Source organism: Periplaneta americana, chromosome 12 (genome assembly GCF_040183065.1).
Source record: "Periplaneta americana isolate PAMFEO1 chromosome 12, P.americana_PAMFEO1_priV1, whole genome shotgun sequence".
NCBI classification, from domain to species: domain Eukaryota; kingdom Metazoa; phylum Arthropoda; class Insecta; order Blattodea; family Blattidae; genus Periplaneta; species Periplaneta americana.
In genome coordinates, this window is record NC_091128.1 from 94675209 (window position 1) to 94963566 (window position 288358).

Sequence of the window (288358 nt, forward strand, 5' to 3'; positions counted from 1 at the left end):
CTGTAGACCGTCCCCGACAACTGTGAAAAGGACGGCACTTATATCCCTTACATCCTGTGCATACACCATAACAATATTATTCAAATTCTCGGTAAACAGATAATAATATAATAAACGTGAAATTCTGTAGTCTAGAAACGTTAGGTAGAAATAACAACTGCCTTAATTAATACCTCATTTAAAATAATAGTTCAAAAGTGTAGTGAAAACGGTGGTAAAATTCAACTTGAATGTGATTTTTAAACAGATTTATTCCATTCAAAAATTTAATTTAATCAAAAGATTAACACTGATTCACTTTCTATCCTTCAAATGTCATAAGAAGGAGGCAGTATAATGTAAACAAAAGACAGTATATTCTGTACCCGTAAATAAAAGAGCTACAGAAAAATAAGCGCCATTTTTATATAATTACAGGTTGTGAGCGGTAAAGGTAACCGCAATTTTGATAGACTATCAAGACTACAGATCATGTGTCTCAACGTAAGTCCTAAAGGAAGTCTTAATAGCTTACAGTTTATTTAAATCTTAGTTATTTGTTGTTCATTTACGAATACAGTAAACCTATTTCCACTAAAGTTACCACTTTGAAACAAAAGCCATAATCTATAATTCTATAATGATTAACAACTGATGACTTAATTGTCGGATAATTTTTTGTGGCATTCAAAAATAAATGTTCAATTAATATGAATAAGCAACAATTTCAATCTGAGAAATTCCAAAATTTGATTATCTGTTCGAAACACATAAGTTTTCTTTTTATACTTTAAGCTTTGGAACTTTAGAAAAGTTTATTGGATATTTTTGTTCAGGAAAATGACTCATCACCTGTAAATTTGTCCGCACTTACGCCGTTTACACTTTGCATACTATAAAGGAAATAATCTAACAGAGAATTTTATGTATTAGTATGTAAATAATAGATAAACTGAAGCAAAACTGGACAAAAAAACTGCTGAAAAATATTTTAAGTTGAACTACTTCTGTTATAAATATTATAGTACAGCCAACCACAAACATTTTAAGGAACTATAGAAGTTTGAAAAGCAAATTTTGAAGTTATTTTAACAAAATTATTAACTACTCATATTTGTTAGTTTTTAATTATAACTTAAATTTTCTACATTCATTCTTGTTGACGATTGTTTCAGAAATTATTAATTTAAAATATTTTCTGTAAAATTGTTTTTTTTATTTATTTATTTATTCACTTTTTATCTCTCTTATTTTTTGGTTCTTCCAACCGAAACTATTGAATGTACATTCTCCCATGTCGTGCTGACCCACACTTTACGTAATCTACCATGTGTCCAGTGCCAAGTTGAACCTAATCCAAAATATAGGTTTATAATAATCGTCAAAAGGAGCATAAAACTCAGACAAGAGTATAATAACTGTGAAATTATAATCATATAGAAATTTAATCCTAAAAGAATATCTACATAGATTTAATCAACTTTTACTTAGTTTAGAATTTAAAATGTTAAATGTATTGTTAAATAATTCTGAGTTATAATTTCTGGATAAAATGAAATAGTAATTCTTATACATAGTTTTAGTGATGACTTTCTGTATTATTAACATTTTAACAATGTAACGTGGAAAAATTACGAAATTAATTAATTAGTTTTGAAGGATATTAGTTTGAAGTTAACTTAAAACCTTTAAAAGACATTTAATTACCAATACAATACAATTCCCTTCGGAAATTAACACGTGAACAAAACTATAATGTCCAAAACAATGGCGTATTATCCATACAAATGATTCGCTCACGTGACTTTTATAATAAGCAGTATTTACACACAATTCATTACAATACAAAATAAATTTTTTTTTTTTTTTACCTTAAGTTTTGTAGAGTTCCTCTTTCCCCCGATGTTTCAGCCGACGAGAGATGTCTTCTATAAATGTTGAATTCGTAGCACAACGTCAAATAGGCTTGAAATTCTGATTTCCTTTCGTAATGTCGTGGAAAACAAGTTTTAGGCTTTGTTCTTTCTTACGCGTACGTTTGTCACAAAACTAAACTGTACATAAAATCTATAAAACTATTGATGTTATACACAAAAACTTCAACTTCATTAACATCTAAACTGCTTCATATTGATCTACTTAATTTACCTATGTGCAATCGAGTATAAGTCAGTTACTAAACTTAAGTCTGTAAAATCACATGTTTTCTTGTTGCTAGGGTTACAAAAAGGGCGGCGGTGAAGGTGCAGATGGCCGAGCACCACGCGGCCAACATTCTACCACGGTCTCGTCTTCTTCACTGCTTGACACCGGTGGTTGCACACGCCTAGCTTCACCATAACATTACCCCCCCTCCCTCCAGCATGGAGATGCCCGACCCCTCCCTCAGACACTCGTGTAGTCATATATATCGAGACCTACTACTGGTACTGCCCCGGTATACGTAGTAGAGACCCTGACTCGTGCCACGCATGCGTACAAAGCAAGGCGTAGTTTTTTTACCTACACTTCGATTATTTCCGTAACACTTCGGGATCACTGGCACACGACAAACTGCTTGACGTCTGTCGCCGACGCCGTCAAACCACTGTCGTCTCCCTGGAAACATACGAATAAAAAAAGTAAATGAAAGACGAAACAGAAAAAGAAAACTTGCATGTCTACATACATTGTTCATTATTTACGAAATTTAAGCGTTTGAGTACTTCTACATCAGTCTGTTATTACAATATTTGTCATTCTACGTATTTTCACGAAAACAAAACACATGGCACGTGCGACACTCTGTCATGGATAAAGTAGCTAGACTTCTCACTTCGCTACAGAGAAGGAAGGGTACCAAATGTTTCATTCACAGAGAATTACGTTTGATAAAACTCTAGTATATTGCTACATATACTACTCATCCCGTGCGCTTCGTTGCACTTGTTACAAAATGGAATCATTGACTTAAATCTATTATATTTTCAAATAGAGCTTTTTTATTGCTTAGTGAAAAATTAGCTTGTTGTAAGTTGTAGTCCGTCCGTTCCTGAAATATTTTCGAAATTGTATTTAAAACTATGAGTGTAACTGTTATTACCATGCAGTACTTTCTGGAGTTGTTCAATAAATTCCAGTTTTAAGCTTGTTACTACATTAGACTATCCCGCGCTGTGACCTCGTCGTCTAAGGCAGTGGTTCCCAAAGTAGGGGACGCGAACCCGCAGCGGGGTCGTGTAAAGACCTGACAAGCAAACATTCTGATGGGGGCAGATAAAAAGTTTTTTTTTTTCTTCCATCATGTTAATAATGTCAAAAGAAGTGCTTATACAAATTTTGGCCACTCGACCGCAATTACGGGGGTCGTAAAAATAACTTCACCAGTGGCCGTTAATAGAAAGAAAATACAATTTATTTCTAAAAATTTATTGAAAGAAACGCAGCAATTGTTGACCTATTTTTCAACATATTCCCCACCGAAACTGAGACATCTGTCATATCATGCGATCGACAGAGAGGTGCAGACGGCTGTCAAAAGCTAGTACCGAACCGAGACGGTTGACTTCTACAACACAAGGCTACAAAAATTGATCCCATAGTATGACAACTGTCTCAATTCAGTGGGGGATATGTTGACAAATAGTGCAACAATTTTTTAATCTGTTTCAATAAATCTTTCAATGCAATTGTGTTTTTTTCTGTAAACGGCTCTAGGGAAAATCACGTTCTGGACGTCCTCGTGATTGCGGTCGAGTGGCCAAAATTTGTATAAGCATTCTTTTGACATTATTAACATTGTGGAAAAAAAAATTAACTTTTTTATCTGTCCCCATCAGAATGTTAGCTTGTTAATGAGGTCGCGAGATGATTTTTTTTCTCTTGTACGGAGGAGGGACCCGAACGCTTGCACTGCAGCCTGAGGCTTATTGTGATTACTACTCCTATTCTGTGAATGATTAGGTAGCCGAACAGCCGTGCTCTTATACAAGTACAGCACGCTGCACCGTGAACTGGATCGGGACTATGGTATGGATGATGGTGATAAGTGAATTAATGATGGCGAAATGAGTCCGAGGTCCAATGCCGAAAGTTACCCAGCAATTCTGCTTCAGTTGGTTGAGGGAGAACCCTGGAGAGAACCCCAACCAGGTAACTTGTCCCAACCAGAATTCGAACCCTTGCCCGCACGTTTCACTGTCGGACGCGCTGACCGTCACTCCACAGCGATGAACCGCGAAATTATTTACAAAGTAAAACAAAAAAATCCTTATTAACATACACTTACTGCAGCGGTGACCAAAGGGGGTGTCGTGATTACATCATGTAATCACAGACATTGAAACGGGTACGAGGAGTTTCCTGCATATTGCTGTGTATTTCATTCACATACTCAAGGCAAGAGTGTCGGTATCATGTCGCTCTACAAAACTCTGTCTCTACACGCAGTAAGAGGTGGTTTCGTAAAGAATGAGAAGGAGAACTTTTTGTTGTTCTGTCGGACAAAATGTAACTTATTATGTTTACTTTGCTCAACGGTTCAATTACGAGTATATAGAAACATTAATTGCCACGCTGAATAATGTATTATTATTATTATTATTATTATTATTATTATTATTATTATTACTGACCACTAAGTATATGTTTCTATAATTCTTCTGTACGTGCATGAAAATTGATATTTTTAGATCTTCTCCCTAGGATAACATTATTAGATTTTATCTCATTTTTAATCTTCTTAAACTTTACATGAGGGTAACTATATATGTTATTCATTTAATAATGATATTGTAGAAAAACTGATTCAATATTATGTTCCAACGAACTGTTAAACGCCAGGAATTGACGTGTCTTAAATCATAGCCAGGCATACATAAATGCAAGGAAGTCAGCTACCTAATGGGGTTTGAAATACCTCGTGCTCCAAAGCCTTTTAATAGAACAGAATTTTTTAAAAGATTAATGATTAAAATAGCTTTAATAACTTGTCCATAAGAAGTTCATAATTTTGAAAAACTATGAATTTCTCGACCAAGTATCGAGAGAAGAATTTAGAAAATTCCTGATTATATTCAAGAGGAAGGTTAAAAAAAGAAGCAAGAAAAATCGTATGTTATTCACTGGCTCTTGATGACAGCAGTGGCATTACTGATACAGCAAAGCTTCAGATTTATATCCGCGGGATTGATCAAGATGTTAATACAGGAACCACTACTGTTTGTAGTTTTCATGCCAAGTACCTTTCCTCCATCTCTTTACTTCATAGCCTGTCTGTCGCATGTAATCACTGCAGTTCGAGTTTTGGTCACCGCTCATGTACAGGTACAATAAGCCTTTTAGTCACACTAAAACCGTACGAAGTCCAGAAAATGTGGAGAGAGTGAGAACGGCATTCCAGCGGAGTCCTCGCCAGTCTGCTCTTCAGCACTGTCAGATAAAAGTGTTTGACGCATGTTACATTATGATTTATACTTTAATCCATTTAAGTTACAAATTGTGCCAAAATTAAATCCCCATGATTGTCATACACGGATGCAGTGTTACAAAATTCTAGTTTTTGGTACCATAAATTGACCTGGACGGTCGCCTGATCTGTCAGCAGCTGACTTTTCCTGTGAAGTTACCTCAAGAGGAAAGTGTATCAAGGGCGATCTCACACGGCAGACTTTTACATAACCTCTCTTTAACCGAAATTCAAGAAACCCCACATACTACAGAGTCAGTGAACAGTGTCAAGCGCCATGCACAGATTTGTGTCTGGTTTGGTGGAACTCACCTGAGTGAAGTTATATTCAAGAAATTGACGTAAAAAAATGGTAAACTTTAAGGTATATTTTCTATTTGGTTTTCTCTATTATTTTCCAAAATTAAAGTATTGTTTTCCGAATCATAGGTAAATCGTCTTTTTTTCCGGACCCTGAATTTTATAGTATTCAGTTCATATTTGTAATCGTTTTGAAAAATTAGTACACCTTCTATTATTTAGAAATGTGGAATTTTGGAATGTTAAGACTTTTGAACAGATTATTTTATGTTGAAAGTCACTTTTTTCGTATGATGGTTGTAAATATTTAACCATAATATCCCTTTGGATGACATAGTATTTATATTTATTGAACAATAAGTAATAAATAAATACGGTTCAATTCTTTATGTTCCAAATTACTTGACAGAAAATAAGATATAAATTACCTAAATTAACTTCTCAGTAATGTCATTTTTATGTAGTCAATAAAGAAATTGTAACATTCCTTTACTATGTTATTTCTATGAAATAGCCAATTTTCATGGACTTTAATTCTCTCCAAAAGTGGACACTTAGTGGAAAATATCATACCGGTAACGTTTATGAGAAAACGTGAGAAACAATAATCTTTCCTAATTGAAATTAAATAAAATTCTACAAAATTTTAAATCCCATATGATTCGAGAATGATATTTCAACAGTGTTTAGTCAAAGCATCCGTTACTTAAATAGCATACATCCAATTCCGACAGGGTCAATCTTATTTCCGCTTCATATTTACATTTCTGCCAGTCCGTTGTTCGTCGTCCGTCCGTAGAAATTTACTAGGACATCTATTTCTGACGAAAATATGCACTCGAAGATATCTTATATCTCGTTTATTGTGACAGTGTGCTAAAACACATCCTCTCGTCACATATGAAGGGTTCAGAACCATAGTGGGCCAAGCGCCATTTACTAAATCCGTAGAAACCAAGGGTTAAAATGAAGTTATCACCATAATTCAATGGAAACATATAGCAAGTAATATAGCCTAAAGTATACACATTCAAACTAAATTATATATCAATCTTCATTAAACTATGTTATTCGCTTAACTTTAATCCTAGCTTTCTCCGTTTTTAATAAATGGCGCTTGGCCCACTATGGCTCTGAATCCTTCATATACTCTTGGCTTGTCTTACAAGATCGGAACTGGGACAGATGTATGCATTAAGGCTTACAACAGCCCATTATGCTCCGTATACACAATGTGTCATAATTGAAGGGTTGAGAGCCGTAGTGGGCCAAGCGCCATTTCTTAAAAACGGAGGAAGAAAGAGTTAAAATGAAGTAATACCATATGCTGTACAGGCTATCTACATTTCTTCTGTGGTGTTTGGGTAAAGGGAGATAAGTTATAAAAATGAGTCTGGAGATGAATGAAAATTAAACTTCGGATCCTAATTGCAGATAATTTTCTACACAAATAAAACACATCAACTGCTAGTGTTCTTTTGATTTTTGCACGCTCATTTGTATAATTAAACTTGTGTGTTAATCTGGAGAACAAAATTCCAATTGCACAAAAAATGACACCCTCCTTTACTCGAACACCACAGATTTGGCTCATGTGAGATATGAGTATATTTCCAGGCCCGGAAGATAACTTGGGTGGAATTCGTGAATCCAATAATGACAGAAGGGATATCCTGCCTCAATCCTGCAAGACAAGGTCCCATCCCCAGAAGAGATTGTAGAACCCCAAAGTCCGGAGTCTCAAGCCATAAACCTTATATCAGCATCGAAGATCCATAATAACCCAAGACTTCACCCCAGAATATGTTTAACTATTGCAGATTATAAATGAAATAAGAGAGAGATGGAGAGTGTTCGTGGAATAACACACAGAAACGGGAGTACCCCAAAGAAACTCTCTGCATAGTCTGCTGTATCAGTCATAAATTCCATCGCAACAAAGCCGGGAGTCGAACCCGCAACTCCAGGATGAACCAACTAGCGCACTAGTGCTTGAGTCACTCACGCGGCATCACCTGGACTCACGACACAAATTTGCACTTCACTATGAATTTGCGAATTGCACAAGTGACTCAGTGGCTTTATTAGCTGTACAATTTCCTCGAAGGGCATAGTTTTCAAAACAGAGTAATTCATTAATAGTGCTAGCATTAAAAGGTATTGTACTGTAATTGTGTGTAATTGTAAAATTATTATTAGGCCTATTAATTTTTCCGAATTATTTTGTAATTTTGTAATAAAATAGATATTAACATACTTTCAAGCATGATGTAATAAAATAGATATTGACGTAATTTAAAGTATAATATTAGTCAAGACTATTTTTTTTTTTTATTTTTTAGTTGGTTACTTAACGACACTGTATGAACTACTAGGTTATTTAGCGTCGATGATATTGGTGATAGCGAGATGGTATTTGGCGAGATGAAGCCGAGGATTCGCCATAGACTACCTGGCATTCACCTTACTGTCGGGGAAAATTTCGGAAAAACCCAACCCGGTAATCAGCCCAAGCGGAGATCGAACCCGTGCCCGAGAGCAACTTCAGACCGGCAAGTAAGCGTCTTAATCGACTGAGCCACGCTGGTGGCTTCAAGATTAAATCTAAGTACATATTTCCTATTCTCTTTTTTTTTTTTTTTTTTTTTCGAACAATGAAGATTTTTGAAGCTTTGTTCCTCTTTTTATCTATGTGAATCTGATCACCCTAGGCCTATAAAGACATTTTAAGCATAAAAATAGTTCCATCATTCTCACTGAAGCAGGAGAACTTATTTTATTTTTCAGTGCAAGAATATTATGCAAAGAATGTATGAAATTAGAGTATTGTTTTACTTTACTATTTCTAATATAAACTTTGCTGTAACATATGAATGAAGATCACATACATTTTTCAGTACAGTACCAGTATTATATCATTTGCGTTTTGTTTAATTCAAATATGCAATTAATATTGATTAAATTTTGGAAAACATGACTACTCATATCCACTTAATATTAACCTCAAAATCTGACCTTGCTGCCCATCATTCCACTTATGACTTTTGAAGGGGTCCGAGAAAATACTGATTTATGGAAAAGGAGCACGCAGCGCTTTAAACGGATATGAAGTGGTAGCATATTATGTATGTCAGTATGACTGAAATAAACTAATCCTAGTGAAATGGTGATAAGCTACTTTGTGTCTCTACCCGGAGTGTTTATTTGCTACCTCGTGAAATAACTCTCTATAAAGTGTCTGGTCGTGTCAGTTCAATTACTGTCGTAGTTAATGAGACCTTTAGTTATATTTACCAGTTGTTTAAATATGGCATCCGCATGACGCACTAACCAATCAATGGCAGGGTGTATGTAAGTCCGACTTAAATGTCAAGTTATGAGTACTGAATAAAAGACGTCAACTTCCAAACCTTCTTACAGTGGCCTGGAGAGAATAGTGAAAGATGACACTCTTTGCGACACGTGATAAAATCTGAAAGTCTCGGCTTTTAGCTTGAATACGTCAGGATACGCAGACGGTTTTGATTTTCCGTCACTTGCAGAAAGCATTTCTCACATAGGAAATGAAGAAAAGTTCTGAAGTGACAGCACAATATTGTCACCGTGACGAACAAAATGAACCGCGACGCTGCGAAACTCGAGTTCAAAACCCAGAGCTTACATAACACCTTCATTTGCTGGTTTTGAACTCATAAATTCTGCCTTATTATAATGGCTGATATAGTTATGGATTCGTGTGAAAAGGTAAATGCACATCGTTAGCCGAACTGACACTACTTTGTTTTTCATTGAAGCAAATCACTAGTGAAAAATAGAAACTATTAACTACAGTATTATCTGACGTAAAAATCACAATAAAAGGCAAAAGTAAATTTATTTGTTCATTATTATAACTTATAGAAGAGTACAGGCTAGGTATCATAAAAGCATCTTCTTCACATAAATATAAATGAAAAATGTGACTTATAATTATTTAAATGTGCGACAAATATAAAGTAAGAATAGATTATGTAATTAATTAATAACAGAATTAAAATAGAATGAAAATATAAAATAGAGTTGGGGCTTATGATGAATCAGTATTAACAAATAATCAGAAATTTAATGAATAGATAATAAATTGTAGTAGGGGAGACTTGGCTAATTCCGCAATATTAAGAAGTAAATCTAACATATTTTTATCAAAATGTTCAGTGAAAAATATTATCAAGGTATGCAGACATGAACGAAACCTTTCATTACCAAATGAGATAAAGAGACCTATTAAAATGCAAATATATTTAGTTGTACATACATTACAGTTGAAAAAGAACAACTCGGGTAATTCCGCAACAGTGCGGATAAATCCAGAATAGGACTTGGCTAATTCTGCAGTCATAAATAATTATGAAATACATTATGAAAGTAACATAAGAGGAACAATTTATATGTAACAATGCTCATTTTCTTCACAGCTGTGTAGCAAAACACGAAAAACAGCCAACTTTTGATGTTTCACTGTATTGCTGACGGAAGTGTCGACCAATAACTTTGATTTGCTTCTATAGTACAGCATAGGACATGCCTCCTGTTGACAGCCTCTCAAAACTTACATTCACGCTATTGTAAAGCCGCAGTAAAATCATATATACACTATTGCGGAATTACCCTTACTGCGTAATTACCCGTACTGCGGAATTAGCCGAGTTTCCCTATATCTTAATTTCTAGCAGGATCAAAATAAGGAAAAAATTGTGTGTTATTCGAGAGAAAAATGAAGCTTGCCTGTGTAATGACATGAAAAACCTAGGTAACTTTTTTTTTTTTTCATAAAATTGATTTTTAATAAATTTACTAAACCGGAAAATAGATCAGTTTCATCACTTACATACATACATAGTGTTCTGCCAAATGGAAGGTCTTACAGAAACACCTTTACACGCAGGTACCGCAAGAAATTTTTAATTTCTCCAGAACTGCCAACATCAATCTACAACCAATCACTGTTATAAGTGACTTCGAAAACGCAATAATAAATTATGTGAGAATTGTGTTCCCCCAGGTAGGCTAAACATCAGATTATACATTTTCACCTTGAGCAATCAGTATATTGTACTGTGCAAAATTATGACCTTCAAAGATTTTACACCGACCCTGAAGACAGAAGAGTGGAAACTAGTGTTCATTCATTATTAAGTATGGCTTTTGTACCAACAGCAGATGTACCTCGAGCCTTTGATGCCTTATACAGCAATATTCCGGACACATTGATTGATATAGCAGATTATTTCGATGTTAATTATGCACATGGAAGAGCAACAAGAAGAAGAAGTAGAGCAGCTGAACCTAGATATCCTCCAGCAATATGGAATCAATTTGAAGCCGCATTAAACAACGAACCCCGTACTACCAATCTTGTGGAAGGTTGGCATAACCGTTTCCAATTGATGGTAGGCAAACGGCATCCTGTTATCTATTCCCTAATACTTGTTATACAGAAAGAACAACATGATATGGCGCAATCGATGAGAGAATTGGATACTGGGCGGCAATTGAAAAGAAAACACAAAGCAGAATATCTCAGACTTAATAGAAGGCTCCAAAATATCGTACAAAGATATGAGCAATACAAAGAAGAGAACAGGATCATAGATCATCTAAGAACATGTGGTTATAAGTTTAATTTGTAAATTGCCTCAAGTAATATTAACTGTGACTTTGTTACTTATTGCACTTAAATTTTAGAGTGAATTCTGTTATATAAAATTTAACAACTTAAATTATATAAATTTTATAAAAAATATACTATAGTCGTATGCCAAATTTCTCTTACACGAAATGAATCGTATATCATTTCACCAATAAGTGAAAGTGAAATAAATATATTTATATATAGTGTGTCAAATGTCCCGTATGGCATCTGCTGTATGTCAATTGACGCTCTACGATGTCATATTGTATAATAGACTGAAAAATGACCAAATAAACATTTCTTAGAACTCTAATGGGTAAGTAGCATCGAAACTTTACGAATTTAACATAGTTTTACGAATTTATTATTATTATTATTATTATTATTATTATTATTATTATTATTGTAACATAGTATTCTCCAAATATGTGTAGGAGAGACTGTTGTACCTTTAGCATAGTTTACCTCTAAACATTTTTTGTTTTTTAATTTTTGCTGCTGCCTACAGGACTCAAAACTGAAGTAGATTGTAGAGAAAGCCCCTAAATAGGTCGTAGTTTCAGTTTGATTTACTGCAAAGTGTGAGTTCTGTGGACTAAATAAGTTTTTTTAGTACCAAAGTAAATATTTCGTTAATTGATATATGTTTTCTAACACAAAACCAGATTGTATTTATTAATATCTTTTACGTACGGTGTGTTCCGTATCATCTGGTGAGAAATAAAATATTTTAATTTCCATGATTTATTCGAATCTCTAGTTTTGGGAGCCATATTTGTTTAAAAGTGCACCCTCTTGTACCTTTGAACACAAAACATGTTGTACCATGGAACATATTCCAAGGTACATGATACTATAGGTTTTTATTTTTATTTTATTTTAAGATCATGTCACGAAGTAAGTCTGGAGTTAAGAGGCCCCCGATTGATACGGATGTCTCGAAGAGAGCTGTTGAAGCTGTTATAGCTTCTCCAGGAAATAAAATCTCAATCAGAGAAGTTTGCTCTGGTTTATGATGACAAATACATTTTAAATATGATTGTCAGTTTTTACAGTTTTATTCCCATCTCTATATTTCATGTGTTCCAACTTAAAATAGAGTATGTTCCAAGGTGCATGAACCTGTTGTACCCCTGTACACATTACATATCCCTTCATTTTATTTTTTCCATCCTTAACAGATCTGTAAATCAGGAAAATACACACAGGAAGTTGTAAAGGAATCTTCAATACTTATTTCAAGAATTTTTTCATTAAAAAAATTCATTTTCCACAATGAAATCAAAATGTGAAAAGTGTGTAAAAGTACAACAGTCTCTCTCCTATATATATACCAACCTGGGAATAAAAACATACTAAATTTTCACAAAAATTAAACGACTTAGGAAACTCTAAAAAGTACTAGATCTAGTACGAAGGTACTTGTATTTGCTGTATCAGTGATCCTGAGAACGTGTATTATCGCGAATATCTCGAATTTAATTTTTTGCAGCATCACAACATTTTATCTTATACTTCACGTAATGAGAAAGTAACAATCACTCAATACGTACGTGCATTGCCTTTAACCCATGCATCGCAAAGATGTCATCTAACATGTCCAATTGCATTAATTGCCCTTCAAAGCTAAATAACCATTACTTTGAATCGCATACCCCTACTCACTTCACCAGCGACTACCAACTCATCGCATAAATGAGTGTGCTGTGAGTGCACGGAGGCGAGCAGGAAAACTAGTTTCATGTGCAGAGAGAAGAAAAGACTTGCTCTGGCGTACTGTCTATTTTGAAAATATCAGCTGCACGAAAAATGTTAACTTTTGCAAGAAAGTAGTGTTTTATTATGTATGCAAATGACATCTTGTAACGTTTCATTAAATTACAGTGTATTATTTTTCCAAAACCTCTGATTTACACTTTTTAACATCGAATAATGTTTATATATGAATGATTTGTTTCCAAAACATGTTACTCCGCTTAAAAACCGATTTTTACCCAATAACCTAATAAACATATTAAGAGGGTCAGAAGCAAAGGGGTATAAGTGACATTTCTAAGAACATAAGTTAAGTGCATTCAGGGCAAGCTAAAACATCTGAAATTTTAGTGGCAATGAGATATATCTGTTAACCACATCACACACTAAAATTGAAATAAAAAATTCACGGAATTTACGAAAACTTAAGTACTTTCAACTACATGTTCTCAAAAATAACTTAAGTGCACTTATACTCCTTTGCTTCTGACCTTGTCATTTCTTACATTCTGAATCCAATGGTAAAGTTATTTTTTGCCAGTTGATGCTATTTGTCACTGAAAAATCATATTAAAAGTATGATTTATTTTCCAAAACCTTCTATTCCCTTGTTTTTCAAGGAAAACCTATGATCTACGTAAATATTAATTTTTTGGTCCTATAGAATACGTCTGTTACGGTAACAATTAATATTAGAGGAGAAAAATTCGCTCCAGCGCCGGGGATCGAATCCGAGTCCTTGATTCTATGTACCAAGCGCTCTAACGACTGAGCTACGCCGAAATTCAATCCACAGCCCCCGATCGAATCCCTCTCCTCCAGTGTTTTCCCTTTGTGGCCTGACTCCAAGTTCGACATGTATGTATTCTCCTCTAATATTAATTGTTACCGTAACAGACGTATTCTGTAGGACCAAAAAATTAATTTTTACGTATATTCTTCGAGCAACAGTGCATATTACTGTTGTATCCCAGCCACCAAGTCCCTCAACTGAGTGCGCTCCTTGTATAATGACAGTTGACTTAATATAAAACATGCTAACATACATGTCGAACTTGGAGTCAGGTCACAAAGGGAAAACACTAGAGGGGAGGAATTTGATCCGGTAGTGTGGAGTAAACTTCGGCGTAGCTCAATGGTTAGAGTGCTTGGTACGTAAAACCAAGGACCCAAGTTTGATCCCCAGCGCCGCGCCTGAGCGAATTTTTCTTCTCTAATATTAAAACCTATTATATTAGGCTTATATTTAATTTAGAAGTTGTTGATGAACTATGAAATATTCTAATACATTTAATATATACAATTGTATAAAATATATGTAAGATAAGAATAAACACGTATTTTTAGAATTGGTTCGTATATTTCAAAGCCAGATATTTCTCATTTCTGTCAAAATAACAGAAATTGAAATAGCAGGTCTTGGATACAAATCATTCATATGAGTCTTAATTAGACAAATTGTAGGACCTAGGTCACGCTGGCATGTAATATCGTTAAACCCCAATAACTCAGTGTCTGTAAATTTTAGACAACACAAACCTACATGTAATTTAAAGAGTAAATAAAGAGCTTTCTATGGCCACGGCTTGCTTCAAGCTTTAGCATACCTGTCTATCAACCAGGCGGTAAGACTCGATTCCCAGGCCAGAACTTACTCTATTTGCATTGCAGAAACTTTGCAGACGGTTTTTTAACGGAGTACTCTTTTTTCCCTCTATCTTTCCACTAACACTCTTCATATTTTCCTCTATCATCTGCTATAATTAGAAATTGGTTGGAGTAAAATCTTGGGGGTTAGTACGAGTTTTAGATTCTGATATGGAAAAAGCTTTTGGCACCGAACCCTGGGGCTAATCAGGTACTCGATTCAGAATAGGACCTGTACGAACGAATTCATAGCATGCTGCGTTGCGTGTAAGATTGGCGTATAAGAAGTGTAATTAAACACGTTATATTTCTTTAATGAGGGAAAAGCTAGATGAGTGACTATTATCAGATTATTTATCGAATCAAACTTAGCAATTGTGAGAATTTTTATTGAAATCGCACTTCATAGGTAGAGAATATTCCCTAGTTAGCTAGTGATCTACAGTCCCGTCGCTCTTATTTCCGGCAGCCTATCACGTTGCAGGTCGGCTACATTTAAACGTGTGCGTCTTGTGATTCGCTAATGAAGATAAAGAAGGATCGATAAATACTTAATATAATCGCCCGCCATTTTGGCTCTTTCGTTGGAGTTCGCAGAAAGCACACGAGGACGTTATTTGCCGCTCAATTATTATTTACTGAATTACAGTGCGTTTGATTTATTATCATAGGAGCTACGACATGATAATGTTTAACGGTGTGGCAAATAGATCCCTCGTCCGGTAGCTCGGCAACGAAAGAACAAAAATGGCGAACGATGCTACCTATCTAGACTTTATAGAGCTTTCACTTTCTAAGACGTAAGCAAAGAGGAGGAGTCACGCCGGGAATAACAGCGTCGCGACTATAGTCAATTTCTTTTTCTCGACCAGTTCCAGCAGTATTCTTTCTTCATCCACTCTTTCTAGAGAGAGAGAGAGAGAGAGGAGAGAATATTTTAAAGGGCGGTTCCGAGTGAAGCCTTCGAAAAGAAGGCATGATTAATTAACAATGCTGGTGAACGGATTCAGTTTTCTGGCTTCGCATAGCATGCAAACATTGACCGGCTAACAATGCGCGTGGTCTTTGTTTCTATAGATACAGAACAACCTGTTTGTTTTTAAGCCTATCAGAAGAGAAGAGAGCCACCTTCCTGTTAAAGAGGGCTTAGGCAGGAAACCAAACGAGCAGAGACCACAAGTTGTTTCCAAATTCGACCGCTGAAACTCGGGGTGAAAGAAGAATTCAGAAAATCCATACACCGCAAGCCAGAACTGTGCAGAGGATCTGATATTTTCCAAACATTTCGCTTCGTTAAGCTGCAACTATGGAGTATTCTCTGAGGCTAGTGAGAGGAAATCCTGCACATTAACTTACTGGAGCGTGCCCCGACAGGCTTCTTTCTGCTGTGTGGTCTAATTACGCGCGGGAATATAAGAGAAACTAGAGTGAAGCCTGACCGGTCGATTCCAAAATATTTGCGTAGGCATAGGTTTCAGTGTTTCTCATATCGAAAAGATTATTTCTGGAATGTCCTTTTTCTGTAGCTCTGTTAATCTACGTAATGATATGTGCATAAAATGAAGTACCGGTAACTTTCATTTCAATAGAAAAATGATATGATTTGAATGTCTTATGTCAAAAATTCAGAAAATTGTGAATACTCGAAATTATGTCTATCGATTTTCTTTTCAACCGATAAGAAATAGTTTAAAATAAAATTTCACACACCTTCATACTGTGAATTTTATTAGTAACAACAATGTAATTTATTCGTCACAACAATAATTCCTTTCTACAATTCACCTTAAACGCTCTCGTCAACAATTGGATTTTCACTCAACACAGTATTCGTTATAGCACTCCACCGACGACAATGACAATTTACTTGGACTATTACGAACAACAATGAACTGTTAATCTTAACTAATATTTACAAAGTACTATTTACAAATCAGAACTGTTAGTTCTCAGTTCTTCTAGCTCAGTCACTCGAGTATCTCACAGTATCTCGAACCACAGATCTTCAGAGACAGTTCACTGTACTCGAACTCAGGTCCCTCCAACTGCGATCCACTGCACTCGAACTCAGGCCTTCGGATGCTGATACAGTTGCGGACGCACACTCGAGTCGAACTGCGGTACACAAGGCTTGCTTGCTCTGGCTTACTCACTGACTGAATAACTGAAAACTGCTGTCGTTCCTTCGCGTCCTTAATTTATAACCACAGCGACGTAGCCTCGAAAGTTCCACGCGTCTCTAGAGATGGCACTCCAGAAAAAGCCAGAGCCCTCTCCTCTCTACCAGCACCAGATGCGCGCGCACTCTCTCTCCACTCTCTCGCCGTGTTGGCCCTTTCCCCTCTCCGCCGCGCGCCATCCCAAAGTGCTCCGCGCAATCTTCTCTCTTGCGGGACGCTGGTCGTGAGTTCGAATCTCACGTCGCTGTCACAATACTTTATTATCGGCTTCTTAACGTGTCTGTTTAGTTTTCCATGGAATAAGTGACACCGAGATGGTGTTTTGCCAAGATGACTTCGAGAACATGGAATTATCTGACTTTCGCCTCATAGGTGAGGAAATATCGGGATAAGTCCAACCAAATAATCAATACAAGCCGGATTCGAACCTACGCCCGAGTGCTAAATCGGAACACGATTGCCGCTAGTTAACCAGCAGACTGTTAGATAGGCCTATTTATATTCCAAAAATGTTTGGTGTTATTAAATTTATAAAGTATTACTATATATTATATTATATTATATTATATTATATTATATTATATTATATTATATTATATTATATTACATCAGATCAGATCATATCAGATCACTTTTATGCAGCCAAGGAATTTTTTGGAATTTTAATTGACACGGTATCATCTAATGAAGAGCTTTCCAAACTGAATGTCGCCTGAAGGTTTATGGGATGTCGCGAACTGTCTGGTATATTTCATTATTTTGAGCTATTAACTCATGATAACTGAAATGAAGTAAGAAAATCGCTGGTCACCTCTTGCTTACCTATCTGCCTTGTAAATACGTGTCCTTGACAGAGGAATAGATGTGCCTACAGTTGTGGTATACAAGTATGAGTCTAGTGTGCAACATAAGGATGAGAATATCTTAACTGCAACAGACAAAATATCTGCCTTACCAGACAAGTTAGCAATTTGGTCTCGGAAAGTGAAAGAAGGCAGCTATGAAATGTTCCCAAATACATCTCACTGTGATTTGAAGAACGAAGTAAAAGATTCAATTTACAACTATCTGACATTACTCACTGATAAACTCGAAAGTTACTTCCCAGATCTGAACACAAAAGCTTGTGACTGGATAACAAATCTATGTTTGTCATCTGAAGTTAGTGGACTTTCCTTAGCAGAAGAAGAAGAATTGGCAGACATTAAAAATGATAGGAATTCGAAGTTAAAACACCAAAGAGATGATTTGAACAGATTCTGGATTTCACTTGAAGAAGATTTTCCGCATATTGCTAAATGGGCTCTTGTGGTATACAACCACACAGTATTGTGAAGCAAGATTTTCTGTGATGATAAATATCAAAACAGTGAAACGTGATAGTTTAAAAATGCTGGATGAAGAAATTCGTGTGAATTTATCCGACATTCGCCTAAACATAAAATACATTTGTAAGATTCGCCAAGCACATGTGAGCCACAAAAAAAATTAAAACCAAGTCTGAAAATAAGTGTGATTGTTTTTCTCATCTGAGAACTCTATGTGAATGTTTCTTTCATCTCATATAATATTTTAACAATACTGGAAATGTGTATGTTTATCTTATTCATTTTATGAAGGGTGTACCTATAAGTGGTCTAATAATGTGTGGAATATTTTCATTTGGGACATAAGGTAACGCACAAAATTTTTATAGTTTGCTAGGATGTCGCCATATAAAAAAGTTTGGAAAGCACTGATCTAATGTGATGGCTAGTGGTTTCGAGCTAATGTATTTATTTATTTACATTTATTTTTCATTACTCACGTATTTATTTATCTATTTTTATTAATCTATTTATTTATTTATTCATTTATTTATTTATATGTTTATTTATTTATTTATTTACAAAGTTATTTTACTGGTTTATTCAGAATAAACGTAAGTGGAAATTAATTCTAGTACATTGAAATACTTAAATTCGTCTAAATTTTTGGAATTATTTGAAAGTTACATTTACATTGTTAGGATTGTCATCTATGGCTTAAATTCTAGTGTTTCTTGTCACAAATCCATCGGGGCCTAGTTCGTGTCTTAGTCAGGGTGGAGATTTATTCTCTTTCCTTAGAAAATGGATGTGTGTCTCTTGCCTCCCTTTTGTGATGTGTTGTTTTAAGAGACGGTCTTGCGACACTAGAATCCCTGCACTTCTGAATGTCTAATGGATTTTGCTGAAGGGGATTCGAAACTCTCTATTCCAGTAACGTTAAATTTACTTCACTTCGTGACCCATTTCCTATACTATATTGTCTACTATATTGTAAAAGAACCTGAAATCTTTGTCAGTAGTTCTAACAGTATTTTTCTAAATACTCGTATTTAAAAGGAGCTTTTTACAATTTTATTGAAATTACATTAGATATTACTTTTTATTTAAAGGCTTTAAATTAAGAAGTAATTATTCCGTATACATAAATTATTTCAAGTTACTGGGTTGAAGGAGAAACACCAGTGTTAAAATTGATAATAAAAATAAAATAATTATATGTTGTAATTTTTGTTTTACTGGGATAGGGCGGTCCGAACTTCCTTGGGAATCTAAACAAATATCCGTGCGTTTATCAACTTAACCCTAAGGAAAGTGTACATTGGACCATTTCCATTGCTGGCGATGAAAAAGAAAACAATATTTCTTTATTGAATCTGCCATTCTCTTCAGGTAGTCAACAAAATGGAGTGTCGCTGTAAAGAACTAAGGTTGTTTCACAGACCAACGGAAGTTTGGAGGAAGTCATTCTTATAATTCACTATTGATTTATCTCGCATTAGATCAATAAAGTCATAACATATCACAACAGCATTATTCAGTAGTAGTAGTAGTAGTAGTAGTAGTAGTAGTAGTAGTAGTAGTAGTACTAGTACTAGTACTAGTACTAGTAGTAGTAGTAGTAGTAGTAGTAGTAGCAGTAGTAGCAGTAGTAGCAGTAGCAGTAGCAGCAGCAGCAGCAGTAGCAGTAGTAGCAGTAGTAGTAGCAGCAGCAGCAGTAGCAGTAGCAGCAGTAGCAGCAGTAGCAGCAGGAGCAGCAGCAGGAGCAGCAGTAGCAGTAGTAGCAGCAGGAGCAGCAGTAGCAGTAGCAGGAGCAGCAGTAGCAATAGCAGTAGCAGTAGCAGTAGTAGTAGTAGTAGTACCTAAGTTCAATTTGTAAAGAGTACAGTATCAAGAATTTCAAGAATTAAAAGAGTAAAATAATGGCATTTTGTGGTGAAACAATGATTCGATCAAATAGGCCTACAATTCTATAAGATTATTGCCTTTTGGAATACGTAGACCTACGTCTCTCATTGCAGATACTTAGGATGTAAAAAATATTTAATAAATAAACAAGTTATAAACAGAAAATTATCTGAATTTCGATCAAGCTGTAGAATCATATATAATACCTCAGGGTGCTAATCATAGACATTTCGCTAGCCTGCGCTATGATTGTGCTAACTAGCCTCGGCTATCGACTGGTTACTTGTACAGGATTCATATAATATCATATCATATCATACAGTAGGCTATATCATATCATATCATATCATATCATATCATATCATATCATATCATATCATATCATATCATATCATATCATATCATATCATATATCATATCATATCATATCATATCATATCATATCATATCATATCATATCATATCATATCATATCATATCGTATCGTATCATATATTATCATATCATATATCATATAACATCATATCATGTCATATCACATCCCTAACACTGGTTTATGAATACAAAAAACGTTAGTTCGCTTATCATCCACCGAAAGCCCGCGCTAATAACGTCTATGAATATGGCCCTTAAAAACAAAGCATAAAAACGTTAATAAAGTTTTAGAAAAATGGCAAAGCCAATATTTTAAGCAAATTTATCACAACAAATTCAAAGCAGATTACAACGGGCAGAAATTAAATTTTTACAGACAACTAGCAATAGGCCTATATAAATATCATAGGAGCGGAGAAAATTCTCTCCGGCACCGGGATTCGAACTGATTGAAAAGATCCAAAAATCATTATTCAACTGTTTCCAAAACATATATCCTTTAACAAGAAAAAATTTCATAACTTTATCACCAGAATTCTGGAGAGAACAACTTTTTAAAAGCAACATTATATATATATATATATATATATATATATATATATATATATATTTCTACTTCATTCCATATAAATATGGCTGATAATAAAAGGGTATATATATATATATATATATATATATATATATATATATATATATATATATTTCTACTTCATTCCATATAAATATGGCTGATAATAAAAGGGCTAGTTCAGAATAGTATGTGAATAAGGAAAATATCTTGAAAAGGCCAAATTATTGAAGAAAATGTATAATATTAATAATTACATGCGATATTCTTTGGTTCAACAGGATAAACATACTGTATGTGACCGCATATGTTAATATTTTTTCTTCTAATTTTTTTTTTTTTTCAGAAATATAATTCAGAAATTAAGTAAAGAAATCAAGATCCTTTCTTTCTGGAGGCAGATGTCTTTGGATACAACATTTTCAGCAAGTAACCGCAGGAGACAGTATTACACAGTTGTCTGCGTAATCTACAGTCCTCTGCAAGTGATGGTGATATGAGAATTAAGTACAACGTAATTACAGTAGTTGCAACTTTCCACTACATGTCACATTGTATCTATGTTATTTACGACATTCGTAATTCAGTGTAAGTTGAAAAATAAATATATCTTGAATGATAAGACAGAAATGGAGATTTGACACACAAATCTTTACATTTACATTATACCTTATATTCGTCGTTAATTCGTTCCACAAAATTGCTACAATTATCGAAATGACGGTAAGACATTCTTTTAAAGCCGTGTTATAGTGACTATTCCACTCAGGGTTGCTAGATTGTTTTCACGGAAATTCGCAATTATTCCTTTAAAAGTCGCCATTTAGAGGAAAAAAGTCGCCCAATATTTAATTTAACACCATATCCTATCTTAGTGAGAGACAAAAATCCTGTTATAATACCTACAACAGATACATTGCGAAGATGTATAATACATCTATCGATTCGTTAATAATAATTCAGGAAATTGGTAGTTCTTTCATATCTAACACTTGCTCCTTTAGGATATTAGTGGCTATGACCGTCTTAATTATTGCAAAGCACTTCTTTCTATGAAGTTGGGGATGTACATTCCTACACTTGCACAATTGAAATAAATAAATTAGCTTAAATGATCAAGAGGTTTTTATCGCGATATCACTGGCCATAAAACCGCCAACCGAATTTTAAATTTTGTTAATGATTTAGCAACTGGCAATACATCTTTAAGAAGATAGACGCTGATTTTTTTTTTTTTTGATGAATCTACATGTTGTTTTCAAGTCCACTTTTTGTGCCCCTGGTTCCATTCGGCAGTTCTTACTTGAGCACAAAAATCATTAGGCTCATCCGTTGGCTTTTCTTAAACACAGATCTTCTTTGTATGACTCCTGTTTCGTTGTCTATCTCTTTTAACTAACTTGAGAGACTGGTAATCTCAAATTCTAACAATCAGTTTAATTAAAAATAGAAGCTAAAAGGAAAACCCGGGCAAAGCCGGGTGCTTTCAGCTAGTATTAAATATAACACACTGCAGCGTTAAAGAAAATAAGTAGTATATTTTACCGCTTTACTCGTAATTCAAGTGTGGAACATTTCACGCAATCACTGGGATTTTCTTAAATCTCCTGCTACTTTTCTTTATTCGCATTGCATTATATTTATTTTCCTCATTGTCCGTTATTTTATTTCTGTACTCTTTCTCTTATTTGTTTCTTTCTCTGTCTTCCTACACTCACTGTTTTTCCTTCCTTAGATTTCATTCTTTATTCCTGTTTCTTCTTACCTTCCTTCGTTCCTTCCTTTTTTCTTTAAATTTTCGCTTCTTTATTTCCTTCTTATTTCCATTTGCGAGGCACTCATTTGTGGACACCCTACTCTAAAACCACTTTGTCATCCCGCTACCCCCGACTCTTACTCTTGGCGTGTCCGCTTCACAAAGTCTAATTAGTGGTGCCAGTAATAATCCCTGTGGCATTCACAGAACTCTTCCTTCATCAGACGAGTAGGAAAAAAAAAAAGAAATGGCAAGGCAAAACGTAAATATTTCATTATAATTCCCTTTACCATGAACTTGAGATTAATTTAGGTAGGTAGCTTTGAAATGGTTTTCAAATATTAATGAGATAATTACCTTGGCAACCACGGAAAATCCAAATATAGATTTAGGAATTTTTTTAAAACAATAAAATGGAGGGGTACTTTTCGTTTTCATTTCTTCTGACGAGTAGGAATTTTATCAGCAGTGACTTCCTTCATTTTCATTTCCCCTCTCTATCTACTTTCTCTCTTCTTTATTTATTTATTTATTTATTTATTTATTTATTTATTTTTCTTTTCTTATTTTCTTTTTATTCTCATTTTAATTTATTTTCTTCATATTTCTTCCATTACATATTAATTTAAATGCCTGTTTCTACTTTTCCTTTCTCCTTCTCGGCTTTCTCTTTATTGTTTATTTTAATTGAATTCTTACTCTTCCTTTGTCCTTTCGATTCATTTTCATTAATTAGTTTCTTTTATTTTTTTAGTTTTTCTCACATATACATTACTTATTTTTTGCTCTCGTTTGCTTATTTCTTAATGCGTCTTTTATTTTCAATAATTTCTCGTGTTATTTCTTTTTCACTCCGTTCTTTCATCCTGTTTTATCTTTTACACTTATTTTCTTTATTTTCTCACTCTTCTTAGTTGCTGTTGTCGTTCTTTTCATTTTTCTTTGTTCCTATTCACATACATTTCTCTATTTTATTCTTATTAATTCCTGTTTTTATGGAGAAAAAGCTCGAAGACTTACAACTCAGCCTGATTCTTGTTGTGCTTACCTCCTTTTGATAGGGATGATTGTTTTTAAGTCCTTAGGACCACATTCTTCTAAGTACTGTGATTCACTATTTGGTGTCATCTGCCGATTCAGTTAATTAATTAATTAATTAATTAATCCGTGGCGCTACAGCCCGTGAAGGGCCTAGACCGACCAGCCGGCTGCTGGCCTCACGCCCACATGCCGAAGCAGAGATGGACGATCATCCAACCAGAATGGAGGTATCATATGGATAGCACGATGATCCCCCCAGCCGTTATGGCTGGCATTCGCAACCGGATTTCGCTACCTATCGTAGCTCCCCAAGTGCATCACGATGCTGGGTGGGCACCGGTACCATACACTGGCCGAAATTTCATGAGAAAATTTCTTCCCTCGTGAGGAATCGAACCAGCGCGCATTCCGTAACGCGAGTCCTACGCAGGATGCCTTAGACCACGACACCACGGCGCGGGACCTGTCGATTCAGTTACACATCACAAAGTTCCGACGAATTTCACTACGAGAACCACTTCATCCCTTTAAGACTTTGCTGCTTCTTTAGATCGATGCTATCTGTATGCAAGTGATGATACCACACCCTGCTGCATTCTATATGAACAGAAGTCTGTGTTCATGTAGGTATCGTGATTCGCTGTTTGGTGTCATCTATTGATTCAACTAAACATCATCCAGTTCCGACGTAGTCCGGTTATGAGAGCTCTTTCCTCCTCCCGGTATTTCTGCAACTTCCTAGATCTATACCATCTATATGCAGTCACGGTATTACATCCTGCTGCATCTTGGTCGACCTGAAACTACTGCATGAAGATAGATGAAGTTTAAATTTATGAAGGCGAAATGAGCCCGAGACGAGGCTCCAACGTCGAAAATTGTCCACAAATTCTGCTTCAATTGGATGAGAAAGAAAACCTGGGAAGAAAAACCAATCAGGTAACTTGTCCCAACCAGGATTTAAACCCGGGCACGCTCATTATGCAAAAGTGATGTAAAAAAAACTGCTTGAAGAGCACAAAAATATGGGAGTCGGGAGAATGTTAATATTTAGGGCCAAATACGGGAGACTTGGCAATTGATTGAATGAATGAATGAATGAATGAATGAATGAATGAATGAATGAATGAATGAATGAATGAATGAATGAATGAATGAATGAATGAGGTAAATGGTAGGAGAAACATTAAAAGGTACTAAGCAAAAACGCGTTCTTGCACTGGAAACCGAGGCTGAGAAAAACTAAATATGTGAGCTCCAAGCCTGTTGGTCACTTGTCTCAACTCCGACTTTCGCTATTCCACTGAATGAATTCTAGAAAATTTTGAAGTGGAAAGCCTAAAATGGACGTAACCAAATAGCTACCATATAATGTCTCACATCTGCTGGTCTAAAGCATAGCATAAATTTTGGCCCTCGATTGTACAATGCTTTAACTAAATTACACCCAGAACTTCTAACATGTAACCCACTAACATATAACAAGAAAATTAGAAACGTGTTAATATCTTCAATTGGATTAAATAAATTTATAGCCTATGTGTATGAATTAATCAACCTATATTATATTTGTATTCTATAATTTTGAAATATATATTAGTCCTACTTTTCACGTGCGATATTATTCTTCTCTAGTGTTAATATTATATTATATAATTCCATTGCCGCTGTAATTATATTTTAGTTCCTATTTTATTTTACTTATTTTTATTATTATTATTCTTATTTTTCATTTTAATATTATATCTGAACTGCGACCGAGCACGAGCGCTGCTCATTCGGTCTCAAATTTTGTTAATACTACTGTATCTTCTTTTTATATTGCTTGTATTATTTTATTTCTATTTCTCTTGTTTGTTTTTGTAATTATATTTCTTTATTCTGTATATTTAAATTTAAATAAACTAAATAAATAAATAAAGGTGAGAGGGAGTGGAGATAATCATGACAGGAATATCGGGAGAAGAAACACCAGAAGAAGCAAGTCTGAACATTTTAAAGGCATGCGTCCATGTGGAAGTCGAGTAAACTCGCTCATGTACCAAGGATAATATGCGAATGCCAAAGCCTAGATTACCATTTCGAAGACGTCTGTTCGAAAAAGTGCCAAAATGTTGTGGGGAGGAGGATGTAAGTCCGTGGCTCATTTCTTTTGGGACTCATCCCGACAAATGCTTGGCTCCTTAGGAAAACCACGGGAAAACCATAGGCAGGATCAGAGGTTTGGCAATCCTAACTCGTGAAAATGTAACTAAGACAAGCAAAGATAAAGGGTTTATTAGCGCAGATATTACGAATTAAAAAAAAGTGTTTTTGTCAGAAGGGTTTTAATAAATTCCCTTCATAACATTTCTCATTTCCATATCTGAAGGCTCAGGCGTTAATGAAGTCTGCAGGGACTCCTTTGGCTTCTTGATCAGAACATTGCCAGTAGGGATGTCATGCAGTATAATTCTGCGGTAAGATACGGTACAGAAGTTTCGCGTTGGACTATGTGCCGTTGATAAGAATACTCGTGAACAACGGAGTCAGGGAAATGGAAGTACTTCCAACAGAAATCCCCACTTTGTCTCGATGGGGTTTTGAGCTCGTGTCTCCACCGTGGAAGGCTCACACTCTAACCATCTTAACGTAGTACTCGCACATCATCTTTAGAGGTTCTGCCAGACTCTCTTGAGTGCAGGACTTTAATTAAGTTCCATACAGCTCTTGGCATGTTTTCCTACGTCTCTTGATTACATGAGGTAAAGGTCCTTCAAGTTGGCGAGTCTGAATGTATAAATATGAAGTGGGGAAGGAGAGCACACATTGTCAACAAGTCACCTCAGACACATGAGATGTCTCTTCTGTTCAAAGCTGGGGACGTTCCATGACTGCATAGCGACAGAACGCAAAGTGCGATTGTTACATTCTGCTGAAGTGATTACAATCCTTATCACTGAAATTGAGATGTGCAGGAAATAGGCATTACATTCCATGCAGGTCGTGTGACATTTTTAGTCGACGTTAAAGTGATAGGACCGGAATACGAAAAATATGATACGGCATTTATAGAATCTCTATAATATCGTGAAAAGTTTGTGCTGTTCGTCATTGTTATTAGTATTAGTATTTATTTATTTAACCTGGTAGGGATAAGGCCGCCAGGCCTTCTCTGCCCCTCTACCAGGAGATTCCAACTATAATATGAAGAATAAAATTACAATTAGTATTAAATTTACAATTACAATTACAAATAAAATTACAATTAGTATTAAATTTACAATTACAATTACAATAAAAATCAAAGTACGAAAAGATTACCTGACTAATTGAAGATAGATCATTTGTCATAGAAAAACAAAGAATATTTTATGTTTACTGAATTACAAATTAAACCTAGAATAACAAAATTGTATAGTGATGAAATTATTGGATATTGAAATATTTTGTGATAGATTAAGGAAACTATTTACAAGAAATCAATTACTGACCAAGTTCCTAGTAAGTTTCATTTGAATTCAATTTTATTTCGACAGTCCCTGATGCTAGCAGGTAGCGAATTCCAGAGTCTTGGCAGGGCTATTGTGAAAGAGGATGAGTATAAGGAGGTCCGATGGGATGGTATTGTTAGTATTGTTTCATGACGAGAGCGTGTGTTCAGATTATGGTGGGAAGAAAGGTAAGTGAAGCGAGACGACAGATACGAAGGAATAGAAGAGTTCAAGATTTCGAAGAGAAACAGAAGTGAATGTAAATTTCTTTTCTTATCTAGTTTAAGCCAATCTATTGCTTCCAGGGATGGGGTAATATGATCATATTTACGAACATTGCTTACAAAACGTACACAAAAATTATGAGCACGTTGAAGTTTCGTTTTGTTGTCGCTGGAGAGGTCAGTCAGTAAAATGTCAGCATAGTCAAAATAGGGAAATACAAGTGTCTGCACAAGGGACTTTTTTTAAGCAAGAGGGGAGATGAAAATTTATCCTTTATAGCACATGGATAATAGAATATACTTTTTTGCAGTATTTTGAGTATGGTTGGAATTGTAAGGATGTTTGGATTTTAAATAAAAATATTTACGCCGTTTTCAAGACGTCGAATAACATTTACTTTGTGAGAAATACTCAGACGTGAACGTATTTGTGACATGATGCCTTATCGTATGCGTGGGCTTGAATTCTCGTCACAATAGACCACGTTGTACTATATTGCTGCTTTCTTTAGACTCAAACGCATACTCCTAAATCGACGGAACAGTGTGCTGTGTTTTAGTTTCAGTAAAGATTTTAGTATTTTGTCTTAAAGTTTTAGTAGGTTATTTAACGGCACTGTATCAACTACTAGGTTATTTAGCGCCAATGGAATTGGTGAAGGAAAATTGGTAACTGGCGACATGAGGCCGAATATTCGCCATAGATTACCTGAAATTCGCCTTACGGTTGGAGAAAACCTCGGAGAAAACTCAACCAGGTAATCAACCCAAGCGAGAATCGAACCCGTGTCCGAGCGTAGCTCCGGATCAGTAGACAAGTGCCTCTACGGACTGAACTATGCCGGTAGCTTCTTAAAATTGTATCACACAAAAATAGTTGTCTTATTAGATATTTTTAAACCGTTGGAAATTTGTGCGTCATTATTTCAACAGCCAAGTCCTTCTAGACTTCTTCAAATTCTTAAATAAAATACATATTCAGTGTTGGAGTATGATAATATGAAGATAATGGGGCTATAGTAGAATCAAAGAGAAACCGAAGTACTCGGAGAAGCCACCGTGACTCAGCTTTAGTCAGGGATTCGTCTTTAAATTATTCATACTTGAACAGACAAGGCACAGACTGCCTTTCTTCCGATCTGCCGACGGCTGTGATCGATATGACTGCACAGTGTCAACCTTCTTTTCAATGCAAGTTATTACGTTCCCTATGGAATTATTAAAATGCTCTTAGGGTGTATTAAATCTCGCTCCGAATCTGAATTGCAATTTAGATTTTTATTTTAATGCTGAAATGAATTCTCTTAAAAAAAGGCTCCTTTGAAAGCCGATGAGTAATTAAAAATGTTCATCACTAAGGCAGATGCTCAAGCAATCTCATATTTATTTGTTTCTTCTTGTTTTGTTTCTGTTTTTTCTTTTCCATATTTCTTTCTTTTCTTTTAGTCTTCTGATTTTTTCTTCTACTACTTCTCTTCCTGCTTGCTCTTAAGTTCTTCGCTTTCTGATTTTATTCTTATTTTCTAATTTATCACTATTTTACATCTCCTTCCGCTTCTTATCAATTATTATTTCATTTATTTAATCTGTTTATAATTATTATCTACTGCTTTTTCTTTCGTTATTATCCATGCACTATTTCTTCTTTCATGCATTTTATAATAAATTCATTCCGTCTACATTTCTTCCATTTCCTGTTCTTTCGCTAATTATTCTTACACTTTTATTCTTCCACTTACTGTTCTACTTTCGTCTATATTTCTTCCATCATTCTCTTAATTTACATTTTTCCACATTTCTGGCTCTTAATCATAATAGAAACGGATATACGAACAGCAAAGCTCTAAAAACAATAGATCAATAATTAAAATGAGGTAATAAAAATAAACGTTGCTTTTATTTGTGTAATAAACTTTTCGTTTGATTCTTGCCATTCTCATCTCGGAATGCAAATGTTATTTACTATATGTCGGCGGTAACTATGGTAACTGTTGAGCACTTTCATAAACTCCATGTTTATTGGTAATAACTGACAGTCTTCAAGATATATTAAAAACACTGCAATTTTATAGATAAGTGTATTCGTTTAGAAAATAATATTTCAAATATCCAGTTATAAAAACAACAATAATTCACGCAGAATATAGCATGAAATAATCTATTGTGCGTTATTAATTCCATTGATGTTTCAATAAACCACTAATCTGGTCAATAAAACACGAAGCACTGGAATGAAAAAGGAAAAACGATTTTACATGACCCCTCTACCCTGTCTTATAGGACTAACGTCCGTAAACACACTATACCGAGAACTATGAACTATGTAATAGGCCTATGTGTGGAAACAGCTAGCAATGCTTATGTCTTCAGACCACAGTGAGAAATGTGTTACTACACAGTGGAGCCATCTCTGTATAGATAATTAAAACACGAATTTCATTTCGCCATACGGAAGTCACTTTGATCAAAGACCTTGTACATAATACTAAACAAGGTGTTTGGGTTTGTTATGCGCTGATAGAAATAAAGTTACATAAATCTGAATATCTGACTTTCTATTAATTATTCAATTTCATTCACGTAATGTAAATTTTATAGGCTACAATCAGATTAGGTTACCTTGGGAACGGTAAGTAACTTACATGTGGTGGAGTAACTATATGTTTTGAAAAAATCGCTAGCCTACCAATGTCAGCTGTCTTATTTCGAGCGTTTTCCATAGCTCGACAAACGCATTAGCTACATATTTCTCGCTGTAATGTGTTACGGGCCTAAATATTCCTTTAATATCACGATATTTCGACATGTTTATTGCATCTTCGTAGGTTTACGAGTCCCTGGATTATTATTCAATAAATTAGACTATAATAAAATAATAACTTCGTTCGACTTTAAGGATATTTACTCACTATCAACCTTTGCTGATATAATTTACAACCTTAATCAAACAAGCGTCATTGAATGATGATTTATGAGATTGTAACTCAAAATTATAGGAAGTATAAGAACTGAGAGTGTTTCATACATTTTTTATACTTATCGGGGTTTTTCGCACTCTTATTGAAATGGTAATATCGTCCTTTGACGTCTAATAACCTGAACGAAGTCCGGAGAATATGAAATGCAACATTATGGACGTAACTTAGCTCAGTTGGTTTTCTCAGGGTTAATTGAAGAGCTGGATTCATAAACGTAACAAGTCCATTTTTTTTCCCCGAGTTTTTATTTTGTGGATCTAATTATTTAGAAGATGTATAAAATTGTGCTAGGCTCTATTGTTATAGATTTTAAAAACTGCAATTGTCTACAACAGCATTAGATCAATTGGAGCAGAATTCCATGACGTAGTTTATCATAGAAAATCATGGCAAATTCAATAATAATTATTGGACGAATATACATTAGTACTAAGATTTACCTAGCAAATCTGTCTTAAAAATCAAATTAATGTATCATAGTAAATCAATTATATTTTGAGCTCTACAAAAAGATGAAACATTGAACCTGAAAAAAAATGGTATTTTGACTTAGCATGTTTTGGAACACAGCTCTTTAAATTACTTCTATCTCAATAGTTCATTAACTTATCCGATATTAATCATTAGTAAGACTTATCTTCTACTCTTTTTCTTGTAAGTTTTCATAATTTATCTATTATTAATATACGGTTTCTTTGCCACTAAATATTTCCTATGAATTTTAATTAATTTCTAAGTTAATTAATTCATTACTGGCACGTGTTTTCTCTTAAACATAATATTATTTGTAGTATCCTATTTTCTTAATTAATATAATTTAAGAAATATAGCCTCCGTTATTTAAGACTTTCTTCAAAATTTCCACAATTGAAGACCTCCCCAGAATAAGGGTACAACTAATAATTGGCATTTCATGTCACATATTTCTTTAATTTGATGTCACATCCTTTTTCCGGGGAGGCTTTCAATTATATTCAATGATACAACCCTCCCATAGTGGAGAGTGACCTTGACAAGATTGCTCTAGGTGAACCTCTCCCTCTCTGGCAATGTTGCAATATATTCGCATCCTTCAGTGGCTTAAAATCAGTGGTTTTAAATTAAATTTACACGAAAACAGTCCACGCTATGGAAATACGCCAGAGGAATAAATGATTCTTCATTACATTTTTATCGATATGGACAAAAATTACGATTCTACTCGCAATAATTACCTTATGAGAGGTTGTTAAACATTTGGAAAATAACATTTTTTTTTTAGAAAACTATGAATTTTAACTTTCCACTAATATGGTATTACAGTTTTTTTGTTACATACAACATTAGCTATTAGCTCTGAAAATCTGCAGGATTATTTCACTTTCACCCTGTGTAATTCTATACAAATGTTTCTACAGCTTACAGCAGTAAATGTTTTCAAAATATTCAACATTTTTTTCCTCCATTACTGTATCTTGTACAATAATAAAAATTGGTATATGTAAAATACTGTTCTGCTGCTATATAAAAAAAATATTTTTACGTTTTAAAAAAAATTTATATATTTTTTTAAAAATTCAAAATGTTGGCAGTTCACTGTGCAGTGATGAAGCGTTTCCCTCATAACTTACAAACTTGTTAACTTTTTCATGTTCTCTGTCTTTTATTTTATTGCTGAAACTCATGTTTACAATATCATGCTCTTTCAATAATATTCCTTAATAAATATTTTTTTATTTCGTGTTAGAAGAAAATACTGATATGTGACCATTTTTTTAAATGAATTTATTTTTTATCAGATAATCTATCAAAGGGAGAGAAGTGGTCTTACTTCATATTGTAGAATGACATGCATAAATACACAAAAAATTGCATCGCAGAATGTTGGATAGTTTTTGAGTTATGTGGGAAACGCTTCATCACTACACAGTGAACTGAATTTTGAAAAAAAAAAAAAAAAAATGTAAATAATTTTTTTCATCATCATCATCTTCTTCTTCAAGGTTTAGATCTTTCGGCCTGTTCCACCTCCATTAAAATTGATCTCGCCAACGTTTTACTGGTCTTCCTAATGATCTCATTCAATATTTTTTTTTAATTAAAAATTTTTTTTCATATAGCAGAAGGACAGTGTTTTACACATACTAATTTTCATTATTGTACAAGATACAGTAATGGAGGAAAAAATGTTGAATATTTCCAAGATTTTACTGCTGTAAGCTGTACCTAACCCCTTAAGTCATCGTTGTCTTGGTGAACGAGCGAAGTATTGTTTAAATGTAAAAGTTGCCTGAGTGATTAATCGCGTTGGATTGTTGTATAGTCGCTTCAGTGGACAAACGATCTCCAAGACTATAGTCCACTTCAGTCACGTTTCTATAATCTATCAATTATAAAGCCAACATTTCGCCAAACTACGGGTCGGCCACCGGTTTAATCTGAGGATAGCGACCTCACTTCATTATTCGAGTCTTGCTTGAGCTTGAGTTCAAATTCTAATTAGACTGATTACGTAACTGTGTTAATGCCCAGGTTTTCCTAACTATAAGTCGAATGTCAGGTAATATCCATTGCTAATCCTGAGACTGTTCTTCCCAAAATACTAGGTCTAGCTCGCTATCATCAAATCCGTCAAAGCTAGATACTGCAGGGTTGGTACATCATCATTAAATATGCTATTAAATAATATAGACTCAAATTAAATACCCAGACAGAAGTGTAGGACAGACGTTATTATGATTTATAAAAAAGAAAATTACAGTTTTGTTTATCAACCTTTTTATACTACTCGAAGACATCACAATGCTGCAAGTCCTTATCTAAAACTGGGTCGCGGAAATCGCATTAACTTCAATCGGGAGTTCTATTTCTCTACTTCTTTTCTTCTTCGAATTGTTTTCAGTTCAAGTGGATGATGAGATATGAACTCCTACTCAGTGTCCTATCTCTTCTATCGAAAGAAAGATGAGCACAATTTCTCCAGATTATGAAAATGAAATTCTTATCGATGTCATGTATATTAGAAGAACAACCGTCAACTTCAAAACCAATATGAATTATACCGCAGTAGTCTTCTGTCTCAATATTGCAAGTGATTCCTTCATCTCTCTATTGGATAGTCAGATCTCTCATATCACTGCAACAGTCTTTTAATTTTTTATTATATCCGTAAAGCATGTGATATTCAGCTGGTTTCCCGTTGTTTCCCTGATATAATTTCTTATCAAAATATATTCTACGTAAAATTTAATTTTTTTGGACTTACAGAATATATCTGTTATAGTAACAATGGTTATTAGAGGAGAATCGAACCTGGCGCCGGGAATCGAACCTGGGTCTTTGGTTCTACGCACTAAGTGCTCTAACCATGAGCTACGCCGAAGTTCAATCACAGCACCGAATCCAATCCTCCTCCTCTAGTGTTTTTCCTTTTCTGGCCTAACTTCAGGTTCGACATATGTTACCGTAACAGATATATTCTGTAGGACCAAAAAAATTAATCTTTACTTAGATTCTTCGTCCAATAATGCGTAATACTGTGGAATCCCGGCCACCAAGTCACTCAATTGAGTGCGCTCCTTGTATAATGACAGTTGACTTAATGTATGTCAAAATATATGTCGAACCTGGAGTTAGGCCACAAAGAGAAAAACACTAGAGGAGGAGGATTCGGTGCTGTGGATTGAACTTCGGCGTAGCTCAGTGGTTAGAGCACTTGCTACGTAGAACCAAAGACCTGGGTTTGATCACAGGCGCCGAAGCGAATTTTTCTCCTCTAATAACCAATATATATTCTTTCAAGAATCTATTGAATTATATATTTTGAATTACGCTTTCCAAATCCATTTAATAAAGCAATCCCAAACTGACGGTTTTATATAACTTTAAAATTCTAAGAACAATACATGTCAAATAAAGCAGATCTATTCGGTCAGTATTAAGAAATTAAAAACTTGTTTTAACTATATTAAGCTTATAGTATTTTTTTAAATAGAGTTGTAAATTTCATCATCATAATCACTATTACTATCGCCCCAACAGCATAATCTGATGGTTTTTGGATGAAGGCAGAAAAGTAATAAAAATGAGTTTTGAGATAAATGAAACTTAAACTTTTGACCCTTATTGAAAATAATTTTTTATTCAAACAAAAAAAAAATGAAATGCTAATTATTTTGTTTCTTGCACACTCACTTGTACAATTTAACTTGTGTATTCACCTGCGGAACAAAATTCCATTTGCACAAAAATGTCTTAACCCCAATTACCTGAGCACCATCGAAACCAAAGCCAGATCTGATGGTCCGTTTCGGCGAAAAAAAATAATGTCTGTGATGTGTCCTAGAGAATATTTTCTTAATCCTCATTATGGAATAAAGAAATTATTTATAATAGTTAATAACTGCTGTGAAATGTATCCAATTACGTTTTTTGTTATGTATGCCATACTAATTTGGTCGAGAATAAATTTATTTCTAGTTTTTTGTAGATTTTTGCCATATCATCTTTTACCTTTAGTTTAAATACATAAATTCGCTTGGGTGAAACAATCTGCAGGATGAAACTCTTAAGTACGAGTAGTTTCGAAAAATGATATATACAGAAACTTACAGAGAAAGAACTGTATTCCCGTAAAAGGAAAACTTCTATTACGAGATTTTTACGTAAATAATGGTTCATATTTATAAATCTACCTATTATGCGTGTGTGAAGCAAGGTCTTTGGGTATGAACCTATAGCGAGTTAGAAATTAAATAGAGAATGGAGCGAAGCGAACCGCTTGGAAAACCTCTTACATTGTGCTCTGTTTTCATGGTTCCACGAGTGGCTTTACGATAAACTTTTCATGCTGAAATGTTACAGTTTTCCTCATTTGTATTTCTATCATACAAGTTCCACGTTGAAATAGATATCTGCAAGTTATTTACAGTTTTTGAATGATCACTGGATTATCCGCGTATAGTGGCATTACTCCATTCCAGCATTTCACATTCTTTCCTATTTTCTGGCTTTTATCTTTGTCTCCGCATTTGACCCATGTATCTTAATGTCCTCTCTTATCTGGTATCTTCTTTTGTCCCGAACTTTTCTCCCGTTCACCATTCCTTCCAGTGAATCCTTCAGCAATTTCTTCTCAGTCAATGAATCAACCATTTCCTTTTTTTCCTTCCTGATTCAGTTTCAGCATCATTCTTTCTTCACCCACTCTTTCCAACACAGCTTCATTTTTTATACAATAGCATAGTCAACTATAATTTATTTCCCAGGTTAATCCCTGGAGATTTTTTTTTTTCATTTACACTTCGCAATACGCAATAAGTACCTAATAGTGAACTAACTGATGAAAGCCCTACCAATGCATTATGTTTGGAATAACGGTTACGTATTTTAATATAATATACTATAGTATGTTGGTGACCTTAATAATACTACTAATAATAATAGTAGACAGAATTGGTAAAAATTTTGAATGACTGCAAAATGTAAGGATGTTTGATGTTACTCTTTCAGTTATACATTATCTCGAATTATCTAAGAGTTCAAAATGAGTATCGTGTTTTAATTCCTTGAATATATCTATAGATATAATTATTTTATGACTCAATATCATACAGGAATCCGAAGACTTCACTAATAATATTAGTCATAACATGCGGAATAAAATAAATTTCATCAGTCAAACAGAATGATATCAACCCCTATCAAAATCTTTACGACTCCTTTGTTATTTCTTTATTAAATGTCACTCACTGCGTCTTATTGGATATTATCTAGTCTAATAAAAAGAGACTCCGTGCTGTTTTGAAGAATGAAGACATATTTCATAAGCTATAACTTGCATGTTACAGGTAAGGGAAGTTGGAAGTTTTAAAAATTCTTATATTACAGAGTTCCCTCAAAGATACATATGCCTATGCACATTGCGAGAAAAAAAATATTGAAAATACATAAATCCGTTAACAAATATTACAAAGTGAGTAAACATTAAAGTAAAAGACTTAAGAAATTTAAAAAAAAAATTTTTTGATTTCGATATAAAAATTTATTTCTTCCTCTTCCGTGAATCAAGCAATAGCTAATACATATTTCTCCACATATAGTCGCGTCGCTGTTATTTCCAGCGTGACTCCTCCTCTTTGCTTACGCCTTAGGGAGTGAAAGCTCTATAAAGTCTAGATAGGTAGCATCGTTCGCCATTTTTGTCTTTTCTTTGCCGAGCTACCAGACGAGGAATCTATTTGCCGCACCGTTAAACATTATCATGTCATAGCTCCTATGGTAATAAATCAAACGCACTGTAATTGAGCAGCAAATAACGTCCTCGTGTGCTTTCTGCGAACGCCAACGAAAGAAGAAAAATGGCGGGCGATTACATTATTTAACGAGCCTTAGGAAGTGCATAACGTCATCAGCAGCGAATGACAAGACGTAGCCGACATGCAACATGATTGGCTGCCGGAAATAAGAGCGACATGAACTTATAGTAACAAATTCTGCCGACTTTACTACTGTTATAAGCTGAGAGTTAACAATGTTCTAATTAAAAAAATAATGCATTTTAATCACGCCTATTTGTGATCTTCTGGATAGGAAAGTCAGGAACCGACATCAAGCTCCACAAACCCTGCAAGATCTTGGAGATGCTCTAAAGGAGGAATGGGAGAATATCCCCCAAGAGGAAATACAGAATCTCATAGGGAGCATGCCACGAAGGTGCCAAGCTGTCATCCAATGTCGTAGAGGCCATACATGATACTAGACCTTTATAACGAGTGTTTAAGTTTGATAAGTAAGGACAAGATTCAATTTGTTATATAGTGCAATGTTTTAAAAAGTTGTTTGTTGACATTATTCATTTCTTCTTATTAACATGGAGATAAATGTGACCATAAATGATATAATTTATTAATTTCATATCTGCACCTTTATCCAACGAAAAAATATTTAAATAATTCATAGTGTTCCTCTAATTGTTTTGAGCAGTGTATTTATAGACAGTGACAGAATTAAGGTTGTAAACAAAAAAATATTTATTTCAAAATGTGTGTGGTATGATTAAAGGACATTGCCAAAGAAATTATGCAATAAAACTCTTTTCAACCGTTACAAAGTTTTAGCTGTACCTGTCTTATCACATGTCTTCCAGTATGAGACTTCGAATAAAGATTTAAAAAGATGAGTGGCGGTGGCAGGAATTAAGTTGATTTGCGTGGCTGGATACATATTTTGGATAAACAAAGGAATGAGGATATACCACAGAGAATTGCAGCTATTTTCTCTTCACAGTAAAATAAAAGAGTGCGGAAAAAATGGGTCGAACATGAATGAACGAAGAAAGACTGTCGTAGAATATCTTAAACTGTAGACTAAAAGTAGGCTATAGGACCGTCAATTAAGAGATGGAGCTTACAACTACTATAAGGAGACAAAACAAATCGTTAATGATCTCAAATAAACCATGACGGATGATGATACTTGATTTTGTCTTTATCTGTTACGTTAATGAACGTTTATTGTTCTTTAGCAATTCAATACGAAAATGAATGAAAGGAATCAAAGAGCTAAGTTGTTCTGAGTATAAGATTACTGTGCGATGATGTTGACAGTGATGAATATAATGATAGTGTGATAATCACAAAAATGTCTAATTTAAGCCTTAATTACAATGGAAATTATGGAATATAACGTATATAGTATATAGGCCTATTTGATGACCAAAAAACTAATGACGAAAAATAGATGACAAACTGTAACGGTGACGAAATTTCCGGTTACAAAATGCCCTAGACTCGAGACAAGTTACTTTGTTAGTTCTTTCCTGGGTTTTCCATCAGCCCATTGAGAGCAAATGCTGAGTAACTTTAGGCGCTGGACTCTTGACTCATATCACTGGAATTAATTCATCACCTTTATCACTTAGAAGCTAGATAATGTAGCAGTTCACAAAATAATCTGAAAATAAACTAGCAAAAAAATAAAAGTACTAATATTCATAACAATCCGTTGATTTTAAGCAAATAAATATTAGAAATAAAATAAATAGAATTTAAAAAGTATTAAAAATTATATTCTGAAATATTTTCTTGCAGTTAGATTTACATACATGATTTTATTTTTTCTGTAATTTTATTTTCACGTAAATCAAAATTATAAACATAAACAAACTTAAACAAATAAAACTATAAGAAAAGATACAAGAATTATATTTCGAAACAAATACAGAGCTCTAAAAATATTTTTTTTTATGTATAAATAGCAATACAATACTATACAATGAAGATAGCATTCTAGGGTTAAGTATAATTAAAGTGTAACGGTACCTTCACAAACATCAATAAAATTTTAAAATTACGAAAGCCTACTATATAGATTAATTCTAACGTCAGGCTTCGAACTCAGATCCCACCTACGCAAGAAAATCAAGCATGAAACTGTATCGCTGCCGAGTATTTCTCAATTATGTATGTAGGGCATTGGTTTATTGATTTAGTGTCATTACAGTTTTATAGAACACAAATTGTCCACATATACAAGAAAGACAAAAATATATACCCATTAAGAATTGGTGGGATGAACTGGAAAACGACGTAGACGTGGGAAATCTAGGTCACTTGAAGTAATGAGTTGCGTATGTACTATATGGCTGTGGTGTAATTAACAGGAAGGCTATAACCAACAATCAACGCCCGCATCTTGCATGTTGGCCGTGATTAAGATCATTATAGCAGTGCTATAATCTTTTCACTCTTAGATACGTTACATTGATTAAAATAAATGTTTCATAAGTAGATGCAGCAACTAGAAGATTCTGTATGAAGATAAAACAATTCTCTTAATAAATTGCACTTAATTATTCAATATCAACCATTTTGCTTACCGGTAATTATCAGTCACGTATAATTAGCATATGAGCATCAGAAATATATTGCTGTTATATTAAAGGAGTCCATTGCATAGGCGGAGTTACGGGAGGTGAACTCTTTTTTTTTTTATTAACGTTAGAAAATATTTTATTAACAGTTAGAAAATATTGAATTCAAAAGATATTTTTTGCTTTTATTTATGATTAAGTTTCTGTGCTTAAATTTATGAATTAATGTCTTCAGATCATGTGTCTGGACTATAATATTTATCTTACTTTTTTGAATGTGTAAGAATTTCTATAACTCATTTGAGGAATGGGAGCACTGTAATGTTCCATTTGTAACAGCCTGTACTCATGTGTTAGAAGTTTGCAGGTATTCAGGCCGCCATTTGGAGAAATATGAATAACATTGCACAACAATGCAGAAAAAAAGAAAAGTGGTCACGGTATAATGTGTAAACTTAAGGACGAGATTAAATAAAGTAATTAGAGTTTACATTTCACATGATATCTTCAGGAAAACTTAATATAAAAAGTTTCTATTAGCACTGTTAAGTAGTTTTATTGATGTATATATGTTTCTGTACGATAAAGAAAAGAGAGAGATTGTTTTAAACCATGCCCTATTATAATTTGTAGTAGATCTACAGTACAAGCTCTATAAAATTCGGTCCGAAACATCGTTGATATGGATGTAACACTGTGAGAAACATGCCCCCCGAAAATACCTTTATTATATGATCATATTGCGATATACTGTACTGTACCACGGTCAAGCTATAACAGAGGGAGGAGGTATATGATGTCCCCATAACTCCGTTATATGGGTATTCTATGGTTTTATTTTGCCCCCCCCCCCAAGGAAACTGTTCTCTCTCCGCCTATGGTCCATTGGTTGAGTGGCATTACTACAAATCTATTGTTAGATTTCGTCTTGTTCAGTGTTACCAGATCTAGCATCTTGGTGCTGTATCTAGCATAATGTATGTCTAGTATTTAGCACCTCGGTGTTAGCATACTCTAGCATAACTGTAATTTTTCCTCGGATATATATTTTTTTTTTTTTGCGTTCTTAAATAGAAAATCGATGAGGATGATATGAATATTTTTGTGTACTGTACAGCTGTAATAATGTTCAATGGACATGTATTTGCCTCTATGAAGAATATACAAGAATCATAGGCCTATTAAAGAAAATTCTTAAGACCAGCGATTAATGCAATAAAAATCAAAGCCTATGCCGACAATAATTTCGGGTCACCACACCCTGCTTCCCCTATGTTAAAAGTTATACAATTCCTTATTTCCGGGCACGTTCGATTTCCAGTATTATGTTTATAAGTAGACCATGGAACTTCATGTACTAAAATACTTGAAAATATGCATGAAATTATGCAGTAAAAACAGATGAAATATGCGCTAAAATTGAAATATATGCTATAAAAATACACTTTAGAGGTTTATTTGGTTTATGAAAATAATTCAAAGCACGTACATATATACATAATTATATGCACACACATTCACACATACATACATTCAGTTTTGATTCTATGAAATCAGAGCGCACTAGTAGCATTGTCCTTACAGCAATTGATGATCTCAATAATGCGTGACCTTATTGTCGCAGTTCTCTAAATACATCCATTTTTGGTTCAACGAAATCAGATATAGGCAACGCGTACTTTCCAGTTTCGTCCTGACTCCTGAAACATTACATTATTGGAGCGACAAGACTAAATGAATAAGACGGTCAAAATGTAAAATTACTATAGGAGTGAGCGGACTAAAATACCATTGTGGAGAAATCAAAGGCTTGCCAGCGTTAATGAGGAAAGCACGTCGATAAAACAGTGCTAGTGTTAATGTGGAAAACGGACCAACTTATATACAATAGAGGTAAATATCAATTGTCGCAGAAATGTCATATCCTAAACAGCGATAAGTTAACTAATTATTTATCGGTTTTATTTCTCAAATCATTTTTATATTTCTTGGGAAAAAACAAGAAAAAATATTAATATATGCATTTATATATGCAAAATATATATATATATATATATATATATATATATATATATATACCGGGAAAGGCACTTAAAACAGGCCACTGAATAGCAGACAAAAGTTGTTTGGCGTGAAAGGGGACATATTGTGGTATAGATATTTGTTAGACAGGTACAGATGTAGGGAAGATACGGAAACCAACTTCATTATTTTAAATGGATTGATATGATTTAATATTTACCATTTAATAGTGCGTTTGAAGACGCACACAAAAACTGTGTTTTGATGGCCATAGAACATAGTTGAAGGTTATTTAAGAACAACATGTTTGTTAAAGAAAAGGTCAATCATTTCTGTAACTTACTTACATCATATATTCAGATTTACATGTGTTCAAAGTGGTGACCTTGAGCATTGATACATGAAGCACAGTGATTCTGAGCGGAAAACATTGCACGTTGAATTTCATCACAGTTTATCGCCGAGCATGCTCGTGTTATACGGTCTTTCATGTCTTCGGTATTTCGTCAATAATTCTTGGTACACTGCTTGTTTTAATTTTCCCCACAAATAAAAGTCCATTGGTGTCAAGTCCGGTGAACGTTCAGGCCATTTTCTGTCTTCATGCACACATACACATAAAGGAAACACTACAACGAGTTGAATGTTTGTTCACATTCGATGTGTACGGTTCAAACTGTATAATCGGGCAACCCAATAGTTAATCGGTTCATTGAAGTAAACTAATTTTTCTTAATTTTTTACCTTCAACTGTCATCAATGACCATCAAAACACAGTTGTTGTATTCGTCTTCAAACGCACTATTAAAGGGTAAATAATAAATCATATCAATCGATTTAGAGTAATGAAGTTGGCTTCCATATCTTCTCTACACCTGCACCTATCAAACAAATATCTACACCACAATAAGTCCCCCTTCACGCCAAATAATTTTTGGCTGAAGATTTGTCTTCTATCACTACAAATGGCCGTGCTATTCAAGTGTATTGCTTTAAATGCTACATCCTGTATAATTATATAGTAATTTAAAAGGAAAACCCCTCGAAATTTGCATTTATGCAAAATAAAGTTTGCTTCGTTCGAACGTACAAACCATGATCAACAAAGATTTATTTTTGTGTTTTTAATATGCCAAATCGATAAAAACATGCAATTGCATGAAGTTACGCGGTCTACTTATAACAATAAGTAGTCATACTTATCATAATAAGGTGTTACACTTATAAAAATATAACTGCAGCCAGACGCACTAATAGTTACTCCACAGGTGTGGACATTTCAAGTGTATGAATATGCAGTATATAAACAGAGCTTTATCAGGATGTCTATGTCTTTTTTATTATTTATTGGAATGTGTTCATTTATTATTTTCTGAATGGCCGCAAGAAAAATAAGAATAAGAAGTGTAAGTATCTTTTAAGTTGGTCATTTTACGACGCTGTATCAACATTTCAGGTTATTTAGCGTCTGAATGAGATGAAGGTGATAATGCCGGTGAAATGAATCCGGAGCCCAGCACCGAAAGCCCGGAAAAAACGTCATCCAGGTAACTTGCCCCAACCGGGATTCGAACCCGGGCCACCTGATTTCGCGGCCAGACTCGCTAACCGTTACTCCACAGGTGTGGAAATTACAAGTGTGTGAATATGCAATATATAAACAGAAGTTTATCAGGATGTCTATGTCTTTTTTTATTATTTATTGAAATGTGTTCATTTATTATTTTCTGAATGGCAGCAAGAAAAATTGCGAGAGATACTACGCTTAGGCTACATTCAAAAGATGTGCATTGCTGACCAATGCATATCTTTCTATTAAAACCAGTAGATTGCATTGTTACACTTATTACGCACTAATACAATGCTGACAACTTTACAATACGTTAAACTTTTGAGCGAAACTGAAAAGTGGGCGGAGATAGGAAACTTTTAAAATCTTCAGACAGACATATTAGTTAAAAAATATTAGTACTAAAACTATAACTAGTGGAATTCTAGCATAATTTTGGAGAATATGTAGCATAATTTAGAACCTAAGTTGGCACAATCGCTCTTTCCGAGTTTGGCAACATTGGTCTTCCTTCCTTTAATCACCACCATCACAATACTGCAGGTTGCGTGTTATAATACGGATACTGTTCTTCTTTAAAACCGTCACACAAAATATTCAACGAACTATGGTTGTTTACACAGCGACATATTTTATGAATTCTGATTTACTACGTACTTAAAGCTAGCAATCCCCTTCATCCGGTTTCACCTTTTTATAAACCGGTCAGTAAACAACATAACATATTCTCCAGCACACAGCAGGGTCATCATACATGTGAACCGAAGGATTAAGTTAAAAACGTGACGAAACATTATTCCCAACATTTTAAATTTAGAGCGCCTGTCAATGCGGCAACTTCTCCTTCACTCGCGTCAGTCAGGTTTCCATAAGGAAGGCGTTTGTAAAATGTAGAACTACAGGAAAATTCAGTTCTATTATGCAAAAGGAATGGAGGATATAATGAAGAACTGTTTTCAGAACATAAAATGGGCGATAGCAGGAAGAATAGTAAAGTGTATAAGATTTGGTGATGGTATGGTATTGTTAGCAGAGGACATCATGATAATAAGGGATACCGTGAGTTTACTTCTAAAACCCCTGAGTCCAATTTTTACCGAATGTCGAAATTTGTGTATAGTTTCAAAATTTGTTTGCTAATATTGCATCATGAATATTCAAAAGTATTTTATAAATGCGTAACAGTTGTTAGCCGGCATATAAAGTGAATAATAAGTTATTTTGCTCTCTTGTACACTATCTTCAAATGCAGTTACGAAGTTTAAAAGTAAGCCAACGTTATGCTACAGGAACTAAAGTGCAGGTGTGAGCAGTATGAAGATAAATGTAAGACGAATACCATGGTTATCCAAAGAAAAGTAAAGACGTTAAATATGCGAATTAGAAATAAGGCAGTATAGAACAAGTGGACAGCTTCAAATACTTGGGGTGTACTATAAGCATTAACATGAGCTGCTGCCAGGAAGACAAAAGGAGGATAACAATGCAAACAAAACGTTTAATAGAAAAAGAAGCATCTCTGCACGGACATCTGGAAAAAGAACAAAGGAGGAGAATAGTGAAATGCTTTGTGTGGAGTGTGTTATTTTATAGGACAGAAACATCGATATTACGACTAAGTAAAGAGAAACGACTATAAGCATTTTAAATGTGATTATGGAAAAGAACGGAACATGTGTAACAGATAAACAGAACTAGATATAAAGTTGTACTAGAAAGAAAGTGGATGAAGAAAAATTGATACTGAAACTGATCAGGAAGAGAAAAAGAACTTGGCTCATTCACTGGTTAAGAAGAAACCGCCTATTAAATTATGTACCGGAAGGAATGGTAAACGGCAAAAAAGTTCGGGGAAGAAGAACTCAGATGATAGATAACATTGAGATATATATGGATCGTATGGGAGACAAAAACAAGACAAAGAATAGAGAAAATTGGATAATTCTGGGTTTGCAATGAATGAGCTGGCCTTTGGCAGGAAACTATGATTGAATTAATACAGAATGTCTAGCTTAAGACTTCCATTTTTGTTTGTTGTTGTTTAGTAAACTGTTCGAAGACAGGTCTGAACTTCACAAATGATACCAATAAGGCACCACTTATGAGCAACTAAGCCAGGAGATAAAATGGGGCAGGGTGGCCAGTTTCTTTCCCCTTCCATTCCATATATCGCCGACTAGCTACGCTTTACACTAATCAGAGTTTAGATGAATTACAGCTCAAATAGCAGTCGAAACATATGGGAGAATTTTAATGGTTTCGCAGGCTGAATTAGGGATGGGTTTGACGCCCATTGATCCGAATTTTAATCTTAATCTAACTTTTTAAGTTGTACATGTGGAGTCAATCTATTATGTTCATTACATTATTTCTTCTAGTCACTTTTACGGGTCATTTACTCTTCTCATAATTCAGACAATATCATATGTAAATTATCTCCAATACTTACTTATCTATGGCTTTTAAGAAACCCGGAGGTCCATTGCCGCCCTCGCATAAGCCCGCCATCGGTCCCTATCCTGTGCAAGATTAATCCAGTCTCTACCATTATATCCAACCTCCCTCAAATCCATTTTAATATTATTTTCCCATCTACGTCTCGGTCTTCCCAAAGATATTTTTCCCTCAGGCCTCCCAACTAACACTCTATATGCATTTCTGGATTCGATCATAGATGCTATAAGCCCTGCCCATCTCAAAAGTCTGGATTTAATGTTCCTAATTATGTCAGGTGAAGAATAAAATGCATGCAGTTCTGCGTTATGTAATTTTCTCCATTCTCCTGTAACTTCACCCCTCTTAGCTCCAAATATTTTCCTAAGCACCATATTCTCATATTCTCAAACACCCTTATGCTCTGTTCCTCTCTCAAAGTGAGAGTCTAAATCTCACAACCATACAGAAGAACCGGTAATATAACTGTTTTATAAATTCTAACTTAAACCTTTTTTGAGAGCAGACTGGATGATAAAAGCTTCTCAACCGAATAATAACAGGCATTTTCAATATTTATTCTGCGTTTAATTTCCTCCCTAGTGTCATTTATATTTGTTACTGTTGTTTCAAGGTACTTTGAATTTTTCCACCTCTTCAAAGAATAAATCTCCAATTTTTATAATTTCGTACAATATTCTGACCACGAAACATAATAATATATTTTGTCTTTTCGGGATTTACTTCAAAACCTATCTCTTTACTTGTTTCAAGTATAATTTCTGTTTTTTTTTCTAATTATCTCTAATACCTATAATTAATTTGTTTGGTTTTATTCGAAATAAGCAACGGACATAATAAAAAGGTACATACTTTCAAAATATGGACAGTGCAGAGTTCTAACATAATTTAGTAGTTTATTTCAAGACACACGCATGTTTGTGACTCTGAACTAACTTTTCTTTAGGTGCTTCTATTCTTCGGTTAGTGAAGTGAATTTTCACACTTCAGCTATCGGTTATGATTTTGTTTAGATATTAGCTGAAGTTCTATATATATATATATATATATAGATATATATATATATATATATATATATATATATAGTTTGCTCCCCAAAGTTTTCCTAGAGGGTGCAAAATTAAGAGACGAATCGCCGTCAAAAGCATTAGATAGACGCATTCTCAGTTCTCAACTCCACCAGCCGACTTTGCTAAGATTCGTTGAATATCCAGACGACATACAGGCAACCCCAAATGCTCCTACACTAACTCCCTCGTAATGAGGAAATGGTAAAAAAAAACACACAAACGACATCATCTGTCGTAATTCTCACTATGGATTTTTCAAATGAAAATCCCGGTCTGCCTGCGTGGCAGGCTGACAATATCTAGACCACAGAGTCACCTCAGAGTCTAATGAACTACGTATTTAGGGTACACTTTTAACGTAATAATGCTTTCTGGCGCCTACATAAAATTTTCAGTATTTACTATTGTTTATACATGCGTTTAACCCGACGTTTGCTCTGGTTGTTTTATCACTAATGGTTTCATATTCGGAAAACACGTGAACTGAAGAGTATATGAGATTTACAAAATGATACACACACGTTAATGTAATTCCATTGTTTTAAAAGCATAGTGACTGGACACGGACGACAGGATGTGACGTCACGAAAACAGGGTGCGGCTACCTCATCTAATAACAGAGAACTGTTTCATTAGGAAGATGTTCATTTTTAATGCTTTGTTCCAATTTCTGGCGTACACGCTAAAAAAAACACTATCCCAGTTGTACTATCTGGTTTAAATTATACACTGCGTGGTGTTGCTCGTAAAAGTTCTCCATAATTTGATGGATATAGTATCTATTAAGATTCATTTCAAAGGGAGAGTCAAAAACAAAGTTCCAAATTTGAGTACTCCTTGCTATGACATCTACTTCACTGACAACATTTTGTTTGTTTCAGTATTAGCACAGTCTAATATATGCAGTCACGAAGCTCAATACGTAGGGAATGTGCATCCATAGATAGTTGCTAACCACTAGGATCGCTACTATTGCCTTATCACAGACAATGCGAAATAGTACAGGCACAGTCTATTGTTCCTAGTACCCTCAACAACTCAAAATTCGTGACTGTATATACTAGACTGTGGTATTGGTAAGACCTTTATATGGGTATGTGTGTGTTTACTGTACTTTGTATTCTTGAGGCGAATGCTTATTTTAGTCATTTATTGTGCCGATCGCAGTTCCATGAGGCACTGCTCTTTCATCGCATTGCAAAAGCACCAGCTATTAACCCAATTGAACAGTTTGTTTCAGAAACAGTATTTCTCCACATTTTGACGGTATACAGTATGAGTTATTAATACAATCGTGATTACCTAATGAAGGGCTATAGCTTTGTGAAGAAATAACACTTCTACTACATGTCTCTGGCTTTCAGACTCGATCCAATATTTCCGTTTCTTGCAGGAACAGCACTTCTCCTGGAGAAGTGCATGTTTCTTCTGCAACTACGTTATTAAGTAGATACGCGGAGACGTGTTGTTTCTGTTCTACACGCGCTCAGCCAAAGATCCCGTGTTCGATACTCGGCCCCGGAAAAATTTTTCCCTTGAAATTATAACAAGTTACTTTGATGATAGAGTAATTTCTAAAAATGTAAGGCTACTCAGATCACCTGACCTAACGTCACCGAATTGTTTCTTGTGGGGTTATCTTAAACACAGGGTTTATAAGAATCAACCGCGGACAGTTGACGATTTGAAGAACAATATAATTATTCAATGGAATTAACGAGGAAATGTTGCAGCGAACTGCGAGAAACATGAAGCGACGAGTAGGTCTACGGATGTGTGTACAGCAAGGAGAAGGACATTTTCAACAGGTACCATGGAGATACGAATTTTTTTCCAGAGATTCTTTACTTTTAGAAAGAAGTAGCTTCTGTCAACCATAAGTAGGAAGATTTAAAAAATCAACCGTTTTATATTAATCATTCCGTATCAGAATTTTGGAGGACACGTGAGAAAAACTGTCATCAATGGCAGGGGCGGTACTCAATTTAAAAAATGCAGCTTTTTTTTACATATTTCAAGTTCGACGTACCAGAGTTTGAACCATTTCTTTGATGTGAAACACCGATGTTGAGCCACTAAATCAGGGATGTCAAACATGCGTTCCCTAGAGCGCAAACATTAGCATCACTACTTTCTTCACCTCCTGTCTGTGACTCTTTTCTTTCTGTTCAGTCAATCGTTATCTGTTGAACGTTAACATTCAGTGGCGAGCAGAGAATATTGGAAAATGGCACTGTCTACAGAACCAAGACAGAGTATCAGTGAGGAAAGTGAATATGAATATTTTGTTATTGAAGGAGGTAATAAAGCTAATGTTTCGTTCAGTTTCGTTATATATGGTATTATAATATAAGACATCATTACAATGCTGCCCATGGTAAACATTATGAGAAAAACAAACTTACCAGGTACGTAATTATATACAATTGTTGTGTTGCGTATTTGTTTTTATTTAGGATTTTTTAATTTCATAAGTGAGAAAATGATTAAACGATTCGTTGCCAACAGTTTCATAAAACATTAGGAAAAAGTGATCCAGATTTATACACAGTTATTGTCAACAGAAATGTATCATAACATGAAAAATATTGCAGTTCATATAATACTGAACAACAAATTTTTACTTTTTGTCTTGCTCCAAAATAAAAATAGGTGAATATTACTAACATGTGTGTCCTAAATCTCAATTTAAAATCCAAATTGTCCCATTACATACCATTTTCCGGGGAAAATGAATTGAATTCTTTGTTAAAAAGAAACTTTTTGTTTCTTTTTTTTATTATTATTTTTCACTGCTACTGGTAAAATTACAACACACTACGGATTCAAAATTCATCATGATTGTTGAAAAATGTGTACTGGATACAAAAATGATGCTACATGGCTTAAAGCACAATAATAAAAATATTTTATGCGTATAATGAGAAAAATCTCGGAATTTGAACTTACATTTAAAAGAATTTTCTGGATGACTTCCCTTTATAACTAGACCCGGGATTGTATTTTACAAGAACCAACAATAGTCCGCAAGTATCCTGGGTGATGATCTTGCTTTATATCGCCTTTCTAGTTCAGATATTTCTCGATGAAATCTTTTACCATCCTCATCGCTTACCGCTCCAAGGCTAGGAGGAAAAAAATCGAAATAAAAATGTAAAAAGTATATTTTGAGAGACATATTACACCCCATTTTCTCATATGGACTTGACATGGTTTCCACAACAAGTTCTATATAGTTGTCTGCCACAAAATTTCCAAGGAAATTTGAGCAAACATCTTTGAAAGCGCTCCATGCCATTGTTTCTGTAACGGACAGTTTTCCCTCAAGAATCAGCCATAACTTTGTGAATTTGTGGACCGATGAAAATTACCTCTTTTAATTTGCCTTCATCTCAAAATGTAAACTTTTCTTTTAAATACTAAAACCACACCCTTGTTTGTTCATTGCGTAGACCTCATTTTGAACTGTTCTGAAATTTACCGAATATAAGGGACCAATATCTGTTTATTAGAACTACAAAAGAACATGCCAACAACCATAAGAAACCGGAAATAATATAATATAATGTAACATGCCTTAGCTCTTGTTTTGCTTTACAGCCCCCAACCCGCGCCAGATGTTTCCTGGGACAGCGCTTTTCGAAAAATAAAATCATAGTATATCTTAAAAACCTTACGTGATACGAAGAAAAGAGATGCATTTTCGGATTCAGCGCACACCAAACCATAAGGAACACATTGTTTTAAGTCGGAACAAAATTCTTGTTGTTCAGTGTAATTGCAATGTCTGTGTCTACATATTGTTGTGAACAGTATCATCTTTAAGGAATCAGTCTAGCCTAAATCAGTTGCACGTTCGAGGTTAAATGATTATCATCTTGTCTTTGTTCTGCGTCTATGTACTAACATAACCAGCCGAATATTGATACATTAGTGCAAAACAAGAGATCTCTGCGATCAGTAAATCACTAAATAGATTAATGTTCAATAGTTTCTGTGTGGACTTATTAATCTATTCTAATTTATGTTTAGAGTGGTTATGGTACGATGAATCGCATTTACAACATGAGTTTATGTACTAGCCGCCAATGAAGCAAGTTTTTGATTGAGAGGGATGCATGGTCGTCAATCGTGTCTAAAAGTTTTGGAGTGAGGTTGATGTCATACGTTATCCTTCAACTGAGTTTGGCATGCCTACACTAAGTCAACTATATTTCTTTACTAGCCGTACCCGTGCGCTCCGCTGCACCCGTTACAAATAAATATAAAGTAATTACATAATTAAAATAGGACATTTTATCCAGGGAACATTCGTGTTTGATAGAATAATAAATCGTTTAATATGTTACTTAATTTAAATTGTATTTAGTCCACACCTGTGGAGTAACGGTCAGCGCGTCTGGCTGCGAAACCAGGTGGCCCGGGTTCGAATCCCGGTCGGGGCAAGTTACCTGGTTGAAGTTCTTTCCGGGGTTTTCCCTCAATCCAATACGAGCAAATGCTGGGTAACTTTCGGTGCTGGACCCCGGACTCATTTCACCGGCATTATCACCTTGATATCATTCAGACGCTAAATAACCTAGATGTTGATACAGCGTCGTAAAATAACCCAAAAAAAATAAATAAATAAATTGTATTTAAAAAATTAAAATGCGATCATTTTGATCCAGAGACCACTCTTTTGGTTCAAATGACAATTCCTTTCACATGTTTTTTTTATTGTTATTAAATGTAACCATAGTTTAATGAAGATTGACATCTTTTAGTTTTAATGTGTATACTTTATATTACTTGATATATGTTTCCATTGAATTATGGACTAATAACTTAATTTTAACCCTTGTTTTCTATGTCTTCAGTAAATGGCGCTTGACCCACTATGGTTCTGAACCCTTCAAATAGGCCTAACTTAAATAGTGATACGTGATATGTAATAAAATTATATTTCTTTCTTTCGAAAATGTAAGAATTCACGATCTCCTACGTACCATTGCCATGGAATGAATAAATGTGTTTTTTCTTTCTACTCAAAAATTTTATATTTTGCACATAGGAGTTACTGCAGGAATAACAACCTATAATCTGAGGCGGCGGTGAAAATGTATTGTATTGTTATTTTAAGTCTTGTATATCCTTAAATATCAGTCCTATCAAAATTTTGCATAGAATAAAAATGTACAGAATAGCCTATCAAGTTTTCTGTGCATAAGAAGCTATTTTAATCTTACCAGTCCTCGATTCACTCAGAAGTTACTGTAATAACATTATAGCATTATGTACATCTAGAGAAACTATACTTTCCAATGGTGAAATAATAATTAATTATACAAATCGGTTAATTTAGCTTCCGATATTACTTCATACAAACACAGAAATATTCTCTGTACGCTATGCTTCATAGCTTTCTATTGTTGTTGTCCAAGGCCCCTTATAGACTAAGTCATTTGTTTTTTATTTCAATACACCGCCTTAGATGGCAGTTATTTTAATTTTAAAACTCGTTTATCTCATTAAATATCAGTCCTATCAAAATTTTTCAAAGAATAAAACTTATCGGAAATCATTTTTAAAGAAACGTTTGTTATGCAACATTTTTCACAAAAATTAATAATAAGCGAGATATTTCGATTTATTTAATTCAGGCCTCCTTATAACCACCCTTTTAAATAACGTATTTTGAATGCCATATAGCCTAAAATCTAAGTTACAACGAACTTAATTTATATTCCAATTTTCATCGCAATCCGTTCAGCCATTATCGCGTGAAAAGGTAAAAAACATCCAGACAGACATACAAACAAAAATTTCAAAAAAGCGATTTTCGGTTTCAGGATGATTAATTATACATGTTAACACTAATTATTTTTGGAAAATCGAAAATTACCAGAAAAAGTTTGGCTACAGATTTCTTATTAGTACAGATAATAATTTGATGCACAGTAGGTTGTGTCTCCATTTGTCTCACCCCTGATGGCTCGGTTATAATACTGGCTCTGGGGAGTAGAGGTAGAGTTACTTGGCTCTGGGATATGAGAAGCCTTGATCGATCACTTAATAGCGTCTCATCTTACAAAACGGATTTATTAAACTTGTGGAAAGGACTTGCATTTATTGCAGAGGAGAGGGAATTAGCTGTGTAGTGCACTGCAGAAGTGGATCGTAGAATTTATTGAATAGGATTTTAACTACTTCATAGTGACTGCTGCAATAAGATAGAAAATGTATACGTCATCACAAAATCATGACAATGAGAAGAGTGAAAGATGGAAGAGGAAACTTTTGAAAAGGTAAGCACATTGGGATATCTGTACTCATAGAATATCTGTAATATAGTATGAAGCTTCAAACTTTCAAGCACTTTCTTTCTGGCGTAATTCGTCTCAGAGAAAGAATCGTCATCTAATTCTGATCAAGGTACACTGGCGCTCATTGTAATTGCCTGTAAATTTTTATATTCCCGTAATATTTATTTTTTTCGTTTCATGGTGACTTTTCTAGATAAACAAAAGGACTTATTATAAACTCTATTGTTGTTTTCAAGATGGCAACGAGATTGAACATGTGTGTCTAGGCTTTGTATGATTCATTTAATGATACACGAAAGTCTAAGAGTACAAGAAGATTCTTTTGGGAAGACATAAAATGAAATCGCCCTAAAATTATTTCGGGAGTGATAAAAAAGAACTTTATTTCCAATATGACGTTAAAAGACGGGAGTTTATGAATAAGTCAGACTGTCACTTTGCAATAAATGAACAAACAAAATGCTGTTTACTTCAAGGCATCTAGAAAATGTGTTGCGGTTTGCAAACTTTGAAAGTTTAACGTCAATTCAGCATCGTTTTAACCATCAGTATGATGTTAGGAGAGTTCCGAATTACAAGCCGATAAGATTATAGTCGACTTCATTATGTCAAGATGCTCATAGAGTTAAGCATTAGGGACTGATGAAGTAGTCTGTGTCCCTGATTTGGTACACAAACAGGGCGTTGGATTCCTTCAATAAGTTTTAGGTGACGTAGCCTATATGAGCTTGAATCCTGTATTTAACATACATAGTTTATGTTGGATCTAGTTGTTGCTATGTGCATTAACAATTCTACAGGATGTCCACATGAGATCTTTACAACTTCAGATGTAAATAAAAAATTATTGAGACATAATATTTGGATGCGGTTTTTTGCATGTTATCGGAACCTGTCAAAATTTTTATGCGAACTTTGTCGGATTGCTAAAATGCGTTTTTTTTTTTTTTTTTTGTTGCAGGTGTGACTTTTAGTGAAATCTTAAATTTAACATTGAAGGAGATGTGAATACCTCAGGATATGGCACAATGTGCATCCTGGTTTATCGAGACACGATCAGTAAACCCTAGTAAGTCCATTCACAGTGCCTCCAAGGAATTGAACTTGCGGCGTTCAACTGTCCACAAAGTCCTTCACAAGAATCTAAGGCTGTACGCGTACAAAGTTCGGCTAGTACAAGCTCTTCAGCCAGATAATCGTCCACTCCGCACAGCATTTGCTGTCGACATGCTGGCTAGAATTGACGCCGAGGAAGGAATTTCTTCGGGACAAATGCACCTTGCACACGTTCAATTCCTCCACACTTGTATTTCGCAGCCCACTGCTCTTTTACCGCAGCACACTCTATAAATTTTCGGTGCCACTCCCCGATTGTTTGCTGTGATGGCACTTCTCTTTCATATTGGGTCCGGACGTGATGTATCTGATCGTGTCTCGATAAACCAGGATACACATTGTACCACTTCCTGAGATGTCCACATCTCTTTCACTGTCAGATTTCAGATTTAACCAAAATTCACACCTGCAACCAAAAAACGCATTTCAATATTCCATCAAAATTCCCATAAAAACTTTGACAGTTTTTTATTTAACATGCTGAAAACCACATTCAGATATCATATCTAAATAATTTGTTATTTACACCCGAAGTTGTAAAGATTTCATGTGGACACCCTGTATTTTAATTTAAATATTCTTATGACCCTTTAACATTACACATAAATGACTGAAAAGCTCTGTCCACAATGGTATAGGCCTAGATTATGCTGAAAAGTAGTTCATTAGCTGTAACTCCGGATAGTCTACATGCCGATAGATTACAAATGTCAGAGGACTTTCCGATAGATGGCAGCAAAAATGGAAATCCAGTATATCAAAATGTGGGTCTATCATTCCAAGCAGACAGTCGCGATGACTTGAATGAATGAATGAATGAATGAATGAATGAATGAATGAATGAATGAATGATAATAATAATAATAATAATAATAATAATAATAATGTTTTATTTTCGCTGGCAGAGTTAAGGCCATAAGGCCTTCTCTTCCACTCAACCAGCCTTAATCAATACAATACATAAATTTAAATTACAAATATTTTCACTACACTTAAAAGGTTCTCCAGCAATAATCTTCACTACACATTTATTTAAATTTAGATAAATCTATAAGGTAAAGTAGTAACTTAATTTATGAGCTAATGAATGAATGAATGAATGAATGAATGAATGAATGAAGTACACGAGTTAGCGTCCTTGCAAAGACTCTTGGGACTCATATTAACGTTCATGTGAGCTCCTAGCCTAAAGGACACTTGTCTCACACCGATCACAGTGTCCCACTTAAGGGAATTAGGCCTAAGTAAATGTTACAGCTGGTAAAACCGAAATAACCGTAAACTAGAAAGAACTTTATATGAGTAGCCAATTAATCCAGTCGCGATTGGCTAACCGCAACAGCATGAATAGCTACTACAGCAGAATCTCACAAGTCGTCGAATCAAGGCAGAAAAACAGCAAGTAGGTCGTACCAGATGCCAGCTGGAGATTAAGGAAGCTAATGTCAGTGAGCGCCAGAATTTGAAAATCCGAAATGTAGACTGATGAGAGAGTTAGATACTTTAAATAGGGAATGGAATGAGACGGTGGGCATGGAAAACCACGATCACAAAGTTAATCTAACACTTTTGTTTCCATGGTGCCACTAGTGACATCAGAGTAAATCTTTCATGTCCAAATGTTACAATTATCTCTTTTGTAGGTCGAATATACTGTAGACGTTTCACGTAACAAATCTGAATGTCAGCACTTGTGTATACACCAACAAATCTATCCAGTGACAGACGTTGACATACCACATGAAAACATTTCCATAAATGGTATAAAATGGATTATATTCCAACGTAATGGAAACAACAGACAATATGAAAGCTGGGAATAGCATATAGCCAAACTCTATTTCACGAAACACAGATCCCACAGATCCCCAGGCACAGACTTTATTCGCGTATTTTTCACAGGCAAATGCGGAATAGATAAACAACACGGAGCTTTCAGTCGGCTCAGAAGGTGGTCATTACTTCGATGGTTAGTATAGAGGATTCCACGTTAAAAAATAGCATTGAACATATGGGGGCTGTTCCATCAACTACTTATAAGTATTTTTCTTCAGAACTGGGAATTAATTAGTTTCCTTTAATTCATAGAACATAATTTCATTGAGAACTAGTGCGATTTCACGTACTAAAATTGTGTTACACATCTAAAATTACCATATATTTAATTTATGAATAACGAGATAACAGCTAAATTGGTAGAATAGTCTTTCGCTTTCTTACCAAACACTCCCTCTGATAAATTTAACAGATAAGTAGGGGTGGTACAGTTGAGGCTAAGATTTCACACTGTTAAAACACGTACAACATTGCCTGCGCTTATTATATAAAGTACACAAAATTTAGCTGTCAGCAAAACAATTATTCTTCTTTTGACTTGTCCACACCTGTGGAGTAACGGTCAGCGCATCTGGCCGCTAAACCAGGTGACCCGGGTTCGATTCCCGGTCGGGGCAGGTTACCTGGTTGAGGATTTTTCCGGAGTTTTCCCTCAACCCAATATGAGCAATTGCTGGGTAACTTTCGGTGCTGGACCCCGGACTCATTTCACCGGCATTATCACCTTCATCTCATTCAGACGCTAAATAACCTAAGATGTTGATAAAGCGACGTAAAATAACCTACAGTACATAAATAAAATAAATAAATCTTTTGACTTCCGGCAGCAGCTCATGTTATTGCTTACAGTACATCCCAAGTATTTGCAACTATTCACTTGCTCTACTGCCTCATTTAGAATACGCAAGTTTACCTTCTTTATTTTTCCTCCGATAACCATGAACTTCGTCTTATTTTCATTTATCTTCATCCCATAGTGCTCACAGCTGTCATTTAGCTCCCGTAGCATATCCCTTACTATCATCTCATCTTCTGCTAACAACGCCATATCATCAGCAAATCTTATGCATTTTATTCTTCTTTCTCCTACTATCACTCCTCCCATGTTCTGAAAACAGTTCTTCACTAAATCCTCCAAATAGATGTTGAAAAGGGTAGGTGATAAAGGGCATCCTTGTTATATTCCTCTCTCTATTTGCCTTCCTTCTATTCTGACTTTGGCTCTTTATTTCATATAAAGGTTACTGAACAACCTCCTCTCTTTCCAATCCATGCCAATGTTTTTAGAATCCCCATTAGTTTATTCCAATTCACTCTGTCAAAAGCCTTTTCTAGGTTCACTTTTTCCCTTCCTGAAGCCAAACTGCTCTTCTTCCAACTATTAGCTTATTATAACGTCGTTAAAATAATCTTTCAAAATAAGCAATATTAGGCCTATACAATTGTGAATCATTTGGTTATGAATTATTATTTACTTACTTATGACTTTTAAGGAACTCGGAGGTTCATTGCCGCCCTCACATAAGCCCGCCATCGGTGCAAGAGGATAAATTAGTATTACTAATTTTAAAAAATCTAGACTGTGGCGGCATAACTCAATAATAAGTTACAATTATTAATAAACTAAAATAACACTTGAAACAATATATAAAAGAAAATGCGTGTGTCTTGTCAGTGAAATTAAATAACTAAAATAATTCTATATTATTTTACGGTAATGGATTAATCCTATACTACAACAAATTATGTGTAAGTTCCAATAAGTGTAACTTAAACATCAAAATTCACTTAAAAAGCAAATAAAATGCAATAAACCCAATATGCAAACCCGTCATTTTCTCTTACTACGAAATCATGGTCTACTTCTGACTTCTGACATTCATGTGCCACTTTATTCCAGAGTTTCTAGGAATTCACAGAGACTCTTGCAACATTCAGTTGAACTTCAAGGATCTACATTAATGGAATATGAAGTTTAGATGCTGCAGTAAGATGAGCATTGTGAGGGAGATGTAATTAATTAAAGCGACCAGAATGTGTTTTCTTCAGGGGTGTAAAGAAGTTATTTTCAGGCCATATTGTTAATAAATGGTATGATTATCATTTTATATCACTATCACTAATTGTATCATCATATAACATCACTGTAAACTTGCGAATTCTAAATGAGACAGTAGAGCAAGTGAACAGCTTCAAATATTTAAAGTGTACTATAATCACTAACATGAGCTGCTGCCAGGAAGTCAAAAGTAGGATAGCAATGGCAAAGGAAGCTTTTAATAGAAAAAGAAGCATCTTCTGTGAACCACTAAAAAAATTATTAAGAAAGAGACTAGTGAAGTACTTTGCGTGGAGTAAGACATTGTATGGGGCAGAAACATGGACATTAGCACGAAGTAAAGAGAAGCGACTAGAAGCATTTGAAATGTGGATATGGAGAAGAATGGAACATGTGAAGTGGACAGACAGAATAAGAAACGAAGTTGTGTTGGAGAGAGTGGCCGAAGAAAGAATGATGCTAAAACTGATCAGGAAGAGAAAAAGGAATTGGTTGTGTCACTGGCTGAGAAGAAACTGCATATTGAAGGATGCACTGGATGGAATGGTGAACGGGACAAGAGTTCGGGGCAGAAGAAGATATCAGATGATAGACGACATTAAGATATATGGGTCGTATGTGGAGAGAAAGAGAAAGGCAGGAAAAGGAAAGATTGGAGAAAGCTGGGTTGCAGCTGGGTTTGGCCATAACACTATGAATGAATGAATGAATTAATTAATTAATTAATTAATTAATTAATTAATTAATAACATCACTATCAAATAAGCACCAATATCACTACCGTTCCCGTGTCTATGTTCTATCCCCGACTCAGTTAAATACAGTAATTTGTTCTCCCGCGAGTAACAGGGCTGTATTCTCTGTTTACATTTCGTTTGTAATTAGCATATGCCCTCGTCTACTAACCCAATCTCCAAAATTACTTTTTCACACTTCCAAGAACAATACACGGATTTAAGGCAAGCCTGTAAATGGAAGAAGTTATTTGAACATTTTCTAGGATAAATTGTTAAAGAACACATCACTCTTTGTGTAGGTACAGAACCGCCTTCCCTTATTATTATATTCTACTGAATACAGGAATTCCTGTTTGTCTAAAGGTGAAAATATAGTTTATCGAAACATATTGTATGTATGTATTTATTTACACTGCAAGTGGGCAAGCACCCGGTGGCAGTGGTATATACAATATTAACAATACACAGTTAAAATGATAAGCAATACACAATAAAATTTACAATACATAATAAAATTTACAACACATATACAATTTTATACACAATACAATTTAACACAATAATAATAAAACATAAAATAAAACACCTAATTTTACAACACAACCTACATAATTATGTATAGGTCCTACATAATTTTCAATAGTCTTTCACTTTACTCTCATCTCATTCCCTGTAGTGGCACTATGACGCATTTCACTGACACTTTAGCACACATTTCACTGACACTCTGTAACACATTTCATTGACGCTATAAATTATCACTGATCGGAACTGTTCACTGCACTGTAAAACTATAACTTCACTGACTCACCTCGCTTCACTGATACAACAGTTCAAATAAGTCAAATAATTGCATTCTTATGCATACTTATAAACAGAACTACATTTAAACTAAACATTTCTAGTCTAAGGCCCTCTTACACGCTATTTTTAAATAATTTACAATTCAAACCAAGGAAGTAAACTCGTCAGCCTAGATAAATACATGCCACCTTAAAAAATTAAATGTTGAAAGTCACCTTAATTTTAATTTTCACTTTATACACAACTCTTTAAATTATTCTTGAATCTCCTTAAGGAAGGACAGCCCTCAAAGACCGCTGCAGGTAGGTCATTCCAATCATTTATAGTTCTATTTAAAAATGAGAATTTACCTACATCCGTTTTCTGTTTCCTACATTTGATTTTAAAATCATGATCGTTCCTACCATAGTACGTTGGCTTTTCTAACCGAGCCGTTATGTCTACCCATGCTTTCTGACCTAGATGTGCTCTATACAATGATGTTATTCTAGTTTTCCTACGTCTGTTTTCCAAAGTTTCCCATTTAAGTTCTTTTATCGTATCGTTCCCATCTTCTCTTTTACCTTTAACAAATTTAGCTGCCCTATACTGGATTCTTTCTAAGGAATTTATCTGATATATTCTATAGGGATCCCAACATGTAGTTCCGTATTCCATTAACGGTCGCACTAATGTTAGATATGCTATTTCCCTCGATTTGGGGCTAGCCTTTCTCAAGATTCTCATAATAGAGTGAAGTGCCCTCCATGCTTTGCCTGTAACATTATCAACATGCTCTCCCCAAGAAAGTTTGGAGTTTAAATACACTCCTAGGTATTTGCAACATTGTTCTTGCGGAATTACAACACCACTGAATTCGTAATTAAGACTAGTTTCCTCTCGGGTTTTACAAAATGTTATAGATTTACTTTTAGAACCATTTATTTTCATCCTGTGCTTTAACGCCCAGTTGTAAATGTTATTCAAGTCTGTTTGAATAGCATCTACATCTGAATTATTTCTAATCTTTCTATAGATAATGCAGTCGTCTGCAAATAGCCTCACATTTGATGTAATATCCTGGCATAGGTCATTTACGTATATTATAAAGAGTAATGGACCCAGAACGCTGCCCTGTGGCACCCCTGAACTTATATTTCCAATTTCCGATATTTCATGACCTACTCTAACTCTCTGGGTTCTACCTTTTAAGAATTCTTGGATCCATAGCACCACTCTTTTATCTATTCCTAGCCTACTTAACTTATCTATTAATATGTCATGTGGCACCAAATCAAATGCTTTCGAAAAGTCAATCACAACTGCATCGATTCTTCCGCCTCTATCTACCTCTTCAGCTAGATCCTGGTAGTAAATACTCCAGATGATCTGTTTGTTGAAGTTAAATTACAATAATTACACCTTGTTATGGATGAACACGTTAAACTACAAAGTATCCACCTCAATAACGCAGGCGGCCCGGGTTCGAGTCCCGGCCAGGTCTGGGATTTTTCATTGAAAAATTCATACTGACACTTGTAGCGAACAAGGTCGCAGTTTGGGCTTTTTCTCGAGGTTCTTCCATTTTTCCCCATATTAGGTATCTACATCATTCCGCCACCATTTCTTCATCATTCCATAGCATTCTCCGATCGTCGGCTGGCGACGCACGGAGGCTGATTTATGGACGAAGGGGGTTGCCTACTCGAAACCTGTGCACTCAGCGAACCTCAGTGTAGTCAGCCGATGTGGGTTTGGGAATGCGCCTAGCTTGAGGATTAGCGCAATAGATCGTAACATGTCGCAGTACTGGGCCATAGTGTCTTCTTCCATAAATTCCATTCCACTCCAATTACATATATCTCCATAATTCTGTTGGTATCAGCCTGACCTTCCTCCCTTCAGTTTAGTCTCTGAAGTGCCTGAGTGGTGAGACTTTGGAGGAAACTTTTATTTTGGGGTCAACCTAACTTTTCCATGGTCGATATATCTCTTATTCCTTTCTCATTATACGAAGTAGTAGTAGTAGTAGTAGTAGTAGTAGTAGTAGTAGTAGTAGTAGTAGTAGTAGTAGTAGTAAGAAGAAGAATAATCTCTAACGCGACAGCCCATGAAGGACTAAGGCCGATCAACCGGTAGCTGGACTCACGTTCACAAGTTTCAGCACAGGTAAACGAATCATTCAACGATAAAAAGGTAACGTGCGGTTAGCACGAAGATCCCCCAGCCGTTACGCTGGTTTCACCGAATTCATCACGGCAGCGTGGCTTACGGCCTAAAAACCAAACTTTGAAATACACTACCTACCAAAAAGTAATTGGGCACTGTTTTTGCCCCTTCAGAAACTTGTGGTATCACCTATTGTTGCTATAACAGCAGCCACTCTGTCAGGCATGCTGTCCACTAGTTTGTGTAGGATATCCACTGGGATGCGTCGCCATTCCTCTTGCAAACATTGCACTCAGTTGGACAACGGAAATTGGCCGCATTTTCCGAGGCTTCAATCGCCGGTCCAGTTCGTTCCAAAGGTGCTCAATGGGATTGAGATCAGGACTCTGTGCAGGCCAGTCCAACCGGTGAACATTATTGTCTACATTCCACTGCATAGTAGCCGCCGAAACATGGGGCCAACTTCCATTGTCCAACTGAGTGCCATGTTGCAAGGGGAATGGCGACGCATTCCAGTGGATATCCTACACAAACTAGTGGAGAGCATTCCTGACAGGGTGGCTGCTGTTATTGCAACAAGAGGTGGTACCATGAGGTTCTAAAGGGGCAAAAACAGTGCACAATATTACTTTTTGGTAGATATTGTATAAGTAGCCTATATCACGTAAGTACTAATGGGAAAAGGGGAACAGATATCAACGCTTGGAATACAGCTATAACATCTGTTATTTTTCGTGCATGTGTGAGTATATATTTTTGCGTGAAATATGCATCCCCCATCCCTGGTCTTCGCTGTCACGCGTAATTGCGTTGCGGAAATGAAATTTTAAAATTCAGTATGCAGAATAATTTCCTCAGCGGAGATAATTAAGGGAAACAATTACAGTACGTGAAAACCTATGCTAGACGGAAGCTAGCTTTCATAGCTTAGAGAATATTCGCCGTAATAAAATTCTGGTGTAGGAGTGGAAACTTCACAGCAAATAAAAAACAAATTACATTACACGCCGTGCTGTTCTCAGTTTCGTTGTAGAAGAAAGCTGAAAATCTGTGTATACAATGGTGAGTTGGCTTGCTTTCTCCAGCTCCCTATTGCTGTTATTACTGCAGCTGTTACACTACAATTTATAGGTTCAACACTATTGTTACAATTTTGCATTACTGTTTTTCTACAACTATTAAGGGGTTACATACACGTTCTACCATTAAAAATGTATTTGTTTTATTAAAATTTTATTTCTTCATATCCTTAAGCCCTACTTTAGTTAAGTTTTATAGGATGAAAGATGAATGGAACAGAGGAAAATTCTCTCCGGCACCGGGATTTGAACCCGGGTTTTCAGCTCTACGTGCTGATGCTCTATCCACTAAGCCATCCCGATGTTGGATCGAATCTTTTCAGTTTAAGTTCAACCTCTTGGGTTCCCTCTAGTGACCTACCTTCATACACTGCGTCATAGATGTATGACAATGGCACTGAGAAGATTCGATCCGAGATCGGGATGGGAATCTGGTGTGGCTTAGTGGATAGAACATCAGCATGTAGAGCTGAAAACCAGGGTTCAAATTCCGGTGCCGAAGAGAATTTTTCTCTGTTCCACTCATCTTTCTTCATATGATGACGCAAAATATCTGCACGGAAATATCATATGTACTTCGGTACATAATAATAATAATAATAATAATAATAATAATAATAATAATAATAATAATATTATTATTATTATTATTATTATTATTATTATTATAAGTTTTATATGCTTAAAGTCAGATATATTGCTCTTCCATCTAAAATAAAACATGTTTGCCTACATAAAAAAATTTGGAATTCAAGACCTCCACGGAAAAAGTATGCAACATCAAATCAATTAAACACGTGACTTCTGTCAAAAAAGTAGTTCTGAAGCATTGATTTATTATATATTAAATGACTGCATGCAACAGTTGAATAAACTTGTATCCTTGATTAGTCAAATGATTGTGCTAATAAATATAGTCCTAAAGAATTATGCCCCTAAAGTTCGTTTCTTTTCTCCTGAAATGTGTATTATAGATTTACGGTTTTACTAATAACTCTTATACAGACGTTTAACTATGTTATACTTGCATAATGAATAGCTCGTTTATAAGTTGTGTGTAAATTCCTTACTAATAATCACTACATACGTCGTGTATAACAGTATAACTGTTACATAGCTACGTCATAGTTTCGTCATTATTTCATTACGAAAAGTAATAGAATATCTTAGGTTCTCTATTGCATCCGATAGTGCGCGCTAGTTTGCCGCGCTAAGTATCGATAGTACAACTGGGCCTGATCGATTACCACGCTATATTTTGGTCAAAGTGTACAGCTACAGCAATATAATTCTAATTATGCTGTGCTCCTTGGTCTGTTCCTCTGTGGTTACAGGGCAATTATCATCATAAAATTACAATCGATACGAACAGTTCTTAGAGAGGCGGCCATTTTTTTCTCTATATACAACGCATAAGCAAGAGGTGTCGCGTGTTTAACTACTGCAAAGCAATTCCCATGTATAGTTACAGACTGTTTATACATCCATAGCTTATCCATGGTTTATTAGTAACGTTTTGTGTCAAAACTCTGCATAAGTCGCGTATAAAAAGCAATTCACGGTTTATTAGTAAGACTGTTATTGGTTACACCCTTATTCGAGGGAGGTCCACAATTGTGAATTTTCAAAAGTCTCGTTTTTCGATTTGTACCAAACTGTTCTTTGATAAATTAATTTAATATTTTCAATAATCCTTACTTTCTTTTTTTACTTTTGCCTTAAAGGTAAAATTAATGTTAACAAGCACTAACTCAATTAGGGAGAGTAGGCCTATTTGCATTTCAAGAGGAACAAACAATTTTCACTTCATTATATTAAAATTTTTACAATATTTTCATTGATTTTTTTTCCCTGTTGAACATAGAATAAAGATTGAGCTACAGTTTGTTGAAAAAGCGCCATGCATAATTTCATGTAATTATCTAAAAAAATATATGGCAGATATGTTTTAAAAAATTAAAAAATATACAGTTTTAAGAAAATGCGCGATAAACGTACAGACTGGTATTGTGTTTTCATTGCAGGAAATTGTAATGCGTAACTTGGTCTATTTTATAGACATCTTAAAATTTCTTTCACAGATATAATGCTGAGCGTTCACATTAAATTAGTACAAGAAGAATGATAAAACATATATTTGAGTCTCGTTGGTGTTTTTTGAGAAATGAGCATGGATGACATTGTGGTTTCATTGCAGAACATTTTAATGCATAACTGATTCTACTTATATCGTAGATATCATAAAATTTCTTTCACAGATAAAAAGCTAAAAGTTCATATTAAATTACTATAAGACAAATGAAAAATCATTATTTTACCCTCGAAGGTGTATGTAACCTTATATTTATAACTACTATTACCACCGCTTTATTAGTATTACTACTCGTTACTACTGCTGTTGTCCACGCCTGTGGAGTAACGGCTAGCGCGTCGGGCCGCGAAACCAGGTGGCCCGGGTTCGATTCCCAGTCGGGGAAGGTTACCTGGTTGAGGTTTTTTCCGGGGTTTTCCCTCAACCAATATGAACAAATGCTGGGTAACTTTCGGTGCTGGACTCCGGACTCATTTCACCGGCATTATCACCTTCATCTCATTCAGACGCTAAATAACCTAAGATGTTGATAAAGGGTCGTAAAATAACCTACTAAAATAAAAATAAAAAACTACTGCTGTTGGTACTACTACAAAACCTTCGGTCCTATTACTGTTGTTACAACTGCTGTTATTTGTTATAAATACTTATTCTGTTCCTCCTTCTACTGTAGTTACTAATATTACTGCCGTGATTCTACTATTGTTACTACTACTAGTTATTATTGCTATGACTACTACTATAACTATTGCTACTATTGTTACTAAAAGCATGAAAAGCGTATAACTGAAATGACATTTTATAACATCTGACATGATATTAATAGAAAACTGTAAGGGAGAACAAAATAAATCAACTTAAGTTTAGAACTTCACAGTTAAGCCATATCTGCGTCTGTAATACATAGCTTACTCTACCTTGACGTTCTGGCTAATATCTACTCCTATTATCAGCCAGTACATCTCACTTGATGTTATGTGTCAAAGGAAGAACAATTATTTTTTGTATACATATGAAGTCTGATTAGTGTAATATGTAGCTAATCAGCGATGTATGCAATGAAGGGGGAAAGGAACTGGCCTAGTTGCTCCTTGAGTAATACCTTATTGGTGTCACGAGGTTCAGACCTACCTACGGACAGTTTACTACATATTCAAATTTATAAAACATATTCTTCAAGAATGTAAGATCATCTCTCTGCCATATTAAATAAATTAACGAATTAAAATTATTTGTATAAACATTAGGTGCTTAGAGCCAAAGCAAGCTGATACTACATTTCAAACTCTAATCAGAAGATTTCACGATATTGATTTATATTGTTCTTTCAGTGTGATCTTCATTTAATAGCATGAGATTATTTTACAAAAAAAGTTACTTATTTTGGACTGCTTGCTCCTAAGGCATAACCCATGCTCGCAAATGTGACAATTTTTCCATAATTGTTTAGTTGCATCATGGAGTGATACAAAATGTTTCACTGTTTCTAAAGTAGTAACAGCATCATTAAATGACACAAAATTCGTGTAGGAAAGCATGGGAAGCTTCGAATTTCTACTAATTTCAAAGTAAGTCACATCTTAACAATGAACACGTAGTTTATTTTTGCGTTCTTACATTTTCACGACAAACAAAATTTCAAGCAAAATTGATTTAGAACGTATTGTAACTTTTATTCAAAACAATAATGTAACTTTAGTGTCTCAAAAATAATCACTTTCTATAATTTACTTTAAACACTCCCGTCAACAATGGGATTTCCACTCCACACAGCATCACAGTAATCGTTATTGCACTCCACAGACGACAATGACAATTCACTTGGATTATTGAAAACAACAATGTACTGCTAATCTCAACTAATGTTCACAAAGCACTATTTACAAAACAAAACTGTCAGTTCTCAGTTCGTTACCTTGGCTAGTTCTTCTATCTCATTCACTCAAGCTCACAGTATATCGAACCCAGGACTTGCGAGACTCAGTCCACTGAACTTCGAACTCAGGTCCCCCAAATGCGGTCCACTGCACTCGAACCAAGGGCTCCGGATACACCGCACTGGCCAGGACGCTCCCAACAGTTGCGGACACACTCAAGTCGAACTCCGGTCTCGAAGCTGGCTTCACTGCTACACAGGACTGACTGGCTTGCTGACCAAAAACTAGCAACGACTGCTCAGATCACTTGCGTCTCCTATCTATCACTAGACCATAGTTTCGAGAAAGTACGATGCTCGAAATTTCTCCAGATGCCGAGAAGATGGCGCGCCTATCTAGACTTCTCTGGATTTCTCCCCTCAGTCACCAGCTCCTTTACTTCCCCCTCTCCCTTCGTCACGTCCGCGCCGCCTCCTCGTGCCCCCCTCTCTTCTGCCGGTCGCGCACGAAGTTACCCGAAGCGCCGGAATATTCGGCCTGCCGTCACAGTATAATTTTTTTTTATTCTGAGCTTAAATTTCCATCATATAAGTGAAAAAACGTATAACCGAAATAACTGAACGCATAAAGTACAGGAATTTTGTCGGGACTTAAAAAAAAGTATGTGTGAAAAATATAAAAGAACTGCTGCTACCGCTGCTGTGTCACTGCTGCAACCACTGCTACTACTAATATTACAGCTACTACTACAACCACTACCACCACTATCACTACTACCGCTGCTACTGATACTGCTACTGCTAGTACTACCGGCGGCCGGGTAGCTCAGTTGGTAGAGCAGGTGGCTACATACTGGAAGGTCCGGGGTTCGATCCCAGGTGGTGACAGGATTTTTTCTCGTTGCCAACTTTCAGAACGGCCCCGAGGTTCACTCAGCCTCCTATAAAATTGAGTACCGGATCTTTCCCGGGGTTAAAAGGCGGTCAGAGTGTGGTGCTCATTCTAGTGCCGAGGTCATGGAAAGCATAGGGCTCTACAAGTGCATGAGGGTTAAGTTGGCGTGATTTCTACTGTCCTTGTCTGCGGTCCTTGTCTATCGACTGTCAACAGATGTAAGGGGGGGAAAGGTTTTCTTTTGTAGAATTCTTGGAATTCCCTTCCCTCCTTCTCCCTTGGCCCTTCTAGAACACACTTTTGCAAACCGAATTAGTGGGTCTCTCAGTGGCGTCTTGGTGTTGTTCGAGTTCATTTATTCAGTAGTAGTTTGTGAATAGTGAATAGTGAAGTAAGTGCGTGTCTCGTTGTGTCAATTTAATATAATATAATATAATATAATATAATATAATATAATATAATATAATATACAGTAATTCACAATTTAAACAAAATGTTTTCGGAATTGCATGGTTTCCCTGTTACCTTAAACATTGTAATGAGTGTTGTGCTCTTGTTTTTAATAATCATGGTAGGCAATATGGGAAAACGCGGGAAAGCCTTGAAGTCGGACAGTATGAACATGGTTATTAATGTACACAAATTCTTTACTGAAGAATATGATGCACTGAAATGCGGAAAGCAAACAATATCTGTGTCGAGTGCTATCGAAAGAACTGCTGCAGCGACAGGTATATCGTCTCGTAGTGTTAGCAGGATTTTAAAAAAACAAAGGGAGGCACTAGAAAGTGGAAGTGTTCTGCGAACTCCAGGAAAGAAACGCCCAAACAGGACCCCTCAGAAAACTGCAATTGACTCATTTTCTGCCGCCGCTATAAGACGAGTAATTTATTCTTTGTATCGGACTGATTTTTTGCCTAGTTTGAAGGATATAAATGACGCATTAATTAAGGAAAGCTTATTCACTGGAAGCATATGGAGTTTGAGAGAAATTCTTAAAAAAATGAAATTTAGGTATGTTAAAAATATTCAAGGCAGAAAATTTTTAATGGAAAGGTCAGATGTTATTTTAAAGAGATTTAAATTCTTAAGAAAAATGAAAGAATTACGCGCCACTGGACGCGCCGTTGTTTATCTAGACGAAACTTGGGTTAATGTGAACCATACGAAAAGCAAAGTTTGGAAAAGCGATGATCACGAAATTGACTTCCCACTTCAAACCCCAATAGGAAAAGGTCAACGGTTTATTATTTTACACGCCGGATGTTCGACAGGTTTCATTCCAAACGCGCTTCTAACTTTCAAATCTAAATCAACTAAGGACTACCACAAGGAGATGGACAGCACTGTATTTAAGAACTGGTTCATTAATCAATTATTACCAAACATTCCTCTCAATAGCATCATTGTAATGGACAATGCCCCCTATCATTCAACAGAACTCAATAAGGCACCAATTTCATCAACACCGAAATCTGAAATGCAGTCTTGGCTTCGTAACAATAACATTGAATTTGATTTACGATCCACGAAACCTGTATTATATAAACTTGTAAAAACTAAAAAAGATAATTTCAAAACATACGAAATCGACCAAATTGCGACAATGCACTCCCATACTGTAGTGAGACAGCCACCATACCATTGTGATTTAAACGCGATCGAATTAATATGGGGGCAGGTTAAAAATGACGTTGCGAAGCGTAATATTTCGTTCAAAAGTAAAGATGTGAAATTGTTGTTTGAGAGCGCTCTTGCAAAAGTGACGGAAGATAATTGGAGAAAGGCCTGTGAACACGTGGAAAAAGTCGAACAATTTTATTGGGAGAAGGACGGACTAGTAGACGAAATTAGCGGTCGATTCGTAATAAATTTGGACGACACGGACACGGACGAGGAACTTTCTGGCGGAGAGGAGTCAGAATTTGAAGAGGAAGAGAGTGCCGCCGCTGCTAACTCCTGGTCGCTGGAAGGAGTGTCGACCATACCGCCGTCACCATAAATGAGGGTAGAGAGAGATGGTGAGTATTCTTTCTCTTTCTAAAAGGGACTAGACAAGTAAATCCTCATGGACTGTACCTCCATCCCCCCCAAGTGCCTTCATGGCATGTTACGGGGATACCTTTACCTTTATCACTAATACTACTACTACTACCGGTACTACTACTACTACCACCGCTACTACTAATACTATTACTACCATTACTAGTCCACACCTGTCGAGTAACGGTTAGCGTATCTGGCCTCGAAACCAGGTGGCCCGGGTTCAATTCCCGGTCGGGGCAAGTTACCTGATTGAGGTTTCTTCCGGGACTTTCCCTCAACCCAATATGAGCAAATGCTGGGCCCCGACTCATTTCACCGGCATTATCACCTTCATCTCATTCAAACACTAAATAAACTAAGATGTTGATAAAGTGTCGTAAAATAACCTACTTAAAAACTACCAATACTACCTACTACCACTACTACTACTACTACTACCACTACCACTACTTCGCTACTACTACTACTACACTACTACTACTACTACACTACTACTACCGCTACTACTACTACTACTAGCGATAGTAGTATACTACCGCTGCTACTACTCCGCTACTACTACTACTACTACTACTACTACTACTACTATTACCGCTACCGCTACCACTACTACTATATATGACTAAGTTTTTAGACTTTCACGGCGACCGTGCTCAGAATTTTATTTTTGGTTATTCCTTCGTGTCCTGGAACTACTTACAGGTTCGACCATCAGGCCAGATAGATAAGACCAGAGGAAGTCGCCTATTTTGTTGAGCTCGTTACACCAGGCTAATCCGGACGACTGTCCTGATGATGGAACCTGTATGTAGTTCGGACGGGTTGGAAATGTCAAGTTCCAGGACACGGTGGAATACCCAAAAATTGTAATTCTGAAGTACTACTACTGTTCATACCTGTACTATGTATATTTATTACTACCATACAGGGGACTGAACCCGGCCCGTATAGATGGAAGACCAGCGCACTAGCACTTAGCTACTGACGTGGAATTAAAGATAGTTATGAAGAGGATTGCAACTGAATATTGGTCTTATCCAAAGGATAAAGTATTCTTGTAGCTAGCCTGCTGTAAATCCAGAGTTTTGACACTCCTGTGCTGTAAAGTGAGAGATTGAAGCCGTCGTCCGTTCTATTTCGTTATGAAGAGCCATAAAACCTGCGCACCGCATGACCCTCGGATAATTTCAAACGTAAGGCAGTTATGACATACATCACATAACAGATTTCGCATACGGTGTGGATTTATTCATAGCTATTACGCATGCATAGACCTTCACAATCCAGCGAGTAGAGTTAAAATGCCGTGCTACTTCGTCTGTAAATTTCTCTGCGTTATTCAAATGAACTGATTTTGAGACGGAGAACTGCACAGAACATAAACTTTGTTTTCTGTAAATGCAAATGCTGTTAAATATATTTTTGTTACTATTTCATATCAACAAAAATTAGGCCTATTAGATAAGTGGCATATATATTTTTTAATACTGTATGCTCCGTTACATCGTAACACTACATACAATTCTTGAACTACTTTAAACTCTTTGAATTACAATTAGGATTAGGATTACGAATGAACTATTTCGATTACAATTATCATTACAATTTCTCTAGTTATAATAAAAACCAATAATATCAGTTTGCCTTAAAGTTTGTCAAAGTCGATTCTGGTTACAAATGTGAGAAATTCTTTTAAGTAGACATTGACGAGATCGCAGTTAGTTGTAGGCCACTGACCTCCTTTTAGTTTAATGCTTAGTGTTAATGCATCCTTTTCACTGTTGAGTAATGAACACTCATATATCAAATGATCCACTGTTTGTTCTTGTTGAGCGCACTTGCACCTTGCACTTTCAGCAATTTTGAATCTGTAATAGTAATCCCTAGTCTTACCGTGACTGGATAGGATGGCTGTTGTGGTGTGCAATGAAAGCCCTAATGATTTTAAAATTCGTTTCTGGAGACGGAAAAATATTAGATAGAATCAAGTACGATGTGACAATGACGTTAGCATGGCATCATATTATACAGGGTGATTTTATGACGTTGTTACAATTGATGGCATGATAGGGAAATTCCTCTGCGTTACTATTTCATATCAACAAAAATTACGCCTATTTCATATCAACTTTCACATATGAACTCATGTTCCGGAAATGTTTCATTTCTTAATTACAGAAAGTGATGTGTGCAACCAGTCTAAGTAACCTTTGAAGGCCATGGCAAAATAAGCCATTTTACTTTCTTCAAGCAAAGAACAAAGCGAGTTCAGTCCTGGAAGATCATTCATAGACAATATCTTTACACTAAAATAACTTGTGGAGAAAGAAGAGAATATAATCTAGAGACCCAGTCCACACCTGTGGAGTAACAGTTAGCGCGTCTGGCCGCGAATCTCGGACGGGCAAGTTACCTGCATGAGGTTTTTTTCGGGGTTTTCCCTTAACCCAATATGAGCAAATGCGGTGTAACTATCGGTGCTGGATTCAAAGATTATGATAAAGCGCTTGAAGGAGTTAATCGCCATATATTAGACCTAGATTGTAATTTGGTTTGTTGCAAATTGTTTGACACCACTGCGAACGTCCTATCGCTTCGCATTCTTGAATAACACCGCCCAAACTACCGCGCCACCCGCCAATTCGTGCTTCAAGTTCCTCCTCCCGCGTATTGCTAGATGACGTCATTCACTCAACTCAAGGTCACGTGGGGTACAATGATCCTTCATCTGTTGGTCGCCGTTTACTTCATTCGAATATGTCGTGTAGTTTAGAAATTATATGCACGATAAAACTGGCCTGAAAATGTGTCGGTCGACTTTCTGGAATGGCACCCCTGATACTGAACGGAACTTATAGACATATTCACGTCAAAATAATTTGTTTTTGCTTTTGTTTTCTAAAATAACTATTTCAAAATGCTGTCAAAAAATCTTGCATGTAACACGTGCCAAAAGAGCGTTTTGTGTACTCAAAGTCTTGTCTACCTAGGCAAAACATTTCGCATCGTGTTACATAAATAACTATGTGACTTTACTAGAACAAAATAAAATAATTGATTTATAGATATACTGCAGAAGTGTGATGTGTATATATAGAGATTACTAACAATTTATAATGAAAATGTTACTAGAATTGTGAAATAAATCAACAAGACCTCTTTCTGCATTAGAACATATTTTCTAGAATACGAGAGATGCATTTTTATGTTTAAATCATGGATCTAAACTAAATGGCAAACTCAACACAATGTTGAAAGTTCAAATGTCACTTGTTTTTTATGTATTGTTGGCAGTAAAGATGACTGAAATATGATGTTGCAGTATTGTGTTCAAACTCATCTCGTAAAGGGACGTCGGACTTTGTACGATCCCCTATGGAGATAGGAAAACCCCACCATACATAAAATAGTATGGATTAACAATACAAAAGACGTGTCACGGCGGCGGCCAACACAGTCTGCAATAAGAACGCCTCCGACACATCAATATGGACACACGTGTCGACAGTTTTATCAAGCTGCACAGTACACAGAGAGAAATAGCTGTGCATGATCGCGACCGCTACACTAGAATATTTATCTTTTATTTGCTCTGTAGATGGAATATTTCACCATAATTTCTTTCTTTCCTTCTTTCTTTCTGCCTTTTTTCTTTCTTTCTGTCTTTCTATCTCTTTTTCCTTTTTTTCTTTCTTCCTGTCTGTCTTTCTTTCTCTTTCTCTTTTTTTCCCTTTGTCTTCCTCTTTCTTTCTTTGCATGTCTTTCTTTCTTTCTTTCTCTTTTTTCTTTTTTATTTCTTTCTGTCTGTCTTTCTTTGTCTTTTTTTTCTTTCTTTCTGTCTTCCTCTTTCTTTCTTTCCGTCTGTCTTTCTTTCTCTTTTTTCCTTTTTTCTTTCTTTCTGGCTTCCTCTTTCTTTCTTTCCGTCTGTCTTTCTTTCTCTTTTTTCCTTTTTTCTTTCTTTCTGTCTGTCTTTCTTTCTCTTTTTCTTTTTTTCTTTCTGTCTTCCTCTTTCTTTCTTTACATCTGCCTTTCTTTCTCTTTTTTATTTTTTCTTTCTTTCTTTCTTTCTTTCTGTCTTTCTTTGTCTTTTTTCTTTCTTTCTTTCTGTCTTCCTCTTTCTTTCTTTCCGTCTGTCTTTCCTTCTCTTTTTTCTTTCTTTCTGCATGTCTTTCTTTCTTTTTTCTTTCTTTCTGTCTTCCTCTTTCTTTCCGTCTGTCTTTCTTTCTCTTTTTTCTTTTTTTCTTTCTTTCTGTCTTCCTCTTTCTTTCTTTCTGAATGTCTTTCTTTCTCTTTTTCTTTCTTTCTGTCTGTCTTTCTCTTTTTCTTTTTTTCTTTCTTTCTGCCTTTCTTCCTTTCTGTCTGTTTTTCTTTCTCTTTTTTCTTTCTTTCTGTCTGTCTTTCTTTCTTTCTCTCTTTTCTTTCTGCCTCTCTTTCTTTCTTTCTGTCTGTTTTTATTTCTTTCATCCTTTCTCCGTTTTATTTCCCACGTAGTATCGACTTACAGATCACTGCGATATAGAGGAGGAAGAGATTGTCTCTGAAACAACACTAGACATTGCGGGCCTCCCTGGATGTGGGATTCACACAACGTAGGGCCATCAGCGGAGGTTAGTTAGTAATTTTTGTATGGACCTTTCGTATGATGGACCTTTTCGTATGATGGGCTTTATAATACGGTGGACCACATAGATGTTGGGCTTTTTCACTCCATGGACAAATTGTATGTAGGGCTTGAAATGTTGGACTATTTAGTTTGTGGACATTTATTTGTGGACCTTTTGTACTTGTGAACATTTTGTTATAGACCTTATAATCTGGAAGCATTTGAAAGGCTACTTTCTGAAAGGCGGCACATCCGGTACTTTATTTTTTATGTTTAGCGTTGTTTATAATAATCTCTATTTCTAAATACAATATAAATGCATTTTAATAAGCCTTTTTTGTCTTATTTTGTAAATCATCTCGCGACACCCTCAAGTCTTTACACGACCTCCCAGGGGGTTGCGACCCAGACTTTTGGAACCACTGATCTAGATCAAAATGGTTCCACAAATAAATCTCAGCTTGATTGCTATTTGCAATTACATATAATTATAGAAAATAAAATTGCAACGCTCAAAATAACAAAATGTTACCATTTTAAATGAAACAGGAGTATGAACTCAATACCCGCAAAATGAGAATCATATTACTGGTAACCAAACCTATCGCTTTTAATATAATCAAGGTAGTTTCATTGTATACATTTGGATTGTATTTCATGGCGAAGCAATCTCATCCATGAAATTTAAATAAAGCATCGAATTGCGTCATAGATACGCATTCGTTAACCTCAAACATCTTGTTAGAGAATGTAATTGTGCTGTCTCATGATACTCGGGAGCTGTTCTCGGGATTTATCGATCGTAGTGCCAAAATTACGAACAACCATGTGGTGGTCCAGTTCTGACATACCGGTACTGACTTCAGAGAAATAATCATAGTTGTTTTACTTCCTCCTTTCTAGAGATTATTATTAGGGACCGTATTATGTCCCAGGACGTACGGAGATAAGGTTAATTGTTCATAGACTGTATTCGCGTGACGTCATTACTTGGCACGTGGCACAGGTACCTACTATCAGTTAACACTTACATCTTGTTTGTCCTCGAGTTGACGTTTATCCATGATTCAAAACTTGAGTTTTGAAAATGCATTCTAATGATAAAGATTGATACTATGATGACTTTTCCTACACCTTAAATAATTTTTTCACTTATTTTTACTGTTACTGATAGAGTTAAGGTCATAAGGCCTTCTCTTCCACTCAATCAGTATAAAATACATAACAAATATAAATAACAACAACATTTAAAACAGTGGAATAATAATAATAATAATAATAATAATAATAATAATAATACTAAGTGCAAAATGTAGATGTATTGTTTAGTTGCATGTAATTCTAAGAGTTAAATAGTTACAGTTTAGTGTTAAATAAGACAATTTTGGATCGAAAGAATTACGAGGCGCGTCCATAAAGTAACTTTCCCACTCGTCCCACAGCTAGCAAAGTCATGTTGCGCGAAGCGACTGCGTGTACGTGATAGAGTAATGTCCTGGCATGGCGCATGCGCTAGCGGATCTTCCCGAGTGCTCTCAGTAGCTTCGTTGCATTGGTTGAAGATGGACGTTCCTATTCCAGCTCCCGCCGAGTGTGAAGTGCGATCAGTGATAAAGTTTTTGAATGCACAGGGCATAGCGCCGATTGAAATTGATCGTCAGCTGTGCCAGGTCTATGGGCAAGCAAATGGTGCGTTGCTGCTGTAGACAATTTTCAGCAGGAAGCCAAAATGTGCATGACGAGGAGTGCAATGGGAGATCAACCATCATCACAGACGACCTTGTGGAGCAACGCACCATCAGCTCTCTCATTACGTTAAGCATTGATGGCGACTTCTTTTTTGAGCACACTGCTTGGGTTGCTAAGGAATGGCTGCTATGGAGTATACAGTACAACTTATGTACTACATACACCTCCCCAGCCTTAGCAAAAAGCAGGTTATAAGTACAGAGTTTTGGAGACAATGCTTCGCTGAAAAGTGGAACACAATAGGGCCAAAAGTGAAACGAAACCTTGTGCAATCAATGCCAAGAAGATTTCAAGCAGTCATTGCTTCCAAATGACAGTCCACAGAATACTTATATGCAGTTAAAGGCTTATACATTTATTATTTATTGTAGTGGACGATTACTTTTGTGACATTGCTTTTTCCAAGGAAATGTTATTTGTTTTATTTACTTTTCATAAGCCAGTGTTGAAGAGATATTTATTATGTTGTCATGTCTTAATCTGCTAATCAATGCATACTTTAATTTCAAAATGCTCTGTTTTTCTAATTTTCATACTTTTCACTTTCCTTTTCATTGCAAGTAGTGACCGGACGAATACTTTTGAGACCAACTGTATGTGCCTCACGGGGATAACACACTGTTAGATCACTGACGTTTTAGCCAGTGGAAATCGGTAGTCTCCGTACAGGTTACAGCCAGTGAAGAGCATCGGCACACTATGCTTAAGCCTTGGTTTTTCTGAACAGATGCATGTGTCGGTTCAGAAAAATCAAGGCTTTAAGCAAGAAGCCAAGCGCTGTTGCAACACGTTATTTAAAGAACAGGCTAGTTACTTCTTTACTTACGAGTAGAAACTAAGTTTCGTGTTGGGATTAGCTAATCATTAAAGCATAAACCAATTTTATCACGTGGCGTCCTTGGGAGTCTGTGTCTTGAAATATTGATAGTGTTGATGGAAATAAACGTTGTGTGTCACTAATTGGACATGGTAAACCCATTACATGCACAGTCAACTAAAATCATTAAAAATGTAGGTCTATATAAATATTTTAAGGAGGGAGGAGGACAATGCAATGGATATCTCGAAAATGCTTAACCAGGTACCCAATCAGAATTGGTACCCAAAACCCATAGCTGCGACAGGATCAACGTGATTCAGTAATTCTGTACCATGTGAACTCGTAAGTACTTATTCCTTTGCTGTGAACAGCGGCAAACATTTTGTCTACAGTAGGGAATATTTCATACACTTTCTTTCGAATTGGGTCACGATTAAATCACTCGATTTTATGTAGGTCTGGTCTTTTGTTCTGGGCACACTTTTTTGACATGGAATATTTTCTATTTTCTTATATTTATCGCAACTATTTTCTTCAACTTTGAGCACATTACTCCTGCCGCAGTTATGAATTTCGCAAGTGAGTCATGACATTTTCCTCCTTACTTCTTAAAATATTTATACACATTTTGAAAGATTTTATCCGACTGTATACGTATGGCGTACTGCGTCTATTTGGTAACACACCACGTTCATTTTCAAAATCACTATCAATATTTCGAGACAGACTTCCAAGGACGTCACATGATAACTAGTTTACACTTCGACTAATCCTAGCACAAACTTAGTTTAAACTCGTATACCAAGAAAAGAGTACTGAATAGCCTCTTCTTCTTCAAATGAAGTGTTGCAACACGTTTGCTTTCTTGTAACTGTCGCTCAGCGATACGCTTCGCTGGCTGCAACCTGTACAGATACTACCCCTCCCCAATGCCTCAAACATCAGTGAAAGAACAGTATGTCGTAGATTCTCTTTTATCGACCGGTGATTGGTATAGCTTCTTCAGTTACTAAGTGGTCTCTGAATATATTTTGTAACTTACTTCATTATTTTCTTTAATTTGTTAGGACCGTATTTGAATCGCTATTTGTTAAAAGGGCGGAATTAACATGTTTATCGAAATTCTCTTTTTTGTTGAAATGCGTTCTCTTACCTTAGACCAGCCGTGGCGAAAATGTGACTCGCGAGCACATTGTGGATCGGAATGATAGCTATGCATTTCTCTTGCTTCCTACCTCCCCCAACCCCCACCCTCTCACTCACTGGAGTCAAACTCCGTTCAATTTGTATTTGTCTCTGACCCTGAGAGTGGCGTATCGTCGCAATATCTCTCTCGAAACCATGTACCTGCACAAAAACGAAAGTTTCAAACAGGATGGGAGAACGCATTTTTTGCTGCCAATATTATGAGAATATTAAATGTATGATTTGTTCACAAGTATAACATAAAATGGCATCATACTACATGTTACTCATGAAACATTAAAAGTTTAAGTATTATTATTATTATTATTATTATTATTATTATTATTATCATCATCATCATCATCATCTCTGTACGTCAATCCTTTCTCAGCACATGTACGAATAATGCGGTTAGATCACAGATTTACAATCTGATGTTAAATGAAAGCTAGATGTAAGGACTTGACAAATGTTGAACTTTTCAAATCTTTGCCAAAAAATAAATATCCGAAGCTTCGTTCTTTCGCTTGCTCTGTTGAAGCCATGTTCGCTACAACTTACGTTTGTGAAAAATTATTTTCAACAATGAAAATAGTAAAAACCAAATTTAGCTCAGACAAATACCTTCGTGATCAACTACGACTAGCAGTAAGTGACATAATTCCTGATTTTGGAACTCTGTTGCAGAGACATTCTGAAGACAGTTAATTTTAGGTTGTGATAATGTGTCCTATGCTTTCTTATTCATTTCTTTCTTTATTACACGTACTAAACATTAGTTTGTAACCTTACACTGTATAAAATTATATTATATTATATTATATTATATTATATTATATTATATTATATTATATTATATTATATTATATTATATTATATCATATTATATTATATTATATTATATTATATTATATTATATTATATTATATTATATTATATTATATTATATTATATTATATATGATATGATATGATATGATATGATTGATATATGATATGATATGATATGATCTGATATGATATATTATATTATATTATATTATATTATATTATATTATATTATATTATATTATATTATATTATATTATATTATATTATATTTATATATAATGAAAATCCGTTAATAAGTCAGACAGTTGCTTCACTTCCCCTTCGGGTGTCCGCCTCTCTCTATAGGTGCTATGCACGTTGCAGGTTACACAGTGGCTCGGCTTACGATCATATTTTTGCCACGGCTGCCTTAGACGCATCGATTTATGTTAAAAGGACGTTAGAAATCCCAGTACAAATGGTTAAACACACGTATACAATTTTATGATTTATGTTAAGAGGGCGCATGTCCTGGACTTTGGACTTTTAATAAAAATTAGTCTCCTTAATATCTTCTGCTCTCACATCTAGTTTGAAGATCTCGTAGCATACGTACTGTGCACACTGCCTCACCGGTTTATATTGTGAATTCAAGTCCCTTTTCTTCTACTCCGAATAATAAGTGTCCTTTTTCTTTGACTTATTTCGTACTGATTAATTTTGTAAGAAAATAAGCGTTATTTTCGAATTATCTTAACAATTACTTGTGTTTTCATTCAGTGAGCATTCAGAGGTTATGAAAATAAAAGGCTATGAATCCTTCATTTACTAACCTGTAATAATATTAAATTATACGATGTGTTTTCTGTAGACGTTCAGCAAGTTCTATGTAGTTCGATCAGTTTTGTAAGGAAAATGTGTTATTTTAGAAATTATCTTAATAATTATTTGTGATTTCATTCAGCGACATGTACTGTATATTTTACAAACATTTGCTTAAAAAACATGATATTAAATTAAAATTAAAAATTTGAAAATCCATTATTTGTTAAAAGGGCGGAAGTCCCAAGGTAAATTAAGGCTCTTTTAGGTCCCTTAAATTAATAAAACACTTTGAAAAGACTTTAAATAAAAAGTCTGATGCCGAAACCAATTATTGAGATTAAAGAGAAAGTTTAAATCTGTATAGTATAGTTGGTCAAGTTTTTTTGTCTCTCCTGTAAAATTTGTATTTTAGGACTTTGGCCCTTTTAACAAATAGCGATTCATTTATAATATAGTTCCCTTATCACTGTTGCTACTAAGGTTTGATACATTCTTCCTACCTACTAATTGTTCAAATTCTGATGATTCGATCTGTTGTCTGCTATTTCTGGGTTTTGATGGCATTTCTACATGCATTATTATTATTATTATTATTATTATTATTATTATTATTATTATTAAATTTAAATTGCACAAAGACTGCAATGACAGCTATGAGGTGTTTGGAAGCATATTACATCGCGGTTTTCCGATTAATTTACAATGCAACAGCAAGATAGTACGGAGTTACCCTACATCAAATGCTTGTTATCTCTTAACTAGATCAGATGATGTTCTCTTACAACTCAGATGATAAAATAATGAACAGCATTGCAATCGCTACGAGCACAAGTTCGTGATGTGTTAAATTATTACCTTAGAACCTTTTGTGGTCTGAACTAGAGTAAACTTCCTCTGTCTTGGTGAATTATTCATTGTTAGACGCTCACCAAACCTCAAATTAATATCTCGTCTCATGGAAGCCATTTCGTCTATTATTATTTCATTTAATTGTAATCTTATAATAATTCCATTTCTTCTTTATTTATCATCTTAACCATCAGCTGGTGCTGAATACAAGCTGCAAACAAAAATTCGAACCTCTCGCAAAATGGAAATGTTTCCCAATTTAATTATATATCCTGTATTCCTTGAGGTGGCGGTGCAGAGTCGAGTTCAACCATATTACAGAACTTTCAATCGTGTTTCTATTAAAAAGAAATATGTCAGGTCTGGAATAAAATTTAGATGTGGACGTTGGCTAATGCGTAACACGTTAACAGTTGACAAGCGATAAATTTTTCATGCATTGAAAATATTTCTTCGTAACAAATGATTGAAGATATGAGAATCTATTGAAAGCATTTCATCATAAGAGGTGACTATAAAAATGTATTATTATTGTTATTATTATTATTATTATTATTATTATTATTATTATTATTATTATTATTATTATATCCGATTAAATTAACCCTGTTTTATAATATGTGCATTAGAATTATAGTGGTTTCACATTTAACAAAGATACAAACTAAATGTAAGCCTAAAATAAGAAGTAAATTCGTGTAACAAGAGCTTATAACTAATATATTACATAGTTCAAATAAACTGATTGTAAACACACAGAATACATGTGAACTCGAAGTAGTACATGCAGTAACTTAAAATAAAAATATTTTAAATGAATTGCACTTTTAAAAATTAAATGCAACAACAGAATGTAAATTTAAATTTAAATGGAGACATAATAAAATGAAAATTGTTGAATAAATTACAGTTCTAAAAATTTAATGTAAGGAAACAGGAGGATGACGTCAATTATTTACTTTACTGATGTACCTTCAGGTTCGTATGCAAAATGAAAGATGTCGCGTGAAGTGAGCTCTATTCATTCGAAGTTTAATGGGTGCTGGTTTTGTATTGTTTACTGCTTTCTAATAGGTTAATTCAACACAGCATGCCTATTCTCCTTTTGAAGAGTAAACCTTTCGTCAGGAGTTCAGTTGTGATCTATAATTCGTTTCTGGAATCTGTAGAGTATAGGAACCGAAACAAGTACTTTGAGCAAGTGGTTAGTAGAGGGGGCTAGTCCAATGACCGCTCTGTGGGAAAGCATTGATTGAAGACAAGAGTCTCAAATGCCACCCCTACCTGTCACCTTCTGTGACGTGCATCTTACCCCTTAGCGGCCGTGAGCCGATGCAGAACGTAATACACTCTCGCACAGATAAGCTCCGCCCATTCCTTTGTCATAGGCTCCACCCAAATGCGTCGATTTACTCCACAGTGAAGTGTAGTGAAGGTACTATGAAGATGTATTAAAATGTAGCCAATAAAATCTGCAGCTTTGTCTGTGCTTGTAAAAGACTTCGAAGATGACTATTTTTCAGTCAAGTACGAAAATATATTATGGTGTAAAGAATGTAAGTTAGATATAATAGTTAAAACCGTCGTGATTTAGAAAACCATAGTGACTCTAAAAGATACATCGAACATCTGAAATTGTTTAGTGATTTGATTTCGGATCAGTCCAATTTTTATTATACGAGTAACTTGTAGCTATTTGATGCTGATATGTGCCAATGTTATGCTCCATAGACTTGAGAATCCACATTTCAAATACTTCATTGAACAGTATAGACCTACGTCTAGAAAATTGGCGACTCCAGCAACCATGCATACAAAATACTTACTCTCGTGTTATGAAATAACTTTAAATTTTATACGATCATCTGTTAGTAACAATAAAAGGGTTAAATTAAAACTGAAGAGTGTTCTTGATAAATATATTGCACATTCGAATCTCTGTGAAGTGCAATATGAACTAAATATTGAACAGGCACAAGATTATAAAAATGAAAACTATTTAAAATTCGCACCAATAACATCGTGATGTCGAAAGACCATTTTCTTGTTTGAGTGGCAATCGAAACAGGTTTATATTTGAAAATTTACGATTGTACACAGTTGTACATTACAACTTAAAGTACACAATTCATTTTCATTTAAATTCTATCACCATTTTCTACAAAGAAGAGAATGAGGTAAGTCGTTTTCGTAAAAATTTGTGTTATACTATATTTGTTTTAGCCACCTGACTATACCGAGCAAAGTTTAAATTCAAACATAGCAGTGCTCTGTATAAGTTCCTGCACTACCCTAAGTTGATGTAAACTACACGACTTGTGTAATACGTGAAGTAGTTGACTTCATAGGTTCGGTGTCTAAACTTCCATTCCTAGTTATTGCACATTGGTACAATACACCAAGTATAAGAAATCTTCGTGTGTAACGTTTCTGCATGAATAGATATCATAATAAATTTCTATAACGGATGACGAACAAGCAGGTGATGGGAACAAAAGAAATACCTAGGTGTTTAAAAGATAGATTCACCGCGTCACACCAATGACGTTACGTTTTTGTGTCTCGAGTTTTTTTTTTTTTATTCATTTTTGTCGAGAAATGTTAATACGATGAAAGTAATGGAACGGAGAAAAATTCTCTCCGGCGTCGGGATTTGAACCCGGGTTTTCAGCTCTACGTAATGATGCTTTATCCACTAAGCCACACCGGATACCCACCCCGGCGCCGGACAGAATCGTTTCAGTTTAATTTCCAACTCTTGGGTTTCCTCTAGTGGCCGCCCTCTGCACTACGTCCATAGATGTCTATGAACGTAGGACTGAAGTCCACACATGTGATGAGGTGCACTCGTTATGAGTGACTAGTTGGCCGGGATCCGACGGAATAAGCGCCGTCTTAAATCACGGTGTGGCTTAGTGGATAAAGCATCAGCACGTAGAGCTGAAAACCCGGGTTCAAATCCCGGCGCCGGAGAGAATTTTTCTCCGTTCCATTACTCTTTCATCGTATGACGCAGAATATCTGCATGGAAATATCATATGTACTTCGGTACATTAAAATAATATATATGAGAAATGTTAAGTTCCTTAAGTTTTCGAATACACAGATATGAGATTATATAGTATTATAAATATTTCTCACTAAACTAACCAACAATTAACTAAAAACAAGATTCATGTATGTTCCTCATCGGTACCTTTTTTTTTTGTATAATATGGTATATCTAAGTTACATTTGAACATCTCTTGGAAACATATCTTCGCAGGAGGTGGTAGTAGAAAACAGATGATCTGTAACCAGACTTTACACAAGCTGTCATATTTTTGTCACGTTTTCTCTTCAGAAAACTACGTGCATAAAACCTATAATCATTTCCTCCCTCAAAGTCTGGAGTGTCCCACGTGCAACATTTTGTCGGTAGGTAGAAAAGTTCATTCCAGAAACTTTTAATCGACTTCAGTTCCTTCTTCCAAAGTACGTATTCAAGTCATACTTCAATAGTTATCTTCAACTTTATTATGGGATCAGGTGAAATTAACTTCTCATTCTTCTAGTCAAAGTTTTTATAGATTTAAAGTTAAGTCCTTAAATTTCAAGCACGACTAATTTCTTTCAATTTATTTTATACGTTACTAGTATCTAAATTGCTTTTTACTTGGTCACTATGACTTTAAACTTAGCAGTCAAAATTTTAAATTCATTATTAACATTTTAAAATCACTCACTCTCTCTCTCTCTCTCTCTCTCTCTCTCTCTCTCTGACAACCAACATATTACCTAAAATAACATTCACACATTCATTCATTTGTCACTTCTTTACAACCAAAACATTGCTATGAATAGGCCTACAATTTAAAATTATTTTTATATACTTTAGTTTAGATACAAGTAGTCCGTAAAATATTTTATTTAACGCGACAGTAAATCGATTTTATTCCTTCGCGGAAATTATTACTCTCGCTATGCTTCGGGTGCTAAACATTCCACTAGTGAATAAAATCATACTTTACTCTCTTGTACCATAAATTACTGTTACTCTAAATTATTAAATTGGTCCTTAAGTACAAAAATTAGGAAATCAATATATTAAGGTTTCTTTGATGTGTGTTACAAAAATTGGCACTATTTACAAGTTTGTAACAATTTTATTGTACTATTATTATTATTATTATTATTATTATTATTATTATTATTATTATTATTATTACATCAACTTCTTGTCTATGCGGATGACGTGAATATGTTAAGAGAATATCCACAAACGATAAGGGAAAACACGGAAATTTTGCGTGAAGCAAGTAAAGAGATAGGTTTGAAAGTAAATCCTGAAAAGACAAAGTATATGATTATGTCACGTGACCAGAATATTGTACGAAATGAAAATATAAAGATTGGAAATTTATCCTTCGAAGAGGTGAAAAATTCAAATATCTTGGAGCAACAGTAACAAATAAAAATGACACTCGGAAGGAAATTAAACGCAGAATAAATGTGGGAAATGCCTGTTATTATTCGGTTGAGAAGCTTTTATCATCTAGTCTGCTTTCAAAAAATCTGAAAATTAGAATTTATAAAACAGTGAGATTACCGTTTGTTCTGTATAGTTGTGAAACTTGGACTTGAGAGAAGAACAGAGATTAATGGTGTTTCAGAATAAGGTTCTTAGGAAAATATTTGGGGCTAAGAGGGATGAATTTACAGAAGAATGGAGGAAGTTACACAACGCAGAACTGCATGCATTGTATTCTTCAGCTGACATAATTAGGAACATTAAATCCAGACGTTTGAGATGGGCAGGACATGTAGCACATATGAGGGAATCCAGAAACGCATTTATAGTGTTAGTTGGGAGGTCGAAGGGAAAAAGACCTTTGGGGAGGCCGAGACGTAGATGGAAGGATAATATTAAAATGGATTTGAGGGGGGTGGGATATTATGATAGAGACTGGATTAATCTTGAACAGGATAGGGACCGATGGTGGACTTATATGAGGGTCCCTTAAAAGCCATAAGTAAGTATTATTGTTATTATTATTATTATTATTATTATTATTATTATTATTATTATTATCATTATTATTATTAGCCTTGTATATGAGAAACCATAGGAAAATTCAATGTTTCTTTTTTTTATAAAATTATATTGGCAAAGTTGGTTGATGATTCAAATCTCCGCGTTTGTTACGCATTAAGTCTCTCCTCGTTTGTTAAGAACTAAATACGAAAACATATTATTGAAAAATGGGAAAAAAAATTAGCGAGAGAGTGAAAAAGGGAAGTACTACCAGAAATCTATAGTTTGTAACAATTCAAGACAGATTACCTTCTAAATAGACCTACCTAAAATCTGCTTTTATTCTAACACAATTTTTGACGGGACATGAAAAATTTGGAGAATATTATTCAAAGATTTCACATTTTAAATAATGAAAATTATAAATGTGGAGGAGAGAATCAGTCTGCCGGACATCTTTTGTTCGACTGCCCCTTGTTCTTGTATGAAAGATGTATGTTGACTTCTTACTTACATAAATTCAGCCATTCAGCGTCACTTAACTGTATGGTATATAGATCTAAGTATAGCTGTAAACATTTTCATCTTTTGTAAATAGTGTAGTTGCTATTGTAATGCGCTAACTCAATAATGTCTATGGTGTTAACAGTAAGCTCGTATGTAAAAAAATAACGAAATGAGATTTCACTTTATCCCTATAAAAAAATATTTCCGAATCTTCTGCAAACATATTTCATCTCAAGGCATGGATACAAACCTCACAAGAAGATATTTAAATAATCTCTTATGTAATATATTTGTTCGTTATCAAGATATTAGGATGGTTTTTTTCGCTCTCCTGTAATATTGAATATTAATTTTAATTATGCCTGGTTGCTGTTTAACACCATCATTCATTCATTCATTCATTATTCATGTTCTGTCCAAGAGAAGGTCTTTCGCTGTAAACCCAGCTTTCTCCAATCTTTCATTTTTTTCTGTCTTCCTCTTTGTCTCCTCTTATGATCCATATATCTTAATGTCGTCTATCATCTGATATCTTCTTCTGCCCTGAACTCTTTTCCCGTTCAGCACTCCTTCCAGTGTATTCTTCAGTATTCAGTTCCTTCTCAGCCAGTGATCCAACCAATTTATTTTCCCCTTCGTAATCAGTTTCACGTTATATCTTAAATTATTAATCCTACAACCCTAATAATATACTTAACGTAAGACAGATTTATTATATTGTATTAATAAAATTCATACATAAAAATCGAAATAATTTTGAATTGTATTCTCATAGTTATGAAACAAAAGGTATGAATTATTTAAGATTGTTTGAACCAAAATGCAACACTGTTACAGTATTTAATCATAGTAGTAATTTAGGCCCAAGAATATATAACAAATTTATATTTAAATATCCTAATCTTGTCAATTCGAATAGTTCTAGTATTAAATTTAAGAAGTTATGTATGGATTTTATAAAAATTGAAAAATTGTAAATTTAAATTTATATACTATAATTGAAAATTGTATTGTATAATTATTAATTATAATTGTATTGTATAATTATTAATTTCAATTCAGGAATCCGTCCCTGAGCACGAGTTCTACTCTTTCAGGGGCGAGCTAAAGTTTCTCTGTATATTTTATATTTTATGCTACAATTGTTAGCAAAATAATAAATAAATAAATAAATAAATAATAAACCTATGAGTGAAATAATGTTCTGTATATTTCGTATATTCAATAATAAAGGTACGGTCACACGTCGCTACTTTTCCTGCGCAACTTTTGTACTGCAGCTGCAAAAGTTGCTTATCGTGTTCACACGTAAGCCAAAAGTAGCGCGCTGCACGCAATTTTTCTTGCTGCGCAACCCAAGTGCTGCAAAACTTGCAATTGGAGGTTGCGAGTCTGTTCACACACAAGGCGCTACTTTTGCAGCCGCAGTCTTGCTACAGGTTTCCAGCTCTGTGTTGACTTCTCAATATACATTTTGTGGTTATGTTCGCATTATTATGAAACTCATGTGATAGCTTACTTATCTATTATTTTCCTTTCTGTCCTAACTAGTATTCAGAAATTGGTATTATTTTTACTATAAAGTATTAAAAACGCCTATATACTTAATGATAACCAACAGCATATTCACGTAATCAATGTTGGCAACCCTCCTGTTTGAAACTACGCTACGGAAAATTAAAAAAATGAATTATATCGTCAGCAAATATACTCAGACTGTGTTGTACATTTAGTAACTGTTACAAATCATTTACTTTAATCACATCTAACATTAAAATATATCCAAACAATAAAAGTATCATTGGCAGCAGGTTCGGCAGCCGCTACTTTTCGGGTTGCACCATTGTTCACACGTCGCAGTACGAGAGTTATGCAGTTTTTTGTATTGCAGTGGTGCAAAAGTAGCGAAGTGTGCCGTACCTTATTAAATGTAACGCTTTGTCATGTAGGTCTACCGTCCTTTAATTAAATAGCCTACCATGAATATATTTAAGATACGATTCGTGATGCATTAGAAGAAATTGTTTTCCAGGAACGCTGCGTACTGTTATTTAGCTATTAATATTCTGTGAACTCCATATTCTAACATTCCACTGAAATCAATTACAATATCTTACGCGATGAGAATAAAGAGAATGTGGTGATAAATATAACAAATGCAGTGAATTTTGTCTTGTAATTACTTTCCATTTTTTGGTGAACACAAAGTATGCATTACCCACACGCGATTTTACTTCCAACGAACGATTCAGTACAACGTGATCAACCTTTGCACCACCGTCGAGATGTGGGTTGCTATGAATATAACGGCTTTAATCTAGCTAATGCAGCCTCTTGGAACATCACGTTTCCTCACGCACGTTCTGCCCAGCTTTGCATGTGTGCTGTTGGGAGAAAATGATCGTTTTCAATCATGCACTTCTCCAACAATTTCCTATTATAATATGAGATTAACTGATTACTTCCTTCTCTAATATAGGATCTATAGGCCGACATCAATAGGCCTATGGGTTATAATTTTTAAGTGCTCAGAAAATAACGATAAATTAAAAAGTAATGAGAAAGAAAGAAATATGGGACGAAATAAAGAAAGAAACAAAGAAAATGGAACGAAAGAAACAAGAAAACAAAAAGAATACAAGACAAAAACTTCGAATAAATTAAGAACAAACAAAAATAAATCCGTTGTGCGACAACCCATGGAGTTCAACACCCACCAACCGACTGCTGGCGTCAACACCACATAATTCAGGAGAGGTGAACGATGATCCAATCAATAGGAAGGTTATATATAATTAGAATAATGATTACCCTAGCCGTTATAGATGACTTACAAAACCGGATGTCACTACTCGTTGTAGCTTCCCTACTTCATCACGATGGTGGTTGGGGATCGGTCCCATACACTGGCTGAAATTTTATCAGAAAATGTCTTCCTTCATGAGGACTAGAATCAGCACTCATGCAGTAAATGAGGATAGAAAGAAAAGAAAAAAAGGCAGGCAGGAAAGAAAAAGAAGAAGAAAATTAAGTACTAGAAAGGAACATAGAAGAAACTGAACATGGGGTCCGCGGGATCCCTGAAGCTCATTCTGGGGGTCCGCGAATATTCTGGATTGGGAAATTTTTTCTTCCTTCAGAAGGATTTTTATTTTTTTATGTGTAAATACCTAGGTAATATCAGAAGCGCATTTGTTGTTGTTGGTTCAACTTATAAGCACTTTTTGTCTTGGATTTGAACAGGAAAAATGAGAAATTCAAAATAAGTGACAAGCTGTGTGTTTTTTCTTGTTTGTGCAATGTAGCATATTTGCCGGACATTTTCTCTTATGTTAATGGACTTAATTTGGGCCTAAAGATGAATGGGTTCTAAATGAGAGCAAAATTGAAGCTTCGATTTTAAAAAAATGTTGGCGAACCGAGTGGGGAAAAAGTCCTATACTTCGTTACCGATTATAATTCAGGAGTTTAAATTTACCGGTACCTCTGAACAAAATCTTCTTGACGAAGTAACATAAAATTGCATGCCACTTGAAAGGACTGTGAGCTGCATTCAGAAATTATTTTCGGATTCCTAATTCTAAGATCCAAAATCCCTTTGTCAGCATGGAGACTCACAATCTCACCGAAAAGGAGGAAGATCGGCTTGTTGAGCTATAGCAGGGCTGGGCACATTACGGATTCTGAGAAATGAGCGCTGTTTACTTTAAAAAGCATTTCTCCCGAGCGGTGTGACGTATGCATACTGTACGTCACTCTCTGTCATTGCAGTGGTTGACCCTGCAGTAGGATGGCGAACTTTGAAGATGCACCCGCAAGAGAAGCTTTATATCAGACGAAAACCTAAATTCTATTTTGAACATGGCTAATTCATTTGTTCCAAACATTAAACGACTTCTGCAAATGAAACGATCTCATAAGTCTCGGAAAGTAACCACATAGTTATTTTGGTTATTGAGTTTGAAAAAGTTTTGTTTCAAAAGCAAATATTTATTGATTTCAGATTGATAGAAGTTCGATTTTGTTACAATAGTTTATTCATACAAAAAAGGTGTAAGAGAATTTTTATTATTAATTTTGTTATTGTGTTTATTTTATTTATTTAACTAGCTAGTGAGTACAAATTAAATTTATGAAACAAAAGTGTTTCTAGCCACTACCGTAACAGCCAGGCTCATGTATGGTGTGGTCTTAGCCAATAATATAACGTTACATTTACAAGGACAGTAAATTTCTAATTTAAATCCTTTATTACATATGTTTATATTATTAATACCATTATGTAATTGTTAAAGCATTGTGCATATAGTCTAATGATATGTGTGTGGATGTGTATATGTGTTTAGAGCGAAGTTTATTTCATTAAATTAATAAGAGTGTTATAAAGTCTGTACTGTACAATGGATTGATATAATATCCTTATAAACTATTATGTATTGACAGACTGAATGAATAGAACAACCGTGGCTCTTGTTATATTAATGCAGGGAAGGTAGCTGTAATGTGAGTCCGCCACTGCCTGAGCGTTCTGCTCCGACTTGGAATTTAAGTGCCTTGAGGAGCGAGAGCAGCTCTGGCCAGTTACACGGAGCCGCTCTCATGCCCGGCGCTGAGCTATAGTGTGACACTCATTTGAAAAACGTTTACAGCGGATGTCAGATTTTTTACTGTTGGCTGAAAGTTTATGCAGAACATGAAGAACTCTCAAAACGAGTCTTGAAACATTTAATGTTGTTTCCCACAACTTGCGTACATGTAATCTGCTCTTTTCAGATAAGAACTATAAAATAAATTATTAATATTTAAGTCTTCTTCATATAGCATATAATCACTATAATATATAAAATAAGTAAAGAATAAATAAAAAAATTCGAATCCCATGAATATTTAAAACTGTTGAATTGAATTGAATTGAATTGAATTGAAGAGGAGAATTTGAGGACAAATTAAAAAGGTACGCAAAACGCATCCTTGCAAGGGTTCGGGGCTGAAAGAAACTAAATATGTGAGCTCCAAGCCTGTTGCCCACTAGTCTCACTCCGGGTTACACTGCTCCACTGAAGGAGTTCTAGAACATTTTGAAGGGGGAAAACCGAAAATGGACGTAATCTCTTAGCTACCACATACGCGAGGGGACGAAAATGTGATCAAGGTGATCACGGGACGAGAAACCGAATAAATGCGGCGACAGACTGGAGATTAATGAAAACTAACATTGAACCCAAATATAAAGGCAATTTAAGCACAAAAAGACAGTTGCATCATTCTCTCTGGAGTAGGGAATCTTATAAAAATATACTTGATTTCTTCTTCACTAGAAGAATGTTGTACAAATAATGTATTGAAATTAGAGTATTGTTATGCTTTACTATTTTTAATATCAACTCTGCTGTAACATATTGTGAATTTTATTTCACTCAACAATAGGATTTTATTCTTCCAACAATAATTCCTTTCTACAATTCGCCTTAAACGCTCTCGTCAACAATTGGATTTTCACTCAACACAGTATTCGTTATAGCACTCCACCGACGACAATGACAATTTACTTGGACTAGTACGAACAACAATGAACTGTTAATCTTAACTTATATTTACAAAGCACTATTTACAAATCAGAACTATCAGTTCACAGTTCTTCTAGCTCAGTCACTCGAGTTCACAGTATCTCGAACCACAGACCTTCAGAGACAGTCCACTGTATTCGAACGTACTCGAACTCAGGTCCCTCCAACTGCGGTCCACTGCACTCGAACTCAGGTCCCTCCAACTGCGGTCCACTGCACTCGAACTCAGGCCTTCGGATGCTGATACAGTTGCGGACGCACACTCGAGTCGAACTCCGGTACACGAGACTGGCTTGCTTGCTCTGGCTTACTCACTGACTGAATAACTGAAAACTCTCGAGTTCGCTGGCGTTTCTTCTTTTATAGCGAAATCATAGTTGCGAGAAATTTCTACAGGTGTGCAGAGAATTATCTGGATATCTCCACTTCGACGCACTTCTCGAAGAGTCGGGAGGGTCCGACCCCCCTTTTCCGTACGCAGCAGTTGCGCGCGCGCACTCTCCCTCGTCGGGTAGGCCCTTTCCCCTCTCGCCGCGCGCCGTCCCTCAGTGCTCCGTGAAGCCCGCGCGATCTGCTTTCTTGTGGGACGCTGGTCGTGAGTTCGAATCTCACGTCGCTGTCACAATATTAATAAAGACCATCTACGTGTTTCAGAAATGTATTACATTATTTACATTTTGTTTAATTCAGATATAGGCCTACAGTTAATATTGATTCAGTTTTGGAAAATATAACAGAAATATTGAAGGGGTAAGAATGAGATATTCCAAAGCCACACTTTTATCAAAAACGATTTTGTGAGAGCTCATTACTTACACATATGGGAAAGTTACTAGTAAAATATTACAAAATTTACTCAATAATTCATTTCTTACACATATGGGAAAGCTACTAGTAAAATATTATAAAATTTACTCAACAAATAACAGAAATACACGCTGAAAAATTTGTGATATCGTACCTGAGAGTATATTGGACTCCTACACTTTCAATACACTCTCCTGTAAACTTTTGTTTTTGTGGCTTAGGACTATATCATTCTCACCCCTTAACCCCAAAATCTAATCTACCCATCATTCCACTGACGACTTTGGAGAGATCCACGAAAATGTTGATCTATGAAAGGGGGTCCACAGTGCTAATTTGTAAAATATTCTAAAATTTTAAATCCATGCACCTAAAGATTAGTTTAAACTTATACACCTCACATTACAGTGGCATCTCTGTATTTTAAGCTCTCCAATCAGCACTCACTAGTCAAGATCTCTTAATATTTTTGGCCTGTGAGAAAGAGAGGGAGAGAGTGTTTTCATTTGGGCAGTCACAGCTATGGCCAGCTGACGAAATATGGCTCGCTACCTGTTCCAAATTAATATTTCAAGATTTTACGGATTTCAGTTATCTGTGGTAGGTAAATATTAGACTATTCATTCATAGTGTTCTGTCCAAGGACAGGTCTTTCACTGCAAACCCAGCATTCTCCAGTCTTTCCTATTTTCTGCCTTCTTCTTTGTCTCCTCATATGATCCATATATTTTAATGTCGTCTATGATCTGAGATCTTCTTCTGGTCCGAACCCTTCTTCCATTCATCATTCCTTCCAGTGTATCCTTCAGTAGGCAGTTTCTTCTCAACCAGTGACCCAGCCAATTAGACTATTAATACAGCGTATTATAATTAGCGTATTCCCAGACTACCAAGAAAGGATATATAATTGATCCTACAATAAGGATTGAAACGGGGAGTAGCCAGCCGGAGGATGTGAATCAAGAAAAGATCAACATTCATCTGCCAACAGTTGATTACTTCAAAGTAAAATATCAGCTTGAAAACATTGAGGTGATTGGTCTTCTTATTAGAGCTCGTGGAGTGATTCCCAAGATCTTTGAAAGCTTCAGGGAGACTTTTGAACTACAACAGACACTTACTACCGACATCATAACTTCAGTTTTGAAACGTTCTTGCCAAATTTTGAGTCATCATATTCACTCTGTTAATTTTTTTTTCACTTTATAATAATTCATATAATGTTTATTTTAATTTTCTGTCAACAAAATCTATGTAAAACATTTAGTACTGTAAAATTCATGTAGGAGAGTATACTGAGTCTTCTGGGCTACCTCCAATGCGAGGCAGTTAACAAAATTTAAATTCGTGTTTAATTCCTCATTACAAAATCATATGCTGTCATTATATAAATGTGTTTCAAGAGATTTGCAACCAAATATTAGGATTTTATGGCATATAGGCCTATAGTCTATATGCATATTCCAGACGTTAATGTGTATTTCCGCTTTTAGTGCATCTAAATGCATATTTGTTTAATTTTATCAATCGATCCTCAAAATAATGTTTAAAAAAATGGAAAAGCATAATACGCAAATTACGAGAAACTGAAACAATAGAGCCACGTTTAAATTCCACATAACTTATTGCAATGTGACGACACGCACACGGTGGCATCACAATAGCCCAATCAACAAAGCACACATTGTTAAACTCATTGTTCTGTACAAATATAAGGTTGACAGTAATTGAAACAATTCTCCATCATTATCATCATTTATCCATCACTAATTTGTAATATAGATCCACCGACGTGGTATACTCCGAATAGTCTCTAACAAAATAAGTGTACACCATTTTAAAATTAACTTTAGAAAGAAAAGTTCGGATAAAATTTCTGCACATATGAAGGACAAAACTAAAATCCTTTCAGTCATTTATTATCATAATACACTGCTCTCTTAAATTGACTGACCGTATTGAGAATTAAACCAATGGCTTTCCCAAAACACACTGTATGAAATGTTTCTTATAAAATAATTTTTATTTCGGAAAGGAAATAAAAACAAGCAAAATTGTATTAAACCTTTTCTTTTAAATACCTATCTCAAAGAATAATCCCTTAAAATTAATGACATTACGTAAGCTTCACTCTGTATGTATATACAGTATGATGCTTTTAGCTTCAGTTTACAGGTATGCACACAGATGCGTAGCGCGAATGCGATTTGCTCAGTCATTTGTCTCATCCCACTTGAGTAAATTTGTCAGAGCGGTGTGCGTGATAGGTCAGCAGATCTCTATGCAATCCAATTATATGTCCACTCGCTTCGTTATGAAGGCTTGTCACATAAAAATGGTACTATTGCAAATAAATGGGTAATATTTTATGTATACGCTATGTATTGGGCTGGAAGGAACACGTGTAATGTTTTCATTTTTAATCGGTTTTTAACAACGCTGTATTAAGTTATTTAGTGTTGGTGGATAGCGACATAGGACTAAGTTCGAGGATTCACTATGGCTTATCTGACATTCGCCTTTCAACTGAAAAACCCCGCAAATACACACGCAGGTAAAATTATTCTAAGCGGGGTTGGAACTTATGCCCAAATGCAGCCTCGGATAAGGAGACCAGATTCTTTCCACTTAGCTACACCGGTGCCCACTCGCTTTCTTTGCGTGAGAACTAACAACAGTGATAACTAAGGTAAACTTAAAAAATTCGTGATCTAGCCAACATCAATTTCAAATGTTTAACGTTTCTCGAGTAGGTTAATTATATTCCATCAACGTTCGTAATATCTAACATTTCTGAAATGTATGGTCAGATTTCAATACGGTCTGAAGACAACATAAGAACAGAAATTTGATGGATAACGAAAGAAGAACGTTTGCGTATGAATTCAAATGTAGTCAAAATATATCGGAAATATCTGAAAGCTAGTGGGCACCACTTTCAGCAACTACTGTAACACAGGTTATAAAAACAAAATAATGATTAAAAATCCGTACTGCTGCCAGAAAATAAAATGGAGGATAGCAATGGCAAAGGAAGCTTAATAGAAAAAACTAGTGAAGTGTTTTGTGTGGAGTGTGGTATTGTATGAGACAGTAACATAGACATTACGATGAAGTAAAGAGAAGTGATTAGAAGCATTTGAAATGTGGATATGGAGAAGAATGGAACGCGTAAAATGGACAGACAGAATAATAAATGAAGCTCTATTGGAAAGAGTGGGTGAAGAAAAAATGATGCTGAAACTAATCAGGAAGAGAAAAATGAATTGGTTGTGTCACTGACTGAGAAGAAACTGCCTACTGAAGAATACACTGGAAGGAATGGTGAACGGGATAAGAGTTCGAGCCAGAAGAAGATCTGAGATGATAGATGACATTAAGATATATGGATCATATGCGGAGACTGAAAGGAAGGCAGAAAATAGAAAATATTGAACAATGCTGGGTTAGCATTGAAAGATCTACCCTTGAGCAGAAAACTATGAATGAATGAATAAATTACTACCATATTTCCAAAATAAGCAAATACAATCCTACAGTCTTGAGACTTCTCCCTCCTCCAACATCAAAAGAAATTATAATGAAAGAACTTACTACTCTGGGAATAAATTGAACCCAAATCCGAAACATAATTAACCCAGGTATGCCGAAATATTTCACTGATTGGAAAATTTTATGTCCGGGGGGGGGGGGGAAGAATGATATGACATAACTCCGCAATGAATTCACCAAATATCATGAAACAAGTTCTGGGTGTATTATCGTAGTGTATATTATTATCAACAGTAATCTCACTAGACGTTTTGATTTATCTAGAGAATATCAAAACTCGAGTAGGATTTAATTGACTATTACACGATTAGAAGAAAGTATATAAAGATTAGAAGTAACGAAGTACTCTAATACAATAAAATATTAATTGACTTACGAAAATACAACTGTCTTCAAATGTATTATTTTACCATCTCAACATTACAAATATTAAGCTAGATGCATGCTAGATGGCAGTGGTGAGCAATGCCTTCTCGTCGAGAAGTTCTCGATCTATTATACACGATGGCAATGTTACTAGTCAAGAAGGCTTTGTTGATTGTTTCATTTTTATTAAAATGCAACATTCCACTTCAATTATCCGAATCCCAGTAATCAACGTCACTTGACAGATGATTTTCAATAAATCTTAATATTAAACAATCTCTGATACGTGACTATCCATAATATCATATAGCAGAAGCTATAACATAACCTAACTAATATACACAAGTGTCGGAAAAGTTTTAATTAACGACGATGACATAAAAAATAAACATGAATAATTTTAAAAGGAATAATTATTGAATGTACAATTTTCAAATTGGAATGTGGTTGGTGGTTCAATTGATGTTATATTGGACGTGTGGGTAATAGAAGTGGAACTCGTTGATTTAGGCCTACATGGTGTATTCAACTTATTCAAGATTTCCGAATGGTGCTCTTCATTTATTTGTAAATCGGATTTCAGAAGATGCATAGGGATGATCAGTGATTTTTATTAATTCTTGTTCTTGAATGCCAATGCGAATCATATTTGAAACTGCTATGCATCGACTGGAGTGGTTTGTAATTATATATATATATATATTTTACTTCCAGACCAGCGCAGTTTCAAATGTTTGCAAACAAAGAAACAAATGCTAGAGACGCGATAAAATTAAACAAATGCTAGGGATGCGATAAAATTAAACAAATGCTAGGGACGCGATAAAATTGTGCGATAAGCAGCCATGATTGGTTGAAATACGTCCTTTCGTACCGTTTTATTGGTCAAAAGCAGTATTACGTAATAAGAGTGTAATAGTCATAATAAATCAACAAAATGCAAAGTAAATGAGAATAGTAATGGATTTGCAAAATTAACGAAACTAGTTTCACATTGCGGTGCATCTATCTGCTCCGTCAACATCCAGACATGCCGTAACACCGTTTATTTTGCCTGGGCCCTCCCCGTCCAAACCCATAGGCAGTAATGCACCGCAACAAATCTCATGGGCCTCTAGGGAAAACTAGTCGCCGGTTGTGGGACAAGATGTTATCCTGGTGTACAGACTACTTTAGCACGGACCAATTTTAAAGTGGGTAATTCATATACACACACACACACACTTATGACTAGGCATCAAGTACTACCTGCGACAAAAAGCATGAAACACAGATACAGAATTCATGTATACAAGGATGATGAAGAAATAGAGAACTTCTAAAGTCTAAGTAAATTTTGCAATGAAACGAAACTGCCCTTTTAAAAGGAAGGTAGGGAAATCTAAAGTTACAACCATCAATGATACCAATATGCAAATAATTAAGCCTTTAGCTCTATGCGTTCTCTTTACAGAAAAAAAAACCTAAGAAAATATAAGTTCTTCGAAAGAATAATTTACAGGTTTGTTTAATATAAAAACAACAGAATTTTATGAGAGTTTTAGTATTGTAACGCAAAAAAATATTCAAATATCAATGATCCAGAGTATTAATTAATACCTTTTTCCTTCTACTGTGTGTGATAATGCAGATCATGAATGTTTCTTTTTTTTTAAGTCGTAGATTTGAAGCAGAAAACGCAGGATACCAGAAATAACAAAGAAACTAAAACTTAAAAAAAAAAAATGATGTTACAAGTACATAAAGAAATGCTGGGCAAGGTGACGGCAGGCAAAGCTTATACTAAAGCAAGAAGAAAGTAAATCGTTTACATAGAGCTTGTAAGAACTGTTTGAAATAAAAGTCAATAGGAAAGCTCATAGACCGAGTTATACCGGCAAATTAATCGGAAAACGATTATTTAAAACGACGACTTGGAAATTGTGCATTCATGTCTGAAATTTCAACTTTTAACTAATTCAAGACAATCAAGATAAGAAGTCTAATCGAGTTATAGGAAGACTCCAGAGTTTTCATTCCTGTATGTTTTCGCGCATGACAAACCTTGAATTCATTATTTTCTCGTTTTGCGAAATATAGATAAAGCTGTATGGCACTGAAAACAAAGCCTTTTGGATTTAGATGCATAGTCTGTAGAATATCTGTAACGTAATAAAAATATATTAATTTTTTACCTGATATTAATTATATTATTCTTACTATAACTTGAAATGTCGATATTGGAAGTTAATTAAGGTGTAATTAAGTCCTTTTCTCTATTTCTGAATGGATGATTTTCACATGTCTATATTGTTTCCAAAACAAAATTAACATACATTAACTAACATGTTTTCGTCTTCAACATAAGGCTCACAGTAACAACTTTGAAAATATAATGAATCAAGAGGCATAATATTTGGCACTGGAAATACTAACTAAAGAAAAATAATAACACTTCTTACTCAACAAAAAATAGCAGACATAAACAATGATAATCTTTTCGTTTTAACAGTTGAAATGAGAATTCCAGGTAAACGAAGTTAGAACGACTAGTTCACTGAAGCTCTACTGGTTGTTCATTTTAAAGTGTGTCATGACGTCACTGTTGTGAGTCAGCGATTTGAAGCGAGTTTCAGCTTTTATGTGTACGGTATAACTTGAACGTCGTGGCGGCCTGTACGGTCAGTGTGCTACCATAACCTCTTTCGAACTGTGTTTTGCTCGGGCAAGTCGGGCGTACGGCAACATTCCACAACACAAATCAAATGCTCCGTGTCCATGTTGACAGTCGAAGTTAAAGAAAACAAATACTGTACATAAGTAATCGTCTTAACCCTCTCCCCATATCCCACCTCACCTCACCTCAGTACGTGTTTCTAAACAGTTCACAGTCCTGCCACTACAGGTGTTACCGTACGTATCGGTAAGTACTCTTCAGAATGAATGCCGTACTTGCTAGGTAACTTCTCTGGCACATAGGTAATACGCCTCTGCGAAAGTGTAGGAATATTGAATTGTCTAGGCTCATCGGCTAGCCACATGATGTCATACAGCGAGCCATGACACACTTTGAACTAAACACGCAGTATAAAGAAAGAAAATAACACTATATTACCGAGCGGGTAGCCTGCCTTTGCAGGCGTTAATGTCGCATTCATTATAGCTCGATACGTTTCTTTAGTCAACTGTCCGAAGACAGGTTTGAACCTCATAAGTGACACTAATAAGGCATCACTCATGAGGCAACTAAATCAGGAGAAAATGGATTAGGTTTCCTTTCTCCCTCCATTGCATAAATCGCTGACTAGTAACATACTACGCAATTCAGAGTTCAGATGTATACAAACAATTGTTTAGGTAAAAGGGCTTAACCCTAATTTTTAATGTGACTTTTTTGCTGTAATTAACGTTATTAATTAAAATTGAATTACAAAACGTGAAGATACGTCTTTTGACAATTATGTTTACATTCTTTCATATAAAGTAATAATAATAATGTGCTAAAATTTAATTATAGATGCTTCTGAAAAATTTTTCTCTTCTGAGATAAGTCATTTTACCTTAACACCGTCTATATATTGATAGTTATTGGAGAAACAGTTTGCCAGCAATAAAAAGTCTAACCAAATCATTTCTGAGTTACTGAAAATACTATAAGTGTCATGGTCAATTTATAACTTCACATTATTTTCACTTTCCTGTCATCTGCCTGTATGTCTGTGTACATTTTTTTTTTCGAAAATATTGGATAGATTTTATCCACAGTTAATATCTATGAGTCAGTATCCCTAGGAATAGCGCACATGAAATATATCGTTAATGGACCTTAATTTGAAATTAAAACATAACACTTAATTTCAAATCAACGTACAGCTCATGCATTTTGTCAAGACACTCGCGATGTGCAGTACGGGAACAACGTTTTGTAGAGGGGGTAGGAGTAGAAGGGAAGGTCGGGGTGTGTCTACCGCGTTCAAGGCAAAGAGTAACCTATTCCCCTATAATTCGTAAGTAGACTCATCCGATCTCGTGCGCAGCTCTGTAGGAAGAGTGGAGAGTGTCTTGATAAAATGCATGAGCAGTACATGTCTTGGTGATGTTTTGTGTTACAGTAAACAGAATAAAATGGCAAATGAAACGACGCATTTCATAAAATTAAAAATAACATTCTAAGAAAAATTAATTATTACATAAAGCTTAAAATGGTTTTCTACGAAAAATTAATTATTACATAATAAATTGTTGTTTCTATCGTTGCTATTTCAGCCTAAGTTGTTATACCTTCACATGCCAAAGTCCTCTTTCCTTAAATGATTAGGAGTAGTTACGATAATTTTCATCCGTCAAAATATTTGTACTTATTTCCGGATTATTCTGCAGGCCTATATTGCATAAATGAGTTTGATAAACAGTACTGTGAAAATAAAAAGATACATATTTTATGTATTTTATCATACTTTGTGTTTATTCACAATAATAACCTTACGAAATAATACTGCACTTATTAACTGTAAATCATGTTATTAAAGTTTTCCTCTCAATACATTTTCTATCCCTGGGTCATATGAGACATTATGACGACATGTGATATTACTATCTCATAACAAAGTTGAATCAATGTTAAAATGAGAATGGATTTACTGTCCGCCATAAAACCAGCTTTACGCAGCGGGTTGGTGTTGCCTTCATAACTTGCCGGGATGAATTCACACAAGATAGCCTTTGCACAAAATGATGAAACACTGACAATCTATTTCACTTTAAAGTGCCTTGTAACACTGCTAGGATTACGTGTATATGACTCGTTTCCATGGTGACACAATTACAACGAAATGAATTTGAGAGTGTGATCATAGTTTTATTTATGTTATGAGTTATGACAAAGTATCGCAACCCCCCCCCAGTGGTCTAGGGGTAAAGTGCTCTTCTCTAGGCGCAAGGGTTGCTAGTTCAAACCCGGCTGGGGTCGATGAATTTTTCAGGACGCAAAAATCCATATGTTCGTATCGGAGTTTTCCTAAATTAGAGCCTGTGGACAAAAATATCTCCGCACACAACCGAATAATAGCAGGCCTAGCTCATATTAATCCTGCGTTTAATTCTGTTGCTCCAAGGATTAGAATTTTTATTAGTATTAAAACTCAGTAAAATTAATATTGTCAGAACATAATTTAGAATTTTTTCACCTTTCGTAAGGATGAATTTCCAATTTTTATATTTCCATTTCGTACTGTGTTCTGGTCACGAGACATAACCATATACTTTGTTTTTTTCGGGATTTAATTCCAAACCTATCTCATTACTTACTTCAAGTAAAATTCCCGTGTTTTTCCCTGCATGTTTGTGAATTTTCTCTTAACATATTCACATCACTCGCATAAACAAGCAGCTGATGTAACCCGTACAATTCCAAACCCTCTCTGTTTTCCTGGACTTTCCTAATGGCATAATCTAGATCAAAGTTGAGAAGTAAAGGTGATAGAGCATCTCTTGCTTTAGTCCGCAGTCAATTAGAAAAGGGTCAGACAGAAACTGTCTACACGGGCTCTGCTGTACGTTTCACTGAGACACATTTTTGATCAATCGAACTAATGTCTTGGAAATACCAAATTCAATAAGAATATTAGGGCCTATATAAAATTTCTCTCTTAACCAAGTCATATGGTGGTCGCAACAAAGAATCAGTCCCATTCCGAGGTTTATGTTGGGATTTCGTAACAAGTTATTTTTTACGGTGATGGGTTGTTAGCCCTTCGCCCAACCCCCAAGCTCTTATTGGCCGTCCGAGACTGCTTATTAAATATATTCGCAGCTACCCTCCATATCTGGAGGCCTTCTCCTCTATCCTCATGTGCCATGCAGTGATGATAGGGACCCACAATACATGGCTAGTAACCTATGTATTTGTTTTATTTTATTTTAACAATATTTTGAAGCTATTTTATATTGATTTTTTATGTATATTGTTTAGAATCCTTTGCATCAACATTTATTTTGTGATAACGCCGAGTTTATATTGCCTACTCATAGTTTCCTTTAGTTTACACTGTTTTACTAATATGTAAGTTTATCTTCTTCTGGTTATTTAAAAAATAATGCACCTTGTATTTTCATAATAGTTCTCACTGTCTATTGGGCCTATCTTATATCTGTTATTTTATATTCTGTGTGCTAAATAAATCTTATGGCTAAAACATCCAGAGATGCTAACATGTTTTTCAAACAACGTAAGAGCGAAATTTTGAATCAAAAACTCTTCAATAATTCTTCTAATTACTAAAAACATTAAAATAGATGTCAACTCCTTGATTTCATTAACATCTCCTTTGTATATTAAAATTGTTCGTGTGTATCTCAATGATTTAGGAACATAGTTAAAGTAAAGAGTAGTATTCACCAACAAAAATAGAAATATCTCAGTTATTAAGTGTCTTAATATAAGAACAGTTATTTTATCCGGATCTGGAGATGAGTCTGCTTTAATGTTGTATAAAGCTTTATGAATATATTCTACGCTCACTATTATGTCTTCTTGAACTTGTTTTTATTTATGTATTTCAATATTTTAAGAAAATATAAAAATAAATGTATATTATGATATACATCTTTTAGTTACATTTTAGATTTTGATGCTCAATTTTCCTACATTATCCTACAATGTCCTATATTTTGGTGTAATGTCTTACATTTTGAGCCATTATGTCCTACATTTCATTAAAATAATCTAGTAACTCTAATTACTAAATGAAGCAGTCTGTTAGCATCCAATCTGATGTCGGATTCGTACCAGTTTCTCTGGTATTCTGAAATGTCATTATTAATACATATAATATTTACAGGGTGGAAGTGAAATAGTCGTGCAGATTTCCAGACCGCATAGCTCATGTTGTATGTAACAAAAAAACTATATAATATTGGTGGAAAATTAATAGTTTTTCAGAATTTTTTTTTTCAAATGTTTAACAATATCTTATTCGGTAACTATTGCGAGTAGGATCGTGATTTTTGTTCATATCGGTAGGAAATCTAATAAAGAATCATTTATCCCTCTAGCGTATTTCTATAGCGTGCACGGTTTTCGTGTAAATTTAATTTAAAAAACTCATAAATTCAAACCATTGCACCAAGCGAACGCGTGGCAAAGTCTTGGCAGCTTGGAGACTCAGAGTTCGTTGACCTCTTACATCTGTATACGAGTAAAGTGGTTTAGCGGCGATGTTGCCGGACTGCTGAAACTTCAAATTTAATTTTCTAATTAACCGTGCATTTAATCACAAAACGTAATATAGGTTTTCTATTCATTTACGTGTACCCTATCGTCTCTTTCAATCTGCAAGGTTATTTCACTTCCACCCTGTATATATAATTAAAAACTCAAACAAGCAAATATATATATATATATATATATATATATATTTGTTTGAATTTTTAATAATATTAATTTGTCCCTCGCTATGGTCTAAGCTATCCTATATAGGCATGCGCGCTGGTTTCAGTTCTTATGACGGAAGAAAGTTCCTCATTAAATTTCGGTTAGTGTATGGGATCGGTGCCTACCAGCATCGTGATGCATTTGAGGAGCTACGGTAGGTAGCGAAATCCGGTTACGAAAGACGGCTGGAGGGATCATCATGCCAACCACACGATACCTCAATTCAGGTTGGGTGATCTTCCACCTCTACTTCGGCATGTGGACGCGAGGCCATCAGCCGGCTGGTCGATCTGTACCCTTAAATGATTGTTGCGCCATGAATTAATATAATATTGGTTTAGTTTTAATGCAGGGAGTGGAAGGCAAATACATTCGTCTATTGAGCAATATTTATAGACAAAACTTTGCTAAGGTAAGAACAGAAATAGAAGGTCAATCATTTCGTCTAGAACGCGGAGTACGACAAGGTAACCCAATCTCTCCCAAACTCTTTACAAGCGTTTTGGAAAATGTATTCAGAAAAATGAATTGGAACAAGCAACAGGGAATAAACATAAACGGAAGACACCTAACAGACCTAAGATTCGCGGACGACGTAGTCCTGTTCGCAAAAACACCAGAAGAACTACAGTCAATGCTCCAACAACTCTGTACACAAAGCAAAACCGCAGGTCTATCAATGAACATGACAAAAACACAGCTGATGACAAACAGACAAGAAATCCCCATCTCAATTGACGGAACAACGCTACCATATGCAACGGAATACACATACCTAGGCCAACTAATTTCCTTTAAAGACAAGACTGGAAAAGAAATAAGAAGAAGAATATCCTTAGCTTGGAAATCCTTCTGGTCCCTCCAGTTCATACTCCTGGACAAGACAATCAACAGAAGACTCAAATTCGAAGTACTACAAACCTTCGTCTACCCAACACTACTTTATGGATGCCAAACATGGTCGACAACAAACAGACAGATGAATGCGCTAGAAATATGTCAAAGGAAAATGGAACGAAAGATATTGGGAATAACTATGAGAGACAGAATTTCCAATGAGTTGCTGTCCCAAATGGCATCAACAACAAACGTCACACAAAGAGCAAACAAATTGAAGTGGAAGTGGGGAGGCCACATCGCGCGGATGAAAGACGAAGGATGGACATACAGAGCCACCATGTGGGACCCGCGCACAGGAGACCGGCACAGAGGCAGACCAAGGAAGAGGTGGGCAGACTTCTACACAACACAAGCAGGTCAGCAATGGTCCAGAATAGCAAGAAGCAGGGGAACATGGAGAACAATTGGAAGTCGACTACAAATGAAGACAGTGCCAGCCACAAACAACATCCCAAGTTGACTCACTGATAGTGCATTCAATATAATCAAAGTGTTAGTGAAATCAAATTAATAAGTGACAGCGAAATCAACTCCAACCAGACAAAGAAACACTAGACACAACCTAACGCGGAGTAGCTCACAGCGTTAGTGAAACAGAGCTGCTCTCTAGCAGGAGGCCTTTGCCCTTCAAGGTACACATTAGGTTATTATTATTATTATTATTATTATTATTATTATTATTATTATTATTATTAGTTTTAATGCCAATATTTTCCATTAGATCAACATTTTTCTAAACTGGACTGTTACACATTTTCAAAGTAAATTATTTATTTTTCTTATATCCAAATTAAAATATTAGACCAATAGGTTTGAATTCTGATTGATGAATTTTTTTAAAAGAGACAAATGTCTTCTAATTTTCTCTCCTTCAAATTTAAAATCAAAGTCATTGAGGCTTTAGAAGAAGCAATGCAGGTAGTCTTAACCCTAGTTCTGAACCTGAACAATAATGTAGGTACTGAACAGCTGCTTTGTCTTCACAATCAAACAGGCTCTGCACGGGATCGAATCTCAAACCCATCAGCTGAAAAACCATTGATATCTTAAGCGCGGCTGAGAACTTAAGATTTCTGCATAAATATACATACTATAAAGTTAGTCTAGGAGATAATAGGCCTAATCAAATCCTGCAACAAGGATTTAAAATAAAAAATAACATCAAGAAGTGCAACCTATAGTTTCAGCCCTTAATATCGAGGACAGCAATAACGTGTACACATCAAGATGTATACAATTATATGACGTCGTAAAATATGGAAAGCTATTATGGCGCACAACGTTTCTAGTACGCCATAAACTACGGATGCATGCTGGGATGTCATAAGCTGTAACATATCAAAACTGAAACCTGACGTCAACAAAACAATAGAATTATGCTTCAAGATGAACGAATTTTATTGTTCTGTTTTGATATATGCAACTGTGCCATTAGGAAACATCCTTTATGGTTCAGCGGTTACCGTGCTTATTATCCCGAAGGAGAGGGCGAACTTAGAGCTACGTCAGAGAGAACTTTTACGCTGACCCCCAACTATGTGCATCCCCAGTTCATATCAGGTGACAAAGCTACGTATTTAAGGAGATTCAATAAAGAACAGAAGAAGAGTCTGACGAACTAAAGTTTGTTTGCTGGATGAACGTCCAGATATTTCGTAAAGACAATGTTCAAGATTATCATTTTGTATGTTACTCTTTATTGTACTCTTTCTCTTTGTCGAATTGTTATAGGCAATTTTATGCCAGAAAATGTGTTAGATTTTTCTATTGTCCGAAGCGCTTATGTGAACAAACTTTTCACTTGATAAAACATCCTGTTTGTATTTGACTTATAGGGTAAACATTGGTAATTTCGTGGCAGTGGTTATTTCATGATACTTTTTCTTGGCTCTTTCGTGAACTAACCAATGGCCTTACGAGATTCAAATTTCCGCCAAGGGATTGCATATGTTGTCCGGTTTCCAGAAACATACAGCTACGCTTTGTGTGACTATCGTAGCTGCTTCAGTGAGCTTTTATGTTTGGAGAGAGCAAGTTAGCGTCGACTTCTCAGGAATACAAATTTTGTGGATGTTTGTAATTACATTACAGGCTTATTACTAAAGGTAGGGAAATGATATTTGGTACAATGATTTATTATACCTTAATGAAAGTTTAGAAAATATTTTTGGAATTTTAGATACAGCTGTAGTCGCCATATAGGCTGAGTTTTACTGATAGAAATCTTAGCTGTTTGAGGCGAAATTTTGTTGAGCATTAAGCGTTACATTTTATACTATTTTAAAAATTGTATTACAATACAAATTTTAGAAATCTGAAGATAAGATTTGATAACAAAAAAGAAAAGGGGGACGCAATGGGTTCAGTATAGATTCTGTTTGATCTGTTATCATGCTAAGTGCCAATCATGAGTGCTAGATGACTTACTTGCAAGAATTATGACAGAAGATGAAACATGGCTCCACCATTTTGGACCGTAGACAGAGGCAGACAATGGAGTGCAAATTCACCAAAGGAATAAACATTCAAAAGTACACCTTCGGCAGGAAACGTTATGGCTACTGTGTTTTTCGATTCAGAAGGACTCTTGCTTGTGGACATCATGCCACATGGAACCACCATTAATTCTGACGCGTATGTGGCAACTCTCCAGAAACGTCAAGCTCGACTGAGTCGTGTTCGACGACATCGGGAGAAGCAGGATGTTCTGCTATTGCACGACAATACACAGCCATATGTCAGTCACAGGACCACAGACCAGATCAGAAAATTCGGACAGACAACACTGAAACATCCCCCTTACAGTCCTGAACTGGCGATTACCATCTCTTTCGTAAACTGAAGGATCCCTTCGCGGAACGAGGTTAGAAGATGACTCCCTTGTGCACGCTGCTAAATAGTGGCTCAGACGTGTTGGTTCAGACTTTTACCGTGCTGATCTACAGGCCCTAGTTCCTACGTTACGTAAGACAGTTGAAAGGGATGGGGATTATGTGGAAAAGTGACATTTTGTTCCTAAAGGATGTCTCTACATTCTGTGAAAATAGTAAAGCTGTAGGATAAAAATATAATTTTTAAACAAATGTTATGCATTACTTTTGGAGTTACCCTAGTAAAATAAGCTATAGTGAAGTCCGTAATAAAAGTGTTCACCCTTTCAGGGCAAAGAAGATCCCGTTTCAATTTCAATTTTTACTTTGATTTCATTCTTATTATGTGTTGATATGTATTTCTATGTTTCGTTGCTATGAAAATTAGCCAGAATTACTAGCTATGTTTGAAGTCTTGTAACAATAAATGAGAATTTCATTTGACGTTAATGAATTTTTCCACAATTCTTCTGCTTCTCACGAAATTAACAATGTAATATCACGAAATTACCAAGGTTCTCACGAAATAACCAACCTTTCATCTTAAGTTGTAAAAGTGTTTTTCGGCACTTATTCAAGAACGTGTCCAATCTTTTCTGTCTCCAGATTTGTACAGCAAGTTATCGTCTTTTAGGTGAAAAAATCGGAATAAGGATATAGGCCCTATTTATACATTTGCATTTTAAATTAATTTTCATGAAATTATCACGAAATTACCAATGTTTACCCTATAATCATTTTGCCTTTAACTAAATATTTAAGTATATATTAATTCCTGCACTGTTTTATCTATGCAAGTACTTTACATTATACTGATATTGAAATATTTTATCAGGAAACCCACTCGTTCCTAGACCAGCCCCCTCCTCATACTGCTAGCCGGCGATCAGGAAATGCTATCAAATGATAATGGAATGGAGATCGGAAAGAATGATGCCAATGCCTAACGTTGGGAAACGTAATAAGACAGAGAAAAACTCCAATTCCGACTTCGTCCACCAAAAGTGTACTATGGATTTTTCAATAAAGATTCCAAATCTGAACGGGACTCGAACCCAGACTGTCCTACTTTATTACGTATGTTATTCGCAATATGTATACAGTAGATACCTATTATTGGAGAAAAATTCGTTCCGGCACCGGGAATCGAACCCAGGACCTCTCAACTCTGCGCGCTTAGCGCTCTTTCCATCTGAGCTATACCGGGACACGATCCATTTCTCGTAGTTTGTAAACGGCGATCTCATAAATGTGTTTAAAGTGTACAAAATTGTGCATGTGTTTGTTACAAGGATAATAAATAATGTAGGCTATTATAATATAATGAAACAAACTGTAAGCCCTTAATTTATTCTTTCATATACATATGGGGTTGTATGGACTATCTCTTAAGACTTACAGGATATGAGTAAGTATTGTTCAAAATTGTTACGCCAAAACCTGTCGTCTGCTTTCATACATCACAGTAAACTCTCGCAAATAAACTTATCCAACTTTTAAAACATTCTACTAATTGTAAGAATGATTTATTTTGCTTCTCTAGAGTTCTCTCACTGCAGCATCTTCTTCGCAGTCCACACCTGTGGAGTAACGGTCAGCGCGTCTGGCCGTGAAACCAGGTGACCCGGGTTCGAATCCCGGTCGGGGCAAGTTACATGATTGAGGTTTTTTCCGGGGTTTCCCCTCAACCCAATACGGAGCAAATGCTGGGTAACTTTCGGTGCTGGACCCCAGTCTCATTTCCCCGGCATTATCACCTTCATTTCATTCAGACGCTAACTAACCTAGATGTTGATACAGCGTCGTAAAATAACCCAATAAAATAAATAAATAAATCTTCTCCGCAGATTCCAATAAAATTGTTGCTTATTACATCGCACCTCATCTATCCATACCTACGTGATCTACCTTTCTCATTTGGCCATCTACTTCCCACAAGGGCCAGAAAGATAATTTTACGAATGTGTACCGTACAATGTTGTTTGAACGTTAGCACAGATTTATATTAAATAAATATTTCAAGTTAGAGAGGTTATAAAATCACTGTTTCATGGCCATCTAAACTCTGAACCATTAAGAAATAAATATCCACAGAATGACAGACTGTTTTTTCATAATCACGATTTCATGGCCGTCTAAACCAGTCGTAATTAACAAAACAGTTAGGAAAAGTTGAATGCTACATCCGGTTGCGTTAATTTCGAGAACATTGTAAATAATTTGTATAATATCCGACTCTTACGCATTAGAAGTGAAAAATTGAAATGTTTATAAAGGCTGCGGAATTCGCACTATCAGATTTGATGCCACAAAGTCTAAGGAAATTTATAAATAAATGTATGGTACGTTCATGAAGTGGTGTTTAAAAAAATGTGACTTTCCCTATATTTCAATTTTAGCATGTGAACACGTGCCAATGGTATTAATTTTTGAAATAGTGGGAATAAATGCATACTATCATTTAAGGTATATGAATTTAATATATGTATAAATTATTGCGATATCATACATTATTAGGAAAGAGAATGATTAATGTCATACAGCGAATCGTAAGTTACGTGTATGATACTGTGGCAGACGTATTAAAGAAAGAGAAATGCTTCGTACTCTGCCTCCTTGGTTATTATTCACAACCGTGAAGGAGGAGGAGGAGGAGGAGACCCTCACAATACACCCAATCATTTCACTAATTATTATAAAAGAAACCCCCCCCTCTTCACCAACCTCCAATAGCTTGTTAGATATTTCTACGTATATAGCTAAAGGAACGAAGATCACTAGAGGGTCCCAGAGAATAAATGATTATTGGAATAGTCTAAATATAGGAATTAAAGAATGAAGATAGATTTCAAAAATGGAAGGATAATCTCGTTAGATAAAACGCCAATGTATATCAACATTTGAAATAAGAGGGATAGTGTAATTTATTTTAAAATGTGTGTAATAGGTATACTCGTATAGGACGATTACTGCTATCTAACGTTCTGACAGGGAATCTAGAAAACGGAAGGAATACGCAATCAGTGAAGAGGTATTTGGAGACATTAATTGGTATGCTTGACTAAACTTTTGTTCTACATGCCTAGAAATGGTATCGATTGCAAGGAACCTAGACTGAGAAAAGATGTGTTCGAAGATAGTTCGTGAGCTTACGATTACAAAGTATGTAGAATCTAAGTTAGTGTCTCATATCGAGAATACACGATAACTGAGAATGTATTTGTAGGCAATTGCTGTACTCGAACTAAACGTGTGTTCTACAAGCCTAGAAATGTTATCAATTGCAAACTATGTAGAATTTAATGTTTGGTTCCGTTAAGAAACTAAATTCTAATACATCCTCTCTCATTATACTATACCGTACTCCTAATACCAGGAGAAAAATTCTATAGGAACTCCCAAGCACACAATTTCCGGAATTACAGAGACATCTATCAGAGAAATAGCAAAATGGAAACAGTAATGTAAGATGAACCAGGAATGAAAAACTTGAACCCTCAAAATATTACTCTTTTCTTAGTTGTTTCTATTTATTTTGCCAATTCTATGTTTATACACATACATTATGCACATAATAATACACGCCTTCTTGTCAGAAGTAACATTTTTAACTTAATGTGCTTTGATTGTAAGCGGAACCGTATTTACAAATTTATATAAATATGTAATACATGAGTTCTTAGAGATGTAAATGACATTATGTTATTGTATCACATGCAGACTCTATTAAAGCTGCAGTTTACCATTTGATTTATTCGTTAACATTATATCTAAGGACTGATTTAACTGCGGTAAGATTTAGACGACTTTCCCTATATTTCAATTTTAGCATGTGGATGTGAACACGCGCCATTAGTATTATTTTTAAAATAGTGGGAATAACTGCATAAGATCATTTATATTAATTTAATATACTGTACGTATAAAGTATTGCGTTATCATACATTATTAGGAAAAATAATTATTAATGTCATACAGCTAATCTATGTTACGTGTATAATATTATAATAGACGGTATTGAAGTAAGAGGACTGATTCGTTCTCTTTTCGGACGGGGGAAGTACTCTGCCTCCTGGTAACTATTCATAACCATTAAAAAGGAGGCGTTCACAATAAACCTACTCATTTCACTAATTATTGATCAAAACCCCCTTTCAGCAGCCGCCAATAGCTTGTTAGGTATTTCTACATATATTGGTAAAGGAACGAAGATCACTAGAGGGTCCCAGAGAATAAATAATTATAGGAATAGTCTAAACATAGGAATTAAGAATGAAGATAGATTTCAAAAATTGAAGGATAATCCTGTTAGATAAAACGCCAAAGTATATCAGCATTTGAAATAAGAGGAATTGAGAAATTTATTTTAAAATGTGTGTAGTAGGAATATAGGACGATTGCTACTATCTACCGTTCTGACAGGGAATCTAGAAAACGGAAGGAATACGCAATCAGTGAAGAGGTATTTGGAGACATTAATTGGTATGCTTGACTAAACTTTTGTTCTACATGCCTAGAAATGGTATCGATTGCAAGGAACCTAGACTGAGAAAAGATGTGTTCGAAGATAGTTCGTGAGCTTTCGATTACATAGTATGTAGAATCTAAGTTAGTGTCTCCTATCGGGAATACACAATAACTGAGTATGTATTTGTAGACAATTGGTGTATTCGACTAAACGTGTGTTCTACAAGCCTAGAAATGTTATCAATTGCAAACTATGTAGAATTTAATGTTTGGCTCCGTTAAGGAACTAAATTCTAATACCTCCTCTCTCGTTATACTATACTCCTAATACTAGGAGACAAATTCCACCTCTTAGGTTCCCTCTAGTGGCCAACTCTCATGCACAGATGTGTGACAGTGGTACTTAAACTGAGAGGATTCTGTCCGGCATCAGAATGGGAATCCGGTGTGGCTTAGTGGCTAGAGCGTTAGCACGTAGAGCTGACAACCCAAATCCCGGTGCCGGAGAAAATTTTTCTCCGTTTCACTCTTTCTTCATCATATGACGACTCAGAATTTCTGCATGGAAATATCATATGTAGTTCGATACATCGTAATATTCGTACATAATAGTGAAACGAGAGAAGACTTTGTGTAAGCTGGATCTTTATGTAATAATTAAGGGCGAGCGAATTTAATTCCCCGTCACAATTTTCCAACTGAGAAAACCTCTGCGTACACAAAAGTACGATACAGAAAACGAGACAACATTCTGTTGGGTCCATTACCAAGAAATATTGCAGGACTGGACAAATATACCTACTAAACTCGCAACCGTGAAATTCTTAAATCATATGCACTGAGAAAAATTAGTAAATACTTAATTATTAAATACTAAATTTGGTAAGTAACCATTTCCACACTTATTATTACCATCCAAAGCATACTATTATGTGACAAACGTAAATAAACACCAGGATAAATTATTACTCGACCGAGGCCAGTGGACCCCAGTAGCCTGGTGCGCCACTTGTACGTAACTACCAATAGTAGAGGGAGCAAATTGATAATGTCAAGTAAGAGGAATCGGTATATTTCTACTTATTAGTGGATTTGGATGGTTGTGGAGGGATGCTAGAAATTTTGTACGAAGAGTTTTGATGTAAGCAGAGAAATACAGTATGTCAAGATCGTCGTACAGTTGGCTATTTCGGATGAGGTAGTCCGCTCCAGTGATGGTTCGACAGATGGATCGTTGAAGACCGTCTAGTCGTTGAAGATGTCGCGCATTTGCTTGAGCCCATATTTCGCAACAGAATGTCATGTAGGATCGAATTAAAACTTTGTATAACATGGTTTTGACGTTTAAAGAAGTGTAGCTATTGAAAAATGAGTAAAGAAGCATATATCGTTGGAAGGCCTTCTCACGAATATGTGAGACGTGATGTTTAAAAGTAAGTCTCTTATCAAGAAAAACTCCAAGATACTTGACGGTAGTTGTGTAAGGTATGTTTTCATTTTGAATGGTTAAGGGCTGTACTTGCAGCGGAAATCTTCTTGTGAAAACAACTGCATGCGACTTGGAGCCATTTATCTTAAGACCCTGCGTTCGTATAGTGTCATCGCTATAGTTCACATTACGTCCGCGGCTACACTCGCCTCGGTCGAGTAATGCTTGCAACAGAAATTGATTTTAGCAATCGATCAGGCAGAATTCACAAATATGAAATAAACACACAATTATAAGAGAAATCATTAATGTAAATATTTTTATAGACTGAAAGTTTTATTTATTTATTTATTTATTTATTTATTTATTTATTTATTTATTTATTTATTTATTTATTTATTTATTTATTTATTTATTTATTTATTTCCTTATTTACTTATTTATTTAGTCATTTATTTATTTATTTATTTATTTATTTATTTATTTATTTATTTATTTATTTATTTATTTATTTTCTGAAATGTCTATTATGTTATAAACTTGTCATATGCGCGTACATGAGCATCTACGTGGGTTTTCTCAAAACGTTATTTCCCGTTATATTGGAGAGCTAATGGACTTCTTTCTTTAATATATTCTTAAATATTTAACGGCTAAGTCATCCAGCGATCAATAACGTACATCAAATTCCATTACAAAACTGAAACGAACATGTTACCTTTACATGAATCCAAAAATAAAGGAGTGATTTATAATGCAATTTGCGATCGTAAAAATGGCAGCTATTGTAGTATCTTTATTCATTATTCACAGCATCATAATTTCACTCATGACGTCACATGAAGTGAATGTCGTAAACGAAAAGAAAAGAGCATCAAAGACAAGCTCGGATATGATTCACATGACATACGAGACTACCTATGTTTTATTACTGCGTTATTTTACTGTGAAAAAGTAACAAACTGAATCTGAGTGCCACTCATGCCTGTTTTCTATCAGAACGTATTTACCACACGCCATATTGTTTTCAATTTCATTCAATTATTCTTACCTAATAACATCATTTTCGGCTAAACTTCATCAAATTCAGTGTTCATGAATATTGGCATTTCTTACCATAAACACGTTCGTTACGCGTGAGGGAACCACAGAAGCATGGTCTGACGTATTTTAACATTAATTTATATATAATCTTTAAACGCTGATTTTTTTTCTAATAAAAAAGTTATATTAGAAATAGATAAAATATAAATACACGTTATTTATATCACTTTCGTCAATAATTGAGTACCCTTAACATGAACTCACCCTAGTACACGACTTATTGTGCCTAGCAGGTCTACTTTGTGTGTGTGTGTGTGTGTGTGTGTATGTATGTAAATTTTAAATTATGGTTTATTTAACGAGGGTCGCAATTGCAGAGGTTATATCAGAGTTTTTTCTACATTAGCACAAGTGCGAGAGATTATAAGATCACAATGTCATGGACATATAAACTCAGAACCATTAAGGAAGTAACTATCCATGGAATGGCGGTCTGTTTTATTCATGTTCAAGATTTCATGGCCGTCTAAACCGGCCATATAATCAACAAAGCGGTTAAAAACAGTCGAATGATAAATCTTGTTACAATGAGTACTACATGTAACTTCATAATAATGTGGGCTAAAATGTAGATATGAATGTCAAATCTGTTAATTATGTTACATGTAATATTTAAGTAACGAAAGATCGAGGTAATGTATTAATTTGTTTTTGAATGATGTTTGTACATTGAATATTACATTTTCTTTGGCAGTGCTTAACATGAATAGCAGTGCTTAAAGTAGTGATTACTTACTTTTTAGGCACTGATAATAGTGGGTAAAATGGAACTTTACGCACTATCGTAGAAAAATTACTATTTTCCATTCCCACTGCCGTAAGTATGCGGTTATTAGCTTGTTTTCAGAGAAGTAAATAGATTTTGTAGTAATAATATTGGTTGCTATTTTAAATTGTGTACCAATATGTCTGGTTAAATCCCAAATCTCTCCGCAGTGCATATGAAGGGAAGACATATGTCATTGTTAATAGTGAGTGATTCGTCCGTCGGATGGGAATGTTAAGCCTGGCGGCCCCCCTTGGTGCTATTCGACAGGAGTTGGCTACGTCCCGGCACCGGGTTTCCCCTTCTCCCTTCACACTTTCATCATCATCCTCACCCATTCCCTACACTACACTTACACGTACCCTTAACATAAACTCACCCTAGTACACGACATAACTCTTCACAGATACATATCATACATAACGTGGCCCGCCGAAGTGGTTTGCAATTTGAAAATGGGTCACAGTCCAGCCATCTATCCGCAGTATTCGGAACTCAATCACACAAAGTGAAGTGGATAGGCATAGACGCACACACACACACACACACATGTTGGTTGCTATTGACGACGGGACGTAAGTCACATTGCTTCCCTAGGGAAGTAAGTGAAAATACGTTTCGTTCAAGTCTCACAGCAAGAAATAGAAGAACACTCAAAACTCGACGACCCTCCCAAGAGTTCTGATATTAAATTATGTAAAATGAAGAAATATATTTTTATTACGTAAAATGTGGAAGTGGGAAAACATTATAGGCAATTCGAGAATTCATAGAATTTGTTAGTCTCGGACTACTTAATTGCACCCCTCACTATTGTTCGGGCGCATATCTTCCCTACTAAAAAATTTCTTGGCTTTAGCTGTCATTCAACAATAGATGCGTCAATATCTATGTTAAATGTCGTCGATAGTGGACAACTCTATCTAACTCTTAAATTAACCATTTCTGTTTTAAAACTTTTAAAACATATGTTATCAATGTTATTGACCGCATCCTGACACATTGATAGTACCCTACATACAATAATAATAATAATAATAATAATAATAATAATAATAATAATAATAATAATAATAATAATTTATAGTTTTGCTTCATAGCTTCCTTAATTTCATATGTGCTAATATATGAGATTTTATTTAATGACCGTTTACCTATATTCTGATGAGAAGATAAAAAAGTAGTTGTTTTATGATTTTAAAGAAAAATGCAACATTTTTTTTATGGGTGATAAGTATGAATCTTAACATAAGAGGTTAAATGCTTTGAAGCTACACAATTAATATTTCTAAAACCTCACGCAGGACACAGTATGTTGGATCGATAAAAAAAGAGAAGAGTATTACAGACGTAATAAGAACTTCACATACCGAACGAACACCGATACTATTTTAAGAGAGTCACTAGGGCCGCCGAGAAGGAGGGGGGGGGCAAAGGGGGCAAGTGCATTTGGGCCCGTGAGCAGTAAGGGCCCGTCAGATTGAGTTTGATTACTTTTCATTATCACGAATAATTATTCACAGATACATACCAGTACTATAAAATTTTGTAAGAATATTTGTTACATGAATCTGACATATTAACCAACAATAGTAGAATTAATACAAATTACCACTTCATTATGTAAATGTTTAACTTTTATATAATGGAATATCGGTTTCCTACGTTAATAGTCATCGACACGACACTTGAGGGCTCCGAGATTTGGCTGAAATATGTTTCCGTCGCTTGTACCGAACACGTTCAATTGGCTTGTCCCCTTAACTACCAACCCCTGCCAGCCCACCACAATATGCTAGTGGATTCTCCCAACTCCAAGCCGGAGGATTACGTTTCCTTTTCAGTAGGACCTACATAGTACGTTTCGTGACGAAACTTTCGCCTTTTCGTTGTCGCTTTTCTAGTAAATTCTACTCATTACCAGTGGACAATGGACAAGTGGAAGCATAAGTCGGAAGATGAGAAGCGCAAGGAGAGACAGAAAAATTGGAAGATATTAAGAAAGGGGGTAGAACTTTGTTTGAAGTAGAGCGACCTTGGAAAACTAAAAAGTAGCAGACAAATTGTGTCACTGAATGTGTTGTTCGAAAACAAGAGCCTTTCCAAAAACAGTATTACAGTATTTTCAAAACTCAAGAATGGAGAATGTGTTCCCAGAGACTGGCTAGTGTGGAGTGAAACAAATCAGGGAAAATAGTACAGTGACTGATTTTTTTTACTCACACTAGCCAGTGTCTAGGAACACATTCTCCATTCTTGAGTTTTGAAAATATTTTTTAGTTTTCCAAGGTCGCATGTTACCTGTCATGACTCAGAGTTACGAACTGGTGTGTGTAAATTTGTTTCACTTGCACATATTAACACATCATTTTTACTATTGCTCTGATTCAATACTTCTGTTATCAGAATTTTTTTCTAGACAGCCACAACCATCAGTATTCCAGGGGCGATTATTCAGGTGAAGTAGGTGAAGTATCATTTCACCTATTTACGTGTAAAACACAATTTTATCTCGTATTAATAATTATTTATAGTTATTACCGGTTCCGTATTTCTAAAATAAAAAAAAGTTTTATTTTCAGTCGTTATTAACAGTGTTTAGTTGTATAAATAGTACCTGTAACCGTCCGCTGAATAGAATAATGTCAACTGTTACGAGCGCCGAGCGGTGTCTATTGGAACCTATAATACTGTAGAGCAGCGGTTCCCAAACTTTTTCAGCCACGGAGCCCTTTTTGAAACAAAAGTTTCTCGTGGAGCCCCAAGAAATGTTTACTTTTTAGTTTTATCTGTCTACGTTCTATGAAGCATATTTCACACGATACATAGACGGAAGTATGAATATATATATATATATATATATATATATATATATATATATATATATATATATATAGTCCACACCTGTGGAGTAACGGTTAGAACGTCTGGCCGCGAAACCAGGTGGCCCGGGTTCGATTCCCGGTCGGGGCAAGTTACCTGGTTGAGGTTTTTTCCGGGGTTTTCCCTCAACCCAATACGAGCAAATGCTGGGTAACTTTCGGTGTTGGACCCTGGACTCATTTCACCGGCATTACCACCTTCATCTCATTCAGACGCTAAATAACCTAAGCTGTTGATAAAGCGTCGTAAAATAACCTATTGAAATAAAAAAATATATATATATATAAAGGAAATAATAGTAAAAAAGTACTGGATATAATTTATTTAAATCTGCAAAATGATATTAACAAGTAGTTACGATATTTAAAAAATGTTACAATGTTACATGTACACCCGAAGTTAATGTGAAGAATGTGCCAGTTTCTTGCGACAGAGTTTTTCAATGTCCGGTGTCATACAAGTCAGTTGAAGACGTCTTCTGTGTCCAAACAAGTTTGATACGAGGCGTATCCAGAAAGTAAGTTTCCCGATTTTTTCTCCTTGAAAGTAAACGTAATTAGCCGTGTCAATTGCGCATTCGTAACAGATCTATGACGTATCAATCATATGCCAGCCGGACAGGTCCCGCCTGGTGGCAGTAGCGTGGCAGCAGTGGTCCGAAATGGAAGCTCTTATTCCTTCTCCCGCCGCCTGCGAGGTTTGGTCGGTGATAAAGTTCTTTAATGCACAAAGCATTGCGCCAATTGAAATTCATCGGCAGCTCTGTCAGGTCTATGGGCCGAACATCATGAGTAAGCACATGGTGCGTCGCTGGTGCAGGCAGTTTTCCGAAGGTCGTCAAAGTGTCCATAATGAAGAGCGCAGTGGGCGACCGTCCCTCATCAATGATAATCGTGTTGAGCTGGTGCGGCAGTGCATCATGGAGAACCGTCGCTTCACGATTACGGAGCTGAGCAGCCATTCCCCGCAGATATCGCGATCCTTGTTGCATGAGATTGTCACTAAGCACCTGCTGTTAAAAAAAGTGTGTGCCAGGTGGATGCCGAAAAACCTGACACCCGAACACAAAATGCAACGTTTAGGAGCAGCACTGACATTTCTGCAACGGTATCACGATGACGGCGACGAGTTCCTCGACAGGATCGTCACGGGCGATGAGACTTGAATTTCGCACTTCACCCCGGAAACCAAGCAGCAGTCAATGCATTGGCGGCATAGTGGATCTCCGGTCAGGACGAAATTTAAACAGACGCTGTCGGTACGGAAAGTGATGTGCACGGTGTTCTAGGACAGGAAGGGCATTCTGCTCATTGACTTCCTTCCAAGAGGTGAAACAGTGAACGCTGACCATTACTGTGAAACACTGCGAAAATTGCGACGTGCCATTCAAAACAAGAGGCGTGGAATGCTTACTGCAGGTGTTGTGCTCCTCCATGACAATGCTCGTCCACATACGGCTCGGCGCACAGCAGCTGTTTTGACGGAATTTGGCTGGGAGTTGTTTGATCATCCACCCTACAGTCCTGCCTGATCTTGCTCCCAGCGATTTTCACGTTTTCTTGCACCTCAAGAAATTCCTGTCCTACGATGAGCGTTTTGGCAACGACGAAGAGCTGAAGACGTCTGTCACACGCTGGTTCCATTCACAGGCGGCAGAGTTCTACGACAGAGGGATACAAAAGTTGATCCCACGATACGACAAGTGTCTCAATTCTGATGGTGGCTATGTTGAAAAATAGCTTAAACATTGCTGTACCTGTTGCCAATAAATGCTTTCCTGAAAGTGTGTGTTCTTTTTTTTAAATAGGGAAACTTACTTTCTGGATGCGTCTCGTATTTTGTTTTTGTAGACCTCGAAAAGGTCGTTTCACTGAGGTACACAGTACCAAAAGGCAGTGAGAGAAATTTAGCTTTTGAATTTAATATCAAAAGATCCTCCCCTATCTTAGCCCAAAATTCGGGAAATGGTTTGCTTTTAAATTATGCCTGACAGTGGCTGTTCGTAACCATGTCTATTAGGACTCATATCTGAAGCAGTGAGGACTGCTGGTTTTGACATCACTGAAAATGGATCTACAATCCACTCATATTTCTTTAGAATCGAATCCTAAGTGTCCCTTGCAATGTATGAATTCATGTTTTGAAGCAAATGGTCAAGGTGTTATTTCATTATTGACATGAATGAGACATTCGTTGTTATGTTATTTTCTTCTATAAAGTTTGAAGTCAATGAGAAACGTAAGATCCTTATTGTCGACGCTTTCTATGTAGAACGCTATCTTTTTCTTCAGTGCGACAATTTCGTCATCAGCATCGAATATAGTCTTCCGTTTACCGTGTATGTAGGCCTATGTGCTGAATTCGTTTTTGAAAAATGTCTGCCAAGTAACATAATTTGTACAACCATTCCTGATCATTCAAATAATCTGCTAGCAAACTGTTCTGGTAATTCAAAAGTGAAGGAACTTCCGTTCGAAGTTCATATAATCGGGACAACGCTTTACAGCGCGACAACCATCGCACTTCTGTGTGTAATATTACTAACAATGATTTGTGTATACTACCCATATCTTCACATAGGAAGTATGTAGTAACTTATATATATTCTTATAAGGTGTTTCTATTATATATATATATATATATATATAATATCATATATATAATATTATGTATATATAATAAAAAACACCTTATAAGAATGTTGAGATAATATAACTTACAGTAAAGTACCGAAAAAATCTCTACAATTAAATTAAAGTAATATACATAGAAAAAAAAAAGTAGCCTATACTGCGAAGGTCGTGTCTTAACAAAGTTGATAATTTTGACGGCGTTGTCTAGTAGGCCTACCTGCTTCAATAACGCTGGCATTTTTTCGTTGCAGGGCGTGTTGGTGTAGTACACAGTGTCTACTTGTGCAGTTTTTTTAAACTTTCTTGATCCTTGCAATAGCGCCAGCAACAGGACCTACCATGGCCTTTGCGCCATCTGTGCAAACGCCAATGCAATTGTCCCACGGTATCGAGTTTTCAATGAAGAAGGAAAAAAATTCAGTAACGCTTGTAGAGGATGGCAATGGCTGCAGAACAAAATATTTCATGAAAAAAACTGAAAATTCATATCGCACAAACATCATTAACAAAGCTAATCCGGCAAAGACCGTGGATTTGTCAAGTTGTAACGAAAATTTCGTTTAACTGATACGGGAAATCATGATATTTTTACGTCTTATTCCGGATTCGATTATGCACAGTGTTATTTGACAAGGGCACACTGGAAATCAAGTTTGCAGTTTTCTCGACCTCCATGCACTTCACTACCTTCACTAATAGTGGTTTCATAAGAGTTTCAGCAAGGGTGAGGTGTACCAGCAAGAGCCTGGTCATGACTAACCAAGTACGACGTTTTCAGTGCTTTCTCGTTGTTTGTTTTTACACGAGGTAAAATTTTGTCTGAACTGCATGGAGTTCGTCACTTTTTCTTTCGAAGTAGTCTGCAGTTTTATTTGTGAATTTTTGAATTGAGAAATGCCGTCTAAACTTGGTAGGGAACATACGACTATTGGGAAAAACTTTGTTACATATCATACACTGTGGACGTTCATCAGCAAACTCAGTGAATCCCATGTCCAAATATAAATCACAATATTTTCGTTTGTTACTTCCAATACCTCTACACTAGGCATCGTACACTCTGAGACAGATCATGTTCAACATATTCCGAACTCAATTCCCAGGAATTCGCACTATCTTCTTTGAAAGTAAGGTTATAGCTGTTGTTATCTCCCTTTGACTGAGCACTGGTTGATGGCTAATGACTCTTAGGTCTTAGAGAGCCCGTCTTAAGTCACAGTTCCGGTTCAACGAAAGTTTAGCTAACACATCTGCTATCAAATTAACATGCAGGTATACAGTATATATATTTTTGAGGCAACGTAACAGTCAATAGATTGTAGATTCCACGTACCACGAATAAGAAGCGCTGCCTGCCCAGTATATAAAATAAAATATATTTCGAGAATCATTAAGTACTTGGCAAGCAAGAAAGATCGAGATAGTTCCAGTAACGAATAGATCTAATATTAATGCTTCCATGTAGCAAGAAGAACGCAAACTACTTTCTCAGAAAGTATTTTTCGCCTGATGGAAGTAGTTTCCGTTTTCCCGCTAGAGACTCGATGGAAGCAGCAATTTTTGTCATCTTCATAACTTCAGCACACTTTGGGAACCGCTGCTGTAGAGGTAAAAATATTTGGGCTCCCATTCTCATACAGCACTTGGTTTCCATGGTAACGTGACTAAAAAAATGCGACAGATATTTTAGTTCGAGATAAAGTGGACACTTTACAAGATATAGTCAAACTTTCCCAGAAGGAAATGACAGAAAAGTACAAATCTTGCCTGTCGGCGCATGCGCGGACTTGGTTAATAAAAACCTAAACTAACCAAACCTAATCTTCATATATGCAAGTTGTGTAACTGGAGCAAGAAGGGATTTTCTTCAGTTGATCTGCAATGTACACGCGAAAATAAATTAAAGTAAGGATCACGCTCCCAATGCATGAGAGGTCCACGCATGTGCTACCCAGCAAAACTGTTTCTGTCCCGAGCCTCTCATCTAAGCCACATAATCTACTCGCAATATTTACGCAAATACACCTGGTCGCTAACAGTGGTGCTATCTCTCACTAATATTCAGAACAAGGCTTCTTCTCACTTGCCTGGCTACCTCTACACCATACATCATACTCTACCCGTTGGCAACACTGTATTATTGCTAAACACTAACAGGTCTACCAACCAATTGGAGTTTGAACATTGAACTTGAGTTGCGAGATTTAAGATAAAACATCAAAATAAACCCACTTATTTGTTACCTCAGTAAATATTACATCATACCAACCTGAAAGGAAAACAAATATACGACTTATAGACCATTCATAAGCAAGTCAGTGTAACACGATGCGATTTAGAAGTATTTCTTTAAATTACGTATTGATGCGAGGAGGACGATTGTACAGTACTCAACGTACGGATAATCCTGTTGGAAAAGCCACAGAGGTATCAGTATTTATATTATAGTTATGTATTGTGTCCACTGTATTTATACACAACTTGTTTCCGTTAGCGAAGTTGAATCACAGCACAGAGTCAAACAGAACATAACCTCATTTCTTCATAGATTTTTAATTTAATTCAGCTATGAACTTACAACGTACAAAATATTATTCTTCAGCTTTTCATTAACTAGATTAATTTAGTAATGTTTAGACCTAATATAGCCTACATTTTACTTTGATCTAAAAGAAGGAGAAAGCAATGAATGGTAGCCTATATGGCTAAGAAGAGATATTGATTGATGTTTTTCTATTGTGTTAATATACCAAAACGTGCCATTCGTATAGGCCAGTGCATGCGCCCTGCGCCAAATAATTGAAAATGGAAGGTGCTCTGAAAGTTTTTGGTCCAGGGCAATTTATTTGAATATAGTGAAGTTTAGTATTTTTGCCTTTTCATTGCCATGAATTTATCAACTATGTTTCCTCAACAGACAACACAAAAAGAACCAGAAATCCCTCAAAATCCACTGAAATCAATACATACGGCTTCTCTTCAACAAGAAAATGGTAAAATTTATGACAAGAAGCCATTCAGAATGAAGTGTCTGAAAGGAAAGACATATTTTTGGTGTTTGTGCGGTCAAAGTAAGAGTCAGGTAAGAGTTTGAATTAACTTTAAAATGTGAAAAATGCGTAATTTGCATACACTATGGGTACTTTCTGTTTTGTGTTGCTCACTTACCGTTTGCTCTTCATCCTTCTGCTCTGAACAATAGGCATGTCTTTTTTCTGTACATAATAGAACTTATAAGGCCCGTAACACACTTGCAGAGTTTTCGCTAGCGAGAAATGTGTTGCGAGAAAGAGGCGAAGAGCCTTCCTCCACACACTTGGCGAGTTCTCGCTATGATCATCTATGCACTGCCTTCATGAAGAAAGCATTTTTCTGAGTATAGCAATGATTCGTTGGGGGAAATGTTATAGGTTATGTGTTTACGTATATTGTCGTACTTAAATATATAACCTGTAAGCAGGCCCAGCAGGCCTATATTGGCGTACTTTACAAATCGCTATGTTGAATTCTTAGTATTCAGATGATGAGGAAATTGAGTTCCATGCACTTATTTTGTTCAGGAAAAGAAGAAGTAGGCCTAAAATTAAAGCCAGAAATATCTGAAAACGCATTGTATCTTACGAAAATAAGGGCGAGTTTGGGACACTGGTTTCGATTTGAATGATAACACGTTTAGGCGTTATTTCAGGTTCAATGGACCACAATTTTTTTTTTGCCATTCATGATATGATGGAGAATTCTTTGCTATATTCTGATTAAAATTACGTAAACTGTTAAGACATATAGCTAGATACATTATTTCAAATGTTTAATCAATACTATTAAATCTCATCAAAATAAAATATAGCCCTATTTATTTTCAGATAATCTGATATTTGTCTCCAGATTTCTTCTTTAAGTTACGTGTTTTTATAGTTTTCATCCCGTGTATCATATAAATAGGCCTACGGCTGACATCGTACAAGTTCGATAAGTTTCTGACTGCAATTATCAGTCATCTTTCCTCATTTTCAAATAAAAACAATACAATTCATCGCCACCTGTGATATCTTTTTCTACATTCAATCGTCATAAAGAGTATAAATGTCAAACATCTTTGATAAATGTGTCAAGAAAATTCGCTGAGCTACCGATTCCAGCAAGAAACTCACGCGAGGTTTTTGCCTCGAGCGAGAATCTCTTCCAGTGTGTGGACGTCCATTTGAATCCATGTTATCAATTTTTTAATTTTCTCGCAACACATTTCTCGCTGGCGAAAACTCTGCAAGTGTGTTACGGGCCTTAAGCTGGAAATGCAGTAGGAAAAAGATCTGCGCAATTGAAACATTGCCTGTCTTCAATTTTTTTTTTTTAAATAACAAGGCAAATAATACTAAAAGTCAGTATACTTTGCATGTGGATAACTTACTCTGATATAAAATAGATTGATTTATTGTAGGAAGATGTGGGGTGTGTTCTTCTGCAGATTTAATCTAAGTAGGCCTATATTCTTTCTGATCAGCTTGCATTCTCTCTATCGTTATATAGACATATGTATTTGTATGAAGAAATGCGGTCATTTGTTTAAATACGTACTGTAGGTACTTGAGTTTATAATTTTATTTATTTATTATTATTCTTTTGGGTGAGTGATACAATATTGCAACAAAGTATCCAATGACAGCGTGATTTAATTTTTTTCTCTTTGTACAAATCGTGCACTAGTAGTCTAGAATAATTGGGTGGTTATCTGTGTTATGCTGACCATTTTATTTTACTAACAAAATAAAAATTATTCAAATAAATTGATAGTAACTATGACACTGATGTATTATTTTTTTTCTTGCAGCCTATATGTGATGGGACGCACAGAAATCCGTATTTGAACCTTAAGTTTCGCCCTATAAAATTTACAGTGACAGAAGATAAAGAATATTGGTTATGTAACTGTAAACAGACTTCTAACCGGCCTTTCTGTGATGGAACACACAAACGTGAAGATATTCAGGCAGCTATTAGATCTTAAGATACGGACAGCTTGTTCAAATAATAGATTCAACATGTTTACTTCTAGAACATTTTTGCTTTGAATTATTTTCATTGCTGTAAATATGTAGGCTATAGAACACTTGTCGATTTTTACTTAATGTAGGCTATTTTGATCAAAGAAGAGAAAGGACCATCCCATTGAGATTGTTACAAATGATAAGTAACTTAGTGAATGGTAAAGGTTTATATTTTTTAATCATTGCTGAAGATACAATGTTCGAAACATGAAATGATTAAAAGACATATTTACAGCAATAGAAATGGTCTGTGGAAACCTATTTTAAATAACTGTATTTTACCATTGCTTCCTTCCATTAAAACTCATGATCGTGATTTCTCGTTGTGTGTTGTTTCCTGGATCCTCTGCATTCCTAATATTTAGACATCATTTTCAGGTCTAATACAGAATGGAATGTAATTAGAATACAGAGCATCCCGTTGTGTCTCTGAGCATAGTACAAAGTGTCCTTACTCTTCAAATATCTCCATGCAAGGGTTTCCAATCTAGAGCACCTCAAACATCTACTGGCCATTTCCCAGCATGTTATTAGTCCTTTGTCTGCCGTTATAGGACTCGTCTCCACCATGAAATATACAAACAGAGACTGCTCTTCAATTTTGTGATTAAATTAGGTACAGAATTGAGAGTGTCCTATGTATGATGATGATTGAGTGACATTTATAAATCCGATGCTGACAGACAGGCCATCCTGCCTCGACTGACAGTGCCAAGTAACATCCCCAGATGAGTACCTGATAAGCCTCAGGGCCTGGTCCCTAAGCCCTTAAATCCTATATCAGCATTGGAGATTCGTATTACCCTTAAGACTTCACCCCAGCATATTCTTCACTATTGCAGCTAATACATGAGATGCTCAAGAGAGAATAAGTTTGTAGAATGTGAAGGGAAAATGGGATTAATGTCCACCACAAATTCTATCTAGATCAGGCCAGTGATCGAACCTGGGCTACCTGGATGGATTACCAGCATATCAGATCTGAGCCTCTCAGTTTCTGATAAAGTTATAATTTGAAATGATGTGATTAATAAGCTTACTGTCTCGGGCTCTTATACATGCAACAATTTCTGACTTGAAACTCTACATCGAGGTACAGAAAATGAGAAACATTTTAATTTTTTGACATGAAAGATTTTTCTGTAGCCTAAACTGTAATGTCGCTCATACCATGTAAAAAGAAATGTAAGATGAACCTCATGTCTTGTGGATTTTCATGAGGTCCATCTCGCTCCATTCTCTACTTAATGTGCCTCAAGATTTTCCACACAAGTCATGGAAATATTGGCTTTACAAGTTACATATTATATACATGAATATCCCATTCCGTAACATTGTGGTCTAAGGCATCATGCCTAGGACTGGTTCGAGTCCTCCTGGAAATTGAATTTTCTCATGAAATTCTAGCCAGTGTATGGGACCAGTGCCCACCCAGCATCGTGATGAATTTGGGGAACTACAATAGGTAGCAAAATCTGGTTACAGAAACCAGCTATAATAGCTGGAGGAATCATTGTACTATAGGTTAACTGGCAAAACTCCATTGTAGGAGGTTACTAAACCTTACTGCTGTGCTGGAGGCGGAGTCGGAGTTTTCCCCTCCATTATTCTGAACCATTGTCACTACTGATTGACAAGTCATCTGATGCATCACTGTTATCAGTACACGCTACTATCGGCTGACAATTAGGAAGGAGGAAGTGAATAGTATATTGTGTCACTCTTTAATATTGACGCATGCGCAGACCAACAGACTTTTGTAAGTTGTTTCCCTATAGCTACACATCTCCGATCTCGTTGGATGATCGTTCACCTCTACTGAGGCATGTGGACGTGAGATCAGCAGCCAGCTGGTAGGTCTTTGTCCTTCATGGGCTGTTGCACTATGGATTTAATTTTAATATACACAACAGTGTCAAAGAAAGTACAATTTGTATTTTGTTACTTTAATTCGAGTATAGATGTTTATGCAATCAGTGAGATTTTGTTGAATCCTCTGTTTAAATTTTTTTAGGACAGTGAAGCTGGTCGTTTTTACACTTCATGATTAGAAAAATCTGAATTAAATTTATTGTCATTTCCACAATTATGGAGGGACTCAAAATCAATTAATGAAGTAGTTCGAGTATTTTCACATTTTTATACTAATAAAGATAACATACATAAAACTTTTTAAGGGTATTTTTTAATGCTTTCTATCTGAATTTCTTATGTGTTTATATGAGAAAGTATATTTTCTCAATTCGTGACCCTTTCTTGCATTCTCATTTTATCTCTGCTTTTCTGCATGTTTTCTAAAATATTGCCATTAAATGTAAATCTTATATACAAGCCCAGGTCATTTCAGAAATTTGTTTACAATATGGTGAAAGAAGAGAATGGACTTCGTCCACTCAACCAATATATCTCTTGCAGAGCTTGGAGATAAGATAAAGAGTTTGTGATGTGGTTACTTAACTGTTACTTTCAATGCAAGTAAAATTGCAATTTTTAATTAAGGATACCATGTAGTATGTCTAGTTACTGTCTTGTTAATTTGCAATCATTATTGTAGTGTATCTGATTAAATACAAAGTATTTACTGTAGACAACGTAGGATTGGTAAAGGAGTGATTAAGCAGAATTATTTGTCTAGTCCTCGTGTCTTTATAAGTAAGAGACACGATTTGTATGTATTAAGTTGCAGCAAATGTATTCAATATTTGAAAGAATACATGCAAACATCAGAAAAATTTTCTGTTGAGTAGCATTTGAAATGTGCACAAACATATTTTAATGGGTGCATATTGGTGAAGTTAATAATGAAGTACACTAATAATTGTTACAATAGATTTTTGGCATACGTTTGATTTATTGTAATACTTAAAAAGTGACTTGTTATAATAAAATGAGAGAAAATAAGACTTTACCTATGTTCAAGACTCAATATGATTTCCATCTATTAACATATTTCCAATTGCCATTTTTGGAAGGGAGATCCTCAGAAGAATTATTACAGTGTTGCCAATTCAGCGAGTTTTCTGCTAGATCTGACATTTTTCAGTGTTACTTTAGCAGGTAAAATTTGCGAAATTTTTATTGCTCATACAGGAATTTAGCCGGTTTTTTTTTAATACAGCGGTTAAATAATCTTATTTCACATTGACAATATAGCAATTTAGCGATTTCTATATTGTTTCTTAGTGGGTTTTTAAGAATCTAGTTCGCAACACGGAATTGTATGAGGATATTAGGATCAGAGATGAGTGGAGGTGCAGATACAATAAAATTATACATCTTGATTACACAACTTTGAACACTGTATCACTTCGGATTATGTATTATATGACTTTCTTGTGTTAAATTCTATCGTACCTGGTTTACATGTTTCGACCTATTATGGATCATTCTCAGAACTGGTCGTTGTTGGTCTTGGCACCTCTTGTTTTGTTTCCTGTAAGGGTGTGTTTGTGTGGTGTAATGTGGAGTCAAAGAGTCTCAAAACACAACTCAATTTCAGAACACACACACTCTTTGACTCCACATTACACCACACAAACACACCCTCACAGGAAACAAAACAAGAGGCGCCAAGACCAACAACGAACAGTTCTGAGGATGACCAATAATAATAGGTCGAAACATGTAAACCAGGTATGATAGAATTTAACACAAAGTCATATAATACATATTCCGAAATAAAATTATGGAATTGTTCAAGGGTGAGGATATAATAATATGTATTAGATTTTTATACTAAGGAGGCTGGTGCATATAAATAGAATGGGTGAGACTAGAAGAGTGAAATAATTTTTTTTTTCTAACGTATCTAGAAGGATCCCGATGAAGGAGTAGGCCTAAGAATAGATGGTGGAATTGTGTTCAGCGAGATTTAGTGAGATTTGGATTACGATGGAAGAAGCTCTTGGCAGATAGAGATGAATGGAGAGTCAAGGAGACAAAGATCCACCATGGGCTATACTGACATGCAAGAAGAATAACATATATTCATCTCAGGTAGCTGGTTAGGTATGAATCCCTATATCAATGGTAATATTCAGTGGCGGCTCCTGCATATTAAGAGGAGGAAGTAAGTTAAAAGTACAAAATGACACCTTCTTGAATGAAACATGCTATAAATGAACCTACATGCATACATGTAAGACCAGGTAGTGGTGGGGTTGGCCTTCCCTTTTGTATAGCTATAATCTGTTCTTGTAAACTGAGTTTCATAAATTGTCCAAAATATAATATGTTTTCACTTCCATTCATTGTTGAATAATTACACAATTAACAATTACAAGGATATTCAAAACCTCGCAGCATTTTTCGCGCACACAACAGCATGACACGTTGGAAGAGACCAGCTACTAACATGTAACCGAAACTGTTTTACAGAAGTTGGAATGGGAAATAATCTGTTCGGAAAGCGAGAAACACTGCACTCACCCACGTGGTCTGTGTTGCCACATGTACATTTTACAAGTTCAATATCACATGCTTTTGAAGAATGTTAGTTCTTGTGAAGTCATACTACCGTTATGTTAGTTCTTGTGAAGTCATACTACCATTATTGTTCAAATATAGTTTGAGCATTTAAGGTTTAAGTGAGCTGCCGGTGCCCGAATAATTTTTTTATGTTAAATATAATTTAGTTTGGAGTACTTTCAATTTCAAATATATTTGCACAAAACTGACAACTTGGCTGTCGCCCTTTCTAGTAGAAAATTAATAGAAGTGAATTTCAGGGGTCAAAAGATCTGCGATAATACTAAATAGAACTACTTCCTCTTTGTTTTATATAAACCTGACCTTAACTTACAACTATCCACAAAAGTTTAAAACCATGAATAGTAGCCTATATAAAGTGCAATGAATAATATTTGATTTATAATTGAAAACTGTTTTTATTATGCCTCCTATATGTTATAGTCTGGTTGAATGAAACATTGCTAGATGGCAGCACTAGCGAGCTTGCTGCATGACCAGTTGGTTTCTGTCTGCTGCACTATTTCCCGCCCATGTTCAGAATCAGAGGAGGATCTCCTCCCTATCCTTTCATTTTACTTGCTTTAAAACTCTGCTTCTTTCTCTGGCCGCTAGTGCGCTGTTGTCTATGTATGTTAACTGCAGTGAAAGAGGAAAGGATTGACCCTCCTCACAAACAATCTAGCATCCTTCTTAAGTTTTCGCGCAGCACATGAGCACGCACCATTTAAAACTCATCAACCGAGCTTTTCTGATAGCTGTGAACTTAATAATTATCGAGTCTTCCTCGAATTTCAAGGCATTTATTTTATTTGGTATTTACTTTCAAAAGAAGGACCTCCCTTCCCTCCCCCCCAAGGAACCGCCACTGGTTATATTGTTGTGCAAACTGGAAAGACTGGATGATACCTCAAACTGTAAGATTACAGTGAAAAATCGAATTTCCGTGCTGAAGATCTGGCTGGAAATCACTCAGTCAAAATAGAATTTACAGTGAACAAAGACCCTTTGAGCAATATTCCTACATTGTGGAGAAGAATTTGACATTGTCAACCACACATTGAGAAATACTGTTCAGCATTTTGGAATTACTTGCAGATTTCATAGACTGAGTGATATTAAACCTGAAGATTCTCTGTTCGTTTCGTATGTCATTTGTTTGGGATAGATAAGCATAAGTAACAGAAAAAAACAGGTGGCCAAAAAAAGATCTTGTGCAATACGAATTTGATGTTGGAGATAGTAAACCTCAGTACAGAGGTTAAGATAAAGGTAAAGCCAACCCAATTACAGACCAAAATTAGCCCAGAGAGGTTAAGGCTCCCACTTTTACAGTGGCAGTAGAGATGTCAGTCCTACTTGCTTACCACCTTTACCCCAAAGGAAATGTCCCTCGTACTCATTTCTGTTAGAAACTGAGTGAATCCCAGGGACATAGTGCAGCCAGAATTAGATCAATAGAGAAAATCCATGATCCCATCAGGAATTAATCTCATGACCAGCGAACGAAACTTAATGCTCGATGAGAGAGAGGCAAGTGGTTTCAGGTTAACTGTGTTCTAGAGTGCCTTTATTGTGTACAATAGAAGGTGGTGTGGGCTGTGCCATATTGAACTACTGTGTCTTAGTTGTTTGCTGTTTACTTGCTGTATGTTGCAGTCGATGAGTAACTTTGTTTTAATTATTTTACGACATTTTATCAACTGTGATGAGTAACTTACATCATGGGCTAGAGACCTCAAAATGTCATATTAATTTCGAAAAAAGTATTGTTATAAAAATATTATATTTCGCGTTTTATCGCTAGTTAGTTGTAAGATAATCGCAATAATTTTGTATAAATTGGAAAGCGATTTTTACATGAAAAAATAACCCTATATTACGTATTAGGCGTCAAAATAATAATTTTAAAAAGTTTCATACAACAGTTTATTCTACATATTAAAATTAAACACAACTTTTTTAATTTTTTTTTAGTGGGTTATTTTACGATGCTGTATCACCTCAGCTTATTTAGCATCTGAATGAAATGAAGGTGATAATGCTGATGAAATGAATCCAGGATCCAGCACTGATAGTTGCCCAGCATTTGCTCGTACTGGGTTGAGGGAAAACCCTGGAAAAAACCTAATCCAGGTAATTTGCTTTGACCGAGATTCGAATCCGGATCACATTAAGAAGATTGATTGATTAAATGTACCAATAGTAATGTAGCATTTAAAAACACCAAAAAGTGCTATAATTCAGTTTTGTAATTGATTCCTGCGGTCTGTATATAATTGGGTTGTGAATTCAGAAGCTGATTTTCTTTAATGGGATATGTCAATTCTCAAAACAATTATTATTATCGGAATTCGAAATCACATCACCACAAGAGTATCCATTACATGGCATTCATAATGTTCATTTTTTTAGTTGGTTATTTAACGACGCTGTATAAACTATTCGGTTATTTAGCAACAGTAGAATTGGTATTAAACCCAACTGTCTTAAAGTAGATAAAGCAATAATCTTCTTTAAATCATATTCAAAATTTGCCATGAGGCCGAGGATTCGTCATAGATTACCAGACAGACATTCATCTTACAGTTGAGAAAAAAACACGACCTGGTAATCAGCCCAAGTGGCAATCGAACCCAATATTCTTCATGACTTACGTAAGAACAACTGAGCATAATCTACAACAATGAAACAATGAGGAACTTGTCTATGAGTAAATGGATTCATTTCGAATATGTGTTTATTTGTTGTAATTTAAAGTATGATTAAACACTGTGATAGCGTTTAATTACACTCCTAATTCTGCAGTTTAATCATAAGGCTGAAGTTCCTGTTTGCGTATTTCACTGTGGAAGAGGGTTGTGTTACTGTGAATAACAGACCAGGAAATGACCGGTACATGTTGGGGTGCTCGAGATTGGAAAACCTGTTTCTGCAATACAGAAAAGGGAAGGGGATGATTGTTTCCCTTCGTTTACATTAGGAACAGCAATATATGAGATGACTTGTAGTTACCAAATGATGTTTATGTTCAGATTTCATTCGTTGATAGGAAACACTAACTTAATCCACATCAGAAAAGAATCTGGTTAGTCACAAGTAGGTATAGATTGTTGTTAAATGGCAATAATTTGTCAAACACTTCAAATACGTTTAGAAATAATTTCTTATTTCCATATTTTATTATTACTGCTACATCAACACTATTGTACATATGTAAAATGGATGAAAATATTCACAAAACTGATGACATTTGAAAATATATCTACACTTTTTACAGTATTTATAGTGTGTACAATATTTAAAATTGACACCTTATATTTGTAATATCTTAAAGGCAACTTTTTCATTTCATCACATTGCTTTAATGAATGTTACTTTGTACTTAGGTCTGTAATTAAAAAAAAGTGACTGGAATTTAATTTAAGGATCAGCAGGAGTGGTGTTTCTTGTTTGTGGAAATAAATCACCTACAACCTTTTCGAGGTCTAGGGACTTTCCAGCAGTTATGTCTGTACTACTAAAACTAGAGAGAGTGGGTTGCTGTTTCGGTTTGAGCAATGATCGCGTAGGAGTAGGAGAAGCTACGGATGTGATCGTATTTACAGTTACGTTGGTACCTAATTCCAGAGAGCTGAACTGATGGGCACGACGTATGTGTGTTTTGAGGTTACCTTTCTGAGTAAAGGAATAATTGCAATATGTACACAGGAAAGGACGTTCTCCTGTATGATTCTTGACGTGTGTATTAAGAGCGTTTTTCTGATTGAAAGACTTATTACAAATGGGACAAACAAATGGACGCTCCCCAGTATGGATGCGCATGTGTCTTTCCAGTTGACTGGGTTTTGAGAAGTGTTTCCCGCACGTCACACAATCGTGATATAATAGGAAGTCTTCAGAAGTGCTGCCATCTTCTTTCTCCTTTTGTTCACCAGACAACTGGTTAGTCACAGCCACTAAAGTCCGTCCTCCTTTTCTACTATCAGTTACACGAAAACGGGAAGACTGAGGTTGCTGTTCACCTCCATCCACCACTTCCATGTCCAGACCTCCTGTCAGGTCAAATGTAATATCTTCTCCTAAAAATATAAACATTCAAATTGATTAAATCATTGTAACTGCGAAAGATTAAATTTCATGAAAGGAAAGGGAAACACTTTTAATATTAGTCTATAAATCAGTAAGCACTCATTTAAGCTGTAACCTAACCAAACCAGAGGTACTACTTACACATGAATAGCCGCAGACTAGTATGAAATATGGAAGGAGGCAGCACAGCAGTTTTTAATAAGGAGAATAATTAGTGAATGAAGAGAATAAATTTGTCTTGATTACACACTTTATATCACTTAAGACTTAGTTACAGAAAAAACTTTCTACTTTCAAATTGAAAATAAATTGACAAATTACTTTGGCTGATTAGTTTCGACTGCATGTTATTATTTTTTTTATTTTAGTAGGTTATTTTACGACGCTTTATCAACATCTTAGGTTATTTAGCATCTGAATGAGATGAAAATAGATAAGGTGAAATGAGTCTGGGGTCCAGCACCGAAAGTTACCCAGCATTTGCTCATATTGGGTTGAGGGAAAACCCCGGAAAAAACCTCAACCAGGTAACTTGTCCTGACTGGGAATTGAACCTGGCCACCTAGTTTCGCGGCCAGATGCGCTAACCGTTACTCCACAGGTGTGGACGACTGCATGTTAGTCATCTTCAGGATTAGTGTAGTCGAAACTACCCAAATAAGGTACTCTACCAATTTAGTTTCACTTTAACACTAGGAAGTTGTTTCTATAACTAAGTCTCAAGTAACAAATTTGCGTCTTCTAAAAATTAATATTATGCATCATAACACAACAGAACTACAATGTGAAGCAGAGTAATAATTAATTCATGCACGCATTCAGAACACATCAATGAGTAATTGTATGATGAGACATTGGATGCTATTTTTTAGATTTCAAGTAGTGATCTGTTTACATTGGTCATTGGTAATTTTGCATTCTTCACTTGTTCTTGCCTTGGTATCTTGCAGTACCAGAAAAGCTGGTTCATACTGAGAAGCCAGAATATTGATACAAATCAATTAGTTTCTCGTATCATTAGGCAACCTATTAGGTAGGCTATTCATGTCAATTAGTATAACAACTGGATATGCTATAATGAGGAAACAGCTTAACAAGTCATTACTGATGTTATAGTCTATGCCAGGGCTGGGCAGCAAGAGCGGATTCTACTCTCTCACGGGGAGCCATATGATTTCTCTTCATCTCCTTTCTTCCCCGCCGAACATTGCACAGCGTTGATTCAGTGACAGATGAATATTAAGCGTCCCCGTTTAGAGTCTGGATCCGCTCCCGATGCCAGCCCTGGTCTATACAGTCGACAAGATCTGAATATTATGTTTTCTATCCTGTGCAAGAAAGCTAAAAAATATTATTTATCAAACATAATAAAATTTATTAAATGCATACAGAAACATAGCACGGGAAATCATTTAATTTAAGACATACCATTTCTTGTAGGAATGTCCTGTAAAGCAGTTGAGTGAATATTAATGATCTGCCCATGCTCATCAGTATGAATCTCAAAGCGTACTGATGATATATCACTATTGCCAACTTCTGTCTGCTGCTGTTGGTCATCCACTATATTTCCTCCTTCCACTTGATTCGACAAAGCGCCATTGTTAATAGGAGTTGTTTGGATGATGATGTTTGAGGCCTATTCAAAATAAGAAATGATAAGTACTAATCTAAACCAACGACAAGGAACAGGGGAGTTAACATTATTTTAAATATATATAAGTACAACAAATAGCAGAGACAAGAAAGAAACAAAATCTATCTACATACTTCCCTTATTAAAGGGTTGCCACAAGGACAAAGCATTACTAACAATTAAACTGAATGAATATAATATGTTTCATTAACAAACAAAGATTTAAGTACACAATACCGGAGGGGGCATATGGTAATTGTGTAGAGTCACTACTGTCTTCGCGCTACGAGTTGGCACGGGGAGTAGATAGGCGGGACGGGGGAACTTTACGCTACACTCTGACCTGAAAACTTCAGTCCACTTACTTGGCTACAAGGGAACGGAGTCAGACATAAAAGATTCCGCATCTTCGGTGCTGTCGCTATCATTATCACATTTTTCAAAATTTCTGGAGTATGATCTGTCCATGATAATCGTCTGTTTATGTTCCAGCCGTGTATATTAATTCGAATCTCTCAACAAAGCCATTAGCCCCACCGCCCCCATCCTGATGAACAACAATGAGTGTTCTGGACACATTTACGGTAGTCAAAACTCCCGTAACATTTTTATCATGCCAGAACTTGGAAAACGTTAAATTGGTAGGCCTATCTATCCGCATTTCGTCCAGATGCAAAATCGGTTTTTCCACTTTCCTAAGCTTTCTTATTTGCTGTAGATATTTTCACGTATTCTAATTTACAGTGTTTTCCTCAATTTTTTTTTGCTGCACACTTCTTCCACCTGAAATCCTTTTTCTTCAGTATTCGTCTTAATGTTGTCTTTCATTTCAAATAAATTTTCTCTTGTAAAAGGGTGGACGTTTGTTGCAGCTTGGTACTATTTTTTTACTTGTTATTTAACGACACTGTAATAACTACTAGCTTCTTCAGTGTTGATTGAATTGATGATGGCGAGATGGTATTTGGCGAAATGAAACCAAGGATACGCCATAGATTACCTGACATTCGCCTTCCGCTTGGGAAACCTCGGAAAAAACCCAACCAGGTAGTCAGCGCAAACGGAAATCGAACTCACTCCCGAGCACAACTGCAGATCAGCAGGCAAACGCGCTACCTCCTGAGCTACGCCAGTGGCCCTCTTTCTTTTTCAAATAAAAATTCTCAATTATATCTTTTTTGTCAATCTCCCGCCGAAGTCATCTACATTTGCATTTCGCTAGTCTGGACGTTTACATTTTTTTTCTCCCTCGGGTGTTGACAACGCACTTTCTTCTGTGCAGTCTTTCATTTCATTCCTTATACGCTGTATTGTTCTTGTGGATATATTAGAGTACTTTTCTACCTTTGCTGTAGGTTTCGTAAGAGGAATGCAAAGGCACTGTTGTTCTTTTTCTTCATCACAGAATTATTTTGCACTTCTAATAATATTCCTTTCTTCGCTATAGATTGTCAATCCTTGTTTCCTCTTTGTCGACATATTTACAATAAACAAAAAACTGCTATAAACCTAAATAACAGTATACAATAACATACATTCTATTAACTATATTATTATCAACACTATTAACACGAAAAGCAAAGGCTAACTAAAGCAATACAAGATTTGTGGTATACTGAAAACAATTGTCTTGTTGAAACTAATAAAGCACTACAGTAAAAACCTACTATTATTTTCACAAAGTCGCAAAGATTCATAGACACATGCAGTAGATGTTTGTGAAACAGGAATATTGCAGTGAACAGCGTGATGCGCATGCGCGACTGTTTCCCCTCCGCCCTGTCTAAGTACTTCAGCCGCCTTCTCCTGGCATGACAACAGTAGCTGTTCACATAAGTCACTTTCGGACTATTCTTAGATTTCGTAGGCATTACTGTTAACCATGATACTCATATCTATGTTTGTTATCATTATGCTGGTTTTCGAAGGATTATGGCGAAGGCATACTGGTGAGGCTTGCTCCACGCAGTATTTTATATGAAATGGATATTGTCTTTGCAGGTAGAGGAAGCATTAGTACACAAATATACAGAGTGTGCCATTTATCTTGTCCACCTCAAATAACTTTTATGTTTGGACTGGGATTGAAAATATTTTTTTTGGAAGTTATTTTACAACAAGGGGCTAACATAAGTATGGAGATTTGATTTATGTAACTGCATTCTTGTTCAAGATGAAACATGTGATGTCATCACTTTTTCAAATAGCACCACATAATTTAATCATGTCCAATGAATTACACTCTTTAAAACGAGTTCAAAAAAGTATCATAATGCTACCATCCGAAACAATGACACAACGACACCAATGGTGGTGTTCCATTTATGTCAAATAACTTTCATGTTTGGACTGAAATTGAAAATATTTTTTTGGAAGTTAGTTTACAACAAGGGGCTAAAATAAGTATAAAAATTTTTTCATGTAACTGCTTTTGTTGCACAAGACAGAAGTGACGTCATAATTTTTTCAAATAGCACCACATAATTTTTTTATGTTATATTAATTACACTCTTTCAGATTAATTCAAAATGTGGTTTTAGACCCTTCTATATCAAGAAATAACTTACTTCCAAAGTAATAATTCTAAATGAGCACAATATCTTGTACACAGCATACTCTACATGACACAAATTTTTTCTAAATGTTATTGTTTCGGAGGGTAGCATTATGATACATTTTTGAACTCGTCTTAAAGAGTGTAGTTCATTCAACATGGTTAAATTATCTGGTGCTATTTGAAAAAGTGATGACGTCACTTCTATATTGTACAAGAATGCAGTTACATGAACCACATCTTTATACTTATGTCAGCTCCTTGTGAAATAACGTCCCAAAAAATGTTCATTTCCAGTCCAAACATAAAAGTTATTTGAGGTGTTTAGTACTCACCTTATATCTAATTCGCTGTCTGCATTCGTACTGTTGAATTGTCAATGTGAAGTTTTGAAGTAATAAAATATTGATAACCTATATGGATATCGTTTGTAAAATTTAAATTGAAATCATTTCTGTATTACATGAGTCGATAAATTTTTATCGACAGCTGCAATCTGTTGAAACACTTTATCGAAGGTATGTCTTGTAAAGAATTATAATGTCGAATTTTTCAATGATCTGTGGTCTAATGGTTATGAGAGACCGCTAAGCACAAGGTTTCTAGATCGATTCCTGGTGATTCCAATATGATACGTATAATTAAAATATATATGTGTTATGTGCAGTGAAGGTAGTAGAGAGTAGTAGAAAGTGAGAAGAGATGGAGGAAAAAAGTAGATAAAAGAGAAAGGAGAAGAGTTTTTATTCCCCACCCTTTTTGTTCCACAATCCCGTAAGACACTTGAGTTAATGCATAACTGAAATATGTGAAAATCTGGCAGCTCTGGTATTGTGCACTTATTCCCAAACAAAAATATGGCATGTATATACAATTTATTATGTCTGAAAGTTTTAGGAAATAGTTATATACCCTTAATGGATTCATAGAATGAGTAAAATAATTATGGTATGTAAGAACACGAAACTTTGCATAAATACCGCACTGGCCCGAATCTCATACAATGTCATACAGATCACCAAAAAGAATATTGAACACACTGTTTTTACAAACAAAATTGTAAACTTGACTGACAAAGGTGCAAAGAAATGAATAAGTAATTTTACATTAATTGTTCAGAATTTCATCTGTACCTGCAGCTGCTGCAGAAGACTTTCGTCCAGTTGTAAAGTTTGAGTGGTATAAGATTGCAGAGTGCCACTTGGATCCACTCCTGCAATCTGCAAGCCATCAGTCAGCTGCAGATGGAAGTTCCCCATGACATGATTTCCATCAGCAGTCGTGGTAAGCAGAGAAGAATTGAACGGTTCTCCCGGGATAAGACTGTTGAGGGTAGCGGGATCAAGAGCAATGTGGGTCACAGGTTCAGTTACCAACTCTGCTCCACTGCCTGTCACCGTATTCTGCAGTTCTGACTGCTGTTCTTGATCGACTGAGGGCTGTTCTTGCTGTTGCTCAGTAACATGCTTGTTCCGACGTGATGAGGCATGTTGGGGTGGAAATTTACCATCTGTAGTCGCATGTTTCATGTGAGATTTGAGATGGGCTTTACGATGACCTGATGTGCGAAATCTCATATCACACAGAGGACATTTGAAGGGCTTTGCACCTGTAAAATTTAAATAAATTACTCCTCTAACCATTGGCTGGTTGTATCTCACTGAGTCATAAAATAATGGACATGTGTATTATAAATAATGTTACAGACTAAAATCACGTCACATTCCATACACAACAATAAATTAGCGACATAGTTGGTCACCCACCAGTAAGTGACGAATATGTATAGACTGTGTTCATGTTAGTGGAGATCGATCGGAACTTAACGATTCGTGAGTTGGCGCAAGATATAGGATTGGAACCTTCGACTATCCTTCACATCTTGAAGGATCACCTGAAAACTGCCTCAAAATGGGTTCTGGACATGGCAACGATATGACGCTTCTCATACTCTCTTGCAGTGCTAAGAGCGCGAAGGCGAAATCTTTTTATGGCGTATCATTACAATTGATGATCCCTGGGCCAGATCTTATGAACCACCAATTGGACGAGTGGCATCATCACGGGTCACCACGAAAAACAACAGTTTGGCAGATCTCCACCAATGTGAAGGCTATGCTGATTCTTGCCTATGATTGGGATGGTGTGATCTTAAAGCATATCGTTCCCACAAGGCAGAACGTTAATAATGCGGAGTACTACTGTTCGTCTTTGCGAAACAATCTGTGAGCAGCTCTGACAAGAAAACGGCGACACTTTATGGATAACACACCCATCGTTCTGCAAGACAAAGTTAGGGCGCATACAGCAGGAGTTGTGTCTGAATTGTTCAATCGCTGGGGCTGGGAAGTGCTCTATCACCCCCATATTCTCCGGATTTAAGTCCTTGCGACTTTGATCTAATCCCTAAGATGAAAGACCCAATTCGCAGGATTCGCTTCAGAACAGTTGAAGACTTTTACAGGCAACCGACCACTCTATTCGCACCATCAACAGATTAGGCAGTGCCAACGGGATCCAACGGCTTCCGCATTGCTGGGAACACATACACAACGCTGGTGACTACATCGAAGGCTTGTAAAACTTAGAACCATCGAGAAAAAAAATAATTGCCAGAATTGAAAAATCAACCTATGTATTTCGTATTGTGAATTCTGCTTGAAACTGAAGTGAGCTTAATCTTATTTTAGTGCAAAAAAGAGCTCTTTTTTTTTAAGACTGTATTTATAATGGAAATAAAACAAACCTGTGTGGAGACGCATGTGAACTTTGAGGCTTCCTTTTGTGGAGAACAGGCAACCACAAACGTGGCAGGCAAAGAGCTTCTGTCCACCATGTGTCTTTAGATGGCTGTCTAGCGTTGACTTAACAGTGAAACATTTGTTACAACATGCACACTGGTATGGACGCTCTCCAGTGTGAATTCGAATGTGGCGTACAAGATCCGAAGGCTTTCGGAAACTCTTCGGACAGTATCTGCACTGATTTGGGTGAATTGGCTCCATGTTATATTGTTGTTCAGGGTCCTGAGGAAAAGTAAGATAAACTGGTAATTTTCTTCCTTTCACTTAAAATGTGTTTATCTACTGTATTATAGAAGCAAGTATAAAATTCACTGTACACTATATAGTTGTGGAGACCTCAGTAAGAAAGTTAATTCATAAAATCAAACTCTTAAATATGGCAGTCATTCTTACTTATAGTAAATCTAGAATAGTATCAACTGTCTCTTTTGAACTTTAAAAGATTAAAGACAGAGAAAGGGAAAGGGAGGGAATGAAATGCAGTAATATAAATTATTACAAGAACTAGAAGACACAATTGTTTTATAAGGCACAGTTCGGTATTAATTAATGGGCTTAGAAAACTGACGGGCTAGCAAAAGAAAGACAAAAAATTAAAGACATGAATATCTCTACACTATCCTTCAATATACTGAAATAAATATCATAATAATGCCCACTCTACTATATGGGGCTACCGTGACATAAATGCAGCTGGAAAATAAGTCGAGGATATACTAAATAGCAATCCAATAAAGCTTGTATGTAATGGCAATGATCCAGTCACTTATCTACATTACAATAGCACTAGAACAAATCCAGATCTTCTTATGGCTCTTCTGACATAGGTGCATTGACAACACGTGAAATCATTGATGATCTCAGCTCTGATCATAAACCAGTTATAGCCAAAATTACTATTTGTACCAAACATTCACAAAGACCTTTGCATATAAGGCCGTCCTGGAACTTCAAAAAGGCAAATTCAACCTAATATATACAGGGTGTTTCAGAATTCAACCGAAGAAATTTAAGGGGTTGTAGAGGGGTCCTAGGTAAGTATTTTGAGAGGGGAAACTAGGGGTCTCCAGGTTCAAACTTGCATGTAATGGCGTTGGGTCAGTATGCCACTGATTGATCTGGCACGTCGCATAGTGATACATTTGGAAATGTGTCACAAACTTCAGCAGGTGTTTTTTTTTTTTTTACTTAGGGTATGTAACTTTAAACTAGTATTGTAATATTGAAAAGTCAGCTCTAGTTATTTTGTAATGTACATAATAATGACAATTGTTTAGAGAAGGAATGTAGTTTGGGAAATGCATATCCTTTTCTCTGGAGAAGTCACAGTATGTTTATCAATTAACTTGTAGTGTACATAAATTGTGCATACCAGTATTCTGTTTAATAGAAAATATCTTAACAAAATGGATAAATAAGAAAGGAAATAAATTTCCCTTTTTGTCATCCGTATAGGAGGACGTAAGCAATAGTCAGGAAGTGCTGTACAGTACAGTATGTATGTATGTATGTATACTGTAATAAAGGAAAACAAATTATTCTTTCACTACTCATTGTCAGTTGGAAAACAAGTTACAGAAACAGTTCAAAGTAATGATCTCCATCTTTTCTGCAACCAATCAAGTACCTTTTCTGAAGTTTATTAATTATTCTGGCTTAGCCATTACAAACTATGTACAACGAATTTCGTACAACTTAAACATTAAAATGAGACAAAAATGTATAAAAATAATAATACAGAACACAAAAAGACCATGCACTTGTCAGCCAGCGCATTTCTAACAAATACCTAACTGAGCTCCATTAAGACTGACTTGATCTCAAGTAAACTGTAATGGACCAATGGCTAGTACTATACAGTATACTCTTGTCGAAAGCATAATAAATAAATATCACAATACGTATTTCGGTGGTTCAGAAAAGATAGAATTCACATAACTCATCAATAAGATAAGATATATTGGAATTAAAAAAAACTACCACAGTCGGACTCGAACACACAATTTTTGGTGGACGCCTGATGCATTGTTCATTACATAAAAATCTCATGTCTGTAAGTCCATTCTAAAATAGGTACGATAATGAAAGTGACTGACTGAATGGGGTTGAAACAAGCAGTGCAGTGACGTGCTGTCTCATTATTTGTCGGCAATTTTACAGATTCTGTGAAGGCTAAATTTTGAAAATGCAGTTGATTAGTTCTTAACAGTTGGGCTTCATGCAATCCCTAATAAGATCCGAAACCATCGCATATCATTCCACACCTCTATTTAGTTTTAATACTGGACTATGAGTGTCAAATGTAAACAACTTTAACAACTGAGAACTCAAATATTTTTCATCGGAGACACTGGCTTCAAATTGCTTGCCTACAACCCCTATATAATCAGATAAATTTCTACGGTTGAATTCTAAAACACCCTGTATCTTATATATAAAACCTTTTATGGCATCTTTATGGTATTGATAACCTCAACTGAACAGCACTTGAACAAATTAAAAATGTACATCATCAGATACTCTGTCTCATCACTGGTGGTTTAAAGACTACAACTATTGATGCAATGCGACTTCTGACACAAAATAGTACATTTCAATCAACAAAGGAGGAGAAGGCTCTACTTCTTTATAAGATACTAATTAGAATGCCAAATAATGAATATTGGAGCAAGTATGAAATTAGTGAACGAAACCTTAAGACCCAAAAGGATTTATTCAAAGCATTACAGAACTGAAAGAGAAAATGGAACTACTTATATGCATACCAGCAAGTCTTCCTCTCCCATCAAACCCACTAAATTTAGAACCAATACGTTCTTCCCTTAATCTTATTAACAAGCTTTACAAGAGTGAATCAAATCCAATCGAATTAAAACTTTCAGCACTTGAAACACTAAATAGGTTTAATGTATCCAAAAAAAATAATGGCTTCATGTTTTTACTGATGGGTCATATACATGCAAGCAATAAATTATGGAGCAGTGTATTTTCTGAACTCTTCTCTTTTTATACAGCACTCGGCCAATACAAAAGAACCTTTGACGGAGAAGTTGAAGCTATCTGAATAGCATTATATCAGCTGTATTACTTTAAAGATAAGTAGATAAGTTTGATAAAGCAGTGCTATTTATAGACTTAAAATCTGCCATTGAAACAATAGCTAATGTGAATTTATCCTTATCTTCAGAAACAGAGTAATGCAGAACATTACATAAGCAGTTACTATCGGAGAAAAAAATGCATATTCTCTTAATGGATTCCTGGACACTGCGGTGTTGAGGGAAATGAAACTGCAGACACCCTAGCTAAGAAGGGCTCTCAAATTCTGCAGATAAAACACAAACAACAACTTTTCGCACAGAAAAAGACTCATCTGCAAAATCATCACTCAAAGTTCAGCTGTCAACAAGAATGTCAGATAAAGAGTGGCATAAAACCATAGACCATATCCCAGACTACCTGAGGAATGTAGCTGTTGCAGAATTCCGTCTCCTCACAGGACTGCCTACTACATCATCTGCATCATTTCGGAATTGCATCAAGCCTTAAATGTATGTTGTGTGACCAAAAAGAAGTTTATGACAAAAACCATTTGATGCGCTGTCCTGCTTTGTCAAAAAGCATTGTAACTAGCAGATACTGGGAGCCCAGAAGTAAAATTAACTTATAACCATTGTTATGTTCATGCTGTTTGAATAAATAAATAAATATCATAATCATCATCACCATTAACAGAAGAGAGTTTAAGTTTACTTAGTTTTGTCCCATATAATTAAAATATTCCTGTTTTTCTTCTCCTTTTGGACTTGCAAGGTCTTGTCGTCCATTACAATGTACAACGAACACCAATTTTGGGCATTCAATCTCCTTTTCAAGGCGACAATCTGTTGGACCCAACTGTACTATTATTTCGATATATCTTCTACTATATGTTTAACTTTTCCTTTTGCTCGTATATTCATGTTTCTTGATGACCTAAATGTGTGAATCCTAAAAACAGTCTTAAAAAGCGTATTTGAGATGCTTTCAGTTGCTGATATTATTTTGTATTTCAAATTAAAATACAAATCTCTCTTTCTTATTTCAATTTATCTTTGAATGAAAGGTGATTCATTTTTTGCTGCTAACATTTGACTAAAACTTCTTCATATAATTCAATTTATTTTATTACATCTTTGTATTTGACATGAATAATAAGTAGAAAATTGAAGCATGAAATGAACAAACAACTAGAAGCATCATTCATTATCAAACAAATATGCGAGTATCCAATAACACCACTCTCATACTAACACCATTGAGAGATGTAACATAACCCATTATAGCAGTGGTTCCCAACCTTTTTTGACTGGTGAAGCACTTTACAGAACGCCCACGATATCACAACACACTTATTTGTATTTGTTCTTTCTCAGAATCAGTAGATAAGAAGTTAGGAGATCTATGCATTGCATATAATTGTGTGGCCAAAAAGTTTACTTCCACTTGTCATCAACCTACAATACTGAGAAAGAGTATCTTGTGTGTGTAAATGGGATGGATTTTTACTACTCTCTACTAAGACTATCTTGTACACGGACTGCCACCCCATAGTGATGGATCTTTAGTATCATACATCCAGTGCACATAGGCCAATGTTAACATTAAAGCAGGCACATTTTTAAATAGAAGCGGCATGTTGTGTGGCATCAGAGAAAGAGAAAGGTAAGTGCCTGCTACCTGCAAGCCTGACTTATCTACATTACATATATGATAAAAATTTATATTATTGTTTTTGAAAACTCACCTATTAAAATTAATGTGAAATCTGTGTTTGGTGTGTTGCACAGAGTTTGTCAATATGTGGCCTTATTCAAATCTCACATATAATTAAACAGTGTTCATGGGTTAGATGAGAAACATACAATATATATGTGTTCATACAACTGTGTTATATACATACTAGGTTCAAAAAGTTCCCGGAATTTGCTAGTATCATAGAAACAACGTACCTTAAACACTATTCTACAGCATTCCCTTCAAAATAGTTGCCTTCCGCAACAATACACTTTCGCCAACGCGTGTAGAGTTCCTGGAAGCAGACCTGGAAGCCATTTTGTGAAACCCGTCTTAGTGCTCTCATCGCGTTTGCAATAACCTTTTCAGCATTGAATCTCCGTCCTTTCAGATGACTTTTCAGACGGGGAAACAGAAAGTAATCAGGTGGTGAGAGATCAGGAGAGTATGGTGGGTGATCCAAAGCAGTTATGTTGTGCCTGGCAAGAAAATTCTTTACAATAATTCCGCGATGAGCAGATGTATTGTCATGCATAAGGAACCAGTTGTTTTCTACCCACTTTTGTGGACGTTTCCGTCTCACTGTGTCCCGGAGGCGATGGAGGATTTCTACGTGCAATTCTTTCGTTACAGTACGACCTTCTGGAATGAACTCATGGTGGATGAGACCCTGAGAGTCGAAGAAAACTTCCAACATAACTTTGCCTTTGGAAGTGTCCCTAGGAAATTTTTGCTTCCGTGGTGATGTTTTCGATTTACACTCAGATGACTGTCGTTTAGGGACTGGGTCGTACAAGTAGCACCAAGTTTCATCACCAGCAATAATTTTGTTTAAAAAATCACCATCTTCATCAGCCATACTGATCAAGTCCCCAGCAAGAGTCATTCTTGTTTCTTTCTGTTCTGCCGACAACATTTTCGGAACTAACTTCTGAGACATGTAATGCATGTTGAGATGCCTGTGAAGAACATTTTGTACACTTCCGACTGATATTCCGACCTCTGCTGCTATATCTTTTATGGTTTTACGTCGGTCGTCCCTCACAACATTACGCACACGCTGAGCGATTGCTTCATTTGTTGCAGTTGTTGGTCGGCCGCTGCGTACGTATCTTCGATGCTATCGTGGCCACCAGAAAAGCGTTTATGCCAGGCATACACTTGAGTTTTTTTCATTGCTGCTTCGCCATATGCTTTTTCCAACAATCTTAATGTCTCTGCAGGAGTTTTGTGTAACAAAACACAAAACTTGATGTTTGTACGTTGCTCTGTGGACATAATTACAAAATGCGACGAACAAACAAAACACTATGACAAACAATTGCCTACAACTCAAAACCAACAATCGCCATTATCAACAAACTTTAAGAAAATGACATCATGAATGTTACCAACAAAACAAATGTATAATATGCCTTGTTATATATTAATACGAAAAATGGTAGTAAAATTCCGGGAACTTTTTGAACCCAGTAGTATATTGTATGTGTCTCATGTGGCCTTATGGTTGACAGGCCAACATGCAAATCATCTTCAAGTTGCACCAGTCTTTTCCTCTCATTCTAGACTTCACTGATGTTTTTAAATAACTGATCATTTAAATACTAGTCGTACTTAACACTCATTCTAAAAATTCCCATCAGAAGTTCTCAAGTTATGATTAACCTCTCTCTGTGCAAGAAACATTGAGTTGTCACTGTAGTTGGGCTCACTTCCATTGCAAAACTTATGAAACCTTTAATTTTCCTCATAAATGCTGCTGTTCCATCTGTGTGAAGACAGATGCAATTTCCCCAGGAAATACGTTCAGCAAAATACTAATTAACACAATCACAAATATCTTTGCCTGTATTAGTAGTTTAAAGTTCTTGACAAAGTAAAAATTGTTAAATAATATCTCAATTATATTCGAACCTAATAAACCAACTGGCATTTATCACTTGCGTCAATACCTTCATTCAACTGGAGAGCAACCACAGTATCCTCCACCAATTTACTGCTCACATTCATTTCAATGCCATGACTCATGAGATATTTCTATTATTCTGCAGCTGATGGTGTTATCCGGTAACGAAATTTTGGACATTTCTTCGGTTTTTTCCAGATATTCTACACCAAAGAAAGCTATACTTTTTCCTTTTGCTTGAAAAGATTGTGTTACATACATATAATAATAAACAAGTGGTTTCACATTGCAGTGACCAGGGCTGCCAAGTTAAAATTCTGAAATAAGCTGTAAAATTACCACACACACAATAATTTATAAATTTATAACTGGGCGTTAATGCATAGGATGAAAATAAATGGTTCTAAAAGTAAATCTATAACATTTTCTAACTGGAATTACGAATTCAGTGGTGTTGTAATTCCGCAAGAACAATGTTGTAAATACCTAGGAGTGTATTTAAACTCCAAACTTTCTTGGGGAGAGCATGTTGACAATGTTACGGGTAAAGCATGGAGGGCACTTCACTTTATTATAAGAATCTTGAGAAAGGCTAGCCCCAAATCGAGGGAAATAGCATATCTAACGTTAGTGTGACCATTATTGGAATACGGAACTACATGTTGGAATCCCTATAGAATACATCAGGTAAATTCGTTAGAAAGAATCCAGTATAGGGCAGCTAAATTTGTTAAAGGTAAAAGAGAAGATGAAAACGATACGTTAAATGAACTTAAATGGGAAACTTTGGAAAACAGACGTAGGAAAACTAGACTAACATCATTGTATAGAGCACATCTAGGTCAGAAAGCATGGGTAGACATAACGGCTCGGTTAGAAAAGCCAACGTACTATGGTAGGGACGATCATGATTTTAAAATCAAATGTAGGAAACAGAAAACGGATGTAGGTAAATTCTCATTTTTAAATAGAACTATAAATGATTGGAATGACCTACCTGCAGCGGTCTTTGAGGGCTGTCCTTCCTTAAGGAGATTCAAGAATAACTTAAACAGTTGTGTATAAAGAGCAAATTAAAATTAAGGTGACATTTAACATTTAATTTTTTTAAGGTGACATGTATTTATTTAGTCTGATGAGTTACTCCCTTGGTTTGAATTGTAAATTATTTAAAAATAGCGTGTAAGAGGGCCTTAGACTAGAAATGTTTAGCTTAAATGTAGTTCTATTTATAAGTATGCATAAGGGTGTAATTATCTATCTTATTTGAACTGTTGTATCAGTGAAGAGAGGTGAGTCAGTGAAGTTATGGTTTTACAGTGCAGTGAATAGTTCCGATCAGTGATAATTTATAGCGTCAATGAAATGTGTTCTATATTGTCAGTGAAATGTGTCCTAAAGTGTCAGTGAAATGCGTCATAGTGCCACTGGAGTGACTGAGATTAGAGTAAAGTGAAAGACTACTGAAACTTATGTAGGGCCTATACATATGTAGGTTGTATTGTAAAATTAGGTTATTTTATGTTTTATTATTGATTGTAATTATTGTGTTAAATTGTATTGTGTATTGTAACTTTATTGTGTATTGTTTATATTGTGTATACCACTGCCCACTTGCAGTGTAAATAAATACATGCATTAACAAATTATTCACCTTTGAAAATGTGAAACTCACAACATATACAGTCGATTACTAAGAATTACTTTTATTATACTCTTCAGTGGCATGTCTGGTTTTATTAAAATATTTTTCATCAAACACTTCTTCATGGTACTTTCCCTCATAGTTTAATTTGCAACATACAATGGAAGAGAAAGTTCTTTCATATTAACACTTGTAAGATTAGAACCAGAAGTGCATCAGCTTTTAGACCAAACCGTGCCTAAGTGTATGGACCCATGCCAAGCCAAGCATCAGTTTTTACAAACTGACAGAGCAATTTATGCAGCAAATCAGACATCAAACTTTTTAAAAATTATATACATCGTAACTTTTTCTGCCATGAGATCATTAAATGAGCTTTGAAGTCTTTATAAAAGTTTAAACTGAAAATTGAAATAAACCAAATGATACAAAGTAGAGTATGCCACAGCTCTTGTGAAAAAAGCTGGCAAATGGATACCACGTGCTGACAAACCTTAGAAAACGTTGTTTTAAGCTTGAAAAGCTGACACTTGGCAGTCCTGAGTGATACATTCTTTCCACGTAACCATCCTTTATTAACTGCCTATATATTCATATTCATTAAATATACTTACGCCATTTCCACAGCACAAGATCCTCCCCTTTCTTCCATCCATACTTGGCTCCACCCATGTCACTTACCCCTCCCTATCACTTTCGAGAGAACACATCATTCATTGGTTTGGTACCGGTACACATTGCTGTTAAGGTTCAGAGCCCTTCTAATTATTAAGTCATAATAAAAGGCAAAGGAAGCTTTTAACAGAAAAAGAAGCATCTTCTGCGGAACTATGGACAAAGAACTAAGGAAGAGACTAGTAAAGTGCTATGTGTGGAGTGTAGCATTGCATGGGGCAGAAACATGGATATTACGACGAAATAAAGAGAAGCAACAAGAAGCATTTGAAATGTGGACATGGAGAAGGATGAAGCATGTGAAATGGACAGACAGAATAAGAAATGAAGCTGTGTTGGAAAGAGTGGTGAAGAATGAATGATGTTGAAACTAATCAGGAAGAGGAAAAGGAATTGGCTGGGTCACTGGTTGAGAAGAAACTATCTTCTGAAGGATGCACTGGAAGGAATGGTGAACAGGAGAAGAGTTTGGGGCAGAAGAAGATATCAGATGATAGACGACATTAAAACATACGGATCATATGCAGGTTTACAGTGAAAGACCTGCCCTTGGCCAGAACACTATGAATGAATGAATAAAACCTGTTTACGGCAATATTCACGGTCCTGCGACTTCACTTTGTTATTTATGCACTCTCACAAATCACTTAACTCACACACTTTCCTTGTGTAGATACACCTCCCCTCAGGCCTTGTCAGGTTAACTAAAACAGTACCGTATGCGAAGAAACTCCTCTGGATTAAACAGTGTGTTAAGTTGATAGGGTACCACTTACCCATTTTTCACCAAATCACAATACAAGTAGCATATGAAAAATCTGTTCTGCCAGATGTGTCTGGTGTCCAAGATCGTTAAGGCAACATCCTCTCAACACCAACATTGCTGGATCGAAACTTCACAAGGTAAGTTGTACATTAATAACGACTTGCCATAATTGCAGGACATAATACAGAAGAGAGACATGAAGAAAATTACAAAGCAAGGACTGTGGAGGAGGAACGAAGAAGAAGAAGAAGAAGAAGAAGAAACTGGGATGAGAGGGGTGACAAGAATAAGACCGAAAAGCTACCTATGAGTTAAAGTTTTATCCCTGTAACTGTTCCACCATCTAGTGCTGCTTACATAAACCACTGACATTCTCGCCATCTACGACCTACCAATCTCCCCACCATGTGTGTTTCTCCCTACCCTAAATCCTCCTCCTACCACATACTCGAATGCTTGTTCAGGTTGGGAAAGTGCGGCATGGGTGTAGCTTTTCTGAATTACCATTTCTTCCACAGCATTGCCAAACATTTTTATTAGTCCCTTGTCTATATAATGTTTTCTCTGTTGGGCTAATGCAGTTCAGTTACTGCATATGAAGCATGCAATGCTTTGCCAGAAACAGAATGAGGACAATATATTTTGTAACTTTAAAAGAAATTCAAAATGTTCTCTTGGTTTTGAAGCTACATAAGAATGATTACTAGCTAAACGTATTTTAAGTTTATTCGGCACCACCGACTGATTTGACAAAACATTTCCGCATATTATAAAGACACTCGAGATTCTGTTTATGCCATATAAAACTATATTGCAAGTATTCATCACTGTATTCTTACGCAACAGAGCACTTCTTTTTTATCCTGAAGGGAGTCATAATTTCCGCTCACATTACTTGAACTAGCACTAACCCAGAACTTGATTCAGCTTGTCTTTTTCGAATCTGAAATCTATGCATGATAAAACTGAACTAAAGTACTTTGGTATTCACTGGTACTGTCTGTCTCAAACTAAAATTTACCGTATTAAAAACTTCATGATAAATATAAAATGCATTGTATAGAGACTTTCTGGATGGCAAACAATTTCATCTTTAATTCTAAAATTTCGCGACAATGGGACTCGCAACACACTGGTTAGAAAAAACTCCTTTATAATTACATGCATTTTTCACACTTATTTTTTTTCCGAGGTCCCACCAAAATTTCCATATATTAATGTTAATTTATTTCGGATATACGGTTTTTATTAATTCATCCTTTTACATTTATACGAACATATTTTAAACCTTGGGAGATACAAAACATCATTCATACAATCTAAATCCTTTTGGCTCGAAATTAGGTTTCCCATGAAAATGTGTGTGTGTTTGTCCAATGCCTACCCTTCGGGTTCTGCATTTTGTGGATAGATGATAGAACTGTGACTCATTTTCAAGTTGCACACCACTTCAGAGGGCAATGCTGTGCATGATATGTATCTGTGGAGAGTTATGTTGTCTACTAGGGTGAGTGTATGTGTAAGTGTTCGCGTATGTGTAGTGTAGGGAATGGGTAGGAACGCGAAAAAAATAGCAGGCCTATTGTTAAAAATGCAGCCCACTCTGAAATTCGAGGCTGCCCATGCTTGCCTCCAATGTTCTTCTGCCCTTTAATGACGCTATTACTGCTCTAGACAGTGAAACGTTTCATAACATATCATGATGTAAATGAAAAAATTATGAGACAGTTATCACAAGCTGATGGCATGGTTTATTGCTTAGGAGCAAGCAGACCAAAATAACTAGCTCATGTTGTATGTAACAAACAACTATAATATCATATTGGTGGAAAGTTAATATTTTTTCAGAAAAAAATGTTTTTTTTTTTTTTTCTCAAATGTTTAACAATCTCTTTATTCGCTAACTATTGCAAGCAGGACTGTAATTTTTGTTCATATCGATAGGAAAACTAATAAAGAATAATTTATTCTCTTATGGCATATTTCAATAGTGCACACGGTTTTCGTGTAAATTTAATTTTAATAACCTCTAATTCCAAGCCACTGCACATGCGAGTTGATTGCAACACAGTGCCAGAGAACAGCTCATCTAGCGAGACACACCAAGTTTGTTGACCTCTTACATCTGTATCACTAGAAGAGAGTGTTAGCGGTGATGTTGCTGGATTGCTGAAACTTCAAACTTAATTTTCTAATGTAATCACAAAACGTAATATAGGTTCTCTATTCATTTAAGCGTACACTATTGTTCCTTTCAGTATCCGAGATTATTTCACTTCCACCCTGTATACATAATTATATTTTTTTATTTTAACAAAAACAACGAACTATGTTCCTCAAATAATATTTTTATGATAATTAACATTACTTACCTTCTTTCCCCCTTGCAACCTTCTATTCTAATTGCAGTATTACATTTTTTAATTCTTAATTAAGTACCTACCGGTACTGTTTAATAAAATAATAAATCTTAAAGCAGTGATCCTCAATCAGAGGGCCAGGGCCCTCTGGTTGACAGCAAACGAGTAGTAGTAGTAGTAGTAGTAGTAGTAGTAGTAGTAGTAGTAGTAGTAGCAGCAGCAGCAGCAGCAGCAGTAGTAGTAGTAGTAGTAGTAGTAGTAGTAGCAGCAGCAGCAGCAGTAGCAGTAGTAGTATTACTAGTAGTAGTAGTAGTAATAATAATAATGATAATGATGATGATAATGATAATAATAATAATAATAATAATAATAATAATAATAATAATAATAATAATAATATATTTAAAAAATTGATCTATGGAAGTTTAAACATGAGAATATTTTGCGTTAAATAAGAACAATATGACATTATTTTCTTTTTACATTGATATTATCTATGAAGTTTCCTCTCCCTCCTTGCATAGCAAGGGCAATGTTTTCGTTAGAACAGAATGAAAGAGAAAAGGAGAATTAACTTGTCTGCTTTTCGTTCACTATTGGGATCAATTAGGAATGCTATCACACTCAGAAGACACACACATACACACACAAAATCTCTCTCTGAATGTTGTTCGATTGTAGTCTAACTCCAAATTAGATGGTTCAGAATGGATTCTACATACTGCAGTCTACACCTCAAACCAGGGAGTCACACTATAAGTAATGTAAGGAGAAGAGGAGCGTCATTATCAAAAAGGTTGAGAAACACTGTATTGAATACTGCCCTCGCAATTAACATTTCTTTATCTTTAAGTATGTGCGATAAAAGAACTAACTTCTTAGAAATGTCCTTCATGTATATCTTCAAATAATTCAGACTAAAGATCTACCTTTTCTTAAGTGTAAATTTTACACTTTAGAAAAGGTAAATCTTTAGTCTGAATTATTTGAAGATATACTTGAAGATATATTTAATATTTAATAATGTAGAAGTTATTCTATTAGTTAGGTCTACTACAGATGAGAAAATCTATTTACCTGAAGATGAGAGCAAATCCTTGAAATATCGTGAATTTTATATTTCATTACCAGAGACCGGAACTTTGGCAGAATGTCTTTTTACATGTGTTAAATCTATCTTCATTTTGAAAATAAATCTGTACCAATTATACCTTTATGATTGAAACGTCATAGTTTTATGTTGCTCTTTTCTGCCTTTTTTAATATAAATGCCTAATTTACAAAATAAATGCTTTTTTTTTTTTTTTGCCTTTATTTGATTATTTGTCTATTATTTATTAATTTATTATTTAAAATTGCCTACAGGTAAATTTTAATTTATTTCTATAACCGCTACAATGAAAGTGACTTCACCGAATGTATATTATTGTTTTACAGTCAGTTCATATTCTCTTTACAACAATGAGTACTGCAGTGCAAAAATGTATAACAGTAAGCGTTTTAATTATTGCTTGTGTTTATTTGACAAGGCAACAATGAATGCGGGTGTAACATTATTTTTCTCTAAGTTTTCATTGTGACGTTGTTGTAGCTAGCTAAATATTTCATATCGCAACATATCAGTACAACCAAACACAAAAATGCACTTTCCAAGGCTACTGGGAAGAAGATTTCTTTGCTTCCAACAGTAATTGCAACATTGAGTCGAAAATCTCAATGCATTCGACTTATGTAAAGCTTTTCTTGCTGCCGAAATACCTTTGTGGAAAGTGCAAGGTTTTTGTAATTGCTTTTTATTGCGTATTTTAGCTATTTATAATGTCTTTTTGCCTGCCTATTTTAGCTATTTATGATGCCTTTTTGCCTATTTATTTTAATGATTCATAATGCCTAAACTTCCGGTCTCTGTTCATCAGTAATGGTAAAAGCCTACTTCAAACTTCTAATGAATATTTAAATACTTATATAGTCACAATATGCCATGGTATGAAAGAAAAACTTCACAACCTCGAGCGGGATTCGATCAACAGACGTATATACGTCATCCAACATCGTAAGATGCAAGTTTTCAAATTTCTGTTTAAGAAAGAAAATATTAATGATTCCTAGTTTATAAATTAAGAGATGTCAACAATACCTTGAGCTCACTGATTCTGTCTTTCTCCGCTGCAGAAGCAATTAACACTTTTTCTGAAACTGAAGTTGCGTTGTCAAGAGGCTGCAGTGCCAGAACCTGTGTTTCTTCTGCTGTTAGGCGGATGATGGCTGCTCTCCGACGTCCACGTGGTGGCAGCAATGGATTGGTAGCTACCAATTTCCCCTTTCTTTCTCTGGGTTCGTGGAGCTTAATATGTCTACGTAACAAATGATCAGTCCGGAACATTGCATTGCAGATACAACATTTTAAAGGCCTGCAAGAATGTGGTCTAGTTGTAATAGCTAAAGGGTTAGTAATAAAAAAATACCAAATTTATACACTAAAGTAATAGTTAAAATGTTAGTAATAAAAAAACACCAAATTTGTAAACTAAACACTATTTTATTGAATTTTTATAATTGATCAAGGGATGTGGTAAGTCTGCTACATCATTAAAGTTTTATTTTAAAGAGATCCAGAGAGAATATCGGAAAGTTTTAATCAGTGATGTGCATCTATGCATAAAGTTTGATAGTCTATATCAGGGCCGGGAAACAGTCATTCTCTGAGAGCTTAGCTTTTCCCGCTACAGTTGCTGTTGTATGTACATGCTCATCCTGACTGCTCTGATTACAATACGAATTTCCCAGCCTTGGTCTACATCTACACATAGACAATGTAGATTACATAGATTATGTAATCTATGCAGACAAATGTACTCTACTGTTTAATTTCGTGAACATGAGTGCGCAATGCAAGCAAAAGATAAACAACACATGAAAATGCTTATTGCAAATGACAATAGCTTTAAGAAAGTTAAACCAGCTATAAAAGCCTTAATATTTGACTATAAGCTTCTTGACGACGTACAGGATAACAGTCTTTTTGACTCAATTTGTACAATAATTACTATTTCCCGAAACCAAACATTTCAATGCGGATGCAGCGCAATTGTGGTCGAACCTCAAAATTCATAACCAATTTCAGAAGTCGGCAAATAATATGGATTCTAGGAAAGAAATGATCACTAACATTTACACTATGAATGCTTGTTGTCTTCATCCCAAGGATTGCAGTGATGTCCAACTTTCGCTTTCAAGTAATATTTGCAAGAAGTACACAACTTCCTATTGAATAAGTTGAGCCAAAAAAGAATAAGCAGTCTTCATTAGTTTCAACAAAGAACTGGAATATTTCAAAAAATTATTTTTTAAAAATATCACTAATCCAATAGTGTTTTTGAGTATGGGTAAACATCAACACCAAGATTAAGGGCCGAATTCATAACACAATCTCCAGAGAAAAAATGGAACTCTCTGCATCATAATCCACAGTTAATTCCCGATTTACCATGCAAAAGCGTCTGGAGCTGCATTTAAATTGGCAACAGACCATGACTGTTTGGCCAAACACCTGCATAGAATTGAAATATATCAGTCCCCTAACTGCCCATTTTGCAACTCAAGCCAAGAAATGGATTCGGAACATCTCAAAATCTGTGCTTCAGTGGCTGACCATGACTTTATCTTTGAAAAATATTGGAGTGCAAGAGGTCAAATGACTTTATCGTCAAACGCCTGGCACTAGAAAACAACATCAACATATTTTCTTTTGTGAAAATTTCACTGAATTTTTAACTCTTTCTTCTTTCAATTATACGATTTTTTCTTCAGATTCCCATAAAAGCGTATATATGAAGTCTTACTGCATAAACCAACCAAAATTTTGTGACCTAGAATAGGTTGTTGTATTGTTTATTTTAATGATTTATTTTGATTGAGATTATGATAAACATCATCATTGTTTTAAATTTGTTCTAATAATGAAATGCCAAGAGAGTACTGGCTGATTTTCATTGCTTTCAAATAGTTAACTAAGACCTTCCTGAAAATATATTAGCCTAATAGTGTGATTAATTCCATTTCTCAGGCGGGAGCAGTAACAAGTTGGAATTCATTCCCCTTCAGTAAGACATAAATGAGAGCAGTGGCTAGTAGAGTTGAATTTTATGTAAGTGAGAAATAATTACTAAATATTTCCTAGCATCCTAGAAAGGAATATTTTACATGTAATAAATATACCAGTACAACATAGAATTCCCAGCCTTACTATTCTTTAAAAAAAAGTCATGTTAAGGATTATTATTGTCCTTACCAAATTTACAAACCTTTCAGTGAGGTTTTAACCCAACAATTACTGCATCTAATGAGGAATATGGTAACTACTTGACTATTGAGGGGAACCAAATCAAAATTTATATATCCAAGATATCTATTAATCAACAAAATAATGTTTAGTTTATTTTTACATTCTCATAATAACGAGGTATAGAGAATATATTGATTGATACTTAAAAAAGAAAAACTAATTTTTGTGTAATTTGGGTATTGAAATAATAATAATAATAATAATAATAATAATAATAATAATAATAATAATAATAATAATAATAATAATAATAATGATAAAATAATAATGATAAAATAATAATAATAATAATAATAATAATAATGATAAAATAATAATAATAATAATAATAATAATAATAAAAATAATAAAAATAATGATGATAAATAAAATGATAAAACAAGATAACATACCTTTCATCGCTGTGAATAAACATATGACGTTTTAAAGAGCCATTTGTAGTAAACCGACAACCACAGATATCACATGCGAAATCCCTAGTACCATCATGTGTCTTCATATGTGCCTGGGAAAAAAGTTAAAACTTATAATTTAATTAAGAAATGTCAGAACATGATTTCTTGTAAACTGATAGTCAAGAAGTAGAGATGCAAGAACAGACTGTGAAAGAGATACGGGTGAGACACAAGAAAATATTGAGCTGTGAACAGTATGGGATAAAGATTAATGCAAGCAAGACGAAGACAATGGTTATTGGAAGAAAAATAAAGAAGGTAAACGTGCGAATTCGAAATGAGGCAGTGGAACAAGTGGACAGCTTCAAATACATGGGGTGTACTGTAAGTAGTAACATGAGTTGCTGTCAGGAAGTCAAAAGGAGGATAGCAATGGCAAAGGAAGCTTTAAATAGGCAAAAGAGGATTTTGTGTGGACCTTTGAAAAAAAGAACTAAGAGACTAGTGAAGTGCTTTGTGTTGAGTGTGGCACTGTATGAGATAGAAACATGAACACTGTGATAAAGTGAAGAGAAATGATGGAAGCATTTTAAATGTGGATATGGAGAAGAATGGAGTGAGTGAAATGGACAAAGTAAGAAATGAAGCTGTACTAGAAAGAGTTGATGGAGAATGAATTAGTGCTGGAACTAATCAGGAAGAGAAAAAAATTGGTTGGGTCACTTGCTAAAAAGAAACTGCCTGCTTGAAGAATACACTGGAAAGAATGGTGAACAGGAAAGAAGTTAGGAAGAAGACGATATCAGATAATAGAGAACATTAAAAATATATTTTATGCAGAAATGAAGAGAAAAATGGAAAAGAGGGAAGGTTTGAGATTGCTGGGTTTGCAGTGAAGGGCCTAACTTTAGGTATAAAACTATGAATGAATGAATGAATGATGTACAAAAAAGGATATGATAGACCATAAAACATTTCACTTAATTCTACTCACAGTATTTGTAATCCTAAATGTACATAGGCAGCACCGAAAGTAAATGATTGTACAAACAAACAGTACAAACAGTGTTTTCATTATTGTAACACTGGGTGAACAATTATCCCCGCCCAAAAAGCAGCAACTTTGGCTATTGGCAGTCATGCTGCCAGGTGCTGGTTAAAGACAAATCGCAGAATTCGACAAATTATTAATAAAAAAATTATTAAATATAAACAGCTAAAATGATATTTACGAACTCAATACAGTGCTGAAGGATAGAATTTTAAGCTGGAATGAGTGGTCCCCTCGATCCTTCTAACACTTGATGATTTGTATCTTGGGGAAACTTTAAAAGATAAAGTATACAAAAACAATCCACATATCCTCAAAGAACTGTAAAACAGTACCCAGGAAAACATTATCCTTATATGGGGCATTCAGAACACAAGGGAATCAAGTCACAAAAGTAAACTTTTCAGAAAATTAGAACCTAAGGTATGGTCATACATCGCTACTTTTGCTGCGCAACTTTTGTACTGCAGCTGCAAAAGTTGCATGTCGTATTCACATGTAAGCCAAAAGTAGCGTGCTGCACACTACTTTTCGTGCTGCACAACCCGAGCGCTGCAAAAAAGTTGCAACTGGAGGTTGTGAGTCTGTTCACACACAAGGCACTACTTTTGCTGTCGCAGTCTAGCTGCAGGTTTCCATCTCCGTGTTGACTTCTCAATATACATTTTGTGGTTATGTTCGGATTATTATGAAACTCATGCGATAGCTTACTTATCTATTATTTGCTTTTCTGTACTAACTAGTATTCAGAAATTGGCATTATTTTTACTATTAAGCTATTAAAAACGCCTATATATTTAAATGATAACTAACAGCATATTCACGTAATCAATGTTGGCAACCCTCCTGTTTGAAACTATGCTAAGGAAAATTAAAAATGAATTATATCATCAGCAAATATACTCAGACTGTGTTGTACATTTAGTAACTGTTACAAATCATTTACTTTAATCACATCTAACATTAAAATATATCCAAACAATAAAAGTATCATTGACACATTTGGGTGGCAACACTGGTTGCAACTGCAGCAAAAGTTTCAACAAAACCAATATCAAAAATGCTGCAGTTGCAACGCTGAGAATCCTGTTCACACATCGCTACTTATAAGCTGCACGCAGCTTGAAAAAGTAGTGGGCAGCAGGTTTGCCAGCTGCTACTTTCGGGTTGCACTGTTGTTCACATGTCGCAGTATGAGAGTTGCGCAATTTTTTGTACTGCAGTGCTGCAAAAGTAGCGACGTGTGACCGTACCTTTATAGTCTTTTATGTATAGTTAATTACTCATTAAAAGTAAGTGTGATTTTAAACATCTGAACTCTAGGAGAAGCTTCAAATATTATATTTTTTATGCTCTGAAAGTAGTCTCAACTAAGGTATGTACATACGAAATATCTCCCAATTCACCAAAAATGGACTTGATTCCTTTGTGCTCTGGATGCCTCATATCTCAAACAGAACTGCAGTAAGTAATGTGTTATTTCTTAGGCTGGTGTTCGGAACAAGAAGGCAGACAGTTTCAGGAACCTCTTTCTTAATTTTGGTGAGTAAATAACGTTGTAACTACTTACATTGAATAATATTTTACACTGGCTATTTGTGGTTTATGGATCACTGATATTGTGCTGTCTCTGTAAGCAGCGTATTTGAACATGCCCGATAGCCAAAGTTGCTGCTCTTTAGGCAGAATATAAAATGTTCACTCAGTACATTTCTTACAGATATGTGCACTAAAATATAAATTCTGACAAAAACTTTAAAATTGCACAAGATCATTCATTAAAGTAGTATAGCTATATTTCACTGGGCATTTACTTGTGTCTGTTTTTCCAACTGAATATGAATTTAGGGAACAGTTTACTGAAAAAGTTTTTATAATTTAAAAAATTTAACAGAAAAAAGAAATAAAATAATTAGGCACGACTACCCTAGACATTAATTTCAAGCCAGAAGCCAAATGGGACGTAACATTAATTATAATAAGAACTTTAATAGAAAGATGTATGAAAATACATGAATGTGTGGTTATGAAGTTAGAAAGGCTGTTTTTCTGCAGTTCATATATCTTTCTTCATAAACAATCTCCTTCAAGCCTTAGGCAGCATTTTTGCCTTAGCAATTCATATATCTTTGTCTATCAATTGTTTTTCTTTTTTATTTATTTATTTTTTTTTGGATGCCTGATGTTTCTTCTTCCTATTGGTCGATATTTATTTTCATAGGGCAGTGTGGTAGTATCCATTCTTTCCACATCGTATATCCACTTACTTCTATATTAGTTTATTTTCTCATTTAAATCAAATGTTTTAATTCATTACGTATATCCTCGATTATAATGTTGTTCTACTTTTCAGTGTCCTGATATTATTTTCAAAATTTTATTTCGTTTGTTAAAACAATAATTCATAATGAAATGTTAGACTGCATGTAGGTACAGTAGAACACAACTGAATTTGTTCACAAGCTATTACTGGCATGATCTGATCGAAAATTTTCGACTTTATTTTATTACTTCCAAACTATTTGCAACTTCTTTTTTTACTTTTTTACTTGGTTATTTAACGACGCTGTATCAACTACGATGTTATTTAGCGTCGATGGGATTGGTTACAATGAGATGAAGCCGAGGATTCGCAATAGATTACCTGGCATTCAATTTACAGTTGGGGAAAACCTCGGAAATAATCCCATCAGATAATCAGCCCAAGCGGGAATCGAACCTGCACCCGAACGCAACTCTGAATCGACAAGCAAACGCCTTAGCAACTTGAAGATGAGATTTCGTGGTACGTGGTCTTGGATTTTTCTATGTATAACAAGATTTTCACACTCTGATATCTGAATCAGTCATTGGTAGACAGCCCAGCTCGTGTTCATTGTTGTATTGTCTGTGTTCAATGAATTCTCGTTTAGTGCAACCGTGACTAAATGCACTATCAAAGAATCTGCATCAAATTTTACCATAAATTAAGTGACACACGATAATGTGAAGTTTATATTAAAAATATGAACTGTCAAATGCGCAAAACGTTATACGAACATTCCATAATAAAGTTAGAACTCAAACTAACGAATGAGTGAATACCACACTTAAAATGAGTTTAAAATCGACAATGCACAATATTTACCATCAGTACTGCAGAACTGTCAAAACAACCTTTTCAATAGGTTTCACAACAAGTTACATTTCATATTGTGTCAGTTTCATTTTATTACAAGGTCAGTACTCGGAGATAGGTCTCTCTATAATAAAGATAGCATTGTTATAATTCGAACGTGCCGCAGCACCGAGCACAGGGATTATACTGAAGGAAGGGTAGGAGGACTATGCCTTATGTCGATGTAGATTTTGTTACTCTGACAGTGAAAAATTAGAGAAAGGAAAACGATTAAAAATAAAAAAATACTGCAATCTAAATATGTCATTTTTTCAAAAAGTTCAAGGGGAGAGTTCAAACTTGTAACACCCCACTTGCGTATGCCCCTGGTGGTATCATTGCTTCAGAAATGGCTGAATATTTGCTGAAAGTGATGAACGGTATAGCATTGTTCTTTGACCATTATGGTTTGTTTCAACATGAGTATGCTCCTAATTGTGACAATCAAGACCAATGTGTTGAATATCTAGCTAAAGATCTTGAAAAATGACTCTCAAATGTGTGAAATCAGAAGGGATCTATTTAGAAAAGTACCTAAGCTAGTATTTTTTTTTCACGACCATAAATCAAATACTTACATATCAGACCCTCATACAAGCGGACACAAATACTCTAAAAGGATTTCAAAAGAATTCACTCATAATCTAAATTGTAAATTCAAGCAGTTTAGAAGAAATAAATAGCTTGACAAGTCTTATTTCTTTACCCTCAGAGCACCATATGTTGTGCACTTCCTGTCACACAATGTACAGCTCAGATTCTTCCCCACGTGACTCCTTGCATGTTCTTTAAGATGATAGGACTTCTTAAAAGCTCGACTGCATTGTTTACACCTGACAAAAATAAAAAAATATATATATAAATATAATGATTTACTCTTTCCTTCCCTTTGTTGTTATAAAATCTGGTATTTAAACAACTTAAAAGTAAAAAAAATAATATCCATTTCAAGCAAAAGCAAAGAACGAGACATACAGTAAGAAAATACTATCTATTTCAAGGTTTATCAAACTGAAAACTCTCGAACACATGCTACTCACATTGCAATCTCCAGTACAGAATTCTCTCAAAAAGATGTTAAAAATTAGATTAGTTCAATAAAAAAAATAGCTTTATCAAAATCTAAACCAATTAACACACTGTAAAATAGAAATATATATGACACAGAGTGAAATTTTTTGCATGCTTGAAAATCGAAACATGTAATAAGATGCAAAGATAATAATGACCATTTCATTGGAAATAATATATAACATTCTATGTAATTGCAAGAGAAGCAAGAAATTATTATCAAGTTACGCTATTGTTGTTAGTCATCAGTTTTATGTTTTAAAAGACAAATTTAACTATGAACTTGGATGATGAGGATGATGGTGATGATAATGACACCGACAACATCAGGTTGAGGTGAAAGTTTAATTTATTCAGAATATTTATATTAGCTAGACTATTCACAGTTAAGTCATTATGTCATTGTTTAAATGGATTTTTTACTTTTATGTGTGTTATTATTATACGCTTAGTTTATCATTACAATGCATTATATTCATTTAAAACTCAAATGAAAGTTAACCCTTTTTCTTTTGAGTGGGGACAGACAGAGGAAGAAAGTTTTTTTTTTTTTTTTTTTTTTTTTTTTGAGGGTGGGTATGCATAAGGACAAAGGGCAGTTCTACCATGAGACACATGACATCACCACATTTAAAATTATATGTAGGAATATGTAGGAATATTTTCCCTAGGCTATAAGTAGAGACATGAAAATATCGCAATTGCGATAAAAATAGGAAGTGCATTTTTTGCTTCTTTCTTCAATTTCCTTTACTTTCATCACAATAATTCCAATCCTTCAAAACCAGTTTCATTATTGCGAATTAATGCTACAAATATTAACACAATAAACTTAGTTTCATTTTTTGGTGATACCGATAAGCTTATATTATTTAACTATAGCAATTTTTATTTTCCACCTTTGCTTATCTTAATGTTATTAGTTTACATTAACGTTTTCGATACTCTTATTGTATCATCTTCAGATGTTAGGATGTTATGTCAACATATGCATAGAACCTATCATGATAGGTTCTATGCATTTGAATAACCCACAACACAATATGAGGCTAGGTTTTCATCACATATGTTGACATAACACCCTAACATCTGAAGATGATACAATAAGAGTATCGAAAACGTTAATGTAAACTAATAACATTAAGATAAGCAAAGGTGGAAAATAAGAATTGCTATAGTTAAACAATAAACTTATTTTCAGCAAAATACGAGTGATTTCAAAGAATGTGTAAATACCAATTTGAATACATTTTTCAGATTTTGTTTTGATCTTCAAGACACAATCAGGAACTTTATGTTTATTGGGTATGACATATCGTGAACCATGCTTGTGCAATATTGATATTTGTTTTTATCTGCTGCAGGGCACGTAAACAAGAGAGTATAACTCTGATACTCTGTGACATGAACAATTATATTGTTCCTGGACAGAGGTGAAGGAAGGGAGGCACCAATTGTTTGCAATATTTCGATTGTTGATTTTTAAATTACAATAATTGCCAATTGCCATTGAATTTAAACACGAATTTTCATTCTACTGTTACAGCAAAAAGGGATAATTCAATGTATAACTAATTTAATAGTTTTTATTTGTTTCTGTTTTTGTCTTTTTTTGATAACATAATTGAAACTATAGTTATTTAACTGATATTGTAATAGTGATTGGGTATATCTATTACCATTTATATATTATCTTATTTTTTATTTACCCTCCTCAAATACATAAAGTAGCAAAACAGGTTTTAACCAATAAACACTGGTTCTTCAAATAATTAATGTTATAAAATGCTATAAAACATTTTTGTTATAAATGCAAAATATTAATGATATAATTTTACACCTCTAGATATAGTGGATAGTGATGTGTCTTCAAAAACCTATCCTAACCAATTCCTAACCTCATCTTCACGTGGTGCATCCTGTTTTTACTAACGAGGCAGTGGGAACAGAGTCATAGCAGTATAATTGAAGCTTCCTGGAACAACACTCAAAAATCTTGAATTTGAGATACAGAACATCAAACATTTTAGATGTGGCATAATAACATTGTACAAAATGATATTCAAATGTTTCCAGAGGGCACTATGTTTGTTGGAAATAATATTTTAGTCAGGGGGTTGCCAAGAATAGTGAAGCGCTTTCCATAACCTCTCCTACTCAATTTATATTCTCACCTCCCTGGTGCAACCTGTTTTTAACAAAATAGGCTCCGGGAATTGAGTCTCAGTGCTATAACTGTTCCAACAATCTGATCTGCCATGGCATGCTTAAGCATCCCCTCAGTGGTCAAGAGGGGATATGGTCGATGGAGTTGTCTGACAATCATCCTGACTAAGTCATATGGATCTGCTACTAATTGCAGGTATGGTCTTCCAAACAGTTTGGGGGTGCATGTAAGTCATATAACCACCATAATATAATAAAAATATGGTGTCTACATTAAAATGGTTATATTTTTTGCTTGTGTGAGAGAAATATTGGATAGCAAGACAGTTAATGGCTTTATTGCCAAGAACTCAGCATTAGTTAACAACAACAAAAACAATATTTTGTCAGGACGAAGTTGTATTATAAGGATTCAATATAAGCTGGAAACAGAAAAACGACACAATATACAATAAGTTGTTATTTCAGGGACTGCCTCGATTGTTCCATCATCTTCAGAGGATACACCATGCTAGACTAGTAACAATTGGTCTGTAACCTGTCCCAGGGGAACATAATTACATTATAATCTCAAAAATACGTCCCACATTACCAACCCATAACCAGCCATTATAACCATGCACCTGACAGTTTAGTGTAATGTTGGTAGCGAGAGATGCGAATTGCCACAATGATCACTACACAACAGTTGATAACTTACGCAAAGTTTGCTCTTCTGCTCAGTTAATTCAAACGGTGATTTTTATCTATGTGACTCCACTCTTTATTGCTATCCTCTTAGAGCAGCCTAAAGTTTTTTATGTCTGCTGTATTAAACTCCTTCTCCTGCTCGTAAAACTGACGATCATTTGCACCAGTCTGATGCCTGACTATTTATGCAAAGATTCTACCTACGTGAGTTATCATTTTTTAACATCTTTCTTTTTTGCGACATTTCACAGTAGCGGCACAAATTATTTATATATTATAATACTAATACACAAATTACGCACGTGGTACTAATACTATGTAACATAAGCAAACCAACAACACAGCCACATTCTGCATGACAGCATGAGCAGTTGATAGAAAATGTTAAGTTCTAATTGATTTAGCAGATTATCGCACAGTGTTCAATTTTTTTATAGGAAGAGTTGCCAAACCAAATAACGTCAAATAAAGGGAAGAGAAGTATGGGACGACTGAATAAATGACTAAATGAGAATGAACAGGCTGCAAGGCCTGCAACTGGAAGGGAAATAATGATGATGATGATGATGATGATGATGATGACGATGATGATGATGATGATGATGATGAGGAGGAGGAATATTTTCTAACTAAGCTATAGTTTTGCATAGAACTATGTAAAATTTTTAGTTTTGGAAATATGAGAGAAAAAAAATTAATTGTTCCAGAATGACAATGTTCTGGAATTTTAAACCTTCTTTACATTATTAGTTAATCTCTAAGAAGACTGGTACAGTGGGCCTGTAACCAGAAGAGAGCCAAATTGGACTGTACCTAGATTGGAAATTTTATGATGAAAAACACACTGCCAAATGCATGTTAAGATACCTCCAACACCTTCTTTTGGCACGAATGAGTCACTTACAGTTGAACTACAACAGAGCACATTTAGTATGATATCCTCATACGGATGTAGCTCTCTTAGATTGAATAAAAACAAAATTCGAAAAACTGGCACTTAGCCCCTTTGCAAAGTTAGGTCTTCAATTAATGGAAACAGTATTTCGTGAAAATTTCTAAATCAATGTTTTGCAATGCAAGAGAACGTGAAAGAGCAATGATTATGTACTTGTAAGGTCGTTCACCAGGTGGAGCATCTGCATTGAAAGGTCTTCCTGGAACGTAATTCTTATCCTTGTCAGCAGTGTCCTCAGCTTCTGCAGCGGCAGCAGCAACTGGCCCTTCCATTGGACACGTCATCACCAGGAGTTCAGTAGACTTTGAAGGACGCTCAGCCACAGTAGGAGGAGGCTCAGTTTCAGGTTCCGTGACAGTATTCTCTGGTGGAGGAAGGATGCTGGCCATATTTGTAGTTATTCCAGAACCTGATTCTAAACCCTCTAATTCTAGAGGATCAGCCTGAAAATAAACAAATACAAAGATTTAAAAGTTACTTTTGATTCAGACCAAATGTAGGGCTTTTGTACCCAAGAATTTTATTATACACTGTGCAAAACAACAATTAGGGAAATACTACATCTTCCTTTAATTTTTTTTTTACTTGCTCTCTTTGTTTCATTTTCTCATATTCTTCCTCTTCATTTAAGGGGGTAGGTATAGCTTAATATATTCAAAAATAATTTTTTTCAAAATATGCACTAAATATGGTTCCATGCGGTGGGACCCCTACATCAGAAAGAGAGGACAGGGAAGACCATGGCTCAGATGGTCTGACATGTTTGCCAAAAAGGCGGGGAAACAATGGTCGAGGACAGCAAAGAACAGAGTTTTGTGGAAAGAACTAGGGAAGATCATAAATAGATAACATAATCAGTGTTAAGATATTGTAAATAGTAAAGTCGGTATTAGTGAAAATGTGAGATAATTTTGTAAATAGTAAAGTCAGTGTTAAGAAAGTGTCAGTTAAATAGTGTAAATAGCAATCAGTGTTTGTCAAAGTCCTATGTGGACAGTGCATAGAATGAACAAAGAACAAAGTGCAGAGATTAATTAAAGTTTAACAGGGTTATTAACTTTGTCACGAAAGTAGTATACACGACAAGCTCGCCTGGATTGGCTCACCAAGCGAGTACACTTGAGCCATCCCTGTCGAGGGGGTTCTAACTCCATCACAGGAGGCCTGTGCCAGCAAGGGACATCATGGCTAACATTCATTCATTCATTCATTCATTTAAGTTCATTTTGATGCAAAGTTTATTTTAATATCTGCAATAGTTTTAAAGTTATGAATTTAAATGGAAGACTCTGCATTATGCTCGTGCAGCTGTCAGTAGGACGGGATGCTCATTTTCCAGAAACTACATTTTCCAAATTAGTTTTCCTTTTTATTCTGAAACTACTGAACAGAATTGTATATATTTTTTGTGAATGTTAACACTTATATAATCTACAAAATTGACCATAATCATGCTCCTCAGTTGAATATGTTGCCTAAAAAATAATTTATGGGCTAAAATATCTAGAAAATCTGTTACACAATTTAAAATATAAATTAAAAATATTATCCATTTAGTTATAAACCTGATGGTGGTCAATTTTGTAGAACTATCCTTAAGCTTCAAAATGAAAAAAACAGAACATAAACATGATAAATATTATGGTTTATTTAACGACGCTCGCAACTGCAGAGGTTATATCAGCGTCGGGTGTGCCGGAATTTTGTCCCACAGGAGTTCTTTTACATGCCAGTAAACTACTGACATGAGTCTGTCGCATTTAAACACACTTAAATGCCATCGACCTCGGCCGGGATCGAACCCGCAACCTCGAGCATAGAAGGCCAGTGCTATACCAACTACGCTACTGAGAGCGACCATGAAAATGTTAAAAATTGGACGAGTTAAGAGGGAAATGCTCGATTCCGACATAACAAGTAGCTGCCATTTCAAATAATTAAATAATCAATTTAACTGCATGCTAAAATTTAGAAAATAGTCTTAATGTATTCAAAAATAGTAGGTTTTTCAGTGTATTAATTTGTAGTTTCGTATAAGCCATGTGGACGAAGAAAACAATTTTGAATGTGGTCAATTTTTCAGTGCATTAAGCTGTACCTACCCCCTTAAACTATTGTCATTCCCTTCTAATTGTCTTTTTAATTTTTTGCAGTTCTTATATCACAACTTTCAAAGTGGCACCTCATTTTCTTGGGCATTAGAAATTCATGGCATTAGACGGAGATGTGGGGGACAGGCTGGGGAGCAATGCCTCCCCAGATCAGAGTGATATAGGTTACAGTCTAGAATATTAGGTATGAAGAAAGTAAGAAAGCATAATTCTGTAAAATAATATGCAAATCAACTTTTATGTAAACGTTATGTTTCTAAGTATAGGCATCATTATATGATTTATCTTTTCATAGTATGGGTAAGAAAGAATTGGGACCAGCCTGAAACATTTTCTAGAGAGTTCATTCAGTCCATTGCATGTGACAATGAGTTCGTGAGATAGCCGTTCCTTTTTTAAATGTATAGAAAGTAAATTTTATTAATAGGCCTAATAATGAAAAACCTGTTAATACTACGAATAATAGTGTAAGAATTGGTGCATCTGCTATTACTGCAGGTACTACTCAACCTGTAACTAGTGACCATACAAGTGATGTGATAAATGTTGAAATGGACAAATACGAAGCATCCTACACAATCAGAAATGGCATAGCTCTGTAGGATCTTGGAATTTTGTTAAAAATCGGCAATATCTATTTCATATAATTCACAATTTGCTGTACTTAGCTAAGCAATGTATAGGGTTCAGAAGATATAATGAATGTTTATTTTTTCATTGTGTAGGTATACGATGTACTGTCCACTGCTGTAAAGTAACTGTAACTGTGAAACAAGTGGGTCTGAGTTCAAATCTCAGTTGGGGCAAGTCTTCCGATTGGAGCTTTTTCCGAGGTTTTCCCTCAAATAACTGAAGCAGAATTGCTGGGTAACTTTCGGCAATGGATCTCGGACTCATTTTGTCATCATTCATTCAAATGTCATTGCCAATACTATATATTTAGCCGGGGTTAAGTTCACAGTGCAGCATATTGTATTTGTATAAGAGTGTGGCTGTTTATTCAGTGACAAAATACTCATAGAACAGAAGTGGTAGGTACAATTTCTAATGAAAATATGTATAAGAAATCATATGTCTGGTATATTCAACCAATGTGCAATAATACGCTGTTCATCACCTGTGCTCAGGATACATTTTGTGTGTCATATTACATGCCACTTTCATGCTTCACTTCGATAGAGGCCTATCCTGCAACAATATCCCATAATTTTATCAACTATACTCCTTTTAATGAACTTAGGTCATGAAGGTCGCAACTCTTTAGCTGTCCAGAAAACATGAATGATTCAAGCTTAAACAATGTTTTAGAGTCGTATTTTCAGATAAGTCAAATGGATACAAGCAATTAAGTAAATGGATTATTCCGTCTATAAACTTATCTACAGAAGTGACAGGTTAATAACCCATTACATTATTAAAATACATATGATTTAATTGATAACAAATGTTTTCTACAATACTATGGTCATCCTCAGGTTACTTCATTATTTTAAGTTTAACCTCTGAAGAACATAGTGTTTTATGCTGTAACCTTATATACTATACTTACGTGATTTTGTGTTGATATTTATGCATTCAATAACCTGAGGATGACCGTAGTATGGTCGAAAACGTTTGTTATTAATTAAATCATATGTATTTTAATAGTGTAATGAATTATTAACCTATCACTTCCTTAGATAAGTTTATAGATGGAATAATCCATTTACTTAATTGCTTAAACAACAATGCCCAGTTGTAATGTTAAGACTCAGTCGCTGTTAGTTGTGTCAAGTCAAATATTACATGAGCCCGGAAAAAATGTTATAGCCTTCGTGAGATGTATGAACTAAACCTCGTGAAAAGCAGTATAGCACCACTGATATTTACCTTGTACCTGTGGTATCACTTATTTTACCCAATATAAAACTGTGATTCCCTTTTACGAAAGAAACTATTATAAAATATGAATCTATGCAGTAGATTATAAAACTGTACCTTCCTGATTCCATCAACAACCACTATTTTAGTTTTAGATACAAGAACAATGAACAATGACAATGTAATCAATAACAGAACCATACAATAAGCATAATCTAAATCACAGTGAACCAGAATCTATGTTCGAAATGTAAGTGATGAGATCACTTTCGTCTTCAGATTCCTCATAAGAGGAAATGACATTCATTATTATTTAAAATAAAGAGTTAATTTTATTAAATAATGTACTCCTCTCAAATTATGAGACCCAGAATTTCTTTAAAAATTAAAGAATAACATGTATGTTATTGTTCTATGTTCTCCATTCTTCAGTCTTCTTTATATATCATTCTTTAATAAATTATTTTCTCGTGTCTATTTCCAGATGTATTTCCAGAGTAACTTAACATATTTGCTTACCTGAAGTGTGATTGCTGAGAACACACAAGATTCGAAACCTGCTGAATCGAAAGTGGTGCCAAATACGCTGCTGCTGTTGGCAGGTTCAGCTGGAGTTTTGTTTGTTTCGTCACCCTTTGGATCCTCTGATAAATTTGGTAGTGGTGTGGTATCAGGTTGAGCTGCTGGAGAAGAGGAAGCGCCAAGAGTGCGGGCCAGATCTTCTGTCGTGGTAGATTCAGCATCAGTATCACTCCCTGCAACCTCTACTCTTGCAGTCATGTCTGTGGATGTTCCTCCCACATCCACAAGATCTGATGTCACATTCGCAGATGTACCAAAGATCTGCTCATTAAGCGTTCGCTCAATCTCCCGGATATTCTCCTAAAGCATAAAATATGTTCGTTATTTTTAAACAGCCTAATATTTACTTATGTCATTTACAACTGATCTTTCAAAGGTCAGTAAATAGTATTCAGTGCTCTGGTCTGTGATGATTATTATATTTGCCGACTTACAAAACTCAATTTTTTTCTCCAAAACATTTGCCTCAAAAATGGAATGTGTCTTTACTTGTATACCGAAAGCTAAAATTCAAGTGAAATTTTTGTAAGTCAAAATCTTTTACTCTGCACTTGTAGTTATGTTTGACGAGATGTATTATTTTTTTAAAGAACATCTTGCACACCAAAACACAGAAACTCATTTTCTTACATCCCAAAATTCTTTCACAATATCCTCAGTGGTTGTCAGAACTTCACAAGTCTGGATAATTCTAAATCAGCTTCTTTCATGTCTAGTACATAATACAATTTGAAAACATGAAACATTCCCAATTAATTTAACTGACTTTTACTAATGCATTAATATGTTTGTTTCTGGTTTATCAGTGATTCTACAACCTCGTTTCTACACACTCCACAACATACTACTGCAAAATAATTTTCGTGCAGAAATGTTGTTTATTTCAATCATATTACATAGTTCTTTCATTTCAGTTATTTTCTGAGCATAAGCACACACACACTATACCTTACATTACTACCACTACCTTTGAGTCACAGAATACAACTATGTATATTGTTCAGTTTACTAAATGTACAGAGGAATTGTTTCTGAGACAAACACATAGCATCAATATCATTCCAAAGTTTATTAGGTGTCCTGTTGATCTTTTTTCAATCAATTTGTAAATGAAATTCAAGATATTACTTTCACTTATTTAACGAAACACGAAACGAAAATAAAAGAAAGGTTATTTTAAATTGAAACAGAGAAACAAATAATGAAATACTCCTATGAAAAATGGAGCACCATCTCTGTCCACCACAAACTCCATTTAGACCCATCAGGATTTGAAATGGAAGCTTCTGTAAGAGAAACCGATGCTCCAACTGTTTGGCACATATTTTAAGATTGTATTTATTTGAAACCATTCACAAGTTTATTCTCTGTACATTTTCTTCGTAGTTTAACTGGGTTTCTGTGATAAAGTAAAGATTTTTTAAATTCCTTTCATCATTCTTTGGTAACATAACGTACGCATGATTTGAATAAAATAAAAAATACAATTAATAAATACATATGACACAATTTATATGAATGATAATATTACTTAACATACAGATATGATTAGAAAATTTAATTTTAGGTTACTTAAATGTACAAATAATGTGAAAATGATTACAATCCTACTCTAAGTTTACTTGTTAGATTTAATTGTGTTCCAAAATATGTGAACTTAATGTGATACTGTCATATCTCCTACCTGCAATGCCAAACGATGTGCAATATCTTTTCTATAACATTTTTTTTTTTTCAAATTGGAATGTTACCTGTGTTAAGGCAGCTTGTCCTGCCAGGCTTGGCAATGTAATGGTTCCTGTTGCATCTGCGTGTAAAGTGTGGGTTATTACTCCAGGAGCAGTAGAAGAATCAGTGCCTTCATTTAGGTGACCTACAAAATTAAGAATAATAAATATAAATAACTATGCAGAGAAAAGGAAATTATACAAGAACTGCTAAAGATCAAGGCTACTAATTTCAAAGAAGACCAAGGAAAAGCCCAAGCTCAAGAGATGCTAACAGAGCCCTCTCTTGCCCTTAGTAAGAAGTTAACCAGCACCGTGACGGAGATCCCAATGTAATCTTGGGACAAACACGTCTCCCTTCTCCTCAACAAGAGTAATCTAACCACCGCGAGTCATACGATGTAGAGCTGATAAGTATAGCGGACATAAGAGTGACCCTCCTCAAGGCAAAGGACAAGAAAGCAACTGTACCGAATGGAATTTGTAATTAAAATCTAAGAGACATAGCAGATCAATTGACTTTCTTCTGGACTGAATTATTCAACACATGCAATCTATTTTAATATGTGTAATATTCTATTTATGTGTTTTTATGTTATTGTATCCATGTATTGCAATGTGTTGTTTTTATCGTGATTCTGTTTATTTTTTATAGTGTATTCATATTTCTCAAGCAAATTCATATCAAAAGTTCACCATTCATTAACTATCCTACCTTATAAGGTGTCTCGATTTTGGGGCTTGAAAATCTGATCACCTTAGCACGGATGTGTTTGAAATGCATCCTGTTCCAAGATAAAATTTACTGTTAATTGAACGGTATTTTTGTTTAATTGTTATTCATTTGTTGTGAATACATCTGCTGAATGTTTAATTTTTATGTATTCCTCCCCCTTTTCAAAAATGGGTGTGTGGCTTATTCGAGGGTGTAGAGTATTCGAGAAAATAAGGTATTTCAGATACATACTAGGTGCAAGCGTATGAACGAGTGTGCTCTGTGCAAATGCTGACTCCTCTTGGTCCTGCTGCTGGGTAGACGACGTGACTTGGAATGGCTGATCAGAAAATGCTTGAGTGAAATCTGGACCCAAGCCATCAGGAGGGAAATTTGTGCTTTCTGTTACCACAGCCGGGCCTTGCCCTTCCATAGGCAAGCTGGTGAGGATGTTACTGCCTTCTCCTTCTTTGTTTGTTTGCTGTGCAACCTGCTGATATCATTATAAGGTTATTCGCAATGTAATACACTCAATTTGTTACCTATTGCGCTATTTTGTTACCAGACTTAATGGTTTACTCAGATGTTAAAAGAAACCCAGTGGTAGAAGTACCTGTAAGTGGAGAAATCTAGCGAATTTTCGTTTAGAAAAATACTCTAAGATTATTTGTTTTAAGTGTGAGGATTATGTTATGAATTTATCATTTTTAACATTCCAATTTCAAAGAAGACTGGGTTTATAATGTCTAAAAAATTATTCAAATTTCAATATTTAATTTGATTAATGAAATTTTATTCTGCTTAATTTTGTTGCTTTTATTGATTCAATTATTTTAACCTACGTAACTATATAAGATAATTTCCGGATTTATGAAGAAGTTTGTATATAGATACAGACAGCTTCAGCTTAGCTGAGAGTTCACGTTTTCAGAAACTATTCTAGGAAACTAAAGCCCGGTTCAGACAGTGCTTGCATACTTCCAAAACTTTCACTGTAGGCCTATTATCAAATTTGGTTTAGTATTCTAGGCTAAGTCATTTCAAGTTAAATATATTTTTTGTACTACAAAAGAAAGCCTTAAGATTAATGACAGGTATGCATAAAAGAAAATTCTGTAAAAAGATTTTCCAAAACTTAGAAATCTTGACCTTACCTTATGAGTAAATTCTTCCACCAGATGATGTTTTATGTTAAAATTCAAGATACCTTCAGTACCAGTCTTAATCAGAACATTCATATCTTAATACACGATACAGATTAGTTCATAATCTCACCTACTCTCTGTTTGTATGAGCTGTTACAAAAAAGGAGTTCACTATTCATGTATTATAGTCTTCAATGTCTTATTGGTGTCACTTATGAGGTTCAAACCTGTCTTTGAACTGACTAAACAACAAAGCAATGTCTGATTGTATTAAAGCTTTGAAGGGCCAAGAGAAAAAGTTTCATACAAAATTAATAACATTTCTTCATATTCATACTTTCTATTCAACTGATGAACTGTTTATGCTTGTAAATTAAAGTAAACTACATATGATGTATTAATATATTTACATATAGTTTTTTCTTACTCCACATCTTAAAGCTATAATGTTGTTACAAGATCTTTGGAATACAATAAATGAAATAAAATTAAATAGATCCATGATACACAAGAATAATAATTAAGAAGATTAATGGAGAAATAATGAAATTTTGGTAAGAGATAAAGGAATAAGTTAAAATCCCCGCTTGAAATGTCTTTGTGCATCACAAATTCCACATAGATACACTGGCATTTTAACCTGATCTCAAGGAAACAAGGCCAAAATATTTCACATAAATAAATAACATTTGAATATGCTTTATGAGGGTCATATAATATAAACCAACCTGGAGAGCCAGTTCATGTTTATGTGTCTTCATATGTTTCCGACAGTTGACAGATGTTTTGAATGTTTTATGACAGTAGGGACACATGTATGGCCGCAAGTCACTGTGGGTGCCCATGTGACGTTTCAAACTTCCATTTGTAGAGAACATATTGCTACATTCAGGACACTTGTATGCCTTCACACCCTCATGTGTACGTTGATGAGCTTTTAGCACACCATTCGATATGAAGCGCCTGTTGAAGTAACATTACTTTAGTTATCATGGTAAAACGTTTAAATCCTATAAACAGAGAAAGATTACAGTTTGCAAGTTCAACTTTCTTGAAATGACTAGACCTTTTAAGTGGTCAGATTTCAAATGCAACTTCTCTTGGAAGATAAATATTACTGCGAATTCAATGCAGGTTAATTTAATATCAACAACCAATGGATATTTACAAAACAATTGAAAATAAAAATTATGAAAACATTAAAAAATTAGAGAATAACATAACAACATTGATGATGATGACGATAATAATAATAATAATAATAATAATAATAATAATAGTAATAATAATAATAATAATAATAATAATAATAATAATAATAATAATAATAATAATAATAATACCGTATTTATCTGAGTAATAGATTCCATCACATAATGCATGCAGCTCAATTTTTTACAGTAGGCTAATATGTAGGGGGGGAAAAAATGCATAATGTACGCATTACATTTTCAAATGCTATTGATAGTTTGTATGATGATGTTATTTGGAAACAGGATGACGACGATCTAAGTGATTGTGCGGTAGAAGATGATGGAAGTGATCATAGTTGAGGATGACAATGACACTGAAACTAGTGAATAAGGTAAGAATAGTGGTAGTGTTACTTTCATAAAGTATACCTAGTTTTTTATTTATTTGTATTCAGTTTTAGATTATACTGGGCTACATTTTTTATTAATTTCTTATGTTAAACACATAACATTATTCCTGTTTGTAAACGTTCAATATATTGATGCTCTTGAAGTTGTACAGTCAATCATTTTCAATATTACTTGAATGTCCGATGTCAAAACCAGCTGCGATTATCACGTGGGATGTCAGGTAATTACGATTTTTTCCCCATAAAATTGTTTCTTCACATATAATATTCATCCTGGATTTTTAATAAAAAAAATATGGAAAAAAGTGCATCTATTACACGAGTAATAATAATAATAATAATAATAATAATAATAATAATAATAATAATAATAATAATAATAATAATAATAATAATAATAGTTTTCATTTTAACACACAAAAATTGTTATTATAACCATATTTTTAAATGGTACAAATTGTTCAAAATGTAAAATCAAGATGAATAATAATTAAAATAATTTCAGGAGATTGTTGATTATAAACATCTTTTTTGTATGAGACTGAAGTGATGGGTATAGGTTATAAATTTTGAAGGACATGAATCTTCTTACCTGCTATCTCTCTTTGTTTGTAATAAATTACTCCTTCTACACCGCATTTGTTCTATTTATATTCAGCTGTATATTGAGTAGCTTGTTTTCATTTCTGTGGGCATGGTGATTATTGATTACTAAATACTGTTTATCCAAAAAAAAAAAAAATTGAATAAACTTACCTGTCACAAATATTACATTTGTAAGGACGTTCACCGGTGTGCATGCGTATGTGTTGCTTCAGATGACTGGACTTACGGAATGCTGCATTGCACACATTGCACTTGTAAGGTCGATCTAAGCTTACAGTATTGCCAGGAAGAAATACTGTGCTGTTGCGAGAGACAGCTTGCACAAAACCTGAAATGAGTTTAAAATGTAATACAGTGTGTTTATATAAATAACCTACTGGCACAATAAGATACTGTACCAGTGAATTTTAAAGGCCGTCACACAATAAGATACTGTACCATACTGTACCAGTGAAATGTCATTAATTTTAAAGGCCGTCACACAATAAGATACTGTACCAGTGAAATGTCATTAATTTTAAAGACCGTCACACAATAAGATACTGTACCAGTGAAATGTCATTAATTTTAAAGGCCGTCACACAATAAGATACTGTACCAGTGAAATGTCATTAATTTTGAAGGCCGTCACACAATAAGATACTATACTGTACCAGTGAAATGTCATTAATTTTAAAGACCGTCACACAATAAGATACTGTACCAGTGAAATGTCATTCATTTTAAAGGCCGTCACACAATACCAGTGAAATGTCATTAATTTTAAAGGCCATCACACAATAAGATACTATACTGTACCAGTGAAATATCATTAATTTTAAGGGCCGTCACACAATAAGATACTGTACCAGTGAAATGTCATTAATTTTAAAGGCCGTCACACAATAAGATACTATACCAGTGAAATGTCATTAATTTTAAAGACCGGCACACAATAAGATACTGTACCAGTGAAATGTCATTAATTTTAAAGGCCGTCACAACTGAGTAGTTTAGTGGAGAAGAGAAATGGAAGAAGAAGAATGAGACATAGAAGGAAAGGAGAGAAGTAGAAAGAGAAGGGAAAGGATGCAATAGATAAGGAAAAGAGAAAGGGAAGGATAGTTAAGAGGATAGAGAAGAAATATGAGAAAGGGAGAGAGCAAAAGATACATAGAAAATACAGGAGTAGAGAGGGGAATAAGGAAGCTCGTTGAGTAGAAAAGAATACGGCACAGTAGTGAAGGGTAGGGTAGAAAGGGAAGGAATGAGAAGAGAAAAATGGAAGTGAAGAGAAAAAGTGAGAAGGGAGAAGGAGAAAAGAAAGGCGAAAGGAGAGGAGAGGCGAGACGAGAGGAATGGAGAGGATAGGAGAGGAGATGAGAGGAGAGATGGGAGAGGAGAAGGTGAGAAGAGAGTAGAGGGGTGGGGAGGGGAGGGGAGGGGAGGGGAGAGGAGAGAGGGGAGGAGAGGGGAGAGAGAAGAGGAAAAGAAGGGAAGGAGAGAAGAGACATAACAAAACAGACGACAGGAAGGGGGGAAAGGGAGAGGGAGAGAAAGGAGAGGGACAGAGCACTATACAACAGTGGAACTGAGAGATACCAACTTTCATTATGCCTTCTATTGGTTAATATCGTTTTGTATGGTGAAAAAACCATGAAGCTGCAAAAAGAGAAAAAATTAAGTAGACAGCAAAATTGACGACTGAAACCCATTTAAAATACTAATTTACATGTATATAAACAGGCACGGAAACACTTAAAAGATTTTCAATGTATTCGAAAGACTGAGCAAAGGTGGAATAGAAACCACTTACGGTATTTTATTTTAGCCTCTCGGATTTATTGATGCTACACATTCATTGATCTTAAAGAGGAATTTAGACATTTCACTTGCTCTTTGGAATCCCAGAATGGGTGCTTGGATTCAAAAGAGACAGGGGTTTTCAAGTGTTTCGTGGAAAACATCTCTATAGACTTCTTATAATGTCTGGAAAACCCCTATATCTAATGTACATTTATAAAATATCGAACAAAAAAAAAAAAAAATTAAATCAAATTAAGGAAATTAGACTCACAGTATTCTGCTGTGTGCTGAAATTTACCACCTCAAACATTTTGGAACTGGGGGGTGAAATAGATCGCCTCTACATGGTGCCCCCTGGATTTAAACCAAACGATCTACACTGAAAGTATAATGCATCCCAGTACACTACTGGGATGTAAAATGGCATATGGAAGATCTCCAACAAGCCATGCATTAGCAACCAACCAACCAACCAACCAACCAACCAACACTTTGTAACTACATATAGGTCCTATCTTCAAGGCAAATTGACGTGATTTGGAGGATCACCTATAGTAGCCTATGTCGTTTGGAGTAACATGACGAGCCCAACAGAATAGATGAGCCTGAAGCATAGTAGTTTCATTGATGATGTATGAATTCAAAATGTGTACAAATACATACCACACTATTTCCAAGAAATGTAACTTTCACCTACAAAAGATTTATATCGGTATATATTATACATTTTTATTTAAACATCACCTACCATTACTTGTAATAATGATTGGTTCCTGCAGTGCAACTTCTGGTAGAAGCGGATCTGTAGTCTTCTGTTTTGCTGCTTTTCGTTTTGCAGCTTTTTCTTCTGAAGTTCCATTCGCTTCTTTGGCATGTGATAACATGTGAGTTTTTTGGTGGCCAGTGGTACGAAAAGTCTTATCACAGTATTGACATGCAAAAGGCTTAGTGCCCGTGTGCATTCTGGTGAAAATAGAAAAAAAGTTCTGTGATATTAAAACACATAAATATAAACATGTTAAAAAAACAGCTAATATCAAAATAGGAACAAATAATAATGAATTTTTTAATTGCTTCAGGATACTATGGATGGATAAACCAATAAAAGAGGTTTGGATCACAGAAAATGAGGAAGAATCTATCATAACAAAAACAGAAACTCCTTCCCTGTTATCGACAGCTGCACTCATAATGGGTTATTAATCGATTCTCGTCACCACAGAGTTAAATATGAACTTAAAGACTACTAGAACATAAGAAATTCCATTGCTATGCAGTGTGAACAATGATGGAACCCGGAGATTTAGTGACATAGTAGTCTTCTGTGAAAATGATTCCAAAACTTATATCATTTATATGGATGAATGATAAACAGTTAAGTACTCGAAATTAGTTTTAAAAACCATAGATCCGACCATAAGATATGAGAGTAATGATCCAGAACATTGCAAATTAGTTCATAATGAAAAATGGGCTATATGCGAAAATTGTAAAAGTTACTACAATACTAAATTTTCTCATAAATATAGCAATAGAAGTTTCGAAATTCATACTTAGGAAACATTGATATTAGGAATATAGAATAATAAGGCAGTATAACCAATGATGGAGAATAGAAAAAAATGCTATATTATTTCTTTAAAAAATAAATGAATAAATAAATAAATAAATAATAAAAAGTAAATGAGGTATAACTTACCTAATATGAACTTTGAGGCTGCTTGCAGATGAAAATTTCTTCAAGCACATATGACAGACATGATCCCTGATACCAGTATGCGTTCGTATGTGGGCAGTGAGAGTGGATTTGACAGCAAAAGTTCGAAAGCAATGAGTGCACTGCAACAACAGTAAGAGAGAATTATATACGTACATATTAGTTTTAAACCACACCAAATACAGTAAAACTTGTGCAAAATGAAACATAATAGGGCAGAAAGTTGTCCAGTGTGAACACTTTTTTTAGTCCTGGCGGGTAGAATAGGCAATATAGTGTTATTTATTTTTTATAATGTGGAATCTACCTCTGATTGAGGTTATGGCTGATATGTACAGTCTCAGAAATAATTTGATGGCGCACAGATATTTTATAAATCCCAAAAAGGAGGCACTGGGCACGATCAGAGGACAAGCGACCAGGTTCACAAGCGAACCACTAGTTGAGGTAATAACATTCGTTCTGTTTCGTTGTATGTCGTCCCTAAGTAGCTAGAACAAGTACAGGGAAAAGAATTTAGTGTAAATAAATAGTGCAATGAAGACTGTAAGCGAAAAAAAAAGCAAAAGAAAGAAGGAAAAAAAAAAAAAGAGAGAGAAACAAGATGATTTATAGCACCACTTCTAGCGACTTGATTCTTTTCAGTTCAATTTTGCATCCTAATGTACAGTTTCAAAGAGTTTACAATATTGGCGTGACTTGTAACAACTGTTGTGATAAATATGTAAGAATAATGTAATTTTGTAATTAAAAATCGAAAAAAATATATATATATATGTATGAAGCAACTATGGAATTCACAACAAATTTTTAGCTTCAGAATACTAGCTACTTAAAGGAATGATACTTTTGAATAGTTCCTTCTCTATTTGTAATACTCTTTTATCATTAAAATAAAGAAAAAAGATAGGACCCATGTTTATAACACATTTTTTGCTCAAAATGTTTTCGAAAATATGCTCCATAAGTAGCAGTAACTTCTCGTGAATAATCCTGTATAATAATATTAGGAGTATATAATAATTTATTTATTTCAGGAAATATTTTTGATACCAACTCTACCTGTCATTTGTTAGTTCATTAAAAAAAAAAAAACAAACAAACAAACATCGTCTGTGTTCGCGTAAATTGCCATTGTGTTTTTTTAATTTGAAAAAAAAAAAAAAGAAAAAAGAAAACTTGTTACAGAATGTATTATACAGTGCATATTTTAACTTCCTCCCTTACATAGGTGCAGCTCCTCTGTGCACTGCCACGTCCACTCTATATCTGTGAGCAGTGGAAGTTAAAATGTATGTACTGTATTTCATTTCCATTATTACAGATGAACTGACTGGTGGATACACAGTATGAACAAAATCCATCCAGTAGTTAGGAGAAATTTCTGTACCCTACATACACAGACGACATACCCAAAATTACTTTTTCGGTATAAAGGATATTGAAAAGTCTACTTTCGCGAAAATATCGAAATCGACTTTTTAAAAGTATCAATATAATTTCTCTTTATACTTACCCGTACTTTGCATACTAAGAAAGTAAGAAAAGGAGTACTTAATATACGTGATAGTTGTGCCTTTGCATGCATGATCTGCAGTTGCAGGAATAACACTTCAACTTCAATTTACCTTATTGTTGGGAAGTAAAATATTACCTTATAGGGACGTTCATGAGTATGTATTCTAATATGTCTAACGAGATCTGAAGGTTTCTTGAATTCCTTACTACAGTAAGAGCACTGGTGCCATCGAACTGTTCCCACACGACGTTGTCGAATGATGTACCTCCTGCATACAAAAGAAAGTTAGAATAATATATGCAATTATAATACAGAGTGATCCATATAAACCTTTAACATTTTAATTAGTTCCAATTTCCTTCTGGAAGCCAGTATAAACTTGAAATTGAGTTTAAGGGGAGACTCCGAAGTTTTCCAAAAAATAAAAATTATTTGCTATTTCACTTCTTTAGAATGTACATTTTCACACTCCAAATGGATTTAGTTCAATTCTGATTACAAATATGTTTTTTTTTTTTTTTTTTAATTAAGGCTGTATGGGGCGTGCATTGAAAGAGCTGTCAAAATTAATTTTTCATCAAAGAATTTTTTTTTTCGATTACAAATCTAGTAACTTTTTTTTTTATAATATTAGCTTCCTGAAGCTACTAGATGAATGTAGCAGAAGAGAATTTTAATAGATATGATTGTGTTACATAAATATTAATTTTACTTTCAAATCCATTTTTCCGGAAGTTTATTTTTCTTGATTCAACACCAACTTTTTTTATGCCAAATATTAATCAATCTGGATGAAATTTTTACTGCATGTATTTATGAGGTAATTGCATGTCTCTATGCATTCATTTTGCAAGAACTGCTACTAGTTTATTTTATTAATATTTTTTTCTGGAATTATAGAAAAAATAACATTTTCAAATTTTCGAAAAAAATTTTGAAAGTGAATGAATGAGATATTTCATAAAATGAATGCATAGAAATGTTTCTCTATGTCTTGTGAATGTAACAAAAATAAAAGAAGCTTAAAAATTGAGAAGATCTACTAAAAACTTCGGTTTTAAAATATTTCTGGGGGAAAAAAAATCAAAAGCCAAAACATTTAAGAGTTAAGCGTTGTTGTCAATGGTTTCATGCTCTTCTTAATGCAAGCCCAGATATTCTCTCCATAATTTGGTTTATGGATGAGGCGAGGTTCCACAAGTCAGGCTACATCAACATGCAAAACAGCAGATATTGGGCTGCTAATATCATCCACGAAGCAGAATTGCATTCTGAAAAGGTTGGAGTCTGGTGCGCGGTGTCAGTCACAAGAATAATTGTTGGCCTCATGTTTTTACATTGATATGGTAGACACTGCGGTTTATGGATACATCTTCAATACATTTGTGGAGCAACTGGACAACATCGAATTGACAGAAGGCAACATGGCACATCATGCCATAGTCTAATGATTCCATGAAATTTACAACCAACTTCTTCGGTGACCACCTAATCTCAAAAAATATGTGGTCCCCCAGATCACCTGATCTAAGCTCCCCAGATTTCTTCTTGTGGGGCTACCTTAAGGTCAGAATATACAAGAATAGACCGCTGTCATTTGTTGAACTCCATTAGGAATGAAATCAGCAACATTGACGAGGATACACTTTGGAGAACATCACGGAATATGATGTGATACGTACAGTTGTGTATGGATGCAGATGGAAGATATTTTCAATATTTACTCTGAGGAATCGCCTACAGTTACTCTGTAATTCAGAACAGAGTGCACATGTTTGCTATTATTATTGGTTCAAAAGTTATAAGTCATTAACACTGTAATGGTTTATATGGATCGCTCTGTATAATATAAATATGTGTATACTTATAAATAATAACAAGCAATGTAAAAACCTTATTCTGTTAAATCCCAGCACAGGGTAACTGCCTATCCATAAATGGTAGAGAATGAAAATAAAAGGATAACAGAGCATAAAATAGAATAGTTATATTCCTTAACTGGCTATAGTATAAAAGCAAAATATTTATTTCGTAGAGGGAGCACACTGACTTCAGTTTTACGTAAAAGTTACTTCATAACACTATTTCTTAATACACACAGTCATGATCATCATGTCTTTTCTTGAAACTAAATCTAGTGATAATAATAACTGAATAATAAACGAACTTTTAAATTCATAATGTACATATTTTCGTAGCTATTAAATAGCCATAAGTTTCCGTACATCTTGTTAAGAATTCCAACATTTTACTGGAAACATGGTAGGCCTACTGTTTAGAATAGAAGTTAACAATGTAAAACAAAGTATAACAGGGCCAAATTATGCAACACTCAAAGAGTGTCAACCTACTGGAAGGTGAAGTTACATTTGCTTCCAGTTCGGACATTGTACCTACCTTCTTAGCAATTCTTTCAGGTAGCCATATTACTTCAGTGCTGTATGACTGATAATGAAGAGATTCCACACAGGATTAACTTATTAATTTTATTTTGTTATGCTATCCTACATTTAAAATTATTATCACTGTAATTTAATCACGAACTTGTTTCCCATATGTTCCAAATGATAGAAGATAAAGGATATTGCTTCTTTCTTTAATGCAGTATTGTATAGAAAGTGATACTATTTCAACATTATTCAGTTATCGAAAATCACCGAAATTTCACTGATTAGCAATAAGCAGTCATCACTATTAAGTGAAGATGATGGTACATCCACTTTCGTTTTATGGTAAAGCCAATTCGAAAATAGTCGCTCTCTAATAACACAGATACTTCTATGAACAGAGAAAACCTGGGGCTGTCGAGTGGTTGAAGGTTCCAATATCATGTTCCTTCACCCTGTAACAGAGAAACGTGCCTTTGAATGTAAAAACAGGGTATGGATGATGTTGAGATAGTATCATTAACAGTAAGGCACTGAATTAAAGAGCGAAGAAAAACCACTCTCTATCAAGTTTTTAATGTATGAGAAACAAGTCCATAAGTAAATTGTAGTAATATAATGAACGCACAATTTGATGCCAAAACGGAAGAAAGAAAAATTAAAGAAAGAAGAAAGGAAAAACAAGATAAAATAAACGGGTCTCGAACTCTGAAACGTTCTATCATCAGTCTCATGTCTACATCATGAGGTACAGTAACTATCTGATGTAAAGTGAGAGGAAGGTAAGTCAATATATTGGATAAAAAGGCAGCAGAATGCTTACTTTTATTGCCAGTAAGTTTATAACCTTTGAGTGTTACATAATTTGACTTGCTATATTTGATTTTACATCATTAACTTCCATTTGAAACACTAGCATGAAAATTGGTGATCCTTAAAGTGGCTCCTGGACTTTGCTAATCTAGCAGTGTGGAAAATTCCATTTCCATTCAAACCAAGAAATGGATTCGGAACACCTCAAAATCTGTGCTTCAGTGGCTGGTCATGATAATATCTTTGAAAAATATTGGAGTGCAAGAGGTCAAAGGACTTTATTGTCAAACGCCTGGCATTAGAAAACAACAACAACAACAATAATTCAATTTCCATATGTGAGCACATGTCAGATTAAATTCAACTCCACCAATGAAAGAATGATACATGAGGATAATGACTGATGAAGTTGTATTAAAAAAAAAGTTAATAGATTTTACATTCTCATTAAAGGACAAAGTTTTACTTAAAATCTGTGATGCGACAGCTCATGGGAGGCCAATGTCGACCAGCTGATGCTAACCACCCCTACAGAGACATCAACACAGACATGGAAATTCTACATATCCAACCAAAAAGCCAGAAACTAAACACCCTAGAACAATACGAAATATACAGACACACAAAAACACATCCAAATGAAATTCTCACACACAACTCAATTTCAGAACACACACACTCTTTACTCCACATTACACTACACAAACACCCCCACAAGAAACAAAACAAAAGGCGCCAAGACGAGCATAACCAGTTCTGAAGATGGTCAATAGCAGACCGAAACATGTTAACAAGGTAATATAAAGTTTAACACGTGAAAGACACACAATATGTTTTTCTAAGTGATATAGTGTTAAAAGTTGTGTAATCAAGATGTATAAATTCATAACTTATCAGAAATCTCAGATTTGACAGCACTTATCAATGACTCCCTCCTCACAAAAATGCTATCATGCAAATGATATTTTGCCAGATGAACAATACATTCTTGTGTATAATTCTCATGAATGAAACACAAGTTAAAATACAACTTACGTCAAATGTTTATGAACGTAACTTTCAAAATTATAGAACATAAATGTTAGAATATATTTTAGGTTCTTTTGCTGAATACTTTGTTGTCTACTATTACAAATTCAACATTATTCCTATAATATTTATAAATATCTAACACCTTACCCCACTTCCCTCTTACAATTTATCAACCCCTATAAAAACAAAAATGTCCACTGAGAGACAGTATCGCCCACAATGGGAAACACTGCCTCAGACCAAGGAGCTATGGTGCATGAATCAGATTTATTTTGCATGTTGCAAATGTAGGCTACAGAACCTTCTGATTTACTTCCCTTCTGAAGTAGGCCGTGCTAAGAATTTTACCTCTTTTACAAATTCATTGTCCTCAGTTGGGTTTGAAACGACGAACCTTGAGTCTTAGTTCCACAAGAGTAGTAACCAGCTACTACAGAGAACAACTGTCTGGAATATGCTGAATTTAAAATTAATTAAATGCCCTATCATTCAAACAGCTAACTTTGCTATTCTGTGCCAAATATACGAGAATTTTTAAGAACCACAATATTTATTTGAAGAAATTATATATTTCAAAAGAGTCATGTGCAATTGCAGAATTAGGTGAAAATATATCTACTTTCAGAACAGATATTTCACAATAGAGACATAAGAGACATATATACCTCACAGTTCCATCCAGACCCCTGTCAGCAAGTGTAATATAAGTAGTTGTACTGTTCTCTTTATGCTCACGAACCGTTCCATTCTCATTCTGGCTTCCCTCATCCAATTTGTTCTCCTGCTTCGTCAAAGCATTACTCAGCCCTGTAGGTAAACAATAATTGTAAAGTTTCATTCTGGATATTAAAATGAAATCAGTATTCAAATACATAAAAATTAAGTGAAATGCTTTACAACACGTGCTAAGTTCACATCTACCGTCAGGAAATTATCAAGAATTTTAAATTCCAAATTCTGTAGTCATGTTCAAGTTTTTGAAGTCTGACTATAGTGTCTAAAATTAATTCAACAAATTTTAGTAATCACAGAATCATACTCATCCCTGCAGGGTATGCTTCTTTAAAATATACTATAGATTATATTTGAGATTATTTTCTAGATCAATTCTCAATATATTAACACAAATTTCTTGAAAACAGTTCCAGAGGAAAAGATTAACAAAGCAAACACATCTGAAATAAATTAAAACAAAATATGACAAAAAACGACTGGACATGGACAGAGATTCTTTACAGAGCCTCCAACTATTACTGATTTCCCCCACTATTATAGCATTACAGCCAAAGCGAAAATTCATATTATGGAAAAGCAAAATTATCATGGAACAATATTATTATACCGGGTGTTTCAGACTACTCGTATCAGCCTTTTTTCTCGAAAACTATATGATACTGGTTGTTCATAAAAAAATTTTGAGAACCAAAACCTATGTAAAGAATCAATTGGTGGTAATACCATTTCCCATAACAAACCGGAAGTAGGAGTATCTGTGGTCAACTTCGAAATTTCAAATGAGAACATGGGTCATTGAAGGTACCATTGGAAACTACTTTTAAAAAGAAACAACTTTTACTGAAACTTTCTTTTTTCTAACTTTTATTGTTTACTCACAAAGCAACAAAAATTGTATTTTCTAAGAAATGTTGTATGTTGTTTATCTACGTACACTCTTCATAGTAAGTGTTCAAAATGTCCGCCACCCTATGCAAAACAATGTTCTGATCTCCTCCTAACATCCGTGATTGCACGGAAATCTTCAGCACAGCTGAGAGACACACATGGTGTGGCTTGTCTAATTCTTTGCTTCATGTCTTCTCTAGTTGTTGGACGCACTTGGTAGATCATGTTTTTAATTCTCCCCCACAAGGAGGATTGTCTGTGACTTAGGATTGCCTCATAATACAGTGTTTAGAATTCTCAAAGACAACAAATTTCATTCATACCATATTTATTTCCAACAGGAACGTGGGAGACATGACTTCCAGACTTGTGTTGATTTCTAGAACTGGTTCCCAAATATTGGACCGTGATTTCGAGCTCAGAATTCTATGGACTGATGAGGCAACTTTCAAAAGTAATGGTCAGGTGAATTTCTACAATTCCCATTACTGGTCTCCGGTTAATCCACACTGGCTACGTGAAGTGGATTACCAGCACATGTGGAGCCTCAACACATGGTGTGACCTCCTTGGACACCGAGTCATAGGACCATACTTTTTTGAGGAGAACTTGAATGGTAGAACGCATGCTTCTTCCAAAACATTTTGCACCAGTTGCTTCATGATATTCCTCTTGTGCTTCGGTTAACGATGTAGCTTCAGCAGGGCAGCTGTCTGGCTCACTTTTCACGTAGGACTCTGTGTGTTATTAACCGGTTATTCCCCTATGGTGCATTGGACGAGGAGGACTAGTAGCCTGGCCTGCCTGATCTCCTGACTTCGCTCCAAATGACTTCTTCTTGTGGGGGAAAATTAAAGACATGTTCTATCAGGTGCATCCAACAACTAGAGAAGATATGAAACAAAGAATTAGAGAAGCCTGTAAGTCTCTCAGTTGTGCTGAAGGTCTCTGTGCAATCACGGATGTTAGGAGGAGACCAGAATATTGTTTTGCACAGGGTGGCGACATTTTGAATACTTACTATGAACAGTGTGAAGTGTGTACGTACATAAACAATATACAACATTTCTCAGAAAATACCATTTTTGTTGCTTTGTGAGTAAACAATAAAAGTTAGAAAAAAATGTTTCAGTAAAAGTTGTTTCTTTTTAAGAGTAGTTTCCAATGGCACCTTCAATGACCCATGTTCTCATTTGAAATTGCAAAGTTGACTACAGGTACACCTACTTCCGTTTGTGGCTGCAAAAGGGTATCTGTCGGATACAGGGGGGAGAGCCATTAATCCTTCCCATTGAAGGCTTTAAGGAACCAACCTGGACAAATACCCAATGTCCCATCCCTACCTTCCCGTGGTGCAGCTGTTAGTAAGTATAATTTTACAAGCTGAACTAAAGGGAGGGGCTACTCATCCATTAGCACTGGTCAGCTTGATGAGTTAATGACTGAATTTGGTATAATTTTCCTCTAATCAATACCTAATTCCCTCTTTACCCTTTCCTATCCAGTCCTCTGACTGAACTCTTACTTTCTTCGACCCTGATGGCATTAGAGCATTCGAGGCCTAGGGGTTCATTTCCCTTTCCTTCCTCCTCTTTCTACTTTTCTGTTCCTAGTGCTGACCTGCTATGGCACTAAAATCGTCCTCCAGTGGCTTAAGGAGGGAAAGCTGGTGATCAACAAGATCTTCCAGCTAGGTCCAATGGACCCGTCGACCAACAGCAGGTGTGGTCCTCCAGACATTCTGGGGGTTGTGTGTGAATGAAGTAGCCACCAAAACGTTAAAATATGGTGTTCACTTAAATCGGCTACAACTTGCCATTTCTCAAATGCCTGGCATTAGAAAACAACAACAACAACAACTTCCGTTTGTTGTGGGAAATGGTACTACCACCAATCGATTCTTTACATAGGTTTTGGTTCTCAAAATTTTTTTATGAACAACCAGTATTATATAGTTTTCGAGAAAAAAGGCTGATACGGATGGTCTGAAATACCCGGTATATTCCTCCCAAAGGAGGGGAAAAAATATGTCAAACTTATTTGCTTCTATGTGCACCATCTGACAACTATATTAGACAAAGTTTTAGAATATAAAAGCCTTAAGACATTCGGCCAATAAATGTTATAAACAAAATTTGTCCATCTTGCTTCTACTATCAACTGCAGACAGCCAAACACAGTACAAGATCGAATTCTTTTGTTTTGTTCGCAAGCATTTCACACCAGCAATGGTTGCTGTAGCTGTGCTAAGATCAGTGATGTAATAAATAGAAGTCCACACCTGTGGAGTAACGGTTAGCGCATCTGACCGCGAAACCAGGTGGCCCGGGTTCGATTCCCGATCGGGGCAAGTTACCTGGTTGAGGTTTTTTCCGGGGTTTTCCCTCAATCCAATATGAGCAAATGCTGGGTAACTTTCGGTGCTGGACCCCGGACTCATTTCACCGGCATTATCACCTTCATCACATTCAGATGCTAAATAGCCTTAGATGTTGATAAAGCATCGTAAAATAACCTACTAAAATAAAATAAATAAATAGAAGTGACAATTTGATCCACTTAGTTGTCATAATACATATTTGACGCATTTTACTGAAAAAAGACTTATTCAAATGAAAATTATAGGACTACGAAGTTGTTTCAAATTTGTTGAGTTTACCTGTAGGAGCAGGATTATCTTTCCCTGAGAGACCACTATTGACTAGTGCCTGTTGTAGGATATCTGAATCACTTGGCTGATCAGATGTTTTATTTTTGTCTCCTGCTACATCTGCTTCTAGTTCTGCCAACTGTGACAATACAGCTCGAACATTCATTATATGTGATGTGTCACTTGTGTCAGGCTCAACCTTAAAAGACCAAAGTACATAGTGTAAATATGGTGTCAAATAATTATGCTTGTTCTATGTATAAAGTCTGATATGTAAGTTCTTAAAATTAACTATTCAGAACGTTTTGAGTTAAACTAAGAGATTAAGGGTATGCACTACTGAGTTCTAGTGAAACATTTCAATTTTTACCATTTTCCAATCTTCCCACTTTTTTCTATAGAAGTATTTATGTAAAGTTTCATTTCATTATTCGAATTGTAGGTGACCTAAATATTAATTCTTTTGAAAGGACATAAGCTAATCTTGTCAAGTAGTTAGTTACCTTTAAATGCAGCTTCCTGGATATATATATATATATATATATATATATGTTTTTTTTATTTTTCAATCTAGAAAATCAATATCGCCAAAAAATTAAGTAAGATAATGCAAAAACATTTTTATCACACATTTTAAACATGGAAATTTGTATGTTTTATGTCACTTGAAAAATACAGCCAATATAATTTTTACAGTGGCATATGCAAAATTCTGTCGAAGGAGAGGTGGTCAATATCAAAATTGTTTACAATTTGCATTATTGGTATTTTAAATGTTTATTATTATTATTATTATTATTATTATTATTACTCGTATGTTACGGTATATTTATTAACATTATTATATGTTATATATTTATATTAAAAAAATGAAATGTCAAATGCACAGAACATTAAACAAACATTTTACAATAAAGTCAGAACTCAAACTAACAAATAGATGAATACCGCTCTTAAATGCGTTTAAAATCGACAATGCACCATATTTAACATCTGCACTGCAGAAGTGTCAAACCAACCTTTTCAATATGTTTCACAACAAGTTAAATTTCATACTGTGTCAGCTTCATTTTATTACAACTTCGGTACTAGAAGATAGGTCTCTCTGTAATAAAGATAGCATTATTATAATTCGAACGTGCTGGAGCACTAAGCACAGGGATTTTACTGAAGGAGGGATAGGAGGACTATGCCTTATGTCGATGTAGATTTTGTTACCCTGACAGTGAAAAATTCGAGAAAGGAAAACGATTATGGATAAAAAAATATTAAAATCTAAATAGGCCATTTTTTTTTTAAGTTTAAGAGCGGAGAGGTTCAAACCCGGTAACTCCTCCTTGCGTAAGCCCCTGAATTTTTATGTATGACCTTACGAAAAAAAAATTTTAAATTCAACAACAAGCAAGAAGGCAAATGCAAGAACTCCAATATGCCAAGTATTAGCAACCAACCAAACAACCATATTTTTTTTTATTCCAAACCACAAATGATAACAAAAAACAAATATACAATTCCATTGCTCAATTATTCAGCTACATGTTAAGCCATGAAACTAGAAAAAAAAAAAATCTTCATTCATTGATATGTAATCTGATTTATTCGTAAGACATGCATTTTTCTATTTTATTTTTTATGGGTCAAATTTACAAACCAAAAAATTTGAAAATTCCAACACCATATAATCTTAATGAAAGGAATTAGTGATTAAAATTTCACTAAAATCAGATAAAAATTGTGGAAATTTTTAAAACTCAGTAGCTCATATCCTTGAAGATAATCATTACTATGACAAAATGAATAAAATAGTATAAAACCAATTAAGCAGTAAAATGACATTTGAAAACGAAATCAAGGTAAATCACTTTCCTACATTCGTTTATGATTTATATATTTAAGAAAACAATAAAAAAATTATACTTAAACAGGAAATCTTAGGAACTGTAGCAATAATTGTAAGTATCTGAGCTGAAATATACCATGTGGTCACAAAAAGGTGTTTACAAAAGAATTACAAAACTAATAAAAATCTTAAGAATACTGAACAGCATTTTGAGACCCAATTTGATTCAAAATCTAACAGAAAAAGAGTAAACAATATGCCAGTCCTTCCTAATCTGCTGTATGGTAATAAAGTTTTGACTATCAAACATAAATATAAAAGCAGACTAAAAACAAATAAAATTACAGTTCAGAAAATGAGTACAATGCACACTTTCGGACCATAAGAGAAATCGCGAATTTTTTCAAAGAATTTAAAGCTGAAACCAGTTATTGACAAATCTAAAACTACAAAATTAATTTAACATAAATATTACAAGAATGAATAAAAACTGAACATTTTTCACACAACTACCTCTTTGTCACTTGATAGAGGGCAGTGTCTCTGGCCATTTATTGTGGTATACAGGTGGCTAGTCTGTCACAGATTATGGTTGATGACATATGAAGTGTGATGATTAAGGGTTATAGGATTGGGTCATGGTCCTTTGTAATTGTTACTATCCCAGCATTTGCCTGGAGAAACTTGGAAAATCAAAACAAAGAAAAAAATTCCAAGTCAGATTAGACAGTCTTTAAAATAATAATACTGTAGTATAGTATAAACCGAAATGTTACATGAGAAAATGTAGATCTTAGAAAAGACTACTAAATGGGGAGTAATTCGTGACAGATAATGGATGTAATGATGATGGTGTTAGTACGGGTATACTAGTGGTGGTGGTAAATGGAAGAAAGACAATGAGGATGATTACGATGACAATGCTACATAGAAAACTAAAAATGTTTCTTATAAACCACTCTCTTTGTTGTGTTGTTACAATATTTTAATTACTATGCCGAGAGAACATAACTTTTGAGTTAAACATAAAGACCTTAGGTCACATTTCATATTACAAAATAATAAACGAGAGTTTCAATTATATCTAATTTTTTATCTAATTGCTGTCTCATTGAAGCTCCTGCATGAATTATGAATGGTTAACTAAAAATAATATTCATTCATTGATAGTGATCTGCCCAAAGAGGTCTTTCACTGCAAACTAAGCATTCTCCAATTTCTCCTATTTTCCGCATTCCTCTACAAGCAAACATTCTGATGGGGGCAGATAAAAAGTTAAATTGTTTTCTTCCACCATGTTAATAATGTCAAAAGAAGTGTTTATACAAATTTTGGCCACTCGAAAACAATTACGAGGGCCGTAAAAAAATAAGTTCACCAGGGACCGTTAACAGAAAAAAACACACTTTCATTGGACAAATTTATTCGAACAGACACAGCAATTGTTGAGCTATTTTTCAACATATTTTTCATCGCAACTGAGACATTTCTCATCATGGGATCGACAGAGAGAGGTGCAGATGCAGTCAAACGCTGGTTCCGATCTGAGGCGGCTGACTTCTACGACACAAAAATTTATCCTATGGTATGACAAATGTCTCAATTCCAGTGGGGGATATGTTGACAAATAGCACAACAATTGCTGTATCTGTTTCAATAAATTATTTCCATGCAATTGTGCTTTTTCCTATACACGACCCCAGGGAATATCACTTTGTGGACAGCCTCGTAATTGCGGTCGAGTGGCCAAAATTTGTATAAGCACTTCTTTTGACATTATTAACATGGTGGAAGAAAAAAAAATTAACTTTTTTATCTGCCCCCATCAGAATGTTTGCTTGTTAGTCTTCACATATGATCCATGTATTTTAATGATGTCTATCATCTGATATCTTCTTCTGCCTCGAACTTTTCTTCCATTCACCAATAGGCAGTTTCTATTTAGGCAGTGGACAGCCAATTTATTTTTCTCTTCCTGATCACTTTCAGCATTATTCTTTCTTCGCCTACTCTTTCTAGCACAGCTTCCTTTCTCATTCTGTGTGTCCAGTTCACATGCTACGTTTTCTCCATAATCATATTTCAAATGCTTCTAGTAGTCTCTCTTCACTCGGATATAATGTCAAAGTTTCTGCTCCATACAATGCCAGACTCCACACAAAGCACTTCATTAGTCTCTTCCTTAGTTCTTTTTCCAGAGGTCCACAGAAAATGCTACTTTTTCTATTAAAAGATTTCTTTGCCATTACTATCCTCCTTTTGACTTCCTGGCAACAGTTCATGTTACTGCTTATAGTACAGCACACACTTATAATAACAAAGCTTATGTTAACAGAATAGTCTCTTTGCTTTATCTTAACTACAAATATAAAATTAGCTGAGTAGGCAACATGCAGTTCGTGCAAATAAAATTAACATACCTTTTGTTGTGAACATTCCCCACAATGCATTCGGCTCATATGTGCATTAAGACTACCTAATTTCTTGAAAACACACGGGCATTCCATGCACTTATACACCTGCTCTCCTGAACTGGGAATAGTATGAACTCTTACTATATGAGCACGCAGGTTACCTGAAAAGATTACAATACAAGTAAGACAAGCAATGAATACATTAATTAGAACAGCACACTGTTAGCTCAATGGCTAGAATCTCTGTTTTCCACGATGGATATCTAGCTTCATATAGAATTTTTAGTGAACAAAGATATTGTTTTGTACAAAGTTTTGAGTGCTCCACTCCCATTTCTCCTGATAGTAATTCACAAAGACCACATTAATCATCATCGTCATTATCATCATCATCTACAACATAGTTCAAGCCACCGGCGTAGCTCAGTCAGCTAAGGTGCTTGCCTGTCGATTCGGAGTTGCATTCGGACACGGGTTCGATTCCCGCTTGGGCTGATTACCTGGTCAGGTTTTTTCCGAGGTTTTCCCCAACCATAAGGTAATCTATACCGAATTCTCGGCCACACTTCGCTATCATCAATCCCATCGATGCTAAATAACCTCATACTTGATACAAAGTCATTAAATAACCAAGTAAAATAAATAAAAAAACATAGTTCAACCTTCCATGGTGTACCATAGGTAATGTACAACACAGTGAAGTGATCTATAGATTCAATACTTTTTTTATTGTTTTCTTATATATATATATATATATATATATAATTCATAAACGAATGTAGGAAACTAATTTACTTTGATTTCGTTTTCAAATGTAATTTTATTGCTTAACTGGTTTTATTCTATTTTACTCATTTTGTCATAGTAATGATTATCTTCAAGGGTACGAGCTACTGAGTTTTAAAAATTTCCACAATTTTTATCTGATTTCAATGAAATTTTAATCACTAATTCCTTTCATTGAGATCATATGGTGTTGGAATTTTCAGATCTTTTGGTTCGTAAATTTGGCCCATAAAAAAATTAAATATAAAAATGCATATCTTACGAATAAATCAGATTACGCATCAATGAATGAAGATTTTTTCTAGTTCCATGCTCAACATGTATAGCTGAATAATTGAGTAATGGAATCGTTTATTTCTTTTTTTGTTATCATTTGTGGTTTAAAATAAAAAAATTATGGTTGGTTGGTTGCTAATGCTCGTATTGGAGCTATTCCATTTACTTTCTTGCTTGTTATTGAATTTTTTTAAAGTTTTTCTTAAGATCATGCATAAAAATAATTATACTGGCTGTATTTTTCGAGTGACATAAAAAATAAACATTTCCATGGAAAACGATGTTTAAAATGTGTGATAAAAATGTTACTGTATTGCATTTATCTTTACCATATTTGGGGGATATTGATTTCTTAGATTGAAAAATGTAAAATATATATATATATATATATATATATATATATATATATATATACATATATATCCAGGAAGCTGCTTTTGAAGGTAACTACCTGACATGTTTAGCTTATGTCCTTTTAAAAGAATTGTGCATCTGTAACTGTGTGTAATTTGTGTTTAAAATGTCAGAAATAACATATACGTATATTGAAACATTTGGCAGTGATTATTTTACACAAAAGGGAGAACACATCATAAGTAAATTGTGTAATATAACATTATGTTGGGACAGAATACAATTTATAAAGAATAATAATTTTAAAACCAAATTACACACTTTCCATCTTCTGATCTTGGCCAAGAATAGACATGCTATCAACCTCTAATGTCTAATGTACTTACTTACTAACAAGCAATGTGACTTTTATTTAGATCTTTATGAAATGATAATTGCTGCAAATATCCCATTAAAAGTGAATAATTCCAAATTTAAAGCATTCATGGAAACATATATAAAAAAACAATTACCTTCCGTAACAATATTGCGACATTATTTAGACAAGTGATATGAAAAAACTGTTACAATAACATCAGACAGTATGTAGGGAGCAACAAGATCTGGCTTTTAGTAGATAAATCTCAGGATTCTGCTGGCAGTTTTGTGACCAATGTGTTGTCGGAATTTTCTTGCCTGACAAACCAGTGGAGAACTTTCTATTGACAAGTGATATGTTAGATGAAGTAATTCACTTTATTATTGTCGATGTGTTTCTAAACACCATGGCTCTTTTGTAGTCGACTGGTGTAAAGCATATAAGCATGAAAATGTACTTCTCTTCGTGGCGAATGTTGCAACATTTATGATAAAAGCAGTCAAAACACAATAATTCAATTATACACATGGATGCCAAAGGGTGGTTGAAGAAATACGCGCATCTCTAAGTCATGTAGATAGATTTAGGTATATCAAATTGTAAGAAAATATTCTTAAAGGTTCCATCATGAATTAATACTTTTAAGGACATAGCACCAAGTGTTCCTCTACCCTCATGGCCCATTGTAACTCGATGGGGGAAACTTGGCTTGACGCAGGTCTTTACTATACTAGATATTACAATACCATTCTTAATGTAATTAACATCTTGAATGAGACTTACAGTGCTTGGGTCAGAAATGTAAAATCTCTATATTTGAAATAGTATGTGAAAAAAACAATTGGATTGCAGAATTTTGAGGACGTGTCCAAGGCACTGCAATGTTTATGAACCTCAGGTGTAGATCTGACTGAAGCTCTAAAAGTAGTTGATAAGATGGCTGAAGGATTGAATCAAGCACCAATGTCACCGGTCACTGAATGTGTAAAGAAAAGTTTAATGCTGTTCTGTGTAAAAATACTGGATATTCAATATTATGTAAAATAAACGAAGTGTTAGTAGGTAAATGGACAGTCGAAAGAGCTGGAGTGTATAATTTGGACAATAATGATTTTATGTATTTTTGATTTGCTCCTATCACATTGTGTGATGTAAAACGTATGTTTTCATAATACAATGTGTAGGTCACAACAGACGGAGATTTACCTTTGAGGCACTGCACATGTATACTGTTGTGCACTGTAACACACCTAAAACAAATATGGAAGACGAGGACATGGAGCAGTCATCATAAGCGTAAGCGTAGTATGACCATAATTATAGTCTGTACCTTTCTATACCTCTATTCCAATTTGTTGTGACGTACCTATCATCCCCCTCTTCCTAAGATCAACCTTGACGCGAGTCCCATACAATGTCTCTATAGCATCATTGCAGTTATTCTATCAGGCACTAACTTTTAAACTCTGCTGATTACAGCTATTACTCAGAATCAATCTGCATTTTCTAACCACAATACTGAAAATTAAATCTTGTTGGATTCCAAGTATGTATGGTACTTGCTGGATTTTGTCTTTAAAAAGAAACAATGTCTTACCTTTTTGGCTGAAAGAAGCTGCACAAAAATCACAGCGAAATGGTTTTATGCCATTATGTTTTGACATATGAATTTGTAAAGAGCCTTTCTGATTAAAAGCTCTTGCGCATATGTGGCACTGAAAACAAAGATAATATACATACAAAATAGACGAAGTCAGCATTAGTATAATAAGATGAAGGATCAGTGGAACCTGGGTTTTCAGTGCTACGTGCTGATGCTTTATCCACTAAGCCACATGGGATTTCAACTCTGATGCCGGATTGAATCCTCTCAGTTTTCCCTTTAGTGGCCAACCCTCATGCCCTGTGTCACAGATATGTGACAGTGGCACAATGTCCAACACATTAATGTGCAGAAGTGCACTCATTACAAGTGACTAAGTGGCCGGGATCCGACGGAATGAGCGCCATCTTAATCACTAAGTGATTATATATGCTTATCATATTATAGCGATGTACCGAAGTACATATGATATTTCCATGCAGGAATTCTGCGTTATCATATGATAAAGGATTGGTGGAGCAGAGAAAAATTTTCTCCAGCACCGGGATTCGAACCCAGGTTTTCAACACTACGTGCTGACGCTCTAGCCACTAAGCCACACTGGATTCCAATTGTGATGCCGGATTGAATCCTCTCAGTTTCTTTTCTCCGTTCCAACGATCCTTCATCATATGATAAAGCAGAATTCCTGCATGGAAATATCACATGTACTTTGGTACATTGCTATAATATGATAAGCATATATAATCACTTAGTGATTAAATATGTGTTCATTCCGTTGGGTCCTGGCCACTTAGTCACTCGTAATGAGTGCACCTCTGCACATTAGTGTGTTGGACATTGTGTGGTCACACATCTGTGACACAGTGCATGAGGGTTGGCCACTAAAGGGAAAACTAAGAGGTGGAGCTTAAAACTGAGAGGATTCAATCCGGCATTGAATTGGAATCCAGTGTGGTTTAGTGGATAACCCGGGTTCGAATCCCAGTGCTGGAGAGAATTTTTCTCCGCTCCACCGATCCTTCATCATATGATAACACAGAATTCCTGCATGGAAATATCATATGTACTTCGGTACATCACTATAATATTAGTATAATAAGCTTTTAAAAATGGAAAGGGAGAGTAAAGGAATAGGAGGAAAAGGAAAGATATAAGTGTAGAAATAGCAGAAGAAAGAGAACTATTAAAATTAGGAATCATAAAAAGAGCAGATGGAAGGTGAAAAACCAGAACGAGAAGCAGAAGAAGAAGAAGAAGAAGAAGAGTACACAGTCAGTACAAGATATACATATGACTTCACAATATGTCCTAAGTACAGTTATAATTAATATATGATACGTTTCAAATTCTAAACAAATTTACTTTCATTTTAAAGATTTTGTAAAATTAAAAACAAAACAGTACAAAATTACAGGTAATATGGATTTCATATAAAATTATGAATATCTTGAAGATGAATAAAGCTGAAAACTATAAATACCGTGGAACCGTCTAGAGTCGACCTGGGGGTCTAGATTCGACCACTGCGTAGACTTTCTAATTTCACGTGTTTATTCCAATAGAATTGCCTACTAGCCGCCACTGCTTGCTTCCAGCTGACTGATAACACTTCCCCTTTCAATCTCGCAAGGTAGTGCCAAACGTATTTTGCCTCCTTGATTATGTAAAATTCATTGTTGCCAATAACAAAAATAGTAACAAAAAAATACTCTGTCTAACTTTTAACAATTTAGACTTGTTTAACTGTAATGCAAGACAAAATAACTGTATTTCTGTAATCTGAATTTTAAGCTTAACAACATATTACAACAAAAAATATTTTTCCATATTATTGAGAGATGTCACAAGTTGAAGTTGCATTCCAGTACAAAGTCGACCATGGAGGCCTGTGGAATTAATCCATTCCAGCCACAAAGAGTCCTTAATAAACTACCACAATCAGGTATGACAGAGTCTCCAGAATATCAGTCCACACCGGCACTGGTGGGAGAAGCGGTCATCAAAGTGCTCCAGGGCATGAGATATGAAAAATAATTAGCTGCCAAGAAAAGGAAAAGGAAAATTGAAATTGACCCAGGAAAAAGTAGTGCGAGTATCAGTAGGCCTACTGAAGGCGGAACATCTCAGTCAAATGAAGAAATCTCTCATCCTGTCTTAACTGAGGAGACCAGAAAAAGAGAAGCCAAGAAAACCACCAAGAAAAGAAAACAGAGAGGATACCAGGAGTCCAGTGATAGTGATGGAGACGGACGACATTCCACTAAGGATTCGTCAGATGAGTGGGTTGAAGAGGAAGATAACAATGATAATGACAATTTCGATGACCCTAAATCAGGGGATCAGCTTTTAGTGAAGTTCCCAACTAAAAAGACAATTAAATTTTATGTCGGTTGCATTGAGGAACTAGTTCCAGGAGAAGGACTTGAACTTTGTTTTGTTAGAAATTGTGATGGATTCCAGTTCAAATATCCTGAGGTGGAGGATGTGAGTCTTATTGACTATGTTCAGGTAGAAAGGAAACTAAGTGCTCCTGTTCCTATGGAGGAAAAGGAATTCGTAAAATTTGGTGTTGATTTTCAGGGTTATGATATTAATTAGGAGACGGAAACTGTATTTTCTGTATTTTTCAGGGTTATTTTATTAATTAGTACATTAATAATGTGATAATGTGTGTCGTTTGACGTAATTTTATTCTGCTAATTAATTAAATATTTCCAATTAAATTTATGAGCCTTAACCTATTTAATGTATGCACATTAAATTAACTGTATTAAAGTTCGCATTTTTCTATCCCAAATAAAATAAAAATAAAAAATAGAAAAGTAAATAATAATAAAAGCATCCAAAAGGAGGTCGATATCGACCGGAATGACAGCAAACTTTCATTTACATGTATTTTTAATATGGTGGTCGACTTAACACCATGTACAGGGTTGAGTCGACCGGCGTTTAAAATTTGTTTTCCTCAGTGACCGTGGAAGTTCATAAAATGAAAATAACAGAAAACAATCCTTGAGTTGTGTGCTATAACATAACATTTTCAGGGAATTGTAGATCGCATTGTCTGTGAAGTAGCGTTAAAAATATGAAAAAAAGTAGTCGACTCTAGACGGTTTGACGGTAATTATATTTAATTAAACAATCTGTCCTGCTATGATATAATTAAAAGAAGTAAATATCTCTTTTATACAGTAATTAATAAAAATAATTAAAATAATATGCTGAAGGTCAGACTTACACATACCTTGTAGGGTCTTTCCCCCGTATGTATTCTTTTATGTCGAATCAGTTGGCTTGGCTTCTGGAAGCACTTATGGCAAATATCACATTTATGAATGAAAGTGCTTCGGTCTATATTACGTTTATGACTCTTGTGAGATAGCGAAGCTTTTACCTGTATCAGACAATTAAGATACATGGCAATTAAAAATAAGGGCTAAATTATGTGTTCATACAGTTTCATTTATATATCATATTTGGATACCTTTTAGCTAATTACGATCTTTTTATTCGTCTCTCCATGGTCTAATTTATAAAATATATCCAAGAATGTGTCATAATTATAGAATTTTACACGGAATACAGTGAGTTCACTTTAGAAAACAAAGTAGTGATATTAAAAATAACCAAACGATTAATGCAATAAATAAACAAGCCACAAAGAAAACAAGGAAATAAGTAAATAAGTTAATAAATAAACAAAGCAAAAAACAAAAAATGAAGCAAAAATAAAGAAATTAAAAATAAAATAAAATGAATAACATTAATAAATTGTATTAAGTAAATATAACAAACATTTTCCTCCATTTACATAAAAGTATGAACACAAAATTATAGTAATTATATTATTTTACAATATTTTACCTCTAAGACATAAGACGACATATTTTAAATAAAATAAACATAGTTCTCAAATGGAATTTAAAAACTGATATGACAAAAAACATTATTTCTGAGTAATGGCTATCAAGTATTACGAGTATTGCTTCCATTCTCTCTATAATACATCCTCAATTTTCCCCAATACATCCTCATTTTAATATCGACAGAATCAATCAGCACGAGTTTTCAGAACTCACTAGTTTTCCCGAAACTTATTTGAAGTATTGTAGTTTGTTTTTTAATAAAATTAATATTAATAAGAGAGATAAAATACTTCACAACTTTGTAAGATTCATGAGCACAGAAATGAAGTTAAACAGAGATTATGATCAGCTTTACAAAGGTTTTGAATTACTGTAGGCGAAATTGATTAGAGAGGAAAGAGACATTTATTTCATTACTTCATTCACTTAGTAAGTTTTATTAAGTTACCAAAAGTATTCATATTTAATGTAAATTTTGTGGACATTCTTGCACTTTATTTACTGAAAATCATCCGAATGAGAAAATATGTATACATCTTAAGCATGAGGACCTCATTTTAATAGACAAAATGACCTAATTTTAATGAACCGAAATACAGTAATCCTACATTCTATCGCTAGTAACACCGCAACTACATAAATTTTCACTTAAATAGCAACATAGGTGGATATTAATTGTGTTTTAAACAAATAAGACACCATCATAATTGCATAGTTACTTGCACAAAGAAATCCATACAGTCATTACACTTCAAAGATGGAAGTATTCATGGATGCAAATTTTATCAGCAACTAATAGTTTCCTTATTCACCTTATAATGTTCCTTCATATGTTCACGCAAAGCAGAAGCTCGGGAGAATTGCCATTTACACTGTCGACACTGTGGATTTGCAGGCTTCACCCATTCATTTTGATGTTCCTTTTTATGATCCTCGAGTTGGAGCTGCAATTGTAATACCGGTACCACATGCACATGTTTATATAAGACTTAGTGCATGAAAAATGGTCAAATTGTGGAAGCAACAACAATGGTAAATATAGGATAATTTAGAAATCTTAAAGTGCACAAAGGAAAGGAAATGCATTATTTATATATACCTCCTTGAGAGCACTGTTTCCTAATCTTTTTTTAAATGAGGACCATTTAAAATCAAACAAAGTACAATGTCTTCCTGAAGGAAAAAATGGTTGGAGCATGGTGCCGACCACACCACCTTATTCTAGTGCTAAACATAGAGTTCTACCTCCATGCTCCCCAAGCACCTTCAAGGTGTGTAAAGGGAATAGGTAGCTTTACTTGGAAAAAATAATAAAATATTCTCTGAGCCACCAAACTATAGGATTTTAATAATACTTTAATAATATCTTACTAAAACATGCATAAATGATTTGAGCTATTTATTTTATTAAAAATTATAATTCATTTTAAATTGTAACATGTTATTCAAATAAATTAATATTTTATACACATATTTTTAAGGCTAGTAAATACTGATTCTTGAACCTGATGACATGACATACACATATTTAAGTAACATTAAAATATTAATTATTTTGCAACTTGGTCTCTCATTAAAATATTTCTCAGTAACATGAGAACTTCTTAAAAGCATGAAACTCCTTTTTTTGTATTTTAGGATATCATTTCAATAATAACCATACATTGTGATTAATTCGATCTGACTAGAGAAAAAACATACCAATGTACTGAATTCATCTCCACACTCAGAGCAGAATAAACTTTCCTCTTTTTCATGAAGCATCACATGCGCTTTCAGACTTGCAATTCGAGAGAACTTCTTGTTGCATTCAGGACAACGAGGATCATCTACATTATGTGTTGCCTTATGCAGAATCAAATTCGCCTGAAAAAAAAAAAATGTACGTGTGTGTATGTGTGTGCACGTCTAATGCTCAATATTTAACAGTGAAGTCATTCTCCTTCTTGCTTCCCAATATTTAGATGTAAGGTCCACAAAATTTTCCAGAGGTTCATAGATTCTTAGATGTTCCATGTCCATGGCATCTTCTTTATTGCACAATAAACATTTAACAGAGTCCAATAAGCCAATTTGATGTTAATGTTATAATATACTTTTTAGGCAATGATAACAGATTGTAAGAGAAATAACTATTGTCTGCAGAATTACAGATCACACCATATCTCTAAATGAAAATTGATAATAAATATAAGTGAAACTGAATGCAACATATTATAAAAACTACAGATTACCTCTACAAGTTTTAGACCAGTAAAACCTTTCACACATGACATTTTTCTTTCCCAAAACAAACTACCACACAAGGTTCTAATATTCATGCATGGTGAATAATAATAATAATAATAATAATAATAATAATAATAATAATAATAATAATAATAATAATAATAATAATAATAATGTGGTAAATCAATGTGAAACTTTGAAAACTCCTTTCTTCACCCCAGGATGAATCAAAAGTCTGGAACCACCTTATTATTTGTCTGATAGCATAGGCGCCAACTTCTTTGAAATTTTTTTGGGATGGGGGAGGGGGGAGGCAAGACTCCACCACACAAAAGTCTGAGAGTCCACCACTGTGGAGTAACGCTGTAGCATATCTGTGAAATGAGCAGGCCCCGGTTCAAATCCTGGTTGGGACAAGTTACCTGGCTGAAGTTTTTCAGAGGTTTTCCCTCAACCCATTAAGAGCAAATGCTAAGTAACTTTTGGAGCTGGACCTGAACTCATTTCACTGGCATTATCACCTCCATTTCACTCAGATGCTAGATAACCGTAGCAACTGATAAAGTGTTGTGAACTAAACCAATTAAAAGTCCGAGAAAACTTTAATTGCTGTTTCTAAAAATTGTCATTATGCATTTTTCAGAAAATAATATCGTCCGATTTTTCATATAGTACCAGTACCCATAGAAATTGTTTAACCCAAATGGTTGAAAACTACAGTCCTTATGCACTACCATTTCCATTTCACTGTTTAGCTCATCCTGAGTTGATCCTTGCAGCTATGATGAACATGAGCTATTAGTTTTACTGCCACTACTGCAACCAAATTTATAATTCTATTTCCATTTATTGCAGTTTTATTCTGTACAGTTTTCTTTATTAAAAATTATCCATTATCAATAATAGTTACATCATAATCATTGGTCACTTAGAGCTCACTCCAGTTACGATGATCATCACAAAAAATGATCACTGAAACTGCATGTTGATAATGGTTATTTTAAAATTTCGAAACAAATTTAATTCTTTATGAAAAAATGTTCAACATTAATAATAATTGTTTAACTGATATTAGGCAAAAATACAGTCGGATACAATGTTCATTAGAACTGTTAATTTCGTATTATTATCTGATCATTACTGTTCAATAGCAATAGTTAAAAATGTGAACCTAAGTGAAAACATGTGCGTCACAAAGAAATGGAGTCTCCATTGCATCATGTCCTTGACCTATCTCAAATGCACGAGGAAAGAAGGAGAGGGGGAATTGTGAACTGTGTTGCTAACATGGCAGCTATGGATTTGAAATAATTATTTTTGGCTTATGTCCTAGTTCATCTTTTAAACAAATTAATTTTTTTTTAACACAAGGAATCTCTCTTCGAAGTATCTGGGGAGGGGGAACGAGACCCCCTATTAATTTTATTGAGGGGACACGCGACATTCCTGGCTCTATAAGTTGTGGGGGCAGAAAGTGCCTTGCCCCTCCAACGTCGGTGCCTATGTTTGAAACTATATATGTATATTATATGTTAGGTGAATATACATGTATCCATTTATTATAACACCAATAAATCAACCATTCGCACAAATAATTATAACACTTCACCATCGAAAGTCGCCACATTGGATACAGCTTTTAAATTTCAAATGAAAAGGTGGCTGTGTGACCACTATAAATTGTGTAAAATTTTGAAATAAAACAAACAGCAAAATCGGTTTTAAAATATCTCAATTCTTGTAGAAAAAAAATATTGCACATTAAATTTTGCATAAAATTGTTACCGCATTAGCATGTGCTAATGTCACTCCTGAGATGCTTTCAGCTTGTTCTTTTTGAGTGGGGGGAAAAATGTCAATGTCCGTGCATTATCGAAAATGGACAACATGTTGAGCACACAAAATTTTACACAGTTTAGAGTGATCACACGACCCCTTTTCCAATTTCAAATTTCAAAGTTATATCCAATATGGTGACTTTGAAGATGGAGATTAATTGTTGCAATTATTTGTGTAAATGGTTGATTCATTGCTGTTACAGTAAATGGGAACATCTATTCACCTAACATAAATTATCAGACATAATAAAGTGACTCTAAATGTTTGCTTCAGCCTGTAATTAAGTTTTTATAACCTATTTTTCTTATATCTAAAACTAATAATACTTACAAATAATCAGGAATATATCACAGATCTGAATATAAAATACGATATCTTATTCATTATGAGGTTAAGACACAAAGCTGATCATTCGATTGTAAAAATTATAATCATGACAAAAGACGTTCATCTTTAAGAAAAGCGGTAATAGTGAACCTTGAAGTAACATTTGATGAGTAAAATTTATTTAAAGAAAAATTTACATTTGTTTAAATTACAGACCATGTAAGTATTACTCTGTTTTAACCACCCACCACATTCATATTTTCGAATAGTTAAATGCAAAATTGAGAAACACATGAGCATATAAGAGAACGGTGAAGAGGTTGCGAGGAAGGGAGGGTGGGAGGGAGGGAAGAGAAGGGAAAGGGGAAGAAAAGAAGTCAAGGGAAGGGGAAAAAACTGAAGCAGGGCAGTAAGATTGATGGTTGCACTTATATGGTGCTTTAAAGAAAACTTGAGCATATACACATGCACTTTCTATATAATTAACATTCCTCACCTCCACATTAAAAGACAATGAACACAAGTTACATAGGAATGGCTTATCATCTGAATGGCACTTCATATGTCTCTTGCATTGTGATGATTTTGTAAACTCCTTACCACATATGTCACATAAAAATGGTCCCTGCAACATAAAGTAATAATACCTGAATGTCAGGAAATCTGCTGATGGGCATTTTGTAATTTGTGTGATAAAGAATGAGAGTACAATGTCGTATTATTCACTGGAAATGCTTCGAATGAAACAAAAATATTAATGAAAACTTCAGAATGAGAGTACAAATGTCGTATCATTCACTGGAAATATATTGAATGAAACAAAAATATTCATGAAGACTTCAGCAATTTGGCATATAATGAACCATTTCAAAAGGGCGGAAAAATTATAAGAAGCCAACAAAACGTAACACTCCATTAAAAGGAAAGTAATTGTTGTTGTATCTCATAGGTAATTTTTAAACTTGGTAATATAGCCTACCTTCCCAATAGGTGGATCCACATCCGTATCATCTTTCCTTGGATGTCCAGGACCTCTCCTCGAAGAATGTTGTTTCTTAGATAAAGGAGGAGCAGAAACAGGAGGAGGAGGTGGAGGAGGAGGGGGTGGAGGAGGAGGTGGTGGGGGAGGTGGAGGCGGAGGTGGAATAGTTGTAGCCAAGCTGAATGTGAGGCACCCAGATTTGATAACTTCTCCATCATACGTTGGATCAGAGAGAATATCTCCGCTACCAACAGCACCAAGATTTGATAAGTCAATGGCTGAAATATCAAGCCCTAGTCCTGGGACAACTGAGTTTTTATTTGAAGTCTTATCTGCATTCCCTACATCAAGCACAATCTTCCCATTTTCATCTTCTGACAGACTATCTGTGCTAAATACTACTTGACTAGAACCCCCTGAGAGAAGTGCCAGCTGCAAAAAAAATTATATTATGACAAAGCATTAAAATATTTTTCATTATTCCACTACTAGAATTATAAATCAAATAAGCTACATTAATATAGAAATAGGAAAAATTATTTACAGAAATTTTATACATATATGAAGAGTCCACTGCAAGAATGATGGATGTCACTTTCTTGTCGAAAATGAACCAAGACTGTCAATGCATAGCTTAAGACATATAGAATGTCCATAGAGAGTTATATGGCATTAACACTGATAGCCATTGTCCAGTAATGATCGGAAAATCACAGTTAAGCTTTGAGAGCTAACCATTTCAAACTTTCAATTGCTTCCCCTGCAAAATGTATTCCAAATGACATCCATCATTCTTGCAGTGGACTCTTCATATATTATGGTGTATATTTCTCTCAACATATTCGGTCCTGTTGACCTTTCACATTTCTGTGTTTTATATATTTACACAATGAGAATCTTTTGAAACTATTGGTTTGCTAGTCAGTCACTTACTGACATGACCCCATCACATCCTCCAGCATATCCTCCTGTGAATTCATAGCACCCACAACACTTCACCAGTATTCTCCTACACTCCCCTCTTTAAAATTAAGTCATACTACGTATTAAGTAAATAAATTTATTATACATCTTGATTACACAACTAGGTCGAAACATGTAAACCAGGTACGATAGAATTTAACACAAGAAAGTCATATAATTCATATTCTAAATTTATTAATTAGCTGGTACTCACCCTTGTCACAGAACATTTAATCGACAATAATGACCTCAAAAACATTGATGATATATAAAAAAATGTAGAAACTTAATAACAATAATACACTTAATACAGCTAAAGAATTTTACAGCGCTAAATATAACAAGGGAGTAATTTAATAAATGAAGAAATAGCAAATGCAAATAAACCATTATATAAAATCATTAAGTCAAATATAGTTCCCAGATCCAACACTAGTGCACTAATGGTGAATATGTTATTTGACCGTGTCATTCATGTAACACAGTTGGAGCCAGGACTACACAGTGAAAACATCATAATATGCTGGACTAACTGATGTGTAAGTACAGTGTTTAAAAATCAATAAATATATCTGGATATGCACGCTTTAAGTTTATAAGAATTTAAAGTCAATAACAAAATTATTTTCTTTCTATCTCATGTGGGTGCCAGGACTTCGAGGAATTGCAGCCAATTAAGATGCTGACAAATTAACAAAAATAGTGCTGGGACCTGAGCCTGTACTGGGTATTTCTCAAAGAAATATCTGACAAGCATTCTTGGACCAGGCAACTCAGAAACATAAAATATTGGAAGTCAATTTTAAAATTCAAACACTTTATGCTCTTCATTAAAGGCACATTTAAGAGCAGAACAAGGGAACTATTAAATTTAAATAGGACTCAACTCAGAGCAATGACTGGAATGCTGACAGGACAACGCCATTTAAACAAACATCTCCCTCCATTTATTAGGGGTCGTATCTAAACCCTTATGTAACAAAAGAGGAATCAGCATCACCCATCTTCTGTGTGTAGCCTTAGCTGGTCTCATGCTTAAGATTCTAAAAATTCCTTTCCCTATTTCTCAGGATTAGCACAGCATTCCTGGTCTGAAGATACTGAACCTCATAGAGCAATCAGGACTTCTCTAGAAATGTGGTATAAAATAGGATTAGAACAATAGATTGAAAATGGTCGCAGTTCTAGTGTCATTCAACACCCATCCTTATTAAAACTCAAACATACTCAAATTATTTTCTTATACTCTATTATTATTATTTTACAGATACAATATGATACATTGATCCAATTAAAATGCTGTGATCCAATTTGGATTTTGAAGTTAACATCAACGTTGGAAAATTATCTAGGACCAAAATAGCCAATAACGTATTTTATGTAAACCAAACAATATTTGACATATGTATTATAATTATAACTTTTTATTTTTGTATTATTAATTTTATATTGCATATTCTACATAACATAATTTATATTGTTCAAGTAATCTGTAAATTGCAAATGACTTGATGATGCTCTATAATATGTAGAAGGATGAAAACGTTAGTCAACTAGAAATCACAAATCAATGATAATTAATATGACGCAACTATACCAAAATACAAAATAAATAATAAAACTTCTCATAGAAGGTACTGCAACTGTTGCCCAATTTGTGTGACATTCAATCTCCATCAACTCAAGAAACTATCATTCACATGTGTTAGTTCTTCTGCACTAATGAACCTGTTTTATTTTATTTCACTTATAATATGAGGACTAGTTGCATACACTTCACTTTACTTTTACTTTGGACTGTTAGAAAATTTACATCTAAATTTTTGCCTTGTTCTACTGCACAATTTCTTGCACTTTATTACGTCTTCAGAATGTATATACAATGACGCAGTAAATATCCAACCATTGCATGACACAAAACACTATTGCACTGCTCCGAATAAAGCATGACTTACAACTGATCTGACCACACTTCGAGAAAGCTTGTAATTACACTGGTGAAGTGTTGTGGCTTTGTGAGTTCACGGAAGGAGATGCTGGCAGATATAAGAGGGTAAGAAGCTAAGCTGCTGACTTGTGAACTGGTAGTTTTTGAAGATTCTCACTGTATATATATATATATATATATATATATATATATATATATATATATATATATATATATATATATGTCACTATAATATAAAGATGACTGTCAATTTTTTTATCCTTAAATATATGAAAAATTAGACCATTTTTTTCATTTGCTTGAACACCTTTGTTAGATATAACCCTCCAGGACTAGTGTGGCATACAGTTGTAATTCACTGCTGTTTATCACGTTATCACATCTCTGCTTTCAATGCTGATAGCGTGAAATTTTCAGTACCTTCCTGTTACAGTTTAGTCCTGATGTCTGGAATGTTTAGATGTAATTATGACTTTTTTCTTTGTAGCAATATATATGTTTTTAGAGTAGATTACAAATGTAATCTGTGCGCGTTCTAACACCAGTGTTTTTAACAAGAGAGAATACAAGAGCATATTGTCGATTTCTTTATTTCTAATTTGATTTACTCCTATAAGCCGTTCATAAGACATTTTTACACGTCATTTTCTATTGTTGCAGTGGTTATTTTATCCTGCAATATAAGTTATTACGTGGACATCTTACAGAACAATGACTTTTCATATGAAACAGACATGTATTTGAACCCAATAGTGACTTAAATTTTAGGAGTAGGAGATCATAACCCTAGAGAGTAGCTTATAATAACATTAATAACTAACAATTAAGTCTATATAATAATAACAATAGAGTTTTTAATTACATTCTTTGCATCATAATACCACTCATATTATATTGACATTAATGATTTAAATATTCAATTTCAAACAGAGTTACACTGTTATATCACAAACAGTATAAGAGAATCAGTATTGTTACCATTATACTGGGTGAACAGTGTAGAGCAGAACAGGTTTCACGGCCTCGTGCAGCCTTGAGTTCCCCACCTCCGCGCACATAGCCGGCCGGCTGTGAAACCTGTTCTGCTCTATACTGTTCACCCAGTATTATATATATTGTAAAATTACATATTCATACGTGCAAAAGAATTGATTATTTAAAAAAAGAGATGGATTACAAATGTAATCTGCGGGCGTGCTGGTGTCACAAATTATGGCGCGAGCACTGAAGGGATAATGGAAGTAATTCAACCCGTATGTTCATTGCGAGAATTGACTAGAGCTATGGTTTGTTTACGGCGATCATTGCCGGACGCACATCGCCAGCGATTATAAACGCTGGAGATGATCATCAGGAAGTGGTTTCCTTATCAGTGTACATTGCTGTCAATTCTCATTTGTTTTGCTGCCATAACTCGATTCAATATTTCTACATGGCCTTCTCTAAATATCGATTATTGAACATGTAGGCTATGTGGCAATGTGTGTCCTGAATTTGCTTCAGAAGCAACCTCCAGCGATCTGCGTCGCATCTAATGATCTATGTTGATGATCATCGCTGTAAAGAAACCATGTGCATTCATTTTAACTGCTAGCAACTCCAGGCGACAATTGCCAGCGATGTGCGCCCAGTGATGATCACCGTAAACAAACCGCAGCTTAATAGTATTGTAAAATCTATGATAGTCTTCCCTATCTGTGGACTCTGATGTTATAATTATAGCTATTATAAAATATATTTGAGTAATAACGCAATAGTTTAGGAAAAGTATTCATAAAAGATATACAGGGTGATTATTTAGGCCTGATACCAGTTCAGCGCATAAGGAGAGGGCAAGTTAGTGGAGGGAAGAGTAGCATGTGATTGTTCTCACCCAACTTACTGTGCAGCAGGACGCCCTATACCATACAGAGATCTGACCACACTGAATATCATTTCAAAGTGAATGTATTCTAACAATGGACTCATCAAGACTACTGCACATCAAGCTGAGCAGGATCAGGTCTAAAGACAAGCACTGTAGAAATAAATAAGACTAAAAATAAACTGTATTAAATTAATTACCTGACTAGCATCCAGATACAGTGTACTGGTTGCTAGATTTTTAAGAATTAAATTATGAACAGCTGATCCTGACTCCAAAATTGAACCTTCTTGTAGAAAGTGAAGAGGAAGTGTTACATAAGCAGTGGGACCGTCATCCAATCCATCTGAAGCAAAGAGAATGTGTGAAAGAACTGACACTTATAGAAAGACTATTCTACTTTTAAGGAAATGTAAATAATATCAACCTCTCCTCAAATTGAGCGTATAACTAGATCTCTACAATAGATACACAAATATAACTTCGACAGTGCAGTTCAGTTGCCATATTCCATGAATTTCTACTACCACAAAGGAATATATATATATATATATATATATATATATATATATATATATATTTGATGTTAACATTTACATCATGACCGGAAAATCCCTAGATACAGTCAAGATCAGAATACAGATTATGTTAATTAATGACTTAACAAGTTACACCGAAATTGTATTAGTCATTTGACATTACCTGTTAGTCATGACATTACCTGTAGGTGCATACATGTTGGTACCATCAGAAAATACAAGTCCTGTGTTACCAAGGGCATTTTCTGTGGCAAGAGAAACAACTTGTGTATCTGAAGCATCAGCTTTTCCACAGTTATCTTCATCCATATTCTGAAACAGAAAAGCTGTAATAAAATGTGGGACGAGGTAAGTAGTAAGACAACTAACTTAAAATTGTACACTTTTCATTACACATTTTACATAACTAATAAAAGTACTAATTTATCTAAAATCTAAAGCTGTGTCAGTAAAATGTCTGTGATCACTTTACAGAACCCTTTCTGCTTGTAAATTCACATGTATTCCATCGTTACACCATACATAAATGACTTCGACTGAAGATAGTCCATACACACAGTTATCTTTCTTCAAACCCATTGTAGTGGGAGGGCACTCCTGGAGAACTCCTATGGCCTGGAATAAACTGTAGAAAAGAATCTGAGGTCTTCCAGACAAACATCATTCAACACGTATCCAGTAATTAAAAAATTTTTGATTTTGAAAATGTAATACCTGTTTCAAATAAAATGCCATGTTACAAATTCTGACACAGAATTACGTCTATCTGACCATACCTCAGAGGTGATATTTCGGAATTGGATGTAACAAAAATGTGTAATATAGAAACATCGTTGTCACCAAGTTGGACAAAGTCGAACTGTGAATGCTCATAACTCGAGAAATGCATGTTGTACATGGGTAGGGAGAGGGCCATTCAACAGAAAATTACATAATGTATGGTGTTGTGACATTTTATTCTGAGTATTTCTCCCTGTAGACAACTCCCAAGCACATGTGGTAAAGTTTCATACTCACTGCAGTATCTGCAGTTGGTTGTGTCTGTAGAGTCACCAGAGAGAGAACATATTGATGCCACCATCACAATCATTCTTAGCATATCTCTTCACTCAGAGCTTGATAATCATTTAATGTATACTTAAAGGAAATATAGAAGTATTTAAAAAAAAATTACGGATTTATATAAGAGCATAAAGGAATTTACGAAAGAATATCAGGCAATGGTAAACACAATCAAGAATGAGAATGGTAATTTGCTTGCAGACTCTCATTCCATCCTGAACAGATGGAAAAACTATTTTGGGCAACTACTAAATGTACATAGGCCAAATAGAAATGATTGGGATGATATTCAAATACAAACTGCTGAGCCATTTATACCGGAACCCACACTTTCTGAAGTTGAAATTGCGATAGGAAAGCTGAAAAGTAGAAGTCTCCAGGCATTAATCAAGTTCCAGCAGAATTAATACAAGAGGGTGGAAATGCATAATCTAGAGAAATTTATAAGCTTGTACTTGCTATTTGGGAAGAGGAAATTGTACCAGAACAAGAAGGGAGAAAAGACTAGCTGTAGTAACTTTCGAATAATATCACTTTTATTGACATCGTACAAAATTTTATCCAATATTCTTTCGAAAACATTAACTCCATATATAGATGAAATTATTAGGAATCATCAATGTGGTTTTATGAGTAATAGATCCAATATTGATCAGATTCTTTGTATTTAACAGATATTGGAGAAAAATATGTGTACATAGCAGGGGCGAATGCTAGTCACGAAAGTTAGGCTTGCTCTTTTATTCATAGGGGAAGATGGGAGGATATAATAATTCATAATTAATGAAAATAATCAGACTCACATAAATAATTTATTTTATAATTATGAAATCATTATGAGTCATGGATCATATTCGCTTATCAGATGCAGAAGTTCGATATAATATAACAAACATGACCAACAAAACAGTTTATTTAGTTTTTTCGACCCTGCCAACCAATGCATATTGTTGTATTGAGCTGCACTGAACAAGCGCACATATTCCCTATGTCTGTCTTCTCTTGAATAGTCCTTAGGGAAAATTGATTTGATAATAAGGTTTCAATAAACACAATTCCGAACTCATTGAAATACTTCAAATTAATGTTTAAGAATTAATAATACATGCATTCTGCTCATACAATTACATTGCACTCGCAAATCACAGCACATTCCCGCTGTCAATACTGCTCTGTGTCGTTGGTGTAGCTCTCGGACCAGAGCTTCAAACAACACATAACAGAAGCATGTGCGCCTAGGACAGACTAAGGAGGAAGGCACTTGCGCGCGCATCATATTCTCGCTATTTCTACGTCTTTCCTGTAGCTCCGAGAAACGAGCAAGCGTTGCGATACTTACGGTGTGCAACCTGCGGATGGTATTATGCCTATACAATATTCCAAAAATCAAAATAAATTTTAATGTACGTAATCCCATTTTGAGAAATACACATTCTACGAAAATATTGGACTTGTGCAGCAAGCATAGCATGCCCTGAGAAATCGCCCCTGGTACATAGTTGTTCACAGATTTCAAAAAGGCATAGGGCTCTGTCAAGGGAGAAGTTTTACATAATATTCTTAATGAATTTGGTATTCCCAAGAAACTATTTCGATTAATTAAAATGTGTCTGAGTGAAAAGTACAGTTTGTAAAGGTAAGTTACTGTCTGACGCTTTTCCAATTCACTGAGAGCTCAGTTAAGCAAATGCACTACCACCTTTACTTTTCAACTTTGCTCTAGAATATGCCATTAGGAAAGTCCAAGAAAACAGAAAGGGTTTGGAATTGAATGGGTTACATCAGCTGCTTGATAACTATCTACAAAACACTTATAAGACCTGTACTAGCATATGCTGCTGAGACATGGTCCCTAACAAAAAAGGACGCTGGAAATTTGGATGCCTTTGAGAGGAAGATACTCCGTAAAATAATTGGCCCAGTATTCGAGAGAGGAAGATGGAGAAGGCGATATAATAATGAGTTGTATTCCATCTATAAAGATCCGCCTATTAGAAGAATAGTAAAAGCAGCAAGATTAAGGTGGGCTGGGCACGTGGCACGGATGAATGACGTAGAAATTCCTAAAAGGATATTAAATGGAAATCCTGGGGGTCAAAGAAGCCGTGGACGACCAAGAATAAGATGGCTGGATGGAGTTGAGGAAGACATATGTAAGATGGGATATAGGAATTGGAAAGCAATTTCGCAGGATCGAGACAACTGGCGGAAAATCGTGGAAGAGGCCAAGGTTCACAATGAGCTGTAGCGCCAAGAAAGAAGAGAAGAAGAAGACATCAGCTGCTTGTTTATGCGGATGACGTGAATATGTTAGGAGAAAACCCACAAACTACTAGGAAAAAAAACGGGAATTTTACTTGAAGCAAGTAATGTGATGTGGTCTCGTGACCAGAACATAATACAAAATGAAAATATAAAAATTGGAAATTTATCCTTTGAAAAGGTGGAAAAATTCAAATACCTTGGAGCAACAGTAGTAAATATAAATGACACCCGAGAGAAAATTAAATGCAAAATAAATATGGGTTGAGGTTTTTCAACCAGTCTGCTTTCAAAAAATTTATAAAATAGTTATATTACCGGTTGTTCTGTATGGTTGTGAAACTTGGAGTCTCACTTTGAGAGAGGAACAGAGATTAAGGGTGTTCGAGGATAAGGTGCTTAGGAAAATATTTGTGGCTGAAGTTACAGGAGAATGGAGAAAGTTACACAATGCAAAACTGCATGCATTATGTTCATCACCTAACATAATTAGGAACATTAAATCCAGAAGTCTGAGATGTGCAGAACATGTAACACATGTGGGTGAATCCATAAATGTGTATAAAGTGTTAGTTGGGAGACTTGAGGAGGCCGAGACGTAGATTAAAGAATATTAAAATGGAATTGAGGGAGGTGGAATATGATACTAGGGGCTGGATTAATCTTGCTCAGGAACTGATGGTGGGATTATGTAAGGGTGGCAATGAACCTACAGGTTTTTTAAAATCCATTTGTAAGTAAGATTATAAAAAATACATTTTATTTGCAAAATGAGTAAATAAATTAAGATTTCTTGAAATCAAGTTCAAAATTAAAACTAACAACAATACTATTGGGAGATCTCCCTTCTCCTTTCTTCCTCACCATTATTGTGGTCATCATTATCATCATCTTCATAATCACTATTATCATCACCATTATCACCCACTAAAGAACCATCTTCCACTCTTCCATCCGAAGTGTCCTTGTAGGAGAGAATATGCATTTCCCGCCACATCACAATTATAGGTATTACAGCAGCATGAACTTAATCAATTACAAGCAATAAATGAAAACAACAATGTTGTGTGTTAGTAGGTAGTCTCTTCCAACACATGTGATCCTGTAGTGTGTGCGAAAATGCTGCGAGGTTGTGAATTTCCCTGTAATTGTTAATTTGTGCAATTATTCAACAATGAATGGAAGTGAAAATATTATATTTTGGACAATTTAGGAAACTCAGTTTACAAGAACAGATTATTGCTATGCAAAAGGGAATACCAATCTCAAAACTACCTGGTCTTACATGTATGCATGTAGGCTAATTTATAGCATTTTTATTTCAAGAAAGTGTCATTTTGTACTGTTGACTTCTTTCCTCCTCTTAAAAAATATGCAGGAGCCGCCACTTATGTCTTCATTTAACTATCAAGATGTATCTATTTAGTTATGTGTCAATCCATCTGGAGAAGTCTAAGAATATTTATGTATATCCCTATGGGGAAATGTTGTACTTTTGACAATTAAATTTTCTGATGTGGCAAAGTAAACTAACCTAACACCATTATCATTAGTAATTACATGTAGACTCTCTTTTCCAATAGTTGGTTTAAAAATATCCTCCCATCCTACTTTAGCATTGAAATCCCCCCAACAAATTTTTATGTGATATCTAGATAACTGATCAAAAGTGTGTTCCAATTCCTCATAGAAGCTATCCTTTATATGGTCATCTTTCTCTTTTGTAGGGGGTGTGAGCATTTATAACTATGATATCGCATCATCTATGTATGCTTAAGTACTAAATATGATAACCTGTCACTAATAAATTCGACCTTTTTTACTGCTGATTTTATTCTTTTATGAACGAAGAATCCTGTTCCTAATTGTTGATTACTGTTTCCTTTCCCATAATGCAACAAGTAATCCCCTATTTGTGATACGCCCTAACCTCCTGTACTCGCAAAAAGTTTATTCTATATCTAGCTAGTTCTTTTGCTACTAATGTTAGCTCTTCTATTCTATATAGACTTGTAACATTCCAAGTACCACATCTCATAACCTTATTTCTTTGCTATGGTCATGTCAGAGAATTCCGAGGCTTATTTTGAGGTTTCGTAACAAGCTGTTTTTTACAATGATGGATTGTTAGCCCTTCGCCCAACCCCCAAGCTGGAGGACCACCCCTTATCGGCTGTCCACGACTGCTTATTCAATATATTCGCAGCTACCCTCCATATCTGGAGGCCGTCTCCTCTATCCGCAACCTCAGGACACGCCATGTTGTGGTGATAGGGACCCACAATACACAGAATGATAAGTTATGCTTCCAATCATTTGACACATACTTCTAACAAGACAGACACTACACTGAATTCATTTTCTCTAAAAATATAGATGATCAGTTCTGATACTAGAGTGCTCACATATTATTTGTTACGAAAAATATATGCCACTATATCTATTTAATTCTTAGTAAATGAACACTAAATAGATGATATATTAATATACCACTTAAAACACTGTAGTTTGTACAAGGGGAAGCCACTGGAATGATTTCATTGGGGGTAACTAGATACTTCTTTTCTGAGATTTCAGGTTCGAAACTCGCTTGGGCAGATTACCTGGTTAGGTTTTTCCTCACTTACTTAATTTTGAAGGAAACATCAAATAATACCATGGTGAATGAACAGATTATGCTTACCAAATATAATTTTGTTACCACTAACATTGAGTTGATACAGCTACATCAAAAAAGTCTATTAGAATAGGAGATGAGAATCTGATTTCTTTACATTTTATATAGACAGAATTTTAAATGTTTATGCATTACGGTTCAAATAAAATTACACAAAACTTCCCTACAGAAAAGAAATAAGAATTATACAGAGTAATTCGGTTTTCATGCATTTATAGTTTTCTGCCCAAGGACAGCTCCTAACTGTAAATGTAGCATTCTCCAATATTCCCTTTTCCACCTTCCTCTTTGTCGCAGCATACAATCCATGTATCTATCTTAATGTTGTCTAGCATCTGATACTTTTTCTGTCACGAACTTTTCTCCTGTTCACCATTCCTTCCAGTGCATTCTTCAATAGGCAGTTTCTTCTTAGTGACTCAGCTAATTTATTTATCTCTTCCTGATCCATCGAATGGTAGGTGTTGATTTAGGTACCTCCACATCTCCATATGTCAATGTGGAGGGGCTCCATCTTGCTGGAAAATGAACTCATCTGAGAGTTGTGGCATTAGACAATTTTCTTAAATCAACACCTGCCATGTCAATGGATTGGTTATGCAACAGACGCAGACAGCATCTTCTAAACATGGTCATCCCGTTCACTGGGATTTTAGTGTGTGATTTCTTTCTGTGGGGTTTCGTCAAGGACAATGTTTACGTACATCCACTTCCAGCGACATTGGCCAAATTGAGAAGGTGCATTAACACAGCAATCAGGAATGTCACACAAGACATGCTTGAGAGAATTTGGCAAGAATGGAATCACCACCTGGATGTCTGTCATATTACACATGGGGCTCACATCGAGTGCATCTAAGGTCAGTATAAAACTTCCAACTTCCCTCTTTCAAATGGTGGTAAGATCATGTATTTATATTCAATATTGATGAAAATATAGCCTTTTGACATCGTCCATTAATTTGCAACCACAGTGTAGTTTGTGTTTTAGCAAGCTCAACGTGAGTTAGATTTGTAAAATAAAATAAATGATAATGAATCTGAAGGAAGATGATTGACAGGACAGATACTAGAAGGGAAAAATTTGAACGAAACGTCCAAATGCACAAGAATGGGTGGCACAGAGAAGAATGTGAAAAAATGAATTTGAAGGAAAACAACTGATAGGACAGACAACCTTGGGGGAGGGGGATCAATAACTATATCAGAGAAGAGGATACTTATTATGCACATTTAGTAGGAAGACTGGAAAATTGAGTAAACATTGGACAGTGATCCATATATTCATTGATTACAGAAAGGGCATGTAGAAGATCCTGCAATACGAATTCTGCGCAATGTTTATTGAGGCAATCATAGCCTGTGAGTAATCTGAATATTGTTACCGCAAATTTTCGTGGAAGTTCAAATATTAAATTAGATGTACCAATACTGCATAATATATCTCATTTCTTTCATTATTTTGCTTTAGGAGCATTAAGTTATAATTGTTTATGAAATTGTTATATTTCGAACTTATCATTTTAATAGTGGAAAGACATAGATATAGATAATTTTACTACCTATCTTGGCCCAGCAATCAACTGTCTCATTACCTCTTACTCCACAAGGTGCAGGGATCCTCTAATATATCAATCATTTAATTTGACTAGTTGTCTTAAAATTTTACGGCACTCTAGAATACTGAGGTTTTTGCTGTTACATTAGCCAATACAACAAGAATATGAATTTGATACTCTCGCAGCCTTCTCAAACTTATTAATTCAATACAGAAAATTCTGTCTGCTTAAAAGAATAGCCAAGATTTCACCATCAAAATTGGTTGACTGTTAACCAATGGTTAGGGATTGCTCACGCTATTGGCTTTTGTTTCCTAGTAGAGTTCCAGAAGATCTCTTCTTTCCTGCTTTCTTCTATCTAGGTGTCTGCAGTGTAATAGGTGGTCCTTGTTCATGATATCTTTACCGTGGCAAATGGTGCATTGGTTTGTTGTGATGATTCTATTTTGTGGAGATGCTCATTGAGGCAATCATGACTGGTTGCCAATCTGAATAAGACTGTGAATGATTTTCGTGATTCTGATTTTGTATAGTTTTCAATGTTACTGTAAGTCTTCCCATTCACCTCAGTCTTCTTCTTCTTCTTCTATTGTCTTCTTGATATATGAGTATTTTGTTTTAATTCCCTCAGTCTCTTTTCTATTGTCATTTTCGTGGTGGTTTTTGTATTATTGTGGTGCCTTTTTTTTTCTGCCAAAAGATTTGCTTGTCCGTTTCGATACAGTCCGACATGAGATGGGATCCTTGTATTATCACTGTTTTTTCTTGTGATGTTAATATCTTATACATGCTTCTTATTTCTTCCATAATTTCTGTCTTCTTGTTGTAATTGTTTAATGCTTCTATAGTTGATTTGGAATCCACCAGTACCTCTGATTGAGATTCTGTCTGATATGTGCATCTATCAGGTAGGCCTAGTACTAATACATCTCAATTGACGATGTGTCAGAGGAAGAACAATTACTGTCCATACACATCTGATTAGTATCTATTCAGCGATGTATGCAATAGAGGGGGAAAGGAACTGGCCACCTACTCCTGGCTTAGTTGCCTCATGAGTGATGCCTTATTGGTGTCACTTATGAGATTCAAACCTGTCTTCGGACATTGGCTAAACAACATTATCACTATTTTCTTTATTATGGATGGCTGATATACAGTGGATGATGCTTCAGAGCTGTCACAATTACTATCAGCTTTGCTTCAAATATTGTAGATCTTGGGCCAAGTGCTAGGTATTGTGCGAATATTTACTATAGATCCCTGTTCCTCCCTTTGGATTTTTTTAGTAGGTTATTTTACGATGCTTTATCAATGTCTTAGGTTATTTAGCATCTGAATGAGATGAAGGTGATAATGGCAGTGAAATGAGTCCAGGGTCCAGCACCGATAGTTACCCAGCATTTGCTCACATAGGGTTGAGGGAAAACCCCGGAAAAAATCTCAACCAGGTAACTTGCTCCAACTGGGAATCAAACCCGGGCCACCTGGTTTCGTGGCCAGACATGCTAACCATTACCCTACAAGTGTGGACCCCTTCCTTTGGATTTATTACAGAACCATATGTATATATTCTAAGCCAATCTTCATCTGGATACCTCCTGTTGATAGTATTCAGTGATTCTCGGAGTAGTAACTTTGTTATATCCATCAATTTTGATCTCTCTTCTGTTAGTGTGGTGTTTGTTTTTATATCTATATGTCTAATGGAATTGTGGGAGGGAAACTTTGAATCTTTCCTCTATGATCTTGTTTTTTCAGTAATTCAACTGGCTCTGAAATATTTTTGTTTCTTCAGTTCATTTTCAGTCTTTCTTTTGGAATCGTGTGTGGTTTCTTTTATTGATGTCTAACTTTTCATATAATTGCAGTCTGAAAATTGTGCTTATTTTCTAGTAGAATAGTGTTTGTAGCTGCTTGTAGTGCTATGACTGGTGTAGACTTTACTGTTCCTGTTATTATTCTTAAAATGTTGTTTTGGCATACCTCTAAATCTTTGTTCTTTCTGCTACTTGTGGATATGATTTCTCCTCCGTATTTAAGTATTGCCCTAATATAAGTTTGTAAGTTGTATTTAATACTTCCATGTGGCATCCCCATTTACATCCCGCCAATTGTTTAGAATATTCGACTTTTTGAGCTTTTTTTGTCAATGCTGGTTGAGTTTAGTGTCTATTGATTCCCATGTATTTCATACAGCTGTTTTTTGTAATTTGGTTAACACTGATGTTAATAATGGGGTCTTCTATTTTGTTTCAGCAAAAATATTTGGTAAACTGTTTTATATGTGTTAACGTTCATGTTGTTTTCCACTGCCCACGTGTTTAGTTGTTCTATTGCTGGAAGGATTTTGGCTTCTATTTTCCTTATGATCTAGCTCATTGTTTTCTTATCTGCAAATATTTCAACTTTCGTGTCATTGGTATACTTTGTTGTTTGGAGGTTATATATATATATATAATAGTAGTCTTTGAATCTAATCCTCTGTAAAAGGAAAAAAAAAGTAACATATTGCACTTGTAGCAGCACCAATATCTCGATGATTTGCTGAACAGAATCAGTCTGTAAAATATGTAGGCACTCAGTGATGGGATAATTTAAAATTATAATTTCTGATAACGGTTTTAAAATGTCAGGAGGAGTACCCGTTAAATAATAGTATTGTATTCAATACTAAATAACTCTAACAGACTGTGTTCTATTAATAATAAAATTTCCTTTAATTGAGGAATTTGTAATTTCTATTTGATGCTTTGGACCAGAGTTAGAAAGCTCTATTGGGTTTTCAGGACACCTCTGATTTTCTTTTGTCCCAGATGCTATGGGGTAAACTTATTGTTTTCTCCTACTGTGTGGTGACTGCTGCTTCAATTTCAAAATTTATATTTAGATTGTTTCAATATTTTTATAAAAATGGATTTAACTGTAGGGTTTTTTTTTTTTTTAGTTCATAATTATATTCTCTCTCGCCCTTCACTCTGTATAATTTCGGTAGTTGCCTAAGAGGGTCAAGAATAACCCTATCACTGTTGTTAATGTTAGAATCCCTTCCTCACCTCCAACTGCAAGCATGATGATTCATTTTCATTTGAGCTCAAGCATCCACTCAGCAAGTAATGCAGCAAAACTGTAGACCATTTTGCCATCTTCAGAATTTCCTGTGATGGACCATGGGAGATAGATTTAAGTTACGCCAGGATGATAATGGAAAAATGGTGGAATTCTAAATAGAGTCTTTATTCATAAAAAATTCTACTTGGATTGTCTGAGCTTGGACAGTTTTCAGCAATGTGCTGCTTATTTTACATACTGCAATCTCCTTCATTTCCCATCATCATTACTATACAGAAACATTCACGTGGTTGCTGGTAACATGCCACTAATGGGGCATTTAAAGTTCCGTAAGATGTCTTGCTGCTAATAATTCCAAAGCAAACCAATATCCAAACTAGAGACATGCACTGAAAACAAATGGATCCTGAAACCATATGTACAGTATGTGGCATATACAGAGTGATTCATGAGGATTTACTGTCACTTACGGAGCTTATTTCCAAAGACATTCTGAGCAAAAAATGTCATATAAACATGTGTCCTAATCTCAATATTTTCAGAGTTACACTAATTTTAAGTTGTTAGTAAAATACCTTTTTTCTTTAGTTTTAAGGGTAAAAGAATATTACAGACAGAGAATCATTGATTCAGAAGTATCAGTTCTTTAATCGGCTAGTGTTCTGAAGCTAAAAATGTGTTATTAATTGCTTTCTACAGATTTTCTTTTTCATTTTTTAACTAAAAATCACATTATTTTTACGCACATATCACAAAAATCATTACAAATCACACAACTTTAGGAACTTGATTCTTTACAGTTTAATTGAAGGGCTCAGAGCCAAAGGTGACCAACTCACAATTTTGTATTGTTCATTATTAAGCCTTTTTTCAAAACTATACATTGTTGTTATAGATTCATGATATTTTTTTTTTATTTATTCAATGAATACCAATTAAAATAAATTGTGAAACCAATCATTTTTGTCAGGATTCTCTTAATATCAACTCTTATTTACTCATTTTGTAATTGTGGGTTAGTCGCCTTTGGCTCTGAGCCCTTCAATTATGTATCCTAATGTACAGTCTTGAAGAATTTATAAGAATGGCGTGATTTGTAACAATTGTGTGATAAATGCGTAAGAAATGTGTAATTTTGTAGTTAAAAATTAAAAAAAAAAAAAAAAAAAATCTGTGCGAAGCAACTATGGAATTCACAACACATTTTTAGGTTGAGAATACTAGTTAATTAAAGAAATGATACTCCTGAATAGTTAATTAATTCTCTATTTGTAATATTCTTTTACCCTTAAAACTAAAGAATAATGGTATTTCACAAACAACTTCAAATTAATGTAACTCTGAAAATATTGAGATTAGGACACAATTGTGTATGACATTTTTTGCTCAGAATATCTCTGGAAATAAACTCCGTAAGTGACGGTAAATCCTCGTGAATCACCCTGTATAATTTACTGACATTATGACTGGTCATAGCGCATGTGTTGTGGGGAGATTCAACTGCCCTCTCACACGAGAACAAAATGAATTGGCAGTAAAATGACAGTGATTTAGGCCTATAGTCTCGCAAAAACAATGCGCCAGTAAGAGGTAATAAAGAAATGTTATGTTAATCTTGAGCGACCAGGTAGCTCAGTTGGTAGAGCAGCTGGCTACAGACTGGAAGGTCCGGGGTTCAATCCCAAGTGGTGATGGGATTTTCCTCATTGCCCAACTTCCAGAACGTCCCCGAGGTTCACTCAGCCTCCTATAAAATTGAGTACCGGGTCTTTCCCGGGGGTAAAAGGTGGTCAGAGCGTGGTGCTCATTCTAGTGCCGAGGTCATGGAAAGCATGGGGCTCTACCTCCATGCCCCACCAAGTGCCTTCATGACGTGTGACGGGGATATCTTTACCTTTATGTTAATCTTACCTTTTATCGAATCATATGTTGAAAATGATCACTTTTCTAGATTCAAGAATCACATTCCGTAGAAAATTATGAAACACCTTTGGAACTCTCAATCTGTGATTTCACTGTTTAAATGTTCGTGACTTTATCTGTGGGGGAATTTAAAACATAAAATATATGTGAACAATCCACAGACTTTAAGAGCTAGAGAATGAAATCAGGTGAGTGCTGAGTGAAATTACAGAGTCGCAGGTGTTTCAAAATTTTCTACACTGATGTGATTCTTGCATCCAGAAATGTGGTATCATTTTCAACCTATGCTTTGATGAAAGGTAGGATCAACATAACATTTCCTCATTACCTTTTACCAGCATTATTTGTACGAGATTATAGGCCTAAATCCTAGTTGATTCCTTTCTCTCCATGTGAGAGAGCGGTAAGATCTCCCCATTAAACATGCAAACCAGGACCAATAACACTGGTAAGTTGTATATTCCATGCAGTGTACTTTGACAATTAAGAGACTGTTTTTCAAATGCTGGATTTTAATTAGTATTTCTGCTTCCCAGTATACGAATATACAGTGCAGAAAGATTCGAAAGTCAGAACAATGTAAATCACTCAAAATTTGTCGAAAATAAAGTTTTCATAAAAATACAAATTTCATTTCATTCATAATTTAATATTTTAATGTACTGGAAAGCAGATGGAATCTGTATATACTTTGTTACAACTTTGCTTTTTACTTGTGAAGTTGTATGCTGACTGTTCTACACCCTGTGAAAAGTGACTGTAGGGCATTTCAGCACCATTTCCCAATGTACAAAAAGAAACTGCGTAGGTCACTGAAAGAGGGACTAAATGTATAATGTGCACTAATTCTTTATACTGCCAAATCAGCAGAATAGGAAAGTCTAGATGACCATATCTGAAGGATTTACAAACCAATCAACTGTTCATTTATTGTACCTAATCCATGGTGCGGCAACTCATGAAATGCAAAGGCTGACCAACTGACTGCTATATTCACATGCCTCAGAAGAACAATTGTCTAACCAGAATAGGGTAACATGAGGTCAGCAAGATGAACCGCCAGACGTTAGGCCCATTCTATACGAGTTATTAAGATGCCGCTGTTTGTCCACTAATAACCACATCTTAAAACATTCCATTCCTATTAAGATGAAGACTTTCAATTTCGTCTACACGAGCATTTTCAGCAATACTGGTATCTCTGCTGGCATTTCAATAGCTATTGGCAGATGGAACACCTTCAAAGGCATTACAACTGATAGTTGTACATATGCTAATTAACCTAAACGAGGCAAAAACAGGCAGTTGCAGCATCCCCATGTGTCTGTGTGCAGTGTATGTTCTTTATTTTCTCATCTGTGTATCAATAGAATGTGTTATTTTCGTTGTGTGTGACACAGAGAACTTTCTTTTTTATGATATATGATTGCTTTAATGTAAAATACAGGGTGATCTGTTTGGGTATGGATAAAATAAAAACACAGTAAAAAATTTACTACTGAACTTTATTTGTTGAAACTTCGTGCGTACAACACTGAAAGATGGGAGACCTCAGAGCTCAACATGATCCCGATTGCGCACCCTGCACAACTCATAACAGTGATGCAATTCAGTCCATGTCCGTTGTAACATAAGAGGGATGATTTGTTGAAAAGCTTGAGTAATTTTTACTCTCAGATCATCAATGTTCCTGGGTTTCTGTGAATAAACAATGTATTTAACAAAACTTTACACGAAAAAGTCAGGAGTTAGATCTGGGGAGTTTGGGGACCAAGCAAAGAGATACCTGCTTCTTGTACTGGATTTCGCCTGCAACCTCCTGTATGTTTTTTTTTAACACAGAACTGTTCGATACCACAACATTATGGAATCATATTTAGATACATTACGCACACCATACCCACGTCGAAATTCCCTTTGAACTCTTTTAACACACTCCAATTTAGTATACCAAAGAACACATTGTGCCCACTGTTGATTTGTAGTAGCCATTTTAATCACACTATTCTCATTTGTCCTTTCAGATTATGCATTATTGATTGTCATATATATGGAAACTCCCATCTTTTAATCATAATATAACCAGCAAGAAATTTTTTCTACCATCATAATAGCTTTATAATAATAAATTAATATTATCCATACCCAAACAGATCAGACTGTATATTCCCACTTATTTTTCTTTCTACTTCCCTGTCTAGCTTTATCTTAATTATTACAAAATCTAGTGAAAGTGAGGACATTCGATTTCAGTGTTTGAAGGAAAGAAATTGTCATTGTTTTCTAATGCCAGGCATTTGACAATAAGGTCATTTGACCTCTTGTACTCCAGTATTTTTCAAAGATATTATCATGGCCAGCCAATGAACCACAGATTTTGGGGTGTTCCGAATCCATTTCTTGGTTTGAGTTGCACAATGGGTAGTTAGGGGACTGATATATTCCAATTCTATGCAGGTGTTTGGCCAAACAGTAGAAACGAAATTGTTTGAATGCAATAGGAACATATTGTGTTCTTGATATTATTAAATATCGCTTTTTACTACTTACCTGTCACAACAAGTACTTCAGCTGGAGTAATACTCTTCCTCATGATGGTATAACATTTTGGAATATTTTCATTCACAAAATCAAACAATTCATTAAATGAATAAATTGACATTCTATAGAACTGAAAGAACTTTTGATACATTCTCTATTTACCCATCAGTGTCCATTTTGAAAGTAACTGCTCATGTAGAACTAGCCCAGGGTTTTGGTCGCTGTTTAATAGTTGCATTTTGAGGGTCATGTATAGTCTATAAAATTTAAGGGTGGTCTGAAGGGAACAAACAGTGGCAAATTAACAACTTATGTAGATTGGATCTTACAGCTAGCATATGAAACAGCATTTTGGTACTTACTGTAGCTTTCATATTCTTCATGATGTTGAGTGGACACTCGTCCCATACACTGACTGAATTAATGAGAAAATTTATTTCCCTATAAGTACACAAAATCACCACTCATTCTGAATTGCTAGCCTGTGATCTGAACACACTAAACCACATGGCTAAGGTGTAAGCCCCTTATGCTTGACACATTTACTAATAGTTTGTCTGCTACAACATTTACAGTTTCAATTGTCCTCATATAGGACTTCTTTGAGACTTTTAGTTTTGGGGCAATTCTCTGCTTTAGAGCTTCCACAGAGAAGTTATGTTTTTGAAATTATATTGTGCTATAACAAATTCGTATAATCACGCATTTTGCAAAATTATATCGTTGTTGTTCCTACAATAACTCCTATGTGCAAAATGTAAGTTTTCAGTAGGAAGAAAAAACACATTTATTCATCCTATGGCAGCTGTACATAGGAGACTGTAAATTCTTACATTTTCGAAACAAAGAAATATAATTACATATAGGAGATTTTATTATTTGCAGTATCACTAATTAAGTTATTTAATAGAGCTAAAATCTGAAAATTGATAAATATGTCACAAAGGAGTTATTGCAGGAACGACGACAATATTTAATTCTTCCAATATTTTTTAATATAATAGAATATCATCCTCTGAGGTTCTGATATGTACATCTATTATCAGGCAGTACAACTCACTTGACAATGTGTGTCAGAGGGAGAACAATTGTTTTATACATCTGAAGTCTGATTAGTGTAATATGTAGCTAATTGGTGATGTATGCAACAGAGGGGGAAAGAAACTTGCCACCCTACCCCATTATCTCCTGGCCTAGTTGCCTCATAAGTGGAGCCTTATTGGTAACACTTGTGAGATTCAGACAGTTGATTAAACAACAGAATATCAATGATGACTGTACGTAATGTGCTTAGGCACTGTAACATATTAGCGATTTTGTTCAAATAGGCCTATAATTTATTTTCTGATTAAAAAAAACATATATTTTACCAATTTATATTACAAAAAGTAAATTATTTAATGCTATATTATCTGATTAGTTTTATGAACCTTAATCCTTTCTAGCACATGAAAACCAAACAAATTTAGTTTTATGCTTATACCTGTATCATTACCTTATTTCTCACTTACTGGGTTGATAAACTGAATCATGTTTTCTTACCCACGGGTTGCCACTGTATAATATAGGTATGTAATTTAGTAAATTTGTCAAAGTGCATTTCGGTAAAATTATATGTTAAAAAGCAAGCCTATTACTGTCATCCAAGAAATATTAAAACAGCTTATTTCCTTTCAAAATTGATTAATTATTAATGAAAACCTGAACATAAAATCATATTCATAATTGAAACATGATTGTTAACAGATAATTAAATAGATGATTACCCCATAATTTAAGAGAGTATTTCAAAAGTTTTCCATAATAGCACTAAGTTTATGTGAAAAACTTAACAGTTAGCTTCAGTTCACAGAAAGACTCAGCAATCAAGTAACATCGTATAAAACTCAGTGATTGTGATTTAATGTCATTTAAGAAGGGTGAATCGGCATGAACAGTCCCTGCAAAGACACTCCATGCACAGCAATGGATTCAACAAAGATGCAACATGCTTATGCTGTTTTAGAAAAAGCTTGCAACATATTTTTACTATGATTACAATGAACAGTGAATTTTGACGCAAACTGCTGTGGAAATGAAACATCTCTGCCAAATGGATACTTCATATGTGTTAGGTGTTCATGCAACATCCACCAAACATTTTTTAACTTTGGACAAAAAGGAGAGGTGAGGGATACATTTTGGCTATGCTGAATCATGTATTCATTCTTTTAATCGACAACTGAAGCACAAAAATATGGAATGGTGTTATCCTGGATTACCATGAAAGACGATTTGCAAAGTGTGCTCAAATTATGTGCACAAGATTTCGCCAGTGCAGAACTGATACTGGATCATGCAGTTCCTCTCAGTACCACTGTCTATGCCACCTCTCCTCTCTTCCTCTTTTACTTTAATATAAAGTTCGTCCAGCCATTCACTGAAAGCAACAATAGCTTTTTGAAAGCAACACCATTCTCGTGCAAGACAATTTAATCTTATATCAGCATCAGCATTTGCAGCCCCGTGGAACTGGCAGCTTCTCCCAAAACCCTCATACTTGCCTGTAATTATTTATGTTCCATCATCACCATCATCATTTTATGTTATGGTTCTGTAAGAATTGTTATGACCCACAAGAAATTTTCCACCCAGATTATTTATGTTTACAAAGGTTAAAAGAGACTCTTCATAGGTGAATAATTCAAATAAATACTCCTATGGTGCAGTTTCTATGAAGTCCGAACACAACAGATTGCAAAAGTGCAGTTGATCACTTACCACACTGCTAGGAGAAAATATATTAACTCCGATAATATGAAATGTATTGATTCCAATGATTATGATAAGTAAAGAACATTATATCTTCAGTTTTCCAGCACAAACTATTTATTTTAATTTTTCTCATCTATTACCCCATATATGCCGGCTCAATCAGCAAGGTCAGCTCACATTCATCAATGCCATCTTTTTCAATGGGCATTCCTTTCATATCCACTGTCACAGCAGCACAGGTACATAGGGTAAGAGGGAAAACAGTCCTCTTGGGTAGCTAAATTTTAAGTTACAGTCACTTGGAAGTTCGACAGCAAGGGTGATACTACTCGGAAGGGAGACAGATACTCGGCAGGGAGAAGCAAGCTGGTCACTTCGAATGTTCCGGATTGGAAACATAAGTATGGGGTATTGTTGCTTGAAATACTTCTAGTGGTAATGTATAGACATTCGTACTATAATTTGATAGGAACACTACTCCTCTGGTTCATCTATTTAATACCTAAAGTATTGTAATATTGTAGGTTATAGGCCTATATCTTTTCTTGATCACAAGCCAATAGTAGATTTTGTATTGTATGGGCAAAGTTAAATGTACCTTCAGGGAAGTTCTGTGCAGATCGGCCATTATCACGTTTTGTTATTTATATTCAGTTTCCTCAATTATAGTGTGTCTAATAATTACTATTATATTATACAGAGTGAACCAGAACTCTACCGACAAACTTTCGCGTGTTGTTCAGGGATGCTGGTTTAGTGTTTTGATATAAGGAACCTATGGTCTCCGGACACTTATTACTGAGTAATGTGTTGTTAATGTGTTAACTTGTAGCATGTCATTTGGATGGTGATAAGACGAGTCTGATAGATTACAAAGAAAAATTAAAAATGAATCAACTAAGTTCTGAAGTAGGTATTGTAATATCATGAACTGTAATACAAATAAAACAAAAATTACAGGAATAATGAAACAAACCTTAGAACAAAACGCGTACTTGTTTGTTAAACACTTCTCTGTACAGTACACTGTGTATTCTTTACTTTGTTTAAAGCAGTTGTTCAAAATGTCGACTGCCATGATCTCTACAAACTGTACAGCGATGTACTATGGATTGTTGCATACGATCTAGCATCCCTGGCGATTGGCACACCTCTTGGAGTCTCGTAAACGAGGCTCTTCACATGACCCCAGAAGAAGAAGTCTAGTACAGTGAAGTGTTTAACAAACAAGTATGCGTTTTGTTCTAAGGTTTGTTCCATTACTCATGTAATTTTTGTATTGTTTGTATTACAGTTTACAATATTACAGTCAATACCTACTTCAGAACTTAGTTGATTAATTTTTAATTTTTCCTTGTAATCTATCAGAACCCATCTTATCACCCTCCAAACGACATGCTACAAGTAAACACATTAACAACACATTACTCAGTAATAAGTCACTGGAGACCATAGGTCTTATATCAAAACACTCAGCTAACATCACTGAACAACCTGTGAAAGTTTGTCAAAGTTTTGGTTCACCCTGTATATTATATTTATACTTGATTGTATTTTCTATTTAATTATATACTAAATCATATCCAGCCTTGGTTTACTGAATTTCTGCTCGCTTCCACTGCACCATGTTGGTCAAATCCCTATTCACCTTCAACATCTCAGTAAACGTATGCAATATGCTGTGTGTGATACATTTCACTATACAGTACCCTCAAACAGGATATTTTTTAAATGAGCTATCCACATTTTAGTGTGAGACTTTTGAGTTTTTGCACCATATCACAGATGCAGAAATATTGATCTCATAGTTCCGTCACGGAAGACAGGGCCTATCTATGGGTCTGTTACCAAGAGCTTATCTTCAAGATTTGATGACAAACATTGTGGAATGGATTTATACACAACATAACATTGACGGAGGGTGGAGTTATCAGAAGAATAATCATCATTGACTATCAGAATCATAATGGTCGTTCTAAGACTCACAAAATTATGCAGAAAAGAATTTAAAAAAAGAGCTGTATTTGTCATCAATCACAAGTCTTACTGGAATCTATCATTGGCCCAATCCACATCCAGTCCTGAAGAAAAGCTCTTGGCAAAGAATGCAACAGATAAAATTCTCTTCCTTTTTCACTCCTGATGAGAAGAAAAAGCTCCTGAACATTGAATATTTCTTCATCTATGCAAAACTCTAACACAACATTAAACAGTTTCATACCACGGTGATCTAGTGGCTAAAGTTTGGAAATATAATCATGTGGACCTGTCAGCTTCCAACGATTTTCTAATTTTCAATTTGTTTATTTAATTTCTTATTTCCTATTTAGGGCCATCAAAAATATATGGCCCAAAGCATATACTTCAGTCATATGCTACTAATGTTAATGCGGCACTGAAAATACTGATTCACATCTCCCACTTCCTATCCGGTTTTCCAGTACAGAAAAGTTGACAATACCAGAAAGAGGATTTCTCCCTGAAAATCTCTGAAAGTATTTTGTTCAGCCTAAGTATTAAAAAGAAAGGTAAAACTGTAGCCTGCCATGATGGCCTTTTTTTGTTCTTCTTAAAATGGCCATATTTAATCGTTTTCCAGAAACGAAAATAGGCCTAACTAAACAATGACAGAGAATACAGCTTAGCCTACATTTCTTAAACCTCACGAAAGATTGCAAACTCAAAATTTAAAAACTGGCTAAAAATGGATAATTTCTACGAAAAAAAAAATAAATAAAAGGTACCAGTAAAAATGTATTTACGAATTTGGCTTCTATTTGAGCCCTATGCACTGTTAAGCAAAAGAAAAATTAAATGCTAACAACAACTTCGCACCGGAAGAAAGGTGGGAAGTTGCTGTGAAAGTGGAGGACAAACAGAAAAGTGTGGGCAGGCAGGATTGCTCCATCGAGGTGGAAGAAAGGAGGTAGGCAGTAGGGAAGGGCAGTACATCTCATTTCTGTGCATTTCCTTAGTGATCACAGTGAAAAAGCGAGTTTTCGCAAGGTCAAATCAGTGACAGGTTAGGTTAATTTAGGCTTTTGGTATGCTGTGACTCACAATTGTCTAAGAACGCGCTTTTCTTCTAAGCCATACCAAAAGCCTAAACTAACCTAACCTGTCACTGATTCGACCATGTACGAAAACTCGCTTTTCTCTGTGATCAATGAGGAAATTCTCGGAAATGTGATGTGATGCCTCTCCCTGCCGTCTACCCCTTCCATCTTGATCGAGCGATCCCTCCTACCTGCACCCCTCTGCCAGTCACCACTTTCACAGAAACTTTCGACACTTATTTTTGATGTGAAATTAAGGAATACACTCAATTTCTCTTTCTCGACTAGAACCCAAGGATGTAAATATAATTGCACCTCAACTTGGTAACACAACAGAAAAAAAAATACCACAAATGTAGCACAATTTATATACTTATATTTCTTTAAGCCTACATATCTACCAAAAAACGTACATGCAAGGCATACTAAAAGCCTGAACAAACGAAATCAAACCTACCACTGATCTTCGAGCTTACAAAAACTCGCTTTCTACCTAATGCATCTATCCACCAAAAAACATATGCAAGCCATACTAAAGCCTGAACAAACCAAACCTAACCTGTCATATCCTCGATCTTACAAAAACTCACTTTCTACCTACTGTATCTACCCTTCTACCAAAAAGAGTGCATGTAAAGCATTCCAAGACCCTGAACAAACCAAACCTAATCTGTAATCTGTCACTGATCCTCGACCTTAAGAAAACTCGCTCTTACCATAGTTCCACAATTTATTGAAAAATACGCCATGTCTTAAAAAAATCAGTTATTCAATATTCAACAATAGCCCCTTTGAAAATGTCAAAACCGTCCACTTTTTATCAATTACATATTCTCAAACCTGACATTAAAATTGTTGACAACAGGCACACAAATCACGCAGTTTCAGACACTGTCTCTTCCGTGAGTGTTAGCCACACTCAATGATAATAATAATAAAATTATGATCTCATCTAACTCTTCGGAATATAATCAAACAGACTTTCTAGTGCTTGACAGTCACTTCTGAATTATAAATAAATGCTCTCAAACCGATGTAACTTCGAAAATACGACGTTTATATTATTTTACTGGCATTGTCACAAGGGGTAACATAATTACCAACAAATATGAAATGACTTAATTGGTCTGAATATTATAATCTATTCGTGAGAAAGTGTTTTCAGTGTCATTCTGTGATGAGTTTGAATACTGTAATAATGAACATCAAAATGTTTTCATTTGGTTGTATATGAGATGACTGATTTGTCATTGTAATGCAAAATCACAATGCAGTAGGCCTAATCATGAAGTAAGCATCTGCCAGGCCATCTCTCAACAACAGATGTCCAGGAAACATATACCCGTGTTACCAAATATATAACATATTGTTGTTGTTTAGTCAACTTTCCGAAGACAGGTCTGAATCCCACTAGTGATAACAAGAAAGCACCACTTATGAGGCAACTAGGCCAGGGGATAATGGGGTAGGGTGGCCAGTTCCCTTCCCCCTCCATTGCATACATCGCCCACTATAGTTACATATTACACTAGTCAGACTTCAGATGCCTACAAACAATTGTTCTTTCTCTGACACATATTGTCAAGTGAGGTGTACTGCCTGATAATAGATGTGCATATCAGCCAGAACCTCAATCAGAGGACTATAACTTATATATATATAATTAAATTTTCAACGCATTCTTATGATTGACTTAGGTTACTGTCAGCCTCTTTACACTCTGATGGAAAAGTGTGTACTCCTGGACTTGTATTGGAGGAAGACTGCCGATGCTTACTACATAATTACCTACAACACTTTAAAGATAACGGTATGATAGAAGCTTTTCTTTATTTCTCAGAAGAACTATAGAATTCTAAATTACATTTTAGAAACATACAATTGAAATTCCGGAGATAACTCCTGAATGTCTGTGAATTACCATTTGTTTGGTAGCAGCCTACAAAGTTGAACATTACAGGAGAGGGATAGAGAATTGAATGTACCTACCTATACGAGTAACACTAAGCTTGCTGGCCTGGAAGTAAACCGTTCCAGATTAAAAACCCATATAAGTTCATGTTAGAGTAGGTCTAACAGCCTAATTCCAATAACCTTAAGCCATTAATGTTCACATTACATTTTCAATTGGTAGTAAAGATAACTAGAAACGACACATTGTGTGAGTACAGAAGTAAACCTATACAATTTTTTTAAGTATAACCTAGCCTACTTAACAGCCAACCAACTGGTCCCTAGCCCTTCATTGTGGTGTTTTGTCAACGCTATACTGGGGTGACCAGATTTTTTCTTGAAAAAAAAAAAAGAGTAGGCCTATACTATATGCTTCGGTAAAGGAAAATTAATGGGTTGCCCTCCTGTGTGTGAAGAAACAGTTGAGCATGCACGTTTGTGATACACCAGACTGCAAAACCAATGGATTGGTTGTATTGAGAAGGATTATCACGGGCTGCTATCATGGCCTCTACACTAAGGTTACCAGATGCCGAATTTTGCTATTTGTCCCCAAACAAAATTCGTCCCCAGAATGTCCCCAAAATTAATCATTTTTCCCCAGATATCTCTGGATTTTAAGTGATAATTGTTGTAATTTTATGAAAATTCTGTTGAATACTTCATTCACAAGATAGAATTATGTGGAACATATACTGCTGAGCTATCAATCAGAAAGGTAAAAATCTGTAGAGACAGCCATTATTTTTCTTCCAATATACGAGTAGATGGACTTGATATGGATGAAATAAGTTATTTCATGAAATTTCTTGTTTGAAGAAATATGTGAATTAGAGAAAATAGCAAATTGGAATGAAGAAAATGCTGATTTTTGCTCAAAGTGGAGTGAATTTTTTTTTAATTTTCTCTAAAAAATATTTTCTATGCACAATTCCGTAAGTTAACTGAAATATCTCCGTGATTTTCTCGAAGCAATGCTTCAGTGAAGAGAATTTTTCTTCTATTTGTATGAACATGATGTGAAGATCGAAGAAATCCAGAGAATAGAAACTGTTAAAGCCATGGTTGGTATCTTAATCTACTTCAATATGACCTGTCACAAATTTGCTGCAAAATTGAGATCTAGGGAACTGCTTAAAAAAAATTCACTGTTCTGAAAGCACCAGTAGTTTAAGTAGTAGTTATGTAGAATGAGTATGTTTAGTGTATATGTAGAATGGTTATTTTAATTCCCTAGTGTAAAAACAATATAGGCCTAAGTGAATGGCAAACTAATAGAAATATTAAAAGCAGTTTTTTCATATATCGATATTTGTCCCTGGGAAAAAAAAATTGGTAACTTTATGCTCTCCCGACTTAGCCCCCTGTGACTTTTTTATATGGGGGTATACGAATGATTCAGTGTTTGCATCATCACCAGCTGATCTGCCAGAATTCCGGGCTCACATCATTAACACCTTTGTTGAAATTGACAAACATGCTACATCGAGTGTGGGACTAACTTTATTACAGAGCTGATGTGTGCAGAATCACTAGAGGGGCATCTGCCATCTCAGCATGATCCCAGCCCAAAACATGACTGACCCTCTACGGAATGCATGCATTTCTTGAACATGCTGCAGCTTGGCATGAGATCCCTTACGCCTCCAGACCCTTGTGCGATAACTGTCGGGGTGCAAGGCGATCCTGGTTTCGTCCATGAACAGCACAAAATGCCACTCTGCAAGTCCCCATTTACAGTGTGCTTGGGTCCACCTCTGACGAGCAGCTCTGTGGCAGTCAATAAGGGGGACACGACAGAGGGGCCTCTTTGCATGTAAGACTGTCGCATTCAAACGATTCCTGAAGGTCTGGATGGAAACTTGCACCCCTGAATCTCATCGCAATTCAGCCTTGAACTCTGTGGCACTTATCATAACAACACGGTCTTGAGCTGCTGTTGTGAGTGAGGACGATCTGTCCACAGACGATTGGACATGGAATGTGTCTGCTGATACCTCTTTCATACTCGCGACACGTCACTTTGGTTGACTCCAAGACGGTTTGCCATAGCTGTCTGAGTTAGGCTTTGCTGGATCAGTGCGACAATGTGTGTCTGGTTAAACAGTGTGATGGATCGCCTAGACATGTTTATGTGACTGACAACTTGCACCAAGACCACACCTGTGGAGTAACGGTTAGTATGTCTGGCCGTGAAACTAGGTGGCCCAAGTTCAAATCCTGGTTGGGGAAAGTTACCTGGTTGAGGTTTTTTCCAGGGTTTTTCCTCAACCCAATATGAGCAAATTCTGGGTAACTATCGGTGCTGGACTCCAGACTCATTTCACTCGCATTATCATCTTCATCTCATTCAGACGCTAAATAATCCGAGATGTTGATACAGCATCGTAAAATAACCTATTAAAAAAAAAGACTTGCACTGAATGTGTACAAGCTGTTACATGAACTGTCTACTATTCCTCTGTAGACAGAAGAAAATTGGGGAAGCAATTGGTCGCAAAACAGTGGATGAGCTAAATTATTTTCCTACTATTTTGCATTATGCAGAACATTTTTTGATGTGTATATAAGGAATGTTCTACCGCAAAGTCCAAGTAAAAAAAAAAGGCTGTAATAAAAAACTGATGTCAGAAACACTACGAAATGAGTATAGTACAGGTACTTAAAATGACGTCATGGAAGAAATGTGTCTGATGAGATAGGCTATTTAAAGTTCAGACTTTCTACTATTAAGATGATATTAGTCTCCAGGCACATGAGAACATGGATTTCGAAAGTGTTAAGGACTTAACAAAGGTGTTAGATATTTTAGAAACTACATATGATGACAGTAAAGGAAGCATCTTCTATGTTCATCAATGAAAATCCACACTTTAACATGAAGCTGGGTGAAATGCCCAAAATATGTCTTGACATCCTCATAAATGCTACACAATGTATGTGTTTGTTGCCATCATTCTAATTTTCAATTCACTTTTGATGCTCTAGCAAAAGTAGTTCCTGGCTTTCCATGTAGGAGCAAAGAGCTTTCAAAGAAAGTATGTTTCAGAAAGGTGTATGACTGGAGTTTGTGTAAAGGATGCAAAGAGAATATTACCGGTACTGATTTAATATCTAAGGAGTGACTTAAATACAGTAATGTGGAACGGTAGGCCTAAACTGATGTCTAATGATCGACTTACTGAGAATGCAGTGTTTTATCTTCAGGATCAGCTGTCAAATCCTAAAACTAATTGCTTTGCCAAGTGAGTGCAGGAAAATATTCTGAAGATAAGAAAGGTAACCTGGGCGCTGGAGACTTGATCCTACAGTTTGATTATTCAGGAAACTAATCTGCGGTGAGTCAGGAGGAAATTCAGTGAGAAAGTGACCGTTTTCACGTGTGTTGCTTGATTAGAAGATGTAACTATGTCCTATATAGTGGTAAGCAATGATTTATCCCATGATTAATATTCAGTATTCTTCGGAGGGCAGTGATAGGGAAGCAGATATGGAAATGCCAATAAAGACGAAGAAAAGTTAGGCCTAAATAATGGAAAAAATGTACTTATTGATTCAGTTTGTTGGCGAAAGTAAGGCCTATAGAAAGCATCAAAATGTTGTAATATCTTAAGAATGTTTAGAGGATGAAGAAGTGAAATTAATGTTTATGATTGCTACTAACAGTCCTGGTAGAAGTGTTCAAAATTAATGAACAAGATGTGTCCCTTGTATATTTCAAATCAAATTCTAGGTAGCCTTCCTGAACCCCAACTTATTCAGTTTGCAAGAAGGATTTCCCATGAATTTCAGTTAGAAAAATCAAAGAACAATAATAAAATTGAGAATAATAAAGGAGTTGACATTAACTCTGATAAATAAAATATGGTATGGTTTTAAGTAAAAGTATTAATTATATAAAGCCTTCTCTTCCACTCAACCAGTATTAGAACAATAGTAACACAATAGCGGAAGAAACAGGAACAACGTACAATTAGGCCTAATAATAATAATAATAATAATGACAAAATGAAAAGTTCAGATACATTTAATTTTAATGATTCTCTTTTATAACGTATTTGTGGTAATTAATTACTTCTGTGCCAAATTCGACGTGTTGGTCAATATGACTGACATCATCGAGGATCAGTGACAGGTTAGGTTTGGTTTGGTTTATTCACGTTTTTAATATATCTACCAAAAAATGTATAATATGAAAGGCGAACAAAAAACCTGAACAAATCGAAACTAACCTGTCACCAATCTTCAATGACCAATATTCAATTTGGCACAGAAGTTAATAATTACAGTCTTCGTTAATGCTCTTTTCACAGTCAACCTCTTTAAACTTACATACCCGTATCTGACACTTCATCTCTCCAACTGATTTTTAACATTCTACGCTAGTTTCATAAAATTATATTTTTCGATTGGTAGTTATAAGCATCTCGTACTAAATGACAATACCAATGACTCGGGTTGACCTCTGAATTTAAGAAATTTCGTCATTTTTTCTCGCCTGCACTTGTACTGCCTAGTCTAAGAAGCTGAAGATGAAACGCTATTTATCCATAAGCTTACAATTAAAAATCCGGATACAAAGTGCGAATTGACTATCAAATCAAGAACACATAATATGAATACATTTATGTTCCCAGAATTTCATTCAAGCCTAACATGGTATATACTAGACAACAATGATTAAAAAATTAGCAAGCTAATCACTATGGTCATAATTTTTCATTTAAAACACCCTCTACAAAAGTGCAAGTATCCCCATTTCTTGTCAAACACCTTCTACAAAAGTGCAAGTATCCCCATTTCTTGTCAAACAGTTGTGATGTTATACAACAGCTAGAGACCTTGCTAACCTAACAAAATAGCTAATCCATTACGGCACAGTCTAGTCACTTCCACACATTAACAGCACAAATACAATAATTAATGCAAAATGAATACAACAAATTTCATATTGTGACTAATGGACGAGTTAAATACCCCTTTTGACTTATTTGAATCACTTAAATGTAGTTGCGTCACAGACGATGTCAGCTATTTTTTATATGTAAAATTCACTGAATAAACCAAATTTTTAGCGAGCTGAAGATGTAATAGGCTATATCTGTTGCGAATATACTTCATAATCAGCAATATATTTTAACATGCTGCAAACAGAATCCCATTTACAAAATAATGCATATTAAATACACACAACATATACAGTAAATGTATACGAACTTGCACATATTTCACTGGATTATTTTGCCTTTTAATATCACGAAAGCATGAAAAGCAACTGCATATTATCGGAATAAACATGTTCAAGCAAAACCGCCAAATGTGTACGTCTTCGGGTTACTTCATTCATATTTCATTTGACTCCCAAAGCCTACGGCCTACTTTACAGTATCATTCCGCCCTGAGAGAACAAACACATAGGGCCCACATGTCAAAATACATACCTCAAAATTATGCACATAAATGTTGGTATAAGTTTATGGAGATTACTTTTATATAACTCTATTAGGCCAAATGCCTCGTTTTACACGCAATATAACACAAATTCACAGTATTTAAAGTTGACGCAGGATCACCAAAAACATCATGGCGGAACAAGAAAATCAAACCGATATCCTGTCATACATAAGAGTAGTTTCTATAACCGTGTATAGATGGCAAGACCAGTAGAACAGACTACATGTGCCATCTGAAGTAATACATATAAACTAAGAACAAAACAATTTTTTTAACAATATTAGAAATGACAGTACCAGAGTATTCTTGCAGAATATGTTCATGCTTTTGTTTTATTTATTTATCATAACCTTATTGTTGTCGTCATCATTTTCATCTTCATTCCATTCAGGAGGTGGCCCAGGGGGAATCTTTCCACCCCCCTGATTCCTGGATGGCATCACTGGAGATTTCAGACTCTTTTTAACTAACAAAAAATATAGTTTAAACAATATTATATTTCATTTCGACATGACTTTTCTGAATTTTTGGCCTTTATTGTTATGGCCCTCTCCTACTTAGCAGAATTGAATTGCAGAGAATTATTTTTTCTTTACAATGTCTGTGCTTGAGGTTGCGCGTTTGATCCCGGCCCAGGTAGATGGTATTTAAGTGTGCTTAAATGCGACAGGCTCATGCCAGTAGATTTGCTAGCATGTAAAAGAACTCCTGCGGGACAAAATTCTGGCACACCGGCGATGCTGATATAACCTCGGCAGTTGCCTGCATTGTTAAATAAACCATAATTTAAATTTTTCTTTACAATGTGTATCTAAATGGCTGAAGCAGAAAATGGTGCGTCGAATCGAACCCAAGCGAAAAGAATTCATTAGCTAATGTGTACAGGTTATTTTACGACGCTTTATCAACAACTTAGGTTATTTAGCATCTGAATGAGATGGTGATAATGCCGGTGAAATGAGTCCGGGGTACAGCACCGAAAGTTACCCAGGAATTCATTAGCTAGAATATTTGAATTCCTGCATTGAAAAGAGAAGAAACTCCATATACCCCAGATTTGAAAAAAAAAAAATAGAAGAAAACTCTTTAAATTGAAAATGCTGATTCTGACAACTTTATGAACAATAATTTACAAGAATTGTTGTTGTTGTTGTTTAGTCAACTGTCCGAAAACAGGTTTGAACCTCACAAATGACACCATCATACGTGAGGCAACTAAGTCAGAAGATAATGCGGTAGGATGGCCAGTTCTTTTCCCCTTCATTGCATACATTGCTGACTAGTAACATTTATTACACTAATCAGACTTCAGATGTATATAAACAATTGTTCCTCTTCTGACACATATCGTCAAGTAACAGGTACTGTCTGATAGTAGATGTATGTATCAGCCAGAACCTCAATCAGGGATATTACAAGGATTATGGAAATTATGATTTTTGTAGATTATGAAAAAGCATTTGACAATGTTTGCAGAAACAAACTATGGATCATAATGAAACAAAAAGGTATTCCACAACATTTAATATCAGCAATTAAAAGTTTATACGTTCAGAATAAAATTGTAATTGGAACGACATCAGTGGAAAGAAAGAATATAGCTGCAACAATAAACAAAGGAGTAAGACAAGAGTGTCAACTTTCACCGTCACTTTTTAATATTTATATTGACAAAATCATAATGGAATGGCAGATGGATTTAAATGAACATTTTAAAATTTAAAAAAAGTATATTCTTAGATACAATGCTCTTTGCGGACGACCAAGTTTAAATATCCAGTTCTGAAAACGGGGCACAGAAGGCTCTATTTCAATTAAATTATATAAGTAAATGTTTTAGCTTAAATATTTCAATTAACAAAATAAAAGTTTTAGCATTTAGAGGAGCAGATACATTAAGAGCCAAAATTGTCTTGGAAGGAAAAATTATATTGAACAGGAAATTGTTTCAATTACCTTGGGTGCAACATTTCTTATATGAAGAATGAAGATATTCAAAACAAGATTAATAACTTGAGCTATGGTATGCGGTGTCATTAATAGATCTCTAAAAAATATTAGAAAAGAAACGAAAATTAAATTTTATAAGGTAATGGCAGTGTCAATGTTGCTTTATGGGTCTGAATTTTGGATCCTGACTAAAAAAAAGAAAGAAGAATTAAAGCAACAGAGATGAAATTTCTGAGATCTGTTGCAGGTTACACCTTACTGGATAGGAAAAGAATTGAAGATATAAGGAGGAAACTAAGCATTTTTAAATTAATAGACAATAAAACAATATAGAAACGATTGGAACAACATATACAAAGAACGGAAGCAGACCGCATACCAAAACTGATGATGAACTATAACCTAACAGGTAGAAGAAATGTTGGTAGACTGAAAACAAGATGGGCTCAACAATGTTAAAAAAAATGAGACCAGAACGAGCCTTATAAGGCTTAATCAATAATGCTGATGCTGATGATGATGATGATGGAAATTATAAGAAATAACCGTTTTTGTACTCGATATGTATTCTATTACATTTTAAAGATGAACGAGTTTCTTACTTTTTCAAATCAATAAGAAATAGAACTCCCTAAATTACAATATGTATGAAAAATTATTTAATAGTACTAATGAAAATAATAAATTTAATATAACATAACTCAAGTGTTCAAGAGACATCTTCTACCCTTAGAAATGAAGGCCTATGATGTTTTATAAATTTTATTCCTTTATATATTTAAGCCATATTTTGATGAAATTTTATATGATTGTCTGAAAATTGCTCATTGATCAAAGATAAGAAATATTTTCCCAAATAAATCAGTTTTTTGGAATTGTGAATTTGCAAACTAGTAAGGATAGGGAACATTCAACAGTCTGCTGCAGATATTAACAAGCTATTTACAGCGAACGATCAAACAACATTTAGGCCTACTTACTTACTTACTTACTGTCTTTTAAGGAACCCAGAGGCTCATTACCGCCCTCACATAAGCCCGCCATTGGTCCCTATCCTGTGCAAGATTAATCCAGTCTCTATCATCATATCTCACCTCCCTCAAGTCCATTTTAATATTATCTTCCCATCTATGTATCGGCCTCCCCAAAGGCCTTTTTCCCGCCGGCCTCCCAACTAACACTCTATATGTATTTCTGGATTCGCCCATACGTGCTACATGCCCTGCCCATCTCAAACGTCTGGATTTAATGTTCCTAATTATGTCAGGTGAAGAATACAATGCGTCAGTGGCGTAGCGTCAATGTAAGCTAAAAAGCTCAGCTTCCCCAGTTAATAATAATTTCATAATAAACCTGCAGTTTATGGACAAAATTATTTATTGATTTTAATAGAATTTATATTTACGCATTAAATATTGTGATGCGGCAGCTCAGGATGATTTGTGATGCAGCAGTAAACAAAAAGCCTGCACACACCAGCTTCCAAGCAGACTGGTTTCTTCTGTGTAATCCACCCCACAGATTTTCCATCCCTTTCTAACTAAACCACCCTAGTCGCAAGGCTCGCAAGAAGCTAGCTTTAACATTTAAAATAAGTAGTTTCCGAGTTAACCCTTTTCGTCAGTTGTGTTCAGTTGAAGTGTTATAATGTGCATTGTGGCTGATATAATAAATAATGAGGGAAATAACAATTCCTGACACTAATTTACTTGAATTTTTTTAGGACAATTGTATTATCAAGACTGACTTATGAACAAAAGTGTGATTTAAAAAACAAATGACCAACTCCCTTGCTGTCAATGAAGGACACAACCAAAAGACAGACGCATACTTATGTAATTATACTAATATTGTGATTCCTCTATGACAAGGAGTGAGCTAATGTTATACGTATAAGTGTCTATTTGTTAAGACATATGTGTAAACTGTGAAATCATATTTTATTACGTATCATTTGAGGTCATGCCTTATTGTTGTTACTTACGAGGTTCCAACCAATCTTCGACTGCTGACTTGAAATTGACTACTATTTATTTTAAGACTGTATTTTTGTATTGCGTTTTCTCATATTGCATGAAAGACAACTTGAGTTAGCTTCCCCTGCTCAAAATTTCATGCTACGCCACTGCAATGCGTGTAGTTCTGTGCTGTGTAACTTTCTCCATTCTCCTGTAACTTCATCCCTCTTAGCTCCAAATATTTTTCTAATCACCTTATTCTCAAACACCCTTAACCTATGTTCCTCTCTCAAAGTGAGAGTCCAAGTTTCACAACCATATAGAACGACCGGTAATAAAACTGTTTTATAAATTCTAACTTTAAGATTTTTTGACAACAGACTGGATGATAAAAGCTTCTCAACCGAATCATAACAGGCATTTCCCATATTTATTCTGTGTTTAATTTTCTCCCGAGTATCATTTATATTTGTTACTCTTGCTCCCAGGTATTTGAATCATTTAGGCCTACTGCAAAAAAAATGGCAGGGATGTAAATAAAGTAAATAATATGTTATGTATTATATTATTATGTTTTATGATGTGGCATCAGAATTTTTAAAGATATTCTATTTGTGTGAGAAAGTAATTTTTTCGCCTTAAAGGTAACATTTGTATTAACAAGTCCTAGCTCAATGGTTACGATATCTGCACTGCAAGAGGAAGAAATTTTTTTTATAAGGCGTTATGTTAATTTTAAAGAAATTTTTCATTTAAAATATTTTCATTTTGACTTCTGTTAAAGGTAGGTTAAAGATTGAGCTAACGTTTGTTGATCTTGCCAAGAGACAGGGCAATGCAAAGTTTCATGCAATTATCAAAAACATTTTGGAAGATACAATTTAAATAATTTTGAAAAAAAAATGCAGTTTTGAGAAAATGAGTGATGAAATTACATACTTCTGGCTGGTGTTGTGTTTGCAAGGCAGGTTTTTTTTCATGTCCTTAACTTGGTCAATTTTATAGGTAGGCCTAATGTTAATTTTTTTTACAGCTATAAAGCAAAAAGTTCATATTACTAAAAGAAAAATAAAAAATATTCTTTTTTACTCTCAAAGGTTTATGTAAGATGTTAAACGCACAATAGCCTTATCGCTTACTTACTTACTTACTTACAAATGGCTTTTAAGGAACCCGAAGGTTCATTGCCGCCCTCACATAAGCCCGCCATCGGTCCCTATCCTGTGCAAGATTAAGCCAGTCTCTATCATCATATCCCACCTCCCTCAAATCCATTTTAATATTATCCTCCCATCTACGTCTCGGCCTCCCTAAAGGTCTTTTTCCCTCCGGTCTCCCAACTAACACTCTATATGCATTTCTGGATTCGCCCATACGTGCTACATGCCCTGCCCATCTCAAACGTCTGGATTTCAAGTTCCTAATTATGTCAGGTGAAGAATACAATGCGTGCAGTTCTGTGTTGTGTAACTTTCTCCATTCTCCTGTAACTTCATCCCGCTTAGCCCCAAATATTTTCCTAAGCACCTTATTCTCAAACACCCTTAACCTATGTTCCTCTCTCAGAGTGAGAGTCCAAGTTTCACAGCCATATAGAAGAACCGGTAATATAACTGTTTTATAAATTCTAACTTTCAGATTTTTGGAGAGCAGACTGGATGATAAGAGCTTCTCAACCGAATAATAACACGCATTTCCCATATTTATTCTGCGTTTAATTTCCTCCCGAGTGTCATTTATATTTGTTACTGTTGCTCCAAGATATTTGAATTTTTCCACCTCTTCGAAGGATAAATCTCCAATATTTATATTTCCAAGCCTTATCGCTTACCATATGAAAACTCGAAAAAGCTTTTTGGTGCACTAACTCTATTGGATTCTTACAGAAGAAAAAATTTCTAACGAAGCAAGAGTGCTCTTTACTGCTTCTACGCATTGCTATAGATGCACACACTATTAGTTCCATGAGGAACAAGCTCTGCTCGTATTTATTTTTCTAATGATACAAAGAAATTAGGAAAAGTTGAACTACCTCCGTTACTTTTTCAAGCACTTTCTTGGGCATCTCAAAGTTATTAAAAAAAAATCAATTATGTGATATTAATAAGCCAGGAAAGTGTTTTCGATCTATGTTTTGAAATTATGAATTGCATGTTTCAATATCTGTATTCAAAGATTCTTTGGAAAACAATAAATACAGTGTTTTGTGAAAATAAAAGATCCTGCAACAGTTATTGTTCAGTCCAGTAGTATTCAAACTATGGCATGTGTACCATTAGGGGTACGTGGGCTTGTCTCAAGGGGTACAAACCCCACTGACATATATGAAAAATTCTGACATATTTATTTTATTGTAAAGTAAAGTAATTCCACGGTGCTACAGCCCTTTGCAGGGCCAAGACTGACCAGCCGGCTGCTGGCCTCACGTCCACATGCCAAAGCAGAGGTGGACGATCATCCAACCAGAATGGAGGTATCGTGTGGTTAGCACAATGATCCCCCCAGCCGTTATAGCTGGTTTGCGAAACCAGATTTTCGCTACCTATCGTAGCTGCCCAAGTGCATCACGATGCTGGGCAGGCACCAGTCCCATACACTGGCCGAAATTTCATGAGGAAATTTCTTCCCCCATGAGGACTCGAACCAGCGGGTATTCCGTAATGCGAGTCCTAGGAGGGATGCCTTAGACCACTATGCCACAGCGAGGGACGTTTATTTTATTGTACTTTTTGATAATTATAGCAGTTTACATATTTTCTTTTGCAATACCAACTTTTTTCCTTTCTTCAATAACATTTTACATAATTCATTACTATTATTATTGCATCAGTAACTATTGTATATAATCAATCAATCCTTCAATCAATCAGTCAGTCAGTCAATCAATCAATTTTCTCAATGTATCCGGCTGTTTTCCGACAACATAAAGTCCACTATACTGTAGTCCACTGTAGTCTATTCAGTGTTTGTTTTTCATGAGAAATGGGGGGTATTTTGATCGGTGTTCATAGATGCCTGTTGCTAGTAGCCAGAATTGGAGGTGTAGTCAATATATACTGCAGGGCTGTATTTGGTACTGATAATTTTAATTTACTCTTTTTGTGGTTTATGGCTGGACTGTATAGACGAATGTGTTTCAGATCTTCATCATGATTATTACACCACAGACAAGTAGGATTATCAGAAAGATGAAATCGGTGTAGGTACAATTGTGTGACAATGTGACCTGTTCTGGCTCTTGTTAAAAATGTTTGAACATGTCTGGGCAAGCCTTTGTGCATTTCCACATCATTTGGTTTCTTTTGTACGGACTGTAAAATATTTTCTTTGTCAGAAGAGAGTCAATTCATAGGTTTTTAAGATGAGATTTTACTGAAGCAAAGGCACTGGATAGAGATATCACTTGAAAAGGTCTTGGTTGTAAATATGTTGCCTGTTTTGCAATGTTATCGACTTTCTCGTTTCCTGGTATACCATGATGACTAGGTATCCATTAAAATGTTATTTCCTTTTGAAATATTTTTAGTTTAATTAGTTGTTTCTGAATTGGAATAATTCTATGTGGTACATAATGTGAGTTGGTAAGTATGCAAATAGATTTTTCAGAAATTTGAGTAATACACTGAAGAGCAGCAACAATAGCTAGAAATTCAGTGTCAAGACTAAATAATAATAATAATAATAATAATAATAATAATAATAATAATAATAATAATAATAATAATTTATTTCGTTTACATCAGTCATAGTTTTTCGTCATTTCTTATGTAATTATAATGGAGTTTGGAGGTACAAAGATTAAAAAAAAAATTAATTTTGGGGGTACTCATGACATCACTCATGAGGAACTCATGAGGCAACTAAGCCAGAAGATAATGGGGTAGGGTGGCCAGTTTCTTTCCCATACAGTAAATAATGAAATAAAGAAGATATCAGATGGTAGACAACATTAAGATACATGGAGATAACGGGGTATGTTGGCTAGTTTCTTTCCCATAGAGTAAATAATGAAATAAAAAGGATATCAGGTGGTAAACAACATTAAGGTACATGGATCATAAGAGGAAGGCAGAAAAGAGGAGAGATTGGAGAATGCTTGGTTTGCAGTGGAAGATCTGCCCTTGGGCAGAATACGGCTAAATAGCGCGGAATTAATTCCCTTCGTATTCTGCTTATACACCTCAGTGTGTTTAAAGCTCTTGCCTCAGTCATACCAACATAACTTTGGTGACATTACGAAAATTTCACGCTGGTGTACACTCACTCTATGCCTTGCATATACGAATCTGTGACAGGTTAGGTTAGCTTAGCTTAGGCTTTTGTTTATACCTCGCATATATGAGTCTGTGACAAGTTAGGTTAAGTAAGTTTAGACTTTTATTATGCCTTGCATATACGAATCTGTGCAGGATTTTCAAGCGCTGGGCAAAGGCTAATGATTTTTTTGTTTAGTGATGTCCGTACTGGTCTATAATAAGGTACCGCACTCTAATGACAGATGTAGAGACGAAAATACTTTACCAGTACGAAAATTATGTATTTTTTTCATTATTGTTTGTTCTGTTTCACTATTTTTGAGTGCTTATTCCATTTATACAAGTTATGTGTTGTTCACATTACATCGCATCGTGTGTTTTCTATGCCTACATTTCCTTCTTTCACTACAAACCACAACATTTCCACCTTCATTATGATGCACCTCTCATTTCATACATGATTTACTACATTTTCGAATAAATCTCCCTAGGTATATCCCTATAAAATCCTTAACTTTCAAACTCCATTCCCACAAAATAAAATCCCATATAAACTCAACGCTTTTAAATTCGGTCACCAGAACTAACTGTGCGCTAGTTTCACCCATAATTCAATGAATGAATGAATGAATGAATGAACTTGTACCTGCAGGAAGGACCAGTAACGCTTCGCAGGTTTGACGACGGTCCTTGATGCGTATTCTTCTCCCATTTCTTTGGCTATTTTACATTTTTCTTTAGGATAATCGCACTTATTCCTTAAGCCTTTCCTTCTTCTAGGGGACTGTTCCACTTCCGAGACTCACTTTCACTCATATTTTATGCTAAATGATTACAATAATAAATTGAAATAATTGCACAAAATGTTGCAACATAACAACATAAATATTCAATGCATTTTCGTGCCAAATAGAAGGTATTCTCCTTTCATTTGCCTTGTGGTGCTATTTCATAGAAACAAGTGTAACAAGAAAGAGTCTTATAAAATTGAAGATTCTTCTTTTTCCACTCTTCACAAACTTTACCAATGTTGTACCATATGGATATGGATAGGAATATATTCCTTTTTACACCACATCATGTGTTTATGAAAAAAGAACAATTTGTATATCTCAGCTGATTTTCGTCAGAATTGGAGTTTCTTCCTTTTTCAACTCAGCGATTCATTTATTCCACTGCTATAGAATGGAACTTTTTGTTTCGGGTATGATCGTATATTCTCGTAAAACCTTCGCCTTTTTTGGCGGCTTAATAATAAAGTTATTGCTTAAACGGTACGTATACAGAAAATTACGATTTAATAATGAACGAAGAATAATTAATAAATCTTTTTCAGTTATCCATTATTCTATGACAAAAGACAAAAGTATTGCTGTAACATACGTGCACGATTCCATTGAATTTCACTAGAATTGGCGGCAAACTCTTCGTTTCGTTTCCGCTAAGTAGGAGCGGACCTGTACAGTCAGGACGTGTGATGAGTTTTCATTCGCGCAGTTTTCAGTATTTGGTTTGTTTATGAATAATTTTGTTTTGTTTACTAAAACAGATATAGCGTAACAGTAAATGCGAATATATTAGTGTACGATGGCAAAACAACGAACATTGTTTACTTTTCTTATGGAAAGTGCTTAAGTGAATCCGTTGCATTTAACGAAGAAAATTCTCAATTGGCTTTTAGCGAAAGTGAAATCTGTGAACCGGTAATTCCATATTCTGTTACTCACACCGCATGTTGTTAAGAAGGAATTAATGTATACAATGGTTGGACGCGGAATCATATTACATAAAAACTTTGGGAAACTGAATAAGATTGGTTGAATTTCGATCTTACTCGGTGTTGTGCTTTTTGTGAACAGTGTGAAACTTTATACAATTAAAAAGTGACCTTGAAGCTCTTCAAACAACAGGTTCATAGCGGTGCCCATTAACAACTTTAGAAAAGCTACTGGAGGACGCATTCGTCTAGTTTAATCGGTGAGTAATTACTACTTGCATTAAATTTAGATAGTTTATATTACGTGAAAAGGACAATGAACACCGGCTTTTATGTAACAATTTTATACAGAATGACAGTTCATTATTCATAATGTTTCACATAATATTAACATTTTTAACTCAATGCCTATATTAACATTTAGTAGTACTTAAAACAAATATAAACGAATGAAAGCCCTATTCAATTAATTGATCCCATTTTTCTATGTTTCCTTTTACATAAACTGCTCAGTTGTTAAGTAAGAGTTGACATTATTTCGAAACAACTGTATATATTATATATATACGCTCGCCACTAACAGGTATCTGTTATTTTTTTTAAATAACAGATGGACAGACAGATGTGAGTCCTCACATGACAACTCCGAAGCCTCAGAAAGAAGTTCGTGCATGTTGGTGTCACGAGTTTGCGATCGGGCTTCTACCACAGTTGTACTTGGAACTTCAGCGCTACGTTGCAAATTTGAGCGACCACGCAATCAGCTGAAGCGAGCTACCAGCTGTAAAACTTTCGTTGATATTTGACGCGATGGTATAAAAAAATACTAAAATCGATAGAGAATGAAAAACGAAACGTATTAATAGCTGACATTATGTGCACAACGAATGGCGCCAAGAGAGCTATTGAGTACTGACCACTTGGAAACCAACTTCGGCAACTCAATCGTTGTTACTCGTATCCGTTGCTTACGAGATAATCTCGTAAGCAACGCTCGTATCATAGCAACAGTCTCCCCATGCTATGTGATATTCAGTTGTTTTTCCGATCTAGCACTGCTAATATAACTTCATAACAAACGGGTATAGTGACCGGGGCCTACCGAGACATGTCAAACAAAAGATATCGAAATGTTGGTAGTAAAATTCGCAACTATGGTTTTGAAGAATTGACTGCAAGGTTTACGGAGTATATAACGGCGCGTCGGTCTTTTGAATGGACTAAAAGAATGTGCAGATTCAGTAAGATATACAGAATGGAAATGAAAATAACTCGGCAGATTTTCAGAGCGAATAGCTCATGTTTTATGCAACAAAAAAGTATAATAACATATTGGTGGAAAGTTCATAGTTTTCTCAGAAAATAAATATTTTTTTCTGAAATGTTTAACACCTTATTCGGTAACTGTTGCGAGTAGGATCGTGATTTTTGTCCATATCGTTAGAAAATCTAATAAAGAATCATTTACCCCTCTGGCGTACTTCAATAACGTGAATTGTTTTGGTGTAAATTTAATCTAATAACCACTAATTTTTGAAGCCACTGACCGATACGACCAGTTTGTCCGCTTGCAATATTGTAGCGAGAAGAAGAAATAGGAGGTAGTTCACTAAGACAGATAGACCTGAGTTCGTTGACCTTTTACATCTGTATTACGAGAAGAAAAAGGAGTTTGTTAGCGACGATGTTTCACAAACTTAACTAAAGCATTAGCTACGTAATTATCACAGCGTTGGCGTTGTACTTTTGGTCCAAAGAAAGTAGCTCGTTTTTTTACGAAAAAAAAAACTCAGCGGAAAAAATTATTTACCACTTTGATCATAAATTCTTGGTCTCTTGCCACTTAGCTATCCCCTGTTGTACCCACTCCAACCTTGTAAAATCCCTCGTCTCATGTCAATTACCTATCACCTCATCTAACCCACTCTAACCATGTCATATTCCTCGGCCTAATGTCACTTAGCTATCCCCTCATATAACCCACGTAACCTTTAACTTGCAATATTCACGCAAATAGCCCGTACGCCGGCGGAGAGTAAAACGTACTCTAACACGAGAGGTTTTTGTTAATAAGAAAATAGCAGTACCTACTGTATGCAATGCTAAGTCAGTATATTTTAATATATTAATAAAGAACAATATAATGCTATCGAGATTACATTTCAGAATATTAATAAAAAATAACAATGCTAACGAAGGTATAGGCTCTATTTCAAAATATTAATAAACATCGAGAGTGTTCTTAAAACATTAATAAAGAACAAGAGATTGTTACATTCCACGGAGTGACTAAAATCACTGCCTGCTGACTACCCCATAGTTGCATTTCTCTATGCCCACTCCATAATAAAGTAGAGCAGCGGTCGTCAGCACAGAGCACCTGGGGCTAGCATCTCTTACCCGCGGAGAACACAGTGCACCATGGTGCACTCGTAGCTGCTAGCGGGTATGCTCTCTACGTCTTCTTGCTGCACGACGGGGCACACGGGACGGCTCCGCTTACCCTTTGCACATTTCAGCGAGTGCTGACGACCACTGCAGTAGAGCCTCTATTATCCGTGGTAATGAAGGGGATGGCCTGAACGGATGATCGAAAAATCGGATAATCCATACCATGAAAGATTTTGTAATTTTCTCCATGATCTTGTGTTTAACTCGCTAGGTAGCGGATCAGAAGTTCACTAATTTAAGTCTGGTTGTCAACGACGGGTTTTTAAGAGGCAAGGAAACTTCTTGTAATGGCAAAAACATATGTAGAACCTACTAATACTTACTTACTTACTTACTGGCTTTTAAGAAACCCGAAGGTTCATTGCCGCCCTCACATAAGCCCGCCATTGATCCCTATCCTGAGCAAGATTAATCCAGTCTCTACCATCATATCCCACCTCCCTCAAATCCATTTTAATATTATCCTTCCACCTACATCTCGGCCTCCCCAAAGGTCTTTTTCCCTCCGGCCTCCCAACTAACACACTATATGCATTTCTGGATTCGCCCATACGTGCTACAAGCCCTGCCCATCTCAAACGTCTGGATTTAATGTTCCTTATTATGTCAGGTGAAGAATACAATGCGTGCAGCTCTGCGTTGTGTAACTTTCTCCATTCTCCTGTAACTTCATCCCTCTTAGCCCCAAATATTTTCATAAGAACCTTATTCTCAAACACCCTTAATCTCTGTTCCTCTCTGTTTTATAAATTCTAACTTTCAGATTTTTTGACAGCAGACTAGATGACAAAAGCTTCTCAACCGAATAGTAACAGGCATTTCCCATATTTATTCTGCACTCAATTTCCTCCCGAGTGTCATTTATATTTGTTACTGTTGCTACAAGATATTTGAATTTTTCCACCTCTTCGAAGGATAAATCTCCACTTTTTATAGTTCCATTTCGTATAATATTCTGGTCACGAGACATAATCATATACTTTGTCTTTTCGGGATTTACTTCAAACCCTATCGCTTTACTTGCTTCAAGTAGAATTTCCGTGTTTTCCCTAATCGTTTGTGGATTTTCTGCTAACATATTCACGTCACCCGCATAGACAGAAGCTGATATAACCCGTTCAATTCCAAACCCTCTATGTTATCCTGAACTTTCCTAATGGCATATTCTAGAGCGAAGTTAAAAAGTAGAGGTGACAATGCATCTCCCTGCTTTAGCCCGCAGTGAATTGGAAAAGCATAAGATAGAAACAGGCCTATACGGACTCTGCTGTAAGTTTCACTAAGACACATTTTAATTAATCGAACTAGTTTCTTGGGAATACCAAATTCAATAAGAATATTATATAAAACTTCTCTCTTAACCGAGTCGTACGCCTTTTTAAAATCTATGAATAACTGATGTACTTTACCCTTATACTCCCATTTTTTTCTCCAATATCTGTCGAATACAAAAAATCTGATCAATAGTCGATCTATTACGCCTAAAACCACACTGATGATCCCCACTGATCACTGATGATGAACCTACTAATATGATGTACAAAACAGTACTTCACATTAGTTACTTCTTTCTGAAGGAAGAAAAAAAAGAGCGAGAAATATATAACCGGATAATCCGCCAATCGGTTAATAGGGTGACGGATAATCGGGGTTCTACTGTACTGCATTGCATTTCATCGTTGTCATCGAAATGGCATGTCACGGCACGACTTAAAGCTACCTTACCCTTTTTTCCAGTTCAGCGATTGTTTCTTTTGCTGTCGGTCCCACCGCCCACCGATACCTAGTATAAATTAGAGATGGGAAAAGTTGTTATTTTCTCGTAACAGTTCCAACTGTTCCAGTTCCATGAAAATACTAGGTTCCAAATAACAGTTCCAAAATAACAGTACCACCATATATTTTATAGCCTACGCCGATATATATATATATATATATATATATATATATATATATATATATAATGTGGAAACTGTACCAAAATAAAACACACCAGGAATGAACGAAACTCCTCCAGAGTCAAGTCCCTAAATTCAGTTCTGTCATTCTGTGAAGCGTGTGACACAATTTATTTTTGTTAAAACCCTTTAGTCAAAGCAGTTTATGCAAACATTTGGGTAAAAAAGGCAATAGTATAAGTCTAGGGCCATGAGAAAGTCCAGAAGTCATACTGACAGTATTGACACCACGAAACCAGTTACGTTATACACGTATTAATGTAAGACGCCAGTTCAGGATAAAAAGTTGGTATTTATTTTGTCCCTGAAAATTGTTAAAAGTAGCCAGATCTAGTGACAAAATCGGTAAATTGATAACACTGCAGCAACGGTTGTCATAATGTAGTTCCATACACGGCCGACTTGATGCTAGCTTCGCTTCACCTTTGAAAGCGAAGGTATCATCAAGTCGGCCGTGTTCCATAACATCGAGTATATTGTAACATGTAACAGCAAGTATTTTGTATAACAGGTACAGTACCACTAGTATGCAATGTAACAGTGTTGGTTTGGAACAGGCCGTTACGTTATTTTATAGTCATGACTCATAATGTAGTTCCATAACATCGAGTATTTTTTGTAACAGCAAGTTATTTTTTGTAACAGCAAGTATTTTTTGTAACAGGAGTATTTAGTGTAACAGTGGAAGAGCCACGTACTACTAGTACGTAATGTAACAGTGGTATTTAAGAACATGTACGGACGCTAAATAGTCACATACTTGTGATGCAGTACGATGTCATAATGAGTCGAGATGTGAATTCCTGGAAATGAAATCTTTTCTAATGCTAAATTGAATTCGTAGATCAGGTTTGTTCGAAGCAGGAAATGTAATGTAATTTTAAATTATTTGTAAATTGGTCACGAAATGGATCCCAGTGGTAAATAAAACCTAACCTATTCTTCCTCTTCTGCTCAGCTGAAGGTCACAGTAGTGTTCAATTTCTCCAAAAATGCGTAAATAAAAGCTATAATAATTTTGGCCGTGCTAAAATTCATATTAATAATGTATCGTCATGAAGAATAATAATCTCATTGTAATGAAATATGAAAATTTACCGTTGTACTTTTTTTAAACAAAAGAACTTCAATAATACAGTCATGTTTAAACAGATTTTAGTTTAATTTCAAGAATTGGCAATGAAACTAAAACTGTAAAATATTTGGAAATAAAACATAACCTATATATTTTCATCTCCCTTCATAAAATTCACAATGTAGTTCCTATAATATAGGCATTATGTTATTTGATAGAATCCTATACTTAATTAACATCAGTTCCAAGATAGTGTGTGCATTTTTTAAAGGCTATCTTCTTATCTTTACTATTTATCTTTTACTTTAGTTTCCAACATTTATTTCAATACGACGAAAGGATTCCTAATTCTGCTTTCAAACAGTGGCGCCAACTTATATGGGCTCGTGGAATCCGAGCCCACCCAATAATTTATCGTGAGATTTATTTAACTTAAGGCTCGTCAAATGTTTGAGCCCACCTACTGTTTTTCAAAAGTTGGCGTCACTGCTTTCAATAGTACCAAACATGTTCCGTTCTGTGGAACAGGCGTTGTCATAATGTAGTTCCAAAGTGAAACGAGTATTTGTAACCGCAAGTATTTCGTACTAGGTCAGAGCAACACTGTTATTTTGGAACATAGTGTTCCAAGGTGCTGTTACTTTTTGGAACAGTTCCAAACAAGGAACGGTTCCAAAATAACTGTTACGTTATTTTTTCCCCACCTCTAGAATAAATCACTCCCTGGGGCAAAGATATGAATTCAACACTGCCATTCAGGACCTAGGCTTAAAAATCCCTTGTGGTCCCATTGATTCATGCTATCTTTTCAAGGGTCTTCCAATAGATCATTCAGTGTGACTATAATTTGAGGCTGCTTTTAACGGTCTACTTTAAATCAGCCTCCCTACATGACTTTTCCACTTAGATCTATATTTTTGTAGGAATTCCTTCAGTTAAGAGATAGTGTTACATCTTTTCTAACCAAATTCCCATCCTCATCTGTCCATGGTATAATTTCTTTAACTAACGAAGCCCTGGGGACCGAGTCATAGAGGTAAGACTTGCGTGGAAGAAATTATGCCTGTCCAGAGACTCTTGATGAGAGATGACACGATGTTGCTCACAATCACAGTAGAAAAGCGTTACCTTGAATACGAGCGCAAATTATTATTATTATTATTATTATTACTATAGTAGGCTTACTGATTGTGTGATTGATCAAGAGATTTCTGTAATCAGTTGTTCAGTCAACTGTCCGAAGACAGGTTGGAACCTCATAAGTGACACCAATAAGGATCACTCATGAGACAACTAAGCCAGGAGATAATGGGATAGGTTGGCCAGTTCATTTTCCCCTCCATTGCATACATCGACGATTCACTACGTATTACACTAATTAGACTTCAAATGCATACAAACAATTTGTTCTTTCTCTGATACATATCGTCAAGTGAAATGTACAGTTTGAAAATAGTTGTACAATAGTGGCAAAACAAACCGGACCGACCATTGTAGCTGATTTCAGAGTCACAGATTCAAATTTTGCTAGTCACAAAACATATCCATCTTGTATAATTAATTGTAACAATGAAATTTATTGAATTTGTTCGATTCTTACCGTCTTTTGTTTCCTTCAGTGCCTCAAACTTACAGAAGAAAAAAACTTTGAGAGTTTTATTTTCATTTGACATCAATATTACATTTTTACCTCTATTCGGCAAAGATAAATGCGTATTTTTACATTAAATAGCAGTACATACCTCTGGCTTCACTATCCATATTGAAATTACCACAGTTTGACACAATACACAGCACAGGATTCTTTTATATTAACTACAAGGGTTGGTCTGGTTTTTTTTGCCACTACTGTACATATCAGCCGGAACTCAACCAGAGATTATTCTTACCGATAATATGACTAACGACAGAGGGAAATATAATGCAAAACCAATGAGCAACAATAATTAAATGAATATTTTTTTTTAAGAGCGTAATTCAGGAAAAGTATATTTGTGGGAAACTGAAAAAACTATTTTAGAGGAAAACTATTTGAAAATATATAATTCCGGACATGTGGGCTGATAGTCTAGGTTACAGTTGTTTGTTTCTAAAGTAATTATACGCATTATGCTGATACATGAGGTTTCATTGAGATTTAAATGATAAAACGAGCCGTCTTAAAAAAAGAATTAATTTTATAACAAGTAAAATCAAATACGATACAGATAATTTTGCTATTCTTGAATTATTTTACTAGAAATCATACACAATCAACAAACTGAATGTATAATAGTTATAAATTAAAAAAAAAATAGGAAAATCTCATGAATGATGAAGAGAAATCACTCTTTTGACTTGGAATGTGCTGTTTTCAAGTCGTACCTTGCATTACTGTAAGTAGGCCAGCTAAAAAGTTGTTCATAAAATGTCGTATGCTCACTTAAGATGTAGGACCCACTACTTCATTTTTTTTACAAGTCTTGCACTTCTTTCTGTTTTATTGTAGGGTTACTATGAGAAGAAATTCTATAGGTCATGGAATCTAAAATATTGCTGGAAAAAGGAGGACTTTTTAAAAATTAGTATGAACAAAATTAAAGATAGAAACAACAAAACAATGGCTCACCTTAGTCAGTTTTCTCACTAGTTGCTGGATCAGTATTACATCTGTACCCTACTTATCGGTGGAGCCCACTTTGTGCACAAGAGCCTGAAGAGACAAATTTATATCTTGTAAGATGTTAAAATGTTATGTTTTATTTAACGACGCTCGCAACTGCAGAGGTTATATCAGCGTCGCCGGATGTGCCGGAATTTTGTCCCGCAGGAGTTCTTTTACATGCCAGTAAATCTACTGACATGAGCCTGTCGCATTTAAGAACACTTAAATGCCATCGACCTGGCCCGGGATCGAACCCGCAACCTTGGGCATAGAAGGCCAGCGCTATACCAACTCGCCTACCAGGTCGACATCTTGTAAGAAATAACTATGGAACTGTTCACAGGACATGTCCTTGACATGATGATACCTCTGACTGTCTCCGTTAGCACGCGATTTCGGTCTTTTGTCCATTGAGAAGATATTAGGGAAAATACTCTCTCAGCATTTCCATTGTGGCTTGGGATAAATTAAACTTAAATCTTTGTCCAAATTAACTTGATTGACGTATCTTTGTGCATTGCAGAATAACACCGATAAAATAGCTTAAAATCATGAATAGTGACATTTTTAGAGTATAAGAATTCAATTCATCTCAATAGGTCATCATATTTTATGTGTTTTTATGTGCTCCAGCTTCAACCATTGAAAGCAGTTAAATTCTTTCATAGGTTTTGACCATTTGTTTAGATATTCTATGCATAATATCGCATATTATTCAATATTCATATTAATTCTAGTTGAAATGCGAAATGCCGGACATTTCATTTTTTTTTAATGCCCGCCGGACAGAATAAAATGATTAAAAAAGAGGACATGTCCTCCTTTTGCCGGACGGAAGGTAGCCCTATTTTATTGGCACTTTTCTTGCTGGATAGACTGGGATTGTTGGTGGAGGAACAGATTCTCGCAGAAGTGTCATGAAAAATGCATGGCTTACTAATTCATTGATACTACTAGATACTTTCATCTATCCAACACTGTCATGTGTATATTCAAAGTGGAATAGAGTACACATTACAAAATTGATTATCTCATTTCTTTCTTTGTTCCTTCCTTCTTCAGAAACAGCAGACTTTTTGTAATATTTTTTTTTCTATTTTAAGCTGTTCGCACTCAGTCACCACTGTCAATTGAATAGTTTTAGAACGATGCATGTCATTGACTACTGACCAATTAAAACAAATTGTGATTTTAACTTGCCTCCGACACGTCAACGAATAATGATATTGGCGCCTTCAAGCAAAAACGGTTGGTTTATCAATGTACAGTAACTTTCGAAAACTACGATAAAATGGAAATGTAAAAAATTATGACTTACCCCCTTTAAAAAATTAATTCAAATAAATAATTAATTAAAAAGAAGAAATAATACTAAAGGCTGGTTGAGTGGAAGAGAAGGCCTTATGGCCTTAACTCTGCCAGCGAAAATAAAACATTATTATTATTATTATTATTATTATTATTATTATTATTATTATTATTATTAATGTCTGTTTAGTCAACTTAATCAGACTTCAGATTATAGGCCTACAAATATTATTATTGTTCTTCCTCTATACACATAATCAAATGAGACGTACTGCCTGATAACAGATCTAGTCCACACCTGTGGAGTAACGGTCAGCGCGTCTGGCCGCGAAATCAGGTGGTCAGGGTTCGAATCCCGGTCGGGGCAAGCTACCTGGTTGAGGTTTTTTCTGCGGTTTTCCCTCAATCCAATACGAGCAAATGCTGGGTAAGTTTCGGTGCTGGACCCCGGACTCACTTCACTGGCATTGTCACCTTCATCTCATTCAGACGCTAAATAACCTAGATGTTGATAGAGCGTCGTAAAGTAACCCAATAAAATAAAAATAACAGATCTACATATATTATCAGCAAGAAACCCAATCAGAGGGGGTTAATACTAATATTATTTAAATTACTGTATTTGCGATGTCAAATCTGAATCGATTTATTTTCCTCTTCTCCATAATAATGTCTGTATTCGTAATCGGGTTGTGTCTCATAATGATATTTGATATTGCTTCTTTTATAATATGTTTTTACATATTAAATGATACTGTACTTGACCGTCATGTTGTAAGTTCGCTTGCGATGCGATGTCATGGTACTGTACAGTAGGCTACACTCTTTCTTACCGCTGCTCTGCAATAGCAATGTGCTTCAGGCAGAAAAGTGACGCTCCCGAGAAGGGAACTTAATGCTGGTCCACAATAAACCGGGAATGGAAACGACAGCGACAACGAGAACGGAAATAATGTTAAAATAAATGTATTTAAATGTGATCACAATTAACTATTGTGAATGCTCACATTTAAATACATTTATTTTAATATTATTTCCGTTCTCGTTGTCGTCGTTTTCATTCCCGGTTTATTGTGAAGCATTCTTTATAAAAAAAATAGAGTAATCACCAGGCTTCGATCCTGGGCACAGAAACGTATGAAGTTCAGAACGCACGGACGATAGTGTTCTGTTGTTCGAGTGGAGTGGGAGATGAAGAGCGCCGTTACTTCGTGTCTCAACATGTAAACAGTCCGTCACAAAATATATTTCACCCTGTACAGATGCACAGTGCATACAGTACATTCCTAATGTAGACAATAAATGTCTACCATTAAAGTATTAACGTGAGTTGTAACCTTCAATCAGGTGTCCCTACGCCGAAGCCTGTTACACGTACCGCAGCCAAGCAGCAATAGGCCTACACACAACGGTAATGCACATTACGGACCCACCTATGCTGTTGCAGTCACCCCTCCACACGTGTCATGACGTCATTTATACTCCGTGTACTCTAAACCTCATACTGGTTACTCTGTGTCCCTAGGCCGAAGCCTGGTAATCACACATGGAACGTTAGCTGCAACAATCAATTGATAGCTCTTGTTCATGAAAGACGGGCTATATGGGTTAAAAGAATCAAAGAATATTCGAATAGAATTTACGTCGGAAATATGTTAGAAGAATATCAGCCTTGAAATGAAAATTGGAGATAAGTTTTTTCTAACGTTTAATTTTAATCTTCTGTTATTCGTTTATTGACGGAATTACTTCATAAGCTAGAATCATAGCTATAGAGACTGTGCTAGAATCTGTGATATTAGCAGAATTTATTATGACGATTGTACTAACGAATGGGAATTATAAAGAATGGACCAATGTTGCCACTGGCCGAAAATAAAATGTACCAGATTTCTCTGAAAATTGTACCATATTGTACAGATTTTTTTTCAATATTCTCTTGAGGAGGATACCTACACAAATTACAAATACAGAAAAACAGCATCAATATATTTACATAGTAATATTAGAGGATAAAAAATTCGTTCCTACGTCTGGATTGAACTTCGGCGTAGCTCAGTGGTTAGAGCACTTGATACGTAGAACCAAGGACCCGGATTCGATCCCCGATGTCGGAGCGAATTTTTCTCCTCTAATAATAATTTTTACCATAACAGATAAATTCTGTAGGACCAAAAATTAATATTCACGTATATTTATATGGACCTGGCATAGACAGAGATGGCTACGGAAATGAGGAATACATGTAGGCTATCTGCAAACATGTTTTATTTAACAAAGAAAATTAAAAACAAAAAACTTACAAACTTCATTTTACTTTTTTAATAATGATGAAATCATTACTGAGCAATGCACAAATTGGAATAGAGTGGTAATCATACAAACGTTGCCGAAGTTGGTAAAATATTTAAGACACTGGAATAACAAAATCTTTACGTAGACAGTAGTAATCTATGTTAACAATGGCCAATGGGTCAACAGGTGAATGAAAGAAAATACAATTTCTAATTTTTTTCTTTTAATAATAATTGTTACCATAACAGATAAATTCTGTAGGACCAAAAATTAATCTTTACTTATATTTACGTAGATCTAGCATAGACAAAGATGGCTACGAAAATAAGGAATACATGTAGGCTATCTGCAAACATGTTTTATTTAACAAAGAAAATTACAAACATAAAAAAACTCACAAACTTTATTTTACTCTTTTAATATTGATGACAACCATTGCCGAACAATACACACATTTGAATAGACTGGTAATCATACAAACGTTCCCGAAGTTGGTAAAATATTTAAGACACTGGAATAACAAAATCATAAATAGTGTTCAGGCCTATACATTGCGACAAATACTATATTGCGAATTGTAGCAAAAAAAAAAAAATAGTAACTAGATATAGTGAAACATTTAATACAATACACAGAATTACAGACAAATGACATTATAGCCTAATAACCAGTCAAGTCCTGCTTTAGCAACAGTGGTAGTTATCGTAGTAATCTATGTCAACAATGGCCAATGGGTCAAGAGGTGAATGAAATAAAATAAAACTTCAATACCTTTACAGCACATTTTCTGTTAATGTTTTGACCTTAAAGTGAACTGTAAATCTGATTGTCGGCTGCCGATAATAATCACAGCGTTGATATTACCAACTTGGTACAATCAATAATCACATGATTCACTATAACAAAAATATAATTTATACTCAGACATTTTCACCAAAAGTGAAGTGTTTTACAAGAAATCCTTAAACAATGACGAAAACGCCTTTGTGTATAGTGCATATATGTTTGCATAGATGGCTCTAGTTTACGCATTTTCACCGGTAACTGCAGCCATCTGTGGGAACTATTGAGCTTTGTTTACGGACTACAAATTTAATAAGCAATAACATTTTGGTTATCTTTCTTTCACATTATAAAATTACAGCTATTTTTATATTTTAGTTACTTAACAAATGATTGCAGTTCAATATTTTTATCGTTGAGTTATATTTTCCAATTATCAAACGATCAGAATACGGTGGCCATTTCATTGTTTCCTTTTATTTGGTTTTACTAACTTACACTGGTAAACGAATTATTTTACGCAAGATGAAACGATTTGATGATGTGTTGCAGAAAATAATTGCATCGGAATATGTATGAAGTTACTATTAAGGGATCATTCCGTCCATTAAAATTATTAATTTAACTAGCATAAATACTATATAAATTTATATTAATCCCCTTCAAATCTACATGGATAGAGATACATTATGGTCCGACTTCGGAAAAGCGAGACAACAGTTTCTTTCTCTTTTAATCTTCTTTGATCTCTTCTTTTTTCAGACAGTACTCCAAGATTGCTTTTGGAATACTCGTCTTGTTCGTTCTTAGAAGGTGCTCTCTCCATTATTTATTTATGTATTTTTACTTGGTTTTCGAGAGTAGTTACTTTAATTCATCTATAATATTTTCGTTTGATTTTTCGTCCAGCTATGTGTATTGTTAACTCTTCGTAAGAACTTTTTTTTTTTTAATTTTCCAACCAATATCGAGAATAAGAGCCTAATGAATTCAATTCAAAATTAATATGAATCCTCACGAAAAGTGAAGGAAAATTATTATTAAATTAAATGAATCTTAAAACTAGCAAGCCTATTTCCATAACAACAAATAGTTTACTAAATTATGTGACAGAAGATCAAGCCTATTTGGTTCGTAAATACAAATATGTTTTTCTTCTCCTATAATAACATTCGCTATTTACTGTGTGTTATTTGTATCTAAGTGAGGTTCGTTTTGATACCGAGTTTCATTTCAATAGAGATTTCCGTAGTTAGACGACTAGTCATACATGATCGCTTGCAATGTTTAACTATACAGACGGTGTTTGTAGTCCCTTATCGTCAATATCACTAAAATCTAATGTTTCTAAGTAAATGTATAGCTTTTACCGACTGCTTAGGTAACTGGTCATAGAAGAAACAGCGTATGAAACTCTCGTAATAATTATAGTTTGCTATTTATACTCTTGTGAAGTTTACGATGTTCGTAACTTAGTTTGTACTCCTATGTTAATAGCCATCATTACATGATCTTCGCACAATGTATACTATTTTGAATGTACTTTAATTTGTAAATAGTTATGAAAATTTTAGAATGCAACTTTCTCCTGAATAATCTGATGGGCCTATACTATTATTATTATTATTATTATTATTATTATTATTGCTATTATTATTATTATTATTATTATTATTACTATTATTATTATTATATTTTGTTAAAAGTATCTATTTCGTATCGCACATTGCATTTTGTCTGTTTTTTATTATTTCTGAATGCATTTGTTTATACTTTGAGATACATCTTAATCTATAAAATATAGAAAATTGATGAATTACGATAAATTGAATGGGTGTTGCAAAAACGGACTAGCCATCATTTGGTAATAATTGAAAAAAATGACTTTTAACTTTATCTAAAAAACAAAAATATTAACATACAAAGAAAATATCTTCTTTATTTACTTAATAACAAATTATTAGTCCTAATGCAAAGGGAATAATATCTTCTTTATTTAATGTATCCAAAAGTTATACTATTTCTCCATTATTACCAAATGACGATTAGCCCGTTATTGTTCCAGCTTTGGTTAACAGTTATACTCCGCAACCATCTCTACGGTCAACAGTGATCTTCAAATAATTAATTAGTGCCTACTTATTTAGTCTATTCAGTCAATATCTTGTCATTGTTGTAAGACTCCATTCAACTTAAACATATGTATATTATTTATACTTTCAACTGCCTATTGCACAATATTCTCTGTCTTTGTGGCAGCCTGTTAATACAGGGAGCTGTTATCGTTTAGATAAATAAATAAAAATATTTATTCTAACGAAATATAATCAAATTAAAGGATGTAAATTACGCAAGGCCCGGGTGGCGTGGGTCGTGTAAATGCACCTAAAAGGGAGAGGTTAAACTAAGAGAAAGAAGAAGAAGAAGTAAATTACGCAATTTTGTCTTCGAAAATTATAATTATTGCTTGGAAATATATAACGAAGTTTAATAATGATGGGCCAAAATTGTTTAACTGTATTCCGGTGCCGCAATTAGGCTGTAGGTAGTCGAATTCGACTTTCGTGCACAGAAAAGTTACAAGATTTTGTTATAGACCGAACCTGCTCATTGAAGAGGAGCACTCAGCTAAAGAAGAATCGAAGAAATAACTCGCGAGCGCAGAGTAGGTGTGATATCGTTGTTGTGGAGAAGGAGTGGGATGCTCTAGTTAACTGTTCAGAATTCTTCAATATTCTCTTGTCTCTTGAGTTGTAATTACCTGTGGTGCATAATGGACGTAGGGAAACGAATGATAATGTCATATTAGATATGCACCATGTTATTGACATTTTAACATATTTTTAGTTGGTATTTCTTATTAGGGATGGGGGAGTTATTCGAAAATACCGTTTCTTTATTAACAGGTTAAAATTAATTTGAGGTGAAGGAGGTTAACCGATCAAAAATATCCGAATAACCGGTTATTTTCCGTAAAATGAAACTTTAAATTTGAAAATTAATCTGAAAAAAAAAGAGATTATTACCAATATGCATTATGTACAGAATAATTTACAATCAACTGTGAACCAACTAGAGAAACTTAAATGGACGTCATTAGATGCATAAGATCATCAAAGAGGTCTCAAAACAAAATACAACAAATAAATAAGAGGTTGTGAAATTGCAGTATATGTAAGTTAGTTAATTACTTCACTGATATTAAGGTAGAAAAAAATCACTATTTTTTAAATTAAAATCAAGATCAGTGATTTTTTAAATTTAAATCACTTTTTTTTATTTTCAATAGGCCTATTCTCTTTTTACTTAAATACTTTTAATTTATTTTTAATTGAATTTATTGAAGTAAACAAGGTATTGTTAAGAACAAATCACACCAATGACCTAACAGAAGTTAGAATGTTTTCAGTTTTAAGTTAAGAAAAACCATACTTGAATCAAATGAAAACAGAAGCTCCACAACTGAATGCTCAACCTAAAGTACACAAGCTTAATATAGGCCTACCAATTAGACTCTAGTTAATTACATGTCTGCACCAGCCTACAAACTAGCTAAATACATGGAAAACATAATCAGAAACAACATATAATTCACCAACCACACTGCAGTCAAGAACAACACAGACTTAGTCAACCATATCAAGGACAAACACATACTCCACAATTCAACACTAGCATCGTTTGATATCATCGATTTGTACACTCACTAACATACCCATACGTGAAACAATGAAAATACTAGAAACATATGTTAAAAGACGACACATCACAACCACAATTAGATGAAAACTCAGCAAATTATTTTCAAATAGTTCTTTCACCTTGGATTGTGTTTAATGCTGTCTGCTTATTCATATGTTTGTATAGGAACACAAGTTTTGATGCTTCATGTGTACCAAGTCTGTTGCATAATTTAGAATGCACAACACCAAATGTAGAGAAAACATGTTCTACATCAGCAGAAGATCTATTGCTGTTATCAGCTAACTGATTGCATTCATGACGTCTTTGCCATTGCTAATGACAGATTCTTGTGACTTTCATCACTGCAGTGCAGACATGCTTCCTAAATTGTCATCTGTAAATACAATTTATTTTTGAATTTGCTTTACATTTCACTACTGTAGGTAAAAATGAGGACCCACTATAGTTAGTTCGAGCAAATTGAAGTGCGGATTCACGTTCTTATACATTCATTTATTCATTCAGTGTTCTGCCGAAGGACAGGTCTTTCACTGCAAACCTAGCTTTCTCCGATTTTTCCTATTTTCTGCCTTCCTCTTTCTCTCCTTATATGATCCATAAGATATATCTCAATGTCGTCTATCATCTGACATTTTCTTCTGCTCCGAACTCTTCTCCCGTTCACTATTCTTTCCATTGCATCCTTCAGTAGGTAATTTATTCTCAGCCAATGACCCAACCAGTTCCTTTTCCTCTTCCTGATCAGTTTCTTCATCATTCTTTCTTCACTCACTCTTTCCAATACAGCTTCATTTCTTATTCCGTCTGTTCACTTCACACGTTCTATTCTTCTCTATATCCACATTTCAAATGCTTCTATTCGCTTCTGTTCACTTCGTCGTAATGTCCATGTTTCTGCCCCATACAATGTTACAAAGCATTTCACTAGTCTTTTCCTTAGTTGTTTTTCCAGAGGCCCGCAGAAGATGCTCCTTTTTCTATTAAAAGCTTCCTTGGCCATTGCTATTCTCCTTTTGATTTCCTGGCAGCAGCTCATGTTACTGCTTATAGTACATCCAAAGTATTTGAAGCTGTCCACTTGCTCTACTGCCTCATTTAGAATTTGCAAGTTTATCTTCTGTATTTTTCTTCTTATGAGCATGGTTTTCGTCTTATTTGCATTTATCTTCGCCCCATACAGCTCACAGCTGTCATTTAGCTCCAGTAGCATATTCCTTAGTATCATCCCTTCTGCTATCAACGCCATATCATCAGCTTCGTTTCTGATGGTGTATTGCACATTTCATTACTGATGAACTTGGCCTAAATGTATCATCTATAAGAAAATTACTACTTTGTAAATTTACAATAAGCTATCCGCTATATATACCTACTTTTATTTTATTACTTGTAAATTGTAATAAAGCAGATAAAAATATACTACTGGGAAAAAATTTCGAGGATTCTAATCTAATATTATGTCATATTTTAATATCCTACTTAATACTGAAGAAGAGAGAAAGTATTTGATACAATCAAATCAATTTTGATTCACTTATTCAAACTCACTTTCATTAAGTGGTGCTTGTTCTTCAGAATCAGAAAGAAACTTCACAATTTTTATCTTCCTGAATCTTCTTGCATTTCAGAAGATGAGATTTCATTCTTGCTACTAAACCTTACATTTCTAAACCACATATTTTACATTTTGCTTTAGAACCTATACCACTGTTTGTTAAAAGTTTTATAAGATCTCCCCATATAGGAATATTTTTCATCCCTTAGTAGCAAAACAAAACTAAAACGGTACAGATTTAAGCACAGAAAACAAGAGATAACTTTGCTTGTTCAGTTACAAGCTCAAACCGCCTGCAGTTAGTAGGTTACCTGCAACTGACAATGTACCAACGACGATCTCTAATGTATTTAAACATTTTAAAGTTCCAATGACATAACATTGACCTTACAGAATACATTTTTGCATGTTAAAAATATAAATGTAAAAACTAAAAAATGGTTTAAATCAAAGATGAAAAAAGTTGATTAAAATTATGATTAAAATCACTGATTTTAATCACTCCACCTGACTTATATTAGGGTTATAGATAAGGCAAATAAAAATTACGTACATAATTACTCGCCGTTTGAAATGTTCGAGAAACCCGCACATTCAAATTAGCCAATCAGAGAATTAAAAATTTCTCGTCGTTCGAAACTCCAGTACCGTCATATTTATATAAGCTAATCAGAGATAGTCAGCGAGTAAGACGGTATAGATTATTGAAAATTTAATCAGAATATGAGATTGTAGTCTTTCTATTAGATCGGAGTTGAATCTCATTTTGCAATCTATGCGGGCAGATGAAGTAACTAAAGCAGTAACCTATATATGATATTGAACATAGGAATGGTCCGAAGGATAGTTTTGGTTTATAGGACTTTGGGACTGATTACATAGAGTACAAATGAAAAGAAACGACGTTCGATTGACATCTGACGTACACTTAAAATATATTTGATTTAATATGCATTTAAAAATAATCGGTTATCATGTTAAACCGGAAAGAAAAAATAACAGGCACCGGTAATTAACTGGTTAATCTTCTAAAATTGATGACTAATGAAACAGATTCGTAAGGCAAACAAAATTGTTATAATCCAATAGCTGACGAAATGGACAAAATAGAAGCAGAGTATGTGACCATGGGGCTCATCTGATAAGTTGGCGAATGTTGCTCTTCCTGGAAATATCATTTCAGTATATTTAACTGAATGCAATTTTCTAGTCACTACTTCACATCAATGTCACTTTGTGCTACTACTATCATATGTCAACGTGTTACTATTGCATAATTCAGTAAACAACCAATAAATGAACAACTACTGTTAAATCGCATGTTTGTTTGGTTCAAATCCGGCTGAAGGCTAACTGTTAAAAGAGTGATTAGTACAAAATATATGTCGCATTAGTAGTGATGTGTTGGACTTTTAGAGGCATGAGGATACGTCACTGTGATGTCACATAAAATAAATATTTTAAAATGTCTTATTCCCTTAATAAGACTACCAGGTACTGTGCACCATCATATTATTAGTGAAGTCATAATCGTTTAGTGAAAAGCAGATGCACAAGGAACCTAGACACATTTCAACACAGCAGATGTAAATTCAGAGTAACTTAACAGGAGAGCTTGTAATGCCTCAGTCACAAGTGTTGGATGATTGTTTCAAAACTATTTCTTTCAAAGTAAGAAATGTTACACTGCAATCAGTACTTTTTATATCCTTGAAATAACTGATTGTTTTTAGCCTTTGAGATTGTGAACATTTATCTGTACAATATTTGCTGAATTGAATAATTCATTTAAATTGACAAACAATGAATATGAATCATGTAATTCCAAACTGAAATGGTCAGTTAATTTGGCTGCCGATTCCCCAACATTACCAGAAATTACTGTATTCATTCTATGCTTCAGGTCATTTACTTTAGATACAAGAACGTGACTGTAGGGATATTCACTGCGTTATAAGTCTAAAACTACATTTGCAATTATATATTTTTTATTTATTTTAGTAGGTTATTTTACGACGCTTTATCAACAGCTTAGGTTATTTAGCGTCTGAATGAGATGAAGGTGATAATGCCGGTGAAATGAGTCTGGGGTCCAGCACCGAAAGTTACCCAGTATTTGCTCATATTGGGCTGAGAGAAAACCCCGGAAAAAACCTCAACCAGGTAACTTGTCCCGACCGGGAATCGAACCCGGGCCACCTGGTTTCGCGGCTAGACGCACTAACCGTTACTCCACAAGTGTGGACACAAACACACACATATCCAAATTATTGTACATTAATAAAAATTAGGGGGGGGGCAAAGGTTAATGAAATTAAAATGGTTGATCAATTTCGCCTTTTTTCGCCGAAATAATTCATTTCGCTCCAAAACACATCTATCGCGAAAATTCGCGATAAAAATATTGCCATTTTCGCTACTGTTACACTCGTATTCGTAAAGAAAAACAATTTTCTTTATAATCAACGACTTGTCGTTTTTATCGCTAATGCGAAAATCTGTGGCTTCTGGCAGTGCTCTTTCCTGTCTGAAAGCGTGACTGTAGAATCGCAGTGACGTCATGTTGGAGAGAGTATTGCTCTCTCTTTCTAAATAATGTGTATCAATCAGTCTTTCGTGAGGTATGTTCCATATTCGCAATAAAAGCAATAAAAATGGCGAAAAGTTGTGTGGCGTTTGGTTTTCAGAAGAACAAAGAATGAGAAGTGGTGTCCAGTTTCATAGGGAAGTTTATTCTGCTTTTGTTAAGAGAAAAAGAAAATAAAGCGAAGTGTTACTGTAGGCATAGGCTAGTCATCGTTTGTTTAAGTAATCTTGACCATTAAAATTAATATATTATGTATTATGTTTTAATTTTTAAAATGTTATCGCATTCTGCACTTGAAATCTCAAAACAATGAATCTAAGCAATAGGAAGAAAAACTGGTTGCCTTCCAAACACAGTTGCATATAGCAGTCATTTCACAAATGCAAATGTTTCGTTACATGATCACTTGTGACTCTGAGTACCTTCTTGCTGAAATCTGTTCAGTAGTCAGACACACTTGTAGCAAAGAAAATCGTTTAGTTTGTGTTCTGTATAGCACTACTTGTATTGATATGTTGTGTGGGTCTGAGAGACCCAGCCCGTGCAGTCATGTAAGTTCTTAAACTCAATCATTTTTTATATGAAATATAAGTAACTGATTCTTTCCCCAGTGTACTCCAAAATCATTTTCTAGCAAATTCTTTACCTTTACATCCTTCACTTTGGTAAGGTTTAGGACTACTCCTGGCAATTCTACAGAAGGCATGTTCATGTCTTGCAGGCTTTTTACTTTTTTTCATCACCGATTTCCCCACACCGATGTCTGTAATACAGTGAGGTTATCCCCTAGCTATCACACTTCCCTGTGAACCTATATTCATAAGGAATTGTTTCACAGAGGAGGATTTGAAATTCCACAATGCAATATTTTTCAGCGTATATTGAGCAGCTAATTTACAATTATTATTTACAGAGCAATCCTTCCTTAAATTGAAGACTTTAGCATGTTTGAAAAATAATTCCTCATCTGCTGGATTGTTTCCTTCTGATTCATTTTCCAGGAATCTAAATCGCTTTTCCATGCATCAAATTCCTTTACCTTCAGCAGCAGGAATAATATTCTCTAGCATCCTCTAAATATTAATAATGAACACATGTATTACTGATTCAGTTACCTATTTGCATTACACAAAAAAAAATCTTTTAAATAAGAATAATGACTGTGATGCGCCGTATACATAGACACAAAACGAGGAAAAAAATGTGACATCATATCACGTGCCGAAACGTCTCTTATTTATTGGTTCATTGTATTAGGCGAGTTATGGAATGACAAGTACGATGGATAAGACAAATTATGGAATAACACTATAATTTTCGTTATAGCCTAGATCATATATATATAATTATATATATATATATATGATGGCTTATCCCTATGTTAAAATCGGTAGCACTTTGAAGAGAACAACCGCCAGGATCGCCACCCGTCCGCCGTAAACGAACACGAGATGGCAGTACAGTCGCTAATGCACTTCAAATGGGAGTTATGACGTGACTCCTTATGTAACAACTAGATGACAGCATAGTAAACCTGACAAAAGTTGTTACCGAGAAAGCCTATAAGGCCGAGCAATCTGTGTATATATGATCTAAGATTATAGATTTCTACGGGGAAAAAAGAAGTTTTAACACAATTGCTTAGGATAGAATTATTACACATCTAACAAGGAAAGCCAGGATACCACTAACTCATTTTTTTTAAATTAATAAGGCAAGTTTTGGAAAGAACCGCCTCAATTTTGCTCGTGTTTGCTTCCTTTTCGAGATAAAAATTGTTTTATATGAAACCTTCCATAACGTGTTTTTGGAAAGGAATTGATTTAATTCTCAGTATGATCATTGAATTTAAGAGAGCAGTGTATTATGATAACAAAATATGATTGAAATAATTTTAGTTTTGTCCTATAAATTTACAGAAATTTGATCCGAACAAATGTAACATTGTAAAATTCCTCTGCAGAAGATCTGTGACTTGCAGAATTCACTGTCCTCTTTCTTGAAGCATTATCTTGATCCATTTTTTTTACTTACAAAATGAACCAGGAAGTCTTCAACAAAGATACAACAGTCAAAGTACTACCACAGTGTAACTTAGCCTATACAGTCACGAAGCTTGAGTTGTTGAGAGTACTAGGAACAATAGACTGTGCCGGTACTATTTCGCATTGTCTGTGATGAGGCGATAGTAGCGATCCTAGTGGTTAGCAACTATCTATAGATGCATATTCCCTACGTATTGAGCTTCGTGACTGTATATGCTAGACTGTGGTACTACTAACGGAGCATTACAATACAATCGTTAAATAAATTTTGATTATAATTATCAATCCAATCTCATAGGTAAATCATGATTGTCAATAGTTTTTTTTCCAAACGGGCCACAGTCCAGGACTAACGTCCTTTTGTAATGGAACAACATTTCTACACCTACAGTTAATACAAAAGTATCAACTGGACTGAAGGACTTTTGTTGTAAAATGATGCGCCGGCCTCTAAACTGCCATTTTAAACACAAAATTCGTTTTTTTTTTTCGAAAAAATGGACTGAATCCCTTTTGGAAAGGAGAGGTTCATTTATCATAAAAGTAATTATTGTCACCTGTAATTCATCATCATAATTTTATTATTATTCTTGTATTATTGCCGTGATCATCATCGGCACTATCATCATTATCATTCTCGTTAAGCGATCTCTTCTTCATTGTCTAGGTAATCATCCCTTCGTCGTCGTTTCATCACAGTCTAGTATATACAGTCACGAAGCTCAATACGTAGGAAATATGCATCCGTAGATAGTTGCTAACCACTAGGATCGCTACTATCGCTTCATCATAGGCAATGCGAAATAGTACTTGTACAGTCTATTGTTCCTAGTACCTTCTTCAACTCAAGCTTCCTGACTGTATATACTGTACTAGACTGTGGTTTCATCACTATTGTCGTCTTTATCCTAATCATTGTTATTCTAATCATGCTTGTCATGTTGCATCGTCATTATCATTGCCGTCATTATCATTAGCATCGTCATACCATTGCTCTTGATATCACCATCGTCATAATCATTATCATCACAATTGTCGTCACTATATTTCAGTTTTCTTTTTAATATTTTCCTTGTAATGTAATCATCACGTCGTTAAGCTTTGATGGTAGGCCTATTACTAGTACATTTGTCAGGCGTATGTAAGCTCTATTGTCGAGGAATGCAGAACCTCTCTGTGGATTCTGCTTATTCATAATTAACTTCGTGATTTTGGAGTAGTAATAATGTTCTGTCACTTGCTGGCGGTGTGATTTCGAAACAGACTTTCCTGAAGTAGTAATGTATAAATTACGCCGTGTAAGAGGAATTTTACGAACATATAATGCATTTTACAAAAGCGAAGAGCACTCTATCTTTCGCATTTCTATTTGTTTCCCATTCCGTTGCAATCGGATCACAACCTCTCCTCCCCTTCCTACATTTCCTCCTCACAATCTCTCCGCAGAACACCGACCTATCAAAAAGCTCCGAACTCAAACTTCCGTTACAAATGTCCTTTAAACTTGTAATGCATCCATGAAGCGCGTGGGTAACCCTTTAATTACAAGCAGTAAATTAGAGAGAAATGTTCGATATAATGTGATAGTGCCACAAGGACGGCCGAAATTTACACCCCTTCACGCACCAAACCTAGATAGCTCTTCCTAACATCGAAAAGTTAGGAGAGCGGGGCAGAGCGACGCGACGCGACGCCGCTGTGTAGTTTATCCAGTGAGCTTTGCCTTACGGATCGTCTCGTCTTTGTGTCACCACAAGAATTCACGGCTTGGAGGCTAGCTCTTCACTTTGAAGCCAACAAGATTATTGTCTTATATTTCTCAATATAACACACAATTCTAATCTCATAACTAATTGTTATTGGTAGTTCACGTAAACCAATTTACGTGCAAAATGAACGTTGCACATATAATTATGAAAGATAAACAACATAAATATGCGAGCATTCGGAAAGTAAGAACCGCACAAATATACATCACGTTTGAGAATGATAGCGACACTTTCATACGATTAATGTTATTAAGCAAGTATTAAAGGAAAATGAACATGGTACATGCCATTTTATAGTCAAACTCTCAAATTTTAAAATTCTAAGTCCCGGGAAAAGTATCAGTTTTGTTACCAGGGGAGATATTGTTGAAAAATGGCAACTCCACAGCTTAAATTGTGTTGCGTTCTGCAGCTTGCGAAAACAAATTCAGTAACAATGGTACAAAGATCGTTTTGTAGACATTTCAGAGTTGATCATCTACCACATAGTTGGATTTGACCTGTTACTGCTGATGATCTCGCCTATTGTCCTTGGCCTCCCAGGTCACCAGACTTGACACGATGTTTATTTACTTATTTATTTATTTTGATAATAATTGTAACATAAAATATAATAAAACAGAAAAACTTTAGCTCACCCCTGAAAGTGTAGAACTCGTGCTCAGAGGCGGATTCCTGAATTTAAATTAAGAAGTTTATAATACAATTTCTTTTATGTCTGCAACACATTAAGAATATATACATCTAAATTTACAATTTTTCATTATTTATAAAATCCATACACGACTTTTTAAATTTAATACTGGAACTATTAGAATTGACAAGATTAGAATATTTAAATATAAATTTGTTATATATTCTTGGGCCTAAATTACTACTATGATTAAATACTGTAGCAGTATTGCATTTAGGTTCAAACAATCTTAAAGAATCATACATTTTGTTTCATAACTATGAGAATACAATTCGAAATTATTTCGATTTTTATGTATGAATTTTATTAATACAATATAATAAATTTGTCTTATTTTAAGAACATTAAAGCCGAAAAACAATTTTTGAGATGGAAAATCAATAGGTTTATGAAGACATATTTTAATTATTTTCTTCTGTAATAATAAAGTGGATTGAAATTGATTTTAAATAAGCTACCCCATCCTATAATTCCATACATAATTACCGATTGAAATAAAGTTAAATATATTGTGCGTAATAAACTTATTGACAAGTCATTCGTCAATAAAACAAAATAATATATTATTTTACGTAATTTATTACAGAGGTAATTAATGTGTTGGTTCAATTTTAAATTATTGTCGAAAATTATGCCCAAATATTTAACTTCAGAGGACTACGTTCTTTAGGGGCATGTGAAGGATGCAGTTGATATGCCACCTCTATCCCAAGAACTTGAAGAACTAACACATCGGATCATTGCTGTGATTGCATCCATAAACAGAGATATGTTGGGAGAGTGTGGCAAGAATTTGATGTATTTCTTGTAACAAAGAGTTTTCACATTGATTGTATATAACTTGTAAATAGAAAACTTTGAGAGTTTCTTAAACAAATTATTTACACCAAGTCATTTTGTCATCAATATTTCATTTTAATAATATGAAAGAGTTACCGTAATATTGAAATACGGTGTATAATTTACGATCAAGAGCTTTGAATATGTTCACAAGTGTTTGATTGGAAAAGAAAAGGTAATGAGAATGATTGTGCTGTAACTTAACATAAATAAGTTGAGCAGGGGAGCAGGAGAAAGATGTCAATATGTCGGCAAACATTTATCAAACATACATGTGACAAATGTTTTATATGAAATATAGGCTATGTACTTTTGTGTATGAATATCTCAATTATAAACGCTAGTCCCAATACTAGTATTATTAATTTAAAAACGCAGTACATTCATAATTATGTTACTGAAAAAGTTAAACTTAGTATTTATTTTATTTTACTTTTTATTAAACCTGAGGATTTTGAAGGATTTAGCGAGGCTAGTGAGCCTTTTGTTGCTGTTTTCTGTCCGTTAGTTTGTTAATTCTGTGATAAATTGAAGTGATAGACAAACCGAGACAGAAAGTTTCAGGCGGTTCTTCTGTGCTGTTTTAAGCACGGTCATGGCAGAAAATGCACTTCACAATGATATGTGGTAGGAAAACGAAGAAAAAATCTGGTTGCTATGTCATGTAGGTTTGAATAAAGACAAGATCTTTTCGGCACAATCATGACAATTATTCTCCTAAGAATATTTCCGCTATAACATATTTTTCCGTAAAAAATGCTTAGAAAAGTAAAGTGACAAATTCCAGTAAAATATCTCGCGGCCTGGTGTAAATGATGCCAGGGTCCGGCACCGGGCCGCGACCCGGCGGTTGAGAAACATTAGCTTGCAAGCAAACATTCTTATAGGGACAGATAAAAAAGTTATTTTTTTTTTCACCATGTTAATATAATAATGTCAAAAGAATGCTTATACAGATTTTGGCCACTCGATCACAATTACGAGGGCCGTAAAAAATAAGTTCGCCAGGGACCGTTAACAGGAAGAATACACAATTTAATCGGAAATGTTTATTGAAACAGACACAGCAATTATTGAGCTATTTTTCAACATATTCCCCACCGGAACTGAGACAGTTGTCATATAATGGGATCGACAGAGAGGTGCAGATGGCTGTCAAACTCTGGTTCCGATCCCAGGCGGCAGACTTCTATGACACCAGAATACAAATATTCATCCCATGGTATGATGAATATCTCAATTCCAGGGGGGTATGTTGACAAATAGCGCAACTATTGCTGTATCTATTTCAATAAGTCTTTTCATGCAGTTATGCTTTTTTCTGTAAACGGCCCCAGGGAAAATCACTTTCTGGACGGCCTCGTAATTGCGGTCGAGTGGCCAAAATTTGTATAAGCATTCTTTTGACATTATTAATATGATGGAAAAAAATTAACTTTTTTATCTGCTTCCATCAGAATGTTTGCTTGTTAGACCACTTACTTATTTTGTTAGATACTATTCAAAGTGCACCAGAAGCGGTGAGTCTGTATTACTGCGTGTTCAGTTCAAAGCGTGTCATGGCTCGCTGTATGCCGTCATGTGGCTAGCCGATGAGCCTAGAGAATTCAATCTTCCTACACTTTCGCAAAGGTGTATTACCTAGGAGGCAGAGAAGTTGCCTAGCAAGTACGGCGTTCATTCTGAAGAGTACGTACCGATGCGTACGATAACGCCGGTAGTGGCAGGAATGTGAACTGTTTGGAAATACGTACTGTCGGGATATGGGGAGAGGGTTAAGACGATTACTTACGTATTTGTTGACATTAACTTCGACGGTCAACATGGACACGGAGTATTTGATTTGTGTTGTGGAGTGTTGCCGTACGCAACCGATGATAACAAATACCCTGCATACGACTTGCCGGCGCAAAACACAGTTCGAAAGAGGTTATGGTAGCACACAGACCGTACAGACCGCCATCTGTTGCTACGACGTTCAAGTTATACCGTACACGTTCTCAAGTTCAGATTGAAGAACGCCTTGAATAATAGGCAACTTCTCTGATATATAAGCTGAAACTCGCTTCAAATCGGTGACTCAACAACAGTGACGTCATGACACACTTTGAAATGAACACCCAGTACTATATTGCATATTCGTGATGGCTGGATGATGATAATGATGGTGGATTGTTGGGATGTCACAGTATTTTATCTGTACAGAACAATAAGTTCTTTGTTGATTATTGTGATGCCACCGTGTGCGTGTCGCCAGATTGCAATAAGTTAATTGAAAAGTGGCTCCATTACCTTCGTTTGTCGTAATTTGCGTATTGCACTTTTCCATTTCTTAAACATTATTTTGAGAGTCGATTGATAAAATTAAACACATATGCATTTACATAAACTAAAAGCGGAAATACGCACTGTCCTCTCAAATATGCATATAATACGTAGGCTATATGCTATAAAATCCTGTTGTTTGGTTGCAAATCTCTTGAAACGCATTTATATATTGGCAGTATATGATTTTGGAGTAAGGAATTAAACATGCAAATATGCTAAAATCCGCTTCCTAATTGAAATAGATTGTATTAATAATATCTACCTACCATAAATAACTGAAATCCGTAAAATCTTGAAATATTAATTTGGGACAGGCAGCGAGCCATATTTCGTCAGTTGGCCATAGCTGTGACTGCCCAAGTGAAAAACTTGTATTCCCTCCCTCTCTTACACACCGGCCAATAATATTACAATACCTTGACTGATTGGAGAGATTAAGGTACAGAGATTCCAACTATAATGTGAGGTGTATACATTTAAATAAATCGATAGGTACACGACTTTAATATGCTGCATATCTTTGCTTAGAATACGTGTGAGTGGTGCTAGAAATTAAACAGGGACGATACAAGAAAAACAAGGAAAATGCAAGGATAACGGGACGACAAGGAGAATAAGATGGTACAAGAAGAATAAGGGAATGACAAATAGAAGAAAGAAGACAAGGAGAACAAGGGGAACCAGGGAGAAGGGGAATGGAAGAAGAACAATGAGAATAGAAGAAGAACACGGAGAAAACAAGAATAAGAACGGTAATAAAACGATGACAAGGGAAATGTAAGGAGAACAATAGGAATAATAGGAGAACAAAGGGAACACAAAGAGAACAAGGAGAATACGAGGAGAAAAAGGTGAAGACAAGGAGAGTAATGGGAATACACGGATAACAGAAGAAAGACAAGGGAAACAGTGGGAATAAAAGTAGAATATGCCAGGAGATTGCATTTTTACGTGAGATTTATTTCCCAAGTTACCCAGTCAAGAGAAATACGTATAGGTCTACGTCAAAATGGGTTTATATTAAGTGGATACTATTTGAGAAGAACCAATGACTTAGTAAGAAAGTGTTCAGCATTAGCAAACAATCAACTACAAACATAGCGAAATCCGAATTAGATCTTTGGCAAGAGAGACAGACTATAGACTGAAAATTCCGAGTTCAAACCTAAAGTGCATTTAGAGATTAGCAATATAAATCCTAGTGCATTTAGGCCACTTACATGGATCCATTAACTTATGCTACCTCCAAATTTAACACGGATTATACATTTTTGTTACAATTTTACTTGAAGATCTTTCATCTACAGTAGAGCGTCTCGTTTAGGCACGTTGAAAACGTAATCAAAGCACAGGTGGGAGGAGGACGAGCCGTACAATAAACACGAGGGATGCACAAAGTTTTAATTACAACATTTATGGCGGAGCATTAATTGAAATTATATTTTCCAAAAACAAACGAAACAAAAGACAACAGATTGCTTAACGTTGTCATAGGCCTATATACACAATTTTAACGGACAAGCAATTGTAACGTTGAAATAATTCAATATAACAAATCAAATTTTGGTACTTACATGATGTTGCTTTCAAGCATCATTTTTTACGGTCATGAATTTCATTATCTGTATGACTAATATACCTAATATCTCCGTCTTCTGTGGCCGAATTAACAAAACTACAGTATAATGGTCTACCTGAATAAATTGAACTTTGAAAAGGTATCATTATATTTAAGAAATAGTGTTGACACTTCGGACCAATATACTGTAGTTTTGTTAATTCGGCCACAGAAGATGGTGGTATTATGTTAGTAATACAAATAATGAAATTCATGACCGTAAAAATGCTGCTTGAAAGCAACATCGTGTAAGTAGGAAAATTTGATTTGTTATATAGAATTATTTCAACGTTACAATTGCTTGTCTGTTAAAATGTGTATATGATAACGTTATACAATTTGTGTTCTTTTGTTTTGTGTGCTTTTGGAAAATATAATTTCAATTAATGCTCCGCCATAAGTTAAATGTTGTAACTAAAACATTCTGCATCCCTCGTGTTTATCGTACGGTTCGTTCTCCCCCGACACATTACCTGCGCATTGTTTACGTTTTCACTGTGCCTAAACGAGACACTCTACTGTACGTCACAGACCTCCCAGCTGTACTTTCTTTCCGAAGTAAGTCACTTCATATCTTATGATTAGGGACACCCGATTTAAGCGAATGATTTCTTCACGAATATTTCTCCTTATTGAGTCAGAAAGTTACCATTTTTATAGGTATGAACAAGATACATTCTGTACAACACTTTTAAGATCGCGATTTTTTTAGAAAATTTGCTCGTTTTTTTCTTTTCTTTTTTTTCGAATTTGGCAATTTTTTTGCGTTTAGCGCAATATTTTACGAATATCGCTGAATCGTAGGTTCATCGGTTACGAAATTCCATTATTTTATTTCTGACAATGAAAAATTCAATTTAAATACGAAATTGATGGGTTTGTCTTTCATGTTTTTTCTTGTGGAAAGCATGGCTGCTCAGTTGTGAGAAATGAAAATCTGTGTGTAGTGCATGGCAATTGCTTAAGTTCTTTACATACTAACACAAAAGGAGAAATGTGTAAAAGATATTTACGACTAAGGAATAACGTATTTCGATAATTCAACAGCCTAGCGGCCTGTCATAATGCACAAATAAACATAGGCCTATTGTTTTTTATATTCATATGACGCTTATTTCCATCAAGAATGAAAGCGACCTTATTAATACCGGTTTGCTCGTCAAGGTAGGCGTTTTCCAGCCAGCGGAAATTTTCTCTGGGTTAGACCTGAATTGAGCCGTGCCACGCTAATGATAAAATTAAATTACTGTTTACATGTTTAAATACTGACTTTTTTTTAACGATTCATATATTTAAATAACGACTTTTTACACGAATTACAGTAGTTTTATTTACCGACTTTGATGCATTTTGTTCGCCGTTTTACGGTATCCCTAGAGATACTTATAATTTATGACGTTACGTTGCGTGACGGGATCTTTTCTTTCATACTGCAGCCCAAGTGGGCTTATTGTACATTCCTGTGGAATGAGTTACATGTAAGGTCTAGTTGTATGCACCTGGATTATCAGTTGATTCCGCCTTCTGGCGCATCACGCGTTCCTCTTTAGCTTACTAATTATACCATTTATTGGTGACAGTCTTCAGTACGGCACCTCAGATCTAATGGTGGCTACGTAGCTTAGTAGATAGAGCAACTGGCTACGGTCTGGAAGTTTCCTGGCCTAATTTCTGATGGTGACTGAATGCCAAAATTTGCAGACCGGCCTACCAAATTAAGTGCCGGTACCGGGATTTCCTGGGGGTTAAAGACGGTCGGAGAGTGGTTACGGCCAACCACATCATTCTAGTTCTGAGGTTATTAAAGCATGAAGCTCTAACTTCATTCGCCACCAAGCGCCTTCATAGCGTGAAAAGGATAGTCTCTACCTTTACCTCAGGTCTATTAATTCGTCGGTACCTCAATGATATAGTCTTCAGTTCCTAAATATTTCGGAGTCGTCTAGAATCCTCATCACTGCCAGCTTTGGAAATATCACGAGGATACTCTCGTATCGCGACGGGCGGACGAGCCAGTGCTATGCAACACGCAAGGAAATTGACATAAAAAATTTAACCTCCTTCCTTATTCTTCTTGTTTTCCCCTTGTTCTCCTTGTCTTCCCCTTGTTCCCCTTGTCTTCCCCTTATTCCTCCTGTCTTCCACTTGTTTTCCCTGCCTTTCCGTTATTATTATAACCTCATGTTCTCCTTGTTTCATTCTCGCATAATCCACACGTAGTTCTAAGTAAAGATATGCATCTGTCGACAGGTGACCATACACAAACTTAATTTTTCGTAAAGATGTGCAGCATATGAGAGTTGTTTTGAAAAGTTCATAACCTGATTAGCAATTAACCTACTATTATTCTAAAACAACATTAATTTCTCAACATAATCCTCCCTGAGATGCACACACTTGGTCCATCGGTGCTGCAATGCTACTATACCCTCCTTGTACACAGATTCCTCGAGGTCTACAAAAAAAGCCTCCTGTTGCTATGATAACCTCTTCATTTGATGACAATTTTTCCTCAGCCAAGTGAGGTTTGAGCTTTGGAAAAAGAAAGAGGGCTGAGGGTGCGAGATCTGGTGAGTAGGGGGGTGTGGGAACAAGTCAAACCATAGTTCGTGTAGTTTAGCACCGCGATTGCAGACGTGCGAGCAGGTGCATTGCCGTGATGAAACACTTTTTTCTTCTTAGCCATACACGGCGTATTTTCGCTAATTTTTTTCCTTTCAGTTGTTATAGGAGGTTTTGATAATATTCTCCCCTTTTCTAGATAGTCAATCATGATTATCCTCTTAGAATCCCAGAACACGAACACCATGACTTTCCCAGCGGACTGAACAGCTTTTGTTTCCTTTGGAGGCGGAGAATCACTGTGCTTCCATTGTTTCGATTACTGATTTGTCTCTGGTATGTACTGTAGTAGTGTATCCAGGTTTCATCAGTGGTCAAAAACCGCCTCAAAAAATCAGGTGTATTTTTCTCGAATCGCTCAGACAATCCCTCGAAATTTGACATCGGACGTGCTTCTGTTCCGGTGTTAAACGCGGAACCCACCTTGCGGAGACCTTTGACTTGCTCAAGATATTGACTAAGATGTGGCGTACCCGTTCAATTTGGTCACTCATAACCTCGCTAGTTTTCCGCACTTTTACTCAACGATCATTCAACACCATATCGTGGATTTTTTTCTACGATTTCTTCACAGTCGAAAACGCTAGAGCGGATTCCTTTCATGTAGCATTATTGTCTATTTTAATTTCCGTTGGACTCATTCCCATTTTTGCGAAATACTTAATGACAGCACGAAAGTCGAAATTTTTCACTTTTGCCAATCTGTTCACTAACTTAAAAATTAAATTACGCCAAATTTAGTAAACAGAAAATTATGATTTTTCGTGCTTGAACTAATGTAAAATGGCTGTTAACAATGGCACCGCGCTTTCAATGCAATCTATGTGTCAGGCCACGGCCTACACTTTGTAAGGAAACTTACATTTTCCAAGTTAGGCCTGTTAGTAGCATACATTTTGTAGAGAAACTATTTGAGCTAGACTTACGAAAGTGTCTATATTTACTGAAATATATTAAAATTATTCTTGCTTATATTTCATGAAAAAAAAATTAAATATTAAATAATTCAAATATGGCCCAAGATCATAGTATTTGAAGAAAACCTATTCTTTCTCATAAGAGTGCCTTCTATGTGATTACAATTTCTTTGAAACCTGAATTGTAGGAAAAGAGAAAATTTCACCAATGCATGTGCGTGTACTGTTATAATTAAAATATATAAATTTAATTATGTTATTATAATTTTTTCCTAGAAGTAAAGCGATATTTCGGAAAATGTTCTATTATATTCAGAAAAAGTGTGTATATAATAAATTTCGTAGAAAATAATTTTAGTTTCGCAAATAACAATATGAAGTTATAAATATTTAAATTTAATTTCAGGGAAAGGAAATTCAATTTCCGAAAAGATTAATGTAATTTCTGAAAGCTATAATATTATGTTTAAATTATTTTTATTTTATTTTTATTTTGGATAATGTTATATTAAGTTAGATGTAGTGTAAATTAATATAAATTATGGTGATCGCAACAATTCTTATTACCATGTAAACTAATTTTATAAATGTTGTTCATTGAATGTCTGTGTAGCTACAATATTGCTGTTCTCTTGAGATAATATGTAGAATCAAGTTTATTTTAACATGCAGGCTGTATAGAAAATTATATACATAGTCTAGTGCTATTTACAAGGAACCCGCAGGTTCATTGCCGCCCTCATTTAAGCCCACCATCGGTCCCTGTCCTGTGCAAGATTAATCCAGTCTCTATCATCATATCCCACCTCTCTCAAATCCATTTTAATATTATCCTCCCATCTGCGTCTCGGGCTCTCCAGAGGTCTTTTTCCCTCCGGCCACCCAGCTAACTATATCGTCGTTGTTCCTGTAATAACATTTACATTACATTTTCGAAAGAAAGAAATATAATTACATATAGGAGATTTTATTATTTTCGGAATCACTATTTAAGTTATTTAATAGAGCAAAAATCTGAAAATCGATAATATGTCACATAGGAGTTATTGCAGGAACAACGACGATATGCATTTCTGGAGTCGCCCATAGTCTAGTGCTATTATAGAGCTGAAATGAGAAAAATCTTCAATTCCTAAATTGACCTCTTTTCTGAGTTTGGTAGCCTATCATTTCCGATATTTAATTTATATTTTCTGGAGTTGTGGTTAGCGTTTCCGAAATTAAGTTTATTTTTTTCTGAATATGAATTAATAATTTCCGAAACTGAGATTAGCTTTCCTGAAATTAAAATTAGATTTTCCCAAATTGAGATTTGCTTTTACAAAATTTATGTTGAAGTGGCGTAGTATATAATTTTTAGTAGATTCTTTTACGACGCTTTATCAACAACTTAGGTTATTTAGCGTCTGAATTAGATGAAGATGATAATGCCGGTAAAATGAGTCCGGGGTCCAGCACCGATAGTTATCCAGCATTTGCTGATATTGGGTTGAAGGAAAACCTCGGAAAAACCTCTACCAGGTAAGTTGTCCCGACCGAGAATCGAACCCGGGCCACCTAGTTTCGCTGTCAGACGCGCTAACCGTTACTGCACAGATGTGTACTAGTACATATTTAAAGAGTAGAAAGAAACATAGGCTCTAATAAGAGAAAAAATCACATTGTTGTATTAGAACCTAAGAGCGTATTCCGAATCTCAGCGCTGAGCCATCTGATGGCATCACGGTGTTCCGAATTTCAACGATGACGTCACTGATGCTCCACTGTTGTCGCACCGGTTCTATCAGCTTGCAGAAGTGGTGGCAGTTTCCATCAGCTGCCATCAGTGAATCTGATTGGTTCTTGTATAGGGCGGGAATTAGCAGACGAATGACATCGTGCACTGTTGTGTCATGGCGATGTGTTCTGCTGTATTGTTTGTAATGAGCACAACGTAAAAACAAAATGTTAATGGCTTATGAGCGAACATGTCAACGGACCAGTTATTACTACCGGTTCAAGAAATAAATTGTTTATGCTCTCTTTTCTTTGAACGAGATGGCAGTACGGAAATTTCGCAAAATATTTCTAGCGTAGCACAGACAACTTGTACAGCCGCCATGACAGCCATCGAACCTTCCAGCAGTTTTGTTCCCATTTCGCTGCAGCGTGACGTTATTGATGGCCACCGGACCGGTGAGATTCGGAATACGCTGTAAGCTGTTACCAAAGGCCTATGTAGTTGTATTTCCACAACTTTCACATTGCTTAGCAACCAATTACCCTTAATTGCCACCGGCGTAGCTCAGGTAATAGCATGTTTGCATGCTGTTCCGGAGTTGCACCCGGGCATGGTTTCCGTTTCCTATGAACTGATTATCTGGTTGTGTTTATTCTCCAAGGGCTTTCCCAATTGTAAGGCGAATGTCAGACAATTCATGGCGAATCGTCAGCCTTATTTCACCAAATACTATCTATTTATCACCAATATCATCGACACTTAAATAACATGGTAATTGGTACAGTGTCGTTAAATAACTAAATAAAATTTAATCTGTTAAGTTAGAGGTAGGAATGTAATTTTGAGAACCGGATAGTTTAGTGTTACGTGGACAAGTGTGGTGTGAGTGTGGTACGATGTCTTGTAACATGAGTAAATAATTGAATAGAACTGAAAATGGACCAAGAACAATAATAGTGAGTTAATCTTGTTGTGGTGATTGTTATTATATGATATAAAGGAGGATAGTAAGCTACTTTGGGGTGTAGAGTCAGATATTAGAGGAATTTGGAAGGTGGTCGTTAGAATAGATAGGGTTGGAAATGTGTTAAGTTAGGGGCAGGAATGTAATTTCGAGAACCGGATAGTTTTCTATATAAATGTGTAAATAGTGATGGTGAGTTTTTAAATACAGAGAATTAAATGGCCATTAACCACTTGGAATGTTTTGCTTAATGACAATATCTTAACTAAATAAAATTTAATCCATGATCTATAGATATTTTTATCTATTACACTTTTACTACGTCATACTACTTTTGAGCAATAAAACGGTATGAAAGGACATCTTTCAACCAATCAGGGCTGCTTATCACTTCCCTAGTATTTGCTTATTTTTATCACTTTTCTAGAATTTGTTTGTTTTTATCACTTCCCTAGCATTTGTTTCTTTGTTTGCCAACATTTCAAACTGCAAATTCTTTACGTTACTATAAAACATGCTTTGCGGTCGTCATTTGTTTCTCGCATAGATAGTCGACTGAAAATGGCGGCTCCGTTCAAATGTTTTGAGAAGATAACTTTAGTGAAACAGAATTTTAGTAGGTCAATTAATATCTATTTAATTGTATTAGAGTACTTTATTTCTTCTAATCTTCATATACGATACTTTCTTCTGTGTTTATCACCTCTCTACCATTTGTTTCTTTGTTTGTCAACATTTCAAACTGCAAATTCTTTACCGTACTATAAAACATGCTCTGCGGTCGTCATTTGTTTATCACATAGACAGTCAACTGAAAATGGCGGCTCCGTTCAAACGTTTTGGTGAAGATAACATTAGTGAAACAGAATTTTAATAAGTCAATTAATATCTATTTTATTGCATTAGAGTACTTTATTTCTTCTGATCTTTATATACTTTCTTCTGTTTTTATCACCTCCCTACCATTTGTTTCTTTGTTT

At 35.0% G+C, this 288358-nt stretch overlaps 2 protein-coding genes across 6 annotated transcripts; one reads left to right on the plus strand and one right to left on the minus strand.

Moving 5' to 3' along the window:
* The first annotated feature begins 122828 nt into the window (after positions 1-122828).
* Positions 122829-126045, plus strand: LOC138710691 (CDGSH iron-sulfur domain-containing protein 3, mitochondrial). Its single transcript, XM_069841754.1, has 3 exons — positions 122829-123111; positions 123602-123766; positions 125513-126045. Exons 1-3 carry the CDS (start codon positions 123013-123015, stop codon positions 125687-125689), a joined length of 441 nt encoding a protein of 146 aa, XP_069697855.1. The 5' UTR covers positions 122829-123012; the 3' UTR covers positions 125690-126045.
* Positions 126046-133344: 7299 nt separating this feature from the next.
* LOC138710693 (zinc finger protein 236-like) lies at positions 133345-241772 on the minus strand. Of its 5 annotated transcripts, none has more exons than XM_069841759.1 (28): positions 241607-241772; positions 213489-213618; positions 212968-213113; positions 207990-208424; positions 207507-207635; positions 204317-204481; positions 203428-203559; positions 201994-202143; positions 198741-198858; positions 195376-195530; positions 191125-191314; positions 187508-187649; positions 182746-182878; positions 181074-181213; positions 180123-180337; positions 177740-177917; positions 176109-176343; positions 174488-174728; positions 173545-173666; positions 171731-172093; positions 167394-167683; positions 163065-163191; positions 158148-158260; positions 155548-155821; positions 141225-141504; positions 139612-140087; positions 135717-135927; positions 133345-134278 (listed from the first exon to the last, which is right to left on the minus strand). In XM_069841759.1, the coding sequence occupies exons 2-28, from the start codon at positions 213613-213615 to the stop codon at positions 133620-133622; spliced, it is 5946 nt and encodes a 1981-aa protein (XP_069697860.1). In that variant the 5' UTR covers positions 213616-213618; positions 241607-241772; the 3' UTR covers positions 133345-133619. The 5 variants fall into 5 exon arrangements, with proteins under 5 accessions (XP_069697860.1, XP_069697857.1, XP_069697858.1 ...); XM_069841756.1 differs by lacking the exon at positions 241607-241772 and adding an exon at positions 241383-241504 and having other exon boundaries at positions 174488-174725; XM_069841757.1 differs by lacking the exon at positions 241607-241772 and adding an exon at positions 241383-241504 and having other exon boundaries at positions 155548-155764.
* Between the last annotated feature and the right edge of the window lie 46586 nt (positions 241773-288358).

Bases quoted from the DNA above. Each gene is read 5' to 3' on its own strand.
- LOC138710691 (XM_069841754.1), top strand. From the start codon at position 123,013: ATGCGATTTAGAAGTATTTCTTTAAATTACGTATTGATGCGAGGAGGA. The intron at 123,112-123,601 runs GTATCAGTATTT...TTTCCTCAACAG, and splicing joins CTGTTGGAAAAGCCACAGAG to ACAACACAAAAAGAACCAGA. The intron at 123,767-125,512 runs GTAAGAGTTTGA...TTTTTCTTGCAG, and splicing joins GCGGTCAAAGTAAGAGTCAG to CCTATATGTGATGGGACGCA.
- LOC138710693 (XM_069841755.1), bottom strand. From the start codon at position 241,463: ATGTTTATTCCGATAATATGCAGTTGCTTTTCATGCTTTCGTGATATT. The intron at 195,531-198,740 runs GTAAGACATTGT...TAATCTTTTCAG, and splicing joins AGCTTCTTTCAGCCAAAAAG to GTAACCTGCGTGCTCATATA. The intron at 141,505-155,547 runs GTATTGTTGACA...ACTTTTCCTCAG, and splicing joins ACAGAATCAGTGAGCTCAAG to GACCCTGAACAACAATATAA.